The sequence below is a fragment of the Chanodichthys erythropterus genome, chromosome 3 (assembly GCF_024489055.1).
Source record: "Chanodichthys erythropterus isolate Z2021 chromosome 3, ASM2448905v1, whole genome shotgun sequence".
Classification (NCBI taxonomy): domain Eukaryota; kingdom Metazoa; phylum Chordata; class Actinopteri; order Cypriniformes; family Xenocyprididae; genus Chanodichthys; species Chanodichthys erythropterus.
In genome coordinates this window covers 47,583,386-47,831,454 of record NC_090223.1, presented here as the reverse complement: position 1 = coordinate 47,831,454, position 248,069 = coordinate 47,583,386, and the positions used below count along the sequence as shown (strand labels likewise).

At 39.8% G+C, this 248,069-nt stretch overlaps 6 protein-coding genes across 12 annotated transcripts; 2 read left to right on the top strand and 4 right to left on the bottom strand.

Annotated features, from left to right (window-relative positions):
* Positions 1 to 826: 826 nt before the first annotated feature.
* On the bottom strand, positions 827 to 5,479 carry soul5 (heme-binding protein soul5). The gene is made up of 8 exons (XM_067382584.1): positions 5,385 to 5,479; positions 5,210 to 5,269; positions 5,042 to 5,126; positions 4,827 to 4,947; positions 1,816 to 1,955; positions 1,561 to 1,724; positions 1,361 to 1,465; positions 827 to 1,262 (listed from the first exon to the last, which is right to left on the bottom strand). Coding segments are annotated over exons 1-7 (651 nt in total). The 5' UTR covers positions 5,387 to 5,479; the 3' UTR covers positions 827 to 1,262; positions 1,361 to 1,386.
* Positions 5,480 to 8,120: 2,641 nt separating this feature from the next.
* Positions 8,121 to 17,572, bottom strand: shfl (shiftless antiviral inhibitor of ribosomal frameshifting). Its single transcript, XM_067376509.1, has 10 exons — positions 17,447 to 17,572; positions 17,030 to 17,171; positions 16,835 to 16,884; positions 16,575 to 16,613; positions 16,365 to 16,418; positions 16,220 to 16,267; positions 15,359 to 15,514; positions 15,116 to 15,219; positions 14,874 to 15,031; positions 8,121 to 10,074 (listed from the first exon to the last, which is right to left on the bottom strand). Exons 1-10 carry the CDS (start codon positions 17,471 to 17,473, stop codon positions 9,854 to 9,856), a joined length of 999 nt encoding a protein of 332 aa, XP_067232610.1. The 5' UTR covers positions 17,474 to 17,572; the 3' UTR covers positions 8,121 to 9,853.
* A 2,156-nt stretch (positions 17,573 to 19,728) lies between these two features.
* On the top strand, positions 19,729 to 27,071 carry zmp:0000001048 (retinol dehydrogenase 8). 3 transcript variants are annotated; one of them, XM_067376488.1, is made up of 7 exons: positions 19,729 to 19,844; positions 20,726 to 20,849; positions 20,996 to 21,157; positions 25,119 to 25,298; positions 25,396 to 25,489; positions 26,436 to 26,619; positions 26,703 to 27,071. In XM_067376488.1, the coding sequence occupies exons 2-7, from the start codon at positions 20,753 to 20,755 to the stop codon at positions 26,916 to 26,918; spliced, it is 933 nt and encodes a 310-aa protein (XP_067232589.1). In that variant the 5' UTR covers positions 19,729 to 19,844; positions 20,726 to 20,752; the 3' UTR covers positions 26,919 to 27,071. The 3 variants fall into 3 exon arrangements, with proteins under 3 accessions (XP_067232589.1, XP_067232585.1, XP_067232598.1); XM_067376484.1 differs by lacking the exon at positions 19,729 to 19,844 and adding an exon at positions 20,061 to 20,152; XM_067376497.1 differs by lacking the exons at positions 19,729 to 19,844; positions 20,726 to 20,849; positions 20,996 to 21,157 and adding an exon at positions 23,012 to 23,318.
* A 2,180-nt stretch (positions 27,072 to 29,251) lies between these two features.
* Positions 29,252 to 246,851, top strand: col5a3a (collagen, type V, alpha 3a). Of its 4 annotated transcripts, XM_067382579.1 has the most exons (70): positions 29,252 to 29,389; positions 29,512 to 29,594; positions 49,277 to 49,322; positions 189,934 to 190,101; positions 190,203 to 190,416; positions 192,518 to 192,680; positions 201,028 to 201,150; positions 203,475 to 203,918; positions 205,685 to 205,804; positions 205,898 to 206,023; positions 207,053 to 207,103; positions 207,201 to 207,242; positions 207,422 to 207,484; positions 208,387 to 208,461; positions 208,739 to 208,822; positions 212,910 to 212,966; positions 213,114 to 213,167; positions 213,265 to 213,318; positions 213,540 to 213,593; positions 216,190 to 216,243; positions 216,415 to 216,468; positions 216,839 to 216,883; positions 217,546 to 217,599; positions 217,693 to 217,737; positions 218,559 to 218,612; positions 218,734 to 218,778; positions 219,103 to 219,156; positions 219,470 to 219,514; positions 219,982 to 220,035; positions 220,596 to 220,640; positions 220,872 to 220,925; positions 222,205 to 222,312; positions 222,410 to 222,463; positions 222,747 to 222,800; positions 222,911 to 222,955; positions 223,118 to 223,171; positions 223,282 to 223,326; positions 223,452 to 223,505; positions 223,587 to 223,640; positions 224,644 to 224,697; positions 226,618 to 226,725; positions 226,947 to 227,036; positions 227,225 to 227,278; positions 227,363 to 227,470; positions 227,565 to 227,672; positions 227,751 to 227,804; positions 227,900 to 227,953; positions 228,077 to 228,184; positions 228,557 to 228,610; positions 231,246 to 231,299; positions 232,209 to 232,262; positions 232,441 to 232,494; positions 232,582 to 232,689; positions 232,760 to 232,813; positions 232,912 to 232,965; positions 233,046 to 233,099; positions 233,737 to 233,790; positions 233,882 to 233,989; positions 234,125 to 234,178; positions 234,328 to 234,381; positions 235,643 to 235,750; positions 236,090 to 236,143; positions 236,321 to 236,356; positions 236,640 to 236,693; positions 236,778 to 237,087; positions 238,728 to 238,840; positions 238,951 to 239,019; positions 239,691 to 239,924; positions 242,748 to 246,724; positions 246,823 to 246,851. In XM_067382579.1, the coding sequence occupies exons 4-69, from the start codon at positions 189,978 to 189,980 to the stop codon at positions 242,892 to 242,894; spliced, it is 5,538 nt and encodes a 1,845-aa protein (XP_067238680.1). In that variant the 5' UTR covers positions 29,252 to 29,389; positions 29,512 to 29,594; positions 49,277 to 49,322; positions 189,934 to 189,977; the 3' UTR covers positions 242,895 to 246,724; positions 246,823 to 246,851. The 4 variants fall into 4 exon arrangements, with proteins under 4 accessions (XP_067238680.1, XP_067238681.1, XP_067238679.1 ...); XM_067382580.1 differs by lacking the exons at positions 29,252 to 29,389; positions 29,512 to 29,594 and adding an exon at positions 39,361 to 39,409; XM_067382578.1 differs by lacking the exons at positions 29,252 to 29,389; positions 29,512 to 29,594; positions 49,277 to 49,322 and adding an exon at positions 169,240 to 169,500.
* Positions 29,604 to 61,740, bottom strand: notch3 (notch receptor 3). The gene is made up of 33 exons (XM_067382577.1): positions 61,437 to 61,740; positions 59,915 to 59,981; positions 48,240 to 48,382; positions 47,817 to 48,152; positions 47,090 to 47,212; positions 46,767 to 47,000; positions 46,518 to 46,673; positions 46,210 to 46,395; positions 45,136 to 45,249; positions 43,757 to 43,870; positions 42,307 to 42,540; positions 42,106 to 42,216; positions 41,666 to 41,858; positions 41,429 to 41,574; positions 40,976 to 41,209; positions 40,735 to 40,887; positions 40,406 to 40,634; positions 39,499 to 39,700; positions 39,224 to 39,380; positions 38,950 to 39,134; positions 38,684 to 38,816; positions 36,911 to 37,165; positions 36,705 to 36,817; positions 36,049 to 36,581; positions 35,647 to 35,973; positions 35,227 to 35,375; positions 34,895 to 35,120; positions 34,710 to 34,800; positions 34,434 to 34,602; positions 33,998 to 34,302; positions 33,761 to 33,908; positions 33,575 to 33,672; positions 29,604 to 33,481 (listed from the first exon to the last, which is right to left on the bottom strand). The coding sequence occupies exons 1-33, from the start codon at positions 61,495 to 61,497 to the stop codon at positions 31,991 to 31,993; spliced, it is 7,416 nt and encodes a 2,471-aa protein (XP_067238678.1). The 5' UTR covers positions 61,498 to 61,740; the 3' UTR covers positions 29,604 to 31,990.
* rdh8a (retinol dehydrogenase 8a) lies at positions 122,089 to 141,212 on the bottom strand. 2 transcript variants are annotated; one of them, XM_067376461.1, is made up of 6 exons: positions 140,934 to 141,212; positions 136,596 to 136,757; positions 133,899 to 134,078; positions 133,608 to 133,701; positions 123,676 to 123,859; positions 122,089 to 123,487 (listed from the first exon to the last, which is right to left on the bottom strand). In XM_067376461.1, the coding sequence occupies exons 1-6, from the start codon at positions 141,040 to 141,042 to the stop codon at positions 123,260 to 123,262; spliced, it is 957 nt and encodes a 318-aa protein (XP_067232562.1). In that variant the 5' UTR covers positions 141,043 to 141,212; the 3' UTR covers positions 122,089 to 123,259. The 2 variants fall into 2 exon arrangements, with proteins under 2 accessions (XP_067232562.1, XP_067232573.1); XM_067376472.1 differs by lacking the exon at positions 133,899 to 134,078.
* Positions 246,852 to 248,069: the final 1,218 nt, after the last annotated feature.

Sequence of the window (248,069 nt, the reverse complement as noted above, 5' to 3'; positions counted from 1 at the left end):
AGTCGGGACACTAAAAATAGAGCTGAAATACGGGACTGTCCCGGGAAAAACGGGACGTCTGGTCACCCTATTTATAGGGTTAAGAAAATGTTGTGTTATGTCTGTTAGTATGTCCAAAAACTGCTTTAATATATATTTTTAAGTATAGGACTATACTTTACAGTTTTATTACATAACATTTAAAAAAGTGGTGACCAGGATTTGCATTTCATGGTCACTTAAATTTGTGATGCTGCAATAAATCCCAGATAGCAAGCTACCATCGAAATAATGTTAAATCAATGTTAATGTGTCAACGTTAACCGCATTGAATCAATATCACTTTTGCATCCGCAATTAAAGTTGAAAAAAAATGTTGAAATTTCAACAAAAAATCAATGGTAATGCCACTGAATCAATGTTACAATGTGATGTTGATTCACCATCATGCTTACACTCTTAGAAAATGAAACTCAACAACTACAGCCTGAAATCAACTGCAAATGAAAGAAGACAATAAATCTCCAAAAGAGATTTATTGTCTCCAAACTCCAAAAAGAGCAGTTTAACTTATTACTAACCAGTTTGACTATTTCAGTTTGTCTATTTCATCTACAGAAGTTCTTTTTGAGAATTAACAGAGGTTTAGATGTTGATGTTTTATTGAAGATGTTTGGTCGCCATTATGGTGATCAGTGTTTCCTTTAGTTTGCCAGTTTGACTCTTGGCGCATGTGAGGTTGTGGTCTTTGTAACAGTTTACCAAAGCACGTAATTTGTTGCGAAGAAAACCAGAGAGACACATTAACATTGTTTTAACATTATTTTGATGGTTACAGTACATATTACAGGTTCACATTGGTTTTTGTTTTCTATGAAAAAATAAACCTTTTACCACTGGACATTAAATGCATCCTCAGCATTTAGTCTGTCAAATTTAGCAATTGTGGCCATTTTTCCAACTGGCATCTGTTATACATTTATATACAATATACGTTAATTGTAAAATAAAAAAATACACAAGATGTTACAATTATGTTTTTATTTTTTTTTAAACATATAAAATGCTTATAGAAAGAATACCATTCTTTGGAGTTTGACATTGTTCTACAAATGGCATAATTTTTTTAATGTTGTCTATTAAACCCAACCCAACCCACTTACAATATATGTGTTTATGGTATAAAATCCTACAGTACAAAGTACTTATATAAAAGCTTAAAAAGGTAGTTTAGCTTGTTAGGACTGCAGCGCAGATGTATTACAGATCTGTTCTCTGTTGCTCTGAAACAGAAATGACAAATAAATGTCTAGTTAGACATTAAACCTAGTCCTCCAATTGATTATTAATGGTAAGATTTTTATGTAGATGAGTTATTTACCTTGTTAGAAAGGAGCCTTAGAGAAATTATTCACTTTTAGGACACACAGGCTCACCCTTAGCAATATACCACACTTCATTGTGTCTGTTCATAATCTTCATTGGGCTGCAAAACACACATATAATAACAAATTAAATTAAATAAAGACATTACAGAATGTAATTGGCAGAATAGAGGAATCATTTGGAAGCCAAACGCACCTGTTATAGCCGACATCATAGCGATACTCTGACTCATATTTAGCCTGTACTTTGTCCAGCGATGTCTTCAGACTCTGAGCCTGTGATTTGGACACGACTGACATCATCCAGCCCCCGTAGCTTCTGACGTACACTTTCATATCCGGAGTGTCTGTGAAGTATACCTGCAAATAAATTGAATTCAAGATCATTAATAAAAAGTAAAACAATTCTTCCAGTCCAATAGTCAGCACAGAGAATATCACAGAGGCTCACAGAGGAATCAGTAGGTTTGGGTGGGTTGGCCTGGTAGCTGGAGGGCAGGAGGAAGCTGAGCACATAGTTTGATGTCTGCCACATGCTTGCACTCTCATTGACTTTAATGATGACTGGTGCAGTCATGTCGATCTTGGCGCCTGGAAAATGAAGGATTTAATTTGATTAGAAAGATGAATATCAAAAAACTCGCCCTGGCCATAAAACCCGTAAAACCAAAATGAAATGAAATAATAAAAACAAAAACACTGTTAGAATTAGAATGTCTGGATCCATTATAGTCATGTTTTGTATACAAAATATCGCCATGTTGAAATGACCTGACCCGCTGTGTTTTACTAAACGTGGGAGAGAATCTTGCGCTCATGGAAGGTACTATTAGTGTTCGCTAGTAGTGTTGTTTAGTGATTCGAAGAGTGCAAATTACACAATGAAACAAACATTGTGCTTTACCAGTGGAGAAAGAAAGAAAGAAAGAGAAAAAGAAAGAAAGAGAAGCGCAGCTGCACGCTCCAGTAACTTTCCACACTCCACAGGCGCCGCATGCAATGTTTTTGTCAGGAGACAGGAGTAACAACTGCAGATTATGAGTTACCTGCGGTGAGTCCGACATAATGAATCCACTAACACGACACAGCGAATGCCGGTGGTAAACACTCGTGTTCCAATACTCGTGCACGATTTTTGGGAACCGTTCCCTCGAAATGAGGGGGGGTGTTCTTACGCATGTGCTCATTTCAAAAACTCAGTCTTTGGTTTCTCAGTCGACGAAAAGATCCTCTTTAGCACCTTTCCTTAGCACCAACAAGGAAAATTATTGAAATTATTGAAAAAATGTTTTTTTTAATAAATCTTGTTTGAATTTCAGTTTCATTTTGTTCAAAATATCGTGATACGTATCGTATCGTGAACTCAGTATCGAGATACGTACCGTATCGTGACCTGAGCGTATCGTTACACCCCTACCTTTAACTCTTTCCCCACCAGCAATTTTTAAAAAAGTTGCCAGCCACCGCCAGCATTTTTGATAATTTTCACACAAAAAAATCATAGGCGTAGGCTATATCAATTTATTCTAGCTTCATGCATTCTTTTTTTATCAGCACTTGAATTTGGTAAGTTTCGTTAAAAAAATAAAAATTTGATAAAAAAGCTAAGAAAAAAATTGCATTTTTGTCAAAGACTACAATGTGTTGTGTATAAGCAATGCTTTTAAAGGCTAGTTTCTGCTCTTTTTTTGACTGTGTTTTGATCCAGAGATTCTTTACTCTTTCAGATGCTGCATAATAGCGCCCCCTACCATATAACAGTGAAAACACTGAAAGCCGGGAAAATCCAGAGAAGCGTTGTCACATAAAAGACACGTCAATGGCGGGGGGAGGTTTAAAGCTACAATATGTAGTTTTTTCGCCGTTGGAGATCGCCTGTTCAAAACAAAGGTGCAGCTTGATGACGCAGAGTTTGAGCGCGGAATCTTGGGAGATGTCGTCTTCACCTCACAGCCGGTGGTAAAGAATCGGGACGGGACTCAAGCAGAAATCATGTTAATGGATGAGATTATTAATGATACTGTAGTATGAAGCAGAGCAGGAGCGAGTGTTGTGGGAGCTGAACGAGACCACTGGAGCGATTGCTAAAGCGAGATGAACACGACACGCGCTTCACAAGCAGTGAACTTTTATTATGCCGCAGTCGCCTGTGATGCTTCTTCCAGTGTTTATCATATTAGACACATTTGAGTGTGTTGAAAATTCTGTAATAATGTTACTCTGTACGTTCATTCGGCGGCTGCTGTGAAACACTTGTTGCACACAGTAAGCTAGATCGATTTTTTGAGAATATCGTTAATAAATGCTGGATGGCTTGTGTTGATAAATGGCATGCAATTAATTTTAAAACGTATCGTATGATGGAGAAAATGCAGTATTACAACATAGTGTATTTCTCTGAGGCAAACGCATGGTACTCTCGGAAAATCAAGAGAACTAGATTTTAACAATAAGACTAAACGTGTTGAGCTATATAACAACAATTAGTTTTCTGTTTATAAATATATCAAAACAGTTGTTCCCTTGTCTATTAAAACATGTTATATTTTAAAGCTTCTATGGTGTTTCCATGGTTTCTACAAAACACAATTGACAGGCGACTTCTCACACGTCCCGTAAAAATCGCGTTTTTCTCACGATTTACAAATAGTTGTAAACATTTGGGATATTGTAAGCACTCAAGTGAACAAAATACATAACACTGGCCTAGTGGTTTTTGGATATTTTACTGCAAAATTCTTACATATTGCACTTTTAATTATTGAGTGGCATTCTTTAAACTCGTTAGTATCAGTGTAATTTATGTAAAACTCAATGAATAAAACGATCATGTCGGTAGATTGCAGTGCAGCATCTAACAACATTGTGATGTAGGTGCCTAAAGACTGAATGAATATTATTAAATTATTAAAGCGATACTCCGCCCAAAAATGAAAATTTGAAACTCTTCATTTACTTACCTTTACGCAGTCCCAGATGTAACTATATGACTTTATTTCTTCAGATGAACATGAACGAACACGTATAACAATTGGCCTGAAGGTGATGGCTTACATATTTTAAAAGAAAATGTTTAAAATGTAAAGAATTTTTCTTACACACACCTGTCGTTTCACTTCAGAAGACACTGATTCATCAACAGGGGTCATATTGATTCCCGTCTTTTCACTTTGTGTGGTTTTCAAAGTGACAACTCTTGAGGGCCGATATACACCTGCATTATATGCACTCACATATATTGATTACATTTCTAAAGCTCTTTGTTTGTATTCATCTGAAGAAAGAAAGTCATATACACCTGGGACGGTGCCACTGTAAATGATGAAATCTTTTGGTGATCTATCCCTTTAAACCCTATGGTCCCCACATAGTGATGTCAGGTTTTAAAGCCCCCTTGTAAAGCCCTCATTGTAAAGACATTTCCCCAACAATGTAATAAAAATCGGACCTGCACAAACTCACCAGCCACATTTTCTCCGGTGATGTATTTGAAAAGTTTCCTGAACGCTCTTGAAATGGCAATTTCCATGAAATAGGATTCAGCTTCTGCGGTCACCCACTTAGCAGCATCATAGTGACGTACCTATAGGAGAAGAGGTTATGACCCGGTTGATGTGTTTGAGCTTATTTCATTTCATTCATCTCTTTATGCTCTAATTCACATTCTTGTATCTCACCTCATAATCATCTCCCGCACAGACCAAGTCAAACAGCAAGCACTCTTTCGTCTCAGTGCAGAAACTGTTTTCACTAGTGGAATCACTGTGAGGTGCAAACAAAATTAAACATGACATACTATGTGCAGTATAGTGTTTCACTGCAAAGGAATTAAACATGAATCTCACCCGATTCTTCCATCTACTGCCAATGCAAAGAGCAGCACGATCATTCCTGTCAGGCAAATCCTTTAAAACATTAAAAAACATTAACAATTATGTTACTTGTAACTTGTTAGAAGACAATAGAAAGACTTGTTAGAATTGTTCAGCAGTGTACGAGAGTAAAAGCGTCAGTACTTACATGTTGCAGAATGTTGTTGTTTCAGTCAGTGTAGAGAAGAGGCATGTGCACGTGTGTCTGCACTGCAGGCTCTTATTTATGCATGTAATGTTATGAAATCTGTTCCCTCCTACCAGACACGCCCTGACCCTGCAGTCATATAAGCATGTTAAGTAAGAGTTTTGTCTCAGCATCCACTAGGGACAGTATTTCATATTTTTTTTCTTTCTATCCTTGTTGTGGTTGAACGTTCTTTTGAATTGATTATTTGATTGTCACATGTAGTCATGTGCAACATTTTCTAATGTCATCATGTTTTCATTGTATCCACTAAATACCGATAGACGTACTTTCATACTGTCTAATGACAACATAGCATTGCTTGCATAATGGATAATTTGTGATTATGTATTATGTGTAAAAAAAAAAAAAAGTTGCATTTTTTTTAAGGGTAGATGGGAAGATCTTACATAACTGTGTCTTTATGTCTGCCATTTGATCTATTGTCAGGCTGTCAGTGAAATGTTAAAGCATTGATGTAAAATAAGCAAACATAACCTTTGACAGCAGACTGACCACAGCTCTGTTCAGTTTGCTGTAGTGAATTTGAAAGTCATCCAGATGTCTAAGTGGGCTAAATGTTAATATTGCTTAATATTTTTTCAGGTGACACTGCAATTTTATGCCTGGTTGTTAGCCCATACAGACAGTTCTATAAATCAGAATATTTTTGCATTAATGTCTCTCCAAGGACATCAAATTTATCATGGTTTTGATGTTGTAAGGAAGAAATTATTTATGGACGCAAAACAGAGTATCACAGTGTACACAAAACTTTATAAAGTGGCCAGTTGGGGGAAATAGTTCATGTTTTGTTCATGCTGCATACAAAGCTTTAGCTGTTAGAATACTATTCTTTGTTATGTTCAGACTTGATGCTATCTGATATCTTTTGTATAGGGTTTTGTAATGGCTTTACAAGTGTTGGGTGTAACTGGGTGTCATTTCATGAATTCATGGATAGGTCATCATGTACCAAAAGAGTTCACTCCACAAAGGTTAAGATTATTTCTCACTGTATTTATGCAAAGACAACATGATTCAAAGGTATAGGTCCGGTTTCACAGACAGGGCTTAGACTAAGCTAGGATTAGGCCTTAGTTCAATTATGCTTTTTACATAGCTTTTATAAACGTACCCTAGGAAAATACATTACTGGTGTGCATCTTGAGATAAAATCATGGCACTGACATATTTTAAGATATGCTTTCAGTTAAAACAGCTCATGCATTTTACTCTAAGACTAGCTTAAAGGAACACTCCACTTTTTTTGAAAATAAGCTCATTTTCCAACTCCCCTAGAGTTAAACAGTTGAGTTTTACCATTTTCAAATCCATTCAGCCGATCTCCGGTTCTGGCGGTACCACTTTTAGCATAGCTTAGCATAGTTCATTGAATCTGATTAGACCGTTAGCATCGTGCTTAAAAATGACCAAAGAGTTTTGATATTTTTCCTATTTAAAACTTGACTCTTCTGTAGTTAAATCGTGTACTAAGACCGACGGAAAATAAAAAGTTGTGATTTTCTAGGCTGATATGGCTAGGAACTATACTCTCATTCAGGCGTAATAATCAAGGAACTTTGCTGCCGTATCATGGCTGCAGCAGTGCAATGATATTACGCAGCGCCTGTGAGCCCCTGCTTTCACAGGGAACGTGTCTTGCAACCATGGAGACGTTTGTGAGAGACGCTGCGTAATATCATTGCACTGCTGCAGCCATGATACGGCAGCAAAGTTCCTTGATTATTACGCCGGAATGAGAGTATAGTTGTGATTTTCTAGGCTGATATGGCTATGAACTTTTTATTTTCCGTCGGTCTTAGTACACGATTTAACTACAGAAGAGTCAAATTTTAAATAGGAAAAATATCAAAACTCTTTGGTCATTTTAAGGGCGATGCTAACGGTCTAATTAGATTCAATGAACTATGCTAAGCTATGCTAAAAGTGGTACCGCCAGAACCGGAGATCGGCTGAATGGATTCGAAAACGGTAAAACTCAACTGTTTAACTCTAGGGGAGTTGGAAAATGAGCCTATTTTCAAAAAAAGTGGAGTGTTCCTTTAAGCCTTGTCTGTGAAACTGGGGGATGATATAACAAAGACAAAACTCTTCTCAGAAAATCCACATTTATTCCAGATAAAATTAATAGTAGATTTAACACAATGTTTGTCTTTTTCCCTACATATGTCCCTGATATTGAGTTCGCCATGCAACGCTTATATATAACAGCATGTTACAAAAGGCTGACATAGCAGCAAACCTGTTATATTAATAAGGAGGGGACTGCGTTTTTCTTGAGTGCCTGTCTTTTGTTAGTTAAGTAAAGTGGAATCTCAGACAAAACAGGTTTCGAGAGAAATGTAAACCTATAGGTTAAACAAAGATTTAGGCATGTGAAATAAATTGACAAATCAAACTGAACATTTGGAATACGCTGTTGTTCTTTGGTGTCATATCATATCATTTGATGATTATTCTCAAGTGTGGCTTATGAATCCTTTGATATGATCCTAACAATGGCAGAACAAACTGATCATATGTAAATAAAGTTACTAACCAACAGTATGGTGGAATTCAACGATTAAAGGGTTAGTTCACCCAAAATGAAATTTCAGTCATTTATTACTCACCCTCACCCGGGAGACCTTCGTTCATCTTCAGAACACAAATTGAGATGTTTTTGATGAAATCTGAGGGTATCTGATCCACACAACGTCATTGCACCTTTTTGAGGACCAGAAATTCTAAAGACATTGGGTCTCATTCATGAAACATTCGTAAATATACGAGTAAATAAGTGAGTGATTTGCGCGTAAAGAGACCTTCCCGAAAACTCTTCTCCTGATTCACAAATACTTCGTAAACGTCAGAAGTGATAGTGAAATGTGTGTGTGTGTGTTAATGAATTCCAATCAGTCGTAAATGGGACGCGCGTACATGCTCATTCTCAATTACCATAAATCCCGCCCATTAAATCTGACTGACAACTATATATGGGCATGATATTATGACACCAAACGAAGGATTTTGGCCATTTTATAGGAAACAAGTTCCATAGTTTGCCCAGCCCTATTGAAATCAATTAATAATTTGATTAAAGTGCTCCGTTTGCAGATGCTATTACTGGCTCTCACAATAAAAGTAAAAAGAGAAAACGTATGTAATTACTATATATAATATTTTTTCAAAATGCTGTGTAAATATGTTCCTTATTAAGGTGAATTAAAATGCAGCCTTATTAATGAGCAAAACGTTCGGATGTTAAACGCACTATTTACGCGTGTCTGGGAGCAGGTGTAGATTTCTTTCGTACCGACTAACATTTGGAAAATACGAACATTTTAATGAATCCGAAAATTTACACCAGAACCACTTTACACACGATTTACACAAAAATTCGTTCTGCTCGTGTTTCATGAATGAGACCCATTGATAAAATAGTCAACATGACTTCAGTGCCCAAAAACAAAACAAACTTTATTCAACAAATTTGTCTGTCTCCTGTCATACTGCTATGCTATTTTCATTGCGGAGCTTCAATGTTTATGTCCGAACGGCGGCTCAGTATTGTACAGTTTTAACCTGAGCCCGCGTTCAGACGTGAACACGAAAGCTCTGCATTCTGCAAGGAAAATAGCATAGCAGTATGACAGGGGACAGTCGTTATTTTTGTTTTGTTTTTGGGCACAAAAAGTATTTTCGTTGCTTCATAACATTAAGGTTGAGCCACTGTAGTCACGTTGACTATTTTAACGATGTCTTTAATACCTTTTTGGACCTAAAAAAGGTGCGGTATCGTTGTGCGTATGTGTATGTGTGGATCAGATACCCTCGCATTTCATCAAAAATATCTTAATTTGTGTTCTGAAGATGTTACGGGTTTGGAACGACATGAGGGTGAGTGATTAATGACAGAAATTTCATGTTTGGGTGAACTAACCCTTTAAGAAGTGGAAGTTGTTTTAGTGAATGAGAAATCTGTTCAAATCAGCTATGAAGTTAACATTATATCAGTGCTGTTGAAAGCTTAATTCTGATTGGCTGACAGACATTCCATCTGTTTTTCCAGGTATTTCCAGGTTTGTTGACTATATTACAGTTTCATATCATTTCAGCTCATCATCTATATGGCTAAGAACCGAATTCTCACTCTCTCACACACTGCTTCACTGTGCATTAACTGATCCATAATTCAACTGTCCATCATCAAACATTCCTTTTTTTGTTTCTTTTAAATTAATTGTTTGGTGTGTGTTCATACAGCCTCCAGTGAGTGACATATGTCAACATTCGGGCTGCTTACACCTTTACACATTTGTTACTTTGAGTGAATCACACTGAATTGTATTAAGAGACTGCACATGTTTCATTCAAAGCAACAACTGAAGCGACGTCAGTCCTTTACACTGATCTCTGCTGTTGCCTCAGCTGCTGCTGCTGCTGCTGTCAGAGTCTTCTTCAGACTCTTCTTCAATGTCATCTAGAATGAGCTGATTGATGCTTTCTATCAGACTGCCCTGACTCAGACAGGTGTTGACAGTGGATCCGCTGCTGATGTGCGTGGAGCTGGGGAACACCACACGCGGCTTCCTGTTCTTCTGTCTGCTGTGCGGGTGAACGCATTCGGTACCAGGAACATGGGGCTCTAGATAAGACAAACATGCAGCTGGTCATATACATGCAGGTCTGCTTGAAACATTAATGCTTAATATTCAAAATCAACTTGAAATGGCATTCACAACCCATTTCACTTCCGTATTGAGGTCCAAAAGTCTGATAACACTGTGGAAATATGGAATTCAAAATTTAATGTAAATAACTATTGAGTTTTAGGATTCTGAACTAAAAATTTTTATAATGGAATATTAATAAGAAATAGATTAGATTTTATTTCACAAATATATTGTGGCCATCAATTCTAGGTATAGTTCACCCAATCTTTTACTCCCCCTCAAGTTGTTCCAAACCTGTATGAAATTCTTTGTTCTGCTAATCACAAAGGAAGATATTTTGAAGATATTGTGTTACCAAACAGTTAAATGGGGAATAAATACTATGGAAGTCAATGGGGCCCATTAAATGTTTGGTAACACAATATCTTCAAAATATCTTCTTTTGTGTTCAGCAGAACAAAGAAATTCATACAGGTTTGGAACAACTTGAGGGTGAGTAAAAGATGACAATGTTCAGTTTCGGGTGAACTATCCCTATAATAATTTGTTTCCACACATTAAGAGTTCCTTTCCATGTTTTTGTAAACCATGGCCAGATTGTACTAATTGTCTGATTGAACTAAAACATGGGACAAATTATGCAACTTGGCCATGATTTACTACAACGAGAGAACAAATCAATTACAAACCCGATTCCAAAAAAATTGGGACCCTGTACAAATTGTGAATAAAAACAGAATGTAATGATGTGGAAGTTTCAAATTTCAATATTTTATTCAGAATACAACATAGATGACATATCAAATGTTTAAACTGAGAAAATGTATCATTTTAAGGAAAAAATATGTTGATTTTAAATTATGGCATCAACACATCTCAAAAAAGTTGGGACAAGGCCATGTTTACCACTGTGTGGCATCCCCTCTTTTTTTTATAACTGTCTGCAAACGTCTGGAGACTGAGGAGACAAGTTGCTCAAGTTTAGGAATAGGAATGTTGTCCCATTCTTGTCTAATACAGGCTTCTAGTTGCTCAACTGTCTTAGGTCTTCTTTGTCACATCTTCCTCTTCATGACGCACCACATGTTTTCTATGGGTGAAAGATCTGGACTGCAGGCTGGCCATTTCAGTACCCATGATGTTGTAATTGATACAGTATGTGGTCTGGCATTGTCATGTTGGAAAATGCAAGGTCTTCCCTGAAACATATGCTCTGGATGGGAGCATATATTGTTCTAGAACTTGGATATACCTTTCAGCATTGATGGTGCCTTTCCATATGTGTAAGCTGCCCATGCCACACACACTCATGCAACCCCATACCATCAGAGATGCAGGCTTCTGAACTGAGCGCTGATAACAACTTGGGTTGTCCTTGTCCTCTTTAGTGCGGATGACATGGCGTCCCAGTTTTCCAAAAAGAACTTCAAATTTTGATTCGTCTGACCACAGAACAGTTTTCCACTTTGCCACAGTCCATTTTAAATGAGCCTTGGCCCAGAGAAAACGCCTGGATTTTGTTCACCGACAATGTTTTCTGGAAGTATTCCTGAGCCCATGTTGTGATTTCCATTACAGTAGCATTCCTGTATGTGATGCAGTGCCGTCTAAGGGCCCGAAGATCACAGGCATCCAGTATGGTTTTCCGACTTTGACCCTTACGCACAGAGATTGTTCCAGATTCTCTGAATCTTTGGATGATATTATGCACTGTAGATGATGATGATGATGATGATGATGATGATGATGATGATGATGATGAGAGACACTGCCACTCTGAGAGGCTCTTTTTATACCCAATCATGTTGCCAATTGACCTAATAAGTTGCAAATTGGTCCTCCAGGTGTTCCTTGTATGTACATTTAACTTTTCCAGCCTCTTATTGCTACCTGTCCCAACATTTTTGGAATGTGTAGCTCTCATGAAATCCAAAATGAGCCAATATTTGGCATGACATTTCAAAATCATCTCACTTTCAACATTTATTATGTTATCTATATTCTGTTGTGAATAAAATATATGTTTATGAGATTTGTAAATTATTGTATTCCTTTTTTATTCACAATTTGTAAGTCACAACTTTTTTGGAATCGGGTTCTTGCTTTCATTGAAACACAAAATTCCTTCTCAAATCACACTGGAGAACATGATCATCAGGCTTGACATGAACTTGTGAATAGGGACAATCCAAATACATTCATGTTGATTTTTTTGAAAATTCCACACATAATGTTATGCTCTTAATATAATTTGTAATAAAAAGTTGTTTTAAAATTGCAAATAGAAGCATTTACACAAGTGATCTCTTTTAGACCCCATTGTATTTCCTAATGACGCTGGATATTTACTGAGGAAAATATGAACAGAACTTGATTATATCCATCAGAATGGTGATTCAGCAGTCATATCACACTGTAGCCCAAAACTGATTAAGCTAAGCAGGGTTGAGCTTGGCCAGTAGCTGGATGGGAGACCTCCTGCTAGAAGAGGTGTTAGTGAGGCCATCAGGGGGCGCTCATCTTCTGTACACTATACTGTAAAAAGGCACCGTCTTTGGACTCCAATGACACTTCTCATAAAGAGAAGAGGTGTAACCCTGGTATCCTGGCCATTGCTGCTGCTGTTGGTTATCGGTTATAGTATGGGACTTGCTACTGCCAATACATACACAACATGCTGCTGTACAATATAGCATACATGAATTACCCTTGGCAGATTTATATCAGCTGCAAATGCTGACCAAGTATTTGAAGGATGAACAGCAAGCTCATTGGCTACAGCAGGAACCAATCAGAGAATGATGTGATTGCAAGCAGATTGAGTTAAGGAGCCTGTGCCATCTAGAGTTTCATGACAGAACTTTGTATTTATTCGTCATTATTCGTCATTAATTTTGTCATTTTAGGTTTTTATATGACTTATTTTACTTATTTCCCTGCTCTTGCAGTGCCTGCTATTGCTTAATATTATGGTTGTGTGGTTTCAAGGGATGTTTGTCTTCATGTCATGATAAGAGGATATCTGCATTTCAAGGTTTCTAGCGTCAGAGGACGATGCCGTGAAGCGGTAATTTTCCATTGCTTTTCCTTTTTAGTTTTTGTTTTGTACTGGTCAGATGAATTTTGCACATTGAAACATACACAACTAAGATTATTCAATAAACTTATTTTTTTTATCATCATTACTTCATTCTGCTTCTGCTCTTCCCTGGCTTCCTCAGTCAAACTCTCAGGCTAACACCTATAATAACAAGCCAAATGCACACCGATGAATGCCAAACATTATAGATTTCTTTACAATTTAGTTTAGACCATGACATGTTATTAGAGTTTTGCTGGTTTTAGATACCAGAAAAAATGGATATCTTTTGACAGGATCAGGCGTCTGGGGTCGGATCTGAGATTTCTTACATTCCAATCTCACGAAATGGTAAATAGCTAACACAGTGCGTAAATGTCTATTATTAACCAATTACTTTTGCAGCGTATGTGAGATTAGCCGAAAATGAATTTTAGAGGCAGAGCATGTTTAAAGCACAGCAAATTTAGATTTCATGTTGACTTTTAAAGAACATGAATGAGAAAATTGTACAAATAAAGTCACACTACACTTTGTTGGACCGAGGATCTAAACGTCACATCTTGATTTCTTGGCTCAGTACAAAGAATACAAACTTGATTTGCAGTGTTGCAGGAACGTAATATATTTTAGCATAACCCTTAGTGATTGTTATTTAGGGTGTGAAGACTGTAAAATTAAATCCTAGTGTGTCATCTTAAAGGGACAGTTCACCCAAAAATGAAGATTCTGTAATTTAATCACCCTCATGTCGTTCAAAATCTATAAGACTTTCGTTCATCTTCGGGAAACAAATGAAGATAATTTTAATGAAAACTGAGTAATTTCTGTTCCTCCATTTCCTAAATTAAATCTGTTCATTTTATGAAGCAATCATGTCTCTTCAGAAGACTTCGATTAAATCGCTCGATCCATAAGGATTTATGTTACGATGAACGTTTTGAAAAATATTTTTTTCAAATAATACTTTTCATGCAGTGTGTAATAAAGCTGTTTGTGAATGTAAAAGGTCTGCAAAGTGTTAAAGATCAAAGTGCACAACAAATAAAGTTATTGTCTTCTAAAAGAAAGAATCGATTCTGAACTGCCGACATATAATCAAATTTGTAACAAATTTGCATAACGCTGCCAGTGGTCTTCATTGGCTGCTTGTGAACAACATCTGTTTTGACCCTCAAACACTGTAGTTGTAGCTGAGGCCTGGAAGAGTTTGGTTTGTGTAGTCGACATGTTGAAAATAATCTGTTTTCTGCACCACAAATCCACTTCGTATGCCCTTCAAAACAACGCAAATTTGATTGTAGAATTGATGCAGAAAAACCAACACCATCATCATATCATCATATCACTGTGTATCAAGTGCTAAGGAAGCGTCCGGAGCTGAAATTCAGATATGCTAATAGTCGTTTAGTTTCCGACGTGCGCTGTAAGCAGTCGACCGACCACAAAAGACTGGGCTGTCTGACCAATTACAGCAGAGAAAGACTGAATCCTTTATCGAACTGTTTCAGACACTCTGAGAAAAGAAGTGATGTGAAATGTACTTTCTGAGAAAATGAAAGTATTTTCAGACCTTATGCACGCAAACCTATTGTAGGAGACCTCCAAAACAAAATTAGGAATGTTTAAAATCGCATAATAGGGACAATTTAAGAACTCTAGTGATCATTGTGTCAAACAGCATCATATTACCCATTCGATTATAACAGTCCTCAGCAAGACAGCTGTGTTGATTTCTTTGTCTAGGCCCAGGTATCATGCCCCTCCTCCTTGGTGGTAGAATCTTTGATGGGAAAATAGCCGAGCGACAGCCGTAACAAGGGGAACGTCCATCCATCCGACCAAAACCCCTAACAGAAACATAAAATGTTAACTCCTCGTCATGTACTGAAGAAAAAAAGCTATACATACCATACATGAAGTCAAAGTCTTACTTGAAGGTCCGAGAGCAGTTTGGACAGTTGAACTCTGCTATACCCCACATTTTGTCGACTGGCACAGGGTCATACTTCTTTTTGCATCGATGACAGCGCGACACCTATAACAAGCCAAGTGCACACCGATGAATGCTAAACATTATAGATTTCTTTACAATTTAATTTAGACCATGACATGTTTGAGCTGTGCCTGGGAACTGAATGTGATTTGAGCTTTTACAGTGTGGTCAGACGTCATACCCTTTTCCTCTGAGGCACCCGTCGCCACCAGTCCCTGTCACATGACTCGCAGGCAAACTGATGTATGACAGAAGGGATCTGGTTTGCCTGCGCCTGATCAAACATTCGTTTGTTGTCAACTGTTAATGGCAGAACCCGTAGACGCGCCCCAAGCTCCTGCAAGCATGTCTGTGCATGTTAGTTCACAGCTAGAGCTCTTCAGTGTTAAATTTGGTTTAATTCATACAGTTTATAATTTAAAGTGTAAGTTCACCCAAAAATGAAAATTCTGTCATTAATTACTCACCCTCATGTCGTTCCACACCTGTAAGACCTTAGTTCATCTTCAGAACACAAATTAAGATATTTTTGATGAAATCAAATGTGAGGCCTTCATTGACAGCAAGATAATTAACACTTTCAGATGCCCAGAAAGCTACTAAAGACACATTTAAAACAGTTCATGTGACTACAGTGGTTCAACCTTAATGTTATGAAGTGACGAGAATACTTTTTTTTGTGCTAAAAAAACTAAATAACGACTTTATTCAACCATATCTAGTGATTTCAAAACACTGCTTAATGAAGCTTTACGAATCTTTTGTTTCAAATCAGTGGTTCGCAGCGCCAAAATCACGTGATTTCAGTAAACGAGGCTTTGTTACGTAATAAGTGTTTAAAAATTTCAGTGGTTCACCACTGGGAGGTGCAACTTTGCTGGCAATGGAGGCCTCACTGAGCCATCAGATTTCATCAAAAATATCTTAATTTGTGTTCCTAAGATGAACGAAAGTCTTATTGGTGTGAGGGTGAGTAATTAATGACTGAATTTTCATTTTTGGGTGAACCAACCCTTTAAGTAAACAATGCAAAGAAACTAACCGCTATATCCTTATCATCATTTGCTTTTTCCTTTTCTTTTCCCAGAGCCTGAAGTGGAACAGGAGTGATGTAATAAGACTACAGTGTTACATGATGTTTCATTTGTTCTGTAAATCCACATCCAAATAGGGAAACACCTTCTTACTTTTGCTGATGGACTTGCACCAGTGGATCCAGATGACTTGGCAGGTTTTTCTTCCTGTATATAAATTTTTGATGATCACATCTCGACTTATCAGCATTATGCAACTAAACACTGTGAGCAGCAATAATAACCGGTACTTTCATTTTCAGGAATCATTTAACATAACATCAAGATTGTATACAGCTCATTATGAGATAGTTATAATGATACCTGTTGTTTTTCATCAGCTTTGAGTTTCATAATCACATTCTGTATGAGAGCAGAAAATGTGTAACACAGGATTATAAATACAGTGGCCGCAGTAAGTATATGACCACTTAATTCACACTTAAAATAAATGAATTGCATTACATAACAAACAATCACATTCATGTATTTTTTTTAGCATGCTCTATAGGTGTGCAAATAATTCACCTATACAAACTCTTTCCATAAATTTACATACTGTGCCTAATGTCATGTGCACCTACCTTAGCTACAGGGTCATTATTCAAAGCTGACTTGTCTTCCTCGTCCAGCTCTACATATAAAAAATACATCAAATAAAGAAGGTGTGAAGTAGACACAAACTAAAAACACACATAAATAAATTGCATACATAGTTGAGTGAATATAGGGGCGAATATATGAGACATGGTTCTTAAGGGAAAAGGTTTGCACTTTACCCCTGTCACTATCTGCCATTAGGGCGACACACATTGCAACCATGCGATGGTCGTTCCCATAGCGTCGCATGAGTAGAACAGCCTTGTCAATTTCAACAAGTCCATGAAACTTCTCCCTCAATCGCCTGACACTTTTTTCCAACTGCATAAAGAGAAAACGTATTTACAGTTATTTATCTTTATTTGAAAGAACCAGTTCAGGGTGAAAGACTCGTGTCTGTTGCCCTAATAGGCTACAAATGTGCTTTCATGCAGGAAAAACATAAGCACGTTTTAACCTTTATGAATAATATAGTATACAATATGCACTGTGATTAAGGAAGTTGCACTGTACTTCCTTTATTAGCGTTCTGTCATATTGCCTCAAATAAAATATCATACACTATGTCTTTATTGTCGGAATATTGAATACTATACCTCTACTTCTTCGCGCATTCGACTCATCTCGTTCAGTGTTAGGTTTTCGTATCAGTAACAGCGCTAGACTTTTTTTTTTTACCGCTGCACCGTATCCTTTAGCGCTTGCAGTCTGTTAGGGCGATATCACTTTCGATTTGATTAGAAACACCACAACTTGACCACTAGAGGCCGCCACAGCACAGCTGTAAACCAAACAGAGCACAAAATAAGAGCACTCAAAGTCTACAACCGCATACTACTCGTACTACTTTTACCATATCTTTCAGTGAGGGAAGAATGCTAGTATGCGGTTCCGAATTCAGCATAAGATTTTGATTCATCGCAGTGATTCGAATCTTTTGAATCTAGGGCAATTCTGAATCTAGGAGACTATGGTAGCTAGTCAAAACATTACATAACTCATTTAATTTGTTAACTATTCCATAGAACACATAATAAAACGCATTTTTATTGTTTATTGCAGCCTTGAACTAAAATAGTTTTAATTTACAGTTTTTTTTCAACTGCTCACACACATTTTTCAAAACTTTGCCTCTTTTTATTTTTCAAAACTTTACTCACAAATCCAAGAATTGCACACACAAAATGCAAAATGTCTCACATCTCTTGCAAAATGAAGCACTGCATTCAAAATATAACAAACACATTTGGCATAATATTATATTTTTGGATATATCATAGACTCACAGTTATTCAAAACCTAAAGCTCTTCTTTCATGAGCTTCTGTGTGCATTTCTGTACAAGATTGAAACAAAGAATTTTTTTTTTTGTTTTTTTTACCGTAAACATTTGTGGTTGTGAATACAGTATTGCACAGTACGTAAGAAAATAAATACATCAACCATGTTTAGTAGACAAAAAAAAAAAAGGCATAATTTTGAAAAAGGAGAATATTTCAAAGGAATGGTGTGTATGTGTGTCCTTGTAGGGGACCAAATGTCCTCACAAGTATAGTAATACCAGTGCATTTTGACTTATGTGGGGACATTTTTAGTGGTAGGGTTAGTGTAGGGGGATAGAATATACAGTATAAAAACAATTACGCTTAAGAAATGTCCCTATAGAACATGGAAACCCAACATGTGTTTGTTGGTGGGTGAGATAGTTGGGTGTATCTAGGCTCCGTATCTCCTCCTGGTTGGGTCCGGCCACAATACTTCATCCACGTCACATGCTATGTTCTCTCTTGCGTATCGAACCTCAGATGGAGGCAGCGTCAGTGTCTCCACATGCCTCCTCCATTGCCTGGAGAAGTGTTATGTTGACATAGGGACAACGATCATGCACTTTCCAGCACCATGTGGAGAAAAATTCCTCAATAGGGATTAGAAATGATGAATATGGAAGCAAGTAGACAACAGAAAAGTTGTTCAAAACCTATAACTTGACCTTTGGCCTATTTATAGGCCTATTCTAAAGCCATGATTGGTTGGTGTTAAGTAAAGCAATGAGTGTTTGCGCATGTGAGGAGTTAGTGTGAGGCATTGGCATTTTGATTGGTTGTGTTTGAAAAAGGAAATCAAGATACTTCCTGTTGTGTGTTACATAGAGAACTGTGTGTTGTGTTTTGCAAAAAGTGTTTTATGAAACTGAAAGTCGAAGGCTGAGAATTAGTGTATGGTTTTGCAGATTTGGTGTGTGCTTCTGGTGTTTGAGTGTCAGCTTTCAGAAATTGTGTGACAAGTGAGGATTTTGTGTGTAAGCAGTTGAAAAAAATTTAACTAGTAAAGTAATGCATTACTTTTAAATGTACAACAATATATCTGAGTTACGTTTTCAAATAAGTAATTCAAGTTACTTTGTTTTCACATTTTTTGATTGACAGCTCTCCTGACCCCATGAGGTGCTGGGTATTCCTCAAAATGAATAAAAACAGTGAAATTCAAAAAGCCTATTATGAAAAACCGCAATAATTAAATGTTAAATAACACAAATATACTTTGTTTATTAACTAGTGTCTTTGCTGCTGATCTTCAATGATCCAATTAAACTGTACTAAAAAGCAAAAATAAAACATCATCACATTTTGTGTTTCATTTTCTTGTTTTTATTGCTGAAGTAAAAAGAGTTGAATTTTCTTCTGCTGTATCCTATTCTTCTTTAATCCAGAATGGCAGCACAGCTGAAAGGTTTGCTGCGCCCTCTACTGTACAGGCGTGGATTTGCATTTCCTTCAGCCTGAGGCTTATTTGTTTCATTTGTGCTGCGAAAGGGCCTTTACACATGCCAAAAACAGACAAAAAAAAGTGTTTTATGAAATTGAAAAGTCGAACTCCGAGAATTAGTGGTGTGTGCTTCTGGTGTTTGCGTGTCAGGTTTCAGAAATTGTGTGAAAAAGTGAGGATTTTGTGTGTAAGCAGTTGAAAAACAAACAAACATGCAGACCCAGCCCAGGTGAGAAAAATTAACAAAAGTAACATAACGCATTACTTTACATAAAAAAGTAACGAAGGAACGCAATTAGTTACTTTTAAGGAAAATTGTAACGTATTTCTTTCAAAGGTAACTTTCCCGAACACTGATTATTATTGTTATTATAATGTCATTGTTGCTGTACAGTCAATGACTTCATATCCCAGGGTTCTCTGTACACAAACGCGACCTCTGCAACATGACTGACCACAAACTCTCATGCAGAATTCACGCGCTCCGACTTAAAGGAGTTTATGGATGTAAAGAGGAGGGCTGTCAGCAGGACACAGGTCTGTACATGCTGCAAAGAACGGTCGGTTTAGATGCATTCAGTTAAGTACCAGAACACTTCAGACAGGTTTAGTCTGAAGCATTATGCTTTTCTAGCGTGTTTTGTTTTTCTCGTCACTGTCATTTTGAATGCTTAATATTAAAACGTGACGACTTTTATGACACATAACACTTGCCGTGGGGTTTTAGATGTGAAATTGCATCACAGCGTTAGTGCAACTGACCAGTTAAAACGCGCTCACGAGGCGCGCGCTCCAGTGCTGAGAAAATCCGATTAAGATTTAATCTGTAGTCCAGAAACCCTTCAGCGTGCATTTAGCATTCTGTATTATTGTCTGTTCACCTAGTAAATAGATGTGACATTATATAGTGCTCACTTAAACTAAGTTTTGCTTCATTTCGTGGAGCTGCTTGTAAATGTAGGCTACTTATAATTGCTGTTGTTGTTATATAAAAAATATAAAGTAAGTCATAACATGGCTCGGATTCTGAACTGAAAACTAATTCCCCTTATCAATAGTACATATATATCTTAGTGTTGCTAAAGTTGATTGCTTTTATTACGGTTTCAGACTAGAGTTCAACGTTGAGAGGAAGGTATGGGGGCACGAAAGGTTTTGGTGACAGGATGCTCCTCAGGAATTGGTTTGGCGTTGGCTGTCCGTCTTGCAAAAGATGAGTTGAGGCGCTTCAAAGGTAAGAAGACTGTAGTCGCTAGTGCGCCTCTTGAGGCCAGAGGAGAGAGGTTTACTCTCATGTGTACATTAACTAATGATTATTAAAGTGTTATGTTATGTAATAAATGTTATTGTAAGTGTTACTGTTGATTCTGTTTGAATTAGTTGTGGCCACCATGAGGGACCTGGATAAGAGAGAAGCTCTGGAGAGAGCAGCCGGGGCGACACTTAACCGATCCCTGGAGATCCGACAGCTGGATGCCACCTGTGAGGACTCCATCAGAGAGTGTGTCAACAGCTTGTCAGATCGACGAGTGGATGTGTTAGGTGAAATTGACTGTTACTTTTCCAACAAATATTTCCTTAAATCACTTACATTTCCGAGCAATGCAGCTTTTATGTAAGCAGCAGCTAAGTGTCTTTTGACTTGATTATTTTGGTCTTTTCCATTTAGATGATCCATGTAAGATTTACAACAAAAATAGTTATCTGCTTATTTTAAAACTAAACTTTTAACAAATATATACAATTATATCTGTAATATTCCACATATTCCACTTTGATTTGAGTCACGTGTATATCACCTATATGACCATTCTTATAATTCAGCTTATCCTCCTGAGACCCATACAAAAAAAGTTTGGTAAAAACAAATTTTCACATTATTGTTTGGAGTATAAGAAACAAATGGAAAAAAAAAAAAAATCTCATTTTTTTTTAATTCATATTTTATGATATGTTATATGTAGAGTACACCAGGACATAAAATGAAAACAAGAACAAAACAGAGTTTTTTTGTTTTGTTTTTATATTACATTTTTATATTCAGTATACCAGTCAATTTTTAGGTTCCAGGCTTTTGTTTTCTGTAACGTCCTTTTTTTTTTTTTTTTTTTGCATTGTTGCATTTTATATTTTGCAATTTGTATGCATAGTATGCCTGCATTTAATAGGTATTTAAAGGGATAGTTCACCAAAAAATTAAAATTTGATGTTTATCGGCTGACCCCCAGGGAATCCAAGATGTAGGTGACTTATTTTCTTCAGTAGAACACAAATGATGATTTTTAACTCCAACCGTTGCCGTCTGTCAGTCGTATAATGCATGTCAATGGGAACTTCGTCTATAAGAGTCAAAAAAACATGCACAGACAAATCTAAATTAAACCCTGTGGCTTGTGAAGACACATTGATGTCCTAAGACACGAAACGATCGGTTTGTGCGAGAAACCAAACAGTATTTATATCATTTTTACCTCTTATACACCACTGTGTCCAACTGCATTCAGCATCCAGTTACTGAAGTCAAAAAACGCGTTCTGATGAAGGAAGTGATCTCTCGCGCTTTGCTTCAACTAATGCGAGACATCACTTCCGTTGTCAGAGTGCATTCAGACCTCACACACCGGATGCTCAAGGCAGCTGGACATAGGTTGGATTGGCAACGATTGGAGTTAAAAAAAATCATCATTTATGTTCTACTGAAGAAACAAAGTAACCTACATCTTGGATGCCCTGGGGGTAAGTAGATAAACATCAAATTTTCAAAATTTCAAACTATCCCTTTAATGCAAGGCCGTAACCATGTCTTGAACATTGGGTGGACCAAAGTGTTTTTTTTTTTTTTTTTTGGGGTGGCATTTTTTTAAAAGAAAATAAATAATTAAAGAATTAAAACATCCATTTAAACTCTTTGTAAATAATATTTTATACGTTATACATTTACGCTGACTTGCCCTGATTGAATGTAAATCGGGTTTTTCAGGATTCAACAGCTCCAGGAAACTTCCACTTGAACCAAACTATGCACAAAGATTTGTACAAAGATTCTCAACTATGATATGAAAAATGTTAGAGAATGATTTCATATAATATTTTACTTTACACAATATTTGAACATGACAAAAATTGGTTTTCCCATTATATACAGAGTATCTACTCATTGTCTCTAATTTGCATATTTATGTGTGTTCTTTGGGCAACATGAGATGAAAAAAGAAGTAGGTATAATAATGAGATTAATAACTTGGCAACATTTTCATAATAACACTTTACAATAAGGTTCATTAGTTAACATTAGTTAACTGAATTAGTTAACATGAACTAATAATGAACTGCACTTCTACAGCATTTATTAATCTTTGTTAATGTTAAGTTCAACATTAACTAATACATTATTAAAATCATGTTAACATTAGTTAATGCACTGTGAACTAACATGAACAAACAATGAACAACTGTATTTTCATTAACTAATGTTAATGTAGATTAGTAAATACAGTAACAAATGTATTGCTCATGGTTAATTCATGTTAATACATTCATGTTTAACCAATGAACCTTATTGTAAAGTGCTACCATTGTAGCCAAAGTGCTATTTATAATTTCTTCCTTATTCACTTATTACAGTATGTCTCCATAAAATGCCTGATTACATGCTGTAAGTCCTGTGGCCTGTTGCATGAAGCTGGTTTCAGTTGCTACCCAGGTAAGTTTCCAGTTAGTTTGAGCAAACTCTGTTTTTTTTGGGCTCACATTCATTGATAATCTGATATTTTCTTTCAGTTGCCTTCTCAATCTTTCACCGCAGCAATAATGTTTATTCCTGCCTTGTAAATGTGTTTAATTTCATGATATTTTTCATAACGATCTCTTACTCTTCAGAATAGAAGTGAATTGTGTGTCTCTCTCACGAGAAGTGAATCGAACGGACTCTCTCCATGTTCTTTGTGATTGGCTGTTTGCTGCACGTGTCACACTTTCTCTGGATTAAACCTGAGTTCACAAAGAACATTTATACTGAGCACTGTGAGACCGCTGAACCTGATCTAAACCAGGTTGGATTTATCTGGATTTGTCAACTATAAACATACTCTGAAACTCAGAGTTTGTTCAGCTAACTTCATGCAACAGGCCTCTGGTGTCCTCTGCAGTGGACATGTATGAAACTGATGCAAGTCTCATAACAGAAAGTCATATTGTGATTTGAAACCCCACTAAAGATGTCTTGAGATGTTAATTATGACATAATGTTATGAAATATTATCATATTCCCATAAGAGTGCTGAATTTAGTCATTCAGTTAACGTCAGTCATATTTATAGACTAAGGAGAGGGAGTTGTCTTGGTGAAACCTCCGAACATTCGGTATCTCTGAAAAGCCCTAAATGTGGCTTATATGGTCTCAAAGAAATTTGCTAAAATATAATGTCTTCTAAAGAGGAAAAAACTGTGTACCAAAAGAACAAAATAATGACTTTATTCAACAATATCTAGTGTTGGGCAATTTCAAAACACTGCTTTATAAAGCTTCAAAGCTTTACGAATCTTTTGTTTCGAATCAGTGGTTTGGAGAGTGTATCAAACGGCCAGTCACATGATTTCAGTAAACGAGGCTTCGTTACGTGATAAGTGCTTTGAAATTTCAATGGTTCACCACTGGCGGGCGTGACTTTGGCAGTTTGATACACACTCTGAACCACTGATTCAAACCAAAAGATTCATAAAGCTTTGAAGCTTCATGAAGCAGTGTTTTGAAATCACCCAACACTAGATATTGTTGAATAAAGTTGTTATTTTGTTTTGTTTTTTTGCTCACAAAGAGTATTCTCGTCGCTTTATAACATTATAGTTGCTCTAAGCGATCCTGGGTGGAGTAACTTCCTGTTGACGTTCGTAGTGTTGTCAAACAAAACAGAGGCTAGCTAGACCCTCCCTCCTCCTCCTCCTCCTCCCCCTCCCCTCTGCGCATTTAAAATGGAAGTAGCTTGCGTATTGGCTGGAGCATGTTTATTATGTTTCGTGGTCCAGGCTGCACCAGTTTGTTTTTGTTGCCGTTTTTGGAGCTTGTGGCGATTACAGAGAACGTGTTTTTTTACAGTGTGTTCAGGGTACAGGCAGCTAGCTGATAGTGAAGAGATGTTTGCTGTATGTGACAAAAAATGTTTTGGCCTAAAAACGCGTGACATCGCTTAGAGCACCTTTAAGGTTGTACCACTGTAGTGACTTGACCTGCTTTAAATATGTTTTTAGTAGCTTTCTGGGCAATGAAAAAGGGAGTGTTATTGCTGGCGACGCAGGTCTCACTGAGCCATTGGATCCAAACAGTTTTGATTTCTATCGACTTCCATTAAAAATGTCTTCTTTCATGTTCCACACAAAAAAGAAAGTCATACAGGTTTGAGTAAATGATGACAGACTTTTTTTTTTTTACTTTTGGCAAAATGCTAGAGATTTGAACAATCTGCCACATCCTGCTTGATTTAGACTCTACCACACTGTTTTGTAGTGAATAATGCTGGTGTAGGCATGATTGGTCCTCTGGAGTGTCAGAGTGTAAGTGCTATGCAGGAACTCTTCAACACTAACTTCTTTGGCCTGGTGAGACTGGTGAAGGAACTGCTGCCTGACATGAAGCGACGTCAGAGTGGACATATCGTAGTGATGAGCAGCGTCCTGGGCATCCAAGGTAATACCACATATTTCAGTGATTATAAGCAATACACGTGTTAAATTAAAAGATTTTTACCTTTACTGTTATTTTCAGAGTGCTAATTCTTTTTCAGGACTACTTTTCAATGATCTGTATGCTGCCTCCAAATTTGCTGTGGAAGGTTTTTGTGAGAGTCTTGCTGTGCAAGCTATGAAGTTCAATGTCAAGTAAGTACACAGATATAGTGCTGAGTTAACTAGACAAACTCAGAGAGAAATTTGCTTATAAACAGATGGTCAAGGTGATTTTAGTGGATGTATGAAGGGTAGCCATCAATCAAGATGATCCACTAATGTTCACCATCCACAATGTCTCCACATACTTTTGTCTTTTTTAAACAATATATCTTCCTTTAACCCTAGAATGCATGACTCAAAAATCTACATTAATGCATAAAGGGGGTCAAAATGACCCGTATTGGGATCAATGTTTTTTTTTTTTAAAGGTAAAATAATTCAAATAATTGATGATACAAAAATGTTATATTGTATCAAGCATTTTGACCGGTCTACAAAAAATGGCTTATAAATCTCTCGTTATGCTATATTATCACCGAATATTGGTGATAATATCTCTCGTTATGCTATATTATCACCAAATATTGGATTCAATCTTTATGTCAACTAGTTTTCATTTAATTAAGATATGTTTTGTATTTATTTCTTAAACTGATTGATTGTGAAACTGCTTGACATTTTCGGGGGAAAAGGATATCCTCTTCACACAACGTAAAGGATTAGTCCACTTTCAAATTAAAATTTCCTGATAATTTACTCAACCCCATGTCATCCAAGATGTCTGGAGTCCATTGAAGTCCACTATAAGGAGAATAATCCTGGAATGTTTTCATCAAAAACCTTAATTTATTTTTGACTGAAGAAAGAAAGACATGGACATCTTGGATGACATGGGGGTGAGTAAATTATCAGGAAATTATAATTTTAAAGTGGACTAATCCTTTAAGGGTTAAAACAATCATAGCATGATTCACTTTGTCACTTTGACTCCCTTTATGGATTCTAGGGTTAAAACCACTACAGTTGGTTTGTTTTTCTTTTTTAGATGCAAAAACATTCATGCATTATAAGTGTGTATTATATACAATTCCCACAGGATGACTTTAGTGGAGCCAGGCCCAGTTGTAACTGAGTTTGAGAACAAAGTGTATGAGGAGGCAGAGAAGATGGACCTGTCAGAGGCTGATGAGGAGACAGCTCATATCTTCCGTCAGATCTACCTACCATATTCACGCAAAATTTTTCACTCAATCGGGCAGACACCTGAGGAGGTGGCAGAGGTGAGATTGTGGATGGCCTGTTCTTTTGGTTGTTGAGGCTCCCTGTATAAATGAGTGATATGAAAATGTCTCATTGTTTACAGCAAACATTCAAGCTGATTGTATCCAAGAACCCTCCATTTCGTCATCAGACCAATCGTTTGTACATGCCACTGACTGCCATGAAGCATGCTGACCCCACAGGGCGACTACCCATAGACGCATTCTATAAAATGATCTTCCAGCATGACCGTGTGTTCAGTGCTAGTCTGAGTATTATGCGCATCCTACACAGGAGAATGGGTCAAGGTGCTGCCTAAGGAGGGAGATTTCTGATTCACTTTACAGCTGTAGCATTTTAGTGACAGTTTCATAACCCCAAAATGATCTGTTCTGATAGGGTCTCAGGTATTTGCAATGCAAATAATGAAATGCAACAAGCCATAGTTAGCATTGCAATAATTTTGAGACTGTGATTGGTCGCCAGTTGATGTCCAATGTAAAATCTGGATCTTGCAGCATTGTTCTTAACCTTAAGAAATTTGTTAGAACCAAGATCAAATAATGTTTAGTTACAATTTGCAGTGTATATTGCATTTTAACAGTCAAATGTTTTAAGTAGTCTATTAAATAAATTATGAAAAACGTTTATTTTTGGTACTTAATCAATGAATGTTGTTAAAGACACTGGAAGTATTCAAATGTTTTGGAATAGGCTTCTCCTTTGCAGGCCATGAGGGCAGATATTGTGATGTTTGGGTTCAACAAACCCAGTGAACACGGCAGCACTGCTGGAGCTTTATTGGGATTTAATTCATACGGCCCATATATAAATTAGTGCTGTAGTTGCTTAGCAATGAATATGAATTCATATGTGTAACTAAATTGGAAAGAACAAACTGTTTTTTTATTTTTTTATTTAAATGATGCTTTTGTTGTTCTTTTGTTAAAAACATGGGGGTAAAAAGTCACCTCTCCACATTTTGCATTCAGGTTATTTATATGGCTAAATTAATCTCAATTATTAAGTGGATTGGTACCATTATGTGGTTGACTAGCAACAGCAAAATTAGGATTCAGGTTTGAAATTTCACACACACATGCTCCGCTTTTAATGAAGAACAACACTGCAAAAACAAACAACTCTTAATACTCATGAGATAGCACACCTAACATAAATATCACTAAAATTTGATAGAGGGCGTGGTGAAATTTCGAGTTTATTTTCATTATAAGCATTGTGAAGTATGTTTTGGGTTGATATTTGACAATACGTGTTTAGTAGAATTCCTAAGTCACTGTGACTAGGGTTAAAAAAGTTCATTTCCCACATTGGGAGGACAATGTACAATAAAGCAGGTGATTATCACAAACTTTTAGGTATTAAGATGTGTTTTGGTTGATCGGCTCACAAGTAGACAAGCGAGACACATACCAGCTTACACCTGGTGTTTTAATCTGTCTCCTTTGTCCACTTTCAACCACTTCAGTCCTGATTTCTTTGAGGAGAGGGTCTGTAGGTGAGTAAATGTATGTTTTTTTTTCAGATCTTTTGATCTAATATACAAAATAAGCTTGAGTAATTTACATGTGAATGTGCCCAGAGACGATACAGAGAGCATCAGCTTTTGTTTCTGCTCTGACAGCCAAAAGACCAGCCAAACGCAGTGAATGTGTGTTAGAATGGCGAGAGAACATTGTGTTTGGTACGTTTTTCATCAAGTTTAATTCCTGTACTGACTAGCGCGTGTCCCATAATGTATACGCGTTAAGTCAGCAGACGGAGAGTTGGTGGTCTTTTCTGGCTGTTCGAACACATTCGACCAAATGAGCGTTTACACTATGAATCCAGTCTAATGCATTTTCGACTACCTCTGGAAGTGGTCCAAAGTGGACAAGCTCAAAACATTTTAAACCCCATTTACACTTGTATTTAGCGTCGTCCACTTGTGATCCGATCAAGCAAAGCGCATCTTAATAAAGGTGGAAACGGCGTTCCAAGTCTTTTATTCTCCTTTCCGTTGGAGGAGTTTGTTGCGATAATGGCCGATTGACTGTAGCCTATCCAAGCGTGCCACACAAGTCCTGAAAAGTGAAGCCAAAGCATCTCGATCGCCCCCAGGTGGCTGGAAGCAGTATGGGTCATAAACCCCATCCTCTCCATAAAATGAAATGGGACATGACAAACTAAACAATCAAACTAGACTTCAAATATTTTTTTCCAAAGACAATTTCTGGCAGTTTTTATCATGTTGGGGTGTTAGTTCAAGTGTTCGTTCTTTAAAAAAGTTTGGTTTTAGTTAGGCTATTTGATATTATAAAAACGGGGGTCATGATTGACAGCTGAAATTGACAGCTTCTCTGAGTGAAGTAGCGCTGCCTTCACGTGCTCTCGGGATTATCGTAAATACGCTCAGGTAAAAATTGCACATGAACGCCATCCCATTTCGCAACTTGAATGCTATGAGCTCGTAATCATGATTTAAGAAGTGGGAATAATCAAATTTCCGATAGCACGTGAAGGCAGCATAGTTCTTCAGCCACCAACAGACTTTTTTTCTGGATCTTAGGGAGGTTGGAGCTTTAACTTTAATTTCTATATTTCCATAACTGTTTATTTTACACCGACATAATTAGTTGTTCTGAGTGTGGCCGGGAACATGATATCGCGGTTCCACTTCACTGCGCAGACTCGGGCTCCAAGTTCACGATGGGCAGACTCGAGAATCAAGATGTCAGCGTCAAACTGACACACTGGCAGCTTCACTTACTACAATGGAAGAGAGTTAAGGTGCGTCGGCAATCTTTTTAAAGTCTATGAGCCTATCCCTTACATATTCCAAAATTTGTCTCTTAAATACAAATCTTTATCTTTGTTGGAAATTACATACATCTGCATATTTCATGTTTTAGGCCTACCCGCGCTGCTCAATCATTGGTATTTTTTCTGCGGACTACAAACTACTGGACTCAACACGCATGGAAATATGAAAGAGGTGAGAAAAAGAACAAGACATTAGTGGGATGTAGTTTCTACTGCTTTATTAGAAGTAACATATTTTACAACTTTGTAGAAAGAAACTGTGAAAAGCTGTTTATATACAATGATTTTAAACTACTTTAAACAAGTATAGAAAATTAATGATGATAGGAAATATCTATGGCTGTTCTAGTTACGCAAGACCAATATAGTCACATCCTCACCTTAATAATGCTAATAAAAAAAGTACATTTACTTTTTGTTCTTTTTAGTACATAATCATTTTAGAAACATAAGACTTCTCATAAACAAGTAGACCTAAACAAGGCGAAACATATTTACAGGTAGTGAAATTTCAAAAATATCGGGAGAACTGTTTCATCAGAAGTGAAAGGTTATGAACAAAAGGAAGACTTATGCTTGATTAGCTAAGCTTAGTAGTACTTATGTATAAGAACAAAGAGGTCCAGAATGTGCTCCAAAACCACCTCAAGCCTTGAAATGTTTCATAGCTGTACACTTAGTACTTGTGCCTGAATTTGTCAAACTCGTATATTGAATAAAAGCAAGTTTACATGTCATAGTTTAGTGAAATGGGCATGTTTCTCTTGACGATAGCAAGACAAACTGGAAATGTCATCAAATGCAGGTCTTACAGTTGGGAATAGTATTGGGGATGAACATACGAACATGTTGCAGAAAGCCAGGGGCATCACTACATAGTAGCGTTTCCCATCTCACGCCTTCTGACCAGACACGACAGATGTCATCGTCTAGGCTCATGGGGTGGGAACTGCTAAAGATGCAGACAACACTGCATGCTATATAACACCTCCCTGAGGAGTGACAGAGCACTAGCAGACCATTAGCAACCCCGTTAGCCATGTACCCAACACACAACACATATGCTCACTACCCAAACCAAAAGGAGCTAGAATATGATTAGACCACATGGAAATGCTGGACCTGAGGGATCAAATTACATTAAAATAAATCAACTACACTGCCATGGCTTTGTAAAGCCCCAGAGGAAGAATTTCTGGTGGTCAAATGTCAAGCTGCAGCTGTTCAGTACTGAAATGAAGTGTTCGTGAGGGATCAGGAACACGATGAGATCAGTTCCGCAGCGGGCAGCGGCTCCACGAGCGCCCGGCTGGTGGGTTCCGATCAGGAATGTTTGCGGAAAGGAAGTTGAGTGTCACTGAAGAAGTGACGCAGAGCAGCAGCCTAATAACACAGCTTAATACATCAATGTTCCACAATTAACTGTGGTTCCAAAAATGTGGTTATAAAAAGAATAATGCAAAATAAAACAAATTTACACAAGGCAAGACTATAAGGCAGTGACTGGCAGGGATTCTGAGAGGGAGCTGGAAGAGCGCTGGCCAGCTCAGGCCTTTGTAAGTCGGTGAGGTCACGGAAGGAACTATGTTCAGTAAAATCATTTCCACTGATACAACACAACACTGAAAAAGATTCTAAACACTGGCCTGTTTTTGAGAGGCGCTTTTATGCACTGTTGTTATAAATGCTGAACTAGGATTTCAGGGTTTTCTTACCATCTCTCTCTCAAGCTTTTCCCCTTGAAGTGCTTCACAGATGCCCCTCTACATTCATACAAACACTTTTACAAAATGTATAAAATCATTTTAAATCAGAATATTTAACTTGTGTTGGTCTCTATATACCTCTGTTTTCATGTGCCAATCTGTTTCTGAATGCTAGACTAAATAAATATCACTAAAACTTCTAATCTCATTGTGTGTGTGTCACTCAAAAGCCCGGTGTATAAATTCTGACTGTATCAATTGCTGCTGATAAAACCAGGGGCGGAACAGGCGAGCTAAGCAATCATGAGCTGCTCCTTTTGTAACAGTAGCAACATGGAACCTGAGGAGACCTCACGAGTCCCATGTAATACACTGGAAGTAGTAAGGCAATTGTTATGTGGGTCACTAAAAACAACAGAGACAGAAAGAGGGTCGAAACACCCACAAGGCAGTTTGGAAAAACATAAGACAATAAATAAAAAGAAAGGAATTTCCTTCAACATTTCAGTTTTCTCTCAATCTATTTTTTTTTTATAAAGTTTGTTAGTTTCAGGAGTGTCCCCAAGTCTTTGAAATGAAAGACGTGGTATTCTTCATATACTTTTTTTTTTTATAATTAAAAAACAAGTCCATCTGTGACAGAACGTCTTACTTCATTAAATTGTCTTCTTTTTAAGACAACACATTTCCCTTTAACTTTCTTTCTGCAGACACCAGCAGACGGTCTTCTTGATGCAAAACAGTCAATCCTAATCCAATTAAAATCTTGGAAATGGGCTGACAGGTAAGTAAAAATACAAGCCCTAGAGTGACGCTTGTCAACTCTACTCTCTCAAAGTCACAAACATGTAGGTCGAGCTGTTCAAGCAAACACCTGCATCTTCCCACTGGATTCCTGGACATGGGAAATCTGGGTTTGAGCAGGAGCCGTGATGGCCGGGCTGGGGGTGGAGTCAGACCAATCAGATACACAGTGAGGGGAGGGGCTAGACCAGGGCTCTGGAGACTCTGGAGAAGGGGTCAGGTAAGGATGTTCACTAGGCACATGCAAGTAATGCTTGGGCGTCGCATCCATGGCAGAGGTGTAGCTGTGCTGGGAGGGCGGAGTGGGGTAATCCTCCGGGCCTGCGGTGCTGCCACTCGCCTGTGCTGGGGGTGCCTGAGACGGGATAGCCTGTGCTTGCGAGGCCTGAGGGGCTGCCGTGGCCTGTGGAGGCTGAGCCTGCGGCTGCTGTGGCTGGTAGAAAGCTGGAGGAGGCTGTGCCTGCTGTGGTGTCGGGGGAGTGGAGGAGCCCATGCGGGTGAGGTTGGGATTGGTAAGGGCAAGGCTGTGAAGTTGCTGCGGCTGCTGCTCTGCAATAGGCGGCAGTTTGACTGGGCTAATAGAGGGCGTGTTGGAGACAGGTGTTGGCTGCAAGATGGGTTGTTGGGCATTACGGAAAACCTGCTGCTGGTGCATGAGCATGCTGCTTTGCTGCAGTGTTGGTGTCTGAGGGAGCATGCCTGCTTGGCTACTTGCTGGATGCACCATGTTGACCATGGGCTGACTGCACTGAGAAGATGGAGGCATGCGGCTGTGCCAGTCAAATGGCACGCTTACTGGACTTACCATGCCCATGTTGAGGCTCATCTGGCCGGCATTCAGCACGTAGTTGTGGGGGCCTTGGTTGACGCCGCCTCCTTGCATGGCCACACGCCCTTGCATCGAGAGTCCTCCATCACCCAGGTCACTCAGCTGTGCCAGGGAAACTGCAAAAGGGCTGGTGCCATCCAGGATACTGCTGTGCACCATGGGAGTGGAAGGGACAGACATGGAGGAGTGGAAAAGGCCAGGAGAGGGCATGGCAGCTGGTGAGGTTGGATTGGTGACGTAGCCAGCATTGCTGGCACCTCCGCGTGGCGAATCCAACGAGTCGACGGGGGAAAGCGTGACAGAGCTCTCCAGCAAAGCACTCTGCATGTCTAGTGTTAGCCGTTTGTTGCGGCTTTTGGCGGAATCTTTCAGGCTGGTAGCATGCTGCCCACCCATGCCTTTAGCCCCTGGGCGACGGTTCTTTTTACCCTGCGGGGTGCTTTTCAGCCCTTGTAGGAAGTTGCTGGGAGGACACATGAGTGGAGAGAGCGTATGGCTACCAGACAGGTGGTGACCTGCCCCTGCATGGCCCTGCGGACTTCTCACAGTGTTATATTCATCGAGCAGCTGTACGATGTCATGGTGCATGCGCTCCTGGGCAATATCTCGAGGGAGTCTGTCCATGTGATCCGTTATCTCCCTGTTGGCAAAGTGAGCCAACAACACCTTCACTGCTTCACAACTACCTTCCCTGGCAGCCAAGAATAGTGGAGTCTCCTCCTGAAGATTATAAATAGATTAAAAAATTAACAACATGGCTGACATAGATATTATGAAAGCCTTCAAACCCCTCAAAAGTACATAACTGCATACCTTGAGGTCCTGCATATCTTTATTGGCACCGTTCTTCAACAAGGCAACTGTAGCTTCAACATTATTGACTGCTGCTGCCCAGTGCAAAGCTGACTTTCCTGTGGAGAGAAACCGTAATATGCAACCATCAATGAAACTTCACATTTGGAGCAGAAACTCTGTTGTTTCATTTTCTTTTTTGCTTACCGATTTCATCAACAGCATTGACATCAGCGTGGCAGGTGATCAACTCTTCCACCATGCCCTCTACTGCCAGACGGGCCGCAAGGATCAGAGCAGTGGAGCCATCATACATGCGTGAATCTAGGTCTGTGGCGCGGTTCCTGATTAGAATCTGAAGATGCATGAATATGGGATATATCAGCTCTGACTTTGCTTCAATAGACCATGTTCAAACATGTATTTGATTGTAGGTGACTTTACCTGGAAAACCCCCTGTGCATCAGCTGCTACAGCTGCATGCAGAGGTGTGCGGCCTGTGTTATCCTGTGCATTTGCATCAGCCCCAGCATCCAAGAGTCTTTTAGCTGCGTCAGCTCGGGCGTAGCGTGCAGCCAGGTGCAGAGCGGTCTCTCCAGTGCGATCGGTCTGAGCTGCGAGCGATGCTCCTTGGTAAATGAGGTCAGATATGATGTTGGCTGAAGATTCATCGGAGTCATCATCTTCAGTCACTTCTGGCTCTAGCCCACCTCCACAGAAGGATGCCAGCATCAGGGGTGTGAAGCCATCTATATGAAATAATAGTTAATAAATGTTTTGAATAAATTTGTAATCTGAAGTTTATCTATGCAAAGCCACCAATAAGGGGGGCAACTGGATCCAACCAAGGACCAAGAGTAGACAACCAAACATATCATACCAGGGCCTCTAACATTGACATCCATGCAGTCACTGTCAAACTCTCCCTGAGGAGGTGTGAGAGCCATGGAAGGTGGCATACGGATATCTGCGGCTGCCAAGTGATGCTGTGTCCACTGTCTGCTGTCAACTGCATCCTCAACATCTGACAGAATGCTGGGCTCTTCCACCTGTACATAAAAAGCTGATAATATTAAGGCTGTTCATTCACATATATAACTGTTTCACTGATGCATACACCTATACATTGAAAGAGGAATAATAAATGGTTGATCACCTTAAGTCTTTTAGCCTCTGGGCAGTCTGTGTCTATCCACTGGTCACTGTGATCAGCCAATAGAGACTCTTCCACTGTCTTTGGCATGTGTCTGCAAAGAGTCATAAATGCTAATTAGTGCCTATGAAAGGGATATTTTGATGAAGTATACTGACAGTTGCACTAATACTGCATTAGCGACTCACTTCATGCCCAGGGAGTCTTGGCCCACAGGTTCTCTGCGGTTCTTGTTACTGCTTGTTTCCTTCTTAAGGAAGAAGCCCTCAGGGAACCAGAGTGTGCTGTGCTCACGTTTGCGGCGGGCAATCAGCATACCCACCATCAAGATTACCAACAAGAATAGGGAAGCAACCCCTACTAGTAGTAGCTTACCCCATTCGGGAATCTTATCTTTATCTTCAATTTTTTCACCTGAAAGAGAATTGGCAAATGATCATAAAATTGCTAAAAGTAGGCAGCTGGACCAATGGGGCCAATGTAAGTCAGCAGTTAAGTTGGTGTAAGTGTGGATACTTACTGCGCACTTCTTTAAGGGGGTATGGGAAATCCAACATTTCACAAGCAGACAGAGCACCCAGGTATTCGGCAGCACTGTCAGCGTTGCGGAAGCAGTCATCTGAGTTCTGGGAGCATAGCCTGTTGTCTATCTCCAAGTATACGATGGACCTGCAGCGGAGCCAAAGAGTATTTGTAAAGGTGCTCACATTAGCAGACAAAGAAGGTCCATTGCCAATATTTTTATCAAAGCACTTCCAAACTAAGCAGCTTCAAATTGGTCAACACAGCAAATTCATGTATTCAAAGTTCAAAAAACCGATGTGAAATCTGCAGTTAGAAGGGACAACATTCCTAGTGCGACGACTGCATTTTGACTGCAGAATTTTGTTGTACAAAGGTAAATGAAATTTCATTGTTTACTTCAGTAACCACAACTTACCCAATAACCTCCTTCTGAGGATTAAGCTCTCGTTTAATGAGTGTCCTGTGGCTTGTATAGGGTCGGATCATGTATTCTCCGTTCTGATCAAGGCGGAAGCGCAATGTAGTGCGGAGGATTGCACTTAGTCTCTGTAGGAAAGCAGTTTGTGTCCTTAGCAGCTCCTCTGGAGGCAGAAGAACTACAATAACCAGCACATCTTCTGCAAGATCTTCTGGAATCTTCCCTGCACAATCCAGTCCATCCCAGCCACACTCTTCAGTATTGCAGCCTTGATCACAGAGCCCATCTGCATAATGGTCGGTACAGTATGTCGCATAGATGGGGCTGAGGGAAGAGAGTGTATTAGAGAAAGACCATCATAAATGATCCTAAGATATGATAAAATAGTAAAGGACATACTTGCACACTTTCTCTTTGCTCTTGCAGTCAAAGTTATCAAACAGGCACTCTGCATTGTTGCAGAACTCATCACACTGGCTGTTGTTGAAGAGCCGCAAGCAGCGAGGGTCTGTGCAGCGTGCCCAGGGGTTCACAGCCAAAGAGCAGTCACCTCCATCCCAGCGGCAGGCGTACAAATTACATTCTTTGTCACACACACTGTCATTGGCCTTGACGTGACATTCATCAATAGGGCAAAGAGGTGGTAGCGGCTGCATAACCCTGGTTTCCTTGGATTCACATCGTTTGCCTGTCCAGCCGTTGCTGCACTGGCAGTGGAAAAAAGGGAAGCTAATTTCCTCTGTACACAAGCCTCCATTGCGGCAGGGCTTGGAGGAGCAGCCCTCATTGCTGCGGTGCTGACACAGCGGCCCGCCAAAGCCCTGAATACAGGTGCAACGTGCACCTCGTGAGGTGAGAGTACAGCTGCCACCATTGTAGCAAGGCAGCTCTTTGCAGTTCATGCTCCTCTCACAGTTGGCACCTGCGTACCCCTGAGAAAGAGACAATGAGGAGTTAAATAGTTACTTTTGAAGTTTAATACAGTACAGTAAAAATGGAAACGCATGATAATGATATACTTGATACATTATGTCATGTAAGGCTTGAATACTCACAAACTGACAGGTGCAAGTGTATCCCAGCGGTGAGCTGCCGGACACAGAGCATACTCCTCCATTCATACAGGGCTGAGACTCGCACACACTGAATCTATTCTGACACCCTCGTCCTGAAGACAAAATGAAGTTAGTATTTAGACACACATCACAATCTTGCATATGTACCTCACCAACACATTTTTCAGTTTTCAGACATCCCTCACCTGTGAAGCCTGGCTTGCACACACACTGGTAATCATTGGGCAACTGTATGCAATCTAAGCTGTTGGAAGGGTTGCAGGGATTGGAAAGGCACTCGTTGATGTCTCCTTCACAGCGTTCTCCAGTGAAGCCTGGAGGGCAGTTACACCTGTACCCTCCAACCCTGTCCACACATGTGCCGTTATTTTGACACTTGGGTGTCCCCCGCGGCCATGAGGGAATTGAGCAGTCATCCTCATTTATCTCACAAAGGACCCCTAAGAAAAGGTCATAATAAAAACATTACAGTAGGGCTGGGCGATAAAACGATAACGATATGTATCGCGATAGACACGTGTTCGATATCAATAAAAAATGTGTTCGATATAACGTTCAATATTTTTTTATTCTTCGCAAATTCATTATTACAGAAGCATATCTTAAACCGCTCCATCGAGATCGGTAATCAACTGTCAGGTCTGTTACCAAGCAACCAAAGACGCGCAAACTGCTTCTGAGGTAAACCTAAAATCGAAATGGAGAATCAATGACGTGCTTTTAATTCCAATGCGGCAAAGACTCAAAGATTCGCTGAAAAGGGGCAGGCGAGAGCCATGAGAGAATGGCGCAAGACCGATGAAACGCGCAGCTGATGCTCATTATCACTCGCGCCACCGGCCTTGCGCCATTCTCTCACGGCTCTCACGCGCCCTGCTCGTCACAGTTAAAGCCTGTTTTATTCAGCAAGTTTTCACCTTCGCTCACTCACGAAGATAAGGAAATATTTTATCATTAAATAATTTTGTTTATAAGCTACATGTAATATATTTTTCTTCTGGTCCTTATTTTAAATGGGTCATAAAAAATATCAATAATTATCGATATCGACCGATATGAAACAGTTTTCAGCCATATCGCTCAGCCCTACATTACAGTGACATTATTTCAGCCTATGGATACTACCATTAAGAGCTCATGGACAATAAGATTTCTTGAAAAAAATGAATATTGTTTTTAATACTGTTTTCAACATTGATAAGGAATGTTTTTTTTGAGCAAAAAAATCAGTATATTACAATGATTTCTTTAGGATCACATGACACTAGCTGCATTTCCATTCCATTGCTAATTGAAAATGCAGCCAATGGAAACATTTACATTTCGCAAAAACTCATATAATCACAAAAAAAGTTGTTTCGCTCGCATGAGGTGGTTTTTCAGCCAATTCGAAAAAGGGATATTTCACAAAACTGCTGTAACTGTACCTGACTAACGTAAAAGCCGGTCATTCTTTAAAGATGGCGCATTATGTTTGGACAGAAGACAAGACAGAGTTCTTTATTAAACTCATAAAAGACAAAAGAAATGGGAATACTGGATTCTTAACAACAAAGAAATGCCACAATTTATCAAGACTTCGAAGCAGATAGGAGGGAGAAACACCTCATATGTGGCCGCTCCCAAGTATAAGGGGCTCTCCCTGCCATTAATGCTTGGATAACACGCCTATGTCTCCTTCGATTAAAAATAATGGGTAGTGCAGTGACTGCGATATAAACCTACTAACATCTGTTGCCATAATTTTTGGAATGACTTATCGCGGGAGGAAAAATTTTTTTTTAGCCGCATAGATGCCATCATTTCACAATTAGTTTATCGACATTTAGAAAATAATCACAAAAGTTTTGCACAAATCTGTAATGGGAGAAGTGTATATTTTGATTTTTGGACTTGAGGCTAAAGGACTCTTTGATTCAGGTATATTTTACACCATAATTTTAAAATTTTTATCTTACCTAGTGTTCCTGGAGGGCAGGAGCAGATGTAATGTCCCACCAAGTCAATGCAGGTTCCTCCATTCTGACAAGGATGAGACTGACACTCATTGACCTCTCTCTCGCAGTTGTTCCCCTCATAACCAGGCATACACTGCAGGAAAAACAGATCCAGTCCAACATCTGTTCTGAAATATCTTCAGTTCTTCATATTCTATAGTTAATTAGGCCTCGTACTAGTATGAATGATAGTATATGCTATTTGTAGCAGTGGTAAGATGACTTACATCACAGGTGAATCCTCCCATGTAGCTCCTGCAGGTGGCGCCATTGAGGCAAGGTTTGTCCTCACAGTGGTCAAACTGGGACTCACAGTAACTGCCTGTGTAGTCTGCGGGACATTTGCAGTAGTGCGTGTTACCAGTATTGACACAGTGTCCCCCATGGTGGCAAAGCTCATCTGTCTGGAGACCTGTGTGTGAGAGTGTGTGGACCGTTGATAAGGAGAAGATCATAGTGAAATTGTATATGTCAAAAAAATTCACATCCATTTCTATATACCTCTCTGTCTGGCTGCAACTTCACAGGACACTCCTGGGATGTCACAATAACGACCTGACCAGCCACCCAAACAGTCACATGTGAAGGAGGCATCTTTCTGTCTGCAGCGGCCACCATTCTTGCATGGGTTAGAAGGCCTGCACCAATCAACTGGATACTAAAAGAGAGATAAAGACATTTAAATCTGTAATTTATTTTACAATTTATTTTCATTGATTCCATTCTATCTTTTAATTTATTTATTTATTATTTATTCTATTCTAATATTTTATTACCTGGCAACGAGGGCCAGTGTAACCTTTCGGACATGAGCAGCGATATGACTCCAAGGCATCTTGACAAACTCCTCCATTAAGGCACGGTTGAGAGTCACACTCGTTCACCTCATACTGGCAGTAATCTCCAGTGAATCCTGAGCGGCAGGTGCATTTGAAGCCATTGATCCCATCAGTGCAGGTACCTCCATTAAAACAGGAGCTAAAACAAAGGGAAGATGATTTGTTCATAAGCTACTTTGCCTACTATGTAGGGCTCTGTAATTAATTGTAATTGATTTTCAATTTTGGCTTCCAACTATTATGAAAACAAGATAATCAAAGTAAAACGATTATTGTGCTGCTTCCGCATTCTGTCCGATGCACCGTCCTTTCCTTCACAGCGGTGCACTTTTGTTCCTCCCTTAAAGCCCAAACTTAACATCAAATAAGCCAAATAAGTGAGTGTTGTAAAAAAAAAATCAGATCTTGACTGAATAACTTATGTAGCTTTAATAAGGATTAATCTATAATTAATGTGTACAGTTTGATTATTCAAAGGCTATTGCTTATCTGAATACTACTGTTAAGTTTATTTAGTTTTATTCTGTTGTATTTATTTGTTGGTTTTGTTTGTAATTAGTTTCTTTTGTTCTTACTGTATTGCTGACTGTTTATGTAATTATTTTAAAGACATTTTTCTTACATTAGTTAACCTAGCATTAGTTTTTAAGTATCGATAATTTTGAAACTTCACAGATATTTAAAATAACTAATCGTGAAATAAGACTTGAAGTAAGATCATATCGGCCACCAATAATCGTGATTTTAATATTGACCAAAAATAATTGTGATTTTAATTTTATCCATAATCAAGCAGCCCTACTACAGTGTTTTTTTGTAAGCTATGAGCAACTTCATGTCTTACCTTTCAGTGCAGTCTGGTATGTTGGTCTCACAAAAAAGGCCTGTGAAACCTGGTTTGCAGGTACATGTATAGCTGTTGACATAGTCAGTGCAAGTGCCTCCGTTCTTGCAAGGTCCGCTTTGACACTCATTCACCTCGGTAGCACAGCGAGCCCCTGTGAAGCCAGGCAGACAGCTGCAACGGAATGAGTTCACTCCATCTGTACAGGATCCTCCATTCAGACAGGGGTCTGGCAGAATTTGAGAACACCATTAGACCACGCCAATCATGCAGAGGAAAGGTTTCTATGATCTGCAATAAAAACTTGGTTTATGTTTGATTTGACTCACTTGGTGAACAATCGTTGATATCAGTTTCACAGTTGGGACCAGTGTAGCCAGCGCGGCAGGAGCACACGTAGCCACCCAAAGTATTCGTACAGGACCCGCGGTTCTTACATGGGTTAGAGGTGCATTCATTTATGTCATTGTTACACAACTGACCTGTGATGTGAAGGACACTCAGAATTAAGACATGCTTCAGCAAAATCAATTCTTATAGACTTCAATCAGAATGCGCTTAGTGACTTACCCTGCCACCCAGGTTGGCAGTTACACTGGTAGCCCAGGTAGTCGGGTGTGTGCACACAAGAAGCATGGTTGGCACAGGGGTTGGGAGAGCAAGGTGTGAGCAGTTCTGCACAGGTGGGACCACTATAAGGTGGCTCACAGAGACAGGTGAAACTGGCGACTCCATCCACACAGGTGCCTTGATTTAGACATGGGCTGGAGGCACACTCGTTGATGTTCACCTGACATAAGTTACCTGAGGATGGGAGTGAAAGACAGCTGTCAGAATGTAGCTACTGGCAAAAGCAGTGAAATTCCTAAGAACTTGCAGGGAAACATTACACCCTTTTCAGAAGTTGAAAATAAAATACGAGAGGACAGTCTGTTCTTCCTGGTAGAACAATGTGTAATAAAATCTCTTTTTGTTGTTATTATTATTCTAATACACATACTGAGCTAATGTAACATATCTCACCTCTAAAACCCTGCCGACACTTGCAGGTGAAACCATTGAGCTGGTCGATACAGGTGCCTGCATTCTGGCAGGGGCTGGGTAAACAATCGTTTCGGTCTATGTCGCAGTTCTTACCCACCCATCCAGGCTCACAGTCACACCGATAGCTGCAGGAGCAATACAAACAAGAGTCACACTCAAAACAAGTCCCAATTTATTTACTTCCTGCTGGTTTTAAAGGTTGTAATGGAGCCTTACCCATTAGGGTCATCCCTGCAGGTCCCATGCAAACATGGGCTGCTGGCACACTCATCCACTTGTGAATAGCAGTATGGGTCGTGGAAGCCTTCAGGGCACTGGCAGTGGAAGCCATTTTCATCATCTACGCAGGTCCCTCCATTGCGACAGGGGTTTGACTGGCACTCATCAATCTCATCTTTACATTGAGGTCCTGAAAGGGAGGGAAGTTTATAATGAGGTTTCGGTGGCACTTTATTTTACATGTATAGAAACAACAGTAAATTATGCATAATTACAAGCAACTAACCTGTGTAATCAGCATGTCAATTAATATTACTCAGTAATTAACTGCATAATTACACAGCAACAAGGACAGCTTAGGTTTCTCCTCTGTATCTCCATGAATTTGCAAGCTCAAGGGGGTATTTAAAATGTATATAAAAAAATAGGGGTCTCACCGGTAAAGCCAGGTTTGCAGACACATTCATAGCGGTTTATGCCATCTTTGCAGATTCCGTAGTCACACGGGTTGCTAGCACAGTCGTCAAAGTTGATTTCACAGTTGGTACCTGTGTGGGAAGCAAAAACGTTCTTTAATATGAAACGCAAAAAACGGAATATAGCTAATACAGGTGAATTAGTAATACATCATCCCTCACCTGAGGTGCCATGTTGACACTGGCAGATATACTTGTTGACTCGGTCCACACATTTGCCGCCATTCTGGCAGGGGTTGCTGTGGCACTCGTTGAGCTGGTTCTCGCAGCGGTAGCCAGTGTAGCCAGGATCACAGTTACAAGTGTAACTGGCAATGCCATCTATGCAAGTGCCATGGTGGCACGGGTCAGGCTTGCAGTTATCGATGTTACTCTCACACAGCCTTCCCTCAAACCCTGAGGACAAAGAGGAGAAGCGTTAGAGTGAATAAGCAGAGAATGGTGCTTTTCTGTTAGCCCGACATCTCAAGGGCTGAGTGAGTTGGAGAGATTGGAGAGGTATCAGATTTACATCGAGTCTCTGCTGCTCTACAGGTTCTTGCATTTGTGGTTCTTTCCTGTCAAGAACAATTTCCCCTTTGCAGACCATTACTGCACAAGCTAGGTGAGACAAAACTGCATTGTCCTCGTTCATAGTATTTCCATTTTCCTACCGTCCGCTCATGATCACTGTGATTCAATGCCCTGTATTTGTGTTTTTGTCTGGGGTGTAAATACTTCCTCGGTTTCGCTTGTACTCTTTATCCTTCTTATCCAGCACCCCCTAGACTGCCCCCCTGCTTTTTTGGTCTGAAAATATCTCTCCTCTTTCCCCAGTCTCGATTAGTTTTTTCTCTCTTTTCTGTCTGCTACCTCCGTTTCCTTCTTTCTCTCTCTTGTGAAAGGTTCTACAGTTTGGAGTCTCTGTTCCCGTGGTTTCCATGCCGACAGGCTGTCAAGGCAGCAGCCTTGTGAGGAGCAGGGCAGGGCTGGGCTGCAGTAGTGAGAGAGAAAGTGAGAGAGCCCTTCACAGGCCTCACAGACCTGCTTTTGTCCCCTCGAGTAGCAGGACAATACCCTGCGTCCCAGCTAACGGGACAGCTCAGCAGAGGGGAACTGGAGCACGGAGAATACCAAACAGCAGGCCATTTCAGACGATACACAAACTCTACATCTCTGCTTTCTAAAAGCCAAGAGACATATGCGGTACATACTGTACATAAAGCTCATGCTAATCAATCCCAGAAAAAGAGCTGTTCCTACAGGCACAACTTTGTGAAAAGCTTTGGTTGTGCCATACGTCGCTGTGTGGGTATGCATTGCGGGTTACAGATGAACAGATGTCGGGGTGATGACTGAGCATAACCCCCAACATCAGCAGCTGTCGGCCTTGGTGACCCTGTGACATTGGGGTCTGCAGGGCAGAGGAGGGGGATTTGGGGCTTTTCGTCAGTATGCCCAGCAGTATGTTCACAGAAACATGAAGTAAAGCATCTGACCCTGAGATCACTACAGGCAGGTGTATGGATGTAGTCAGCAATGATGATTTTGACTTTGAACCCTGAAGGGATCCACAAAACTCTCACACAGCAGGCACACACAATCATACACACATCTTCATTAAGCAGCTTACCTTCAGCACAGCGGCATTCATACCCATTGGGACGGTCAATGCACTTGGCTCCATTTTGGCAGGGAGTGCTGGCACACTCATCAATGTCGATCTGACACATGGTGCCAGTAAACCCTGGGACAGGCAAACATAGAGGTTAGAGGTCAGTCTGAGGCAGCAGAGGTGAGTTCCACACACTGATGGGTCATTAGGTTCAGCTTTGGGGGCAGTAGTGCTCGGTCTAGTTGTAAATGCCTGCACATTGGATAATTCAAAGTGGAATTAAGTTTTCAATTGAGGTTCACTTAAATTTTTGGAGTTAAAGATTTGAATTTATGATCTCAGTCGTGTATATCATCAATTGAGAACCCAAATTTAAAACATTTGAGTTGAAGCAAAAGCTGGAGTCTTAAAATATGTCCAGGTTCTGCATTCAACCACCACACTCTGGACTGGACTGCGTTGAAAGTTTATATATATATATATATATATATATATATATATATATATATATATATATATATATATATATAAACTTATATATATTTATATATATATAAACTTATATATATTTATATATATATAAACTTATATATATTTATATATATATAATATTCTATAGTTGACCTGTGCATTATAGCATGTGGGCAATTATTAAAAACTATGCTATTAACTATCTCTTTATACATTTTTTTGGCAGATGTTAATCAACATTTTTTGCAATTAAAATTGGTTATCTGGAAAATGTGCATTTGTGAGGGGGCATTGGGCTTTAAACACTGACTGATATCCGTTGTCTGGGAAAACGCTCTAGTAAGTATGAAAAAAATGGCTGGGGCCCCACATAAATGTTCATTTCTGCATCTTTAGAGGGTGTTGTGTTGATTAACAGTGTTATGATGGGATCTATGTTGATGCCTAGGGCAGAAGGTTAGATGGGGGAGATGCTAGAATTGTTTTCTTCAAGGCCAGTGGCCCTCCCCCTTTCCTTGCACAAACGCTACCGGCTCAATAGCTAAATGGGGGGTGCGGGGTTGTCTGCCCCAGATGTAAATTGCGGACATGGAAAAGAATCTCATTAGCAGGGCTGCTGTTCCCCCCACCACCTCTATGCATAAGGAGACGGGTGAGACTGCTGTCCCTTCTTTATGGACACGTCGGGAAGGGGGGGTGCTTGTGTAGAGGGGCCACAATGGTGTCTTTGTTTGTGCACGCAGTTGCATAGTGCTAAAGACCTCACTCTAATGAGTAATTACGCAAAAACTCTATCAAGCTAGGGGGCAAAGCTGGGTTTAGCCTGATATTACATGAATCGAGATTGTATATTAAGTGACCACACAAGCAAATTCTGCATACATACTGTTGAGCTGGTGATGCTGGGAAAATTACATGTTTCATACCTGGCTGACAGGTGCAGGTGAAGCCGTTAACCATGTCTCTGCAGATGCCGTCATTTACACAGGGGTTGCTCTCGCATTCATCAACGTCCACCTCACAGTACTTCCCCTGATAGCCTGATAGAGAGACAACCAGAGTGAAACACAGTTCTAATACTTTGCATTGAAGACCGATCTCGGACTGCAGTTTCTCACAACACAGGGGCCCACAGACACACTGAGTTGTTCTGTTACACTGCACCCTACAGCAAGTTCATGTCTCCAAGGAAATGGAGAATTGCTCCGTCTATGCAAACTGAGGCCCCTGCTTTGACTAGAAGCACCACACCCTACTGTCCACAGGATGCCCTGTGGTCATCTCTCCATTGAGAACACACATGTTCTATAATCAGCAGAGTGCTGCTCTTGTGTGTCACCCCATTCAGGTGAAACAGAGTGTGGGCCGGGGCCAGAGCACTGACGGCGGCATGGAATCAGAAAGAATTGGCCCCTCCACGTGAGCCAGGGCCAAGTTGACGATAAGGAGGGTGGGGAAGAAGAGGTGTCTGTGGAAATGAAAGGGGTACGAGCAGAAGTGGGGGGAGGGGATGAGAGTGCTGGGAAAAAGTTTGCTCTCTCTCTATGTGCGAAGGGCGAGGAACGGAGCACAGAGGGGCCCCATTGTTCCACTCCATTCCCACCACTCAAGATCTCATTATAATTCACTGCACACTCCTCCCCCTCTCTCCCAGATTGCCCAATACACCCCACTCCCAGCACCGATTTGTATAGTTCCCCAAAAAACCTAAAGATGCATGTAGTGCAGGGTACAAGTTTTTACCAAACGTGTGTGCTGAAGACACAAAGCCAGCACTGATCTGTGGTTTCTGTCACTTACCCATGTGGACTGAGTACTTCTATTTCAATTGAATTACCCTCCCCGCCTCCCCAATCGACATTACATAACAAACCCTTCTCTTCTGAACTTTGCATGTTTTCCAAAGTAGTTCTATATAGTAATATACTGTGGAAGTCCACATTGATCGGAAGCAGATTTAGCATCTCTGTGTAAGCTAAGGGTCAAGTACACTGACATACCAGGCATACAGATGCATGTGAACTCGCCGATACGGTCCAGGCAGGTGGCGTCGTTCTGGCAGGGCATGGACAGACACTCATTGATATCAATCTCACAGCGAGGACCGGTGTAGCCCCGTCCACACTGGCACTGGAACGAACCCTCTGTGTTTACACACTTCCCAAAATGCTCACAGGGGTTGGCACCTGGCACAAGAGAGAGACAGAGAAGTCAGTTAAAATTTACTCTCTACTGAGAGAGACAAAGATGAGGGAGAGACAAAAAGAATCATTGAGAGAGGGAGCCATACAAAATGTTATAAATTTACCAATAGAACATTCATCCATGTCTTGGTTGCAAGCTCCACCAACAAAGCCAGCAGGGCAGGTGCAGATGGCGCGGCCGTTCAAAGGGTTAGTGTCACACACGGCCCCCTCATTACAGGGGTTACTGACACAAGCATCATCCAGATGACAGAGCAGACCTGTAGGGACAGCAGAATGTCACTATTTACACTCTGAGGACAACAGACAAGACCTAAAAACAAGGAGGGTAGATAAGATAAAAACAGTCATACCAGTTTTGCCCACCGGGCACTCGCAGAAAAAGGAGGCCACGCGGTCATGACACGTGGCACCGTTGAAGCAGACAGCAGTGGCACAGTCGTCAATGTTCTCACTGCAGTCGTCCCCAGTCCAGCCATTGACACATACACAGGTGTGCCCTCCAATGGTGTTGAAGCATGTACCACCATTGTGACAAGCATTGGGCTGCATGAGACACTCGTTGACATCCTCAGCACAATACTGGCCTAAGGACAGAATGATAAATGTCAAGTTAAATTAAGTTATTTTAACTTGGAAATTAACAATATACATGGGGGAAAAAGTGTATATTTACCTGTCCACTCAGGTGGACACTGACAATTGTATGTATTGACACCATCTACACAGATCCCACCATTCATGCACTTGTGTCCAGGGCAGTCATCCACGTTCTCCTCGCAGTTGTGTCCCCTGAAGCCTGGGCGGAGAAATGAAATATGACACAGGAAGCGGGGGGGTTAAATGTGGGAATAATAATGCCAGATCTATTCCTCACTTCCCCAACACACATAATAACTTTCACCAAAATCTTGCTCCACAACCACTGATAAATTGATGAACAGAGTAAAGTGTGCAGTAAAAAGGTTCAGTAGGTGTTGAGTGTTTACATATTCTCATGGCGGTTCCCACAGCGGCAAAGCCAGGACCTGACGGAGCTTTGCTCTAGAGGGCCATACACCCTGCCGTGTTTGCTTGTTTTATAATCTCTCATGGTTTCAATGACTTCCTCTCTGGCGAGCGACATTTCCTGCTTGCTCCCCAGAGGGGAGCAGAAAGGCAATAAAGTAAATTCCTGCCCAGCAGCCCACTCGCTTTCCCTCTTCCACGCTCTGACATTCTTGTTCACTCTCTTTCTCTTCTGTATCTTTCTCTCACTCAGTCTGAGCTATTTATAGCAAGCATGAGGTATCACTGCCTGGAAAGTCCAGACGCTTCGGGAAACCCCGAATCCAAGGGATGGGCATGAGTATGGGAATGTGATAAAGGGTGTGTGTCTACATGAATGGATGCATGCTTTGTACCTGGTAAGCAAGCACATTCGTAGGTGTGGTCACCGGTCTGATGGCAGGTGCCCCCGTTGAGACACTGTGAAGGGGCGCAGGGCTGGGTGGGCACTTCACATGTGCGCCCGCTGTACCCTGCAAGGCACTCACAACGAAATGAGCCATGCGTGTTCATGCAGATGCCACCATTAAGGCATTTTCCGGGTTTGCGGCACTCATCAATGTCATTGCGACAGTTTTTTCCCTGATATCCAGGTGGGCATGAGCAGTTGTAGTGATTATTCGAATTAGTACAACGGGCACCATTGGCACATGGATTTGTGGCACATGCATCAATCAGGGAACAATCCTGACCTGCAAACACAAGAAGCGTCATTCACAAACAGCCCTATATTCCCCATAAACTGTCCCATGATGACATGAAGACACCCTCAAGCTTACCTCTGAAACCTCGCTGGCACACACAGGTATACTGTGGGACTTCATTAGCAACCTGGCTCTTGCAAGCTGCTCCGTTTAGACAAGGTGAGCGATGACAGGGGTCCAGATGCTGACAGATCAAACCAATATAACCAGGTCGGCATCTGTCGAGGGGCACAAATTTAGAACATGAGCACCTGAGTGTAAAAGCATTTCAGTGGGACATCAGAAACTTTTATCAACAGCCCAGGTCCAGTATCTCACCAAACTCATGCACAGAACATATAAATAGTAAATATACTAATCTTATTATAAAACAAGGTTAGCAAACAGGTGATAATCCACACAAACACATGCACACACATTTCCATTTTTTTAAATGGACTTTCCATAGACAATGATTTTTTTTTTTATACTGTACAAACTGTATATTCTATTCCCCAACCCTAGGACCTGAACACAACCCTCATACATTTCATGCATTTTTAAATTTTCAGAAAACATAATTTAGTATGATTTATAAGTGGTTTTCCTAATGGGGACCAAAAAATGTCCTCACAAGGTCAAAAATTACTAGCATTATTAACCTTGTCCCCACAACGTGGCATTTACCAGGACCACACACACACACACACACACACACACACACACACACAGACACACACACACACACACAGAGACACTCAATTTTATGCTATCCACCAGATGTTGCATATATGTCTGTCTTGATTGTAACAGCAGAGTACACTTTGCACATACTCTGTTATTCCAATATGAAAAGCATGCTCCTCTCCATGCCAGACTGCATTCCAGGATCATTACTGATTTTCCAATTTCTTCGCTGCATTCAATAGTAAAACACGGCTGTGAATCATGGAACTATCTGTGTTCACCCATGAGACCTTGCAAACTGTTTACAGTGTTCCATGTGTTACCTCACAATGGAGACCACTCAAAAGACAGGGCACAACAAACCATAGGTATGGTATGATGGTAAAGCCACTTTGTGGCAGTTGAATACAGTTCTTTCCGCTCTAATTCTATGCTTTTCTTTCCAGGTAGGTTATCTTGATGGACAATTGAGTGGGACCTGAAACTGAACAGGTAAGATAAAATAAACAACTTTTTCTTAAAAAAGGCCGTCTCTCTCATGGGCTCTGAGGCCTTTGGTAAGCTAGGCTTGAGAAGCCAGTGTGTGTTGGGTAACCCTACACCCACACAGGGAGCCCCACCACAGGATGAACTCCCACATCAAAAAGACCGTTTGAAGCTGATGACAAGCAATGGGATGGTCTGTTCTCTCTGTATCCCCCCTCAGGCCCTCTCTCTCTTTTCACTGTAAAACAACCCCTGGGCAGAGACAACAATGGCTTTTCCTCCTCTTTCTGTTACAGGATGACCACTTTTTACACTGAGCTATCTGTCCCTTTGTTGTTTTGCCTCTTTTGTGGCTGGCGTCTTCTACCCCACACAAATTTGAAGCAGTTTCTCTCTGACCTTGGAGAGGGGCTTCAAAGAAGGCCTTGGCATATAGGAGGTGCTGTTTTAGACTTCTGCTGGACCTACAAGTTTTCATGACCTATTCTTTCCATTCCACTATTTCATCAAAACCAGAGATAATTCGAACTCTGGTGACAACTGTTTTTCTACCCAGCAAGACAATAGAGGATGACGTAACAGCGTTCTGCTGTTCGGAGGACACACCTATAGAAATGTTTCATATGGGAGTATTAAAATATTCTGGAACTGGAACCAAAAAACAGACATAAGAGAGCCAAGCTTAAGTTTACTTTAAGTCTTAAGTTGCTGGCGTTGAGAATCCCAAGTCTTTATGATTAACGAGACTTACGTCTGATACTGAACAGGACCTGTTATGTTAAGGTTAAAATCAATGCTTGACTGCGTAGAAGAAGAGGAAAATGTTCATTTGCTTCACTTGCTCTATTCATTGGTGATGTCTGCTCAATAACAGTACTGTTGACTTAACAACACAAGAGTGTATTCGCTGGCCATGGTTGGTTGTTTTTATCATAAAGTCTGAGAATTTGAAGCAAAAGAGGCCAACTGGACCAAACTGAAGGATGATATATCAAAAACACCTGTCTGGTATTACTATATTTCCAATACAGCCAGCTACGTGAAATGCCATAAGTTAAGACTGCATGTCTGTGGGGAGTTTTTTCTTGACTCTAAATGAAAAACAAGGAGGAAACAGATCAGCAATAAGTAAGAAAGAATTCTTCATGAATACCCAGGGCTACTCCTCCATCTCCTGAAGCCCCCAATGTGGCACACTGCTTTTCCCTATGAACCCTTCACATGCTGGGAGGTCAAATGTCAGAGGTCAGCAGTCTGATTGTGATGATAATGTCAGGCAGTGTAGTGGGGGGCGGCTTGAGGGTGTCTGTTAGGGAGAAAATGTCTTTTGGAGGGTGGAATGGGGGAAGAGTCCGGTACTGAGAGTCATGTCCTGTCATATTTCCTGTAATCCCTCGTCTCCTGCTCTGAAAACACTCACACTCTTTCTGAATCCCAGATCCCTGTTGCTGTGGCAACCTCACAGACGACCGAGCAAGCCTGACACCCCACCAATCACCCCCTACCCTTCATCCCCTTGGCTATTTGTCATGGCTTGGCTGGGTTTATTTAGAGGCAAATTAACTATGTCTGGAATCTTGGGGGTCATGAAAAAAATGAAACTGGGAGTTGCGGCACAAAAAGAGTTTTGAGGAGACAGGGGAGGAGACTCGCATCAAGGTTCAACTAGCATGCAGTCTGACACTCAAGCCCTTATAAAAATGTCCATTCTGTGCGATTGGCCTTTAAAGAATGCCGAGACACAGCCTACTTTACAACCTGTTGTTCGCCTGTCTTTGGCTCTAGGAAGCAGTTGATGTAAATGTGCAGAGTGAATGAGTGCATGTGTACATAACCAGTAAGGAATTTGTGATAAAGGCCAAACCATTCAGATTCTGGGGTACATCTCCTAACTGTGCTATTTTTATATGTACTTTTGTTACAAAATCTTAAAAAAAAAAAAAAAAAAGTGTGGTCAGCATGTGGTTAAACAAAAGAGAAACTTTTTGGACGGACCACAATGGGCAGGATCGCTGAGGAACTACTCGTGGGATTTCAAAGAGTTACTGGACTATGAGGAATTGTGGATGTGTTGACAAGAGATATTTCCACACACAAAGACAGGGAGCCTCTGGCTTTACAAAACATGATAACATGCATGTGTGTGTGAGTTTTGGAACGCATTCCCTGTTTGTGCGTGTATAAGTGCTGGAGTTTCATACTTAATGCATTGTGAAAACCTTGGTGAAAGTGTGTGAGAATGTGTAGATATTGGTCAAGTAGCAGCAGGGGGAGGTTAGGATATTTGTCCTCGCACGGTGTTCAGCAGCCAAAACACACATTCTTTTGTCTAGGTCTTGGCTGTGCCTATCATTTGTCGAAAAACATACAGCCAAGAGTCCTATCAGAGCTTTCAGAGTGAAAAATAACTCTGTGTAAAGGGCCTTCAACCTGGAAGGAACTCCACTGTGAGCGAGGATGTTCTACAAAGAATATTTTGTGTGTTATACAGATGGAAATTAGCCGTTTTTGCTTTTAGCCAGGTGTGGGATGTTACTCAGCATGAGCGGTGAGTCAAATTTACCAAGAGTTGACCCCTGGCCCCTAAGGAATATGCAAGTAGACAAGGGTGAGATAGGAAGAGGGCAGAAACAGTAAGCCTCCAATGTCACAACACCACTGATGGCTCACGCCAGCTGCAAATAGCACCAAACAACTGTTCACATCTTTCAGCACTGCTTTGGCTTTCTGCCTTCTCTCTGCTTCTTTAAAGGATTACACCCAAAACAATGGCACTATTCTGTCTGTGAATCTCCAGATGTGCACAAACACACACAAACACATATATGAATGCAGGCAGGCAGTTAAATCCCATGCACAAGTATAGCAGCACACTCACAGCACATCTTCAATGACAATGTAGGAAATAGGTTAATGAAGCAGTTGGACAGGTTGAAAATTAAGCAATGACTCTTAATTGAGAGCAAAAACAAACACCACAACAAATACCTCACATGCAGACTCAAACACAGTCACTTACGAACAATTTCCTCTCCTAGGATGCTGAGAAACCAAAAGACATATCAGACGGAGAAAACAATGGACAGGGCTTCATTCATATATATAGTATAGGTGTATCTATGGACCATATCAAAAGGATTACATGGGACCTGACAGCCTTTGGACTCTCAAAGACTTGTGTAACTTATATGCATGTACACAGGGGCTTTTTGGATGCTGCTGGAGTGATTAATGTGTGTGAAGTTCGGCATCTCTGCTTGCTTTTGAAACCTAATGCTGTTTTTCCTGATCTCAGGGTCATTGTGGCAGTGTCACCTGACACTATTCTCTTTAGCACAATACCATACAATCATCTAGCAGTCTAAGGTCACAGAACCTGAGGAAGAGAAGCACAAACACACCACGTCTTTCTGAAGGTGCTTCATCTGGTCAGTCATGGTCCAGAAGGCACCAAGCATGAGAAAGTTCTCAACAGGATTCAAATCTCCCGGGTACTTGAAGCCATCCTTCCCACACTGATGTGAAAGACAATAACCATGCATTTCGCATGACCAACTCTTTCCTTAGTAGGAAGTCAGTTGAGAGTAGGTCACCTCCTATTAATGTCACTGAAACTAAACCCGGTTTTGTTTGCCTTGAAAACTGATGGTTTGGAGCAACTTTCATGGTATCAAAATTCCAAAAGTCCCCTAAAAAATGTCTATGGCAGGGTCTGGCATATAGCTGCTCCATTCTTTTGTGAAGGGCCCATACTGACACCACACTGCCAACTAGAGCCTATTCCCCCCTCCCCCAACTGCCCCCTCCCAGCTCCCCATCTTCTCAAAGAGGAACCAAAGTGGGGGTAGGGAAGCATTTTGTGGGCCAAATAAAAGAGCTAAAGTAGTCAGAACCCTATTGTTTGGGGACGGGGGAGCAGTGGCCCAAACAGCTAGGCTTTCAGGCCTGTGCTCAAACGAACCAACAGGCCTCTGCTGTAGCCTGGCAACAGTAACCCATGGCTGAGGAGAGAGCTGAAAGGGTGGGGGTTTGTGAGGGCACAACTTTCACAGGAACTGAACCTTTCATATAAACTTTCTATTATCACTAAACCTAGAGGAAATTTCAAAAATTGGAATGAAAAATTGGGCCTGCAGCACATGAAAGGGGTTTTGATAATATGGCTTTAGGTAGGCTTTCATGTGGATTATATGGATTTTAACAAATATAAACTCTCAAACTGAACTTTCCAACAAGAAACACCTGTCAATGTACAGAAATATGTAAATTGGTAGATATGTAGAGAGATATCTATGTTTTTGTCTTCCTTTGATAACCCATTATCTGCAGTGTTGCATTGGCCTCATAATTATTCATCTGTGAGATTATTACAAAAAACAACTGACTGGAAGTGGACTTCTGGCTAAAGCCTTAACACAGATCTTATCAAACTCTAAGTTCACACAAACACTACTCTAGGGCAAAATATGTTCATAAAACTCTTGATGATTTTGAAAAACATTTGTGTATAGAAATTTGTCAATGCTCATAAAAAAAAAAAAAAACCTCCAGAATTTCTGGTATTGCTAACAAGCCAACCACAACCGCATTGCATGCACCCCAGACTCGAGGTCTTCCAAAGCATTCTTCGCTGTACTTTACCACAAAACCCCACCCCAGCACCTAAACCGATCCAGATCTCTTTTGGAACTCAAAGAGAAGCAGACTTTTCTTACTGATTCTGCAGATCTGAAGACTATTAGTAATGCACTTTTTCACTAACATGATTCAAGAATCAGAGAAAACTAGAAATGTAAGACGTTTTGCTTTCCACAACCACAAACTAAAACTCTATATAACTCCAAAATAACTTCTAGCTATAACCTAGTGTGTCCTGCAGTATGCATTAGGCAATTTAACTGGGAATTTTACAATCCCCTATTTTGTAGAATGAAGTACATCCTGTAAAATGCTGCCAACCACTCTAATCTATCTCATAAATCACAAAATATGCAGATAGTTGGAATGAAAACTCCCAGTTCATCTCTACATCATATTTAGAAACACTTTGGAAAGCTTTAATGTGACTGTGGTCAGAAAACAGAGAGCTTCAGAAAGTCTGATAAGGGTGGAAGAGAACACTCAGGTAGAGGCCAAAGAATGCCTCTTATCTCCATCCATAAACATTTCTTAGATCCTTGGTCTTATCTTCCCCATTACCAATAAATACCCAAACAAACTACAACTTTCCTCCTTAGATTATCAGCTATGCCTACTCCTGCAGTACGTGTGAGTGTATGATGATATCAGATTGAATTCAATAAAAGTGATTAGCAAATAATTTGTATCAAGAATTTATCGGTAGTTAAAGTAGATTACTTTTTGCTGGACCCCAGTAGGTGAACTATGCTTACGCAAAACTTATCTGAAGGGTCAAATAAAAAGTTAGAAAAAGAGAGGGCAAAAGAACATCATAAGCTCTCCTCAGCTGTCTTGATAGACAGGATGTGAGTAAAGTAGTGGGGTCAGGAGTCAGCACTTCCTGTGACAGGGCCTGGGAACCAGGACTCCCTGCTTGCGGCATAAAACCATATAGACCTTAGTCCCTCATTTAGTCTACCGTCAAACTCAATTACACTCCAACCCCATCAAATCAGTAGGGTTCTCTTCTCATTCTGCTTACCTTTAAGTGGATGTCTCAATCCATTCAGCAAAAAGACATTAACTTGCACATAATTTTGACAGTTTTTTTGACATTCCTTGAATATTCTGGACCTTGAATAGACTAGAGGTAACGAGAGCAATAAATGCAGTGGTGGCAGAGCAGGAATCTTACAAAGCATTCCACACTAATCCACTATATATTAAGGGAAAGTAACTTTATCTCCTAAGTGCTAAACTCAATATAAACAAGCAGTGTTCCAGCCTTTACGATATAAACAAAACTATCGGTATACACTGTTCTTTAAGTAAATCAACAGAGGCCTTGGATATCAGCTTGTAATTGTTAATTATTTCCTTTTGTAAGGGCACATTTAATAATTTTATGTAAATAAACTACAGTAGTTAGTTCGCAGAAGGCCAGTGATTGCAGAGCCTGCTTCATGTTTAACTATCCTCATACATCATTTCTTAAGAGGCAGAGAGCTTCCATGGGTCAGTAAAATGCAACACTCACAATTTATAGACTCACTCTGCTACTGGGGTCAAGGCAACACCATCAATAACGGACAGAGCCCCACTGTAACCGCTTCCTTTTTGAGCAAATGAGTGGGAAAATGCAAACATTGATGTCTCTTTTCTCTGCTCTGTGGCTCACACACTTTCATCTCCACTGTTTGTTCTCATAGAGTGACAGTGGCCTGGGCTTGTAGAGCCTGCAGAGACAATGGAGAACCTCCACATCACTTCGCTGCGTGTGTGTGAGCATGTGTTAGGAGGCCCGTGGGCCGCCGGCTCCTCTCCTCCATAGGCCCGTCTGTCTCGGCATGGGGCGGCAGGCCGCTCAATGGCAGCACCTGGCCCTCCGCTCCCCCTTTGTAAGGGTCTGACTTCACTGGATTACCATCACAACATCCACCAGCTGTCCCTCCACACCCCAGCACAACCCCCTCTCTCCAACACACATCCCCACCCCCGCCTTATTCTTCCAGCTGGACCCTCTATGAATGACACTCTCACAATCTGCCTAATTATCTCTTTGCTTCAGTCGAGACTATCCCACACCGTGGCTGCACTTGCTTGCATACTCTCCACATTGGGGGGATGAGATTAGAGGCACGATGACACTTTAACAGAGCTTCCTGACTCTTCACCTAGAGTGACATTCCAGGACTCTTCACAACAAGTGCGCTGTCGTTCCATGCTTCGCATTTCCTATAGAAAAGGGATTCAAAGAGCGATGGACCTTAGCAGGACCAGAATTTAAGAACTGGATCCACAGAGCAGTATTCCCTGGTGTTGTCAAAAGTACCGACTTCAGTACCAAGTTGGTACTGGAATTTTAAAAATGTGACCGTTTGAGCACTGTTGAGTGGATTCGTAAACACCTCTGATTGGCCGTTGTGTTCACGCGCTAATCAGTGATTGTGATCTGTGATTGGCCAAAATGATCAATGCTTCAAAAACATGTTATAAATAGACATCATTGATGCTCTTCCCCGAGCGCTTACGATACAGGTGCTTGCTTTCAAACCCTGCCGCTTTCAAATTCAGACACTTCCGTGTGCTTTCAAACGCTCCTGCGTGTTGATCATTGTAGCCAATCAGAGACATATCTGTTGAGTGCGTGAACCCAATGGCCAATCAGAGGTGTTTACGAATCAGCACAACAGTGCTCAAAGTGTCACATTTTTAAAATTTCAGTAACAAATTGGTATCAAAGTCAGTACTTTTGACTGCATCCTTTGGTGTCACCACCATGAGGTCCGTTTGACAACCCCCATAAACAAATTTTTACAGGGATTATTTGATATGCTTTACATACCTATGCCACAATAAAAGCACAAAAAGTTCCCCTGAATATTCCAGATGTTAACCCTGTGCCAGCTCATAAATGTAGCCCAACAAGCATTGGACTGTAGCCCATTGTAAAGAAGCACTCAGTGGAGAGAGTTAGAGAAGGATTACTCCTGTAATCTGTCATGGACTGCACCAGCCACTGAAGCTCTCAGAGCAGGGGACCATGAAATGACATAGGAGCCAAACGAGAACTAAGGCTCAGTATAGGCCTCAACCAGACCCTGGTAGAACAACAGCCAACATAATTGAGCCGGTAACAATTACAGTCCTAAGGGGCATATTCGCATAATATTACGGTCACTAGAGAACAAGGATATTACACTGAATAGGACAATTAACTTCCTCCAGACACACAAGCTCTCATGGTAAGGAAGGAAAACGTCATGGGGAGGAACAGGTGGAAGATTTGTTGCCAAGGTTTTTCTCAGAGGCCAGATTTCAACACAGCTTGAAAATCTCAGTGGTGTTCTTGTGAAATTTTGAAGTCCCAACAAGTACTCTTTACTACGTCTAGTTCAACCTTTGCCTCTGTTTGCTAAAGGTGCCATTATCCACTCTTTTCTCTGTTGTTCCCTCACTCTCATATGCCCTTTCTTCTCTAGTCCTCCTCCTTCTACTCTCTCTGGTCTCTCCAGCGGTACTGGGTTACAGGTTGGTATCTGGAGGAATAAAGGTCCCTTTCTGTTGTTTTGGATCTCTGGTTTCATCAGGATCTCTAGAGAGGGGGTTGGAGTGGGTCTACTGTCCCCATAGCTTAAGGACTGGTTGGACCTCTCTCTTGTGGCTAGCCATTCCAGATGGTTGTATTACTGTGTTGTGTGGCATGACATTTACTGTCCTCTATTTTAAAAATCCTTTTCACTTGAAAAATATCACCTGCTGACACTGACGCAATAGATTGTGAGTGAACTGCCTTTCACACACATACAATAACATTAAACTCTTAAAAAAAATGTGTATAACACAAATGCTGTCGACAAAGTGTCTAATTTAAAAGAAATACTGTAGATGAGTAGAGCAGGAATGACAAAAGAACAAAGCACTATTTAACATAATTACACATTTACTAACACACTGTGCTCACAACTTGACTTGAGGTGTGTTGGGTAATGATTAATACTGTGACACTGACACAAAAGGCATTTTAGTGCCACCTTGCCATATTTATCTACCTCCAGAGTTTTATGAGAATTATAAATACACACCAAGTTTCAAGAAACAAATAAATGGCTTTCATCTATGCCCTACCACTAAAGGCTTTGGTTTGCCTCAACAATCATCAATCAGTTAGGACATAACTCCCAGTTTCCACACCCATAACCAACCACCCCCCTGGTGTGAGTTTGCACTAAAATGTCAGGTTTAAAGTACAATGAGGCTTCATCCAGGATACTTGGCCAGTGAGCAGGTAATAACAACTTGCCTGGGGGTATGAGATTCTTTGGTTAATGGTGGGGTGATTTAAGTAGGTAGATTATTCCTTAAGGGCACAAAACAAGAGCACCTTACAGATATTTAAATAACCAAATTATTCTTATAAAAAAAAAAACCTAACACTTGCAAGCTGTATCAATTATAAAAAGGTTTTCTTAGAGGGAACACTAATAGTGCAGTGGGGGAAGTTTTACTTGGTTGTGATATATTTGTTTTAATGAAAGGTAAAGGAGTGAACACATACCATTAAGTAATAAACATGACTTCAGAAGATAATGCAAGATTTAATTTTCAAAAAAAGAATGAAAACAACCTGCTTCATTCTTACAACCATTGATTTGTAGAGATACACATACAAAACAAAAGTATTGATTTTAGTTTAACACCCTATTGATTTGGCCATCACGCATAACCACTGAGAGTGGTTCCCACGTACCAGTGCCTCCTGGAAAAAAAAACACTAATCACCATGAATGGAAGCTAGAGTGCACAGACACAGTTTTCCAAATCAGGCGGGAAACATAAAACAACAGCCCCAGGCTTTCATGTGATAACAATCACTTTGTATTAGCATAAACAATGAAGACAGCCTGTGTGAAGGAACGCTACGTATTTGGAACACTACTTGGCATTAGCAAAAAAAAAAAAAGCTCATATAGATTCACTATCAGTTCAATCATATATTTTATGTGTCTGATATCAAGTGGACAGGTCTAGTGTGGCTGAGTACATTTATTGTTAGCATAAAACTATATGGTCCAACTTGAGTTAACTATGAGTCATAGAATCTGAATTATTCAGATTCTTTTTCAAACTAAAACTTATAGTGCACTTTTCAAAATAGAGTAGCACATGTACAAGACATTAAAGGATTAGTTCACTTTCAAATAAAAATTAGCCCAAGCTTTACTCGCCCTCAGGAAATCCTAGGTGTGTATGACTTTCTTCTTTCTGATGAACACAATCTGAGATACATTAATAAATATCCTGACGCATCCAAGCTTTATAATGGCAGTGAGAGGGATCAACAAGTATGAAGCTGAAGAAAAAGTGCCTCCATCCATCCATCATAAACCTTCTCCACATGGCTTTGGGGGGTTAATAAAGGCCTTCTAAAGAGAAGCAATGCATTTGTGTAAAAAAAATCCAGTAAAATATCTAGTTTCCGCCAGACCGCTATCCGTATTCAAATTAGGAAAAAAATGGAACTGGAGTGGATGTATGCACTTTCTTCAGCTCATACTCGTTGATCCCACTCACGCCATTATAAAGCTCAGATGCGTCAGGATATTTATTAATATTTCTCAGATTGTGTTTTTTCCGAAAGAAAAAAGTCATATACACCTAGGATGGCTTGAGGGTGAGAAAAGCTTCAATTTTCATTTGAAAGTGAACTAATCCTTTAAAACATTGCTCTGTGTTTTGCTAAACTCCAGTTCCTTTTCCCACACTGTGTGAAAGTGATTGAAACTATGTGAAACTGATAACCAAGGCTGAATGACAACAATAGCCAATCCAGTGCCACCTGTTTAGAACACACCATTGTGAATGTTACGCATTAAAAAACAGGCAATTTTATCAAACAGTTTAGAGCTTGAACTACACATTAAATCGGTGTATCGAATAAAACTGTATTTGCAATAAAATGACAATTGTAGGCTTACAAGCATCTTGAATCGATACACATTCCTCCATTTTCGCACGGCCTGTATGTATCCACGCAGCGCAATCCTGTGGAAAGAGAGGGCACAATGAGGCAGAGACCACTTCAAATTCAATAACCCTGAAATAGGACACATTACATTTCATTTATTTCACTGAACCCCATACAACAGGCATCTCCCGCTTATTTCAGCTACAGACTGTCCCTCGAAGCTTTACTTTTATATACATTGAGTCTTATCTGTGAGAGTGCCGCGAGATAACGTTCAGATTCTTTCACACAGACTCCGCTTTGTTTGAATGACAATAGAAATCAGCACGTGAACTCTTATCAAATGCGAAAAGCGATATTAGGAGTGTGATTTCCTATGATATTCTAATACTTAATTAAATCAGTAGAACTTTTGCCTATCTATTTGTAACTGTTAACTATAAAGACGCATATCCTATTCGTAGGTGTTATCTTCAAAAGGCTGCCGAAAGACGAGCGCATGCGTTTTCTGTTTTTATTTTAGAATATAAGAGTGTATTTCCCATATCTGTGTACTTACTTTAATCGACTAACTCATTGAACTCACAATAAGAACCGAGAGAAAATGACATTCCAACTTAAAGCAAAGGTAGACTATTGTAAAAAGAAGAATCTGGACAAAACAAACCTTTTTGCTCATTACCACCTCCATGGGGAAAAAAAGTATTTTTTTAAATGATTTGTTTGTAAAAATTGATTAAATGCATAAAATGCATTATGCATTGAACAACAACAACAACAAAAAAAAGCTTAATGTATGAGAACTCCCACAAAACACATCATGTTCAATTAAGTCTTTTTGACCATATCAAAAACGTAAAATATACAATTCAGAAATAATCTAGTGCAGTGATTTAACAGTACCCAGATGACAATCTCAATTACTATGCACGTTGATAGGAGGCTTACTACCAGTGCAGCGAAGCGGACATTTACTCTGTTATTTTCTCACGGTTTAGCTATTCAGACAAGGACAAAATGCATACAGATCCAACTAATACAATGCGCTCAAAAATCACCTATGCTATGTAGAAGAACTAAACTCGTAAAAGTTACACCACAACAAACAATTATCAACTGCAACATTCCTCACCAACAAAGAGAAGTCCTCGTGCGGTGTGAACTCTTTAAACCCCATCATCATTGCATATTCGTGCATGTTCTGCAATGATCTTCACAACAGTATTCGTCGCGTAATTATCCTAATAGTGCAACGGTTTATCATTTAGCTACACTGAAATTTATCCCGAACAAGTGATGGACTGAAACAAAAAAGTTTATGAGAACTATATAATGGCATATCTTGCATCAAGCATCAAGAAGCTGTGAGCAAAGCCGCAAATGATTCTGAGCCTCATAAAAGAAAGTTAACAAATCGAAGACAGTTGTTTTAAGTTCTTTCATTGATTCTAATGTAACAGGTTGTACGTTCACACATGTCCTAAAACACAGTTAGACCCAGACAAAGGGGAGAAAATAATCAGTCATCTTACCTTCGCTATTTTGCACCAGATATAAAATTGACAGAAATATCCAAAGACTGTAATTCCCCATTTCTGTGGAAACTCGATCCTACTCCTTTTTTGAAATGTTAGCAATAATACATCCTTTAAAAAATGACGCGGTGATTGAAGTTCCAAGGAATCACATTAAGATGAAGTAGAGTCATAAAGTTAACTTGAGTGAATTTCATAGAAATTGAGTGTTTTCGATATAGTCCAATTCCGTATTTCCCTCTGCAGCTCGGACTCGGCTGCCGTGCGTCTCGAAACACCTCCAGGAACTTTTGAAAAAGTTTCTCCACTTCACTTCGAATCGGAGTCCACCGCCAGGCTTTGTATCACTCCGCCCCCTTCCCAAGCCTTCGCTCTCTCAAGTATGTTATTCGCCCTTCCGCCGGACTGAATAGCGCCGCGGATTCGCTAAAGCCGTCGAAATGAATCCGAATGTATTTCCGTCCGAAAAAGAAGTATGTAGAAGTTTAAAACTTAAACGAAATTAATGTTTATTCTTCCTATATCACACAAAAACTACAAGTCAACTAATTAGATTATCAAAGGTAAGACGCTGAAGACAAATTTGATGCGGGGCAAACTGAATCGAGTTAAATTTAGGAATGTAATTATTTTATTTTAAAAATATATTTATATAAAAATATATTTAACTGAACAGAATATAGTGAAAATAATGTTTTCAAAGTGTATGGGCAGACTGATCAGGTTTGCGTGCTTGGCCTAGAGTCAGTAACGTTAGGCTAACATAAGGATCAACAATCAGTCTAAACTGCCAAGTATAATGTTTAATTTAGCAAATATACTTTGAGAAACAGAAATAACAACGAAATAAAATCTATCATTAAGAGATATGTTAAACCTGGAAACATGCGAATGAGAGCTAGGCTCACTGCTAAGCATAGCAAGTTGTACACTAGGATTATGTCATACAAACAAAAACGATGCAAACATTTTACTTTAAAATGTTAGATTTAGTTCTGGAGATTTGGTATTTGACTTGCTATAGAAGAAGCTTTTGTATACACTTGATGTTGTGCTATGAATTGTGTTTGTTAGATGGAAATGAGAGCAGACGTTTCCCTCCCTCATTTCTCGCAAAGCAGCATGGATGTTCACTGAAGCTTCTTCAGTACACCCTGGCCTGGTGTACTCATTTTCTGCAACATATAGAGACTCAGTTGTTCTGTGGCACATAGCAGAGCTGGTTGCTTACAGAGACAATGGCAGTCATTTGAATGAGAAAAGGGGTACTGCATTATGACACAGTTTCTCTCTGCAGGGGGTGCAGGAGGGGGGAGGTGGCAAAACACTAACATTTAAGGATGTGGTTTGTCCCCCATCTATCATTGAATAAATTAGTGCAAGCAATGTGTATGGAATCTAACAAGCTCACAACAAATAGGTTCGTTCGGAGAATGACATCATTTTGCGATGTGTAGAAAGTTTGTTTGGCCTATCTAGCAGGTATTATTTACTGCAGAATTCAATCCAGAGATTCATAGAATGATTGTTTTCCTGAATCCTCTAGCAAAGTCATTTAGCCTACAAACATGTATTTTATTTCACAGTGACTGTAATTATCATGGTATGTCTGAGAACCAGTAGTTCAGCACCATATTATTGGCCTATGCTAGAGATTTTGTTTTTATTTATCAGTGTTGGTCGATATTGGATATATATATATATACATATATATATATGTATTTCATGCTTATTTCCTCTGATGTTACATTTAGATAACCTTTGCTATTATCTCAGAGTCAATTAAAGTGAATCTTAACCTATTATTTAATATTAAATGTGACCTTTATGAAATCTTTGATAGTGTACATGTCACACAATGTCGTATAAGGTCAATTTTCAGTGTATTTTATTATTTATTTATTTTTTTAATAATTTTTTTTAATCATTTAAAATGTTTTAAATTGATTAAACAGTATCGTAATACCGACCATAACATTAAAAAATAATTATCGGTTTATTACTGTCAGCCAGAATTTAATTATTGGTGGGCCTGTATTGGAAATGGCCAAGCTGTCGTACATCTATATGTGTCATATAATACAGTTTGTTTTCAAACAGAGAAATGGGATACCACAATTCACTATAAACCATAATTTGAGCACTCACTCTTATTTATTGTGGTTTTATACCTGATTAGTTAGGTTTTCATCACTTTTCCCTCTCTACTATTTTTAATCAGAGACTCTCCTAGAGTATTTATATTCCTTTGAGTGTGCACTTCAGATTATCAGGACTCTCTTCTGGTTTTGCTAGATAATTGGAGAATGTTAAGCAACAGTTGTCTGATGTAGCGTCTTTGAGATGTCTTTTTGGATACTTGTGGATTTGGAGTACTAACAGGAGGCTTTCTCACCCGCCGTGTTTTGGGACGCCGTTTTGTTTATTGTTTTGTTGTGTACGAGGTTAATTCATGCACACGCTGCAGTGAAGGGGAGGCAATATTTTTTGTCTGTCTGTCACTCTGTGGTTACGGCTGGCAGATGACTTGGCAAAGATCCATATAGATAGCTCTGTTGTTACAGTGCTCTGATGACAGAGAGAGAGAGTAATTTCAGATCATTTTAGGTCAAATATGAGAAAAAATCTTGGTGATTATTGGTTTTGTAGAGCAGTTAAAAATTGTTTTGAAGGAACCTGTTGAAGCGCAAAATGCCAAAGCGCAAAGCATTGCGTTAGCTTATCAGATGAGACTCATTAAGCTTGACACGAAATGTTTCAATATGTGCACCTCAGGCAATTAAAGGGTTAGTTCACCCAAAAATTAAAATTCTGTCATTTATTACTCACCCTTGTGTCATTCCACACCCGTAAGACTTTCGTTCATCTTCGGAACACAAATTAAGATATTTTTATTGAAATCTGAGAGCTTTCTGTCCCTCCTTAGAGATCCAATGCAACTACCACTTTCAAGGTCCAGAAAGGTAGGAAAGACATACATTAAGATTATGTAAAAAATATATAATAAACATGAGTTTTAAAGAGAATTTTTTTGAAAGAGCCTTTTGTATTTAATGTAAAATGACACAAATTTGTATTTGTTGATTTATGTCAGCAGCGTGTGAAACTGCAGATGTTTTTAGAAACTAAAGTGAAAATGAAGGGAAAGAAAGGTGATGAGATTCTCGCAGAGCTCGGAGGGGTTCCAACATCAGACAAACAACAAGGTGACGGACACTGATTTACAGCCCTGTTTACTGCTGGTAAAGGTAAAATGGTCTCACGCTTGCCTTCAGCACAGGGAAATGTAGAGGTCATATGCCTAGTTTCTGATTAGTTAAACATCCCATTGATGTAGTATTTCTAAACAACAAATTCCATGTTAATGGCAATGATTTGCTCAGCTGTACAGATTCTTGACTAACTACTGTATATTGATGTGCATCAAACATCACCACATATTTGAGTACTATTGTGACGTAATAATGCTTTGTAATCCAGCCTGCTTTTTTTGTTGTTATACTGTTTTCTGTTCTTTGTGCGGATTGAATGGTACTGTGTGTTTGCCTTGTTCTAAATGAAAGTGGGATGGTGAATCTACTTTTTGAAGGTGGACCACCCTGTGGGAAGCCAAACGTCCCTGTTCCTCTCTTTTCACCCACTTAACCCCCCACCCCAGACTACCCAGGGGAGATTGCTGATGATAACTACACACTGATACATACAAATAAGCCTAAAAAATAATTGGGGTAACAAGCTGTGGAGAAAGGGATTGAAAATTGCATAAAACTGCCTTTGAATTTATCAAAGAGAGGAGGGTTACTACTACTGTAGCAGAATGGCTTTCATCATTAATATCAAAACTCACCAATCCTGTTTAACGGTTTGGTAGGTTATAATTAGCTATAGAAAATCTAGTATTAGGAAGGCCAAGATTTTTTTTTTGGTGATATTTCTGGACCACAAAGGGTTTTCGTTTTGTCAAACAGGTATTCTCACCCCAAACTCATGCCATTGAAAAAGTTAGCGTTGCATTGTCAGACTTCTTTAACAAATAGATCAGTGTTTTGAAAGTGACAGTTTTGACACATGGTGGTGGAAATAAAACATAAATTGTTTACTGAAAGCTGTTTTGGACATTAAGTAATGCATAGTAAAATCATATTTTAACATAATTATATACTTACTGCAACTTTAAAACATCTTTTATTGTATGTGACCCTGGAACACAAAATTAGTCATAAGGGTCAAGTTTTTGAATTTTAGCACAATATTTGGCCGAGATACAACTATTTGAAAAACTGGAATCTGAAGGTGTAAAAATAAACAAATAAATAAATAAATCGAAATATCGAGAAAGTCACCTTTAAAGTTGTCCAAATGAAGTCCTTAGCAATGCATATCCATTTACAAAAATACATTTTTGATATATTTATGGTAGGAAATTTACAAAATATCTTCATGGAACATGATCTTTACTTAATATCCTAATGATTTTTGGTGGTAATTTTGACTCATACAGTGTATTGTTGGCTATTGCTACAAATACACCCGTGCAACTTATGACTGGTTTTGTGGTCCAGGGTCACATATAACCTTTGCAAGTAGATTTGGGTATTGGAGATCAATTATATGAAAAGAGTAAGAGTAAGGCTTTTTTACAGTTTATAGTAGTGTCATTATTTTATAATTATTTTTATATAATTTTTTCTAGTATGTAATGTGACTTAGTCATATGTTTGTCTAAATGTTTGAAACAAGTGCTGGAATATTTTCATTGCAAAGCTGTTTGTGGCATCAGGTTTTTAGTGACCACTACAAAGTATACTTAGCCCTGAGTGATAAAAGACTGCGTGAACTGTGACTGTTTAAATGCTGCCTACCCTTTTAAGCGAGAGGAGGATGTGTGTGAACTATTTGTGCTAGCATACTACTTGGCCTTTAAGTGCAACAAGCTATGAGTCCTGAAAAGACAATAATGATTTTACCACCCCAGTGCAGTGTGATTTATGTGGGAAAACTCCACTGAGCGCCTGCAGAGAGTGTGGAGAGGATTAGAGCCCCCACCACAAAACTCGTCATGGCCAATCAGCAACACAGACCCCTACTAAGAAACGTCACGGCCAATCAGAGAGTTACTTTTGTAACCACTGTCATTATTACCTTGGCTTGCTCTCACTACATGATCAAAGTTTGGCAATTGGTTTGATTATTGTTCATAGACATTTCATTTTAGAGATTTCTGTTTGTATTTTCTTGGCCTATGAGGAGAAGCTGTAGTAAAGGTTTGGACATGTCCATTTATGGTCATACCATTGATGTCACCATTTTCTGCTTGTAATCATCTCCTGATCTTTTCTCCATGGTCAGAAATTCTCACACCTACATTCTGCCCTCTCTCTCTGTTCCGTGCGTGATAAGAAATGAATCCTGTAGGTCTGGTGAGGTTTGGAAAATGAGGGTCATCTCTCAGTTAAACCTCTGCATTTCCCAAGCAGATATATATGGAACCTTGTTTCTGCCACTAAATAAAAAATAAAAAAGGTAATTGCGACTTTTTATGTCACAGTTCTGGCTTCTCCCAAAGAAATAAAGGCACAATTTTGAGTTATAAACTCACAATTCAGACTTTTTTCTTGCACTTCTGACTTTTTCTCCCAATTGCAAGATATAAACTTGCAATTCTGAATTCTTTTCTCAGAATTGTGAAATATAAACTTGCAATAGTGAGTTATAAAGTCCAATTCTGAAGAAAGACACAGAACTGCGAGTTTATATTCTGACTTTATAACTCAGAATTCGGAGAAAACAAGTCAGAATTGAGAGTTTCTGAGTTTTCTTCTCAGAATTGTGATTCATATCACGCAATTCTGACTTTATAACTCACAATTGAGTTTATATTTTGCAATTCTGACTTTATAACTCACAATTGTGAGTTATGAAGTTGGAATTCTGAGTTTATATCTCACAATTCTGACTTTTTTCTCACAAGTGGGAGTTTACATCTCGCAATTTTGACTTCTTTTCCCAGAATTGCAAGAAACACTAAATTGCAAGAAATATAGTCACAATATCGACTGTGAAAAGTTCAGATTTTTTTCTCGCAATTCTGACTTTTTTTCTTGCACTTCTGACTTTATTTCTCGCAATTGCAAGATACAAACTCACAATTCTGACTTCTTTTCTCAGAATTGTGAAATATAAACTTGCAATGGCGAGTTATAAAGTCCAATTCTGAGGGAAAAAAAGAATTGCAAGTTTATTTCACGCAATTATGACTTCTTAACTCACAATTGTGAGCTTATATCTTGCAATTCTGACTTTATAAAACACAATTGCAAGTTATTATAAAGTTTATATCACACAATTCTGACTTTATAATGTGCAATTGTGAGTTTATGTCATGCAATTCTGATAAAAAGTTGCGATTATACCTTTTTATTTTTATTCAGTGGTGGAAACAAACTTCCATAGATAAATGAAAGTCAAAATACATTTTTTTTTTTTTAATTTTTATCCATGATTCTGAGAAAGCCAGGCTGACCACAGACCTATTTTCTCATATTGATGCCAATATATGTTCGTTTTGAACGGCCTTTTTGTGTTTTCCCCTCAAAATAATCATCCATTGTCCAGTTAAAAATTCCATAACACATGCATTGTATATATGAAGAGTAGAGCAGTTTGCTGTTCTATTTCAGGCTCAAAGGTTTGGAAAATAAATCAGTTTTTATTATGACCTAAAACAGCTTGGCGAGCAGTCTCCTCAGGTTGACCTCTCCTACCACATTCCCCCACTTTCCTCTCATTTCTCTCTCTCTCTCTCCCTCTCTCATATTCACACACACAAACATGCATTACACAAAGAGGTTGTTATCCTGAGCAAATAAGTGAACGATAGATCACTGCCGGCATTGTGAGACAAGGTGTTTGATTTTCACACCAGCTTGCTAAATTATTATTAAGTTGTGTGAAACTGCGCTCTGTTACAGTGTCTGTAGATGTGTGGGAGCGAAGGAATGTTTATGTTTAGGGATCAAGGGTTCATTTATTTTTTGGCGCATTTCCCACTCAATCTCATGTTCTGCTTTTTCTCCCTCTTGATTGTGCTGCATCAAGGCAGAAGTGATTTGTGTCCAGTTGTTGGGTTTAATTGCTGATCTCAGGGGTCCGAACCCAGAAAGTCTTAGCCATGAGAAAGTAGAACTCTGTCCCATCTCTGCCCGGTCCCTTTTAACAAGTCATCAGCCCATCAGAATCTGTTCACAGTGTCTTTTACTGACGTCTGTGTTTGTGTGCAGGAACTAGTTGAGTGTGCAAAAGCTGGCTGCTCAGCGTCAGGAACTATATTTCAGATGATGGCTGGATGAGAGCCAGCTGGTGGAATTCTGAATGCCATTGCTGTGTTTTTGTGTGAAATAACTGCTTAAGTACGCTGTGGACAGCTGCAGGACAGTGCCCCCTCCGCGTCTTCCTCCTCCCTAGGGCTGTAAATCTGACTTGAGGACAGGAGGTACTGGCGACTTGTTGAAAAGGGTTCCTGAGAGGGTCCTGAGGTTTAGTGCTCGGGGTCAGGGGCTGTGTTAAAGGCCCTGGAGCTGAAGCTCAAATGCCGATACACTGATAACCCATCGTATGCCTGAGGCTACACTGTTGCTCGTCTTTCTGTTTTTTTTTGTTTTTTTTTTCCTCCAGAGGTTGTATTACTAAACCACACCTACAAGTGCTCTGGGCCACTGGGGTTGCACTGCGGCACTTGGACTGATCTCTGCCATGGCGTCTGTGTGCACGGAGTCTGGTGGAATGTCTGGTCATTTAGTCCGTCGTCATGAAGGAGACCGCATTTGACTAATCTGACAAATAATCACTAAACAAATAAGTGATGGAATGTCTCGTTCCCTTGGCACTGGTTAAAAGGTCTTTGAAGGATGTTAAGAGTGGCATATGTTCAACCTAAAATGTCAGAAAGAGACATATTGAGAAAAATGACTGAATTACAACTTCAATTGATACTGCATTTGCCTCTGAAAAAAAGAGAAGAAAAAGAGTTTGAGGCAACCCTAGGCCTCTGTTAGACTCCGTCCCTCCCGAGTCAATTGTTCCTCAAGCCTGGTGTCAACCCTGCGCCATCAATCACCCTCTTTCAGAGGAGGGGAGACAGGCTTGGGACACGCCCCTCAGGACAGGGGGGTGGTAGTTCTCATGCCCTCCCTGCCTCGCACAGCCCCACATCCTCACAGTCGCAACTCCGACAGCTGGTCTGGTCATTAGAGGTAGGCCGGGACCTGTGGGCCCCCGAACAGCAACGACAGCTGCCAGCCCACTGTCCCCCGGCACCCACACGCACTCAGTCGCCCCCGCTTCAGACTATGATATGTATTATATCTCTAATCTATTGTCATTCTTTTTGGCTTCTTTAGGGTGGCCAGGGATTATGTACTTAACTCACTTAAGTCACTTACATATGCCTCTTGAGTATAGCAAAATCTGTTTGTGTGTTTGCATTTTCACATTTGGTAGTAGTCAGCCAGCTTATTAAGTGCAAAGGTTAACTGATGTCATTGTGGTATGATTGCTGTATAATTATAATATATAAAATACTGAATGCTGAAACTAGCTAAATCTCAGACTTAAAGGATTAGTTCACTTCAGAATTAAAATTTCCTGATAATTTACTCATCCAAGATGTTAATGTCTTTCTTCAGTCGAAAAGAAATTAAGGTTTTTGAGAAAAACATTCCAGGGTTTTTCTCCATATAGTGGACTTCAGTGGGGTACAATGAGTTGAAGGTCCAAAATTCAGTTTCAATGCAGTTTTACATGATCCCAGCTGAGTAATAATGGTCTTGTCTAGTGAAACAATCGGTCATTCTTTAAAATTTAAAAAAAAAATGTATGTACTTTTTAACCACAAATACTCGTCTTGCACTGTTCTGCAATATGCCACGCATTACGTAATTATGCGTGATAAAGGTGGAAGTACCGATCCAGTGTCTATGCAAAGACGTAAAACAACGTTGTCGGACGATTTTGAAGTTGGAGGAAATGTTTTTCGCCTTACCACAGTTCTTCCGCCTACGATCTTTCCAATGTGATTACATAATGCGTGGCAGATTGCAGAGCAGTGCAAGACAAGCATTTGTGGTTAAAAAGAATATAATTAATTTTTAATGACCGATCGTTTTGCTAGACAAGATCCTTGTCCTTCGGCTGGGATTGTGTAGAGCCCTTTGAAGCTGCATTTAAACTGCAAATTGAACCTTCAACCCATTGAACCCCAGTGAAGTCCACTGTATGGAGAAAAATCCTGGAATGTTTTCATCAAAAACCTTAATTTCTTTTCAACTGAAGAAGGAAAGACATGAACATCTTGGATGACATGGGGGTGAGTAAATTATCAGGAAATTTTAATTCATTAAAGTGAACTAATCCTTTAAAAAAAATCTCTGACCACAATAAAAAAGTACAATTGAATGGAAGCCCTGTTTTTGCCTCAACTTTATATACCTCACAATTGTAACTTTATTTCACACAATTATGACTTTATATCCATTTTATTTTTTTGTGATCACCTTAATCAGTGTCTGTGCTTCATAAATAATCTGCATATTCCATAAGCAGGTTATTGTAGATAACAGTGATTTAGGTTGATGACACGCCTATCTGTCATTTTTTGTGCGCTTTGTCTGTTTGCAACATGCATCTCTTTTCACAATAATCCACCTGCATTAGCTTAATCATAGCCTTTGTGTGATTGCCCACAAAAGGTAATGGAAAGGAAATAGAAAATAAAATCTCAGCATGAGTGTCAAGTGTAACTCCATTATATGTTAAAAGAGGGAATGCGAGGCAAACATGAAGGACTGTGTCAGAGAGTTCATGCACAGATTGATAATCTTAAAATGATTGAGTGGTTCAGTGTGTTTACGTGTATATCTTTGTGCGTGTAAGTGACGAGGGAAAAGAGAAAAGAAAAGTGGTAGTTGAGATTACGCCACACTCCCTCAGGCTCTTGTTACTCATGCACTACTGGAAGAACTCTGGTTCCCACGCCTCCTCACAGAGGTGAGTGAAACTACACCCACAACTTCACCTGTACGTGCCTGCCTCAGCACAGCCCTTTAGCTTCAGCCAAACCATCATCTGTGTGTTTTTTTCCTAGAAGCGACTGAGAAGGTGACAAATTGGCATGGATACAGCAATAATATCAGCCAGAAGATCACAATGGCAGAGCTCTCTTACAAAAGGTGTATAATTACTACAAACATGGCATTCACTGGAGGACCTCCCCAGCAGAGATCAGTTAAGTCTGATATAAACAGACTTGGTAGAGAGGTATAATTTTCATATGCACATATTGCTTTGATGTGTGTACTTGTTGCATTATTATTCTTCTTATGTGGGTACTGACAGTGACAGTAAAAAACACACTGTGCACCTTGCTGCTAATACCAGCAGTCTGTCGACAGCCCTGATCATAAAATTAATCACCACCTTTGTTTTTTAAAACAGGTTATATTTTTAAAAGTTACCACAATCATCCTCTTCTTCTTCATCACCACTGAGCATAGGCTGCATTAGATATTCACTCCAGGATGTTATCACACACTGTGGTGCAGCTGCTGTTTCACTTCAACAGAGTGGAAGTTCCTGACAGACTGGCCACTTGGCTGGCTTACTGAGCCTAGGACGGGATTAATTCCAGAGAGAGAGAGTGGAAAAAAAAGGAAATGCAGAGGGTGGCAAGCAGTTTATTCACGGATTCCATTGGCCCTTTAGCTTTAAATCATATTCAACTGACCCAGGCCTATTGTTGAGGAAGGAAACTGCCTAAGCAGTTTTGAGAGCTGGAGAATGGAATAGCGTGTAACAGGAGCGGAGCTCTGGCAGTGATGAAATAACTTGCATACCTTATGCTTTAAGGATAACCATCTTTAACAGAAGAATATTGTAGAGAATCTTTCACTCAGCTCCATTGCTCTCTCCACCAATACGCTCTTGCCAAAACAAGCGATTTACTCTTCGAGATGTAGTGAACACAGAGAAGCATAGTTGCCTTAGCCTTGTTTGTCCTCATAACCGGGAATCTCGTGGTCTGGAGTATTCCTTGCAACGTTTAGACTCGTCTCTGGATCTATGTGTCTTTATGCGACCAAAAATGTATAATGGGAAGTACGGGAAATATAGCGAAGGCTTACTGAAATCCATCAAGTGGGTCAAGTGCGTGATCGAAGTTTACAAGTTTTTTTTTCTCCAGCAGTAGGAGGGATGAAAGAGCAGACATTCCACGTTGGCCCAAGGGCAGGGTGGGGGAGGCTCTAAGACCACTTTTATTAAAATATATTGAAGGAAAACAAGAAGTTGCACTGTTGGAGGGACGAAAAATCAGCATGACAGACTTCTCTCTCTCTAGAGGCTTAAGTCTGTAGTCGTGAACCTAACTTCCTCCCTCTCTTTCGTTCTCAGTGTTGCTCTCTTCAACTCCCTATTTGTGCAGCTTCACTGATTTAGTTAATACTTTAAAAGTCCAGTAATTGTAGTTCCAGGATCTCCAATCTGATTTACTCTTTCACTGTTTTAAGTCCTCACTCTTTCAACCCTTCATTTCCTTACTCATTATGTTCCTTTCTCCATGAACACAATAGCCCACTGCCTCAGGTGAGGGTTATTGCACTGGGTGTGGTTCACAGTTCACAACTAAGGAATCACATTCCACTGACCATCTACAATACCTACTCACTGATATCCTGGTCCTCTCTTTGTCAGGGTGATTAAATAACCCTGCCTCTGGCCTGCCTGACCTTTGTGACCTGGTCTGTGTGCGTCCGTAGACACTAATTAGAGACCTGATAATGCAAGAGAAAGCAGCTTTTCACCAGAGCTCTCAGATCTCTGTTCAACCAACTCGCCTCTACTGAAAACAACTGAACATTTCTGACAGGGCAACAGTCCATGCACTTTAGATTTCAGTCAGGCTAAATAATTTGTATTTGTTTTTAAATTTTATGTAAATGCTTCCATCTGACTCAAATCAGCTCATTTATTTTGAACTAACAGTCCTAGAAATACAATAGTAGCTTGCCTTTGTCCAGCTTGTTTACATGTTAGTCAGTCTAGTGTGCTTTTGTCCAAATTAAATATTTTCAGTCTGGTTTTTGTGAAATCAGACTAACGGATATAGATAATTTGATAGTTGCTCGCCTTTGTCCACCACATATTAATCAGACGACATTTGGCCTCTGCACTGTGCATTTGCTCTAGAAAAGGAGAGAGGTAATGTGCAACATGCATTTAAACTTTGTGCACCTTCAATTTGTTCGCAATCTGTATGCCTTTTCTTTTTTGGTAAACAAAAAAAAAAGATGATGTTTTGAAGAATATATCAAGTTTTTGTTCATACAAAATACAAGCCTTCAAAATACTATCTTTTGTATTACATGGGAGAATGAAAGTCATACAGGTTTGGAATGACACAAGAGTGAGTAAATGACAGAATTGTCATTTTTGGGTGAACTCTCTTTAATACTTGTAATTTTTAGATTAGAAAAGTAGTTTTGTTCAATCTGGATGCATCATGAGAAGGAATGTTGCCCACTGAAGGGAATCTCTAACATATACAGTACTGAATTTGATTTGCCAGAGCTCTGAAGTGGGAAAGCAATGGGGCGATCCTGGCATTCCAGGGCTCTGTCGTGTCGTCTCCTGGTCTCTAATTTGGGAGCAGCTGTCGGGCTCTGCAAAACCTAAGCCATCAAAGCCCAGCTAAAAGGGGCTGGGGGGGGGAGAAGGCACAGAGGTCAGCCCCACAGAAAAGCCCTAACTCTCCAGCACACTTTCCAGTCTCTGGCAACTCATGCCAAGTACACAACACCTGCACCAGGTTAAGCACAGTGGAGATTACAGGATGACTGTAAAGTTATTGCGGCCCATAATAAAGAGGCAGTAAAAACAGATGGCCACTCTCAGGAGGATAATGTTCCTTTTGGGAATAGAAGTCTTGCTGTCTTTTCAGATTGAGATTATTTTTTGTCAAGGTGTCATCTCAGAATTTAAAGGACCTATTATGCAAAATTCACTTTTATATGGTGTTTGAACATAAATGTGAGTTGGCATTGTGTGTATACAACCACCCTATAATGGTAAAAATCCACCCACTCCTTTTTTACTCCCTATAAATCATAAACAGTGTCTCATAATAAGCTGTTTGCAGTTTCAATGCAATGTGATGTTACATTGCACAGGCCACGCTCATGATGGCTGACAAACTCTGCCCTATTAGCATATACCCCGCCCTGAGTGAGCTGTACACAGTCCGCCATTTTTATCTCCTCGCCAGAGCATTTAACAGCAGAATTCAAGAAATGTATTCTTATTGAAGATACTAAAGTTATTCAGTCAAGAGCAGTGAGTAATTTTCTGTTTTTCTTTTGTTATTTAGCAGCATATATAGCAGTAGGTACTGTAAATTAACCTGATTTCACTTTATTACACATCTAATATACACATGCTATTTCTTTACATGCTGTTTACGTTCACAGACATAACCGACTGCATTTATATATACTTTGTGTGTTTTTAAGATGTGATAGAGAATTTAGTTTCTCACGGGACGCGCCATCTTTCTGTGCACGTGCTTCAGATGTGTGCGACTATATGAGAAGTTTACACTGTTATGACTTTAAAATGCATATATATAATAAACTTTCATGATGAAGAAGAACTGCAATGTCACATGAGCGTGATCAAGATAGAGGTGATAATCAAAACAAACAGATGTTTTGTTAGTTTTTGGCAGAGTATCTGAGGAACAAGCTGTAGGCTGCGCCTTCTTCTGAAAAGTGGGGTGGGGAGCAGCAACTCATTTGCATTTATAGAGTCATACACAAAAATAGCATGTTTTTCCTTCCACTCAAAAATGGGCATTTACAACATGGTATAATAAATGATCTGTGGGGTATTTTGAGCTGAAACTTCACAGACACATTCTGGGGACACCAGAGACTTCTATTACATCTTGTAAAAAGGGGCATAATAGGTCCCCTTTACTGAACTTTGGAGAAAGTTTATCTGAATTACTCAATTTACTCCCAATATTGGATCATTTTCAGTTCAATGCTTGAAACTAAACAGCAAATAACTGAAGTGCCAAATTTTGTGTTGTTTTAAAAAACAATTAAAGAAGTAACCCTTAAACTGTCAGCATTAAAAGAAATTATTTCAGTATAGCCTCAAAATGCACAACATCAGTGAAACGCTGTGATAGTGATCCCTTTTAAATTATTGTAGGTACCCATGAGATTGTCGTTTCTCACACTGTGGTGGGCTTGTTGAGACACACATACCCTTGAGGATTCCAGATGTGGTCTGGTTTCAGTTCTATGAAAACCATTAATTACACCATTAAGTCTTCTATGGGCCATAATTAGTGGGAATCAAACTGTGTTCCAGGTCAGGTGCATGGTGATTGATTTATCTCTCTCTGTCTGCTCTCTTACTCCTCCACTCACATGCCCTCTACAGGTCATGTTTGCATAACTGTAGTGATAGTTAAACCTTGTTTTCCACTCTTTTTTTTCTGGAAACCACAAAAGTGATTTTGAATGTGATGCTTTTGACAGGGTTTTATAGTTTCAGATTGCATGCATTGTGAAATTTACCAAAATAGGATCAAGACCAGCAGGGCTGTTTTCTTGTGGTGCTATTTCAACAGCTTGTACCAATTCAGCTCCTTCCTTATAACCGTTATACAAACAGAGGAAGAAGTAGTAAATCCCATATCCCAACAATAAGATCAACCCTGGGGCTCAGGCAGGAAAAGAAGCTGTACCAGTGGGATTCAGTGCCCAAGGGGATGTGGTGGTTGGGGACTGCTAATCAAAGATAAGGGGTCATCTGTATCCTTTTACATATGTGGGACTTTCCCCCAATTGTCTATCTTTGTGTATTTGCAGGTTCAATAGTTTTGGGTCATTATAGTTCTTGTTTGGTGAGTTGCCTTCCTAACACACATTCACACTTATTGTAAATAACATCTGTGCTTGTTATTCCAAACCAACCACCTATCATATAGAGGTCACTTTTCACAATCAAATCAAGTCCTGGGTTATGAATAGTATCAGTTTTTATTCCTCATTTTATCATCATTAAATATCTTGTTTTACTTGGAAATACGACTTTTAAAAAAGTAAAATGGGTTACAAACACCATTTCATGTTGCCTTCAAAGCTTTTTTTTCCTGTGGATGGTCCTTCTCTATGGGAGATCATGGCTGGGTTTTCTCCTAACAGTAACACTTCCAGTTTAAACACAGCTGGAGGGTAGGAGAAGATCATTGTGGAAACACTCGGCATCTGTGGTGGTTCACTTTGAACTCCAACCTCACATTGCTTTTGCCACAAGTATGCATTGTGACTTTGGCCTTCTTTGAAATCAAGAATACATAAATGTAGGGATTTTATGTAAAAAAACAACAACAACAACAACAAAAAAATTAAAAGATTTGAGTGTTCCTGAACTTTTTTAGTGACATTCAGAGGTTAAAATGACTGATAGCTTTTTTCTGAGCTGATTAATCAAATGTATTTACTGGATGTTTTTAGTTTAGAGGCTAGAGAAGACAGCTGGAGAACTAAAGGCCAATCACAGGTTAAGACATGTATTTGCCCTGGATTATTAAGTGTTTTTAAAAGTTGATGGTAGGGTTGTTTTGATGTGTTATACACGATAGCTAATGATTGAATGTTTGTATATTTATGAGCCAAGCACCGAAGGTGTGTAGGCACCTATTGTTCACAAGTTCACATTTACATAGAATTAAATAGAGTAAAAGTTTTGCATATCTGGTGTGCTGTCTGGGGGGAAGGCTCCGAGCTCAGAATTTTGGCCCAAACCCAGAGTTTCCTCCAAACCTGCTCCTCCTGAACTTTGTTAATAAAACATCATTTATCGTTAAGCCCAAAGGATGGTTCACTTTTTACGCGTACGCGTACTTGAGTTCATGGCGCGCATAGAACTGTTTGTGGGAAAGTTATGAAATTTGGCACACAGATAGAGGATAGTTTTTACATTAACCATAGCAATTCAGTAGTCTCTAACTTAATCACTCTAGCGCCACCAACTGTCCAAAATTTTATGTAATTTTTCATCGTGAAAAAGTTCCTGCCATTTTGATTTCCGAACTTTTTTCCAAACTCCGCATAAAAAGATATATAATTTCTTTACATACACTGAAAGTCCATAGGGTCCAAAACAACACTGGATACCACTGACTTACATTTCATGGAGAAAACCTGTTTTTCTTTTCATTTTTCATTGAAGTGCTAGTAGTATTTGAGGATGTGAGAGAGTTCAGTCATATTTGGAATATTATAAAACTCTTGAAGCACACAGTTTATACTGTGCTTCAAGTAGTTGTATACTCTACATTGATCTCTTTGTTTTTACTTAATCTTCTATCTCCTTAATCGGGCCTCCTTCTTCCATCTCTGATGGGTTGTCCTATTCATACAGAGGGTTGTTTACAGTGCTAACAGCTTTTTTAAGAGGCACAGCACTTATGTCAAGAGCTTCTGATGACACAAACACATGGGTTGTGTGGACATGTATGAGTTTCGATGCTTGAGTAACAGCCTGGCACATGCTGCAACATCTTCTGTTCCATGACTCAAAATCCCAAACTTAGTTAATCCTCCTCCCAGTCTTGTCATGAGCTAACGGCCAATACCAGATTTCTGTATTTAACATCCAATGTTTTTTTCTGTCATGCAGACTTTGCTTGGATGCTGTTTGCCACTGTACCGTGGTCTTGAAAAATTAGTAGCGGGATGAGGTTGAACGAGGAGCAGCGCATGGAGCAGATGTCAGGCTCTGTGTTTATTTGCGTTTCAGGAGGGGGGTGTTAGTGTGGGAAAGCTCCTCTCCACGGTTGGGATCAATGTGGGAGAGATAAGCTCATGATGTGGCCTTGGTCAAGCATGGATGAAAACTGTTTTGGTGTGTGAACTTCCTCCCATGTTGTAATTTCAACATAACATGAGTCTCAGCAAGGCCACTATATGAGAACTGTTTTTTTCCTCTCCCCTTGTGCCCGGGATGCTCTTTCTGTACATACTACACCGCAAGCCTTTGGGAACTTAACAGGGTCTTGATCTAAATGTTCCCATTAGGTCTGCGGGTTTAGCGTGGGAATTGAGAGCAGAGATGAGAGGATGTGGGAGAGTTTTCTCTGTCGCTGATGAACACAAGGCATATAGCAAGGCTGAGATTTAGAAATGTCTCAAAGGCATCCATAGTAGGTGGGATATTAAATAAAAAAAAAAACAGGACCCCTATGTTTTCTAAATCCTTGATGCACACTGCCTGATAAGAGCTTGTCCTTATGTTGTGAAAAATAAAGCAAACTGACTCTACCTGATCCTGTCAGCATCTTCCCAATATGACTTTTTTCCCACACTGTCTCTTGCTTTGACATACTCCTCCTGCAGCTGTTATAGTACCTGTCCGAAGTTTATAAACAGTACAATATTGTAACGTTTTTTAAATAATTTTCTTCTGCTCACCAAGGCTGCATTTATTTAATTAAAAATACAGTCAAAACAGTAATATTGTTGTTTAATATTATTAAAAATAATTGTTTTCTATTGTAATAAATTTGAAAATGTAATTTATTCCTGTGATGGCAAATCTGAATTTTCAGCATCATTACTCCAGTCTTCAGTGTCCCATGATCCTTCAGAAATCCTTCTAATATGATGATTTGTGGCTCAAAAAACATTTAGTATTATTATCAATGTTGTAAAATTTGTCATTATAGGAAGAGAAATGTCTTCAAAGCAGTTCAAGTTCTTCTCAGTGGACCACAGTGTAAAGCACTTTCTCAGCTCCTCTCATTTAGTGTCTGACAGTGCGGATTGTGCTTATATCACTTCTAAAAATATTAGTCTTGTTCCTGTATCGAGGTGAAAAAGACTGAAGGAAGCATGAGCGTGAAGCTGTGTTTTTTTCTTGATGCTTTATACGGTTTGAAGATTGAAGCCAAGGCAAATTGTGATTCATTTAAATAAGACTGCATGATATACAACTTAGCTAGACTTTGTTCTTGATTGACAGAAGTTTTAAACCACCAGTGATCTAACATCCTCATTTACCTACAAAATTTGAAGTGGCACTGCATAAACCCAAGCAAGGCCTTGTGCTGGAAAAGGTATGTCAGTTTTGGCAGAGTAAAAGAGGTCATGAACTGCATATACTTCATGTGAAGGCTAAATATAGATTTCCAGGCAAATTTCAATCTTCATTTGAACAATCCTGATGTTGATTCTTAAAATCTTAGGATTTAACTTTACTCTATGTACACATGTAAACTGTTTGAGTACCTCTTAAAGGGTTAGTTCACCCAAAAATGAAATATCTGTCATTACTTACTCATCCTCATGTTGTTCCAAACCTGTAAGACCTTCGTTCATCTTCAGAACACAAATTAAGATATTTTTGATTAAATCTGAGTTGTTGTTTTTTTATCCCCATAGAAAACAATGTAATTACCACATTCATAAGCACTGAATTATGCTTCTGCCAGTGGGTGTACACGAAATATACACAGACCTGTGCAAAATATTCATATATTTGTGGTCTATTGGTAGAACATTTGCTATGTGAGTCAGACGTTCCAGGTTCTAATCATCAGTGGTTCTAATCCGCCCTCGTTTAGTTTTTTTCCCCAACATGTTCTCCAACCAATACGCCTATATAGGTTGTTTGTCACCTTCCTTAAATACGACCCATAAGAGCATTTACTAAAGTGGAGTGTTTACCCTATTGACAACAGGACACTTTCATTTTAATTCATGAAATACGACTCATAAGATCGTTTGCTAAAGTTGCGCCCCTCTAGACAACAGGACACTTTCATATTAATGCATTGTTCACTTTTATCTGTGTCATGTTTCGGGTTTCGCGTAGCTCAAATGGTAGAGCATTGCAATATATAAGAATATACAATCATGTGATCATGCAATTGTGGGATTGATCCCAGGGAACTCATGTGCTCATAAAGTGTATGCACTATAAATAACTAAGGGTCGGTTTAGGGGTGGTGTGGGTGTAGTTGTTAATAAAGAAATGAGTTTTGTTAAATGGAAGTAGGAGAAATGGTGTAAAAAGTCTACACATTGCATTTGAATGAACACGCATTTTGATTGGTAACGACAGTCATACATCATTTCATGACAACAGACGTAACGTGACACTGTCATTATTTTTACGCCAGCTAGAGGGCGCATGACTTTAATACGTAAATATAGGTCGTAATAAGTTGCTTGAATCTTATTTGGAGGACAGTCTGTTTTTTTTTTTTTTTTCTCAGTAAGACCAAAGATGTTCATTAATGATTGTATATAAAGAGGCAAGAGCAGGGATACATTTGTGTGCATTTTGTTAATGATTTCGCTGGAAAGAATAGAGAGTTACCGCAACACCATTAGCGATAGATTGACGTGAGCCACAAGAGAACGTTCCGCCACTGGTAATAGCGGCATGATTTGAAAAACAAAACATTCCAGTGCCAGATAGCTTCTTATTTAATACAAATTAATGTCAAATGGATAATTTGCATTATAGGCTATCCGTGCAGCAAAATGTTTCAAAAAAGTGATGGGGACGTGTCCCACCCGCAAATTACACGTATGTTACCAAACAAACAAAAGCACATTCTTTCCATGAGTGTTGTCGCGAGTCGCGCTCTCGCTGATATCTGATGATTAGTAGTGGCTCACTAAATAAAAAAATTCAATGAATAATTATTTACAATAAGCACTTACAATAAGAAAACCATTCTATAGAAAGAACAAGAAGAGAGTTTGAGTTTGAGTATGCTAATTGGTTGAGTGCGAGAGTGAAGGAAATCCGCCTGCGAGCTGAAAGATTTGTGCTCGTGCATTACTTGGATGTGCACTCGACATTTTTCATTAAAATAACATAATAGAAATGGCCTCCAATAAACTATAAAAATGTGAAGATAATCATGTCTGAAAGCTGCAATTGAGTTTTCATTGGTTAAATCAATGGAGAATATCTCGTATTTTTCGTGGGTGCTCGAGCATTTCCGTGGGTGCTCGTGCCCCCGAGCACTCACGGGATCGGTGCATATGACCACATTCAAGGTCCAGAAAAGTAGTAAAGCCATCGTTAAAATAGTCCATGTGACTACAGTGGTTCAACCTTAATATTATGAAGCGACTAGAATGTGACTAGTGTGCAAAAAAAAGGAAGACTTTATTTAACAATTTTGTCTCTTCCCTGTCCTTCTCCTACGCTTTTCACACTGTAAACACAGTGCAGCACTTCCGGGTTCTATGTCAGAAAGCCGACTCGGGTCTTATGGGTTTAGAATGACATGAGGGTGAGTAATTAATGACAGAAATTTCATTTTTGGGTGAACTAACCCTTTCTGCTGTAGTAATCCTGCCATTGTGTTTTTAGACCAGATCACACTGTTAATGAGTGAAGCAATGCAACACCATTAGCTGTGTTTGTTTACTGCAAAAGCCTGATGCAGGGTGCTTACAGTGCAGATAGCTAGTAAATAAAGTGTCTATTTATGGTTTCAATCTGGTTTCCACAGATCTGTTAAAAGCAGTTGAACTTTAGTTAGGGCCCTGTTGTTAATTTTTTCAAATTAATATTTTCATAATGTACCAAGAAACCTTAGCTAAGAGAGAATTTATTTCATATGTAGGGAAAAATGGCGACATAATTAAAATATACCCAAGTAAAACTGAATCCAATCAAATCTAAATCTGATTTGAATCAAGAGCTTAAGAATTGGTGCTCCTGTTGATTTAGACAAGTCTTGGGAGAAGTAACATTGAAGGACTGCAACCCAAAATTCACTAATTGTAAAGGTATTTACAAATCAATCAGTGATTCAGTGCTTTATGATGAAAGAAGTCTTGTACGATCCTTGAAAATTTGGAATCCGAAAATCTGCATCCGGCATGAGAAACTTGGCTTTTCTCATGGTACAAATGTTACTACGAGGTAAACATTGAGCACTCATTCAGAGAGATATATAAAAACCCAAAAAGCCTCATCTGAGAAAGGGACAGAAAAGATTGAAGCAGGGTGGACTAAAAAGAAGAAAATGCTCCAATGTGGCATGTAACTGTAAACAGAACTGTGGGCAGAGTTGTGTGGTGCACCCTGTGTGGTCTTCGTCTTCCTTCTCAGCAGTGCTGTGGATCTACAGCTCTACTGCGAGCTTGTGTGAGGAAAGGGGAGAGGTCCAATAAACAGGCCTTTTTGATGCAGGCACAACCCTCTGCCAAATCCTCCTTTTGTCTCGGCACAGACAGCACAGCCATCTCGCAGTCTCTTCTGAATCCATTCCTCTTAGCTGTTGTATGGCAGCTTTTACAAGCCCTGCTGCGCACAACTTGCAGAACAGAGACAGAGAAGAGAGCTTTCTTTATCTATATATCTTTCAGTCTACTTTATGTGTGTGTGTACCTGCTTAACTATATTTTGGGGAGTTTTATACCCAGAAGTGCGCTAAAACTGACAAAACTGACTTTTAGTGACATCTGGGGATGTCCTTGTGTGTAAAACAGCAAATAAAGAAAATTTAGGTTAAAGTATTTTTAATCTCTATGGAATGTCCCCATGTAGACAGCCAAGTAAATGTGTGTTTTTGTGTGTGTACTGAAACATTGCACAAGACAATGTATGCAGTATGGCACCCATTATGAGTATTGTGTCCAACCAAAGCACATGATACGTATCTATCTCTGGCACAGTTGTTTCACATTTTTTCTTAAACCTGGTTTTAACAGGTCTGTAAAACAAATCAAGGTTGACCAAGCATTCCTTTTCAGTTGGAATGATTGTAAATATAAAGTTATGATAAGAAAATCTCTGTTGAGAAAAGCAGTGTTCCATGAAGACATTTTTACTTGAAAGCTCCTTCTTGCAAAATTTGGTTTATAGCTACAATTACATGTCCTCAAATAAATTTTCTCTTCATATTTTATCTCCTTTTCTTATGGCAAAGGATATTGAAAGGAATTTTACAAGTTAATTTTCACTTGTTGACCATCTCACATGAGCTATGGTTTGGCTCAGGCACTTGGTATATCAGACCAACTGGCTTTGGTGCAAGTGCACTATATTTTTTGCTCCCACTAAAAGCAAAAGTACATTTATTACCAGTTTAAAAACATAATATACTATAGTCTTATCAGAGCAGGCACTGAATATCTCTGGTAACTACACCTGTCCCCATGTGGTCGCAATGAACTTCTTTGCACCAAGCTGGAATGGCTCTCTGAGAATAGGATATAAAAGCAGAGATTTTCTTTTCGTTTTTGTTCTCTCCCACTTGGCAGAAGGGGGTTGGAGTGCTTCCAGTTGTCAAGGGGACTGTGATTATCACCATCAAATGCCATTTTGTTGAGTTGTTATTTCAAGTTAAGCCCAGTTCCCTTGGTTCTCCCTGTTCCTCCTAATTTGTGGTGCTAGCTTGAGGAAACTCTAAACTGAGCTTGGGATCAGATGCACTCCGCATGCCTATTTCCCACAGTTGGGAGCAGGCGGCACAGGCCAGATATTTGACACTAATCATTCATTAATAGCGTAATGCAGCTCCTGGCCAAACCAATGAGACGGAGCCTGTGACAGCTGCTGGTATGTCTAAGCGAGAGATTCCAAGAACACACAAAAACACAAGAGACAAAGAACAGAGTCTATTGTGAAGCCTCTTTTCTTTTTCAGAGCCTGCGTTTCGTTCCATGTGATAGTTTCAAGATGGCGAGAGAAATATTGGAAGCTTACCAGTGTGATAAAACAATCAGATCAAATTCATGGAGATGGACAAGGGAAGAGGAATGAAAGAGAGTGGCTGTTTCCTGCGGAGTAGGAAAGAATAAGATGATGAAGGCACGGCCTTCAGAGATTGATTTAAAGGGTTAGTTCACCCAAAAATGAAATTTCTGTTAGTAATTACTCACCCTCGGTCCACACCCGTAAGACCTTCATTCATCTTCATAACACAAATTTAGATATTTTTGATGAAATCCGAGAGGTTTCTGATCCCCAAGAGAAAGCAACGTTGTTTTTGCGCACCAATATTAAGGTTGAACCACTATAGTCACATTGAATATTTTAACTATGGTTTTACTACTAATCTGAACCTTGAATGTGGTAATTACGTTGCTTTCTCTCGGGGATCAGAAACCGCTCGGATTTCATCAAAAATATCTTAATTGGTGTTCCGAAGATGAACGAAGATCTTACGGGATTGGAAGTAATTAATGACAGCAATTCCATTTTTGGGTGAACTAACCCTTTAAGGCACTGTTGTGTGTTTTGTATTTAGGATGTAGATTGATATCAGGTTTTAATGTTTGTATATTGCTAGTATTGCCTTGTATACTTAATATACGTGATAAAATTGAAAGCTTGGAGGTAAAATTTGTGTCAGAAAGAAACTTTTTATGAACTTTTACTTCCTGTGGTTTATTTTGAGGGACATGTTTCAAATAAACTATAAAAGTAAGTTCTCAAGATGAATGTTCAATTATACAATAATTTCTAACTATAAAATAGTATTTTTTTAATTATATCCCACTCCATATAATCAAATACACTCACTTCAGAAACAGTTAAAACATATTCGCAGATCCCTGCAAAATAAAACGAGTAAGAAAGGAAAGAACTAAAAATATGGTGAAAGAAGATTTTGGTTATGCTCTCTACTTTCTGCTTTTTGCTTCAAGCATGTTATTGTTGGCGATTTAATATCAAGCATACTTGAAAATATCAGAGCGCCTGCGAGAGCTTGAGTTTGTGTCTCTGATTGGCTCATCAAGCAAGATTTGGCAGCAATCTGGGGTTTTCAACCATAACCAAGCAAAACCTTGCAGTTACAAATCCAGGGTTAAGAGCTGTGGTATCTAGCCACCTGTTGGAGATTTGGATCCATCATATGCTGTTACGGAACTATTCTGAAACACAAGCTGCATATGCACAATGCAGCCCATCTGTGATCTCACACTAGAAATAACAATGAACCACCATTTTGAGTTCTGATAGTGCTTTGTGTTATTGGAGAGTTCAGAGCACAGCATTTATTTAATCGTCGACCTAACCCAAGATCTTTTGCAGTTAAATCATGTCTGGCCTGTGACGTACTAATCTCAGAGGTTTATGACACTGTGGAGGATTTTTGCAAGCATAGTTTTCTAAAAAAGTGTCAGGCATTTAAGGGTTCTGTTATGACTGACAACAACTTGGACTACTTAAACAGCCCCAGACAAATATTTGAAAAAACAAGCACAGCCATAAAGATATGACTGATATAACAAAAAAAATTCATACAGCCTCTCTCATTAATAGCTTTCATAAACATCTGGGGTCAAAAGTCGACTCTAAGGCATGCCAGATTTTTTTTCCATGTGTAGTGAATGGAAAAAATGCATGCCCTTTGGCACCTCTTTCCTCTTCACTCCAGCCTCTTGAGATAGGGATGTAATAAGGCCTGATTTGACTTGAGGGTTGCAGGCTTGCATGGACTGTGAAAGTCCATTTATAAAAAGATTGGTTCAAATAAGCATTGGAAAAGAGAGCAGCACTTTCCCACAGTGTTACAGAAAGCCAGCATGACCGGTCCTGAGGCCAGTGCACTGCAGTCCCCCTGCGGTCACACTGTGAAAGCACTCAAGCATGGAGCCATTGCCTGCTCCATTTACCCTGACTGAGAGTAAGTGTGTGTGTTTGAGGAGGGGGTCTTCTACTCCCATCTGAAATCAAGAAGGATCATTACATAAACATGCTTTACATATTCATTTTAGCAACCATTTTTGTGTAATAATCTTCATTTCTCTAAAAATGACCACACGAGTGGTAGAAGATCTTTCAGGGATTCCACTCCCAGGACTGAAAAGAACAAAAAAACATGCGTAAAGTGCAAAGCTGCAGCTACACTCCCGCCACCTGTTACTGACCAGAACATGCGTGAAAATGAACTTGGCCTGAAATGCAGGGATCACTTACAGCTAAAAGCCTCCCTGAAATCTCTCAAACTCTCGGCCGTGCCTCTTAGCGAGATCTTCTGTCGGTGCACGTTTCCCCCCGCTCTTTTAGCCTTTTTTGTATGGCTATCTGATATCAGCTACAGTGCGCCATTTGTCTTTTACGTTAACATAGTTCTTTTAAGTTTTCCTTCTCCGTAGGAGCCCCCTTTGTGTGACTGACATGTGGGAATTGTGTTTTTGAAGAGGACTTATTGTAGATTAACATACACATTTAAAATGACCCACAGCAATTTACCACACTGTGTGCAAAGCATGAACAGCGTCAGGCCTTGTTCAGATGGTAGATCACATTTCAAAAGTGCCCTGAAGGACATGTCTCGCTCTGCATATTACAACACCTGTAGCTTTCATGTTTTCCCTAGTACAAACTCTTATTTAGTGGCTCAAGTTCTCATTTACTCAAATGCACATTTAGTTGAGCAACAGATATTCTCAAGACAAATCACTTCTTTGCTGGAGAGCACAAAGCAATGGGATCTTAGACCATACTTGTCCAATTTCAGTAACAAAATGCAAAACAGTCCTCCTGGGCAGCATGTTGGCACGCATTATTTAATCAGTTCTGGGCAGCTGTTCTGCAGCATGACGTCCATCCAGTTTCTATTCAGCACACAAGAGCTATGGGAACTACAGAGGGCTGCAATCTGTACCCATTCACTAGTACTGATGTCAAATACTGCAAAGAAGAACATGTTACTTGTTCCTTTAACTGTAGACTTTGGTTGTGCTCCAGGACTATCTCTGTAGTCATGTGTTTTTCAATTGCCTCATTACAGATTTGCTGTGTTGTGGTGTGGCCTGCCGGTTTGGTTTCCTGCAGTTTAGTGTGTGAGCTTGTTTCTTTACACTGACATGTTGCTTCAATCTCGTGCCTATAAGGAATCATATCTTTCTACAAACCATGTTCCCTGACTTTCTCCCTCTAAGAAGGAAAACCCTCAGATGGAATTTTTCCTCCTTTCAAATTTTCTCTTCTTCCCACAGACGCCCCCAGCTTGATGACTTTGACTTCCCACATTTAAGGATGGCTAAAAAAAGAATCTTCAAATTGCAACCAGAAGTTACTTTAACCCCCCTTTCTCGTTTATGAGGCTGATGGGGCTCTAAACACTGGGAACTGGTACTCTCATAGGGCTATTTAAGCCTCCTCAGAGTGTGAGAAATCATGTAATTGTAGTTTCACCTCTTATAACAGTAAAATATTAATCATTAAGCCAGAAACAGGACTAGTGTGTGAGATTTTCAAAGCAAAGACAAACATTTGTGACAGCTAAAGAACGGGTTTTCCAGTGGAGGAGAATTGTGGCCCATGTCAATGCAGAGGTCAGAGGCAGCCTCCCACTGGACCTCACAGAAGGATTAAGTGAGCCTGTTTAATGAGATCACTTCCTGTGGAACATTAAGTGGTGGTGGGAACGCCACTAGCAATATGGAGTAGCACAGGAGGCTGTCAAGGGGATGTGAACTTCCCACACTCATTACCTATACCATTTTTAAAATAAATCAATAAATTAATCAGATTTATGTTATTTTAATGAAGAATTTACTTTAGTCAGGTTCATTCTCGTGTTACACAGCACGTTTGAGCTTCATCAAGAACCAATGAGGTTCATTCTCATGTTACGCAGCACATTTCTCGCGTGTTACGCAGCACGTTTGAGATTCATCAAGAACCAATGAGGTTCATTCTCGTGTGTTACGCAGCACGTTTGAGCTTCATCAAGAACCAATGAGGTTCATTCTCATGTTACGTAGCACATTTCTCGCGTGAAACGCAGCACGTTTGAGATTCATCAAGAACCAATGAGGTTCATTCTCGCGTGTTACGCAGCACGTTTGAGCTTCATCAAGAACCAATGAGGTTCATTCTCATGTTACGCAGCACGTTTGAGCTTCATCAAGAACCAATGAGGTTCATTCTCGTGTGTTACGCATAACGTTTGAGCTTCATCAAGAACCAATGAGGTTCATTCTCATGTGTTACGCGGCACGTTTGAGCGCCATCAAGAACCAATGAGGTTCATTCTCATGTTACCCAGCACGTTTGAGCTTCATCAAGAACCAATGAGGTTCATTCTCGTGTTACGCAGCACGTTTCTTGCGTGTTACGCGGCACGTTTGAGCTTCATCAAGAACCAATGAGGTTCATTCTCGTGTGTTACGCGGCACGTTTGAGCGTCATCAAGAACCAATGAGGTTCATTCTCGTGTGTTACGCAGCACGTTTGAGCTTCATCAAGAACCAATGAGGTTCATTCTCACATTTTACGCAGCACGTTTGAGCTTCATCAAGAACCAATGAGGTTCATTCTCGCGTGTTACGCAGCACGTTTGAGCTTCATCAAGAACCAATGAGGTTCATTCTCATGTGTTACACGGCATGTTTGAGCGTCATCAAGAACCAATGAGGTTCATTCTCGTGTTACGCAGCACGTTTCTTGCGTGTTACGCGGCACGTTTGAGCTTCATCAAGAACCAATGAGGTTCATTCTCGTGTGTTACGCGGCACGTTTGAGCGTCATCAAGAACCAATGAGGTTCATTCTCATGTTACGCAGCACGTTTGAGCTTCATCAAGAACCAATGAGGTTCATTCTCGCGTGTTACGCAGCACGTTTGAGCTTCATCAAGAACCAATGAGGTTCATTCTCATGTGTTACACGGCATGTTTGAGCGTCATCAAGAACCAATGAGGTTCATTCTCGTGTTACGCAGCACGTTTGAGCTTCATCAAGAACCAATGAGGTTCATTCTCGTGTTACGCAGCACGTTTCTTGCGTGTTACGCGGCACGTTTGAGCTTCATCAAGAACCAATGAGGTTCATTCTCGTGTGTTACGCGGCACGTTTGAGCGTCATCAAGAACCAATGAGGTTCATTCTCGTGTGTTACGCAGCACGTTTGAGCTTCATCAAGAACCAATGAGGTTCATTCTCACATTTTACGCAGCACGTTTGAGCTTCATCAAGAACCAATGAGGTTCATTCTCGCGTGTTACGCAGCACGTTTGAGCTTCATCAAGAACCAATGAGGTTCATTCTCATGTGTTACACGGCATGTTTGAGCGTCATCAAGAACCAATGAGGTTCATTCTCGTGTTACGCAGCACGTTTCTTGCGTGTTACGCGGCACGTTTGAGCTTCATCAAGAACCAATGAGGTTCATTCTCGTGTGTTACGCGGCACGTTTGAGCGTCATCAAGAACCAATGAGGTTCATTCTCATGTTACGCAGCACGTTTGAGCTTCATCAAGAACCAATGAGGTTCATTCTCGCGTGTTACGCAGCACGTTTGAGCTTCATCAAGAACCAATGAGGTTCATTCTCATGTGTTACACGGCATGTTTGAGCGTCATCAAGAACCAATGAGGTTCATTCTCGTGTTACGCAGCACGTTTCTTGCGTGTTACGCGGCACGTTTGAGCTTCATCAAGAACCAATGAGGTTCATTCTCGTGTGTTACGCAGTACGTTTGAGCTTCATCAAGAACCAATGAGGTTCATTCTCGCGTGTTACGCGGCACGTTTGAGCGTCATCAAGAACCAATGAGGTTCATTCTCGCGTGTTACGCAGCACGTTTGAGCTTCATCAAGAACCAATTAGGTTCATTCTCATGTGTTACGCGGCACGTTTGAGCGTCATCAAGAACCAATGAGGTTCATTCTCATGTGTTACGCGGCACGTTAGAGCTTCATCAAGAACCAATGAGGTTCATTCTCATGTGTTACGCGGCACGTTTGAGCTTCATCAAGAACCAATGAGGTTCATTCTCATGTGTTACGCGGCACGTTTGAGCGTCATCAAGAACCAATGAGGTTCATTCTCTTGTTACGCAGCACGTTTGAGCTTCATCAAGAACCAATGAGGTTCATTCTCGTGTGTTACGCAGTACGTTTGAGCTTCATCAAGAACCAATGAGGTTCATTCTCATGTGTTACGCGGCACGTTTGAGCGTCATCAAGAACCAATGAGGTTCATTCTCATGTTACGCAGCATGTTTGTGCTTCATCAAGAACCAATGAGGTTCATTCTCGCGTGTTACGCGGCACGTTTGAGCGTCATCAAGAACCAATGAGGTTCATTCTCATGTTACGCAGCATGTTTGTGCTTCATCAAGAACCAATGAGGTTCATTCTCGTGTGTTACGCAGCACGTTTGAGCTTCATCAAGAACCAATGAGGTTCATTCTCCTGTTACGCAGCACGTTTCTTGCGTGTTACGCGGCACGTTTGAGCTTCATCAAGAACCAATGAGGTTCATTCTCGTGTGTTACGTGGCACGTTTGAGCTTCATCAAGAACCAATGAGGTTCATTCTCATGTTACGCAGCACATTTCTCACGTGTTACGCAGCACGTTTGAGCTTCATCAAGAACCAATGAGGTTCATTCTCATGTTACGTGGCACGTTTGAGCTTCATCAAGAACCAATGAGGTTCATTCTCGTGTGTTACGCGGCACGTTTGAGCTTAATCAAGAACCAATGAGGTTCATTCTCATGTTACGCAGCACGTTTGAGCTTCATCAAGAACCAATGAGGTTCATTCTCATGTTACGCAGCATGTTTGTGCTTCATCAAGAACCAATGAGGTTCATTCTCGTGTTACGCAGCACGTTTGAGCTTCATCAAGAACCAATGAGGTTCATTCTCATGTTACGCAGCATGTTTGTGCTTCATCAAGAACCAATGAGGTTCATTCTCGTGTTACGCAGCACGTTTGAGCTTCATCAAGAACCAATGAGGTTCATTCTCATGTTACGCAGCATGTTTGTGCTTCATCAAGAACCAATGAGGTTCATTCTCATGTTACGCAGCACGTTTCTTGCGTGTTACGCGGCACGTTTGAGCTTCATCAAGAACCAATGAGGTTCATTCTCGCGTGTTACGCGGCACGTTTGAGCGTCATCAAGAACCAATGAGGTTCATTCTCGCGTGTTACGCAGCACGTTTGAGCGTCATCAAGAACCAATGAGGTTCATTCTCGCGTGTTACGCAGCACGTTTGAGCTTCATCAAGAACCAATGAGGTTCATTCTCGCGTGTTACGCAGCACGTTTGAGCTTCATCAAGAACCAATGAGGTTCATTCTCGCGTGTTACGCGGCACGTTTGAGCGTCATCAAGAACCAATGAGGTTCATTCTCGCGTGTTACGCAGCACGTTTGAGCTTCATCAAGAACCAATTAGGTTCATTCTCACGTGTTACGCGGCACGTTTGAGCGTCATCAAGAACCAATGAGGTTCATTCTCGTGTGTTACGCAGCACGTTTGAGCTTCATCAAGAACCAATGAGGTTCATTCTCATGTGTTACGCGGCACGTTTGAGCTTCATCAAGAACCAATGAGGTTCATTCTCGTGTGTTACGCGGCACGTTTGAGCTTCATCAAGAACCAATGAGGTTCATTCTCATGTGTTACGCGGCACGTTTGAGCTTCATCAAGAACCAATGAGGTTCATTCTCATGTGTTACGCGGCACGTTTGAGCGTCATCAAGAACCAATGAGGTTCATTCTCTTGTTACGCAGCACGTTTGAGCTTCATCAAGAACCAATGAGGTTCATTCTCGTGTGTTACGCAGTACGTTTGAGCTTCATCAAGAACCAATGAGGTTCATTCTCATGTGTTACGCGGCACGTTTGAGCGTCATCAAGAACCAATGAGGTTCATTCTCATGTTACGCAGCATGTTTGTGCTTCATCAAGAACCAATGAGGTTCATTCTCATGTTACGCAGCACATTTCTCACGTGTTACGCAGCACGTTTGAGCTTCATCAAGAACCAATTAGGTTCATTCTCATGTGTTACGCGGCACGTTTGAGCGTCATCAAGAACCAATGAGGTTCATTCTCGTGTGTTACGCAGCACGTTTGAGCTTCATCAAGAACCAATGAGGTTCATTCTCGTGTGTTACGCGGCACGTTTGAGCTTCATCAAGAACCAATGAGGTTCATTCTCATGTGTTACGCGGCACGTTAGAGCTTCATCAAGAACCAATGAGGTTCATTCTCATGTGTTACGCGGCACGTTTGAGCGTCATCAAGAACCAATGAGGTTCATTCTCTTGTTACGCAGCACGTTTGAGCTTCATCAAGAACCAATGAGGTTCATTCTCGTGTGTTACGCAGTACGTTTGAGCTTCATCAAGAACCAATGAGGTTCATTCTCATGTGTTACGCGGCACGTTTGAGCGTCATCAAGAACCAATGAGGTTCATTCTCATGTTACGCAGCATGTTTGTGCTTCATCAAGAACCAATGAGGTTCATTCTCGCGTGTTACGCGGCACGTTTGAGCGTCATCAAGAACCAATGAGGTTCATTCTCATGTTACGCAGCATGTTTGTGCTTCATCAAGAACCAATGAGGTTCATTCTCGTGTGTTACGCAGCACGTTTGAGCTTCATCAAGAACCAATGAGGTTCATTCTCATGTTACGCAGCACGTTTGAGCTTCATCAAGAACCAATGAGGTTCATTCTCATGTGTTACGCGGCACGTTTGAGCTTCATCAAGAACCAATGAGGTTCATTCTCGTGTTACGCAGCACATTTGAGCTTTATCAAGAACCAATGAGGTTCATTCTCATGTGTTACGCGGCACGTTTGAGCTTCATCAAGAACCAATGAGGTTCATTCTCGTGTTACGCAGCACATTTGAGCTTTATCAAGAACCAATGAGGTTCATTCTTGTGTGTTACGTAGCGTGTTTGAGCTTCCGCACGAACCAATGAAGTTTGTTCTTTCACATCAAGTAAGTACAGCTGAGCTTCTTTTTACGTTCACTAATCAATGTTTATACGTGAATAAAAGCTTAAATTAAATCTGTTCATCATATAAAGATTTTCAAGATTTTTATTTGGAAGTAAACTTTGAAAGTTTGTCATTCAAACTTTGCTTTTCTAGTTATCAAGTTATTTATATGATTTGTTTGCACTATTAGCTATATCAATTTTAACACATTTTAATTCTGCTTCCTTACATTCAAATTTGAATTGCAATTCTGCATCCTGCTTGCTATCACAATTCAAATTCAGGAACTGAAATATAGTTTAAAAGGAATCCTCAAATCAACGCTTAATAGATTTGAAAAACCCTAATTTGTTGGTATATAAAATCCGGTGTTGCACAAATCATTTTGATGTGAAAATTGAAGCTTATGTGCAAAGTTTTTGTGATGTTTGACATTTGCTTGCACAACTGATGATTACAGTTCAAAGGTTTGTGTTCAAAATTGTGGCTTGTTCTGATTTGATGGCTAATAGATTACAAATGGTAAATGTGTCCCATCATGTCTGCCTCTCATCTGAGCTCTCCAGGCGGCTCTTGGAACCTGATCTCTGTGAGACACTCATAACAGATTGTCACTCACAGTCTCAGCCCAGCTCTTGGAAAGTGCAACAACCTGCCTCAATTATAATCACACTTTCACACAAGTTATGGAGGCTCTTTCAGAGTAATAGGGGAAAGATGTTTGAAAGCATAAAGTTACAACTGTTATCTGCTCACCTATATTGAGAACCCATATTAGCAACTTTAAGATATGAGGGCATCACCTGTTATTGAATTTTTATTCAAGTAACTAACCCAAGAGACAGGTGAAGCTAAATGACAACAATGCTGTTTTTGAAATCTCTCTCAACGCTCTAGTTATGACCTGCAGTCCATAGCCTTAAAACAGTTTAATTTGGATCAGAATTATAGGATGAGTTTACCCAAAAATGAATTTTCACCCAAGAAATTTCTGTCATTAATTACTCACCTTCATGTCATTCCAAACCCATAAGATCTTCATTCATCTTCAGAACACAAATTAAGATATTTTTGATGCAATCTGAGAGCTCTCTGATCCCCATAGAAAACAACACAATTACCACTTTCAAGGCCCAGAAAGGTGGAAAATGAAATGAAATGAATTTGTACAATTTTTAAAAAATGAATATATAGTTGGGGCCAATTATCAGATTGCATTTTTTTAAAGAATTGTATGTTTAAAATTTGTTACTTGTAATTTACTTGGTTCAAGTGTGCAGGAAAGTATATTTTCTCTTCTCAACTGTAATCTGAGCTTTAGAAAAGACTTATGACATTATTCCACTGTAGTTTGTGATTAACCGATACTTTGACGTATGAGGTTTTTGTTTTAAGGGCTGAGTCATGTTCAATATATGTGTTTTTTTCAGAATACTGGAAATGACAGCTTAGATGTGTGCTGGTGTTTCCTGGACATTTTGTCTCATTACGATTTGTGTAATGATCTCTGTTGAGCAAGCAAATAAAGGCTGTTGTATCTTTAACTTGTCAATTTGAATTAAAATACATTGAAAATACCAAAATTGAGGGAAGTCAGTGGTCAGACCACATTCTGCTTAAGATTCCTCATCTAAAAGTGAAGACAATCCTTAATATTCTGAAATCCTTGTATAGTGTAATCTGTTGGGACAGTTGTACAGACAGGCCTTGCATGTGAGAGTTTTGTCAGTAAAAATGCATAATAGAATCCTATTCTAACCCTTATTGTACACATGATCATATATATATATATATATATATATATATATATATATATATATATATATATATATATATATATATATATATATATATATATTTAAAAGAGTACTTATTGCAGAAATAATAAACTTTAAAAGAATATACTTAATGCAAACTTAATGTAATATTTTCCAACACTTAATTGCATGTTAATGGCAATTAAATTAAAATTAATTATGGTTTAAAGTAAATGCAGTTAGTTGAACTTAAGAGTGCTTTTTTTGACCCACTTAAGTACATCTTTATATAATTTCAGAATTACTTCTATTGTCTTCGAAATATAGTTAAAGTGTACTTACAAGCATTTATGGTAAACTAAAATATATTCTAATCTTAGGTGGGGTCCCTTAATACTTAAGTGGGTTCTGGGACCCTCACAGCCCCACTTAAATTTAAAAACTGGTCCCAAGTGCCCTCTTTTTCTTTGATTCTTTCTGAGTTTTCTCCCACACTGGCCTATTTTGATTTCCATCTCTTCTCTTAAAGTGATTGACGTTGTTTATCACATTTCAACCAACAAGCAGCAACATGTCATTCTCCTTGTATCGGCGCCGAGCATATGTGAGTATTTATCAGATTCAAACACACCTTGAGGGAGTGGGTGCAAGGGTGCGGCAGTGGGCTCTGTCTGGAGTACCTTTTTCTCCTTGTTTGAGCTGATAGACGCCTAGGTCACGTGGGTTTGAATCACGTCCTCCCTTTTCGGCCTTCCAGCCAAGAACAACTCTGCATGTCCTTCTCAAGGGTTTCAATAGACATTACAAAACCGAAGATAAATAAATGAACTAACCCCTAAATTGTTGTGTGTGCGTGGGAGACTTCATAGCCCTTAAAATAGCTTTGTGTAAGGTTTGAGGAATGATTTGGAAATCTGGATTGTTTCACCATACAAGGTCCTGCCACCAGACCCACTCCTCCAGTGTCACTACACCCACAGTTAGAGTCACTTCACTGCATGTTCTCCCTACTCTCCCAACTATAGTGTTTCTCTATCGTTCTCCTGGAGTACATTTTCAGTTTTGGCTATATATGGCACACCTGATTAAACTCATCAGCTCATTAGCAGAGTGCTCGATACCTCGCTGCCCTATAGGCAATGACTTCGCAGGCAGCCTTTGAGAACGAAGGCACTTCACAAAACTGATTTTGGACAGACTTCTGAGCCAGAGGAATGGTTTAATGATTTACAGCAAAACAGATGGCTTTTGTGATAACTAAGCTAATATTTAATCACTACAACAGTAATTTCTCACTAGAAATTATAACAAAGGTAGAACATGCTGGCCAAAAATATAAATGTACACACAAATTGACCAGCAACTGCAACTTTCAAACAGTCTGAAATCGTGTACTGTCTGAGTAGTTACTACATTTGAATTTAAATTTACTATACAACCGTTGAAAAAGTACATTCTATATAGTTTGAATGCGTGTAGTATGAATGAAATCCGGTTGTACTACATCTGCCATATTGTTACTATCACATGACCTCCCAGCGTCAGTTATGTCCCTTCAACTCCATTCACAAATCCTCTCCCATGGCCTCATGGGATAGTTAAGTGTCCATCGTATGCACAACTCAGAATCTCGCTGGAAGTAGTAAGTCATCCGGGTACTTTTCGCCTACTGTTTTTCAAATACCATGAATTCGGACATACTACTCAGTTCGCATACTATTTTCCATGTACTATATAGTAAAGAAGTATTCAATTCCAGATGCAGCGCATCTCCTTTTTTTGCTCAGCTGTCACAAAATGGAAAGCACAGGATTGTGGGATATCAAAGGCAGTGAAGGATACATCTATGCTGCCGTCAAAAAATTGATCTGCGGTGGGTTTCTTGTACAACGACATAACTCGCTGCTTGGTACGATGTATCGTTGAAGAAAACAACTAGTCACAACCGTTTCCTGAAAACGTATTGTCGCAAATTTTCTAGTCCAAATATAAAAAAAAAATATTAAATCAAGAAGCATTTTCTTAAAAAGTAAAAATTATTTTCTCAGTTATTTTGCTTTATTTCCAGATTCAATCATAGACTCTTTCCTATGAACTAGAGCACATGCGCACTCTTCAAAAACGACGCTTTAAATCTCTTGACAAACTAAAAGATGTAAATGACATTTGTATATATTGGAAATGAAAGATTTTGATTGTACTGAATATCAGCTTGCTTATTTTTGTGCAAGATAACGATTTATTAAGTCCACATGTCATAAAAACAAGAAACTATTCTTCTAACCACAGCTCAAGAGCCATCGTTCCACCCACACAAGTTTGCGATTGTTTGTTTGAACTGTGGTTTCGGGAAACATTGACTTGTTGAACTATGCTGATAATGACGGAACTTGCGGCCATAGTTGGCTAACGGTGTTTTTGAGAAATACGCGATGAAGGTATCTCAGGAGACAGGAAGTGAAGCTAATACTGGATTTGGAAGTGACCTACTTTGGAATGCATTTTTAAGCTTTTCCCATTCTGCTGCTTGATATTGCAAACTGGTATTTCTTACCATATTATTTTAAAGTATTGTCGTAATTATAAACACACTGTTTTTGTAGCGCTAATAGTTTTACCTTTTACTGTACTTTGTTATTCTTCTATTTATTTACCTATTGCTGATAATGAATCGGAAGTCTTCAAAGAAAATATACAGTACTTCCGCGTTCCAAAATAAGGTGGATATGTTAGCGTTGTGACACAGAGCATGTCAAACACCCAGACTGACACGCGCCATGTTGAAGGTTTGCACCGTTCAATCGTGTGCTGTTTTGATTGAGAACCCGTTGGTATTGTTGACTTGTGTGTGTGAAGCACGCTCCTCCTAGACTTTGGAAAACTCACTTAACCTGATTAGTGTTTGTCAAACTCCAGATTGTGGAAGTGATTACAAAAACATACTTGCTTATAGGCCACCGCTTCTTCCCGCAGACACAAAGCAAACAAAATAATTATATGCTTCTGTAACAAATCCGCTTCTCACATTCTTTTCACAGCTTCTGGCACTTTCCATGAATATGGTACACTTTGGTGTCCCATTACTTTTTGTTTTTAGAGCGGTATAGGCACAATCCCATGTTTTTCTTGATCTATTCAATAGATTCAACAAACTATTATCTAACACATCTTTAAATGTTGATTTTGGCCTGTATCCACCAATTAAATTCATTGCCATTAATATTCAGTTAATTTCAGTAAAACTATTTTTAATTATTAACTAATTTTAATTACCAACAACATTAATGTTTAGTGTCCCACAACACTCTTACTGCGTGACTTTCCGTCTGAAACATATTCATGAAATTACATGCCCATTTAACCCTTGAGTGATTTACCAATTGGTAAAGTTATACAAGACTGACTTGTCCATGAAAGAGGGATTCAAGCTTGAAGTTCCCCCATCTGACTGCTTAAAGTAAGTTAAAGGGTTAGTTCACCTAAAAATTACAATTCTGTCATCGTTTTCTAACTCTCTTGTAGTTTTAAAATTTAAAAACAAAGATAATATTTTGGAGATTTGTTTTAATAATTTATTACAATTTATAATATTTTTCTTTGTCCATACAATGGAACCCAACATTTTTGAAAACATTTTCTTTCATACAATGTCATATAATGTTGGAATTGCATAGGGGTGAGTAAATGATGAAAGAAAATTTATTTTTGGGTGAACTAACCCTTTAAGCTTGACATTTGATGTAAAAATGAAATTAGATTATTTAATTGTATTCCTGCCATGCTGTATAGAAATGGTCCCAATGAAGTTACTTTTCACCAGTCACAATTTTAAGATTTTATCAAGTTAAAAACTGAATTTAGGGAGGAGCCTGTTCATCTATGCCTGTCAAATACGACAAAAGCATATATAAACCACTGCTTACTTTACTGCTTACAGTGACAATACTTCTGACATGCCTCCACTACCCAATCTCAACCTTGATTATTTTATCTACTATATAGTAAAGGGTTAGCTCACCATAAAAAATGAAAATTCTGTCATCATTTACTCACCCCTATGCAATTCCAACATTATACCCCATCTCGCCCCCCGTTGATTATCATAGTATTTTTTCCCCTACTATGGTGGTAAATGAGTTTAGTTACTAACATTCTTCCAAATATCTTTGTGTTCAGCAGAACAAAGAAATTTATACAGGTTTGAAAATGATGACAAAATTTTGGGGTGAACTATCCTTTTAACCTTAACAATTAGTTTGTTGCCACAGTTGTTGTTTTTTTGTTTGTTTATTTTTTGTCATTATTAATGGGAATTATTAAGTTTTTCAGTAACTACAAACCATCATTTGATCTTAAACTGTCTGGCCCCTGCTGAGTGCAGCTTAAATTAGTCTAAATTTGCAACCCTGTTACTTACAACCCTGTTACCTGTTCTTGTTGGTGTTATTGTTTTATAATAATTGTTGTTTAATATTAATGTTTATTGCTATAAACCGAAACACACATATTAGGGTTTTAAAATTTATTTTGAAATGTACCAAGGTTTGGTAACAGGGTTGCAAAAATCACAAACCACATAAAATATACACTACCATTTGGGGTCGGTAAGAATTAAAAAAAAAAATGTTTTTGAGTGAAACTTCTGCTCACCAAGACTGCATTTATTTGACCAAAAACACAGAAAAAACAGTAATATTGTGAAATATTATTGCAATTTAAAATAACTTTTCTTTTTTTAATATATCTTAAAATATTATTTATTCTGATGATGGCAAAACTGAATTTCCAGTGTCATATATATATATATATATATATATATATATATATATATATATATATATATATATATATATATATATATATATATATAAACAGTTGAGCTGTTTAATATTTTTGTGGAATCCATGAGACACTTTTCTTTGATTCTTTGTTGAATAGAAAATTCCAAAGAAAAATATTTACTTGAAATATAACATGTAACAATGTAAAAGTCTTCACTGTCTTTATTTAATGCATCCTTTTTGATTAAAGTATTAATATCTTAAAAAAAAACACTTTATTTTAATGTCTTTTAACTAGTTGCTTATTAGCATGCATATTACTAGAATCTTGGCCATTTATTAGTAATTATTAAGCACATATTAATTCCTTATTCTACATTAATCGTAAACTTAACAACTACCTTACTAACTATAAATAAGCAGTAATTAGGAGTTTATTGAGGGAAAAGTCAATAGTTTATATGTGTTCCCTATACTAAAGTGTTACCAAAAAATCCCAAACTTTTGAACTGTAGCATAAATGTAAAATAAAAAAGCACATATTTAGCAATTCAGTTTGACCTCCTGACTTTTTGAAGCGTTTGTTCTACACTATTTTTTGAAAGAGCCTCCTATTTCACACTCTCCATGATTAAAAGTAAAACTTGAAGACTCCCCCTTCCCTAGCAGGCCCAGTTCCTCTTTCAGACAGGATTCTAGGCCATTCCCCATGACTCACTGAAGAAGGCTTTACATCATGGGCCCCAGCACTGTTAGCAGGCTGTTTAATTGCTTCTCTTGTGTGCCACTGCCAAGTTGGATCCCTACAGTGTGAAAAAAGATCCCCAAACAGCGTCAGTCCCAAAGGCTTGTTTGACTGTTCTTAGCCAGTTGGGCTAATCCTGTGTTCTTGGCTTACGGTACCTTTGGAGGTTTAGAAGTGTTGGCATGTAGCGAGATCTGTCAGTCTGCAGGACTATAGGAGAGCTGTGGTTAATTTGTTTGAGAGGAACAGACCGCTGCAGAGGGAGGACAGCCTTTTGTGACTGTTTTAAAGTTGAGTACCGTTGGCTGTGTGTGTGCGGGAGGTTGTTTTAAAGCTGTGACCGTGAGTCACTGAGAAGGGGAAGAAGCCGTGTGGTCGATTTGTAATTACAAACTCATATCTAACAGTTTCATGTGAGCATGTAGGTTTTGTTACAATACAGAGTGGTTGTATTGCGGTTGATGTGTGATATATGATTTTATATGCTATGCTTGTACTTGTTTGTTTGTGTGTGTGTGTGTGTGTGTGTGTGTATGTGTGCTGTCCTGCAGTTGTTTTGGCTTCATCCGTAGCCCACAACCCTGGGAGAGTCTACCTCTCTCTCCAAGATTACTCAACTGTGCCAGAGCATGTCAAAGCATAAACTGCTACAGCAATGGCCCATGGATGAGCGTACAGCTCTGAAGTATTATTGAGCAAGCAGATTTGACTGTTTCACAACTAAGGCTGAGCCTTTGTGTGTGTTTATGTGTGTGTGAACATGTGTGCACAGACTTGTACGTGTCATGTGCTTGCGTGTTGTGATTAAAGGTGGCGGTAAAGTGATGGAGGACGGATGACGGATAACGGTGAGGCCCGGCCAGTTTTTCTGGTTCCCTGTTTGGGACTCAGGCAGTCAAGCGATGGCTTGCCCTCTCCGCTCCTCCCAGAGCCTGGGAACGAGCTCACCGCTGTGCCTCTGCCTCTCCACTCACACTTGGGAGTCTTTCCCATCCATTTCATGTTTGTTATTTTCCTGTGTGGACTTGTGTGTTGCAGAGAAAGAAAAAAGGAGAAAAAAGAAAGAAAAAAGGGCACGGGAAGGGGGGTAGTAAAAAAGATGAAGTGCTCTTATATTTCCTAAACAATATTCTGAGAAAAAGCAAAAGTATGCAGCTTTTTAAACACAAGCATATTTGTCTTTTCTGTGGTAAAGGGAACTGACATAAAGTATTTATTTAATGTCACTGAAACAAACTCTGACATTGTGCTTTTGCTTTACAGGCCTTGCCAGGACATGCAATGCTTGAGTTTTTGTTTTGTCACTGTCCTTGAGGCAGTTCATCACGTTTTGATTTACATTTTCAGGGAAAAGTTCAGCCATAAATGAAAATTCTGCTATCATTTATTCGCCCTCATGTTGTTCCAAACCCATATATGACATTCTTTGTTCAGTGAAACAAAAAAGGAGACATTCTGAAGAATCCGGTCGTCCTCGCAGTTACGATTCATAGGAACCAGAGATTAAGCTTAAAAAAACATTACTATTAGATCAGTTCATATGAATCAGTGTGCTTTAATCAGATTGTTTTGAATTTAATAGCTTTATCTTTTCTATGTGTTGAGCGGTATGCTTTTATAAATAGATAAGATAGAGAGATAGACAGCTAATAAGATATAGACATAGATAGACAGACAGACAGACAGACAGACAGGTAGACAGATAGATAGATAGATAGATAGATAGATAGATAGATAGATAGATAGATAGATAGATAGATAGATAGATAGATAGATAGATAGATAGATAGATAGATAGATAGATAGATAGATAGACAGGTAGACAGATAGATAGATAGATAGATAGATAGATAGATAGATAGACAGATAGATAGATAGATAGATAGATAGATAGACAGACAGATAGATAGATAGATAGATAGATAGATAGATAGATAGATAGATAGATAGATAGATAGATAGATAGATAGATAGATAGATAGATAGATAGACATTCTTCTACATGTTCAGAAAGAAGTTCATGCAGGTTTTGAACATGACGCTGAATTAAATAATAATATGAGTTAAGTTTAAAGAACAAGATAATGGATATAGTGATATAGTAGGCATTGAACAAGACACAATTTGTCTTTTACACTGTACTGGTTTTCCTTTATTAAAACAAAACAAAACAAAAAAATGAAAGGCAATGCGCTTTGTTTGTAGACTTAATGAAGATTACTCATCAGGTGACAACACTTGTTCCAGGCATTAAATGGATGGGTGAGTCTCAGGGCTTCTCGGCAAGTTCAGCCATAAATGAAAATTCTGCTATCATTTATTCGCCCTCATGTTGTTCCAAACCCATATATGACTTTCTTTGTTCAGTGAAACACAAAAGGAGACATTCTGAAAAAACCTGTCATTCTTGCAGTTCCAATTCATAGGAACCAGAGATTAAGCTTAAAAAAAACATTGCTATTAGATCAGTTCATATGAATCAGTGTGCTTTAATCAGATTGTTTTGAATTTAATAACTTTATCTTTTCAATGTGTTGAGCTGTATGCTTTTATAAATAGATAAGATAGACAGAAAGACAGCTAATAAGATAGACATAGATAGATAGACAGACAGATAGACACAGACAGACAGACAGACAGACAGATAGATAGATAGATAGATAGATAGATAGATAGATAGATAGATAGATAGATAGATAGATAGATAGATAGATAGACAGACAGACAGACAGACAGACAGACAGACAGACAGACAGACAGACAGACAGACAGACAGACAGACAGATAGATAGATAGATAGATAGATAGATAGATAGATAGATAGATAGATAGATAGATAGTGTAACATGGTTCGTAAATGTGGGAAGAAGGTGGCGGGAACCGGCGAACGTTCAACAAAAGTTTAATTCAAAATAAACAAAGAACAAAACGAAAGTAATGCCGGCAGACCCTCGCGGACGTCTGCCGGCCACACAAACATAATAAAACATAACATAAAGTCCAGGCCTGGTCCTCTCTCGTCCTTCACTGATGTCGCTCCTCCTTTTATGCTCCCGGAGCTCCTCTGTGAGAGACTCGAGGCCGGCACGCCTCGCAGGTGATGCTCATTAACACTCGCGTCACCGGCCTCGAGCCGTTCCCTCACAGCTCTCGCCCGCCCTGCTCGTCACAGATAGATAGATAGACAGACAGACAGACAGACAGACAGACAGATAGATAGATAGATAGATAGATAGATAGATAGATAGATAGATAGATAGATAGATAGATAGATAGATAGATAGATAGATAGATAGATAGATAGATAGATAGATAGACATTCTTCCACATGTTCAGAAAGAAGGTCATGCAGGTTTTGATAATGATGGTGAATGAAATAATAATGAGTTAACATTTCTCAAGAACAAGATAATGGATATAGTGATATAGTAGGCATTGAACCAGACACAATTTGTCTTTTAGATTGTTCTGGTTTTCCTTTATTAAAAAAAAAAAGAAAAAAAAGAAAAAAAAAATTAAAGGCAATGCGCTTTGTTTGTAGACTTAATGAAGATTACTCATCAGGTGAAAACACTTGTTCCAGGCATTAAACGGATGGGTGAGTCTCAGGGCTTCTCGGCAGGCAGATTTGTCATTCGGAGGTGTGATACTGAGCTAGAAAGGATCTGTTGTCCATACTGTGAAATGTCTTGTATGGGGCATTTGTGAGGTGGAACCGAGGGAGAGCTGAGTGCCTCACTGTGTGTCCGTGCTGCCCTGAGGGCTCAGTCTGGAGGTACAGTATGTGTTGTGTCAGCAGTGGGTTTTGTATGTTTGAGAGAGTGGGTATGCGTTGGAGAGAGTGCAGCCTGACCCCTGACCTCCCAGATTATCCCTTAGCCTCAGGAGTTGAGAAATACAGGGCCTTCTTGCCAGCCCTCCCCACGCCCCTCACAAAGTCACATTCCGAGGGACACTTTTCCCACCAAATCGAAAACACACAACTCTATTCTTTCCTGGCAGAAGACCAGGAAAAGTGGGTGTTCACATGAGATGGATTCTGCTTTCCGCTCATGGTACTGGTGACCCCACATATGAGGGCACAACCCAGTTCATCCAGCCAGGCCCACGGCCAGGGAACACACTGGCTTCTGTCAGACACACCGACCAACCTGCTTTCATTGTATGTGTGGGTTACACACATTTCACTAGGCCCTTAACTAACAGTTATTAAGATAATCTGTCACTTATTTCTTTGACGAATTGATCAGTCGAATATTCAAGTTGCCATGAAATGCTTACACAATGAGATCCATAAGTTCCTAGTTCCATCACTAATGCTTGCATTACTGAAATATATCAGCCTGTTTTTCTTTTTAAGCATTTACTAGTGCTTTGTACACATTAATTATTTTTTTTTATTTAGTAATCGATTCGAAAGCTCTCAGTAGAGAGCTCTATGTCTATGTCCTCTAAATATTTGTAAAGGCTCTAAATTATCAACATGATCAAAACTTTGCTGAAAAATATATTGTACACAATCTAATACATTTTCTGTCGTCTGATTGATAGTCTATGCTTTTTTAGCAAGCAAATGGCCTTTTAGTTTGATTCTGTATCAAATATGATCAGACTTTTGAGGATTGTTTATTTGTATCTCTCAATCATCACTTTATTCTATTGCATCACTGCATTATATTTATATATATTTTATTTCAGCAGTCTGCCGTACTTTTATAAAAATCTAATTAATTTACAGTACAAGCTATCAGAATTTAATCTTTTTTGCCATATAAATATCATCAGCTGAACCAAATTGCATACATATTTTTGCCCAGTTTTGGGCCTCTGAATAAAACTGGGGTGTTCTTTCTTAGAGTATATGAGCTCCATATTCCTACATCATATTATATTAGCCATAAAAGCCTGGTGTATTTTATATCGTGAATAAGTCAGGGCTGAAGGGCGTTGTTAGACGTGAAGCACTCTGACATGCGCCATACAGCACTAGCCTCGAGTAACTTATTGCTTTTATAAAACGGTTACCACACAATACAAATATTAAGGCCAAAAATATTTATCAATGCAACTTTCATCACTAAAAGCCTTCCTTTCGCTGAAAAAAATAGTCCCTGACCACGAACAACAACAGAAGTTACATTATTACACCATTAGATGGCAGCAAAGACTGTCTTTATGAACGTGTCAGTCAGTAGCGAAGACTTTTACATTGAAAAGACTGAATTGTTGTGAACACAGAAAAAGACGCAACTGACAAATGCTTTGACTAGCGACTGTCAGTCACGGGAAAACCCCTTAACTGTTAAAAGGACAAGATAATACATCGGACATTTAAACAGATTTTTTTATTATGAACATAGGACTGACCTGAAGGAAAATGCTAAATCTGAATGCAGGTAATAAACTCGCTCACTCGATCTTTTTCTCACAATATAATCTTCTACATAATACAGTAAGCTTCATTGAACAATATCAATTGAGAACAAACAGTTTAAGTGGCTAAGAGTGGCTGCTTATAGAGTGTTGTGTAGTGATACACAGAACTGTTGAGTGAAGCAGTCATAGCCGTGTTTTATCGTGAATAAAACACAGCTATTGACCAATAAAACAAGGCTATGACAGCTTCATCCAACTCTATAAGCAGCCACTCTCTTTTGATGCTCTTTTAACATGCTTTCAAGAGGTCAAGTAAGTTTGATGCTTAATGAAAATCAGTGGTGTATAAAGTACTCGAAAACCATACTTGAGTAAAAGTATAGATATCTTGCCAGAAAATGACTTTGGTAGAAGTTAAAGTTGCTGTTTAGAATGTTACTTGAGTAAAAGTTTTAAAGTATGGGATATTTTTTGTACTTAAGTATGAAAAATATTTTTTTGATATTAAATGTACTTAAGTATTGAAAGTAAAAGTACAAGTAAATGTAAAATACAAAAGGAGCAAAAAAATATTAAAAATTGTTCCATACACAGTTTGAGCAGCAAGATTGTGTTCAGTTTTAACTCTCTTTTTATTTCTTTAAATTGGCTAAAGGTTTATTGTAATTTTTATACATAAAAAATACTAATATATTAATTATACATTGATGATTCGTTCATGTTAATTTATAATGCATTATAACTAATGCAAGAGACAACTTTAAAATGTTAAAATGTAAATGATGAAATTAAAAATGAACAATACTTTTATTAACCTTATTTAATGTTACAAATGTACTCTTATTGTAAAATTTTACTATTTCATATAAATCCAAACAGTCATGCTTAAAAATTGCCATCTTTACACACAAAGGCATAGCATGGGTCTATTATATGTGTACTTTCACACATTATTTGGCTCTATTTTAGAAAAATTGATGATTATCTAATCAAAATATGTGTTACAGTGCCGATAAAAACTGAAATTGAATAGGCTACATTTCTGATTTGTTAAGCTTCTGTCGCTGTATGAGAATACAGTTTAAATATGCAACTTCGCCCGATAATGAATGCATAACAGCGAACAAATAGTTATAAACTAATGCAAATGAATGGTAACAATCTTGACATTAAACAGTTGGTGGTTTTTTTTTTTTTTTTTTTTTGTCACATTGTTTTAACCGCTTGAGGTTACTACTAATGTCAGCCTCGACGACAAACATACTGTTCTCCACTAATGCAGCATCTAGTCAACAAACTAATTACTTTATAGTGATATGAAAACATGTACTGTAGTGTACATTGTATAACATACCGTTTTGTTGTCCGTTTTAAATCGTTTTGAAGTGTCCCGCTCTGTGCAGCGCGCAGCCTCACATCACGTGTCAAAAGAAACCATACGAGGCATCAGTGATAGTTTTTATTTCGCCTCTAGAGGCCGCTCTCGTAATGTCTCATAATCTATGCTCGTAATGACAGCGCACTCTTCTCAGCCGCTCCAGCAATGGACGCAACCCGGAAAATGAAATCAACCGCGGTTGTGCGAGCACTTGTTTGCACATGCTTGCTTGCAGTCTGTGTTCCCTTTCGTGGGAACTGTCGACGCTGCGTGGTAACGCATTGGGAACCTTCTGCGTGATGTCGTCACTGAAGCACTCATGTATCTAGCCAATCGCGAAGCGAGACGTCAGAGACGGGTGACGTCACGGACCAGGAAACTATAAAGCACACTCGGATGCAGAGCACGCCAGCTTCTGTGTCTTCAGCAAGCGCTCTATGTTATCTTGTGTGTCTTATTTGGTGTTGTTTGTCCTGCTTATTTTTGGAAAACATTATCTCTTCGTCTGAGGACAAGAGTGTTATTGTGCACCACACATATATATATATATATATATATATATATATATATATATATATATATATATATATATATAGTGAATAAGACACGAGTGAAATGGCGGAAGGCAGACAATTTAAAAAATGTGTTCACCCATGCACATGGTTTATTCCAGATGGGGACACTCATGAGATGTGTGTTGTCTGCCTGGGGGTTGAGCATGCACAGGCAGCTCTCGAGGGGGCTGTCTGTGTTCATTGTGAGAAGCTCACCCTCAGAGTTTTAAGATCACGCCGGGCACTCTTTCACGATAAAGAGGGTGCTCCGGTCGGCGTTCCCCGCGGATCGGGTCCCGCTGTTGCTGAGGCGCAGCGGCGGCTTCATTCGTGGGGTTCGCAAATGGAGCTGGCAGAGGGGGTTGAGACGGGCCCAGCCTTATCTCGCCCTTTGCCTGCCAGCCCCAGTGCCTCTTCTCAGGCGGCGGAAGCACGCGCTGCGGTTTCTTCCCCCCAGAGAGAGGCACCCGCGCTTCATCTCTCTTCCTCTGAGGAGGTTGATGTGATGAGCGTGGGGGAAGAGGAACCGCCATCCTCTTCCCCAGCACATGAGGAGCTCCTGGAGGTAGTGACCAGGGCTGTGGCCAAATTAAAAATTGACTGGCCAGCAGAGCGGGCAGATACTAGACCAAAGAGTAAGCTGGATGAGCGCTTTCTGCCCGCTCGGTCACTACCCCAGCGTCGGGGTTTGCCCTTCTTTCCGGACCTCCACACCGAGGTCTCGAGGTCTTGGAAGAAGCCGGCATCATATCGCGTCTTCAGCCCCCAGACCTCAATGTATAGTAACATCGTGGGGCTGAAGCAGCAAGGCTATGCGGCGATGCCTTGGGTGGAAGAGACGCTTGCGGGCTATCTCTCCCCCGAGTCTGCATCGTCGCTGAAAACCCAGACGTTGCCCACCAAGCCATTAAAAACTACATCAGGCTTGGTGGGCAAGGCTTATGCGGCAGCAGGTCTACATACCATGTCGCTCCTACAGGCATATCAAGCCGACCTGCTGGGGGAAGTGGAGAATAGCGGGGAGGCCACGTATGAGTGCATCCAGGAAATCAGGATGGCAACTGACCTGGCTCTCCGTGCCACCAAAGAGACGGCAAAAGAAATCGGCCGCTCTATGGCAGCATTGGTGGCTAAGGAGAGGCACTTGTGGCTGAACCTCTCGGACATAAGGGAGCGTGACAAAGCCTCCCTTATGGACGCGCCGCTGTTTCCTGCGGGCCTCTTCGGCGACGCCGTTACAACAGTCGTCGAGAGGTTCCAGGAGGCTAAGAAACAATCTGCGGCGTTCCAGAGGTTCTTCCCCCGCAAACCAAGAATCCCTCCCCCCGAGGCTGATGAGCGGGATCAGCCTCGGCCGTCAACGAGCTCCTCAGCGCACCACAGAGCGCAACAAAAGATTAGCGTGGCCGCCCGTGCTCCCCCACAGAGAGCTTGGGGATTGGGTCGGCCCGCTCAGCCGAAGCCTTCTAGGGGCAGAACGGACCTGCGCGCCGTTATCCTGGCCCGGAAGGCTTCGAAGCGGTCCTGATGTCTGTGGGTCAGGAACCGATGAGGGCGGCCCCCTCCGAAGGGAGCCGGCGAAAAATACATCTAAAAGCCGCTTCCCTTCGGCGCCCTCAGGGGATCGTTATGCCAACCCTGCCACCCAGGGTGCGTCAGGGCGCAGCGGTCTCCACCGACCCTCCGAGGAGGGCCGGCCACATGATTCGATTGTTCTCTGCCGGTGCGCCGCTTCAGAGCGTCGAATCAGGTGCTCAAAAAACACCAGAGGCCAGTCTCGAGAGACTGGTTCCCTTAGTAAATTTTCTGGTAGAATGGAAACTTCTTCCGAATATATCAAAATGGGTGCTGCTCACTATAAAAGAGGGTTATAAGATCCAGTTCGGATCTTGAACAAGAAGTTGCGACACTTTTGCGAAAAGGAGCTATAGAAAGGGTTCCTACTCCCAGCAATCAGTCAGGGTTCTACAGCCGTTACTTCATTGTTCCAAAGAAGGATGGAGGTCTACGACCTATTATAGATTTACGTGTGCTAAATCGCTCAATACAAAAGCTCAAGTTCAAGATGCTGACACTCAAACAGATTATACCACAGATCAGGTCCGAGGACTGGTTTGTGGCAATAGACCTGAAAGATGCTTACTTTCATGTGTCCATCCATCCTTCTCACAGGAAGTTCCTCAGGTTTGCTTTCGGGGGCGAAGCTTACCAGTACAGGGTTCTTCCGTTCGGCCTATCATTATCACCCCGCACATTCACGAAATGCGTGGACGCAGCTCTGGCTCCGCTGAGGATCCAGGGCATTCGCATACTGAATTATATCGACGATTGGTTGATTCTAGCTCAGTCAGAGCAACTAGCAGTTCAGCATCGAGATGCTGTTCTGTCCCATATGAAGAGGCTTGGGCTGAGGCTCAATGCCAAAAAGAGTGTGCTAGTTCCAGCTCAATCCACCAACTATCTGGGTGTAGTGTGGGACTCCACCACGATGCAGGCACATTTGTCTCCCGCTCGGGTGAGTGCCATTCTTATGGCTATGAAAGGGGTGAAGTTAGGCCAGTCACTCACTGTAAAACAGTTCCAGAAACTGCTGGGTCTGATGGCAGCTGCGTCCAACGTGATACCTTTTGGCCTTCTGCACATGAGGCCCCTACAGTGGTGGCTCAGGACCAGGGGGTTCTCCCCGAGGGGAAATCCCTTTCGCATGATCAAAGTCTCAAAACGATGTCTTCGTTCTCTGACCATGTGGAAAGACCCCCGGTTCCTGTCCCAGGGACCCGTGTTGGGGGCCACTACTCGTCGAGTAATGCTTACGATGGACGCCTCCCTCACGGGCTGGGGAGCGATCATGAGTGGTCGCTCAGCTCAGGGTCTTTGGGAAGACCATCAGCTCTCTTGGCACATAAATCGGCTAGAGATGATGGCAGTGTTCCTAGCTCTGAAACACTTTCTCCCAGACCTGAGAGGTTACCATGTGTTGGTTCGTATGGACAACACTGCAGTGGTTGCATATATAAATCATCAGGGGGGTCTGCGGTCTCGCCGACTATATTACTTGGCCCGTCAGATCCTCCTGTGGTCCCAAGGGAAGCTGCTCTCGCTGAGGGCAGCTTACATCCCGGGACATCAAAATGTGGGAGCAGATGCCCTGTCGAGGCAGGGGCCAAGGCCCGGGGAGTGGAGACTCCACCCAGAAGTGGTGAGTCTCCTATGGAAAAATTTCGGTCGAGCGGAAGTCGACCTGTTCGCCTCGGGAGAGTCAACCCAGTGTCCGCTCTGGTACTCCCTAACACATCCAGCACCTCTGGGTCTGGATGCTATGGTACAGACGTGGCCGAGGCTGCGCCTGTACGCATTTCCCCCGATCGCCCTGCTCCCGGGAGTTCTGGAAAAAGTACGCCGAGAAGGGGCCAATCTAATACTGGTAGCCCCATTCTGGCCAACCAGGATATGGTTCTCAGACCTAGTGTCGTTACTCAACGGCTCCCCAATGGAGCTTCCTCTCAGACAGGACCTCCTGTCTCAAGCGGGCGGCATGATTATACATCCCCGCCCAGAACGACTGAAACTATGGGCCTGGCCTCTGAGGGGGCCAGACTCATAAATGCTGGTCTCCCAACCGAGTTTGTGGAGACCATTCTTAACTCCAGAGCTCCCGCCACGAGGAAGTTGTATGCCTACAAATGGAATTTGTTTTCTACCTGGTGAAGACACAATAATACGGACCCTGTCCTTTCTTCTGTTAGCTTTGTGCTAAAATTCCTCCAGAAAAAATTCTCGGAGGGCCTATCTCACTCAACCTTAAAGGTTTATGTTGCAGCAATTTCAGCATATCATGCTCCTCTTGAGGGGAATATCTCGGTAGGTCGAGACCCCCTCGTCACATGCTTCCTCCGTGGCACACTGAGGTTGAGGCCTCCAGTGCGCACAAGGGTGCCAACCTGGGACTTGGCTGTGGTCTTACAAGGGTTAGCTGAGGCTCCCTTTGAACCATTAGAGGAGGTTCCTGAGAGGTTCCTCACTCTGAAAACGATTCTTTTATTAGCTATCACTTCTCTGAAGCGGATAGGAGATTTACAAGCACTTTCTGTTGCTCCCTCTTTCCTTGAATTTGCTCCAGGAATGGTGAAAGCATTCCTGTATCCTAAACCAGGGTATGTCCCAAAGGTCCCTACCAATGTCCCAGGCCCCATTGTGCTTCAGTCTTTCTATCCTCCTCCATTTGAATCTGCGGATCAGGAAAAATTGAATCTGTTATGCCCAGTAAGGGCTTTGGATACTTATGTCCACAGAGCTGCCCTGTGGCGTAAGTCAGATCAGTTGTTTGTCTGTTATGGGTCCCCTAGAAAAGGGGGCCCAGCATCAAAACAGAGAATGAGCAAGTGGGTGGTCGAGGCCATCTCACTTGCATACGAAGCGGCCGGACAGCCCTCTCCCTTGAATGTTCGCGCCCATTCTACCAGGGGTATGGCGGCATCAAAAGCTCTGATGTCAGGAGTCTCCATGAGTGACATATGTGATGCAGCTGGATGGTCATGCCAGCACACATTTATTAAATATTATAACCTTGATGTTGGCTCCACTCCGGGGTCCTCTGTCCTGTCAAGATAACCTTGGCAAGTGCTTGAGCTACGGCTCAGTTGGGATTGCGTTCCCAATGCGTTACCACGCAGCGTCGACAGTTCCCACGAAAGGGAACGTCTCAGGTTTCAGATGTAACCCTGGTTCCCTGAGTAGGGAACGAGACGCTGCGTCTCTTGCCGTACCCCTGCACACTTGCAAGTGCTTGCTTCAGACTTACTTAGAAGCTGGCGTGCTCTGCATCCGAGTGTGCTTTATAGTTTCCTGGTCCGTGACGTCACCCGTCTCTGACGTCTCGCTTCGCGATTGGCTAGATACATGAGTGCTTCAGTGACGACATCACGCAGAAGGTTCCCAATGCGTTACCACGCAGCGTCTCGTTCCCTACTCAGGGAACCAGGGTTACATCTGTAACCTGAGACGTTCTTCCGACTTTATTTTGTAGTAAGTAACGAAAATGCTTTGGGAAAATGTATCGGAGTAAAAGTATATAATTTATTTAGAAAATGTAGTGGAGTAAAAGTAAAAGTTGACAGAAATATAAAAACTCAAGTAAAGTACAGATTCTTCCAAAAAATACTTAAGTACTGTAACGAAGTATTATTACTTCATTACATTACACCACTGATGAAAATAAAACCGAGACTATTGTGTTTGGCCCGAGGAAGCACGAAGTGGTCCAGTACTTAAATGCTACTACCTTATCTGGATCTACTAAAACTAAGGTGAAAACCCTGGGGTTTGTTTTGGACAGTGAGTTAAAGATTAATAGTCAAATAAACTCAGTTGTTAGATCATGTTTGTTCAATCTACGCCTGTTAGCTAAACCATTTCTATCTTTATCAGATTTTGAGAAGGCAATTTCAGCTATGTTTTTTCCCCTCTACTTTAGAGTTGATGGTAAAGCACTAATGCGTCTACAGAAAATCCAGAATGCAGCAGCGAGAAAAAAAACACGACTCTGTTACTCCGCTATTAATGTCACTGAAGTGGTTGCCAGTACGTTATCGAATTATTTTTAAGATTCTCATACTTGTTTTTAAGGCCATTCACAATTTACCCCCTATTTACCTGTCTAGAATGGTGACAATGTACACTCCCCCCAGATTCTTGAGATCCGAAAATAAATATCTTCTTTCCGTTACTAAGACAAAATACAAAGATAAAGGTGATCGAGCCTTCTCTCGAGCCGGTCCTAAATTGTGGATTGATCTCCCTGTCGCTATTAGATCCGTGTTAGATCTGTGTTTAAAGCTATGTTAAAATCACATTTGCTCAACTCTGACTGCAAGTTCTAATGATGGAGAGTGATGTTTATTGTGTGTATGGTTTCTCTAAGGTTATATGTTTGTTTATAAGGTTTTATCTGTTTTTATTTATTTATGTATTTATTTATTTTTGGGGGGTGGGAGGGGACTGTGAAGCACTTTGGACAATTAACGTTGTATTAAATGGTGCTATATAAATAAAATACCAAATACCAAATCAGAATCAAGGACAGGAACTAATCATTTAAAATATACAAAATCAAGATCTTTAAAACAAGATCAATTTGTACTTAAGTTGCAATATTACATTTAGAGTGTTGTTTCTCAAGTAAATTTATCATGTTTATATTTAGGCGGTTATTTAGACATTAGACAAAGCTGCTTGTTATGAAGTTCAGATTAACTTTGTTTTTTTTTGCAATGTTTCAATTTAAGTATCAACTCCACAATGCATGGCATGCAGTGACAGTTTTGAGCTTGAAAATGATTATGGTTAGCATAACATTGCATAGCATATTCACTGTGAAATCTCTGCTTTTTGATTGTCAGACTTTGTTCTTGGAACATGTGAGCAGTTTGTGAGACACATCACAGTACTGTGGTATTTTTCTGAGAAGCAGGAAACCATTTGCTCGATTCTATCTAAATGCAGTCTAGCAGAAACAAGACATTAAAGATATCATATTTGTGATGTTTGCAGTGGGAACAAACTAATTTTGGACATATTCAGTATGGTCTACGAGATCCCTTATTGTCACTCATATATTTTTGAGAGAGATGTTTTTGTTTTTGCAGGTTTTGAAAGATAAGACTTAGTTTTTGCAGTGGCAGATGTTTGGCTTTTCTGTTGTTCTTCAACAAGGGCAGGAAATGACCTCCACAGCCAAACTGTTTTGGTCACTGCAGAGCAGCTGTAAGAGTTCCTGATCCTCCCTGCATGGCAAAATAAAGGACGTAGACAGCATATGGATCTCTGACAGAACCACTCACTTTGCATGTAGTCCACAAAGAAGCAGACAAAATGGAAGGACATCTAAAAAAAAATGAGATGGCAGGGATAGAGAAGAAAAATGGACAGTGAAAAAATGATGGAAATTTGGAAAGAGAGAGGTAATGAAGAAAGATTTAAGTGTGGGTGTGTGTGAATGCATCTGAAAGTGAGGAACAGCCGCCAAATCACATGGTTGCGTTCTGATTGGACCAGGCCAAACTGAGACGCAGAGATCTTGGAAACAATCGACAAAGAGAATGAGAAATGACAGTGGAGCTTTTCTCTGTATTTCTATATGAAGAAAACATTTTAGACAAACTTAAATTAAAAGTTTTTTGTTCTTCTGTCTGTTTTCACAGTTTCTGAGGAATATTTGAATGAGCTTCTGCATCTAGTCACCAAAAAGTGATGCACTCAAGCTAAATAAGCAATGGTGAGAGATAAATGGCCTCTGTACAGTCAGCTGGCATAGAGACGAGTGGTTCCCACCCTAACCAGCCCTGAAAGACAGTCAGTGAGTGAATGTGGAAGCAAGTGAGAGAGATTTTGAGCTCAGAATCTTGGCACGGTTTCACGTAGGCTCTGGACATCTGCCCATGAAGCTAGGAAAATGTCAAAGACACACCTACGAGAATTAATACACTCCAGAAAATAATTCTCTTAATCAGTGGTTGACTTGTTTCCCAGTAATAATATCTAAATATCCTTAAAACAAGATCATTTTAGCGTTGGGGAAAGTTACTTTTAAAAGTATTGTGTTACTCCCTAAAAACTAACTAATTGCATAACTTAGTTACTTTTAATGAACGTTACTTTTGCATTGATTTTTCTCATCTGGGCAAGGCTTTTTTGAATAACACAAAAAAGTTCTATTTTTGGCAAGGCCCTTTCACATCAAAAGTGAAATGAATAAACCTCAGGCGTAGGAAATGCAAATTCATACCTGTACAGTAGAGGGCGCAGCTCAAACAAACCTTTCGGCTGTGCTGCCATTCTGGATCGCAGAAGAATAGGATACAGGAGAAGAAAGTTCAAAACTCATTCTTCAGCAATAAAAACAAAAAAATTAAACACAAATGTAATGTTTATCATTTTTCCTTATTAGTATGTTTGAACTGGGTCATCGAAGGTCTGCAGCAAAGATATTGTTTAATAAAGTGTGATTAAATACATAAAGTATACTTTTTTAACATTTAATTATTGCAGGTTTACATAAACATTTTAATTTCATTTTACTGTTTTTATTCATTTTTAGGAACACCTCTACACTCCTGATTTCTCTCAACATGGACAGGAGAGCTGTCAGTCATTAAACTGCAATCAAACTAACTTGCATTACTTGAAGTAACTCAGATATTTTATTATAAATTTAAAAGTAATGTGTTACTTTTCTTATTACTTGAAAAAAGTAATCCGATTACATAACTCACGTCACTTCCGTTACGTTATTGTAGCAAAATTAGATTTGTTATTGTTATCATGTTAAGTTTAATTTATTGTAATAAAAAACTTGTTTGTAATGCAAATAGTTTTACGCACATGAATTTCAACTTTTCAAAGACTGTGATGACGCCAAACGGTCTTGCACTAGTATATTGTATATGACAATTTAGCTCAAACTTTGACCTGTGGAGGGCAGTAATACACTTATTAACAGCATCTACACTGCTGGAATTCAAATAGAGAAGAAGAAGAGAGCTAGTTCAAGATGAACGTCTATGGTTAAAACGTATATAATTTTGAATTGTTTTTAGAAAATGGCTGATCATTTCACTAGATAAGACCCTTATTCCTCGTCTGGTATCATTTAAAGCCCTTTGAAGCTGCACTGAAACTGTAATTTTGATCTTCAACCGTTTGGATGCCATTGAAGTCCACTATAAGGAGAAAAATCCTGGAATGTTTTCATCAAAAACCTTAATTTCTTTTCGACTGAAGAAAGAAGGACATGAACATCTTGGATGACATGGGGGTGGGGGGGGTTTGAACAAAATCTGAGATTCCCAAAGTGGAGGGTGGAGTTGAGGAGTGAGAAACTGTTTTTCAATAAAGAGCAGTTGCAGCTGAAGGAATGTGTCCTGGCTGGGGAGGAAGTGATACAAGTAAATAAAAGACAAGATGGAGTGGGGATAAAAAGAGAAAGGGGTGTAGAACAAGGAGGATGATTGGCAGAGCCTGTGGTTTGGCTGTCCACCAGGAGCAATCCGCCAGGCATCGTGGGAGCAGGAGGAGTGCCAATAATTACCTGGAGTAGGAAAGACGGGAGTGAGAGATAAAAGCGAGTGAAAACACTCTTTCCGCCTGTTACCTGCATATACAGCTGAGCCCAGTGGATTAGTGCAGTTTCGTTTTTTTGACACCAGTCTCCTCCTTTTTCTTTCATCCTGTGATTGGCTATAAAAGCACCAGCCAAAGGGGCTTATGGGGTTTGTGTTGTGTGTGGGTAGGGGGCTCAGTTTTTGGGTCTGCAATAAAATCAGGGATATCGTATGTCGTCCCAGCTGGGTGGCAGCGGTTTACTTGTATTCGTCACCCAAGCCTGGCACAATCACGGCAATCAAAGTGAGGTCTGACGAGGTTAATTGTGGAACAGGAGATTAAGTCCTTTAATCAGACTTTCGGAGTCATCTGAACCTCTGAAAGTTTTCATTCCTGTTTTAAGATCACGGAAGTCCCTGGAGAGGGAGTCAGGAAAGTGAACAACTGCAGCGTAGTAATGACATTAACATTTTTGTTTTTATAACACACTTGCTCGATGTGACCTTTCGTAGCAGTTGATGAGATCGGTAGAGCGATCACACAGAAGGATCCAACAGCGAGCTCTGAAAACATGTTTGTTTATTTCATGTTGATTTCTGTGTTCTTTAGCAGGCATGCAGAGAGACAGACAAGAGATAGCCCTGGGTGCTTTACTGCCCTGTTGTTTACACTGGCAGCTTTGACAGGCTGTGCTCCAGCCAGCGAATACTCAGTAATGTATGCCAGGTGTTCTGCATTTTCTTAATCAAAAAATCATTTTCTTAATCAGTATTTAAGCAAAATATTTAAACATCCTAAAACAAAATAAATAAAATGACATATTAAGTCTTGTTTTCATTTTAATCAGGTCCATGCTTAAAACAAGTATTGGCCAATATAGTAAGAAAAATAAATTTGCTTCCCCTTTGAATTTAGTTTATTTTTCTTACCCCATTGGCAAATAGTTTTTCTTGTTTTAAGCATAAGCCTCTTTTCTCTCTCTCTCTCTCTGAAAATAAAACTTGAAAGGATAAATCACTCAAAAATGAATATTTTGTCATCATTTACTCATCCTTATGTAATTCCAAACCTGTTAGATTTTCTTTCATCTGTGAAACAAAAGATAATTTTGGAAAATATAATTTACAGTTGAAACATTCTTCAAAATATCTTCTTTCATGTTCTGTAGAGGAAAGAAAGTCATACAGGTTTGGAACAACATGAGAGTGAGTAAATGATGACAGAAAATTCATTTTTGAGTGAACTATCCTTTTAATATTGTATGTAATGTTGCATCTGAAATAAATATTTCTTGTTTTAGGGGTGTTTAGATATGTTAACGGGTAAACAAGACAATATTGAGTAAGAAAATTATTTTTAGTTTTACTTTTGTGTGTATATCCACTTTAAAAACTTAAGTTCAGTTGCGGCTTCATTTTTTTTAAAGTAGACTCAACATGGTTGTACAAGTCATTTAAACTTAAATTATATTAAACTCCAAAAACCTCCTTTTATATTTGTAAAAATGACATAAAAATCAAGTAAATAATACTTTTTTTTTTTAATTTTGAAAAGCATAAAGTTTTCTGTGAAGAGTTGGTTTAAGGGAAATAATATACAATTTGTACAGTATAAAAATCATTGTCTATGGAATGTCCCCATAGACATGGGGGGGTACAAAGAAAGAAATATTTAAGATTTTGCTAATTCTAGGTCACTAATCAAATTTATGACATTTATGAATATTTTTGATGTTCATCAAAAATGTTTCTTTTAAACTCAAAATGTTTTTTTGATCACACTGGAGAACATGATCATCAGGTTTTATGTAAACTTTCTGAACTCATGCTGCTTGAGTGTTTGTCATTAAAGCAAAAGGAAGACAAACCAAATACTAAGACATTCTGACATTTATGCTAATTTACCTTTACCAAACAGTTATTCTGACAACATAAATTGTGATGGAAAAATGTTTAAATCAGAAAATAATGCTAGTTGTGTCAGACTTTAGGCCCTAACAATAGATCTATATGTAACACTTCATTACCTGTGTATCACTGAATCGAAGGCAGAATAGAGTCAGGTACATTACAAAAGCAACTAAGCCACAGTTAGTGAATCACCATGTGTCAGGAAACCACCTGTGAGAAAGCTTGAATGAAAACATCAGCAACTGATTGTTTATCTGTAGGCATTTGGGCACAGGCCACACCACCACTGATTGGCTTGAATATCTCCAGCAGCACTCTTGTCTGTTTGCTCCTGAGATGAGAATTATGAGAGCATCTAGACCCTGAGGCCCGGGTCTTGCAGACGACCAACTGACGATCTGTAATGCCCTGCCTCTGCACTGCAGGCTGAGGTTGTTTGAGACTGCGAAGGGCTGAACCAGAGATGACCCAAGCTGTGGACAGACCAGATGTTGCAGGAATGTGTCAGACAACCAGCATGCCAAAGATAACGCTGGAAGCCTACACACTCTCACTGTTCCAACTCTTGAACATGTACGCCAATCTACGTCTGCTCTGCAACAAGTTGCTTTTATTTTGCGCATGTGAAATGTTCCCATAACTCAGTCAAAAAACCTATGAAAGACAATACCGCAGCTGATTATTTCATAACTGTTTTGCGACACCACAATGGCCTGATAAGAATAATGGTCTTTTTTAATGAGATTTGTAACTCCTGCAATCTCTCAATTAGTAAAGAGGTCCCCTGTTGAATGCAGGGAACCTCAGCCCTCGTTTCCCAAATCAGACACATCTCAACTCCACACCACTCCCCAACCCCCTGTGCTCTGTGGCCCACATCCCGTCCAAAGATTCGGGACACACAGCGGCCCCTTCCTCCCCCTCTGGACTGCCTTCCATTTCCCTTTTGATTGTGATTGACAGATTCTTTGTCCCATTGTACTGAGCTGTCGCCTCTGATGAAGACACACACACACATGCATGCATTGGAAAGCATGCTCTTGCTCGCGCACCTTGGCCTTGTTGCGGCAGACTTAAAGATCTGTCATCGCCGATACAAGAAAGTGCTATCTGCGCTAGGTAAGTTTCCAGTCGTTTAGAAACCAACGCCATGGTTGCGTGTTGCCGGACACAGGCCAGACGAACCTCGCGCAGTCCGTCTGCAAGCTGCGCCGTGCTGAGGTGGTGCGGCTGAGAGGGACAGCTGGTGGGGGAGGCAAAAGGGATGCTCAATGTTGTCTGAAGTGGTTGTCATTAACACAGCTCCTCAGGGATGGGAACCAGGTCACATTCTCTCACTCCGCACAAAGCAGTGTGTGTGTGAGAGGGCTGGGGGTGCCGAGGGAGGGTGGCGGATGGGGACTAGGCCATGACCTCTTTATATCCATCAACATATCATTGGCCGGGTGTGCGCTGTCCAATCTGCAATGTGTCGGAATGTACTTATGTGTGCGTTTTGCCTCTCTTGCTTTTGCGGTCTCTCTGCTTGCTGTCACAGTCTTTAGATCTCCTGCATCTTTTGCTCTCACTTTGTCTCTTTCTATTTCCAGCCTTTGCTTTTTCAATTTTTTATGTTTGTCTTCCTTGCATAGTGACTAAGACAAATAGCTTAGCTATGTAACTAAAACAGCACAAGGGCTGGGGGGTGGTGCTCTGTATAATCATAAATAAAACTTTTTTTTTTTCAGGGATTTTAACACTTGTACTCCGATTTCATTATGGCCTAAATTGATCCTCAATAAACACATTGCATGTGAAATCGCATACTCTGTGTATATGCTCCTTTTGGATAAGTACTTACTTTTATTTTTTTTGCCTTTTTTTTTTTAAGATAGGACAGTATGTAGACAGGAAGCGAAGTGGGAGAGATAGAGGGGGACGGGGTCGGGAAAGGTCTGCAAGCTGGGGTTGTGGCGAATTTCGGCTCCCTGCCAAATTATTACCCCCTTCGTTGAAGTCGCTACCTGATTGCCTAATCCTGACCGCACCCCTAATCCTAAACCCTCCCCCACACCTAATCCTGAACCTACCAATACTAGGGGTGTAATAATTTGGTGGGGGTCAGAATTCAGCACAACACCGGGACTCGAACTCGGGTCGCCTGAAGCGCAATGACGTTATATGACGCCATGCTGCCCACGAGGCTATCGGCATCGGCAATAAGTACTGACTTGATGACTTTTAAAAAAGTAGGCTATATTTAGTATGAATGTGTGTAGTATGAATGTATTCCGCACATACTACATTTGTCATGCTGTCATTGTTTTGTGACCTACCAGCAGTTGTGTCTCTTCACTGCCATTCACAAATGGGATAGTAAATTGTCCACTGGATGCGAACTTCAGAATCCTGACAGAAGTTGATGGTCATCCAAGTACTTTTTGCCTACTGTTTTATGAATAATGTTTTTCACATACTGTTGAATGAATAATGTTTTTCACATACTGACTGGAAGTACGCATATTCAGAGACAGCAATAGTGTGTTTCTCATTTGGAAGGCTGCATATCTGGACTGCCACGTCACCAAGGCGCTCTCAATTTGAAGGATCCTTGGAAGGCAGCCTTTGTTTCTTTGCTTCATTTGGTATCTTTTGTAGGATGCATCAAGTATACACTAATCAGTCACCTACAAAGCTTTGCACACTTTCAGTTAATATAAAGATATTTAATATAAAGTGTACTGTGACCGCAGTGGCAGAATACTTCATGACGAAAACATGATTACTGGATCATTTTACTAGACCATCTGAGAGAAAATCTAGCATAGAAGCCTTAGGATTGGACAAGAAAGCTTTCCAACTGAGAAGCACCCATAGTAATGACACCACAGATCTCAGACTTTTCCTCTGTCCTCATCCTTTACTCTGCTAGTGTACTCTGTCGCCCTCTGCTGGTTAAAACGAGAACGTCTGGCAGTCTGTCCTCAGCTAATGCCGAGTATCTTGAGGCCACAACAGTAATGTGATTAAGGCAGTTCCACTCTGTTGAGTGGTGTATTCACTGTTTAGATTTTTCTAAATTAAAGGAGCAGAATTAAGGAAAGTGAATGTGGAACAAGAAAAAAGTAACAGCAATTTGAACAAGAAAGACATGCAACAATCTAATTTCAATCGATTTGACACATTTCTCCAAATGAATGTAGTTATGTTGGCACTCTTATGTTGGCAAAACAGTTTGGTATTCACTGCATAATGAAGCACTGCAGTTTATCAAAAATAAGCACTAACATCAAAACTACAAGTATGTTCTCCAACTCTGTTGATTTGATAACAAATTCAGCTGTAGCAACACAAATACATGAATAAAAAATACATGTTTTTTTTTGTGTTCTTTAATTGTGTTCTTCAACATTTCTTTAATGACAAGTTTAGTTGTATAACAATGAGTCCCAAATAAATAAATAAAATAAAAAAGTAAATAAATGTACTGTAATCAGTGAACTTTATAGATCTTGCCTCTCATTTACATCTGGTCAAAGAACACAGCAGATACTTATTTGGGGCTAAGAACATTCCAAGTACAACTGAGAAGTTAACAAATAACAAAGTTTTGTTTGTTGTGGTTGTAAAAATGGTGCACAGATGATTGTGATTTTTTGAGAATTGTGTTCACAATGTTTTGAGAAAACAATGTATGCGATTTGTAATTTGCATGAAATTAAGGAAAATTTACAACCTTTTTAGGACAATTTCAGATCACTGTGTTTACTGTTTTGAGAACAGTGTTTGGAGAAATGTGTCAAATAAATTCAGAAAAACTAATACGCTTCCAGGCTTGAGCAAAATGATCAATTGCATTATTATTTAGGTTCAAAATCAGCACATCTTTAAATAAAGCTTTAAGACCTCCTAAATATTCAAGTTAATTCAAATAAAAAACATAGACTTGGATAATAAAAGGAGCGAAATAGATTTTAAACAGATAAAAACATCTCCATGTATGTCATTAGTACAAATGAAGGCAGCTATGTGATTATTTTTCACTTGAATATGAACATCATAAGCTTCACGATTAGCTTTGTGTACTAATGTACTGTTTGATTCCATGTAGCAATTTCTTGTTTTCTTCATAGACAAAAAAATTCTGGGTAATTCACAATCACAGTAATAACTTAACCAACCTACTCTTTTAAAACAAAAAAATCTGCTTTGACAGTAACTGAGCTGTTCTGATGAATAGAGGTGTTAGCATTAATACAACGATACATGTATGTGTTTTTTTTTTTTGTTTGAAAATCCAAATCTGCCTCTTTTTATAATGTGTTTTAATGTGGAATACTCCTTTGAGGTATTGTATTGTGTTTGTTGCATTGAGTTGTGTCCTATTCTGCTGTAAACTGAGGGAAGTGTGAGTGTGTGCGTCTCACTGCTGCCCTCTTCAGTCAGGAGAAATGGTGCGTCTGCGCAGACAGTTGCATGTCAGGCATTTGAGGATGCTCATGGTAATGTGCATGAGCGAGCCAAAGTTAAAGAGAAGGTTGTAGAAGGTGTGCACTGAAAGTCCTCCGGTCTCATCCGCGTATTTCATGGCCACAATGGGCGTGTAGAGGCTGTTGGTCAGATTCCGGAATCGAGGTTGGCTGGATTCAATCACTTTCTTGGTGCACTGGAATTTGGGTAATTAGGAAGTGAATAATAACGACAAATTTAGTGTATAAACAGACAGAAATGCATGGAGAATTAAACATTTTTTAAAGATTTGAAGGGCAGCGTAAGCAACTTAGAGCTTGCAATTGTTTTCAATGGAATGAATTCATAGGGTTCATATGTTTGCAGTCAAATGGAGGCACATACTTTAGCGATGTCCTCAGGGGTTTGTCCCAATGCCTCAAAGATATCAATGGACGATGGAATGTATACATCCTTGAAGTATCTGACTGTGTCTGCATCTGCTCCAGGATATTCCATCTTAGCCACTTCTTGCATCATCTTTGTTTCAAACTCTGTATGCACTGGGCCTGGTTCGATCATAGACAGTCTGGGAGTACAGAGGGAATGTTACATTAGAAATGAAGCACTCTTTAATGTCAATAAAATGGACTATAAGAAGCCTGTGGACACCAAGTCTGATAAGAGGACACTCAGTCTTATAAACCAATCAATGAATCTTGAGAATAAATCTCGTAATTGGCCCTTTTCAAGAATAAAGTTATAATTTTGACAATATTCAAATGCCTTCCCATATAGGCGGAGATATTTCCAGTATTTCCATGCTGTAATTATAACAAAGCTGCTTATTTAAAGCCTTTGGTAACACTTTATAATAAGTATTCAATAATATAGTACTTATAAATCATTTGCAAACTACTAGTTTATGGTTAATTCATAGTTAGTATATTGTAGTCTCTACATTGTTAATATATTAATAGGCTATATACAAATAGTGAGTTCTTCATTGTCACTGTAATTAAATTGGCTCATATGTAAAGAGTTAGATAATGTTTGTATGCTTTGTTAACAACTTATTAACTGTAAATATTTCTCTCATGAATTAAGTGCTTTAAACTATACTTTATTAGCCATTAATTGCATTAGTATTAAGTGTATAATATACATATACAGTATATATGTGTGTGTGTGCTTATGTGTATGTAAATTTTACGTTTTACGTCAAAGCGTTATGACTTCATTCCCACAGTTTTTTTATTATTATTTTTTATTACCTTCTGATGCAGAATTTTTGTAATTTGCTGGAAAACAAAATCAGTTTTAATCGTGGATCATCTCAATTTGATATTTTAACAATATTTTCATTGTTATGGCTTTAAACCAAAGTCATGTCACTAGGTGGCCATCTTGAAAATGTCTTTCGGGCAGCTATTCCAGTCGGTCACCGTGATTTTGCCAAGTAAGACATGTTCCTGGATCAAAATATTTTGTTGATACTGGAACAACATTCCCATCCGAAAATTTAGTCCTAACCTTTTCCCAACCCCTAAACCTAACATAACTTATCCCTAAAATCAGAGGGAAATGATAGTTGAATAACACTGTTGTGGAAGCACCTAACCCAGGTTGTAAGCCTAAACTTGACATAAATGGTAAACTTGTCCCTCAAATCTGACTGGTTGATTGGAATGTTGTTCCAGGATCAACAAATATGTTGATCCAGGAACATGTTGTACTTGGTGAAATCACATTCACCATTTCGGTCATGCAAGTACGCACGTCCTGATATTGCGGAGTTAGATGAATTCCTGGGTCAACATATTTTGTTGATCCTGGAACAACATTATAGTCTGAAAATTTAGTCTTAACCCTATTCCTACCCCTAAACCTAACCCTGCCCATAAGTTATCCCCAAAATCAGAGGGAAATAATAGATGAATAACACTTATGTAGAAGTACCAATTCATGATTTTAAGCCTAAACTTGACATAATCTGTAAACTTGTCCCTCAAATCTGATTGGTTGATTTGAATGTTGTTCCAGGATCAACAAAAATGTTGACCCAGGAACATGTTGAACTCAGCAATATCAGGTTATGTTGCAAGTACAGCCCCTAACTCTCTCATAAATTTTGTTTCTAAACACTCAAATCATGACAAAAAAACTTAATTTTTCAGGCTGAACCAGCCAATGTGCCTGACGCAGTCATGAGGCCAATTCACACTGCACCAACAGACGGCAACAGACACTTTATCAGGTTTTGTCAGATCAGTGTGTTACTCAAGTCTCTTGGCGTCTGTTGGAGTTTGTTTTTGCCAACTGAACATGCTGAATCAGATTTAGAATGTCTGAGAAGTGATGTGCTGTGATCTGGTGACTGTCAGGATTGGCCTGCATCTGTCAGTGCAGTGTGAATTGGCCTATAAGCATGCCTCTCAGAACAGACTTAAAAGACTGTTTCTACAGCAACTAGAGCTTCTAAAGGCAGCTGAAACAATGACTTTACTAACTGGCGATTGCCACTTTTATTTAGAAGTCGGGAGTTATTCTGCCTTATTGCATGTTGCACTTTCTCCCATTGATAGTATTATGAGTGTATCGTCTTGGTTTATCTAAAGTCTTTTTTCTTGCAGAACATTTCGACTTTAGATGTGAATAGGCCCCTTAAAAGGTTAGTTCACCCAAAAATTACATTTATGTCATTAATTACTCACCCTCATGTCGTTCCACTCCGGTAAAACCTTCGTTCATCTTCGGAACACAAATTAAGATCTTTTTGATGAAGTCTGAGAGCTTTCTGTCTCTTCAAAAAGACATCTTAAAGATCCAATCCAACTACCACCCCAAGGTGCGGAAAGGTTGGAAAAAGACATCATTAAAGTACTCCATGTGACCCAAGTGGCTTAAACTCAATTTTATGGAGCAATGTGAGTGCTTTGTTTTTGCAAAAAAACATAATTTACCACTTTATTTACGCATGCGTCGTGAAGCTCTCGTGAACACTCGCGCATGCGGGTTGACGTGCGAGTCTGAAAACAACACGCATGCGTCGTGAAGCTCTCGTGAACACTCGCGTATGCGGTTGATGTGCGAGTCTGAAAACAACACGCATGCATCATGAAGCTCTCGTGAACACTCGCGGACACTCGCGTATGCGGTTGACGTGCGAGTCTGAAAACAACACGGATGCATCGTGAAGCTCTCGTGAACACTCGCGGACACTCGCGTATGCGGTTGACGTGCGAGTCTGAAAACAACACGCATGCATCGTGAAGCTCTCGTGAACACTCGCGCATGCGCGTTAACGTGCGAGTCTGAAAACAACACGCATGCGTCGTGAAGCTCTCGTGAACACTCGCGCATGCGGGTTGACGTGTGAGTCTGAAAACAACACGCATGCGTCGTGAAGCTCTCGTGAACACTCGCGGACACTCGCATATGCGGTTGACGTGCGAGTCTGAAAACAACACGCATGCATCGTGAAGCTCTCGTGAACATTCGCGGACACTCGCGTATGCGGTTGACGTGCGAGTCTGAAAAAAACACGCATGCATCGTGAAGCTCTCGTGAACACTCGCGCATGCGCGTTAACGTGCGAGTCTGAAAACAACACGCATGCGTCGTGAAGCTCTCGTGAACACTCGCGCATTCGGGTTGACGTGCGAGTCTGAAAACAACACGCATGCATCGTGAAGCTCTCGTGAACACTCGCGCATGCGCGTTAACGTGCGAGTCTGAAAACAACACGCATGCATCGTGAAGCTCTCGTGAACACTCGCGCATGCACGTTAACGTGCGAGTCTGAAAACAACACGCATGCGTCGTGAAGCTCTCGTGAACACTCGCGTATGCGGTTGACGTGCGAGTCTGAAAACAACACGCATGCATCGTGAAGCTCTCGTGAACACTCGCGCATGCGCGTTAACGTGCGAGTCTGAAAACAACACGCATGCGTCGTGAAGCTCTCGTGAACACTCGCGCATGCGGGTTGACGTGTGAGTCTGAAAACAACACGTATGCATCGTGAAGCTCTCGTGAACACTCGCGCATGCGGGTTGACGTGTGAGTCTGAAAACAACACGCATGCGTCGTGAAGCTCTCGTGAACACTCGCGCATGCGGGTTGACGTGTGAGTCTGAAAACAACACGCATGCGTCGTGAAGCTCTCGTGAACACTCGCGCATGCGGGTTGACGTGTGAGTCTGAAAACAACACGCATGCGTCGTGAAGCTCTCGTGAACACTCGCGTATGCGCGTTAACGTGCGAGTCTGAAAACAACACGCATGCGTCGTGAAGCTCTCGTGAACACTCGCGGACACTCGCGTATGCGGTTGACGTGCGAGTCTGAAAACAACACGCATGCATCGTGAAGCTCTCGCGAACACTCGCGCATGCGCGTTAACGTGCGAGTCTGAAAACAACACGCATGCGTCGTGAAGCTCTCGTGAACACTCGCGGACACTCGCGTATGCGGTTGACGTGCGAGTCTGAAAACAACACGCATGCATCGTGAAGCTCACGTGAACACTCGCGCATGCGCGTTAACGTGCGACTCTCAAAACAACACGCATGCATCGTGAACACTCGCGCATGCGCGTTAACGTGCGAGTCTGAAAACAACACGCATGCGTCGTGAAGCTCTCGTGAACACTCGCGGACACTCGCGTATGCGGTTGACGTGCGAGTCTGAAAACAACATGCATGCGTCGTGAAGCTCTCGTGAACACTCGCGCATGCGGGTTGACGTGTGAGTCTGAAAACAACACGCATGCGTCGTGAAGCTCTCGTGAACACTCGCGCATGCGCGTTAACGTGCGAGTCTGAAAACAACACGCATGCGTCGTGAAGCTCTCGTGAACACTCGCGCATGCGCGTTAACGTGCAAGTCTGAAAACAACAGGCATGCGTCGTGAAGCTCTCGTGAACACTCGCGGACACTCGCGCATGCGGGTTGACGTGTGAGTCTGAAAACAACACGCATGCGTCGTGAAGCTTGTGAACACTCGCGGACACTCGCGTATGCGGTTGACGTGCGAGTCTGAAAACAACACGCATGCATTGTGAAGCTCTCGTGAACACTCGCGCATGCGCGTTAACGTGCGAGTCTGAAAACAACACGCATGCGTCGTGAAGCTCTCGTGAACACTCGCGGACACTCGCGTATGCGGTTGACGTGCGAGTCTGAAAACAACACGCATGCATCGTGAAGCTCTCGTGAACACTCGCGCATGCGCGTTAACGTGCGAGTCTGAAAACAACACGCATGCGTCGTGAAGCTCTCGTGAACACTCGCGCATGCGGGTTGACGTGTGAGTCTGAAAACAACACGCATGCGTCGTGAAGCTCTCGTGAACACTCGCGTATGCGGTTGACGTGCGAGTCTGAAAACAACACGCATGCATCGTGAAGCTCTCGTGAACACTCGCGGACACTCGCGTTAACGTGCAAGTCTGAAAACAACAGGCATGCGTCGTGAAGCTCTCGTGAACACTCGCGGACACTCGCGCATGCGGGTTGACGTGTGAGTCTGAAAACAACACACATGCGTCGTGAAGCTTGTGAACACTCGCGGACACTCGCGTATGCGGTTGACGTGCGAGTCTGAAAACAACACGCATGCATTGTGAAGCTCTCGTGAACACTCGCGTATGCGCGTTAACGTGCGAGTCTGAAAACAACACGCATGCGTCGTGAAGCTCTCGTGAACACTCACGGACACTCGCGTATGCGGTTGACGTGCGAGTCTGAAAACAACACGCATGCATCGTGAAGCTCACGTGAACACTCGCGCATGCGCGTTAACGTGCGAGTCTGAAAACAACACGCATGCGTCGTGAAGCTCTCGTGAACACTCGCGGACACTCGCGTATGCGGTTGACGTGCGACTCTCAAAACAACACGCATGCATCGTGAACACTCGCGCATGCGCGTTAACGTGCGAGTCTGAAAACAACACGCATGCGTCGTGAAGCTCTCGTGAACACTCGCGGACACTCGCGTATGCGGTTGACGTGCGAGTCTGAAAACAACATGCATGCGTCGTGAAGCTCTCGTGAACACTCGCGCATGCGGGTTGACGTGTGAGTCTGAAAACAACACGCATGCGTCGTGAAGCTTGTGAACGCTCGCGGACACTCGCGTATGCGGTTGACGTGCGAGTCTGAAAACAACACGCATGCATCGTGAAGCTCTCGTGAACACTCGCGCATGCGCGTTAACGTGCGAGTCTGAAAACAACACGCATGCGTCGTGAAGCTCTCGTGAACACTCGCGGACACTCGCGTATGCGGTTGACGTGCGAGTCTGAAAACAACACGCATGCATCGTGAAGCTCTCGTGAACACTCGCGCATGCGCGTTAACGTGCGAGTCTGAAAACAACCCGCATGCGTCGTGAAGCTCTCGTGAACACTCGCGCATGCGGGTTGACGTGTGAGTCTGAAAACAACACGCATGCGGCGTGAAGCTCTCGTGAACACTCGCGTATGCGGTTGACGTGCGAGTCTGAAAACAACACGCATGCATCGTGAAGCTCTCGTGAACACTCGCGGACACTCGCGTATGCGGTTGACGTGCGAGTCTGAAAACAACACGCATGCATCGTGAAGCTCTCGCGAACACTCGCGCATGCGCGTTAACGTGCGAGTCTGAAAACAACACGCATGCGTCGTGAAGCTCTCGTGAACACTCGCGGACACTCGCGTATGCGGTTGACGTGCGAGTCTGAAAACAACATGCATGCGTCGTGAAGCTCACGTGAACACTCGCGCATGGGCGTTAACGTGCGACTCTCAAAACAACACGCATGCATCGTGAACACTCGCGCATGCGCGTTAACGTGCGAGTCTGAAAACAACACGCATGCGTCGTGAAGCTCTCTTGAACACTCGCGGACACTCGCGTATGCGGTTGACGTGCGAGTCTGAAAACAACATGCATGCGTCGTGAAGCTCTCGTGAACACTCGCGCATGCGCGTTAACGTGCGACTCTCAAAACAACACGCATGCATCGTGAACACTCGCGCATGCGCGTTAACGTGCGAGTCTGAAAACAACATGCATGCGTCGTGAAGCTCTCGTGAACACTCGCGCATGCGCGTTAACGTGCGACTCTCAAAACAACACGCATGCATCGTGAACACTCGCGCATGCGCGTTAACGTGCGAGTCTGAAAACAACACGCATGCGTCGTGAAGCTCTCGTGAACACTCGCGGACACTCGCGTATGCGGTTGACGTGCGAGTCTGAAAACAACATGCATGCGTCGTGAAGCTCTCGTGAACACTCGCGCATGCGGGTTGACATGTGAGTCTGAAAACAACACGCATGCGTCGTGAAGCTTGTGAACACTCGCGGACACTCGCGTATGCGGTTGACGTGCGAGTCTGAAAACAACACGCATGCATCGTGAAGCTCTCGTGAACACTCGCGCATGCGCGTTAACGTGCGAGTCTGAATACAACACGCATGCGTCGTGAAGCTCTCGTGAACACTCGCGGACACTCGCGTATGCGGTTGACGTGTGAGTCTGAAAACAACACGCATGCGTCGTGAAGCTCTCATGAACACTCGCGTATGCGGTTGACGTGCGAGTCTGAAAACAACACGCATGCATCGTGAAGCTCTCGTGAACACTCGCGGACACTCGCGTATGCGGTTGACGTGCGAGTCTGAAAACAACACGCATGCATCGTGAAGCTCTCGTGTACACTCGCGCATGCGCGTTAACGTGCAAGTCTGAAAACAACAGGCATGCGTCGTGAAGCTCTCGTGAACACTCGCGGACACTCGCGCATGCGGGTTGACGTGTGAGTCTGAAAACAACATGCATGCGTCGTGAAGCTTGTGAACACTCGCGGACACTCGCGTATGCGGTTGACGTGCGAGTCTGAAAACAACACGCATGCATTGTGAAGCTCTCGTGAACACTCGCGCATGCGCGTTAACGTGCAAGTCTGAAAACAACACGCATGCGTCGTGAAGCTCTCGTGAACACTCGCGGACACTCGCGTATGCGGTTGACGTGCGAGTCTGAAAACAACACGCATGCATCGTGAAGCTCTCGTGAACACTCGCGCATGCGCGTTAACGTGCGAGTCTGAAAACAACACGCATGCGTCGTGAAGCTCTCGTGAACACTCGCGTATGCGGTTGACGTGCGAGTCTGAAAACAACACGCATGCATCGTGAAGCTCTCGTGAACACTCGCGGACACTCGCGTTAACGTGCAAGTCTGAAAACAACAGGCATGCGTCGTGAAGCTCTCGTGAACACTCGCGGACACTCGCGCATGCGGGTTGACGTGTGAGTCTGAAATCAACACACATGCGTCGTGAAGCTTGTGAACACTCGCGCATGCGGGTTGACGTGTGAGTCTGAAAACAACACGCATGCGTCTTGAAGCTTGTGAACGCTCGCGGACACTCGCGTATGCGGTTGACGTGCGAGTCTGAAAACAACACGCATGCATTGTGAAGCTCTCGTGAACACTCGCGCATGCGCGTTAACGTGCGAGTCTGAAAACAACACGCATGCGTCGTGAAGCTCTCGTGAACACTCGCGGACACTCGCGTATGCGGTTGACGTGCGAGTCTGAAAACAACACGCATGCATCGTGAAGCTCTCGTGAACACTCGCGCATGCGCGTTAACGTGCGAGTCTGAAAACAACACGCATGCGTCGTGAAGCTCTCGTGAACACTCGCGCATGCGGGTTGACGTGTGAGTCTGAAAACAACACGCATGCGTCGTGAAGCTCTCGTGAACACTCGCGTATGCGGTTGACGTGCGAGTCTGAAAACAACACGCATGCATCGTGAAGCTCTCGTGAACACTCGCGGACACTCGCGTTAACGTGCAAGTCTGAAAACAACAGGCATGCGTCGTGAAGCTCTCGTGAACACTCGCGGACACTCGCGCATGCGGGTTGACGTGTGAGTCTGAAATCAACACACATGCGTCGTGAAGCTTGTGAACACTCGCGGACACTCGCGTATGCGGTTGACGTGCGAGTCTGAAAACAACACGCATGCATTGTGAAGCTCTCGTGAACACTCGCGCATGCGCGTTAACGTGCGAGTCTGAAAACAACACGCATGCGTCGTGAAGCTCTCGTGAACACTCACGGACACTCGCGTATGCGGTTGACGTGCGAGTCTGAAAACAACACGCATGCATCGTGAAGCTCACGTGAACACTCGCGCATGCGCGTTAACGTGCGAGTCTGAAAAAAACACGCATGCGTCGTGAAGCTCTCGTGAACACTCGCGGACACTCGCGTATGCGGTTGACGTGCGAGTCTGAAAACAACATGCATGCGTCGTGAAGCTCTCGTGAACACTCGCGCATGCGCGTTAACGTGCGACTCTCAAAACAACACGCATGCGTCGTGAAGCTCTCGTGAACACTCGCGCATGCGGGTTGACGTGTGAGTCTGAAAACAACACGCATGCGTCGTGAAGCTCTCGTGAACACTCGCGTATGCGGTTGACGTGCGAGTCTGAAAACAACACGCATGCATCGTGAAGCTCTCGTGAACACTCGCGGACACTCGCGTTAACGTGCAAGTCTGAAAACAACAGGCATGCGTCGTGAAGCTCTCGTGAACACTCGCGGACACTCGCGCATGCGGGTTGACGTGTGAGTCTGAAATCAACACACATGCGTCGTGAAGCTTGTGAACACTCGCGGACACTCGCGTATGCGGTTGACGTGCGAGTCTGAAAACAACACGCATGCATTGTGAAGCTCTCGTGAACACTCGCGCATGCGCGTTAACGTGCGAGTCTGAAAACAACACGCATGCGTCGTGAAGCTCTCGTGAACACTCACGGACACTCGCGTATGCGTTTGACGTGCGAGTCTGAAAACAACACGCATGCATCGTGAAGCTCACGTGAACACTCGCGCATGCGCGTTAACGTGCGAGTCTGAAAAAAACACGCATGCGTCGTGAAGCTCTCGTGAACACTCGCGGACACTCGCGTATGCGGTTGACGTGCGAGTCTGAAAACAACATGCATGCGCCGTGAAGCTCTCGTGAACACTCGCGCATGCGCGTTAACGTGCGACTCTCAAAACAACACGCATGCATCGTGAAGCTCTCGTGAACACTCGCGCATGCGCGTTAACGCGCGAGTCTGAAAACAACAGGCATGCGTCGTGAAGCTCTCGTGAACACAGAAAGCTCGCAGACTTCATCAAAAATATCTTAATTTGTGTTCCGAAGATGAAGGAAGATCTTAAGTTTGTGGAATGACATGAGGGTGAGTAATTAATGACAGAAATTTCTTTTTTTGGTGAACTAACCCTTTAATCATATGACTTCAAACCACTTACTTCACATTAAACTTCAGCAGCTGCACAGCCATACTCTCACAGAAGCCCTCGATGGCGAACTTAGAGGCCGTGTAGACATCATTGAATACCACACCTGCAGATGAGTTCAATAGAGATATATTCAGTGATAATGTCATTGTTCTGCTGCCCAAACCATGTGTTGCATTTCTGTCTATCATAATGCTCTACAGCTAAATGAATAGCTCTATTGTTCATCTGACTGTCAAGCATTCAGCTGTGTGACACAGAAGGTTTCAGTCAGGCCTCTAAAGCCTGGTGTGTCCTTCCTACCCTGCAGGCCCATTACGCTGCTCATGATGATAATGTGGCCAGCTCGCCTCTTCTTCATGTCTGGCATGACCTCTTTTATCATGCGCACAGTTCCGAAGAAGTTGGTCTCAAACACTTTCTTCATCTCATCCATACTGATGCTCTCCACAGGGCCCAGCAAACCCACGCCTGCATTATTAACTGGAAAATCAGACAGGAAACACGGGTGGTTATGGAGTTGACTGTTCCCTGAAGCACTAGGGTAATATTGATCTATTGTGAGCAGCACTTTTCATTCGACACATGCTTATTCTAGTTTCTAGCAATCTCATGTAGTATCTGTTGTATCTATTTGTATCGCTGCTAAAACAGGCAAGAAAAAATCTGTTCAGTTTCTATAATGCCAATTCAAGCCTAAACCAAATCCTATTAAAGTTAATGCGTCTCAAAGTAGGATTTGATGCATGTGTGTGGGTTTTTTTTTAGTAATCATGTGACACGTTTATACAACAAGTGTTTTGTTAAGAACAACAACAGGTAGTGAACCCTTGTGAAAAAGAAGTGCACTTAATTGTATTGAATGTGAATTTGTAGTGTACTTCAAATCTTAAATATATATATATATATATATATATATATATATATATATATATATATATATATATATATATATATATATATCTTTAATATATATAAAAACTGAAATCAAAGGCCATTTAAGTGCACTTAAGGAACACAATTTCATGATTGTTTCTTAACACAATGCACACTTTATAAAAAATATCAAGTATTACTTTAAATTACATGTTTTAATGATCTTTTGTTGTGTTTTTGTTTTTTGTGTAAGATGCACACCAGTAATGTTTTTTTTTCTAGGGTACATTTATAAAAGCTACTTAAAAGCCTTAATTGAATTAATCCTGGCTTAGTCTAAGCCCTGCCTGTGTAACCGGGCCTTAAGGTCCAATAGAATATAGTATATTTTAGTTTACTGCTTGGTTGTACATTCAGCAGTACATTTGAATCGCATTTCAATGACAACAGAAGTATAAATTACCAGACGTCCTACTGAAGTGGTTCCAAAAAGCACTCTAAAGTTCCGCTAAATGCTTATAATATAAATTTAAGCTATAATACATTTTCATGTAATTGCAGTTAACATGTGCCCAAAATATTACTTAAAGGGATAGTTCACCCAAAAATGAAAATTATCCTATAATTTACTCATCCTCAAGCCATTCTAGGTGTATATGACTTTCTTCTTTCAGACAAACATAATCAGAGTTATATTAAAAAATGTTCGGGCTCTTCCGAGCTTTATAATGGGAGTGAATGTGATTTTGAAGTCGTGACCTCTGACCCGACGCATGACATATCGACGAACATGACAGCGCAGAGGATAGAGCAAAACAAAACACCGGTCACGAATTAGTCTAAAATGAGAATTTTTACAGAGAAATGTCGGAGGATTTTGAAATAAGAGAAAAGGAGCTTGAGTTTGTTGCCCAGCCATATTGGTTTGAACAGTGAGAGGCGTCTACTCTTACCTAAGTTTACGCTACTCCTGCATGCGTCATGTCAGAAGTCACTCTTTTGCTGGAAGTTGACTAGCCTACAGCCATTGCCGGAAGCCAGTGATTATAGTTTATAAACAGGGCGGCACATAAGTGGTGCGCATACATGTCCAAAAGAAAAAAGGAGCTGGGTAAATAAATTTAGACCGCTCATTTGCGTACTGACATGGTTGACAGCTGTTAATACACAATCACTGTTTTAGATCGACTAACTTCCATTTTTCCATAATTTAAAATAACTAAATGCATAAATCTGCCAGTTGCAGAGCAAAACACAAAGCTGTGAGTGACATTCACTGACACGCTTCACTTGGCAGAGCTAAAAGGGGCAGTGCATTCTTCCTGGCAACCCGCCAAAATAAAAGCTTGCTGATTTTAGGTTTGAAAATGATGAAAAATGCATATATAAAAAAAAAAAAAAAAGAAAATGTAAATATTAGCATTATATTTTAAGTGTACTATAAAATAATTGTATTTTTATTTAATTTTTTTTATTTTAAAATATAATATTTTTTTTTTTACTATTTTGTTTATTATTTTATTTAAAAAACAAACTAACTAAATAAAGTGCAATAATGCTATTATTAATTATTTTATTTTTTATAGTTATATTTAATGGGTCACACTTTGTGCAGTGTGAGCACCAACACGGATCTCCAGGTGCTCTCGTGAGAACCAGAGTGAACAACTTATGTGCACCCCTGTTTATAAAGTTATAAATATGGATATTTTTCTCACAAGAACACATGCAGCCTTTATTAACCGCCTGGAGCCGTATGGAGTTTTGTTGATGGATGGATGCACTTTTTTGGGCTTCAGAATCTAAGGTACTGTACCATTCACTCCCATTATAACGCTGGAAAGCGCCAGGATGTTATTTTTAAATAACACAGATTGTGTTCGGCTAATAGAAGAAAATCATATACACCTAGGATGGCTCGAGGGTGAGTAAATTATGGGATCATTTTCATTTTTGGTTGATCTAACCTTTTAAGTATATTCTTTTACACTATATTATTTCCAAGTATATTCAAGTCCAAATCTGATCCTGCTGCATATATATTTGAAAAGCCCATCTAAAAAAACTGGATTTCCCCTGCAGTTTGAACAAAGCAAAATGAGGTCAAAGGAATCCTGCACTCACTGAGAACGTCAATGTGGCGGTCCTTTACACTGTCAATGCATTGCCTGACTGAGTCATCACTGCACACATCCAACGGCAGCAGTGTCAAGGTCTTGCCGTATGCATCACCCGCTGCTTCCACCAGCCGGTCCTTCTTTTTCAGGTCTCTCATAGTGGCAATAACTTTAAGACAAGTGAAAGAGAATAAGCATATCATCAACAAAGTGTCAGTAATTACTCAAAAATGCAAGCTTAATATCTACAAGGGGTCCCACTAGATGCTTTGTCCTGAAATCAGTGCAGAAGATTGCAGTTTGATTGAATTTTGCCCCTTTTATGTTTTTTAACACTGATATATGCTGACCCAAACAAATCACTCAATGTAACCAGTGTTAAGTGTTGCTTAATTAAACTGTGGCTGAAAGATAAGCTGAAGAGATTAACATTTAAATGCACTTTGCACTTTGAACACATGTGGGACACTGACCTAAATCAAGCGCCCATCCCAGATTTAATAATAAGCTGAACATTTTTTATCTGTAATTCGTGTTGTTGCATTTGGAGTAATCAGCTTTATCCTTATGAAAACATTAGAAATCCAGTTCACTCTGTGATGTCAGTGATCAGCTGTGCTGGCATGTTCTACATGAGAAGCAAAGCTATCTTTTTTTTTTTTTACCATCATTCCATTTTTAAGGTTGATATTTAAATTTGCGCAGCATGATTCACTGTTCCTCGTGGGTGTAAGTTGGATAAAAGTGTCTGCTAAATGGATACAATATTCAATGTGAACTTCAATGTTTCAATGAAGGTTTACTCTTCATTTTTGACGATGAAAGACATTATTTTTCTCTCTTGCTGATCAAGTCAAAATTTAAAGATGAGGAGCCTCGGCAGCTTGTTTATGCGTCATTCATTTGTCAAATTATTGTAGTCTATCAACAGACAGCATCTATGATCAGTCACAGCTCAGCTGTTGTTGAAAAGTGCCAGTGAACATGCAGAAACCGTAGTGCATCTGTAAGGTGATGATGGAGAGACACAGCTGCTGGGAAATCTGCATTCCTGTCTTCTCAGACTAGATTTCACTTGTATACATTAAGCATAAGCTGTACTTGATGAGAGAAGAACTTAATTCTTACGACACACAAGGGCTGTATGGCCAAACTAGGCCACAACATAAATGTGTTTGCGAGAACAACCGACTCATTGTTAAAGCTGTTGTTTTAAGACTTGAGGCAGATTAAACATTCTTGAATGAGCCACTCTCACTTGTAATTGGATTTTTTTTTGGCTTCTTTGAAGTTGGCATATATCACTGCTTCTCATTATAACCAGAACCAATGAAAAGGATTTTGTTGTTGTTTTTTTCATTCTTTCCGAAAAATCCACTGTTGCAATGCTCTCAGAATGGGAACAAAGTTCAAATGGAATTCATTTAAAAGATGAAAAAGAATGAAAGATATTTTGTGAATGGAGAAGTTCCTATTATGACGGTTTCATTTTAACATCCCCATTTCAACTTTCTTAAAAGCATCCGTTTCATGTAGGAAAATAATGGGTCTGACTGTAGCGTTACTGCAGGAGGTCCACCAATCTCAAGATAGTTAAAAAGTCACAATATAAATTGAACCAAATCTAAAGAAGTGAAAAGTTTCATTGTCTTGCCCACATTAAATGTATTAAAGGGTTAGTTCACCCAAAAAATGAAATGTCACACCTGTAAGACATTTGTTCATCTTCAGAACACAAATTAGGATATTTTTGATGAAATCCGATGGTTCAGTGAGGCCTCTATTGCCAGCAAGATAATTAAGACTTTCGGATGCCCAGAAAGCTACTAAAGACATATTTAAAATATTGTTATGAAGCGACAAGAATACTTTTTGTGCTCCAAAAAAACAAAATAACGACTTTATTCAACAATATCTAGTGATGGGCGATTTCAAAACACTGCTTCATGAAGCTTCGAAGCTTTACAAATCTTTTGTTTCGAATCAGTGGTTCGCAGCACCAAAATCACATGATTTCAGTAAACGAGGCTTCGTTACCTCATAAGTGTTTTGAAATTTCAATAGTTCACGTGACTTTGGCAGTTTTTTATATACGCTCTGAACCACTGATTCGAAACAAAAGATTTGTAAAGCTTCGAAGCTTCATGAAGCAGTGTTTTGAAATCGCCCATCACTAGATATTGTTGAAAAGTCGTTATTTTGGTTTTTTTAGTGCACAAAAAGTATTCTCATTGCTTCATAACATTAAGGTTGAACCACTGTAGTCACATGAACTGTTTTTAGTAGCTTTCTGGGCATAGAAAGTGTTAATTGCAGTGATGGGAAGTTTTGGCTCAAAAATAAGTGAAATAAGTTTTTTCTAGTCGACTAGTAGTTGTTCAGACATTTCAAGCTTTCTATAGATGTATTTCTCATGTCTGTGAGGCAAGCAGCCACTGCGTTTCGGTTTATTTAGACGTGCTCCAGTTCACGTGCAAGTGATCGCGCAGGCGCCTCCATTATATTGTCTGCTATATTTGCTTATTATTTATTAAATCTAGGCAATCGGTTGATGGAACATTGATTAAAATTAAGATACAATTTTTATAAAACGAAAATCACTTTAAAGAAAGGCTTTCTACAAAACAAAACTTAATGAAGTGGTCAAAATCATGTCTGACCCATATATTGCGCATCTTATGATATATTCTATCTTACTCATGCTGTTCATAATCAAATAGATGAATTTAAAACATAACACAGGCCCTTTTAAACAAAAATATGAAACTACGCTTTCTTTAATGTCTACCAACACGTATAGTAGGCCTACAGTACAGAGAAATTTCATGTCATGAGCAAGACCGGATCATGAGTCACGAGTCAGATCAAGCATAATTTATTTTTATATTTAATATTGGTGGCATCCAAGTTATTTTTTTTATTTTTTTTAAAAAGTAATGCAATAGTTACTTTCCCTGGTAATTAGTTACTTTTATAATGATATAACTCAGTTACTATTTGTGAGAACTACTATAACTAATTACTTTTTTAAAGTAACGTGCCCAACACTGGTTAATTATCTTGCTGTCAACAGTGGCCTCACTCAGCCTTTGGATTTTATCAAAAATATCTCAATTTGTGTTCCTAAGATGAACAAAGGTCATACGGGTGTGGAACGACATGAGGGTGAGTAATTAATATCAGAAATTTCATTTTTGGGTGAAGTTACCCTTTAAAATATAATGTAGAAGTACTACATAACTCTACATCAGTACATTTACAGTAAGCATCATAAAAAAGTATGTTACATTGTTAGCACTTTATAATACAGTCCTTTTTTGTAATAACTGGGTAATAACTAGTCCTGAACCTATCTTAACCCATGTAGTATTATTCAGTACTTTCTTGGTAAGTACACTGTAAGTACAATGAAAGCGCAACCAATACATTAAAGGGTTAGTTCCCCCAAAAATAAAAATTCTGTCATCATTTACTCACGCTCAAGTTGTTCCAAACCTGTATGAATTTATTTGTTCTGCTGAAGAACCAAACAGTTGATGGACCACACTGACTTGGAAGTCAATGTGGTCCATCAACTGTTTGGTTACCCAATATTCTTCAAAATATCTTCTTTTGTGTTCAGCAGACGAAAGACACTCATACATACGGGTCATGATGAGAGAATTTTCATTCAGGCCAGGCTTCATCTCTTAATCCACCAAGGGTCTGAAAAAGGTTGAAGACCCCTGGTGTAAACCATTTGATTGACATTAATGAGTCTCTGGATGTAGCTGAGTAGGAGATAACAAATGTCCAATGGTTTTGCCCTGCTCAGAGTGCAGATGAAGTCTTCAGACGACCCTCGCTTTAGAGCCCTCACTTGTACAGGTCTCAAACTTTGTCCCTCTCCCAACACTCATTCCAGTGTGTGAACTATGGGCGCATTAGACACGGCACTAAACCAGGGCAGCGGTCTACAATTCACAGCCATAAAGGGAGCTTTGTACTGGAGAAGTCACTTGAAAGAGAACTGGCAGTCTCTTTATGATCTCCGCCTGGCAAGCGGTATTCTCGCGAAGCCGTACCCTGGAAACTGCGCTTTCACATGATAATAAAGAGCCTTTGGGTTCAACTAGAGAAAAGTGAATGTATAATCTTGAAGAGACAAACTAATGCGTAAATGTACAGCGTGTTATGTAATGAAAATATCCACCAGCTGCGTTACAAAATAAGACATGTAGGCTACCGACTAACTCCAAACTGACTTGTAATATCTACAACTTTTAAAATATGCTTAAGCACAAAGCAAAACGTTATACAGACGTTTGAACGCCGAAGGAATTATAACGCAAATGAGCGCGTTTACCATGGTAACGCTTCTGTTCGTCTCTGGCCAGCAGCACGGCGATCCGCAGTCCGATCCCGGAGGAGCAGCCGGTGATCAGCACCACTTTCTGCGCGCAGCCACTCGCCATGGCAACTCCTGTCAGTCTCAGCTGCGAGCTGGATCAGAGCACTTTAAAAAACTTAAAGCGGATAATGCAACTCGGCGCTCATGTGAGCGGGTTATGCAGTCACATGGCAGGCAGAATCGATTAGTTAAAGAAGGACGCAAACACGCGTGCTTACTTACGTTAGCATCAGCGTTTACTGTACTGCTTTGAAAAACAAACAGATTAACGCAGTTGTGGGTGCAAAGGGGAGAGGTGTGTGTGTGTGTGTGTGTGTGTGTGTGTGTGTGTGTGTGTTTAGGGAGGGGACGGGGGTCTAAGGCGAGGAATAATAAATACAGTTAATCAACAAACTATTACAAGTTAACAATTTTAATTAAATTAATTACATCAAAGCGTCAGCCATGAGCCATCAGAGTGAGCATGATTTTAAAAGGATTCAGTGATTGTAGGCTACCTACAACATGTAGGCCTGTAGCCATATTATATTATATTATATTATATTATATTATATTATATTATATTATATTATATTATATTATATTATATTATATTATATTATATTCGGCGAACCTACATAAGGTTTGGAAAGTGGGTAGAGGGATATATTATAGTATTCATATTATTTTAGTTTGTTATTTATGGTATGTGAGTTTGGATTTGCTTTGCCATCCTCGACTAGTAAATGGTAGGCTATCTTTGTACTAGTGATTATTCAGTTTTTGAAGCCTTTTTGTTTTTGGATTTGCACTCTAGTTCTCCATTTTGTTTCCAAGTTTTATTTTATTTTTAATATTATCTAATAGGCTCGCTAGTTAATAGCCTACATACAGTATGACCATAAGCATTTTCCACACTCAGTAAGCTGCTTAGGAATTACATTAGTCTGTACTGCCACCTGCTGGTAAAACTCGATACAAGACTCTAAATTTAGTTTTTACAGTTTTTTTCAATTGCTAACATACTTTTGTCCATTCTGTAGTCACATTTTCAAAAGCTGACCTCATACCAAAATCATGGATCTTTCTCATCTTATTTGCAAATGCTTAAACACAGCAAGTCATAAATGAAGACCCAATGTTCCAATCTTTAAATATAGGATAAAATCTCTTCTGCAACAACAGCAGCTCAAAAGTATTGAAAAAAAATATATAAAACAAATACTGAAACAATTGATAAGCATTTTTAATTAGCAGATCACTGAAATATTGAGAAATAGCAGATTCCAGTCTCAGTTGGAAGCATAGTCAGGGGTTGAACTTCTTTCCATTACATGGGTATACACAGTAAAATAGGACTCTTTGAATCGGATTTGTTCAGTGTGGATGAAGAACAACACAGAGGAGCAGAGAGAAAATAATATCTGGGTAAGGGAGAAGAATAGATGAAGGAGGAAAGGAGAAGTTGGATCAGGACAAGGGAGAAGAAGAGGTATGGGAGAGGAGGAAGAATGCTGGACTGTGCATCTCTGTTTTTTTCCCTTACACGTGGAACCTATGAAAGCTTATTTCTGCCATGAATAGAAAATAAAAAAGGCAATTATGTCTTTTTATCTCACAATTCTGACTTTTTAAACTCAATTAGTTTACATCTCACAATTCTGAGGGGAAAAACTCAGAATTGTGAGATGTTTATTCACCATCGCAAAAAAAAAAAAAAAAAAAAAAAAAAATAGAATTGTGAGATAAAAAGTCACAATTACCTTTTATACTTTTTTATTCTGTGGTGGAAAAAAAGCTTCACCAGTTACCAAAGGCCATGTATGTTGGATTTGTTGTTGATCAATGGCAGCAATTTCATGTTTTCATTTCAGTAAAAGCTTCATGTAAAGCTTTTACTACAACAATTCCACTACCATTGTTCCATATATGCAGAATGTGTGGTCTGCGTAGGGCACTAACTACCAAGGGGACACCATCCCACCCTCTATGAGGGCAACAACAACACCACACACCCACCCCCAGAAAGAGATTTCAACCAAGGGGCCAACTGAAGTTCTGCATATGGGGACACATCTGACCACTGCCTGCACTGCCCACTAGCTGCCCTGAGCAATTCTGTTACTTTCTTCTTTTTTCTACTGCACATTCTATAAAACAATGACTCGCTTCTGTTGCCAAGAATGAACACATTCAACACTCAACCAAAAATATAGAATGACTTACATGCATTATACTATTACTGTAGTAAAACTGAGTTATAAAAACAATGGATTTCATATTTTCTCAAGTTAGAACCGAAACATGACAAGTAATGCATTTTTCATAATGCCATCAACTGTTAGTATTTTGACAGTCATTGCACTTTGATTGACTATATGTTCATGTTGAATAGAAAACTAGTGCTATGTTTTGACAGAACAACTCGATTTTGAATCAGGTTTGCTGTGTTTTGATAGAGTTAGTATATGTTGAAAAAGGTTTTTAGCATTTTGAAATGTAGAGTTTGTGTTTATATAACAAAATATGGTTTTGGGCAGAAAATTAACTATTTGGCTAACTGTGTGATGTTTGTGTGTTGCTGTGTTAAGAGTTTAGAAAAGGTACTTTAAGTATTGCTAAACGCTTGTTAGCAATTGAAAAAAACTAATATATTTTAGACTTTTAAAAATGACTAGAAAATTGTTGGCCTTGATGGAAATGATGCCACGACTTAGGGACATAGTTAAAAAATAGATAGATAGATAGATAGATAGATAGATAGATAGATAGATAGATAGATAGATAGATAGATATACAGACAGACAGACATACAGATAGATAGATTGACAGATAGACAGACAGATAGATAGATATACAGACAGACATACAGATAGATAGATTGACAGATAGACAGATAGATAGATAGATATAGATAGATAGATAGACATACAGATAGATTGACAGACAGACAGACAGATAGATAGATAGACAGATAGACATACAGATAGATAGATTGACAGATAGACAGACAGATATATAGATAGATGGATACAAACCCGATTCCAAAAAAGTTGGGAAAGTGTACAAATTGTGAATAAAAATGGAATGCAATTATTAACAAATCACATAAACGTATATTTTATTCACAATAGAATATAGATAACATTTTAAATGTTTAAAGTGAGACATTTTGAAATGTCATGCCAAATATTGGCTCATTTTGGATTTCATGAGAGCTACACATTCCAAAAAAGTTGGGACAGGTAGCAATAAGAGGCCTGAAAAGTTAAATGTACATATAAGGAACACCTGGAGGACCAATTTGCAACTTATTAGGTCAATTGGCAACATGATTGGGTATAAAAAATGGGCCTCTCAGAGTGGCAGTGTCTCTCAGAAATCAAAATGGGCAGAGGATCACCAATTCCCCCAATGCTGCGGTGAAAAATAGTGGAGCAATATCAGAAAGGAGTTTCTCAGAGAAAAATTGCAAAGAGTTTGAAGTTATCATCATCTACAGTGCATAATATCATCCAAAGATTCAGAGAATCTGGAACAATCTCTGTGCGTAAGGGTCAAGGCTGGAAAACCATACTGGATGCCCGTGATCTTCGGGCCCTTAGACGGCACTGCATCACATACAGGAATGCTACTGTAATGGAAATCACAACATGGGCTCAGGAATACTTCCAGGAAACATTGTCGGTGAACACAATCCACTGTGCCATTCGCCGTTGCCGGCTAAAACTCTATAGGTCAAAAAAGAAGCCATATCTAAACATGATCCAGAAGCGCAGGCGTTTTCTCTGGGCCAAGGCTCATTTAAAATGGACTTAAAGTGGAAAACTGTTCTGTGGTCAGACAAATCAAAATTTGAAGTTCTTTTTGGAAAACTGGGACGCCATGTCATCCGGACTAAAGAGGACAAGGACAACCCAAGTTGTTATCAGCGCTTAGGTCAGAAGCCTGCATCTCTGATGGTATGGGGTTGCATGAGTGCGTGTGGCATGGGCAGCTTACACATCTGGAAAGGCACCATCAATGCTGAAAGGTATATCCAAGTTCTAGAACAACATATGCTCCCATCCAGACATCGTCTCTTTCAGGGAAGACCTTGCATTTTCCAACATGACAATGCCAGACCACATACTGCATCAATTACAACATCATGGCTGCGTAGAAGAAGGATCCGGGTACTGAAATGGCCAGCCTGCAGTCTGTTACGTGTGGTTGTAGGGACAAGCACAACAACGATGAAGATGACGAATATAACAATACTTTAATTCCAAACAGAGAGAGACAGCATACACACGTGTTGATACAAACGAGAACGGACGATGAGTGAGGGCAAACACAGGGTATAAATACAAGAGACTAACAAAGGAACTAAACAAGGTGATGGGATAATGAACGAGACACAGGTGGATCAAATGAACTAATCAGACAGACTGGGGAAAAACTAGGTCACAGGACACAGTACATGTAACATATCGCCCCCCTCCGGGTAGGCGCGGCCTCGCGCCGTATGGAGTCCAACAAAGGAGGGGGGGGCGGGGGCTCTGGAGGAGGGCGAAGGGCAAAGGAAAAAATAAACAAAAGTCCATAGAAAACCAAAATAGTCCAAGGGGGAGTGGAGGGTGGGAGGAGCCAAGGGGAAGCCTGGAGCAGGAGGAGCCAGATGTTGGTCCAGAGACCAACCATGAAGAGGCCCCAGGGTGGAGTCGAGGACAGGAAAAACCATCGTGGGGAGATGAGAGGCGCCACCCTGGGGATGGCCGATGGAGAAGCCGCCGATGATGGTGATCCAGGTGGAGTTGGAATGCCGGAGAGCCCAAACGACACTGCTGGATCTGGAGACCGAGCTGGAGCCGGGACGACGAGCATCCGAGGTGGAATCCGGGAACCTGAAGACTGAGATGGAGGCGGTGCGACCGAGGACGAAGGAGGAGACGGGGGGGAAGGAGGAGCCAGGCGAAACCGTAGGTGCAGGCTGGACGACGTCTGACCAAGTCGGAGCCTGTGGGACGAGGGAGCCCGGTGGAGTCTTGAGGCTAAGGGTATCCGGTGGAGCCGAGGGAGGGAGGAGCCACGGCGAAGGCGAAGCGTCGACAGGCCGCGGTGGAGTGTTGGACTCGAAGGCTGGAGGCGGAGCCAGGAGAACCTCAGTCCACGGTGACACTGGTGGCCTGAAGCGTCGAGTCGGATCCATGCGTTTACGTGATGGAGTTGATGAGAGGCTGAAGGGTACCAGGGGAGGCAGAGATGAGATGGTTTGAGGAGGCGGGAGAGGGAGGTTGGGAGGGAACACAGGGCTGGACAGAACCAGCAGGGGCGCGGACAGTTCTGAGCTGGACGGGACCAGCGGGGACACACACAGTTCTGAGCTGGACGGGACCAGCGGGGACACACACAGTTCTGAGCTGGACGGGACCAGCGGGGACACACACAGTTCTGAGCTGGACGGGACCAGCGGGGACACACACAGTTCTGAGCTGGACGGGACCAGCGGGGACACAAGACAAGGGAAATTTACCTCCTCAAACACATCCAATAAATCCAGAAAGATTTCTGTAGACATGATGATGCCATCCACCGTGGTGATGTTGTGGTTGGGGCTCTCTTCCCAGCCCTCGAACTCCACTAACACTCCCTCGACAGCACACGATGTAACGGGCTCACACACCTGGTCAGACACACCTAGCGGTTCACACCCCGGGGTGACGACTCCTTCCGTCCTCTCTTCAGGTTCGGTCTCGTTCGTCCCAGCAGGTTGATCTCCGCGGTCTGTGGTGGGCTCTCGTTTCTCCATCGTGCACGTCGATGGCGGATGGTTGGTCTCTGGATGTGGAGTGGTGCTAGTGTCGTCCTCAGCAGGGCCGATGGTGAACGGAGAGTTGTTGTTTACCAGCACCCACTCCACGTATGCGGCGAAATCCTCAGTTGGACCGCCCGCTGGAATGCGTGCCTTGGACTGCTCGCTCAGGCCGGTATGATAGTAAATACAGAGCGAGCGGTCCGGGATGTGAGTCAGGCACGCAAGCTGGAGAAAGTCACTGGTGTGCTGTTCCAGCGAGCGGTCTCCCTGCTCCAGGCAGAGGAGCTGGACTGCGGGTAGAGCCATGAAGGAAAAACAAAAAATAAAAACTGAAGTAAAACGCCGCCAAAGAAAAAACTGTTTTGGTCCGTTCTTCTGTTACGTGTGGTTGTAGGGACAAGCACAACAACGATGAAGATGACGAATATAACAATACTTTAATTCCAAACAGAGAGAGACAGCATACACACGTGTTGATACAAACGAGAACGGACGATGAGTGAGGGCAAACACAGGGTATAAATACAAGAGACTAACAAAGGAACTAAACAAGGTGATGGGATAATGAACGAGACACAGGTGGATCAAATGAACTAATCAGACAGACTGGGGAAAAACTAGGTCACAGGACACAGTACATGTAACACAGTCCAGATCTTCACCCATAGAAAACATTTGGCACATCATAAAGAGGAAGATGCGACAAAGAAGACCTAAGACAGTTGAGCAACTAGAAGCCTGTATTAGACAAGAATGGGACAACATTCCTATTCCTAAACTTGTCTCCTCAGTCCCCAGACGTTTGCAGACTGTTATAAAAAGAAGAGGGGATGCCACACAGAGGTAAACATGGCCTTGTCCCAACTTTTTTGAGATGTGTTGATGCCATGAAATTTAAAATCAACGTTTTTGCCTTAAAATGATACATTTTCTCAGTTTAAACATTTGATATGTCATCTATGTTGTATTCTGAATAAAATATTGAAACGTGAAACTTCCACAACATTGCATTCTGTTTTTATTCACAATTTGCTTGTACAGTGTCCCAACTTTTTTGGAATTGGGTTTGTAGATAGATAGATAGATAGACAGACAAATATTAAGAATTGTGCTAGGAAACTCATTTTTTAGAGAAGCTAGAAAATGTGAACAATGCTTGCCTGTGTAAAACTTGCCACCATGATGCAAAGATGCTCTGGATGGTTGTCAAGGGGTTGCTATGCTGTTGTGAATGTGTTCTGTATGGTTACGGGTACTGTGAGGTGATTGCTATGGGTTTCTGTGTTGTTGTTGTTGTTGTTACTGTAGATGTTTGCTTGCTGGCTAAAGTCAAACAAGCTCAGTCACCCAATGTCTCAAATTCTAGACTGTCCTTTAGGGTACGTCTATGCGTGGTTTTGTGTTTTTGCCGTTCACACTTGCTACATCAGATATGCACAAAAATCAGATTTAGACTGACAGTGTGAACGTAGCCTTTGAGTTAAAGGGATAGTTCACCCAAAAATGAAAATTCTGCAACCCGATCTCACGGCAGTTCCTACATATTTTACGAAGTGGATAATTCGTATGAATTCGTAACACCTCACTCATACGAATTAGTACGAATGACCTTTCCCTAACCCCGCCCCTAAACCTACCCGTCACTGGGGTTTAGACAAATCGTAAAATAGAATTAGCCACCTTGTAAAATACGAATTGGTCTTGAGATAGCGTTGAAATTCTGTCAACATTTCCTCACCCTCAAGATGTTTCAAACCTGTATAAATTTCTTTCTTCTGTTGAACATAAAAAAGATATTTTGAAGAATGTGGGTAACCAAACAGTTGATGGACCCCAATGAATTCTATAGTATTTTTTTCCTATTACGGAAGTCAAGAAATTCATACAGGGTTGGAACCACATGGGGGTGAGGATATGATGACAGAATTTTTATTTTTGGGTGATTTACATATATTTAATAACATAACATCCAAGTTTCAATAGAAATGCCATTTTAGTTTACCATAATGCTTGTCAGCATATTAACCACATTTCAAAGACAATAGAAGTAATTATGAAATTACATATAAAGGTGTACTCAAGGCCTTCTTAAGTGGGTCAAAAAGCACTCAAAATTATGCTCAAAAGCATTTTCATTGAATTGCAATAGACATGCAGTTAAATGCCTGGAAACATTATGCTCATTTTGCACTTAATTATATTCTTTTGAAGTTTATTTTTTTTAATTTTATTTCTAAAAGTATGATAAAGTGTACTACTTTTCACAGGGTCATAACCCCTTCAGAAGTTCACCCATCAATGCTGAATACAACAATCCATAGTAATAACAAATGTGAAAAGGACACCTTCTCATCCAATCATAAAAAAAGGAAGTGCTAAACTTTAAGCTTCAAGGTTAAAGTCTTTAACACAATGATTACATGTCACAAGTATATTGAAAATGCCCTTTTCTGAAAACTGCTTTAGGTATTTCTTTGGCAAGGGTATTAGGTGTGGGTTGAGTCGAATTCTGGACATCACTGAGAGGTGTCAAAGTGCAGAAGATAATAAGAACAAAGAGGGCTAATGCAGAGGTCACACATGTTTGGGCATGTTGGCTATGTTGTGAACACAGCTGCAAGGCTGTTAAGCAGGTTTGTAACTGAAGAATTAAGACTACCAAACAAAGTTTTACATTTCAAAAAGTAAAATTCTTAGCTTGAACAAGACACACAGGCAGGACTAGAAAAGATGAAAGCAGAGAGAGCTCCACTCTGCAGTTTACAGATATGAGCTTTGCATATCTGCTCTGTGGAAGCTTGGTTTGTTTATAGAATGATCTGATACGCCACAGGCCTCACTGTTTGTAGTTATTGATTTCTGTCAAGCCACTTCCTGAGGGCAGGCATAGTTTTCCCAGCATGGATTCCTGGCCTGCTCTGTCCCTCTTAGGATCATCCCTCATCCTACATACTGACAAAGTTACACACTGGACACAAGTTTAGCCTTGAGGTCAGAACCCAGCCACAAAACCCACATGGTCATGACAAAAGAGGATGGAGAGGTTCAGCGAAAGGAGAAATATATCAGAATTCATATTTTAGACCACACCACATCCACTGGAGCAAAGTTTGTTGTGAATTGTCCTACTTTCACAAGAAAACGTAGACATATTATAATAGCAAATTATTCTAACCTTAGTTTTGTCAGTTAATAGGGAAGACCAGGGGCAATTGTAACATTTCAAATTACACCAATCAGAAACAAGACAGAACCATGAAACTCATTCAGCTCCATGTGCTCTGTGGAGATCCCTCTCTGCATGCCAAAGGACAAGCTTCTAAATCATACTTGGTAAAGTTTTTCTACAAAGACTTTTTTGCCAATTTTTTTTTTAAATTCATTTATTTAAGCAAATGTATTTGTTATTGATTTGCTCTGTAACAGGCCAAACTGAGCTTGAGCAAAAAAAAATATGTAGCCAGTCATTTGAAACTAGAGGCAACCACTACATTTTAATTATGATGCAAACAAAGATGCTACGTACATGTTGTCATGTTGTGTTCAGACAGGAAGACGAAGACAGATGGATCAGGTTCAAAACACTCCAAGTTTAGTTATAAATACTCTAGGCAGTCAGAGAGGTAAAGAATAACACAACTTAAAGGATTTGTTCACTTTAAAAAAAAAAAAAAATTCCTGATAATTTACTCACCCCCATGTCAAAATGTTCATGTCTTTCTTTCTTCAGTCAAAAAGAAATGAAGGTTTTTGATGAAAACATTCCAGGATTATTCTCCTTATAGTGGACTTCAATGGGCAACAAACGGTTGAAGGTTAAAATTACAGTTTCAGTGCAGCTTCAAAGGGCCTTAAATGATACCAAATGAGGAATAAGGGTCTTAACGAAACGATAGGTGATTTTTGAAAAAACAAAAAACAAACAAGTAAATGTATATGCTTTATATAAACAAATGGCCGCCTTGCATGTGCTTCCGCCAAAACTGCACTTACATATTCTTCAAAAAGCTTACGCTGTATGTCCACCTTCCCTGTTCTACTTACAGAAGGAACACAGCGCCAGTTCTGTTTTTTCAGAATAATCCTGGAATGTTTTCATCAAAAACCTTAATTTCTTTTTGACTGAAGAAAGAAAGACAAGGACATCTTGGATGACATGGGGGTGAGTAAATTATCAGGAATTTTTTTTTTGAAAGTGGACTAATCCTTTAACATAACGGTGATCAGACAGAGAATGAATGTGAGGGACCAACTTATATAGGAAGTACAAATGAGGATGATTAATCAAACACAGCTGACACATATGAATACAACTGAGGAGCAGGAAAACAGAACAAAGGAGCACATGATGAGAAGGAAAAAAAACCTAAAAGTTCATGATAATGAAACTAACAGAACATTATGGTGACATATCACCCCTTTCTGGCAAGGCACAACCTCACGCCGTGGTAGAACAACAGAGGGAAAGGGCTTAAGTGGAGGGCGAGGTGATGGCGAAGCGATAGTGAGAGGCAGGTGAGGAGAGATGATGGTAGGCGGACACCAAATGATGCTGACGGCAGGACAAAGATTCCCTGGCGGCGAAGATGGTGGTTGGCCGATGGCACAGACACAGAGCTTATCAGAGCCGTTGGAGTTGAAGGAGGGAGGAGACAAGGTGGTGTAATGGCTGACGACAGCAGGCGGATGACTGCAGGTGCAAACGGAAGACCGATGGTATTTAGTCGCTGACACTGGAGACTAAGGCACAGTCGTGGAGATGAGCGATGGAAGTGGAGGTGGAGATCTTAAGGGCTGAGGTGAAGCCGGTGTGACGGAGGACAGAGGCGACACCAAGGGGAAGGAGGAACCCGCTGCAGCTGTAGGGGTGGAGGGATGGAGTGCAGCGGACAGCCCACAAGTCTGCGCCGGAAGAGGTGGGACGACTGACCAAGGAGGAGCCGGCAGGACGAGGGAACCTGGTTGAGCCACAAGTCCGAGGGTCTCTGGTGGAGCGGAAAGCCAAGACAGAGCTGAGAGGTCGACGAGCCGAGGTGTAGCGAAGGGATCAGGGGCCAGAGGCAGAGCCGTAGAATCCAGGTTTACAGCCACTGCTGGTGTTTGCATGACCTGCAGCTCGACGTCAAGGCAGTGGTTCCACAGAGATGATGCAGGGCTGCAAACCACCGGTAGCGATGGGGCTGGAGGACTGGCTGAGTACTGAGGTGGTGTAGATAGGAGACTTGAGAGGGCCTCCGTGAGGTACACATAGTCAATACAGGTCAGTGAAAGGGTTAATTCCCAGTCCATAGTATTTTTCATACGGTCATTAAATAGCGGTAAATCCAAACAAACAGACAGATTTGAGTCTAAACAGTTTTCATAATCCAACAAAAAGTCTGATATCGGTTGGGATAAGGAGGGAATCAACAAGTCCCCATCAAAGTCCATCAGCCAGTCCTCCATCTACGTTCCCCTGGCCTGCGGTGGGCTCAAGTGACTCCTTAGTGGTCATCAGTGGTGGAACTTGCTCTGGGTCTGGCTGGGCTCCGGATCGAGACGTGACACTCTCCAGACACCAGATAATAGTCTCCCTCCAGTCCAGTCTGATGGTTTCTTTGAGGTCAATGGACTGGTTGAGTGTAGCCCCGATCCCGAACAAGGTCCTCAGGATCTTGTCGTTGAACTCAGGCGATGAACTTAGCCCGTTCATCCATCTTAGGTGGTCTGATCACCTGTCACTTTGTGTTCAGGCAGGACAGACAGACAGATTCAGTTCAAAGTACTCCAAGTTTAATTATAATACTCTAGGCAGGCAGACAAGTGAAGAATAATTCAACTTAACATAACAGTGATCGGACAGAGAATGAATGTGAGGGACCAACTTATATAGGACGTACAAATGAGGATGATTAATCAAACACAGCTGACACATGAATACAAATGAGGAGCAGGAAAACAGAACAAAGGAGCACATTATGAGAATGAAAACAAACTAAAATTTCATGATAATGAAACCAACAGAACATTACAGTGACACATGTAGCATAAGCAGTTATTTTTATTTAAATTAGATTGTATAATTTCTAGATTTAAACCAAAAACAGAATGGTCTGACATTTGTTTTGTGAAATTATGCTATAATTATGCTATTTTTGGGTGAACTAACCCTTTAACGTCCTGTTTACAGACCTTGTAATATTCCCACAAAAATGACATTTTGGGAAATGATTGCAACACAGTTTGTGTCCAAGTCCAGAATAGAGATCACCAAAATAAAACTTAAAACCTTTACTATTCATGGCCGGTCGACCGGTGCATCTCTATTTTGTAATATTGTTCAAATCATCCCCCGGGCTGGATTGGACACCGTCGTGGGCTGTATATTTGACACACCTGTTTTAGAGGTTAATACAGCCCATCAGCATGGGTTTTATTGGTGTGCGTGGGGGGAAAAAAATGAAAAGATGTTAATTGTTTGGTGAATTTAGCGTTTAATTTTTCCTTTCTCAGATTTAAATGGTTGCATCTAAGTTTGCATAAGGGAAATGGATAGATGAGAGGGTGGCTGTGTATGAGGTTACTTTCCCCGGCTTTGGGAGAAAGTAGACAGGTGTGTTTGTGTGCATGCATGTGTGTTAGGTAGAAGGACTAAATGGATGAGCCTGGAGTGCTGGAGAGGGAATTTTAGCCTCTAAGCAATCACTCTGGCATCTTACACAGGTTTAGATAGGGATAGAGAGAAAAGGAGAGTGTGTGTTGAATAAATAAGTAGCAGTACAGGCCTCTGCTTGCTGTCTTCACAGCCACTTTTTCTATCTACTTTCATGTGCATATTTCTTTCTCACTGTAGGTCCACGTCAGCTTTTCTACATGCATAATTTACAATTAGAATGTATAATTTTTGACTTCGTTTCACAGTTACCGCATTTGGATATGACCTTTGAACTTTTATCTATTACCCATGACTTCTGGTTGCTCTCTCTGAGGATGGGACCTTTAAAGGAGTATAATTCCCCCCGTTTTTTGAGGAGGAACTAGTGGTTGCCTCGGCTCACTTAAAAAAAGTTGTGTTAGTCTAGTGACAAAGTTTTAATTTAGCAAACCTAGAGACCCATGTTAAAATCTTGACCTAATGTATAATTATCTTATCTTAAACCAAGATGGCAACTGAACTTGACAGCTAGTGCATCTTTATTGTGTAGAAAAGAGCATGATTAACATAATTACAACCCAAATTCCGGAATTGTGCCTTCCAAAACATGCAAGCTGCCCATACCGTATGCACTTATGCACCCCCATACCATCAGAGAAGCTGGCTTTTGAACTGAACGTTGATAACACGCTGGAAGGTCCTCTTTAGCCCGGAGGAAACAGTGTCCGTGATTTCCAACAAGAATGTCAAATTCTCGTCTGACCATAGAACACTTTTCTACTTTGAAACATTTGAAATGAGCCTTGGCCCACAAGACATGACGGCACTTTTTGCATGATAGAGCTTTAGTTGGCATCTGCAGATGGCACGGCGGATTGTGTTTACCGGCAGTGGTTTCTGGAAGTATTCCTGGGACCATTTAGTAATGTCATTGACACAATCATGCCGATGAGTAATGCACTGTCATCTGAGGGCCCGAAGATCACAGGCATCCAATAAAGGTCTTTGGACTTGTCCCTTATGCACAGAGATTTCTCCAGTTTCTCTGAATCTTTTGACGATGTTATGCACTGTAGATGATGAGATTTGCAAAGCCTTTGCAATTTGATGTTGAGGAACATTATTTTTAAAGTATTCCACAATGTTTTTATGCACTCTTTTACAAATTGGAGAGCATCTGCACATCTTTACTTCTGAGAGACTCTGCTTCTCAAAGACATTCCTTTTATAGCTAATCGTGTTAAAAACCTGATATCAGTTAACTTAATTAGTTACTGGATGTTCTCCCAGCTGAATCTTTTCAAAATGTCGTGCTTTTTCAGCCATTTGTTTCCCCTGTGCCAACTTTTTTGAGACCTGTAGCAGGCATCAAATTTGAAATGAGCTCATTTTGTGCATAAAATTGTACAATTTCTCTGTTTAAACATTTGTTATGTTATCTATGTTCTATCGTGAATAAAATATTGGCTCATGTGATTTGAAAGTCTTTTAGTTTTCATTTTATTCAAATTTAAATAAAAACATTTCATATCATTGATTTTGTGTTCCAGGGGGAAAAGTTTTAAGTAACATAATGGTGGGACAGAATTTTCACTTTATAGCAAATGATCTGTGGAACTTGATTGAACTGACCATTGGATGACATTTTGGTGACAGATCACACAGATCACAAATAAATAAAATGAAAGAAAAATTAAATAAAAGTAAAAGTAAAGTAAAATAAAAGTAAAGTAAATTGAAATAAAATATTATGAATTAAAATATACCATATAAACTATTTCCAAAGGATTAAAGTTTTTTTTTAATTGTAATATTGTCATTTTACATACTATAACAGTATGTAAAATGATTTTGATATTTCCATATGCGTATCATGATGAATTTGTTACTATCAGTGTTGGGGGTAATGTATTACAAGTAATGCGAGTTACGTAATCAGATTACTTTTTCCAAGTAACTAGTAAAGTAAAGCATTACTTTTAAATTTACAACAAAATATCTGAGTTACTTTTTCAAATAAGTAATGCAAGTTACTTTGTTTTCACATTTATTGACTGACAGCTTGCCTGACCCCATGTTAAGAGAAATTAAGTGCAGAGATGTTGTGTGTAAACATGATGGTTATTGAAGTTCTAAATGTGAACATGCATTTACTCATCTCACTTGCAAGAAAACATTCAGCATTCCTCAAAATGAAAAAAAAAAAGAGTGAAATGCAATCTCAAAATATTACGCAAACATATGTTAAATAACACAAATATACTTGTATTTAATTTCAGTTTATTAACCAATGTCAAGTAATAGGCTGCGTCCGAAAACCTAGGTAGCTGTCTTGCTGCCTTGCTATCTTATAAGAGAATGACTTGTACGGGAGCGTTTGTGCATGAAGGTACCTCACGAAATTGATTTCGGACAGACTTCTGAGGCAGCGTAACAGTTTAATGATCTATAGCAATATAGCGCGAGCTTTGGTGAGAAATAAACAAATATTTAATTACTACAGTAGTAATTTCTCGATAGAAATGATATCAAAGTTGAAATATGTCGATCAAAATCGTACATTTATACACAAACTGAGCAGCAAACGCAATTTCGGACGCCATCTTTATTTTTCTAGCTCAATTGTCACAGAATGGAAAGCACAGGATTGTGGGATATCAAAAGCAGCTAAGGATACATCTATGCTTCCTTCAAAAAGGCAGCATTTTCCAGTTTTCGGAAGCAGCCACATGCTGCGTTCCAATTCGCCTACTTATACTACGCCCTAAAAGTATGTACTCTTTCTGTGAACAAAAAGTACTTACTTTTGAGTGTGTAGCAAAAGAGTAGACAAGCTTTGGGACATACTAACACGTCATACAATCGCGTCTTTTCTCTCTGTCGCATCCTGTCACCGTAAACTGGCCTGTCAATCATCTTACATCCTCCACATTTCATTTAGTTAATTTCCTACCGTATCGGAGAGAAATGCAGCACGTTGATCTGCAGTCGCGGGTCTTTCATGTGGAGAACTGTCCTCATATTTATGCATAATGATGCATTTAAAAGTTAATGGCCATTCCGATCTTTATAAAAGTCCACATTGGTATTTGCAGATGAAAAATAACACGGGTAACATTAAATATATATTTTCTATCAGGTTAAAATGATTATTAGTCACTCAAAGCTCTCAGCGTCGATCGCGCGTATCCGCCATGTTTTGTAGTTTTTTAACACTTTTTACTCGTGTTTGTAGTTCTGAACTGAATCCTCGTCCAATGCGCAATGGGTTGTGGGCAATATTAGCCTTTATAGTGTGCACGGATCCACACTTCGAAAATCTACCGGAAATAGTAGACCATCCGGGGACTTTTGGCATACTCTTTTCAACATACTATGCTTTGGGACACACTTATTTTAATCTCACATACTATTTAGGATGGATAGTACGGACATTGGAACGCAGGGACAGTGTTGAACTTTCTTCTCCTGCGTCCTATTCTTCTGTAATCCAGAATGGCAGCACAGCTGAAAGGTTTGTTTGAGCTGCGCCCTCTTCTGTACAGGAGTGAATTTGCTTGTCCTTTACATTTGTCAAAAAAAAAAAAAAATATATATATATATATATATATATATATATATATATATATATATATATATTTTTTTTTTTTTTTGTTATTAAAAACCTAAACCTGCAAGCCCAGCCAATGTGAGAAGAAGTAATGTAAAAGTAAAGTATCACATTACTTTCCATAAAATGTAACTAAGTAACATAATTTTATAGGGAGTTAAAAGTAACTTTCCCCAACGCTGGTTACTATTATGTTAAAAGTACTAAATATGATTATGTTAAAATACTTTGCTATTCACAGCTGGTATTATAACCAATGAACTGGGAGTGAGAAATATTTCTTATACATCCACTGTATATAAAAGCACACAAGACTCTAGGCTCATTCTGTCTGGGCAGCTGGAGGCGTGTTAGAGAGACATTCACAAGAATGTTTGCTGCAGGTCAAGAGTGGTGCTTTCTGCTCTTTTGTTTGCTGTCTGCTGAGGAGGTGTGGAATGCAAACTTCACAAAAGCAGGGGGAAGAAAAGGGAAGGACGACGAGAAAGAAAAAGAATATGTGCCTTTTAAATAAAGGGAGACAAGCTCACCGAGAGGGACAGAAGAAAGAAAGAGAATGGAAAGTTGTAGGAAGTGAGCAGACAGACGAGGAAAACGAAGACAACACTGCCTAGAAGTTTTCATTGATTTAGCGGTTCATTAAAAAAATTGATCCTGCATGCTAATTATTTCGGGCACCACCACACTGGTAATTATCAAAATAAACACCACACTGAGAACTCCACCCTCAAACGCAGCGATCCGGACCGAAATGGAGGTGGAAAAATCTGTTTTGTTGTTGTTACAGCAGGCATTTTCCACATTAAGAATGAGTTGTGCTTCATTACAGGAAGTCTGGTCCTCCACTTCCTTAAGAATTTCATGTTTTATTCTTCTTTAAGAGGTATTAAGTGTTTTTATGAGGTCAATGCAATTACAGTGAGGAGCTGAGACTGTTTTTCCCCCTGCATTGACTAGTTTATAATTGTACATCTTTGAGGCTTGGGTGCTTGAAGTGTCGGAAAATAAAACTATTGAAATCAAAGATGTTTAATAGAGCAATTTCAGGTGTTTTCTGGGCTTGTAAGTCACACAGTATTCTCGTCAAATCTACACCTATGTATAGTTTCCTCCGCACAGTCCAGACCTCCTCCTTGCACACACACACACACACACACACACACACACACACACACACACACACACACACACACACACACACACACACACACACACACACACACACACACACACACACACACACACACACACACACAAGCAAACTTCATCCTAAAAATGACCCCCTCAATAGCTGTGAAATTTTTTCTTCTCAGACACTTGACGAATGATCGTGAGAAAGTCTGTGTGGGAATTTACCCAGGATTTAAGGAGGACATTGATTGGCTCTTTTAAAAAAATGGTTACGTCATGATAAGCCATTATTCAAATAATTAAGGGATAAAGTACAGTAAGCTGGTCACTATTGTTGAATTATTAGCCCCCCAATGTGAAACATAGGCTGCTTAACAAATAAATGTCAATTTCATTATTTTATTAAATGAGAAGAGTTTATAATATTTGCATAATTCCTTTTACTGACCAATCAGAATCAAGTATTTCAGGTAGCCGTGAAATATAAGATGATAACATTTCACTAATGAGATGTTTTATTTGTGATTTAACCCTCAGGTTGTGTTCGTTATGCTATATTATCAGCAAATACTTGTTTCTTTCAATTAGGACAGGTTTTGAATTTATTTTTGAAACTGACTGATTGTATGCCTCATTGATCTGAGCTTTTATTGGTCAATAATGACCATTGAAAATGAACGGGGGACATCGAAAATAAGAGAAACATTTAGTGTTCACATCATGCTCACATATTTACATCTGTGCTTGCAAAAATAAAGGCCTCAGACCTTTGCATGTGTGGATATATTCACGCTGCCACACACACACTAGTTCATGTACACAAACAAACTAGTTTGAGTATTACAGGCTTTCTTTTTCACAAAGAAATTTATCCTCAGATCAATGAGGCCTCCTGTCCAAACTGAAATAAAAAAAGTTGACCAAAACATTGAATCCAATATTTGGTGATAAAATAGCATAATGAGAGATTTACAAGTAACTTTTAAAAGGCCGGTCATTTTTAACCTGGAACACAAAAGGTGGGTAACACTTTAGAATAACTCACGCTATGAAGCATTAGTTAAGCATTAGTAAATAGTTAATTTATCATTTATAAAACATTAATAGACATTAGTAAGCCATTTATAAATACAGCTATAAATGCTTTGTTCTTGATTTATAAGCATATCTATAATGAGTTTAATAATTGTATTTTCATACTTTATTAATGATCAATTTATCATTTCTAAATTATGTATTACATTATTCACAAAGCAGTAATTTAGGAGTTGTCAGTGGTTCATAAGATCATTTAGGAAGTGTAAGTAAATGATTAATACAATATTTAAATGTACATTTATGCATCTTATTATTTAGACATATAGTATTAGTTACTCAGTGTGTTAATAAATGCTTTATTAACATATTCCTAGTGTCAAAACTACCTCAATACTAACTTTAAAACATTAGAGAACAGCAGTGCAGAAGATCACTGAACCTTTAAATCTCATTTATAAAAGCTTTACAAAGCATAAATAGTCCTCACTTTAGATGAGCTCACAAAAATAGTTAACTGACCACTTCTAAATGTTTTATAATTACCTGAATTAATCATGAATTGCAGTAGGAATATGTGTTAATAAAACATTTATTAGCACACTAAGTAACTATTACTATGTGTCTAAATAATAAGATGTATAAATGAATGTTTAGATAGTTTATTAATCATTTACTTACACTTCCTAAATGAACCACTGACAACTCCCAAATAACTGGTTTGTAAATAATGTAATACTTAATTTAGAAATGATACATTGATTATTAATAAAGTATGAAAATACAATTATTAAACACATTATATATATATATATGCTTATAAATCAAGAATAAAGCAATTATAGCTGTATTTATAAACTACTTACTAATGTCTATTAATGCTTTATAAGTGATGAAATAACTATTAACTAATGCTTAACTAATGCTTCATAGTGTGCAGTTATTATAAAGTGTTACCAAAAGGTGTTACAGATTTTTCAACACAGCACAAGGGTGAATCTATTATGCTGGAGGGAATCTGCTGTTAATCATATATTACCATGTGTGGCAATATACTACTACAGTCAGTCAGTAAATCACTGGTCATGTGTGACTTGTGGAGCTAATTGTAGGTATACCAGGAGCCTTTCTCTTAGCTGGCTCCCTCTTATTGATCTTTCCTTCCATCATGCATATAAAGCAGTTATGCAACAGTGTGAGATTACAGAAAATCTGTCATACATCTACAGCTCACTGCAGACACTTTGACAGTTCTGCCCTCACGGACACTGAGCATGCTTGTCAAATCAGCACTTTTGTTATTGGATGAAAAATCAATACGACATGCATCGTGTTGTTTTTTTCTGCTTGTAATATGGATTGTAAAGCATACATTTTACATTTTACAAGAGGAATTTACCCAATTTTATGGAAATAAAACGGAATGTTTCAAACACTTAACTGCATTTCATTTACAATTAAAGGGGACCTATAATGCCCCTTTTACAAGATGTAATATAAGTCTCTGGTGTCTGTGAAGTTTCAGCTCAAAATACCCCACAGATCATTTATTATAGCTTGTCAAATATGCCCCTATTTGTGTGAGCAAAAACATGCTGTTTTTGTGTGTCTCTTTAAATGCAAATGAGCTGCTGCTCCCATCCCCTTTTCCAGAAGAGGGCGGAGCTTTAACAGCTCACGCTTCGGTTGCTCAACAACAACAAAGCTGGAGAATCTCACGCAGACAAAATGAGGATTATCAGTAACGGTGTTCAGCCTTACATTATTCAAACCGGAGTCGGTCACTGATGGAGAGACTTGGGAAGAAGTTACAACTTTTAGAATTCATCTGGACGTTTTTGAATGGTTAGCTGAAAATGTATGTACAGGTGCTGGTAATTAGAATATCGTGAAAAAGTTAAAAAATTTTTGTTTTAAAATTTTTTTTTTTTAAAATTTAAAATTATTTTTAAAAATGAAACTTTCATATATTCTAGATTCCCTACATGTAAAGTAAAACATTTCAAAAGTTTTGTTTTTAAATTTTGATGATTAGAGCGTACAGCTCATGAAAGTCCAAAATCCAGTATCTCAAAATATTAGAATATTTCCTAAGATCAATCAAAAAATTTATTTTTAAAACAGAAAAGTTCAAGTTCTTTAAAGTATGTTCATTTGTACACTCAATACTTGGTCGGCAGCACATATTACAGCAAATGACTTGCTCCTAGCACAAATTACAGCATCAGTGAAGTGTGGCATGGAAGTGATCAGCCTGAGGCACTGCTGAGGCACTATTGAGCCTTCAGATCATCTGTATATTGTTGGATCGACTGTTTCTCATCTTTCTCTTGAAAATATCCCATAGATTCAGGGGTCAGGCATGTTGGCTGGCCGATAAAGCACAGTAATATCATGGTCAGCAAACCACTTGGAAGTGGTTTTCGCACTGTGGACAGGTGCTAAAGTCCTGCTGGAAAAGGAAATCAGCATCTCCATAAAGCTTGTCAGCAGATGGAAGAATAAAGTGCTCCAAAATCTCCTGGAAGATGGCTGCATTGACTTTGCACTTGATAAAACACAATGGACCAACACCAGCAGACGTCACGGCCCCCCAAATCATTACTAACTTCAGAAACTTCCCCCTAGACTTCAAGCAGCTTGGATTCTGTGCCTCTCCAGTCTTCCTTCAGACTCTGGGACCATGATTTCAACATGAAATGCAAAATTTACTTTTATCTGAAAAGAGGACTTTCGACCACTGTTCACTGTCCAGTTCTTTTTCTCCTTAGCCCAGGTAAGATGCTTCTGACGTTGTTTCTGTTTCAGAAGTGGCTTGGTAGTCCTTTTCCTGAAGATGTCTGAGTGTGGTGACTCTTGATGCGCTGACTCCGGATTCATTCTACTTATTGTGAAGCTCTCCCAAGTGTTTGAATCGGCTTTACTTGACAGTATTCTCAAGCTTGTGGTCATCCCTGTTGATTGTGCACCTTTACCTACCCAATTTCTTCCTTCTAGTCAACTTTGCATTTAATATGCTTTGATATTTCACTCTGTAAACAGCCACCCCATTCAGTAATGACCATCTGTGACTTACTGTCTTTGTGGAGGGTGTCAATGATTGTCTCCTGGACCATTGCCATGTCAGCAGTCTTGCCCATTAGTGTAGTTTCAAAGAACAAGAGATACCAGTAATTTATACTGTAGGGATGGTCATTTAATGAAACTCAAATGTAAATATTCTAATATTTTAAGATACTGGATTTTGGACTTTCATGAGCTGTACGCTCTAATCAACAAATAATAATAAAAAAAAAAAAAAACAACTTTTGAAATGTTTTACTTTACATGTAGGGAATCTAGTATAAATGAAAGTTTCATTTTTTTTAAAATAATTTAAAATAAAAAAATGAACTTTTTCACGATATTCTAATTATATGACCAGCACCTGTAGTTGCTGTGGAGTTGATTCAACTCATTGACTAGCATGTGCCGTCATGTTAATCTGTACAAATCCAGCATTGAATTGTTCCTCGTTTATGAAGCAGTCCGGCGTAAAATGACAGCATGTTAACAACACTCTACTACAACAACTCTTCCTCTTCTCTAAAGCAGCCCAACGTGGCCTCACCCCCTTTGTCGCATGTTCCCAGGGGCAGGGTTTAGGTAAATTTTAGGGTTTGTGATGTTACTAACCCGGGAAGAAGCTTGTTGTAGTCCCTACCAGCCGTTTGTTGTAGTCCTTAAACAGCGAATTCTTTAAAAGAAAATATCTCCCTTTGCATTGAACTTTGAGCGTCGTAACTTTGCAGATGTTGTTTGTTTAGGCTCAAACAGCAACATTACACACTAACTATCATAATCAAACACCCCTTTAAATGAAGATGTGTTGTTTAAATTAATACTAAATGTAATTAACTGAAATGTAGAGTGCTTTTTTGACCCACTTAAGTAGGGCTTAAGTTGCAATTTAGTATTTTAATTTTAATTTAGTAATTTAAATGTAATATGGAATAATACTCTACAGTTAAAATTATAATCAACCATTTTACATGTGCTTTATTATGTTAATCAACACAACATGTACTTTGAAGCATGACAAAAGATTATTAAAAGTGTGCTTTAAAGTAAAATGTTTACCTCCGGTTTCACAGATGAGGCTTAAGCTAGTCCCAGACTAAAATGCATGTTTAAGATGTTTTATCTGAAAACAACTTGTACCGACATATTGTAAAATATGTGAGTGCCATTATTTTGTCTCAAGATGCACACCAGTTTTTTTCTAGGGTATGTTTATAAAAGCTACATAAATACCCTAATTGAACTAAGGCCTAATCCTGGCTTAGGCTAAGCCCTGTCTGTGAAACTGGGCCTAAATTTGACATTATTGCAAAGTGCACTTTTAAATGTGTACTTATTCAGTATATGGTTCAGGATATAAATATTTTTCGGTAATATGTATACTCACTATATTTGTTTGGACTTCTAACTGAGGTAATGAAATTTGCCAAAACATTCTCTGACATTGTAAACATTGTATCACAGTGAATTATGTAAAAGGATTATATTCTCTGTGGGTGAAAGGACTCCCATTGAGAAAAGATTAATATCAAAGAACTTTTTTCTCCTCAAAATCCCTCAAATTATGTTTTGGCAGCAGTGGAGACTCAGTGGCTTTATTACACTGAAACATCAGATGCATATTTTGCTTTTTTGAACAGATTGCTGTCCTGTCCCGGCATGCTCCACCTTTGTGAAGCATTAAAGAAAGCAGTTGTTATTTCCAGATGTTCAGATCAACCCTCACTTTCTCTTGCTGTGGTTAATTCTGTGGGAATATTATCCTCTATATTGTCAGCAGTATATCACCTGTATGCGTCATTCCACAAGTTGTTCTCTTATCTGAGGTTCCCTGCAATGACTGTCTCCAATCTGTACCATTACTTACTCATGGAGACTCCGCTGGAAGAGACGTGTGTAGATGAATGCTGCAGATACGCAAAAGCACTTTACTCAAGTGCCTGTCAGACATATGTCACTGATATGACCTCAAGACGGAGAAGTGCAGTCAAGATGGAGATTCTTTATCACACTCTTTGGGTGGCTGTTCTGTGGTTCCTCGTCAAGGAAATCTAATGGTTTCATTCCCTGCCAGCTCTTCTTTCTGCTGTACATTTCTGAACTGTTACACGAGACTAATGTGTCGAGTTACAGATGTGCTTAAATGTAACTGCGTGATGTGCCATATGTTCCATGAACGTCCCGGGTAGTCAAAAGCGGCTGTCACTTTTCAATGATTCATGCAAACAGAGAAATTGCCAAATGCAACATGAAGCCTTTAAACACAATATAAATGCACCGCTCTCTATTTATGAAATTAAAGTACCACAGGCCTTTAGTGCATGAGTTATGTGTTGATCAACACTCTTTACTCTCAGCAAGGTCCTTTCACAACTTAATCATTAACATATGGCTTGAATGACTTTCTAGCTTCTAGACAATTACTCAAATTTGAGTATAAACAGCGATTTCAAAGTGTTGTTGCAAATTTTAGAAGTGTTATTTAGAAATTATAAACTTGCTTAAGATGTTTGGGTATTTAATGTTGATTATGTGAAGTGATTCTCATTGGAGCTGAGGTCTTTCTCAAATTCAAAGACTGCTGTTGGCCAATGTAGTGGTTCTCATATAAAAAAGAATGAAGTAAAGCTCATTTCATTGAGTTTTTTTTAAAACCAAAAAGAATGAAAAATGGCAAAAGAATGTATGAATTTTAAATGTGTCCCTTTTTGAAAAAGAAGTACACTTTAGCATGAAGTGTACACATTATAGAAATAATATGTGAACTGAATGTAGTTTCTGGACACTTATAAAATGGTTAGTTCCTGTCCTTGATTCTGATTGGTCAATAGCTGTGCTTTATTCACGATAAACCACGGCTATGACCGCTTCACTCAACGTTCTGTGTATCACTACACAACACCCTTAGCAACCACTTTTAGCAACAAACTGTATGCTATTAATTGATATTGTTCAATGAAGCTTACTGAATTATGTAGAAGAGTATTGTAAGAAAGAGATCGAGTGAGGGAATTTATTACCTGCATTATACCTGTATTATCTTGTCCTTTTAACAGTTCAGGGTTTTTCCCGTGACTGACAGTCGCTAGTCAAAGCATTTGTCAGTTGTGTCCTTTTCCGTTCACAACAATTCAGTCTTTTCAATGTAAAAGTCTTCACTACTGACTGACACACTCATAAAGACAGTCTTTTCCGCCATCTAATGGCGTAACAATGTAACTTCTGTTGCTGTTCACGGTCAGGGACTATTTTTTTCGGCGGAAGGAAGGCTTTCATGAAAGTTTACTTCATGAAAGTTGCATTGTTACACATTTTTGGCTTTAATATTTGTATTGTGTGATAACCGTTTTATAAAAGCAATAAGGTACTCGAGGCTAGTGCTGTATTGTGAATAATTCACGGCTGAAAGGGTTGCTTCACGTCGTGCCTAACAATGGCCTTCAGCCATGACTTATTCACGAAACAGCAAAGCCTCAAGTACCTTATTGCTTACTTAATGGCATGATAATTGCTATCTATCTATCTATCTATCTATCTATCTATCTATCTATCTATCTATCTATCTATCTATCTATCTATCTATCTATCTATCTATCCATCTATCCATCCATCCATCCATCCATCCATCCATCCATCCATCCATCCATCCATCCATCCATCCATCCATCCATCCATCCATCCATCCATCATAATTGACAGCCAGTGAATTTGCTTGCATTGGATGGTTCCATTTTTAAAATATACTTTTGTGTTTCCTGGGAAAAGAGTCATGTGAGCTTTGAGCAACATGAGAGTAGATGATAATAGACTTAAAGCAAATTATCTGTGACTTGATTGGACAGACCACATTTAGTCCAATCCATCTTGAACTGTTTTGAGAGTTTCGGAATCCTTCTGACTGCGAGAATTTGGAATTTCTCACTTTCTGCTTAAATGTCCAACTTCATTCTTAGTAACTATCTGTTAAAACCACATGGAATGCAGTTCTAACTTATGAGAGCCTGACTAAAATGAGGTGAAAGTGTGTGTGAGGGTATAGTTTACACAAAGGATCAGTTGGGATCTGTAAAGATATCTGACTATCTCAGTGGCTCTTATTTCTTTTGTTCCCTGTGTGCACTTCCCAAAAAACGTCCCATGTTTATCTTCACACCCATGGGGCGGATTATTACTCTGACTAGATTGTTTTAATGAATCTGAGAAAGGCCTCTTTTTATAGAACATTAGTTTTTTTGTATTGCATGGAGCTTTTAATGTTGTTACGCTCCCTGAGCCAATCAGAAGCCACACATTTGAGTTGTATGTCAGTGTTGGGTAACACTAAAAAAGTAAATATACTACCTATTAATTATGTCTTCAACAGCGTAGACTACTGTACTGATAACTCTCTCTAAAAAGTATTGCATTACTTATACTAATTACTGTCTAAATCCCATATCAACCTCAACCAGTTAAACAATACAAGGATAGACATGACACTAAACTTTAATTATTTCTAAAAAAAAAAGGTCAATCATACATTTTAAGACATTTTAGACTTACTTACAGAAGTAACTAAATTACAGCAAATTAAGAGTAATCCCTTACTTTACTTTTTCAAGGGAAAAGAAATTAAATGAAAGAAATTAATAACCTAGTAATGCATTACACCCAACACTGATGTATTTTTATGGTATTTAGCATTAATAATTTGTAATAATCAGAGAAAGACATGAAAAGTGACCTGAGAGCAGTAAGCATTTACTGTGAAAAGACAAATATGTACAAGGCCATGCTGTGAGGGGGCTGCAGGATACAACTGAGAAAGAATGAAGAAAAGAGAGCTTGTTATGTTTCATAGTGTGTCCCACGCTTGTTTTCTGTGTTTTTCTCCCAAGTAGGAAGGCTGTCAGAGGAAGAGCATCACTTTTCCTATCATGTCTTTCTCTTTAAACTTTGAGTGCTGGCTCATCCACAAAGGTCTGTCATAGCCTGGGTTATGGCGATGTCAGTTCCATGAATTTTTGTCAATTAGAGGAATCTATCTCGCAAAGGCTTGTCAGTCTGCGAGTCCAAACTAAAGCCGCAGCAGAATTTTTGGCCAAAGTGCCTCAGCGGCCCTGCATACTCTGCAAGGCAATATAAAAAGGATATATTGTGTCAAAGGAAGAAGGGCCCGGTGGGCTTTCCCTTTTTTTCTATCCAAAACATCTCAGCCTTGACATGCAAAAAAAGCACATGAATTCTTTTTTTCACACTCTGCTTAGACATGATCTGCTGTATGGAATTTTGATATGTTGAGCAGAATGAGTAATGGATAAATAATCACTATGCAATTTAATGATATGTTAGTATAAATACTAGTGTCATTTAGAGGGGCCTGGGGCCACCTTGTGAGGTATCATGGAGTCATGATCTTGTTGCAGTAGTTGCTGGGGGTGCATTGTTAGTCTGAGATGAGAGAGATCAGCAGATAACCTTTCCACTGTTCCCACTATGCTTCATTAACTGACCAAAGGTGTTCAAGTTCTCATTCTTATATTACTATGAAGTTCAAGGCTTGGACACCGATGGCATTTCTCATGCGACTTTCATGGTAACACTTTAGTATGGGGTACAAAAAATTATCACAACATTTTTTCTTTTGTCAAATCAATTTCAATAATTAAAGGGTTAGTTCACCTAAAAATGAAAATTCTGTCATTTATTACTCACCCTCATGTTGTTCCACACCCGTAAGACCTTCGTTCATCTTCAGAACACAAATTAAGATATTTTTGATGAAATCTGACGGCTTCTGATCCACACATAGGCAGCAACGACATTGGAAGCCTGCACTGAGTTCACTACGTATAACCATGGTTCAATTTGTTTAATAAAGTCGTTATTTTTGTTTTGTTTTTGCGCACAAAAAGTAATATAAAGGTTGAACCACTGTAGTCATGTCAACTATTTTATCAATGTCTTTAATACCTTTCTGGACGTCAAAAGGTGCAATGACGTTGCTACTGATGTGTGGATCAGAAACCCTCGAATTTCATCAAAAATAACTTAATATGTGTTCTGAAGATGAACGAAGGTCTTACGGGTGTGGAATGACATGAAGGTGAGTAATTAATGACAGAAATTTCATTTTTGGGTGAACTAACCTTTTAATGTGGTTCAGATGACATAATATTTTGAGTTTCTGTTGATTAAACCAATCACCTTCATTGTATTAACTAAAAAAATTTATTTCAATGAACTCAAAACTTCTTCTTTTTTTAAGTTAAACCAACAATTCCTTTTTACAGTGTATTAACTACAACTTTTGCCTCAAAAAGCTCCTAATTTACTGCTTATTAATAGTTAGTAGCCTAAGGTAGGCTAGTTGTAGTGGTTAAGTTCAGGTATTGTGTAGGATTTAGGTATGTAGAATATGGCCATGAAGAATAAAGCATTAATAACAGCCCATATGAAAGCTAATAAGCAACTATTTGAAAGTGAGTGAAAGTTTGTTCCCAATACAAAAGTGTTTTCACTTTCATTAACGGAATCAAAGTAAAACCACTTTAGCAAAGCAATGTGTCGAAAACCTGCTGACAATGTATTACAATTTCTCTTTCTTTTCTGTTGTGTACTAATCTTATTTATTCTTTTGAATTTTGAGTAAATACCTAGTAGCTGCGGGAAAAGCATTAAATTAGCCTAAGTGAGTTTTGTGGACTTAGCTGGTTTTTAGCTTGTTTAAGATGGTCTCCCACTCCCAAACCCCTCTAAAACCAGTAAGACCGGACTTATACCAGTAAATAATGCTATTTAAGATGTTTTTTCCCCCCTGTTTACTTTAACGCGTTACTGTATTACTACATTAGCTTCAATTAAACACAAGCATACATTTTAAAGCAACGTCATATCAAATTCAATCTCTGACACGTGTCCACCGTTAAGCATCAGAGTTTAGTTAAACGCATCATTGGAGGGAGAGGAGGGGACGTGGGAGAAAGTTTGGAAAGGGGTGATTGGAGGCAGAAACTGAATGAGAGGGACAGAGCTTAGAGGTCTTGGAGGAGAGGAGGATACTCAGAGAAAAAAGCCTCTCCATCTTGTGCAGCTACAGACCGGGACCGGAGCACTTGTCTCTTTTTCTCTCTCTACGCATATGGCTTCTGGGCTTTCTGAGTCGTAATCTCCTGGTTGTGTGGTAAAGCGCCTGAGTGGAGGTAACGGGTCCTGAACATGAGGCGGCTGAAGGAGACTGTGGTCTGCGCGATAGTGCCGCTGCTTCTCTCTCTGTGCACCACAACGACGCAAACAGGTAAAGTAGCCTAAATGAAAACTTAAAACAATATATTTTTTTTCACCAGTGCTTTAAAAAGCCTTTTAATAATACTTTTAAACCTTGGGACGTAGTTATTTCCTGTGCACTTGTTACAGATGCGGATTCGAGTCAGTAACATTTGTTTTAGAAATGTTGTGCAAAATGTGGCGTTGTCGTGTTAATTCGCGCGCATTACTTAGAGTTTTTCCTTAATAATTTTATAACGAGCTCTTATTAATGTGTGGGAAGTTTGAGATAAATGTTGAATATTCAGTGTTCCGCCAGTTTGAACTTGTTCATTGAGTTTCAGGATGACAGCCGCTAATGCGCTTTAAGTTTCCTAAAAAGGCCGATTTCCAACACACTCTACTATTCTACTTACTCATAATGACCGCATTTGTATTTTTGGGCGTGATTTATTCTGTGTTTTGCAGCTGTCTCAAGTATTTATATATAGATTTTAGCTTCTTCTTTTTTTTTTTTTTCTTCAAATAAAACTTGCTCTGGATGGGACGAATTTTGGGATTTTTGTGGTAATCAAATAACAATAATAATAAAAACATAACCCCAATCACCCTCATTATTATTATTATTATTTTACAATTTTAGTTAGCATTTGTTACAGTCTCACAACCGTGTCAAATGTAGGTCTAGACTGTCTGCGCAATCTTTGTGTGTCAAGTAGAAGTACAAAAATGTTACAATCCTCCTCTGACATGACATTTTGATTTGACATTTCTATTTTTAAACTGATTTTATCAAATTAAACTCACAAGCTTGCTGATTCAGATACTAGCAGTTCTGTCATTTAACATCCAATACTTTGAAAAAAGGTTTAATTCTACTGTCACCTTGCATGTGACAGCAATTTCACCCATCTAATAGCTTAAAGTGATGATGTTACAATTCACAACACTGTTCTGTTTTTCTATTATACCAATTAATTGCTTTTTCAACCCTTTAGTAGCCCATGCTCTTAGGGTAACATCATTGATCAGGTGTAGTTGCATAGTTGGAATAGTCAAGGAAGGGAATTCTCCAGCAGACTGTCACGTCATGTTCGAGTTTGCTCGTGACCCATGTCAGTTTGCTGTGAAACAGTTTGACGTTGGCTTGAGACATAGGTGAATGAGTGCTTACTGACCTACTCCAGTAGATTAAAATTCCTTTTGGGCACTTGGCCAACTGTACTGTTAAACAATGTGGTGTACACTGCGTTCCAAATTATTATGCAAGTGACATATCAGTAAGATTTCAGTACAATAAACATTCAGATTTTAGTTTTTCTAAGAAAATGTTTGTTTGTTTATTTATCCATGTCTTTTTAGATAACTGGTATCAATCTCAGACAAAATAATTTGCCAGATCTATGGAAACCCTACTTATTAAGCAAGTCACAGTTCTCATGCAATATGGGGACAAAGAAAGATCTTTCTGAAGATGAAAAGCATGAAATGGTGCAATGTTGTGCAAAAGGCATGAAAACAATTAATGTGAAACTGAATGAAGATTATCGAATTATCTTAAGATTTGTGAGTGATTTAGAGCACAGCAGAACTCAGTCAGATAAAGGCTTATTGATGAAATTTCCTGTCAAAAAAATTAATTTTATTAAAAGGGCAGCTATAAAAAAGCCAGTGTTGAGCAGCAAACAGATATTTGAAGCTGCTGGTGTCTCTGGAGTCTCAAGAAGCTCTCCATGCAGGCTGGCAGTTGTGCGTAAAGATGCATTTTAGACACCACTAACCAAACTTCACAAAGAGAAACATTTACAGTGGGTGTAGAAATACATTTTCAAACAGTTTTATTGCTGTGGTGTTTTTTTGCAGCATGGGATAGTGCATAGTGCATTGTACAATAGTTCATTGTACTATGCACTATCCTCCTTTCATACCAAAGCGGAAAATGGCCAGTTATGAACTCCACATATCTTGCAAAAGTCATTTTAATACCCTCCATCTCACTTCCCAATATTCCAGCCCAAATCATCACCACCAGCTCCCTGCTGACGTCGCAGTCTTGTTGGAACGTGGTGGTCATTCACCAACCATCCAGAAATCCATCCGTTTAGACCATCTATTGTAGTACAGCATTATTCAGTGAATAAAACTATTTAAAAATGAGTCTTTGTGTATTTCTAAACCCACTGTAAACTTGTAACTTATATAATTAAATTGATTTATTACTTATGCTGGAAAAAAAATCACAATTGCAATATTATGGTGGTCTTTTATGTGTATGACAAGCATAAAAAATATTAAATGATGCATGCTTCTATTATGTTTAGTGTGAAAAGGCAAAGTCCCTTTAAGTCAAGTCATTGAAACACCTCTCGGGCATTCAAGTGCAGCTCCTATCTCTTTGAGTTTGGAAACATCAAATTCTCCAAAGCTGTTTGCCAAGCTTTCGATTAAATTTCATATTTGAAATCACCAATGAAATCTGACAAAAACTCATAATTTTTGTTTCTAAACACTCGAATCATGACAAAAAATTTTTCTGGCTGGATCAACCTAATGCGCATGCGCAGACCTAAATGCGCGTCTCTTGTGTCCCGCGCATCTGACTGTTTCTATAGGAACCGTAGCTTCTAACGGCTGCTGCAGTGACGCGATGACTTTACCAATCAGCGATTGGCTCTTATTTAGAAGGCGGGACCTATTCCGCCATATTGCGCGTTTCACTTTCTCCCATTCAAAACAATACAAGTGACACATCTTGTTCTATAGCAAAAGCCTCTAAGTGCCATCTGAAATTCTTCTAAAATTAGCATTTTTATGAAGCTTGTATGTTTATTTTCAGTTATTTCACTTTAATAGCAATGAAAAGGACCTAAAAGTGAAATAACTGAACCTAAACATACAAGCTTGATAAAAATGCTCATTTTATAAGAAAATTTCAGATGGCACTTAGAGGCTTTTGCATCTGAAGTCTTCATATATATATATATATATATATACAGCATATAATCACTGCTTTTTCTAAACATGGTGCAGTGCATCTAAGTTACTGACTCTCACATGTCCATGTCCACATGTTTCATTTTCAAAAATGAAATTTCTGTCAGTAATTACTCACCCTCATGTCATTCCAAACCCATATGACCTTCATTCATCTTCAGAACACAAATTAAGATATTTTTGATAAAATCAGAGTTTTTTTTAATCTCCCATAGAAAGCAACAAAATTACCAAATTCAAAGTCCAGAGAAGTAGTAAAAACATTGTTAAAATAGTCAGCGTGACTACAGTGGTTCAAATTTAATATTATGAATCGATGAGAATACTTTTTGTGCCCAAAAACAAAACAAATATAAAGCCTTTATTCAACAATTTCTCTACCCTATCATTCTCATACACAGTTTACGATGAAAACACATTGCAGAGCTTACAGGTTTTACGTCAGAAAGTTTGTAGAGACTGTGTAAGAAGACTGACGGGATAGAATTTGTTGAATAAACTCATTATTTTTGTTTTGTTTTTGCAAAAATATTCTTGTCGTGTAACCCCTCACCCAGGTCCTACTTGCCCCGCTCTGCGCAGGCCTTGAACCTTGGTCTCCGGCGTGAGAGTTGGACACTCTAACAAGGAAGCTAAAGGCTGCAGCGTCTAATGTCAGTCGCTAGAGCATCTCTTGAGATCAGAGAAGTGCTACTAGCTGGTCTCCGTTACAGTCGCTTCATAACATTAAGGTTGAACCACTGTAGTCACATGGACTATTTTAATGATGTCTTTACTACTTCTCCGGACCTTGAATTTGGTATTTTCTTTATATGGGATGTAAAAAACCTCTCGGATTTAATCAAAATTATCATAATTTGTGTTCTGAAGATGAATGAAGGTCTTACGGGTTTGGAATGACATGAGTAATAAATGACAGAATTTTAATTTTTGGGTGAACTAACATTTTAAGTAAGGGGTGCAACCTGCATTAAGCATAAACATGAAGCCTGCAAATAAAGTTAAAAAATTGAAACACACAGCAACAAAAAAACATTATGATGTAAAATAAATTTAGTGAAATTTGATCATGTGACTCTTTATACAGACAGTCTGATGTTCGGTGATGTTCTGATGGATTTTTTAAAAATTGTAATCTATATCCCTTAATATTAATAATTGTAAATATTGATCGGGTCAGATAAGTCTGACTTCATCTCAGTATGAAGGCCATTTGCAGAGATGTAAGGAGATGTGCAGCCACAGTGGTATCACTCCTGTCTGGTAAACAGTGGATCCTGATATGATGGAGCAGGATGTGGTTAGTTGAGTCAGCTGTCGGGTATTTGCCTGATCGCCCCGAGAAAGTCTGGTGTGAGTTTCATGTGTTTAAATATAGGACTTTGGAGCCACAGTTTGTTGTCATGTCTGACATGAAGAACAAAGGCATTTTTTTCTGTTTGTGATTCTTCTTTCTCTCTTCCTCCACATATTTATATCCAATCTATCTGTCCCATCTTCTTCAAAGGCCTTGAGTTCTTAAGGCTGTGGGAGGACTATTTCTGAGGTTGCATCTTCTCTTTATGGTTATCATGTGTTACCATGCCTGCTCGTGCCTCCCGCTCTGCCGCCCCTGATCCTCACCTTTCACACGGCCTGTTTGGGAACTCCTGCAGTACAACAGTCATGCATGTTCCTTTTGATCCCACTGAACAAATAAATACATGAAACAGTATGGATGAGAATATTTGAAGACAAGAGGCCGATGAGTATGGGTTTTTCCATTCAAAAGAGCCCTTTCTTTCTCTAAACAGACATGCCTTCCTGCTGCTGATGAATTTGGGCCAATCTTGCTGCTGTGCAAAATGTGTCATCCATCCAATAACAATACAAACATCTGGCTCACAGAAGCAGAGCACCGTGCTCTTTTCTATAGTGGCCATATACTGTATTTTGCATCAATGTCCTTATGATCCTTTAAGAGGAGTGATGTCCTCATGTACATCATGATTCCCATGTAAACATCTCCTCTCCTGCTGCTTTCCACCAAAGTGTCCAATTCAGTTCACTTTGTAGCCTTATTTATAACTACCCTAGGCAACTATTTCTAGTCATGCAAGTGCAGCGCCTGTCTTCTTGAATGGGGAAAGATTAAATCAAAACTTTTGGCAAAAACATTTCAAGTCACAACAATCGTAAAATCACACACAAGATCACAGCAATAGCAAACATCAACTATCCAATCAATTCCAATGGACAAAATCAAGTACATTTTTCTTGTTTGAGAAGCCGTTTTGTTTATACATCACAATAGGGAAGAAAAGTTTATTGCAACTTTCGTTTCACGCTGACTTTAACTGTGAATTGTGACCTCTTTACCCACAATTGAGGTGCCCTTGAGCAAGGCACCTATCCCCCAATCAGTCCCCAGGTGCCGCAGCAAAAATTGGCTCCGCACTGCTCCGGGTGTGTGTTGTTCACGGTGTGTATTCAATACTTACTGCTGTGTGTGTGCACTTGGATAGGTGAGATGCAGAGCACAAATTCACGTCATGTCACTTTCACTTCAGATGTCATATTTAGGGTTTGAGCACCAATGGTACGAGGACTCTCTTGGGACTTTTCCGTTTATTAGCTTTGTGATTGATTAGCTTTATGATTATGTATGAGTGGCCTGTTTCTGCTTTAATGCCATTTGATGATCAAGGATAAGTTAGATAAGCAAAGATTTCGGCACATCTAGAGACACCAAAGGGAGTTTTAAACACTCCAGTCTTGTTGAACACTGTTCGGTCAAACCTGTAAACACACCATTGGTTGAGTCAAGCCCAAAATATAATTTACATGCACAATTGTACACATAGCCTTTCAAAGTATACTCCATTTGACGTGCAAGCACACATAGGCAGTCGACGCATGTGCGTTACAACTTCCACTCTGTTGACAGAACTTTCACTAGGAGTTTTAACCCATATTCACAACTTTATAATCTCTTAGGCTACACTCTAAAAAATTCTTGGCTGTTTCAACCCATTTTAATAACCCTATTTTAATAATCCTATTTTAATAACCCCTATTTTATTAGGGCATGATTAAATCCATTTTTGCTAGTTTAATGATGGGGAAAAAGGTCGGTGCACCCGCCGCATGGTGTAAAAGGGTTGTCCCAATTGTCTTAGGGTGCGTTCACACTTGTCATGTTTGGTTCGATTAAAACGAACCCTGGTGCGATCGCTCGGTTAGTGCGGTTCATTTGAACATAATGTGAACGCTGCCATCCGAATCCTAGTGCGCACTAAACAAACAAACTCTGGTGCGGTTCGAATGATATATGAACGCAACTTGGACCAAAGACATGTAAACGAACCAAAAACAGAAAGACAAGACCCTAAAAACAACAGAATCCTCACGCATGTCGGTTTTTCTCATCATAGTCGCGAGTTTGCTCATCACAGGCATCAGACGCGCGTCTGCATGCAGCAGATCATTTGTGTGTGTGACGGATAAATTCCCGCCGCTGTTTTGACTACTTTACACATCTTATAAGCTCTTTACGAGTTCCCAGCAGGCCAAAATACCATCACATGTAGGCTACACACCGCTACACACACACACACAACGAGCGCATTTACCTCAGCAAACAGCATTGTTTTGGATGTTCGGTAAGTTCCGTCTCAAAATAGGCAATACCTCATAAAATCCGACCAATCACGTGTGAATGTATCCCTGTGCCTTAAGGTTCAGCATCTTTTGGTTCGGTGATAAAATTGCCAATCTGAACGCTAATCGGACCAGGACTAAATGTCTTGTTCTTCTTTGGTCCGGACTGAACCAAACGAATCGAACTACAAGTGTGAACGCACCCTTAATGAGTAATGGGTGTGTTTTGGATGTAATGTACAATAAACCAATCAGAGTCTCATCTCCCATTCCCTTTAAAGCCAGTTGCGCTCGCGCCATGGCAGATTCGCTATTTACAGGGTGGAATTTTAAAAACTGAGCGCTTCTCTAGCGAGGAAGCGGATCTGCTTGTGTGCGAGGTTAAAGCGCGAGCAGACCATCTATGGGAAAAGCCGGATTCCACCAAAGCATTTTTATCTTTATGCACACAATAATAATCTTTTACATTGTAATCCTTTAATTTTTAATATTTGGCATGTTTTTGTGCTGCTGCACGTCCCTGTGTGAGTAATAATCAGAATGTACTAATGCGCTCTTTAAATAAAAACGTGGCGCAGGATGTTAAAATGATAACTGCGTCGGGCTTTAACTAGCAAAAAACACTTGCGGTGGCCTGATAAGGCCCAAGAGGTAAAGTACACTTTGGGCTTCAATATTACTTTGTTGAGCCACTCAAACAAACAGCAATATTGAAAACACCACAGAGCCACAGCGTTTCTTTGAAAACCAATCTAATGGATTAAAGGTGCAATATGTAATATTTTGCAGTAAAATATCCAAAAACCACTAGGCCAGTGTTATATATTTTGTTCACTTGAGTACTTACAATATCCCAAATGTTTCCAACTATTTGTAAATCATGAGAAAATTGCAATTTTAACCAAGGCTCCGGGACGTGTGAGGAGTCGCCTGTCATTTTTGTCATACCCGCGTTATCCTTGATTTCACGAGTTCACACTTACAAATAAGTCAGGTAAATTAATTGGTAAACGTATTTGGCGTGCTGTCCGGGGAGAGGGCTCCGAGCTCGGTAATCGGCCCGAACACAGAGTACCCCCCCCCCCCCCTCCTTTTAGATTATATGAAGTAATCCAGAGAGTGTGAGGAGACGGGGTGGTGGAGGGATTCTGGAAACTGTCGAGGATCCTTGGGTGAGTTTGACTGTGATTATATACAGGCCTGAACTCATGCCGATTGGGTAGATACGTTGATTGCATATTGTTGACAGCTGGTTGAGATGACGTAATGATCAAGATGATGTAATGATTGGGTATCTTATTTGACTTGTTCCTCCTGAACTACGTTTATAAAACATCATTTCACGAGTACACATTCAAATAAGTCAGGTAAATTAATTGGTAAACGTATTTGGCGTGCTGTCCGGGGAGAGGGCTCCGAGCTCAGTAATCGGCCCAAACACAGAGTACCCCCCCAAAAATGCAAAATGTTAGCTACGGACAGCAGCCGGGAACTGTAACCCCCCAAAAATATAGAAATAAGGCTGATTTTTGCAAGGAGAAAGCTGTCTGCCGGATCGGGAGGGTTCTATCTGATGGGAGTTCAATACTCACAGCGAACCAATGAATATAAACCTCTTCGACCAGCAAACTAAGATAAGGTTTAGATGTTTTGGCTGGGGCGTCTGCAGCATCCGACGGGAGTTCAATACTCGCAGCGATCAGATGGGTAAAACCCCACCAGCCAGAACATTGAGAAGGAATGGCATCCGACGGGAGTTCGTTACTTGCGGCGACTAGAAGGGTAGCTTCAGCTGAGGGGGCCCCTTTAGGTGTCCGACGGGAGTTCAATACTCACTGCGATCGGACGGGTAAGCCCCAGCTGACGGTGGGGAGGACGTTTAGTAATTGGGGGGCTCTTGCGGCATCCGACGGGAGTTCAATACTCACTGCGATCGGACGGGTAAGCCCCTGTTGGCATGGGGTGAATGTTTAGTTATTTTAGATTGGGAGGGTTCTAGCAGCGTCCAACGGGAGTTCAATACTCGCTGTGATTGGACGGGTAAGCCCCCCCGCTGATGGTGGGGTGGACATTTAGTAATTTTAGATTGGAGGCTCGTGTGGTGTCCGACGGGAGTTCAATACTCACTGCGATCGGACAGGTAAGCCACGGTTGGCATGGGGTGAATGTTTAGTTATTTTAGATTGGAGGCTCGTGTGGTGTCCGACGGGAGTTCAATACTCGCTGCGATCGGACGGGTAAGCCCCCCCGCTGGCAGAGGGGTTCATGTTTGGTAAGGGCTCTTGTGGCATCCGACAGGAGTTCAATACTCGCAGCAATCGGACGGGTAAGCCCCCGCTGGCAGTGAGGTTAGCGTTAGTTATTTTGGATTGGGAGGCTCTCATGGCGTCCGACGGGAGTTCAATACTCACTGCAATCGGACGGGTAAGCCCCTGCTGGCAGTGAGGTAAACGTTTAATTATTTTAGATTGGCAAGCGCTCTAGCGACGTCCGACGGGAGTTCAATACTCACTGCAATCGGACGGGTAAGCCCCTGCTGGCAGTGAGGTAAACGTTTAATTATTTTAGATTGGCAAGCGCTCTAGCGACGTCCGACGGGAGTTCAATACTCGCTGCGAATGGACGGGTAAGCCCCTGATGGCATAAACGCAAAACATTTAGCTATTTTCGACTGGGAGGGCTTTCGCGCAGTCCGACGGGAGTTCAATACTCGCAGCGATCGGACGGATAAGCCCAGCCATAGTTGAACGAAAATAGAAAATGTATACCGTTTCTGAGGTTCTTATGGGAGCTCAATACTCATGGTGTCAGATTGAAGTTTGACTGATTTGACTGAGTGGTTTGAATCATCTGTTTAGAGGGTTAGTTACCCCGTGTGTCATTTCTGAGCGTTTATATCCTGTCTGCCTATCTGTTGTTGATCCTGCCTGTTACCCGTTTACGATTCCGTTGCTGCCTGTCCTGACCCTTGCCTTGTATACTGTTCTGTGAGTGATATCTGCCTAGCCTGACCATTGCCTGTTTCCTGACTACGATTCTGCCTGTCCCTTGCTGTTCCTGGTTGCTCCTGATTGAACCTGCCTGTACGACTACTCTTGCTTAATAAAATGCTGCATTTGGATCTCTGCCTCAGTCCCGCTTCGTTACAGCTTCATACTACAGTGACATTAATAATCGCATGATAACATGATTTCTTCCCGAGTCCTATCCCTATTCTTTTGCACCGTCTGTTGAGGTGAAGACCACATGTCCCAAGATTCCGCTCTCAAACTTGGCATCATCAAGCTACGCCTTTACGCCTACGCCTAGCTTGACCTCTAGCAGACAGAAATCTTACATACTGCACCTTTAAGGTGCTGTCACATTACTGAAATTTAATGGGCTAAAAAGATGATGTGTGAAGCAGTGGTGTGCATAGACCTCCACTGGGGCAGGGGTAAAATAGCGTTCCAGGGTCACCGCAATATGAGTGAATGGGCACTTTACTATTAGCAAATAAAGGGGCAGGGGCTCAAGACCCTAGGTTTTGGGCCAAATTCCGAGCTCGGAGCCCTCTCCTCGGACAGCATGCCAAATACAGATATTCAATACAATATCTGATTATATGTAAGTGTGAACCCGTGAACGTCACTTTCAAACCAAGCATTTTTCTGTTGGTCAGAGTGGTGAGTCTGCATGACTAAGTTGAACTTGTTGCTAAATCTGCGTGGGGAAATCTTTCCACTCACACAAAATTCCCAATCGTGTGGATTCTTATTTAAATGACTGGATTTTGGCCTCGAAAATCAGCTGAACAACTGTACATTGTGGAAACCACAGCAACTGCTTAATGGAAAGCTTTGTCTGGTGTGCGCATCTTAGACTGGGAAGGTTTGTGTGTTTAATGTGTACACTGGGGTGGGGGACAGCAGTGTTCAGAGAGGGACATAGAGTTGCAGGTGTTTCCTTTGTGGTCCCACATACAGGGATGTCTTGCAGTGAGCAAATATCACAGAACCTACTTTACAGTCAGAGGAATGTAAGACTGATGTGTAATGATGCTCAGCTCCCTGGCACAATAGTGTCGTCCACTCAGCAGTTCCCAGACTCTAAGTACGTTGGATACAGTATCCCACAGTGCTCCACAGCGCCGTCTCTGAGCCCACATACTGCTCCCACTGCCTTCAAGACACACTAGAGAAATAGAAAATTGCAAGCTCCCTGTTCCCTTATTTTCAGCTGGGGATCTGGTTGCATGTTGCGCAAAATGAGATGGTATTAAACAATCTTGTTCCGTCCAAACTGTGGGTTTAGTGGAGCGTGACTCCAAAAGGGGAAGAGTTCGCTGATGTGGTGGGGGAAGTTCCAGGTTTTTCTAACAGCATCCAGCCACCAGTCTGAACGACTTCCAAACATTAGCGATAACATGAAACAGACCCGGACTTAAATCTCACTCACGTTTATGCTTAAAGCTCACAAACATTTTTGTTGAGCTGATTGTCCATCTGTTTCATTTAGCATTAGTCCATTGGGGAGATCTCAGTTGATTATTTCCACGCATATAACCAACATCCTACACTTTCCTGGAGAAGTATGAACAAATTAAAGACTGTGTTGAAAGACAAACAATGTGAAATAGGATCCAAGATTTGAACTGCTTGTCTAATGTGGAAAGAGAGTTAAAGTGTGTGACCGTGGCTGAGGGGTGGTGAGCTGGGACAGCGTTTCTGGAGTGCCTTTGGGCGTGTCTGAGCTGTATTGTTCCAGCTCTCCTCGCTTCATTGCCTCTGCTGTCTACAGGGTTTGGCTCCAGGCCTCTTGAGGTCAGGGGTCAGGACCAGTAATTCAATTATATCCAGCCTCAGAAGGGTGATGAATGTTGTTTGTCACAGATTTAGACTTCGGTCCGCCTCCAGTTGTATGTTAAATTACAATATGGTTTCATATTAGGTTGATTTTTCAGAATATTTATGGTTTTATGTATATATTAGGTTGTGGTATTGTGTTTTTTAAAAAGCTGTGGGCAGAAACTGTGTGGACCGCTGGAGTCATTCTCACAGTGTGGTAAATATTCCTGTGGTCTTGAATCAATGTTGGAGGATAAACATGGACTGATGAACACTAAAGGGAGTTCCCTTAAATTATAGTGTATTTTGCAGCTAATAATTTAGCCAAGACTGAACTGCTTTCAGTAAATAATGATGCAGGACAATGTGAGAACTGCGTAGACGGCAGGAAAATAAGGCTCTAAGGATGGTCGTGGCGAGTGCAGCCAGTGTAAACCACCCTGTGTTATGTGATGGATATTAGTACAAACATTTGATCAGTAACATAATGTTTTAATAGAATTTGACCAAAGTACTTCACTGGTTCATTCAGAGTTTACTGGGATAGATTGGAATAGTAATTGTATAATTTTCTAAAAATATTTTCAATGTTTGAGTTGGTCTGTTTTTGATGTTGTTCTGACCCCTTTGGAAACCCCCTACGGAAACCCCTTGCATAGGGGAAGAGGGATGCAATGTGACAAACCCAATGAAGGATATCCATTAAAGGGATACCCTTGTGAAAGCAAAGTGCACTTTATCATACTAAATAATATACATTAGAGTACTTATAATGTAAAGAACTTAATGTAATGTTTTCAGTAACATGGCAATGAAATGAAAATGTATTATAGTTTAAATTTATATTAAATGCAGCTGGCTGAACTTTTTTGACCCACTTGAGTAGGACTTAAGTATATCTTTATATGTAATTTCACAATTACATCTGTTTCTTTGAGATGTGGTTAAAGTGCATTGCAGAATGTACTGACAAGAATTTATGATAACCTAAAATATATTTTAATATCATTTCTTTTGAAGCTTGTATACCATGTATTGAAATGTATTTGTAATCTCACATTTGTACAGATGACGTTGCAATTTAGTACATTTGAAATAAATGGACTTTAAATGTAATATTGACACACTAATGCTGCCTTCACATGCTAGCTGAAATTTGATAATTCACACTTCTGAAGTCATGATTACAAGCTGGGAGGGCGTTTGTGACGAGCAGGGCGGGCGAGAGCCGTGAGGGAACGGCGCGAGGCCGGTGACGCGAGTGATAATGAGCGTCACCTGCGAGGCGTGACGGCCTCGAGTCTCTCACGGAGGAGCTCCGGAGGCATAAAAGGAGGAGCGACTACAATGAAGGACGAGAGAGGACCAGGCCTGGACTTTATTTTATGTTTTGTTATGTTTGTGTGGCCGGCAGACGTCCGCGAGGGTCTGCCGGCATTACTTTCGTTTTGTTTGTTTATTTTATATTAAAGTTTGGTTGAATGTTCGCCGGTTCCCGCCTCCTTCTTCCCATATCTACTAACCTTGTTACAGCGTTCATGTGCAATTTTTACCTATAGGAAACTCGTATTTACGATAATTCCGAGAGCATGTGAAGGCAGCATTACAGGGTAAGTTCACCCAAAAATGAAAATTATCCCATGATTTACTTATCCTCAAGCCATCCTAGGTGTATATGACTATGACTACTTCTTTCAGAAGAATACAATCAGAGTTACAGTATATTAATAAATATACTGGCTCTTCCAAGCTTTATAATGGCAGTGAATGGGGCTTAACATTTTGAAGCCCAAAAAAGCACATCCATCCACCATCAAAGTAATCCGGCACCAGGCGGTTAATAAAGGCTTTCTGAAGCAGAGTGATGGGTTTTTGTAAGAAAAATACAGTGGCATGAAAAAGTATGTGAACCCCTTGCAGAATCTGTGAAAATGACAATTATTTTAATAAATAATTAATAAGAGGGATAATAAAAAATGCATGTTATTTTTTGTTTAGTACTGTCCTGAGTAAGATATTTTACATAAAAGATGTTCACAAGACAAAACAATAGCTGAATTTATTAAAATAACCCCATTCATAAGTATGTGAACCATTGATTCTCAATACTGTGTGTGGTTACCTGATGATCCACGACTGTTATTATGTTTTGTGATGGTTGTTCATGAGTCTCTTGTCTGTCCTGAGCAGTTAAAAACTGAGCTCTGTTCTTCAGAAAAATCCTCCAGCTCCTGCAGATTCTTCAATTTTCAAGCATTTTTGCATATTTGAACCCTTTCCAGCAGTGACTGTAGGATTTCGAGATCTGTGTTTTCATACTGAGGACAACTAAGGGACTCAAACTCAACTATTAAAAAAGTTTCAAACATTCACTGATGCTCCACAATGAAACACGGCACATTAAGAGTCGAGGTGTGAAAACCTTTGAACAGGATGAAGATGTCACAATTTTTCTTATTTGTTTAAATATCATTGTTTTTCATTTAGTACTGCCCTTCGGAACCAACAGAAGATATTTGCATGTTTCCCGGCAGAAAAATTAAGTACAATTTACCTTGATATTTGAATTCAAAAGTTTTCACCCCTCGGCTCTTGATGCATCGTGTTTCCTTCTGGAGCATTAGTGAATGTTTGAACCTTTTTTAATAGTTATGTTTGAGTCCCTCAGTTGTCCTCAGTGTGATATCTCAAAATCATTCAGTCACTGCTGTAAAGGGTTCAAATATGCAAAAATGCTTGAAAACTGATGAATCTGCAGGAACTGGGGGATTTTTCTGAAGAACAGAGCTCAGTTTAACTGCTCAGGACAAACAAGAGACTCATGAACAACCATCACAAAACATAAAAACAGTCTTTAATTATTAAAATAATTCTCATTTTCACAGATTCTGCAAGAGGTTCACATACTTTTTCATGCCACTGTATATTTATTTAAAACTTTATAAACTATAATCACTGGCTCCTGGCAACGGCCGAACACAAGTCGAGTTCTGGTGGAAGAGTGACCTCTGACCTGGCGTATAACATATGATGTAGGATGTAAGTACCTCAAGCTCCTCTTCTCTTATACCGAAATCCTCTGTTTTGAACTTCTAATTCGTGACCGGTGTTTTGTTTTGCTCTATCCTCTGCACTTCTGCATTCGTCCGTACGTTGATTTAATGTGTTCACTTTTAGGATTTGAAATACACTATATGTGAACATCCAATGCAATTAAGCACACTATTTTTACACTGGGTTAGTTCACCCAAAAAATTCTGTCATCCTTTACCTATCCTGATGTCTATCCAAAGACTTTTTTCTTCAGTGGAAAGACATGAGGGTGAGTAAACAATGACATAATTTTCATGTTTGGCTGAACTATGCCTTTTATTGCTAGACACACTGATAAATATGTTTATGGGGTGAGCAGGTTCGTTCATCAAGCATTCAAAGTAATTTGCAGTTGCTACAGTTTTGAGTTCAACTCACATAAATCTTGAAATCATTCAGCAGTTATTTGAGGTGATGCTGGAAAGCATTCTCTACTTTATAAGCCCCGCAGACGGCCGCACCCAGACAGGTGTAGTTGACATAGCTACAGGTAGATCTGTGAGAGCAGCACTTGGCTGAAGCGTACAGGTGAATAAAACAGACAGGTAGCACCGCCTTGGGTTTCACAACCTCTGATGAATGTAATTTGTAGGCTTGGCTCAGGTTTGGCTGTTGGCAGACATATAGAGCATCAGCATGTTACTTCTGGACCGGCTCCGGATATCCAACATGGCGTCTAGCCACCTGCCCCAGGCCCCTTCATGATGATGATGGGGGAGGAACATTCCCCAGACCTCAGGAGATCTCAGTCTATTTTGTAAAAAAAATTGTTAACCAGGGTTTATTTGGGGCATGTGAGTTCTTTTCCTGTCTTACTACTGATGCCCTTGTAAACACATTGACTTTGTACCCATTTAAGGTTATTTGTAGGCATAATAGTCTGGTTTCCCATGCAATATCTCAAACATTGGTATTCTTACTTCACAGAATATTGCAGTTAGTTTGAGATGTTATTGGTTTAATGTCATAAATGTTGATGCACCATTTATTTGTATTTCCTTGAGAAGTAACATGACGGTCTGTGTCCGGGATGCTTTGTTTTGAGAGCATTCATGAACACGCTCATTATGAGTATCTTGGGAATGTGTTGAAGAATTCTTACTCAGAGAAGCCATTTCTACTCCTGTTCTCAAACCAATGGGCTACTGTTATTACTGTCATGTGAATTTCTGTAAGGTCAGAGGGTAGATATTTAACAGTGCTGTGTTAACCATTCCCTCTGGAATTTCAGTCTCAGAGTTTGGTAAACAAATGATATTGACACTTTGAGCACATGGTAACTTAACTATAAGTGGGTAAAAATTACATTTCAAATAGTGAAACTGCATTGGGACTCTATACATTATCTAAAACTATTTTTTAGCAACATTTGTATAATTGTATAATTTTATTGTGTACACTGCTGGGTTAAAAACAACCCAAGTTTGGTTAAATATGGAGAAAATGAAATATGGACACCAGAGGGTGTAGTTTTATTAAACTCAACTACTGTTTAAAAATTACTATATTGCACGCCTAAAATAATATTAATTAATAATAGTTAAATAATAAACATTTATTAAACTGGTTATTAATAAATGTTCACATTTTGATTATTAGTGTTGCCTCTAGTAATTGTATGTCTGATTTTTAATTTCCAACCTATTTTGGGTTCATTTTAAGCCAGCCATATAGTCATTTTTAATCAATAGTTGAGTTACATAAAACTACAGCAGGTTGGTCAAACATTTAACCCAACTGCTGGGTCAAAACAACCCAATCGCTGGGTTTAAACCAACTTGGTTGTTTTTAATCCAGCATTTTTTAGAGTGTAGCTTTTAATGATGTGACCATTTTTTAACCTATACATTGCAGGATTATTTAAGCAAACTACAAAAAAGAAGAAGTGTTTTTGTACATTAACAGGATGCAATAATATCATAGCGTGTAAATGATTATATTTATTAAAATAATTAAATGGATGCTGCCTTATTGGGAGACTAAAAACCCTCCTTACAGCTTCCCCTAACCCTACCCAATAAACACTTTTAGTATTATTAAACACTCGTTTGAAGTTTATTTCCACTTTTAGAACATTATTTTCATTTTTATTGAAAATAAATGCAAGCTCAGCAAAAGGCGGATTCGAATCCGCGTCGATTGCGTTAAAAGCCAGGTCTGCGAGCCTTACTAGCTACTGCTGTGCAACTGAAGATTTTGAACTTTAAAACGTCTTTTTAAAGACCAGACATTGGTGGGCGGAGCTAGTGTAAATAGCGTTTGCCAACAAGGGACGCTATTTACACTTAGTGTGAATAGACACTCTGAAAAAGGCAATCATTCTGACCCCAAACTTTTGAATGATATATATACATATATATATATGTATATATATATATATATATATATGTGCAAAGTCTAACAAAACCCCTGTGAAGTACACACACACACACACACACACACACACACACACACACACATATATATATATATATGTATATGTGTGTGTGTGTGTGTGTGTGTGTGTGTGTGTGTGTGTGTGTGTGTGTGTGTTTGTGTGTGTGTGTGTGTTTGTACTTCACAGGGGTTTTGTTAGACTTTGCACTTGACTGATTGTGGATTAAACAGCAGTCAGAATTATGGTTTTGGGTCACATGTGACTGAGATGTCGAGTCAAGATGTCTGATGTTTGCTAGGCTCGGTCCTGTGATAATTGGGCCTATTTTGACGCAGATTACATGGCTGCTCAGACATATAAACACCACTGACTTACTGACCTGTTTCTGCATGCGCTTGTGAGTATGTGTCTACAAATGTATGTGTACATGTGTATTTAAAAGATAGTATAAGAATACTTTATAGAAAGGAAAAAAACAAACATCAGCCCTATCAATTGGTTGTATTTTCCCAATCATCCATATCCCACTCCCAGTTACTGAACTGTCAAATAAATTTCACCTCAGACTGATGAATTTAAACCAGTGAACAATAACAGATGTGGCTTGGGTGGCGCATTTATGCGTGTTTGTGAGACAATGGGCATTGAGCCCATTGAGAACTGTTTATTTACAAGGTCTTTGTAATGTAATAAATGGGAGATGAAATGACACAGCCCTGTCTGAAAATGAGTACCTGATGTTTTCCATTGTGTTTTAGTCTTGCCTGGATTTCAGCACTGCCTTTTTACAAGTCTGTTGCCATGCTTTGAGCAAACCCAGTATAAAGGCATCTGCAAAACAAATAAATAATGCCATAAAATGCAGTACTCTTTTTTTCAGGCAAGCAGTTGGTTGGCATGGACAAACTCTTCCCACATGTTTAATTTACAGAGGAGAGAAAGGAGGGCCATGGAAACAGGGGGGCAATTTAAATTTAGGATCCTTGTTGCATCTGACACACATGCCAGGGGTTGTGGTTAGGCAAACCTCAGTCAAAAGAACCCCCCCCCCCACCCCCCCACCCCCCCCCGTTTGTCTTATTAGATTAGCCTATTCAATTATAGACTATAATATCAGTAAAACATCAACTGCAGTTATTAATCAATGCCAAAAAGTATTTTCTTATAACTTTCCTGTGCATTAAGTTTCAAGTGATCGTAAACATTAGACAGTGGAAGTCGGGGAGATTTTTTTTTGAAAGAGGTGTTGGCAGGTGTCAGCTGTCAGGTGTGTGTTTAACTATCTCAGGCTAGACTGTGTCATAACTATATCCTATAATGACACCCCATCGATATCCATCTGTGACCTTGATTTGAACGTGACTGTATCTTGAAGCTTCCAAGTAGATCAGCACACTTGCACACTGGCTGCAAATCAGCAAACTAACGGCAGCCAAACTCTCAGCTTGTTGTTCGTTCTTGCTGTGACCCAAAGGGGATTGGCTTAGTGAATAATACAGCTGCAGGGCAATCGGACTCTAGTCCTTTGCTTCAAGTTCCTTGTAGTGTTCCTAACTAGTTCTCTTTCGATAGAGACACATGTAACATTGAGTAGACTTTCCAGAACTTTTCTGCCAAATAGCATAGTTTGTTAGCCTAGCCATACTCTTTCGAAAAAGTAGTGCTCTTAATTTTATGGAATGTGCACTTTAGTGTACTTAAAATCATAAAAAGTATATTTAAAAAAACTGTACTTACAGATAATATATTATTGAAATAAAACTCCACTTAAGTGTACTTAAAGGTGCCCTAGAATCAAAAATTGAATTTATATTGGCATAGTTAAATAACAAGAGTTCAGTATATGGAAATGATACATTGAGTTTCAAACCCCATTGCTTCCTCCTTCTTATATAAATCTCATTTGTTTAAAAGACCTCCGGAAAACATGCGGATCTCAACATAACACCGACTGTTACGTAACAGTCGAGATCATTAATATGTACGCCCCCAATATTTGCATATATGCCAGCTCATGTTCAAGGCATTAGACAAGGAAAGGCAGTATTAACGTCTGGATCTGTGCACAGACAAGGTAAGCCAGCAAGAACAACAGCGAAAAATGGCAGATGAAGCAATAATAACTGACATGATCCATGATATCATGATATTTTTAGTGATATTTGTAAATTGTCTTTCTAAATGTTTCATTAGCATGTTGCTAATGTACTGTTAAATGTGGTTAAAGTTACCATCGTTTCTTACTGTATTCACGGAGACAAGAGCCGTCGCTATTTTCATTATTAAACACTTGCAGTCTGTATAATTCATAAACACAACTTCATTCTTTATAAATCTCTCCAACAGTGTAGCATTAGCTGTTAGCCACAGAGCATAGCCTCAAACTCATACAGAATCAAACGTAAACATCTAAATAAATACTTTACTCACATAATTCGAAGCATGCATACAGCATGCATGACGAACATCTTGTAAAGATCCATTTGAGGGTTATATTAGCTGTGTGAACTTTGTAAATGCACTGTAATATAGTCGAGAGCTCGTGTGGCAGGGAGCACGCGATTTAAAGGGGTGGCGCTGTCAAAATCAGTGTATAGTTAATGATGCCCCAAAATAGGCAGTTAAAAAAATGTATTAAAAAAAATCTATGGGGTATTTTGAAACTTCACAGACACATTCAGGAGACACCTTAGACTTATATTACATCTTGTGAAAAAGCATTCTTGGGCACCTTTAAATAGAGTACATTTTCTTGACTGTTTCTTAACACCCTTAAGTACACTTGAGAAGTGTAGTTTGTAATGATGTTAAATCAGAAGTTTTACTTTTTAAAGGGACTGTATGTAGAATTCAGAAACCCTTGTTATTAGCGACACCAGTGGCCGTTAAGTGAACTGCAGCCAGCAAATTATTTGACTCGTTTGAGTCGCTTATAATGCACATTTGAAAAAGCAGACATCTTTCCAGACATGAGAAGCGTTTATGAACCTCTTGTAAAAGACAACATTTAATAACCTGTTTTTACTCCAAACTCACTTCAAAAAGACAGTTTATCATCCTTCTGTGAGATGATGTGGCTTCTTACACAGAATAAATGTGTTTATTAGTCATGTTTAATCAATCAAAGCGTTTAAATCTTGTTTATTCAGCTACAGCGATATGATGCGTGTTATCTTCTTCTGTGGCAGGGTATATTTGGAGTTTCTGCGCAAGAGCGCCCTCTGGCTGTCAGATGGAGGAGCATTTACTACTGATCACAGAGCCGTACAGTTCTAACAAGCTGCGCATAAAATAATCGCAGCCTTTGAAATTACATATAAAGATGTACTTAAGGGTCAGAAAAGCATGCAGCATGAAAAGCATGTTAACATGCAGTTAATGCCCAAAAACATTACATTCAGTTCTCACTTAAGCATTATTATTTCCATAATAAGTTTTAAAGTATACTAAAGCATACTTCTTTTTCACAAGGTTAGTCTATGGTGGCCTAGAAAGGAAACTTAGTATGTTTAAATTTTCTCTCCTTTGTTTACAGCTAATCTGATCGATGTATTACGGGTACTGGAGCTGTCTGAACACATGGAGGGAGTGTCAGTCGAGGCTGGTCTGTGCACTGAGAGAAAGGACACATCAGAAACAGACATAGCTTACAGGATAGACAAAAAGATTCAACTCAGCGCCCCAACTAAACAGTTCTTTCCAGGTATGGAAATGCACTTTCACAACCTTAAGCTTTTGAGCCCATTGGGTTTTGAAGTGTAAATTGTGTTATATGTGGACAATGCTTTGCTGTTTTCTTCATAGATTCTGCCTTCCCTGAGAACTTCTCTCTGATGACTACGGTGAAGGCTAAGAAGAACTCCCAGTTCTTCCTGGTGTCTTTGTATGATGATCAGGGAGTCCAACAGCTGGGGCTGGAAATGGGCCGATCACCCGTATTCCTCTATGAAGACCACCGAGGCCAGCCGGCTCCAGAGCTCTATCCTATTTTTAAGAAAATCAATTTGGCTGATGGGAAGTGAGTGCTCTCATGCATTCTCAGTTAGCCTTGGAGTGCCCTCTTTCTTTGAAAAACAATGAAATTTGCCATTCATAACCCATCTGATGTATTTCATAGTGAAACAGGATAAATGTTGGACTTGATTTTTTTTTAGACTGAATGTGATAGTGCCAAAATAATGCCTGAATAGCCAACAATAAACATTATCCATTTGCCCATGTGGCCTTAGTGATGTCAGCAAAAAAGGAAGATCACTCAAGAGGAAGAGCAGGTTATCAAATTTGGCATAACAATTACAAGGTCACATTTCTGTGGAACAACATGTACGGTTGAATTGTTCACCGTAAGACCAAGAACATTCATTCATGAATTAAATCAGAGTTATTCAGCTGCACTCAAATGTGGAAAACTTGCTTACTTAGATTCAATTTCACGCATGCAAATATGTAAATTAAATGGGGACTGAGTGAGTACCAACATTCAAAGACCTTATTTAACATCTCATAATAATATTCATCTCAGGCTGTCAGATTATATATCATCTGCCAAGGTAAACTGCAGATTATACCTGATATTAAAGTGTTTTTAATTGCGTGTTCGGTGAGTTAGCTGTCATTCTTTGTTGTCTGTGATGCATCACAACATATTAGTGTTTATATACAGTACAAATACAATATGCTCATCATTTTCTGATTACCTTTGATTATGGTTTGAGTGATTTGATCACAAATTGTTTTGGACTGCACGTAGACCTGTATTTAGTGCTGTGCACTTTAATCAGATGAGCTAAAATGTTAAAGGGATAGTTCACCCAAAAATGAAAATTTGATGTTTATCTGCTTACCCACAGCGCATCCAAGATGTAGTTGACTTTGTTTCTTCAGCAGAACACAAATGATGATTTTTAACTCCAAACGTTGCCGTCTGTCAGTCAAATAATGTGAGTGGATGGGAACTTCTACTATAAGAGTAAATAAAACTTGCATAGACAAGTCCAAATTAAACCCTGCGGATCGTGACGACACACTGATGTCCTAAGACACGAAACAATCGGTTTGTGCGAGAAACCGAACTGTATATATATCTTTTTTTAACTCTAATGGTAAGGTCTGATCGCGCTCTGACAGCGGCAGTGATGTCTGGCACTCATTGAAGTATATGCGCGAGACATCACTGCTGCTGTCAGAGCGCGATCATACCTCACTAAGCGAATGCTGAACGCAGTTGGACATAGTGGTGTCTTAGGACATCAGTGTGTCGTTACGAGCCGCAGGGTTTAATTTGGATTTGTCTATGCAAGTTTTATTTACTCTTATAGTAGAAGTTCCCATCCACTCCCATTATTTGACTGACAGACGGCAAGGGTTGGAGTTAAAAATCATAATTTGTGTTCTACTGAACAAACAAAGTCATCTACATCTTGGATGCCCCGGGGGTAAGCAGATAAACATCAAATTTTCATAAATAAAAATTTTGTCATTACTTACTCACCCTCAAGTTGTTCCAAACCTTTATGAGCTTCTTTCTTCGGCTGAACACAAAAGAAGATATTTTGAAGAATGTTGGTAACCAGACAGTTGATGGCTCCCATTGACTTCCATAGTAGGAAAAAAATACTATGGAAGAGAATGGGTGCCATCAATTGTTTAGTTACCAACATTCTTCAAAATATCTTCTTTGTGTTCAACAGAATAAAAAAAAACACATATAGGTTTGGAACAACATGAGGGGGAGTAAATGATGACAGAATTTTCATTTTTGGGTGAACTATCCCTTTAATACTAGGTGTAAATGGAGAAAAGTGTTTTTTTTTTATTTATTTTTTTTATAGTGTTGGTATTAAGTCTTCTTCACACTTCTTCTCATTACTAGTCGACATATTCCAACATGTATAACTGTTGGAGGAAGAGGTCTCTATAAAAATGTCTGGCAAACTATGGTACCACAGCATCAGTGTGCCCATTTATAAAATGTTCTTTCACATTTAGGTGACCCATAATCCACCTCTAATAGCTATGTCCTGGAAGATCAGTAAATATCATGTTTACCCTTGGGTTTGCACTTTGGTAAAGCTCTGCTGTTGTTGACACGGATTAACCCAGCTGTCATCTCTTCTCAGATGGCATCGGATAGCCTACAGTGTGGAGGGCAAGTCTGTTACACTCTACCTGGACTGTAAAAAGGTGCAAACGCTGGAATTAATGCGCGGAGACAATCCTGTGGTCAGCACTGACGGAGTCGTTGTTTTCGGGACACGGTTACTAGATGAGGAAGTATTTGAGGTATGAATCATCAAACATCCTGGTTTTTGGAATTCAATGACATGTAAATGTTTTCACATGCACACAAAAAGCCAGGTAAGGGCAGGTTACAGGGTTATTGATTTGTCATTAATTAGTCACCCTCATGTAGTTTTAAACCCATAAGTCTTTCTTCGAAACAAATTAAGATATTTTAAATGAAATCCGAGAGATTTTCTTTCTCCATTGACAGTCCATGCAACTACCACTTTGTCACTTCAAAAAGTTCATAAAGAGATCATAAACTAATCCATGTAAATCGAGTGGTTTAATCCAAATTTTCTAAAGAGACTCAATTGCTTTATATGACGAACAGATTCAATTTATTCTTTTTTCACATATAAACATTGACAATATTTCAGAAATCGAGCATGCGAGAGAGAAGCCCTGGTATTAAGATATAATTTTTTTTAATGTTTTTTAAACGTTTTATATGCATCTCCTGTGACCACTCGCTTTCGGATTTGCTATTAATTTGTCACACTACACCACATCACTTACAGTTTCGGCGCATGAATACTACTGAATGAACGAACTTGTGTTACGGGCTCACACAAATTACAATATGATATAATATAATATAGAAATGTAATTTTGAAAAAATGGACTTTAAAGATATGCACTGATTTTGAAATCAACCTATAAGTAACAGTTCTTTTGCACAATTCAGCACATTTAAAATAAAGCCTAAATTTGGGGATAGTAATATATTTTATTTGTGACATTACTTTCATTTAAAGCACCCCCAGTCATAACTATAATGCATCTGTATTTTTTACTTTTGTAATGTTTGCAAATCTTAATGTAAGAAGATAAATGTATTATTTAATTTAATAAAATTAAAGGCATTACAACAAATACTATAATGATGTAAAATACGTTTCAATTTAAATACGATGTATTTGTGTACTTATTTATTTTTTACAGTTTCAAATATTGTTTGTATTGGGGCTGGTGTGAAATATGAAAAGATATGTTTTAGACAGGCTTTGTGAGACTGAACAGCTAAACACAGTAACAGGCTTGTGCTTATTCACGCTCTTTCTTTCTCACCCTTTTTTCATATATTCCTTCAACCCTCCTCCCATCAACATCTTTATAAATGCAGCAGTATATGCCTATCATACTCCCCTGTGACTCTCAAACAAACAGCAAACAGGATATTTCTCTTGAGAGGTGACAGGAGCTCTCAGATCCGTATAATTTAAGTTCATCCAAAATTCATATGTGTTTATATCTCTGCTTTGCTTTGATGGACTAAGCAGTGGCAGTCTGTTTGTTTTATGTTAAATTTAATATTTTGAAAGTGGATCAGAGGCTGTGAACATTAGGGTCTTGTCTCCTCAGAGAGGAACAAACAGATGCTGTTCAGGCTTGTTTCCACTGCTAGAGAATACCTGAAAGTAATACCCTGCTCACCTGTGAATTAGTGCTGTCTGAATGAGCACACATTCATTGTTTTTTTTAGATGACCCTTCCTTTTTTTGTACTTTGCCCATTTTTGGGGCTATTTCAGAAATAACATGTAATGTGTTAAAAATTGTTGTTGAAGAGTGTGTATTTCTGGAGCCTTATAAAGGTTTTTTTAGTTTATCGCAGCATCAGCACCCCTTAAAGGGGGAGTTCACTGCTGTCAAAATGGGCTTTCAATAAAACTTGGCTGCCTATACAGTACACATCTTTGCTACCTGACTAGAGAAAAAAGGCCAAATAAGTAATAAAACGCTTGACCAGAGCCAAATACCATCTTGCTTTAGTAGAAAATACTTCATTGCAAACTTTTACTCAAAATGTTGAATTGTTCCCAGGTGCATAAATTCAAAGAGTAAACGTTTAGCGGGAGTTACTTTCGGTTTCCAGTTAAGGACCCAGTGTGTTGTGAGCAGTGGCTAAAGGTGGCAAAGAATCATAAATATGGACAGAACAACGCAATGGACAATGTGAAAAACCTTTATTGTTTGTAGTCACCGTTTCAAACTAGATGACCACGATCACAATGTTTTAGGCCAAACAGAGGGGAAAAACTAAAAGAGACTGCCGTTTTCATGAAATCCCTGGAGCTGTCAAAAATCTATTTGCTGACAAATAAACCAGATCCAGGTAACAAGGAGAATGAGTCAACATTGTTCATTTGAATACACTTCCAACATTGTAACAATACAAAGCATGTTGAAAATCGGCGAAGTTAGACTTTAAAAGGATAGTTAAGATTCTGTCATGATGTACTCACCCCCGTGTCAGTCCAAACTAGACTTTCTTTAATCTGTGGAACACAAAAGATGAATGTTTGAATATCCACTCTTTTCAGTATAATAAAAGTGGATGAAGACTGGGGTTGTCAAGCTCCAAAATGATTAAACAAAAATCACCATGTAAGTAAAATTAAATCCTTGAAGTCATGCTACAACAGAAATGCAAGTTATTATCTTAACATGTGCACTAGTTCTCTTTCATGAGAGAATAAACAATGTCAAATTCAGATCTTTTGGTCGATCTAGTTCTTAGTACCTAACTTATTCAACCATGAATCTGTTCTGGCTCACAAGTTCAGTTCACTGATCCGGGGTGCGTTTCCCGAAAGCATCGTTGGTGAACCATGGTCGTAAGTCCCATTGAACTCTATTGGATAACGATGGAACTTGCGACCGTAGTTTGCTTCGTGAAACACGCCCCTGGTTGAAGCTACTGGTTAACAGTGAAAGATAAACAGCATATGGATTCAATTTTGGTCTGTTTTTCACCCAAAGCTATCAGTTCAGAATATAGCATCACAAATCATAGAGAATACTTTCATTAAAAAAAAAAAATATATATATATATATATATTAAATAGAAAAAAAACGTGACAAAATGAATTCAAATTGTACTTCTACTCTGCTTATTTTATAAGATCTCCATTATCTTGACTAACAGTTCTGGAGTCTTCATGAGTTTCAACATTTGATAAATGTTGGATATTGCTTGGGTTCCTATCAGCCTATAAGACTCTGATGGTGTTTATATAACATTCAGATGAATAAGCTGATAAGTTTGAACATGTTAATGAGTTTGAACATGCACTGAGACTCCATGACTAATCTTTTCTGGCTTGTGCTGGATGGTTCTAGTTAGATATAGATCAGAATTGAAGAGCCATCACTGCTTTTGGCTGTTTATGTCTGCTGGACCTCAGCAGAGAGCATAGGGAGGGGTTGCACCCTCAGGACATTAGCTAACATTCTGGCCAGTGAGGCTTTATGTAGAAAGCCACAGTCAAAGGGAATGCTATTGTCAGTCTAATGGACATTTAAGGGTCCTCTATCTGCTTCCACCACACACAAAAAAAACAGATGTTTCTTCAAGTACAATGTAGCACGCGCCACATTTCCTCCAGCCGCCCACTGCAATAACTTTACCTCCTCAACTCCTCCCATGCAATACCTTTGCCTGTTGTAGCTTTAGCTGTTTTTGACGAAACCCACCCAAAGAAACACAATTCCCATTCCATACTTAGCCAAAATCCAGCCCAAAACAATAGCTTTGTCTCATTTTATTTAATTTTGAAGGCTGCATCCTCAAGAGGACGAATCCTATGAAGGATGCGGTATATGGAATGATACAGAAATGAAATGATACAGCCTCAATGACGTATGCAACCTTCGAATGCGACCTCTGGAGGATGCAACCTTCAAAATGAGACACAGCTACTGTCTTATTAAATCTTGTTAAGAGCAAGAAACCACATTAAGAGCTTCCTTCACTATAGTTGTCCAAAACCTGAAAAAAATCATGGTACATACCAATCCAATATTTTCCTAATATCCTGTCTAATAAAATCTTTAATATATATATTTTTTAAGCTAGTTGAAATTAAAAACAATATCTGGTTGAAACCAAATGAATAAATTAATAATAATAATAATAATAATTTCTTACATTTATATAGTGCTTTTCTGGTTACTCAAAGCACTTTATATATGGAAGGGGGAACCTCCTCAACCACCACCAATGTGCAGCACCACCTGGATGATGCGACGGCAGCCATATTGTGCCAGAACGCCCACCACACACCAGCTGATTGGTGGAGAGGAGACATGCCCTGCATCTCAATCAGCTCCCTAGTTCCCTAGGTCGTGAATCAGTATATCATGTAAATGTATGTGGCTGATTCCCTGATCAGTGCCCTGACTACTGAACTAAGGAGCTGATTGAGACGCACCAAGATTGATGGAGCCAATCAGAGTATGGGGATTATTAGGAGGCCATGATTGACAGAGGCCAAATTTGGCCAGGATGTCAAGGTAACAACCCTACTCTTTTTCGAAAGACATCCTGGGATTTTTAACGACCACAGAGAATCAGGACCTCAGTTTAAAGGGATAGTTCACCCAAAAATGAAAATTTGATGTTTATCTGCTTACCCCCAGTGCATCCAAGATGTAGGTGACTTTTTTTCTTCAGTCGAACGCAAATTATGATTTTTAACTGCAACCGCTGCCGTCTGTGAGTCAAATAATAGCAGTAGATGGGAACTTCAACTATAACAGTAAATAAAACTTGCTTAGACAAATCCAAATTAAACCCTGCGGCTCGTGACGACACATTAATGTCCTAAGACACGAAACGATCGGTTTGTGCGAGAAACCGAACATTATTTATACAATTTTTACCTCTATAACATCACTATGTCCTTCGTTCAGCTTCTTGTTAGTGAGGTCAAAAAACGCGTTGTGATGACGGAAGTGATGTCTCGCCCATATACTTCAATGAGCGCGAGACATCACTGCCGCTGTCAGAGCGCGATCAGACCACACTAGCCGGAAGTTGAACAAAGTTGGACATAGTGGTGTATTAGAGGTAGAAAATGATATAAATACTGTTCGGTTTCTCACACAAACCGATCGTTTCGTGTCTTAGGACATCAATGTGCCGTCACGAGCCGCAGGGTTTAATTTGGATTTGTCTATGCAAGTTTTTTCGACTCTTATTGTTCAAGTTCCCAATCACTGCTATTATTTGACTGACAGACGGCAGCGGTTGCAGTTAAAAATCATAATTTGCGTTCGACTGAAGAAATAAAGTCATCTACATCTTGGATGCCCTGGGGGTAAGCAGATAAACATCAAATTTTCATTTTTGGGTGAACTATCCCTTTAATGTCTCATCAGAAGGACGGTGCTTTTTGACATGTAGTGTCCCCATCACTATACTGGGGCGTTAGGACCCACACAGACCACAGGGTGAGCACCCCCTGCTGGCCTCACTAACACCTCCTCCAGCAGCAACCTACTTTCCCAGGAGGTCTCCCATCCAGGTACTAACCAGGCTCAGCCCTGCTTAGCTTCAGTGGGCAACAGTCTCGGGTGATATGGCTGCTGGCCATAAATGAGTACTTTGGTAAATTTTTATCTGTTTAGTTTTTCATTAAAGACAACCCATTATGCTTTTTTTTTTTACATTTTTAACTTTCTTTATGTGTATGTATGAATAATGAATAAATAATTGCCATGTGACAGACACTGAACATACAACTTCAAACATACAACATACAAGTTTTTTTCGGAACATACAACGCCAACTATTAAAGTTTCTGCACAGCCCTGACTACAACCTAGTGTATTTTTTGTCACGTATATAGCTACTTTTAGACCAACTATGATTTAGCTGATCAGTGATGTTCTCTCTCACCCATGGTGTCGTTGCCTCTCTCATTACATTGTCACAATAGTTGTCATTTAAATAATTTCATCCCAAGGTATACGAAAAAAAAAAAAAAAAAAAAGTGTTGAGGCCTGTTTGGGTTAGTAATGTAATGATAAGGGGTATGACATTTCCAAAACACATTCAAATAAAACTGAGCGTTACGAAAATTCCAGCATGAAAATCTATTCTATTAGAACAACTTAAACTTAAGACTTAAATGTGCATAGTATAGCTTCATTTAATCATTCTTTCCAATGCATTGATTCATTTTCTACCAGGAAAAACCCTTTAGTCATTAGAAAGTTACTTGGTTAACCCTAAGGCTAACCAGATGTGATGATGACTTAGAAGTTGCTCTGAAGCCAGTTTCCTTGTATAAATGTGCAAGTCATTGACTGACTAACTGGGCAGCAAAGCCTTTTGTTTCAGACAGTCACTATTTCAGCATAACATGATTTGTGCCATGATTAAGAGTCTCTACCACCTCTTGTGCTCATAAAGAATGGAAAAACTCATGTATCGTTGTGCAGAACCACTGTGATAAATGATGAATAATTCTCCTTGTTTATCTTTCTCGGGGTCCAATAGATCTGCATTTGGGTCATGGGGTCAGAGTGATCTGGGCGAGGCTGGTACTGGGGGATGTGTCATTTTGACCTGATCTGAGGCCAGTTCCCAGGCCCTGGATTCAAGGGGAATCCAGAGGGCTTATGTTCCGGTCCAAATCTCTCAGCGTGGGAGAGCTGCTCGGGAGCCTGGGGACTATGGTCAGGGATATTGCTTCCAGATTCTTACAAATTACTCAAGAGCTGGGGAAGTCTTGGAGAACTGAACTAGAACAAGAACGAACACTCTGGTTCACTGATCATAAATGGTTGTTTTAAAAACACAGAACTGTGTTAACTGGCTTGTTGAGTCCTTGAGTTGTCATGCATGTCTTATAAGGAGACCATAATTTCAGGCAAAAGATAAACTGGTGGGATAAGTGTAGTGCAATTAGTTGGCTAGGTATACTGATTTATTTTTCTTTTAAGATTCAGAACATGTCAGATTAATGTGAGAAATGCTGTGGTTTGGCTGTGCTCGACTGCTGAATGAGTTTGTGTGGTATCTTGGGTATTGCCAGTTTTTAACCTCCTCTTCTTCTTCCACCCACTGATGTACTGGCAGGACCTCAGCGATGATTCACAGATTCTCCGTTGGCCTTGTGATGAAAGATCTCTTTATTGTGGATATATGTTCTGTACTGTTGACTGAATTTTAGGCTGTTCAAAAAGTCTAAACAGTTTAGTGGAATTATGGGTGTCTTTCAGTAGGGGGCGTTCTCTCCTATGGTATTGCTTCTTGATTTCAAAAAAGAAGTAGGTCTTAAAGATATTTTCAGTTAAGAATTTGGTATGGAATTGAATTATTCCCAAAAATTGAAATGTTTATCACTTAGCAACTTAGCACTTGGGTAAATGTGTGTACAGTTATTTCACATACTTACATCTTCAATCAGGTTCCATTTTATACAAACTACAACACACAAACTTGAAAAATATTTTGTTCTATCAGAATACACGGCTGCTTTTGAATGTCATTGGAGAAAGAATTTTCATTTAAAGGAATTAAAAGTTTAAAAGGGATTCAAGAGACAATATATATATTACTTGAAGAACTAGAATCAATTGTAAAATAATGCATTTGAACAATTTGAAAATATTAATTATTATTATGGCTGGGTATTTAGTTCATTGTGCTGTGTGTTTGGGTTCATACTGTACATACGGTTTCCCTATATGACTCTGATGGTGTTTATATAACATTCAGACTAATCATTTGATAAGTTTGAACATGCAATGAAACACCCTGACTAATTTCTTTCTATTGCACATGATCACATGTCTAATATGGCAAAAAAAAAAAAAAAATCTTGTCTAGACACAAAAATCTTGTTTATTGTCTAGACACTTATGTCCATTAGTCTATTACGAATTACGTGAATCATGTAAATGATAAAGGCTTTTCAATTCAAAATCGAAAATCGTTTTACTTCACTGGATATTACTGTTGCTCGTTTAACAATCTATTGTAAAACAAATATTAAATATTTAGCTACTTACATCTTACTTTGCACCATTTCACCATTAAAACTGGTGAAAAGCTTGTAGCTAGTGTATTATCATCTCTATCATTCTACCTTTCCCCGCCTCTAACAACTTATCGTAGTTCACAGGCGTCAGGGAAACATGGCAGTGAGTTTAGATGCAATGCCAGCAATGCCGGTTAGAAATGAATAAAAGAACAAAATAAATGTAAAGAACTGAGAAATGTCAACTGATAGAGGAGCAGTGGGTGAGAGGGAAATCAAGAAACTGTCAAAATATATTTTTTGAAATGAAGAAAGATTATTCTTCCTGTTGCATAAACTCCAAAATGTAGTGCTTCTGTATATGCAAATAAAATGCATTCAACCAGTTTTACCCTGATTTCATCAGTGTTACACAACACTGTTTTTCATCTTAAATTACTTTTCTGCATTACATTGGCATGTTCTCCAGTTATAAAGTGTTAAATGGGGTTTTATTTTTCTTTGATCACCAGAATTACACCAGTACATGTGAATATTACCCAGTCAATGTGAGTGGTATATGTGTGTGTTTAGGGCGAGATCCAGCAGCTCCTGCTCGTGGATGATCCTCAGGCTGCGGCTGACTACTGCCAAGATTACATTCCCGATTGCGACAGCCCTTTGCCCTACAGTACCCATAGCCTGGATCCTGACAAGGTTAGTGATTCCTCTGTGAGTCTGACTCCTCATGTAGTCAAAAACCCCTCACTGCCTTCTTATTTCCAACTGATTTATTTTACATCTATATGAGATCTTGTTTTTCTGCCCAGATTAATTGTTCCATTCAGTTCATCCTGTACTATCCTCCTCATGTGCAAACAGAGAAAGAGACACTTGTTTTTCCAGCGAACCTTGAGCAACCAGTCTCACAGTTTTCCACAGAATTGCTAAATTTTATGAAGACGTAATTTGTTCCAGCTTGACCAAAAATGTCTTCCTCTCTTTGGAAGAGCACTGTCAAAACTTCCTTTGAGTGGCTGAGCTGCCTTGGCTTCTCAATTCCACATTTACATTTATCTGTTTGCACTTTTTACTGTTCTGGCTTCTGGGCTCGGCTCCCGGTGCACTCATCTCAGCGAGCCAACAAACAGCACAGGCATGCATATGAATAAATTGCTTGTCCCCTAGTTCAGATGCACTAGCGCACCGTTAACTCTAGGAATCAACCAATTTTAACCAATATAATAGAGATATTTTTTATGTTTAAATGCACAACTGCAGAACAGATTTATATATTTTTTTATTTCTGTTTTTAGCACAATAATAACCAAACAATCATTAGACTATAACAATAAAATATGAGTTTTGGTCGATTGGATCTCAAGTAAACCTACACCTAGTCTCCTTTGTCCACTTTCAATCACTTCTGTCCTGATTTCTTCGAGGGGAGGGTCTTTAGGTGGAAAAATGCATGAGTTTTTTTCATGGACAAAATAAGCTTGCACAATTTACATACGAACACGCCCAGAGACGACAGAAAAATATATCAAGAACATCAGCTTTCGTTTCTGCTCTTATAGCTGCAAGACCAGCCGAATGCAGTGTGTGTGTTAGAAATCAGGAATGGTGAGAGAACATTGTGCTTGGTACATTTTTTCATCTTCAAACCAAACTTGGGTCTTTAGCCGACAAAGTTTAAATTCCACCTGGCTAGAGCGCTTCCCATTAAGTTTACACATTAGGTCAGTAGTTGGAGAGTAGATGGTCTTTTGTGGCTGTTCGAATACGTTCGACCACATGAGCGTTTACACCACAAAAGCAATCTGGTCGAATGCATTTTCGACTACCTCTGGAAGTGGTGGAAAGTGGACAAGCTCAAAAGGTTTTAGACCCCTGTATTTATCATTGTTCACTTGTTATCCAATTGACCCAAACACATCTTAATACCATGAGTAAACAGGTGTTGTCATGACATTTTCCTACGGCTCCAGTCACATGGATTTGACAGCTCAGGTGATTGGCTCAGAAAATTTCTGTATTCTCTTAATCAAAGATGGCAGATTTCAAATCACATAATTATGGGGGTTTTGCTCCAGCCTAGCAACTATCATTGAGTTGAATATGAATACTAACAAATAGCAATCTACAGGATGCAAGAACACTTCCAATGTGAACAGCACCACAGTTTGTCTTTTAAATCAGTATAGTGACCCCTTAGACTGCCCCATACTTGTAATCATAATATGATTTTTTGTGAGTGTGGACATTGGGAACATGTTTTTTCCCGATTTGGATGATTTGTGTTTGTTGTGAATGTGCACGTGTGGGTGAGTCAGCCCAGTGAGTAATCATGTCAGTGGGTTAGCATTTCTCTGCGGCCTTCTGGGAGGAATGCTTAAGGTCATCGTACATTCATTTCTCCTCACAAATCCCACACCCAGTTTTGTGCAAGTGTGCTGAATGTAAATGTCTGTGTATGTCTCTCTCTAAGTCAGCCCAAGGGAAAGTGTCTATCAGCAGCCGTTCAAAGGCAGAGCCAGTTGGCTTTCAGTTCCCACAACAGCTGAGAGAACAGGGACTAATGGCGGGATTCATCAGCATTGCTCACATTACTGACCTATTACCAGAGCTCACACTGATCCGATTCTATCCTGCCCGACTTGGCATCTCAACACCTCGCTTTGGTTCTCACATTATTCATATAATCTCCCCCCGACAGGCCTCATCAAGCCCATTCAGTCAGGGCCTCTCATAATAGCCTGTAAGCAGCTCGACTCTGACCTCCTGAATTGTGGGCTGATAATGTAGCGCATATCTGAATTGAGAACAAGTTGAACTTTGACCTAATATGCAAAGAGAATAATTCAGTCTAGTGGAATCAGTGAACCACTTTCATTTAATGTGAAATTATGCAGAGATTGCCAGTGATATATGTGTCAGTGTGTTGTGTTGTCCAACTGTCTGAATGTCTTGAACTTCTTAACAATTTTAATTCTGTTCATCTATACCCAACCCCTGACCTCTTGCCCCATCTATAAAAGGCCAATCCAATCCATAACCTTGACGACATCATGCAGGGAGACGAGCCTGCAGAACCAAAGAAACGCTCCAAAAAAGAACGCAAAGGCAAAAAGAACAAAAAAAAGAGAGACAAGAAAGGCAAAAAAGAATCTCGTAAGAAGAGAAAGGAGGCCGAAGCTCTTGAAGAAGGTTTCCTTGAGGTTTCTTCTAAGCTGCCGGAGTATTTGGCTCATCGAGGAGCGTTAACATCTGCAATAGAGCAGCCGAATCCACCTGCGACGGAGCAGCCCAAGTCACCAGTACAATCTCCAACAATAACAGTGGATCTGATTGACTCCATACCCGACATGCCCACTCATGAACCCGACACCTATCAGGATGAACACACCACACCCACTACTGTGACAGATCTTGAGGACCAGTCTGTATTGGCATTTTCTGAATCCCCAAAAATGGAGGTGGAGGTAGAACATTAAGTGCCAGTGTGGTTGCCCATACTTCCTCCTCCCTCACTATCGTTCTCCTGACCAATCACTGACCCTCCCTTGCACATTTTAACCACCAGTCATCCATTGCACTAACCATCCTCTGCCATTATAACAACCCAAATAACTGCACCGATACTCTTCTTTCTAGATGTTGTGGTCATAAAATAACTGCATTGTAGTCTCAGTGTTGGGGAAAGTTACTTTTAAAAGTAATGCATTACAATAATGCGTTACTCCCTTAAAAAAGTAACTAATTGCATTACTTAGGTACTTTTTATGGAAAGTAATGCGTTCCGTTACTTTTTCTCATCTGGGCTGGGCTGTTTGTTTATTTTTATTTTTGACAACAAAAAAGTTCTGTTTTTGGCAAATGTAAAGGCCCTTTCACTAAAAAAGAAATGAATAAGCCTCAGGATTGATGCTGCCATTTTGAAATGCAGAAGAATACGATGCTGGAGAAGAATAAATGAGTAAATGTATGCTTACATGTAGTCTAGAACTAGTCTAGAATAACTATCATGTTTACGTAGAGCACACAACGCCTCTACACTCTCGATTTTTCTCAACATGAGGATAGGACAGGTGTCAGTCAATAAAAATGAAAACAAAATAACTTGCGTTACTTATTTGAAAAAGTAACTCAGTTATTTTGTTGTAAGATTAAAAGTAATGCATTACTTTACTAGTTACTTGAAAAAAGTAATCTGATTATGTAACTCTTGTTACCCCCAACACTGGTAGTCATAGTTTGCAGCTTTAGTGAGATGTGTTGACTCAAAATGCATATGAATTATGGCTCATTTCAACAGTGATGTGCATCACAAGTTGAATGTGAGACATGATGCATATATTATTCAGGTTTTGTCGTAGAGTGTACTTTTATTTCTTGACTTGGCACACTTTATAGATTAAAACTGAAAGATGTGCTCCAAGGCAGAATGAAAAATAGGACTGTGTCTGACATAAATCCATTTTCATGCATCTTTTTGATACGTTTCCCTCTGACAGCTCTGATAGATGTAGTTTTTATTGTATGAATCAAGCTTCTGCTGAGGTAAAACTCAGATGCCAGTATCATTGTGCCAAGTTTGCTCACCCTTCTTTTCATGCTGTTATGGCTGCCACCAGAACATATGGCTTTCGTGCTGACATCTCCCGTTGTTATTAAAACCTCATACCCCACACTCACCAGCTTTTATGCCTTGAAGCTGGCTTTGTAACCAGAACGTTTCTATAACCCGCACCTGCGAAATGCGCTAACATTTTAATTAGTCAACATTGACCTGGAGATGTGGAGCACAGTTAGGCCAGAAACATATGCAAAGTACACAAACACGGTTGCAAATTCAAGTGCAAGTGCATTACAAACAAATCTCAGTACTCAAGGGGGCGATAGAGTTTTATTCAGACATCTGTTACTCTTTAATGCTGTAACTTCAAGCAAGATTTTCATCATACTGTTGCTCAGCCATGACACTAGCTGACTTGAAAGGAAAAAAAGTGCAGATTGAGACCAATTTATTGTAAGACTCACAATATAGCACCCCCTTGTGGCAACGCTGAGAATGCAACTCATTCACATTGCATTTATGTACTTGTGTAGGCTATATAGTGTCTCTAAGGCTCAGATGCCCAGTGAAGCCAAACTAGTTTAGATTGGAAATGACTGACTGTGCTTGGTATCTCCATGGTTGCGGTTGCCATGGTTGTGCCACTTCTGACTCTGCTGTGTCGGTGTGCAGGATGAGAGGCCGATTAAAACACCAGAGGTCGAGGAGTTTAGTGATGACCTTTATGGCGATGAGCACAATGAGCTTTTGGTTTCCACAGTGACAGTTGGCCCCAATATCACGGACTATGAGGTATGTGCTCTGGTTTCTGTTTCTGAGTTTTACGAGCATTTTCGAGGTGATAACCCTGACTGTATGCTGTTGACATGTTTTGTTCTTTCATAGATCATGGAGATTGATGAATTAAAAAATGGCTCGGACAGCTTTGAGCAAGAATATGAGGATTATGAGATTTATGAGAACCGATTTGACCACGCGGCGAGGGAGAAGCCGGGCACATGGGATGGAGAGGTACAGTTTTGTACCTCTGTAATAAAAATTACTGACAACACAGAGGCAAATATGGATTTTCTCTTCATGCCAACCAGGGATGACTTTGGTACAAAGTTGATACTAAAATAAAATAAAAATGCAGTAATATACAGTATCAGTTTTATTTCAAAATATGCAAACCACAAAAACAATAATTGAGAAGTACCGAAATGCATGTTCTTAAAGGGATAGTTCACCCAAAAATGAAAATTATACCATAATTTACTCACCGTCAAGCCATCCTAGGTGTATATAACTTATATCTTCTTACAGCCGAACACAATCAGAGTTATATTCAATAATATCCTGGCTCTTCCCAGCTTTGTAATAACATCCCTGACCGCAACATAGTGTCGGCCCAGATGCGGCCCAAATCTAGTCCACGTGTAATCCACATATACCAGATGTGGGCCGGATCTGGGCCACATTATGTTGCTGTCTGGGATTGAATAGTGAGTTTTTGAAGCTCCAAAAAGTGCATCCATTCATCATAAAAAGTACTGTAATCTATAAGGCTCCAGTGGTTTAATAAATACCTTCTGTAGTGAAACAATTTGTTTTTTGTAAGAAAAATATCCATATTTAAAACTTTATAAAGTATAATCACTGGCTTCCGGCAACAGCTGTGTGCTCTTTCACGAAAAAGGTGACCTGTGACCCGACGTATGATGTAGGTGTAGCGCAGGGTTCCTCAACAACAAAGGAAGACAGCGAACAGAAGTGAGTTATTTTGGCCATACTGTAGATTTGCATTAGTATCCATTTTAGACTTCTAATTCATGACCAGCGTTTTGTTTAGCTCCATACTCTGCACTTCCGTGTTCGTCAGTTCTCACCTGAGCTTACGCTACACCTATGTCATACGTCCTACGTCATATGTAGGGCCAGAGGTCACCCTTCTGCCTTCTTCAGAGGTCATCAACTACTGAAATGTACAGTATTGCAACAACTCTAATGTCAACCACTTGTAACAAAGATCATATCTTTTACCTGTTCTTCCTCTCTTAGGGCATGAAATTTGAGAAAGGACAGAAGGGAGAGCCAGCTGTCGTTGAACCAGTGAGTGCTGGAGTGTGAAGTTACACACATCTATACATACTCACAAACATACACAGGCAATCTGATGCTAATCTCCTTGTTTTTTTGTACTAACCAGGGCACATATTTTGAAGGACCTCCTGGGCCACCAGGACTTCCAGTAAGTCTCAATACAATTTTATTTTTAAAAAATGAGTTTTTGAGAATGATTTGCAAAAAAATAAGAAAAAAACTTACAGTTTTCATGTGATTGCATGTGGTCTTGAAGTGGTGTCTGGCATTTTTTTTTTTTAACTTTAAAAAAAAAATTGTTTTAATTTGTGTCTGTTTATTCCCCAGGGTCTTCCGGGAATTCCTGGCATCACAGGCCCTCCAGGACCCAGCGGAGACCCAGGAGATATGGTGAGTATCCTCATAATCACCTGACCCACAACACCCGGCATGAGCCTCGAGCTGAGGACACACAGGACACATCCAGGGGGACGGGGGGAGATGATTGGCCTTGTGTGTAGATGGAACAAACCTCACCAATGATTCAGAGCCGCTTGAAGGGACCACCAACCTCTGCAGAGACCTTAGGCATCAGGAAGCCATGACTCATCTGAAAGTTTGACCTAATTTGTTCTGGACATTGTGTCTGTTCTTGTAGCATGACTCACTTTTTACACACGATCCCTTAGCAGGGTGAGAGAAACTGCAGACTTCCAACTGCAGTAAAGAGCCTAAATTCATCATTTACCTCTGACAGTGGGGATGAAGATAGATTATTCTTTTGTCTCCGCTCAGTTTAGCGCCTCTGGTCGGTTGTGAATCAACTTCTCTGGGGTGTCAGCTTCACAAAAGAGTTGAGTTTTAGTAAAAACATCAGACCAGGCTGTGAAAGCGCATTTACTTGAGATGTAAGCTCTTTTTGGCCTTGTACCTCTACAGAGGTCTTACATTTCCGAAGCTGAAAGGAAAAGGAAAATATTCCAGCCGGAGGTTTTATCTTTTCTTTTGAAGGTTGAAGAGTTGTGTTGTTTGGAGAGGACTGGTGACTGGCAGCTTTGATTAGCTGAGCTGCTAAAAGATTTACACCAAGCAAATGAGCACAGCAAGCTTTGATACAGGCAACACTTTAAAACAAAAAGAGAAAAAATTCTGCATTCAGGAAACAAGCCAATGGATATTAGGGAATAACCAAAGAATGCTGTTACTCATGCTATTGTTTTGTCAAATAGATATATGCTAACACAATTGTGCACACACGCACATACAGAAATGCTCTATCAAGAAACTGAACTAATTGTCTCTCCTCACACAAGGGTCCGGAGGGACGTCCAGGGCTGCACGGTGCAGATGGGATACCGGGTCCTCCAGGCACTTTGCTCATGTTACCCGTAAGATGAGATCATTCCTTCAGTAATGCACTTAAACCACTTGCATCATATTAGCAAGAGTTGTTTGCCAGAGGAATATAATTAAAATTTTACATCACAAAACATGGGGCCTGAGCCTTAATAGCATTTTTTGGCCACATGGTGGAGCTGTGATATAGTCAGACTTAATGGCATCCAGTATATTTCCTTTTTTGTGTGCTAAACATGTATATCTTTAATAGTGACTTGCTTGATGTTTATGAAATATTTAGTGAGTAATCTCTTTTTTTCCCCTTAGTTCCAGTATGGAGGAGACTCTCAGAAGGGACCTGTCATATCTGCTCAAGAGGCGCAGGCTCAAGCCATCTTACAACAGACCAAAGTAAGACACCCATACTGTCTTTGGCACTTATATACTCATTTATCAGCACTGTTTAGCTGATGAAGTGTGCTAACACAATCATCACTTTTGCTAATGCTCATATTTAGGTTTAGGGATTTGAATAAACCACTAATCATCAAAAATATCAAACTTAGGAGCATAACTCATATTGAACTGCTTGTGACACAGCTATGAATGCTACCTCAAATTATGTTGCTTGTTGAGAATAGGTGTCTATTTTTCTTAACAATCAGACTTATAACAGTTCGCCTTGCAGAAGATAAAATGGGTGGAAGAATCACGTAAACTTGCACTGAAGGATTCAGGCATATAGTTTTTTTATACCATGGTCTGTCTGAATACTCAATTCTGATTGGCTGGAAAGTGTGCAACTAAACTGTTTAATGCACAGGTAGTTACAATTCAGGTTAACTTCCACGTGCAATGTTCAAACAAAGATCAAGCAAAAAGAGGAGGAAAGTAAACATAATAAGGGAAAACAATTCCGCACAAATTTCCTTCCAAAGAGACCAAGTAAAAGCCTATACCTATTTTTTGAGTGAGGTGACGGCGACCTAGAGTAAATGCTGCTGTTTATGTTGTATAAATAGATACTTTCTGCATGAGAGTCTGCATTTTCCTGCATAATGAGAAACAACTTGTTTCTAAGCTGGTGATAAATGCTGTTATTGTACTCTAAACACCGAAGTAACACAAAAAGTGTGTGACAAATCATTAGAGATAAACTGTAAATATGGAAAACCATATGTAAGTGATGTTTGTGTGGATCTTGCATTAAAATATTAATATGAGCAAACTTGGTCATATAATTTTAAGATTGTGTGACGATAATAAACTGTAAAAAAAAATGTATACAGATCAAAAACTATTAAAAACATTAATGTTGCTGAGAATGAGTGAAGAGAAGCCCTGTAGTTAGGCAACTATTGTTTACAAATCCAACAACTAAAATATATATATATATATAAATTGGCCATCTCAGTAACAGTCATGAAAAATTAAAGTGCCCTTATTATGCTATTTGAATAATAAAATATTATATAATAATAATATTTAGGTCTCCTACAACCGGTTTACATGCATCAAAGGTCAAAAAAACATCACCACATTTTTCAATGATACCCCTCCTTTCCGTGAGCCTACTCTGCTCTGATTGGCCAGATGCCCAGTCTGTTGTGATTGGTCTACTGCTTACAGCGCAAGTCGGAAACAAACGCAAATTACCATAACTGATTCAGCTTCCGTATGCTTCCTAAAGCTTAGCGATTGTACACACTGTAAAGACAGTAACAATGGCGTATTTAACCATATCAATCCGAGCGCGAGACCGGCGATGAAACATTGGAAGAACTAGTTATTCAATCCGAACTTCAATCGCTAGGATGACTTGAGCAGGACGTTTCTCAGTGTTACGTTACTCAGTTTGACATATATTATGATTGCAGTTATGGTTATGGTTATAGATATTGGTTGCAACTGTAATTCCTCACCATCAGCATTAACAAGTGTGTGTGAAAGGTAATTTTTAAAAATAATAATTCCAATAATAGGGGCACTTTAAAGTAATATCACAAGTGTCATTATTACTACCACTTATACTGTTTAGCAGCTGTTATTCTTAAACTATACACATGTCACTGATAGTAGCATAAATATCAGACATGTCATTTATGGCTCACAGTGATATCAATCCTGTGTCCATCATGCTTGTAGAGGTGCCTACACTATTAAATAGTTTGGAAATATTATAATGTTTTGGAATACAAGGCACAATGTCTGTTAATAAGACACAATTCCAACCAAATATTGTTAAACTGTAGTTTTTGTCTAAGGAGATACTGGGCTGCTTTAAATATTGCACAATTCATACACAAATATGAGTGTTACACTGTATACATGGTATACAGTACAACCATTTTTCTATCAGTGAGTGCTATGTGTATAGTTGTACACTATTATTTAATAAAAAAAAGTCTTTGCATAGGGCCCAAGATTCCATGCTACTCCCCTGTCAACACTGCTCTGCGACTTTTATTAATAAATTAACATTGCTACTGAATCACTACATTATATTAGTCAGCAAGGAGGTTGTAATGTCGTTGTTTTTGAAGTAATTAAACTCACAGCTTCATTGCTAGTAGAGAGATGCTGTACAGACACACGCACACACCTCTCTCTCTCTCTCTCTCTCTCTCTCTCTCTCGATAAGCTAATTAATTCAAATAAAAGTTATAATTCAATCAAATAAATGCAAATACTGCACTACTTTATCTCTGTGTCCCATTCAAAGTGGACAGAATGCTAGATCTAACTAGTGGTAGCTAATGAAAATAACCATCATTTTTAGCGCTTCATACATCAATGACAGCTTTAACGTGTCAATGCTGGCAAATGACCATGGTATAAGCTGCAAGATAATAATAATAATAATAAAAAAATGGTACCAATTTAAAAGACTTTACTGTCACTAGCTTTGTTTCCATCACTGTTTTTATGCGCATTTTGAAGTAGCGAATTTAAAACGAGTGCCAAATTTCGAATAAAAATACCTTAATTCGCAAATATGCTCACTTGCTAATATGACTTAATGTGAATAATGGGAGATGGAAAAGCATTTGGCGAATAAATTCTGAGGTAGCGAACATTAAACCCACGTGTCTAATCGGCTGTTTCCGCTGATGGTGTTTTATTTACTGTTGGTTACTAGGTTACCAATACCACCGTCATCTGCTCAAACAACTTGATCGAAACGCACCTAATTAGCATTTGTTTGTTTGTTTTGGTTTTGGTTTTTTGCGAACTTTGAAAAGATCTGCTTCATGTTTGGATGGAAACCCAGCTACTGAATTTGCATCAATGCATCCTTGCTGAATAAAATAATTAATTTCTTTAAAAGAATCCATAGTGACCCTTAACATTTAAATGTTATGCTGCATCCCAATTCGCCTACTTATACTACGTCCTAAAAGTATGTACTGTTTTTGTAAAGAAAAAGTATATACTTTTGAGTGTGTAGTAGAAGAGTATGCAAGTTTTGGGACATACTACCTCGTCATAACTGCGTCTTTAACGGACGTTCTGTTGCTTAGTTACTCAACCTGTAACTGTTTAAACTACCCTGTCAATCATCTTGTCACAGTTAAAATCCTCCACATTGAATTAAATTTATTTTCCTACCGTTTCGGAGAGAAATGTAGTCGCACGTTGATCTGCCAGTCATGGGTCTTTCATGCAGAGAACTCTCCTCATCTTTGCATAATGATGCATTTAAAAGTTAATGACCAAACACATCGTTATAAAAGTTCACAATGCTGTTGCAGATGAAATATAATGTGGATAACATTTAATAAATATCTTTTTGTCAGGTTAGACACTGCTTATTAATCATTCAAGCCCCTTTATCTTAACCGTCGTACCTCGCACGTCCGTCATGTTTGTAGTTTTTAAACACTTTTTATTCGTATTTGTAGTTCTAATCGAATCCTCGTCCACAGCGCAATGTGTTATGGGCAATATTAGCCGTTAGAAGCGTGCACGGATCTGCACTTCGAATTCTAACCGGAAAAAGTACACCATCCGGGTATCTTTGGAATACTCATTTCAACATACTACGATTTGGGACATACTAATTCTTTTTTCGAGTACTATTTAGGACGAATAGTATGCGAATTGGGACGCAGCATTAGTGTAGTTTTTATTTTTCCCAAATCTAATTTCAAATTTTCAAATATAAATTAATGACTGAATAGAACTGACTTCATTAGGTTACAATATATTTTTTAAAGAGTCAGATAAAGTAGAAATAGCTTCCTAAAAGGTACCAACTCTACAGTTTACAGTGCAGCAACGCATAAAAACTGCTCAGATGGTAGATGGTATGTAGTGCTGAACAGTGTTACAATGTATTATTACAAATAAGTAGCTGTTCATAATTTATGCTCACCTTAAAGCCAGGTTTTTGATAATATGTAATTTTTGAATTTTGGACAATATAGATAAACAAGTACAAATGCAGGTTGAGATATGAGACTTTCTCCTGTATGTTTTTATTTTTCTTTGCCTCTAGCTATCATTGAAGGGTCCTCCAGGTCCATTGGGTCTCACAGGGAGGCCAGGTCCAGTGGTAAGAAATCTTTCACTGTTCTTTTCTAGTTTATTTCAGACTTTTTTTTTAAAGCACAGCCTATCCAATCTTCTTCAAATTTTGATTGTATTGGGGTTTTGGGGGGGTTCAGTGGATACTTTCTTTGAAAATCTATGTTTGTTCCAGGGTCTTCCAGGTCCCAGTGGACTGAAAGGGGACAGTGGAGAGAATGGGCCTCCAGTGAGGACATTTCCTTTTATATTTCCTTTTTTACATTCAGTAGCCTTGCACTCACCATCTCCATCTTTCTGTCTGTTTCTTATTCCTCTCATTTAAGGGGCCACGTGGGTTGCCAGGTCCTGCTGGTCTTAATGGGAAACCTGGGAAGAGGGTAAGACTGAACATCTCACACACAGTGTAAAAAATCAATGGTAGAGTGATCAGAGTTCAAGTGTGATCCATATAATTAAACTCAACATGAATATGAATTGGGCGATAACAGTTTCTATATTGATGTGCTGTGTTTTTTGGTTCATGAATATTGCATAAGCACTCCACACAGTGGTGCATAGAATATGATGACGAAGTGGTATTCTGTGTTTCACCTTGCAGGGCCGGTCAGGAGCGGATGGAGGTCGAGGGGCTCCTGGAGAGACAGGAGCAAAGGTGATTTGTCATATAGTCCCATTAGGACATACCATGCACGTTAATAGGGACTGTGGTTTTATTCCACCATAAACATCATTTTTATCTGCAATTCTAGTTACTTTTCTGACTTTAACCTGTGATAAGTAGAACACAAGAGTGCTGCAGTGATGACTTATCTTTGTAGGCCAATCTGGAAGTTAGCCTCACCCTGTTTTCCTTGACAAAACCATTTTCCAATAGCTTTTGGATTTCTGTAGAAAAAAGCTCTCTGACCAACAAAAGTTAATGACTCTTATACATTTGTTCATCAAGACAATCTTCACAAATAAACACAACTTTATGAATTTTGAAGCCCAGAAGAAATGTTAGGATATAAACAAACTACACCAACTCTTTAAATCTTTATTTAACCCTCTGATCCTCTTTTTTTAGGGGTCACATTAAAAATGACCAAAGCCTTGAAATGTAACTTTTTTGTTTTTGAGGAAAACCAATGTAATATATTTTTGTTCATTAATATTTTGTGATTAATATTTAAAATTCTGAGGGTATGTTATGATACTATGTAATATTTATAGTTTTTATTAGCTATTTTCCCCCCATTGAAAATCACACACAATTTGTTTCTAATATATTTTTTAATTATTTTTCAATTAAAACAGTATTCCATGTTAAAATAGAGATAAGGCATTTAAAATCCAATTTTTTTAAAGATTAGTTTCATCTAGTGGGAATAAGAACTTATGTAATGTCATGGTGTAACCACTAGATTCCTATATAGTTCTATTTAAAGTAGCTTATAAATTCTGTAGTGGTTTTTAGACATAAATACTTATTTTTATTAGGTTTTGGGTTTGGATTTATACTTACACATTCTCAAAGACTACTTTTCATGAAGGTTTAGATTTTTTTTCTTATGTTGATTTGAAGTGTCGGTTTTTGCATTAATTTTACTACAGTCAGTTGTGTCTATTTTGCGCTCTTTTAGGGTGTCACCCCTTTCTTGCTGTGCACTTTTTTTCTGCACAGTGGCTGAATTGTAGTTTGTTCCACTAAAAGATTCTCTGAGTTTTCGCATTTTTTCGTATTTCCCATTCATTTCCTATGTCAGTGATTTTTGACTGCGAAGGAGCCAAGTGTGACTATTTTTTAACATATCCGAATCATGTCTGTGATTTTTTTGTGTGTGTGTGTGTTCACATAGCTAATGCACCAAGTGTCAACCCATTCCGATGAAGCAAAAAAAAATTAAATTTCAAAACGTAAAATTTTTCAGTCATTTTTGACCAAAGAGGACCAGAGGGTTAAAATCTAACAGTTTGAAAGTTTGGGTTAGAATAGTTTGCAAAAACGCAAGTATAAATACAATTAGGCTGTAAAAGTGCACTATTGAGTTGATGAGTTTACCATTACTTATCTGTTACAACCTCTGTAGTCCCATTTCACCACCTTTTTCAAGACATAGATGCTTAAAAATGAATTAATGCAATTTTTTCTTTTACTTCACTTCATTCCAAAGCCTAATATTGTACTTTTTACTCCACTACATTTGATAAAAACATGTTATTCCTCATTATTTTGAACTGAAGAAATCACCACCTGCTCCAAGTTGATTTTTTTCAATGAACCTGCTAAATTGGTTTGCAAATCACACTCAACAATTCTTTCATGAATTGGAATCGGAGCTTGAGTTTATGAGACTGACAGCACAAAATGTAAGTTACTAACTTGGAACATTTTTACCCCAAAACATGTATTTTAAGCAGGAGGATAGAGTATATAAAATAGCAAAATAAACAAACATTCATTAATCAGTACTTTTTACTTTTAATACTGATACAATCAAGTGCTTTTATAGTAGTAAAATGAGTACTTAATACTTTTAATGGAGTAATATTTGAATAGGTTATCTGTACTTTTACTTAAGTTTTTGATTTCTGTACTTCATCTACCACTGGTATTTTAAGCTTGTGTTAACCAGAAGTGAAAAAATGTGAATTTACGGGTATTAGGACACATTCCCACAGCGCTCTATATGTTGGCAAGTTTGCATGGGCAAATATCACAAATATCCAGTTTTTGTGTTTGGTTAGTTTATGTGTGTATGCATGTGCTCAAATTGTAGATTCAGCTGCCACAGCTAAATGGGAACACCGGAAACTTTAATTTGACCCTAATAGTTTGGGCCATTGATGGAACCGTTTGCTATTGAGAGCTGTGTTTTATTGTGCGCGCTGACAATAGCAAGCATTCAGCCCTGTCCAGCTGCAAGACCCGTCAGTAAATAAATCACACAGAGCTATTTAGCACAACAGCAGTTTGTTTGATGAGGAAGTGTGAGGTACTCCCGCAGCTCTCCGAGTCTCAGCACCGGATGCGGGCTGAGAATCACAGCAGATGGGAAGGTTCCTCTGAGGCAGCCTGTCAAACGCTGCCACATGCCACACACACCTCTGGCCCATAGTCACTGCTTGCGTCTGTGCATTCGAAGCGAAGCACATGACATTGTGAAAGAACATGAGTTCTGATTAGTTAATGAAGTGTGCTGGTGGACGTGTGTGTTTGAAATGGCTGATTTGTCAATCTTTCTAATGGATCTCTGTCTTTTTTGCAGGGTGACAGGGGCTTTGATGGACTACCTGGTCTTCCAGGGAACAAAGGACATAGAGTAAGTAGGGAACACCAAATTGCTTAATCAAATCACACAGTCTGTTTACTGCTCAGTCAAGAGTGGCTCTTAGATGTGACTAAACGCTCCGCTTCACTTTTAATAGATCCTCAGATCTATTTTAGACTTCATATTGTGACTAAATGTGACTCTCATGTGAACATTCCTCAGGGAGACAGGGGAAAACCTGGACCCCAAGGTCCACCTGGAGAGCCCGGTCATAAGGTAATACAGATTCTTCTTTTCTTCTATCGTGTTTTTCAGAGCTTTGTGCAACCCCCTAAATGAGGCTTTTATCAAATTGCTAATAATCCGTTTAAAGATCGCCTGCACTGCCTCAGGTGTGTACTCACAAATCGCATGAAAGAGACAAGCTGTGCACTGTGTGGGATGTTCTCATTATGCAAAGTTGAAAAATGTATGCAGCAGCGATTCATATTGATCACAGCTTTCAAGAATGGGAATATTTTTGCATACATAACCCTTCTGACATCCTTCCTCAAAGACTTGAGACTGAATCTCACATAATTTTGTCTACCACAATGAAAATGATTATATTTCCTAACTTGATGTTGATTGATATTTCCTAATACAGGGTTCGGATGGGCCTGTAGGACCAAGAGGGCAACCGGGAGAACCTGTGAGTGACGCAACCCAACCCACAGATAGATACACATGCACACGGGCACATAAACACATACACGTCTCTGACATCCCATGGGCAGCCCCGTGTCCCTGCTTGGCACAGCCTGATTAACGGTGGCTCAAGCACCATTTAAGTCTCGGCAGGTGAGCTGTGATCCACTGGGCGCCGGCTGTTTAAATGGATCACCCAGAGCAGAAAGGGACTTGAGCGCTATTACAGCTCCGTGCCTGCCGAGAGAAAGAGAGATGCTGTAGAGATAAATGCGGGGATGGAGATAGATGAGCTGGGAGATTGGTGGAGGGAAGAGATGAAATCCTGGCCTGCATGATTATATTTCCATATCAATCACCTCCCTGGAGATCACAGATGTGGCTCTGGAACAGGTGGCTTGGCCGGTGTACAAAGACCAAGACTAACAAAAACAAAACACACACGCCAGCCATGCATATACACACACACAGACATGCACATACTAGAGGCAAGGGGATCTATACACGTATATATAAACATACACATTAGCACAAACTTAAACAGATGTACATAAGCACCCTCATGCATATAACAACACTGTAGAGATACACTGTTCGATCGTACCGCACTTGCAATTTGTGTTAATGGGAGTTTATGATGAGTTTCTCATTGTTTTTTCTTTACAGGGGCTAAGAGGACTTGTGGGGCCAAGAGGGCCACCTGGTCCTCCTGGGCAGCAGGTAAAAAATTACCATCCATCAGGGTTACATTATGGCTAGTTTGCATGATACTATTATAAGACTGTGAAACAAAACATTGTGCTTTACTTTTAGGGAATTCAAGGCGTTGACGGTGTTCAAGGGGCAAAGGGCAACATGGTGAGTCTGCTATGAAGTTTTCTACGCATGTATTACACAATACCTGCAGACAAAATAGCTTCCAGAAAAGAGCAGCTGGAGGTTTAGTGTGGTTGTTTGAAACAACATGTCAGATGTTGTCACCATTGAGAAATAACCTGTAGAGGGTCTTTTGCTCTGGCAGACAGGGTAACAGAGCCCTTGAGAACTGTAGAGGAAAGTTACCTCAATCCTTCATTCAGCTGACATCTACTGCCTTCAAGTCATGTCGGAATGATAGTATTTACTAGATGATTTCACTTGAATGGCAACCACAGTGCTTTAATTACCAGTGCCAAGATGAGATTTTCTTTGCGCCCTGACTTTCAGAGTTGGGGGCGTTCCAATTAAAGAATCATAAGAGAAGCTAATTGATATTGGTTACAAATTGGGGTAATCAAAAGCATGCCACAGATAGAGCTCAAGTTATTCCTTCACATTTTTATTGACTGTACATTTTAGTTTGTATGCACTTTGTGTACTGTTGATTAAGATCAGTTATAAAGCCTGGTAGAAAATACTACTCATTTAGCCAGTTTATGAGGCGGCAGCTTTGCACAACAAAACTATATTTTCCATCGTTCTCTGTGGCAGCCAGAGAGTGATAAAACGCAAAGATAAATCACCAATAATGCACATACTTTACCCATGAATTTGTGGTATTAGTGCTATAAATCTTCTTCAGAAAGTGAAAAAAGAGAGAATATACATGAAATTATCAATTTTAATCATTCCCAGAAGGATTTCACTAAACTAAAGGCTTTACAAAATAATGATTATCATCATTCTTCCCCATTTCGCAGGGACCCTCTGGCGAACCTGGACCTTCAGGTCAACAGGGAAACCCGGGCATACAGGTATACATCCATCTTCACTTCATTGCTGCCTAATGAATCCATAACAGCAATGCAAATATGCACTGTTAGAACAAAACACACTATTTGTCATTGAAGAAAGAGTTATGTTCTTCTTTTTCAGGGCTTCCCTGGTCAGCAGGGGCCTATAGGTCTTCCAGGAGAGAAGGTAAACTCCACAAGTCTTGCTTTATTTCAATATTAAAGCACTGACCTTTGACCCTTTAGTAGATAGTATTTGAAAAGAAACTTTGAGTGTGGGTGAGTGAGCATCGTTGTTTGTGTGCGTTTATTCAGATTTCCATATGAAGCTAGACAGATAATCAATAGCGAAACTTCGCATACACATGCACACACACATCTTCTCTCAAATGTGCCTAAGCACATTATGGATATTGATTGCAGTTAACAAGCTGGGTATAAAGGGGGTTTTGGTTTGTGGTTTGGATCAGAGGATTCAATATTAAGTATGTGTGTGTGTTTTTTAAAACAGGGCCCCGAGGGCAAACCTGGAATGCAGGGCCTTCCTGGGATTGATGGTCCTCCAGTAAGTACTGTTCTCCAAAACCATCATAGGACTAAATTTCTGAAATTATTATTATTTTTTTTAATATTCCTACCAGCCAGCAGGGGGCACTATGGTGCGTACAGACATGTACATATTGGCATCTACCACAAACATTCCCAATAAATCTTCACAGCATCATTTTCATGCACAGAATGCTGAAAAAGCGATGATGCAGAGTCCTTAGTCCAGGCCTGGCCTTTTGTGTTGGCTCATTAGCTCTCTCACAGAAACAGGATGTCCCCTAATCAGCCCGCTGTCATGCTAACACCTGGTTATCCTGTTCAAATCACAGGGTCATCCTGGAAGAGAGGGACCCCCTGGGGAGAAGGGACACCAGGTGGGTTGCAATCACACACGCACACACACTTGTGCTCCACTGACCTGAATAAGCAATGACAATTTAAAGAGGAAACGGAGAGAGCCAAGAGTCTAAATGCGGCACCACACAGAAAAGCGCTGCCCTGTTCACGGTCCCCTCTGTCTGAAGCCTTTTGTTACAGGCGCTCCAGCTGCAGTCGCTAAATTATCACCGTCCACAAAGCATAACGCCGTGCTTTTATGTGTGCGCTATCGCAGTAATTGCACACTTGAATCAAGCCATCGGCATTGTGCGGCCATTGTTTCATTTTCACCTCGAACCCTCGCGCTACGTCTTCAGCACTGAGTGTTCATTCTAACGTGTTGTCGTTGGCACGCATGGGCCGCAATAGTTCAATCGTAGATTAATGACAGGGTATTGTTAGTGCAGTGTTTTCCCCTTCACTGCCTGAACATTAAACTGACAGTGTCTCTTCTTCTATTCAGGGTTTATCAGGAGCACAAGGGCCGGTTGGATATCCCGGGCCCCGTGGAGTGAAGGTGAGCAGTTTTGAGATTGCAGCTTGTTCGGTTAGCTCCAAAGACACTCAAAGACATTTGGTCTAAGATGGCGGACTTTTGATTGACAGTCTAACTTTGGGTGCATGGCAGACGGCTGGCTCAGGTAGATCTGTTTAATTCTCCACGGAGAAACCTTGACAGTGTGAAGCACTCGTGATGGACAGTCGAAAACACAACAAGGAGGAAAACGAAACCTGTCTGGGCTTGTTTGTGTGGAAGTGTGTGATGCTTTCAGCATGTGGTCAAAGAATAAAAAACGGATTTATCCTGCTTGCACATAAATCTACTCTGATGGTGTCATCCAGATTATTATCGTCTATGTCTATGTTCTGTCACAATGGTGTTTATATTTGTAGCTGTATGACTTTCCTCCAGCATTTTGCAAGCTGTGACTTCTATTACTTGAAACAGTCAATGCTGGTATACTCATGTCAAGAAATCATTCTGTCTTTCAGGTGAACGTTCCCTAACTGAGGTTTGGAGATTGTGCAGAGATCCCTGTGGCACACACTGATACATTTTGTTCTTTTTCAAAACAGGGTGCAGATGGGGTGAGGGGACTGAAGGGTAGCAAGGGGGAAAAGGTGAGAGGAAAAAAATAATCCACTTGTTTTCTCATAACAAAGCCAAGGGAATAGAAGACAACAAGTTCAGTTATCAGTGCGGAGATAAGGCACAGTGTTTACTGATAGTGGCTTCACTTGATGCATGATTTTCTCTGCCGCTTCCTGAGTGTGTCTGTTTTCCATGTTTTCATCTGTGTGGAGCAATCTGATGGCAGTTCTGTATAATTGAATTATTTTTGTCTGTTACAGGGTGAAGATGGTTTCCCAGGGGCCAAGGGTGAAATGGGCATTAAAGGAGACAGAGTGAGTCTTTCCATTCAGCCTGAATAGGCCGTAATTAGTGGTGCTTTCTAAGGCAAATATTATTATTATTATTATTATTATTATTATTATTTTTCAACCAATTCCCACCCACTTAGTTTGAGCTACAGACACAAATTAAACCTCATACCATGCAGCTTGCTGAGTAGAGGTATTTTGTAATGCTAGCAAACCAATTAATCGCTATGATTCACGATTAATCGTGATTAATTGCGTCTAGCCTAGCTTCTAGTTTGTAATATATGCAGTATTGTGCTAAAGTCTTAGGCCACCACCAGCTTTACTTTTTTAGCAATGTTTTAATGACCATCCATATTTATTTTTTGGTCTTAATTATTATACTAACAGAAATTACAAGAAATATGTAAAAAAAAAAAAAAAATTCAGAACAAAATGTCTGAGAAACTTCAGATTTTGAAAGTTTTCTTGGCCTTCCAGTCCTTTCCCATCCCATTTAGGTTTAGGAGAGCCAGGTTCTTACTATTGCTCAAGTGTAAGGGGAGGGATTTTTTCTGGTTTGTCTCTGTATTTTAATTCTGCATACAAATTTCCCATATTTTCTGGTTATATTCTAATAAAGAGACTGAGAAATAATTATATATGGTCATTATACCATTTCTAAAACAACATCTAATGGTAGCCTAAGACTTTTGCACATATATATATATATATATATATATATATATATATATGTTAGATGCGATTATTTGCGATCAATCAATTTGACTGCACTAGTATTTTGTTAATTTTTAAAGGCATCAGATTTACAGTTTTACAGGCAAAAACCCAAGTGAGTGTCCCAAGCCATATCCAGGGTTGGAATGTCATAGACACAAGTGGACAATATTAACTTGGGCCAAAAAAGCAATCACCTTTTAACCACTTAGAACACGTACACTGTCAGTCCCATAATAGCCACACTGCAACCTTACCAACACTCATTCGTAGAAACCACCCAAAACAACTTAACAACTGCATAGCAAACAACCAGAACACCTTAGCAATACCCTAGCATTTACATAGTTATTTGTATAGTTACTTTATTAAAGCACTCACCCTAGCAACCAGTCAGAACACCCTAGTAACCCCATAGCAACCACCCAGAACACCCTAGCAATACTTGTTTAAAAAACACTTAGCAACAGCAAAGCAACCATCCAGAACACCCTAGAACAGTGAATCTCAACCTTTTGACTTCATACTTTTGTTTTGACCATTTATTTGTAGATTTAAAAGTAACTTTGTGTGTGTGCATGCTTAGGGTGATAATGGGGCTCCTGGAAATCGTGGTGAAGATGGAACAGAGGGACCGAAGGGTCAGTCAGGACCCCTGGGAGAGCCTGGACCTGCGGGCATTGCTGGAGAAAAGGTAATTGCTGCTTCTATACCAACAGTCTATTGGACATTGTTCATATTCCAATTATTTTTGCTTTCTTTAATTTTCTGTCTCCTCATTTCATGTGCAGGGCAAACTTGGAGTTCCAGGATTGCCTGGATATCCCGGCAGGCAGGGGTCCAAGGTAAAGCACCATTATTGAAATTACAATAACCTGATTTTTACACTGAAATCTGAAAGCCGCAGGTCTCAGTCATGGTATATTTATATTTCCATATTACATTTTTACTGAGGATGATTAATGGCCATTTAGAGGCTGTTTTATTAATAGCTTATCTGAAGCTGCAATTATTATTTGGCTTATTTATGGTAATTGGACTTCAGAGGTTAATTTGTGGTTAATTAAATGCAGAGGTTGATTAATGAATGGAATGTGGTAATTGATTAACCTTCGCATTGGTCCACAGGGATCATTGGGCTTTCCTGGAACAGCTGGGTTGGAAGGAGAGAAAGGAAAAAGGGTGAGAGGCCATTGCCATTGAACACTGTCCGAGGGGTTACACACACCCTGCTGCATTAATGTGTGTGTGCTCATTTTTTTTATATACTTTTTTTTTTTTTTTTTATACAGGGACCTGCTGGACAGGCCGGTGCTGATGGAGAAAGAGGTCCAAATGTAAGTCTTTAGCATGCTAATGAAATGTGACACCTCAGCTGTTTTACACTATACAAATGCAGGGATTAATGAGGAAACAGCCAATAGTAATTGATTGAACAATCATTTTAATCATGCATTGCTTCTAAGCATATTTGCACATTTGGTTCCTACTGTTCGCAGGGTTCACGTGGGGGAAGAGGAGCACGAGGACCGACAGGGAAGCCAGGAGCCAAGGTAAGAAATCCATCCTCGTACAGATAAGGATCCTATAGAAACCCTTTTAAATAGATGGTACTGTATATGTTTAAATTCATGTGATGTCTCTTTCTTTGTCTTATGCTCAGGGCTCTGCTGGTCATGACGGCCCACAAGGTGCCACAGGAGAGAGAGTATGTTATCTATTACAATTCTCCTCATATTACACGGTCAATCTACCAGACTAATGTGAGATTTCACATTTCTTTTCATTGCCGAAGATAAATGAATACCAAATGTTTCTTCCGCTCTGCTTTAGGGCCCTCAAGGACCACAAGGACGCAATGGAGAGGCTGGGCCAAAGGGACCAAATGTAAGTGACCAGTAAAGAAAGAAAACTCTTTGAGAGAATGAAAGAGAGAATATCTCTTACATTTCTGTTCTTTCTTTTCAGGGCCCTGCGGGAAAGGACGGGTTGCCAGGTCACCCAGGCCAACGGGGAGAACCAGTAAGTCAGTTCATATTTTAAAAAGAATAATTTTAAAGAAAGGTAACCAAGGTCATGTCTCAAATGGCACATTTGATGCGATTTGTGAGCACTCTTCTGAATCTCTAAATGACAAATAAGACACTTTATGGGACACTTGTGAACTTGAGCAAAGACACTGAGACCACAGTTGGCGCTTTTCCACTGCATGGTACGGTTCGATATGGCTCACTTTTTGGCGCTTCTCCACTGCATGGGATGGCTCGGTATGGCTCGCTTAAATAGTACCACCTCGGTGGAGTTTCCGAGCCGAGCCGATACTAATGTGATGTGTAAACACTGCAGATCACTGTTTGGTCAGAGAGAATCATCACTACCAGCGTCATTGGATTTGAAACACGAGACACCAAACCCACTAGATTTAAATAGTCAGCAACAGCTACCGCAGTATCATTTGTTCACAAAACGACCACGCAACTTGAAAAAAGAAATGGCTGTATCGTGGTCAGTAGATGAGGTGCAGACTTATTGGTAGACGAGGAGCAGATCCACGGCAGTAGAGGCGGCGCAACTGTAACAATTAGTCTATAATCACATCCACTTTGAAGCGGTACTTACTGGATTGGAAAAGCAAACCGAAAGTAAAGCAAGCGTGCTGTGCCGTGCCCAGCCGAGTAGTATTACATGATGGAAAAGCGCCAAGTGTGTCCCATTTGTTATTTAATGACTTACAAGTGCTCATGAGAGCCATTATGTGCCCTTAATGCTGAGCTAGTGCAGACTTCACAGCAAGCTACTACCCAACAGGCTATGCGGCATCGCATCTCAAGTGTATGCTTAGGACAGCATTTAGGACAGAATTTGGGAAAGGGGTTGATTAACCTTACAGGTCTAAATGAATTCCCATAACTAGATACATTGATTAGTAATTAGTTATTTTATAAACAGTAGTAAAAGCAAATTTTGCAGGCTAAGATCAGCTGGTTTTGCTTCTGAAAAAGTTTTTTTGATTGTTTTCATATAGGGATTTCAAGGAAAGACAGGTCCCCCCGGGCCTGCAGGAGTGGTTGGACCACAGGTGAGCTTGGTCTTTGTTCAGTTCCTTGAAACTATTCTCACCAATCATGAATGTTTGATCTGATCCAATAAAGCTACCTCACTTAGGGCTGTGCGATTAATCTTAATTGATTTTTCGATTTCGACTTTGGCTTCCAAATGAGAGATAATTGGGGTAAAATGATTATTGTTCCGCTGCCACATTCTGCCCAGGGCAACATCCTTTCCTTCACAGCGGTGCACTTTAGTTCCTTCCTTAGCCAAACTTAACATCTAAATCAGCTGAATAAGTGAGTGTTGTAAAATGCAGTCTACTGTTGCTAAACTGCGGGACATTCCTAATATTAAACAGTGTCATTAAAAGCGCATTAAGCCATGAAAGAGACACTGTTCCCCAGGCAGCTTTCTGTGTGTGCGCTCCGAGACGGAGTGGAACGTACATAAGCAAAGTATACTGTGGGCTTTGGATTCGGTCAAATAACCTACGCTCAAAAATGTCAAAATATCTTAAGTGAATGCTCACAGAAAATATGTGTGTAACAGTATATTGGATCTGTGCAGCTCTTAAAGTGACTGCAGCCCAATATTACTGCTTCAGTCTGTGTCATTAATGCTAATCAAACAACAAAAGACAAAGATACAATCACTGTGTTAAATGAGTAACTTTTGTAACTTTAATAAGGATGAATCTACATTTAATGTATAGAGTGAAGATTATATAGTGTTATTTTACATTTGTTTACTTCTGTGGTAGGCTATTACTTACCAGAATACCACTGTTAGTACTTTTTCAGGAAGATGTGCTCTTTATTTAATTTGTATTTTTGTTCTGTTGTATTTATTTGTCTATTTTGTTTGTAATTAGTTTCTTTGTTCTTATTGTATTGCTGACTGTTTACTTGTCTTCTGTAACTGTTTTGAGGACATTTTACTTACTGTAGCTACATTAGTTGACCTGGTATTCTTTTTTTTTTTTTTTTTGCTGAAGTAGCTTATTGATAATTGTGAAATTTTACTGATATCTAAAATTACTCATATGTAAGCAATAAGGTACTCGAGGCTGTGTTGTATCATGAATAAATCTTGGCTGAAGGGCGTTGTTAGGCTTGACGCGAAGCCCTTCGGCCGTGACTTTTTCACGATACAGCACTAGCCTCGAGTACCTTATTGCTTTCATAAAATGGTTACCACACAATACATATATTAAAGCCAAAAATATTTATCAATGCAACTTTCATGAAGTAAAGTTTCACTGAAAGCCTTCCTTTCGCCTTGAAAAAATAGTCTCTGACTGTGAACAGCAACAGAAGTTACATTATTACACCATTAGATGGCAGCAAAGACTGTCTTTATGAGTGCGTCAGTCAATAGCGAAAACTTTTACATTGAAAAGACTGAATTGTTGTGAACACAGAACAAGACGCAACTGACAAAAGTTTTGTCAGTTGTCAGTCACGGGAAAACCCCTTAACTGTTAAAAGGACAAGATAATACATCGGACATTTAAACAGATTTTTTTATTATGAACATAGGACTGACCTGAAGGAAAATGCTAAATCTGAATGCAGGTAATAAACTCGCTCACTTGATCTCTTTCTCACAACACTCTTCTACATAATACTGTAAGATTCAATGAACAATATCAATTGAAAACATACAGTTTACGTTGCTAAGAATGGTTGCTAAGGGTGTTGTGTAGTGATACACAGAATCGTTGGGTGAAGCGGTCATAGCCGTGGTTTATCATGAATAAAACACAGCTATTGATCAATCAGAATCAAGGACAGGAACTAACTGTTTTATAATATGCAATAAGACTTTGATTATATCGCCCAGCAATAATCGTGTTAAATAATAGTGATTTCAATATTGACCAAAATAATCGTGATTATGATTTTTGCCATAATCGAGCAGCCCTAGTCTCACTTATCTCCTATTCCAGGGCAAAACTGGGGAGACTGGCCCCACTGGTGACAGGGGACACCCAGGTGCCCCAGGACCCCCTGGAGAGCAAGGTCTGCCAGGAGCTGCAGGCAAAGAGGGAACCAAGGTTAGATATCAGCATTAGAATCATCATCATCACAAAACACACCAAACACATTCATCTAGTTATAAGTTACATTGCTCATTACACTCCATATGTTTCTGCTCATTCAATATGAATAGAGCTCCCAGCATGACTCAGTGCCTATAAAGAGTGATGGATGACTCCTAATGAGTTAGAGAGTTGTGGAAACAGAGATCCATCTTTCTGTGTTCTCTGGCCTCCAGGGAGATCCAGGCCCCGCAGGGCTTCCCGGGAAAAGTGGTCCTGCTGGTCGCCGTGGATTCAGAGGAGAAAGAGGCTTACCTGGCACTCCGGTAACGTACCTCAGCGTATCTGAGAGAATATCTTCTCATAATCCCCACTGTGATGGCTGCTGCCTTTGCGTAACTCACAACTGTTCCAGTATGAAAGCAGGCTTTGTACAAATAGGCAGATAGCAGTTGCTGTTGGATTTTGTGACATGGATTCTCAGCTCCCCTTTCTTACATTTATGGTTTATTAGGGTACTGCTGGTCTGAAGGGAGGAGAGGGCCCCCCTGGTGTTGCAGGACTAATTGTAAGTGATTTTTCCATGATCATTTCTGTATTTCCCACAATATAGTTCACCTAACTAAAATGTTGCATTTCTCTGTCTGCACAGGGTGCCACAGGAGAGAGAGGACCCTCTGGACCTGCAGGGGCCATTGGTCAGCCTGGTCGTACAGGAGGTGTCGGCCCCCCTGGACCAATGGGAGAGAAGGGCGAGCCAGTGAGAGTCATCAGGATATTGTAGTCTGTGAAATGATAAGATTTACTGCTGTGCTAGAGTAGCCTCAAGAGTAATTACCTCCATTCCTCTTCAGGGTGAGAAAGGTCCGATTGGCCCGGCTGGGCGAGATGGAGAACAAGGGCCTGTGGGATTACCTGGTGCAGCAGGGTCACCTGGTCCACCTGGAGAAGATGGAGATAAGGTACAGCTTTGAATAGTTTTTCAACAGTTGTGCATGTTCATGCTGGTTGTTATTTATGGGCATGAGTATGTTTTTCAGGGGGAAACAGGAGGACCAGGGCAGAAAGGCAGCAAAGGAGACAAAGGAGAGGGGGTGAGCGTCTATCTCTATCTTGTCATAAGCACTGATTATTACATGAAATTTCATTAGAGGTATGTAACACTGCATCTCTGTATCTTATCTCACAGGGTCCCCCAGGGCCGCCCGGGATCCAAGGACCTGCTGGACAGCCAGGTTCACCAGTATGTATAAGATGTATAGGTGTAGTGTGTGTGTGTGTGTGTGTGTGTGTGTGTGACCCAATGTGTGGGGGATTGCTTTGAATTCTGTGTGTTTTCACAGTCCAGCACTGATGTCTCTTTCAGGGTCTGGATGGAGAGCCAGGGCCCCGGGGACAGCAAGGGATGTACGGCCCAAAAGGTGATGAAGGTCCACGTGGTTTTAAAGGGGCGACTGGACCAACAGGGTTGCAGGTACAGGATATGCCACATATATTTGTCTTTTTAGACCATCTTTCGCATTGTGACTCTTTTAAACAAAACAAAACCGACAAAATCAAATTGGGGTCTATGAGAAAACAATAATACAGGGTTGTTTGATTTGCTGGACATTTTTATAATATTCTGCCATTTTAAACCTGCATCCCTGAGTTGTTGCATGTCATATTGAGCATTCTGTCAGTTCCAGATGTCCTTATCTATTGACTGCATGCATGAATGCACTGTGTTTGCAAAATCTTAGTTCATCTTCATCCAGATGGGACATAGTTTTCACAGCTCATTGAGGGGGTTAATCCACCTTAATTCTGAAACGGTATGGCTCTAAATTTAAATCTGTTTTTTTAGGGAATGCCAGGACCCCCTGGAGAGAAGGGAGAGAGTGGCCATGTTGGACCTTTGGTAAGATTTGCATATTGTAAAGTCCTTATATGAATACTTTGGCACTCGAATTACTTTTTAAAATCTTCTTAATACCAATAAATGCTACACGATGCATGCAGGAGGTTTGGGCAAAACTAAAGAATTGCTTACCTAGTGAATTTGAATAGAATTTGCCATACCACACAAGAATCTGAATTGGAATTTGAACTGATTGAAGTCTGTGTTGAAGTGTTCTTCCACCCTAGTACATTAAATGGGTAAATATAAAGAAGTTAAGTACAAATTTCTATATATATATAAACATTTTTTTTTCTGTCTGTAAGGTCTATTAAAACCAAACTGTAAGACTTTTTGTAAATTTTGCAGTTAATTTTAATGTATTATTTTCAATTTTAAATCTACTTCTAGCTCAAATTGCAGTTCTGCGTCCCATGTGTAAATCCTTTCACTCTAAGTAATAAACTTCTGCACTAATAAACTTCAGTGGTCCCAAACCTGAATTATACCTCAAATCATAACACTTGTCAAAGAAACTGTGCTGTTACTATCCTAAGCCAGTGGTTCCCAAACCTGAGTCCCCTGACAATGCACTATATAATAATATCTGCTTTGTCTGACACATCCTGCTGATGACCTGAATCAGGTGTTTGATACAAAATGTGCACTGTCGGGCTCGAGAATCAGGTTTGGAAACCACTGTTCTAAGCAATCACGTTTTCACCTGGCAAATGAGAAAATAGATGATCACTTAAAAAATCTCTTAAGGTGATGATACACAGGGCAACTTTTTGAGCAATGTTGCTTGGGCACTTTCCCATTGAGAATGAACAACAAACTTGTATCTGGATGCTTTAGATAGGTCATGGGCAATTTTTTGAGATCGTCCAATCAGAATGATTGCAGCTGATCACTTGACAGGCTTGGAGATTTCAGAAAAAATTCAAACAAGATGGCGGCCTCTCAGCAGCAGTAGAGCGAAGAAAACGAGGGTTAACTTGTATCTTTTTACGCTGGTAAGTTGTAATGTGTCAACCTAAAACAGAATTTAGCTCATTTAATGCTTAAAATACCAATAGGTGTCCAATTTAATGTGCGCTGGCTGTAATTTAGCCATTGAATGTTTTCAGTTAAATACTAAAAAGACACGTTTTGTTTAACATCTGTAGTGGTGTAGGCTGTAAGGAGTATGGCATGTGAAAGTAGCTTTTGACGTGATCGACCCGGGTTCGAATCCCCCTTTTGCCAAACACGCTCTTCTCCCTTTTCCCATCAAAAATCTGTTTTTTTTTTTTTTTGGATAAACAACTGACAGTTGAAATCAATTGCCTAACAAGTTTTTAATAATAAAGTATTTATTGGGTTGGCAATAGATTTGCTCCTCTCTGATTGGTTTCTGCCAAATGTCAGTTGCCCTAATTGGTTGCCCGTTGATGGCAACATTGCCCAGCAGCATTGTTCAAAAAGTTGCCCCGTGTATCATCACCTTTAGATCTACGGAGCAATATATCATAAAGATATATACCAATTGAAAACCATACATAACACCCTAGCATCAAGGCAGGCAAACACAACTCACATTTACTTACATAAACATGACTGTAAAAACATAATTTGTGGTACAAACTTAATCATAAAGGAAATAATCATTCACTCAAGTATCACACTAAGTCAGTCCATCGTACCAAACCTGCACAGCATTTCTCTGAATGGGACTGTGTGTGTAGAATAGGAGTCAGTAGAGATCTATAATACAGTGAGAGATGAGGAAACCGTTAGAGAAGCCGTGTGAGACTGGGGCATCATTCATGTGTGTGAGCGTCAGGCCCGTGTGAGTCGAAAGTGACAGAATAGAGAGAGTGATGCTGGTTCTGAAGTGGAAGGCAGCATGACAGCTGCTAATCAGATTACCGTGAGCCTGGGCTGTCTAATGAGAGCGCTCCTTTGTGACAGTCTTCTCGCGGCTCCGTCAACCATGAAGGAATGCAAAACAAGATTCTCAACGGTTCCACACACTTGCGCGATTAGATGAAGTGCATCAAAACTGAGCAAAAACAAAGCCACAAGACCACACTGGGAATGTCTCATCCATGAACGAATGCCGTGGATCATGGGATTTCCAGGCCCTAAGGCATAGCCACTTAATTTCCCGTTTTCTCTATACCGGTTTTTGTTAAGCCTTTGCGATGGATTCTCAAATGTGGGGTGTTGTATATTTTTGAGACTACACACTCAGCCTTGGTGTTGATCCTCGCTGTAGTCTATCCAGCTGGATGCCTTGCAAAGCACTAATATCTCACGGTGGAGACCGCGTGCGGTGCACTAGCAATGGGTTTCGGCCAGTTTGATTAATGGCTCGTGTTCCGCCCTCTGCAGCAGTAAGAGGTATGCTTCAGGAGTTGAAAATTCATGCAGTGTAACCAGAGAATGGAGAAGTAAGATGGTCCTCATTAAAACTCAGACACAGCACACAGAGAGGAAATCAGCCCGCCCGTAATAGCCTGTCACCACCATGTCAGAGATGTTAAAAAAAACACCTCTATGACATCAAGAAAGGTGCTGATTGTAGAAAGAGGAGGAGAGAGAGTGAAAGAGAGAGAGAGAGTACATGTCTAACGATATGTAGGAAATGCTTAATCTTTCTGCTTCTCATCAGGGCCCTCCAGGACAACATGGTCCGCGTGGCCCCCAGGGACCCATTGGAGGAGAGGTAAGTGTCTTTGTGTTTTCCTTCCTGCCCATCAGCCTGGGTTCAAGTGCAGGACAGTATATTAGCACTGATTAGGGGTTGTTTTGTAGTTAAACATCTCAGTACTGCTGAGACATAATGAGGAGTCTTTGTCTCACAACTCCAAAGACTCGTCCTGTGTATCAACACTCTGCCGTGCCGTAGATGAAACCCCCCAAGGCTGTTATGGGGTCACATACGACACCTCATTTCTCTTTCCTCAGTCTTTCATCCTCCCTGTATCTCTTTCTGCCCACCCTCTGCTGATTTTGAGTGTTAAATTATTAACAAGAAGTGGGATATGATCCTTCTGCAAGAGTTATATTTACTTCTCTATGAATGATTAAGGAATATTAGACTATCATCCCTGGGAGAGAGTTATATTTACCTCTATTAATGGCCGCCTTTGAACATCTCCCATGTGTTAATAATTGAAAAGTGAGAGAACAGAGACAGACGCGGCAGTGACCCGTACGCCAGCACTCTCCCAGAGCTGGAGAAGACAGGAGATGTGATTGTGCCCATCATATGAACACGGCACTGGTAGTCAGGATAAGAGATGAAGAAAGCGGCCTGTATACACGTGCTGGTCATCCATTTGGCTTCATGTGTTCACCCCACTTAAAGGCACTCAGCAGGGAGACTCCAGAGACCAGGGCAGCCACTTTAGTTTAGACATTCATACTCAGCCACAGCAGCCATAAACGCCTCAGCCAGGAGGAAGCTGAACAATATGGCGTTTTAGCTTAATAAAATGTGATTACATATATACAGAAACTGTGCTCAGTAGTCTGTAATCTCATCACTGTAATGTCAACACACTGCAAGTAGAGGAGACAGCCTTGCATGCATTATGTATGAAACTGACTCAGTTTTGTTCTGTGTGGCAAGGGTCCTCAGGGCATGCCGGGCGGAGTGGGCCAGCCAGGAGTGGTGGGAGAAAAGGTAGACCTCTCTTACTGTGTCTATGTACAAGTGTTTGCCTGATTAATGGGGGAGGTTGTTTTTATTTGTTGGAGGGTGCTGCCTCTGTAACTATGTAAACATGTAAGCCTAAGTATGATGGATGATCGCTTTCTTTTTGCTTTCTTCTCTTTGTTTGTCTCTTTTGCTCTCTGTCTAGGGTGAGGACGGAGAAGCAGGGAATCCAGGAAATGTGGGTGAAACTGGCCCCCCTGTAAGTAATTTCTTTCTTTTACCTCTTTTTCTCATTAGTATTTCATCCCCTATGTATCACTAACTTCCTTGTTGCTTCTTTGTCAAGGGGGAAAAAGGTGACTTGGGTGAGAAGGGTGATACTGGCCCCTCTGGGGCTGCAGGTCCCCCCGGAATCAGAGGCACACCTGGATCAGATGGACCCAAAGGGAACCCAGTGAGTATTATTCCCATAGTTAAAACTGTCAGGAGGATTTTACTCTGAAATCATCCATTTCTCTCAATAGGGTCCCCTTGGATTTCCTGGAGACTCGGGACCTCCTGGAGAGCCAGGTCCTAATGTAAGTGTGCCAGAAAACTCCTGAATCAATTCAGGCTTCAAGACTTTCACATTTTGATTGTGAATTCACATGGTGATTTGAATAATTGTTGGTTATAGGGTATCGATGGTGGACCAGGAGCTAAAGGGGATAATGGCGATCCTGGTAACGCTGTAAGTAGAATATTTGAGCACTTTGTGATGTCGATGATCATTTGTGACAGTAATTAAAACAAATATTCTGTTTTTAACAGGGACCCCAAGGTGCCTCAGGGGAGCCTGGCCCTCCAGGGCCACCTGGACGGAGGGTAGGTTTGGCCACTGTTGATTGTGTACAGAATACGGGTGTAACGATTCACTCGTTTTCTCGATGCATCGATTACAAATCCTGACGATGCATATGCATTGATCTTGAAACATGTTTTCTGAATCGTTAATTTCAGTCAGTAATCGATGTAAAATGCTAAGAATCGGATTAATCGCGATTCTATAGCGATTCAGTATTCAGGCTTATGTAAATTTCCACAAATGCCATTTTTATAGGCTATTAAAATAAAGTTATGTAGCATTGTTGAGAACTAACATGAACTAACATTAACAATGGACAAAAGTTTTTTGTTTGTTTGCTTGTTTGTTTTAGCCCTTTACTCTCTGACCTCCTGAAGGCCACTGTGTAATTCTCACCCTGACTAAGATTCATTGAGGGAAGCATTTCAATAACCCTATGAATGCATATTAAAATGCAGAATCAAATAAAATTAATCAAATTTTAATGTGAATCGTCTCAAATTGAATCGTTCTGAATTTGCAAAAATCGTTCTTGAATCCAATCGAACACCTATGAATCCGGAAATGAATTGAATCGCTGTCTACCCAAAGATTCACAGCCCTAGTACAGAATGATTTCCATACTGTGTTATCTAATCACTAGTCTACTTCTAACAGGGACATGTAGGTCCTGAGGGAAATGAAGGGAAACAGGGAAAAAAAGGGGCAAAGGTAAGTCTTTTATAATAAATCTTCATCTAAAATCTCATACTGTATGTAGCATGTACATGTTTTTACATTAGAATATTGTTATCTTCGTCAGGGTTCTGCTGGTGCAGAGGGTCCGATGGGGAAGACAGGGCCTGTTGGACCACAGGGACACCCAGGAAACCCTGGTCCAGAGGGTTTACGTGGGATTCCAGGCTCTGCTGTGAGTCTAAGTACATCTACATTAGTCTGCTGTAGATAACAGATATCTAAGCATGTGACTCACCCGTGCTTATTACTGACCTCTCTGACTGCTTAATCGATCTTGAACTTATCACTCTGCCTGGTTCTTCTCCAGGGGGAGCAAGGGTTAAACGGTCCCCCAGGGCAAACTGGACCCCCAGGACCTATGGTAGGGATTCCACCACTTCTTTCTCTCCCATATCGATCTACAACTGTATCAAATACTGGTCTAAGAAAAGAAGACAAATGATCTTGGGATTGCAGCAAATTCTGCCTCGCAATGAAATTGCACTCTGTGACTGGCTTTGCTTTATATAGGGGCCAGCTGGATTACCAGGACTGAAAGGAGATCCTGGCATTAAAGGAGATAAGGTATGACAGCATCATAAATGCTTGACAGTTTGAGGTATGATGATACCTGACTGCAGCATAGATGTGCTCGTTTTTTACATAAGACACAAACAATATAGCCTGTGAGAGCTGAGAATGTAGTCTTGAAAACGACAAATACATCTCTCACTAAAGCTAACCATAAAACTCTTAAAGGTGCCCTAGAATTGAAAATTGAATTTACCTCGGCATAGATAAATAATTAGAGTTCTGTACATGGAAATGACATACAGTGAGTCTCAAACACCATTGTTTCATCCTTATGTAAATTAGATTTTTGCAAAAGACCTCTGAAGAACAGGCGAATATCAACATAACACTGACTGTGATGCAACAGTCGGGATCATTAATATGTACGCCCCCAACTTTTGCATATGCCAGCCCATGTTCAAGGCATTAGACAAGCCATTATTAACGTCTGGAGCTGCACAGCCGAATCAACAGACTTTATGCAGGTAAGCAAGCAAGGACAACAGCGAAAAATGGCAGATGGAGCGATAATAACTGACATGATTCATGATATCATGATATTTTTAGTGATATTTGTAAATTGTCTCTAAAAAGTTTCTAAATGTTTCGTTAGCATTTTGCTAATGTACTGTTAAATGTGGTTAAAGTTACGATCGTTTCTTACTGTATTCACGGAGACAAGACATTATTATTTTCATTATTAAACACTTGCAGTCTGTAATTCATCAACACAACTTCATTCTTTATAAATCTCTCCAACAGTGTGTAATGTTAGCTTTAGCCACGGAGCACCATCAAACTCATTCAGAATCAGAAGTAAACATCCAAATAAATAACATACTTACGTGATTTGCTACAGGCTACATGACGAACACTGTGTAAAGATTCATTTTGAGGGTTATATTAGCTGTGTGAACTTTGTTTATGCAATGTATTATAGAGTCGCGAGCTTGGGGGCGGGGAGTGCGAGGATTTAAAGGGGACACACACAGAATTGTTGCATTTCTAATAATGCCCCAAAATAGGCAGTTAAAAAATTGAATAATAAAAAATGTATGGGGTATTTTGAGCTGAAACTTCACAGACACATTCAGGGAACACCTTAGACTTATATTACATCTTGTGAAAAAGGGTTCTAGGGCACCTTTAAAGAATACCTTCTCGCCAATGTGCTCATGCTGAAATATTTTTTGTGTCTGCAAAATAATGGCATGTGGAAATAGTAATGGCTCGGTGCACAAGTTGTAGCTCTGCTGTTCTTTGTGCTGTCTAGGGTCATGTTGGGCTTATTGGCCTGATTGGTCCTCCAGGAGAGATGGGAGAGAAAGGAGATCGAGGCCTGCCGGGAAATCAGGGAGTACAAGGCCCCAAAGGAGACGGTGTATGTATACGTCATCTCTGCTATTTTAAACAATATAACCGATGCAGTATGTGTATATACAGTTTTCTGAGTTGTCTATGTATAAATAAAGTAAGCAATTGTAACGTATGTAAATTCTCCGCCACAAACAAGTCAATCAGAAACTAGAAAGTAGTGTTTCAACATTTGAAATAAAAACATTGAATTATATCTTGCATGGCTAGTATCTTATAAGTTGAGGTGCGTTTGAATTTAAACTGATATGTATTTTGTCTTCAGATTGTTTGTCAAGTGTTAGCATGAATGACATCAATCAATGATGGTCTAAGTGGAAATATTATTTTGATCTCTTGATAATAGGGCGTTGGTGGCCCCCCTGGCCCTACTGGCCCACCTGGACCTCCTGGGTTGTCTGTGAGTTGCCTTTTCAGATGCATTCCTTTGCTCACTACATTTATTCATTAGCCCTTCTTTTTTATTTATTTATTTGTGTGTGGAACAGCAACTGCTTTTGAAGGTACCTGTGATGTTTAAATTGATTTGTGAAATCATATTGTTTTTCATTACTGTGACTTTCTTTCTCACTGGTAGGGTGTAATAGGTGAGAAAGGATCTAAAGGAGACCAGGTGGGTGTGTGTATATATATATATTTATTTATTCACTGCAATCTTGATTTTCAGCCTCTCTCTGTTTATATGGTATTTGTTTGTTCTGATCTGAGCTTTTGCTTCTGTTATGAAACCTGAGTGAAAGGCATTGGCAGTGCCAAAGTTTTATCCTGCTGCTCCAACTTGGATAATCCCTCTGAACGGATCTCCATATGAAGCGCTGAGTTGGCAGTGGCCTTTGAAGAAGGTGCCAAATTTTGGGATGCCTGACTAAACTGTTTCTGCTTTTTCCCCCACAAAGGGAGCCATTGGTGCAAGAGGAGATCCAGGACCTGCTGGCCCACCTGGACCACCTGTGAGCCACCATGATTTCTCCTTACTTTTCTGTCTGTTTCTTTTATCCTGTCTCCTCATGTCTTCCATCACTCTATTTCCCTAGGGCCCACCAGCCACCATGATCGAGCCACTGCCCATCAGAGAGGGACGTAAAAAGCGAAGGAGACACTCAAACCGACAAGGAGTCGGAGCCAGGGCAGAGACTGAGGAGGAGGAAGTAGTCCAGCTTAACATGGAGGATTTTCTACAGGCAGACGAGGCTCTGGATGACCCAGAAGGCATGGAGGAGGTGTTCGCTTCTCTCAACTCAATGAAAACAGAGGTGGAGCTCATGAGAAAACCACTCGGGACCTTCGAGAGTCCTGCCCGCACATGCAAGGAGCTGATGTTGTGTCACCCAGAATACAAAGATGGTGAGGAAAGCTTCATACATTTCCCTATAGTTAATTAATTACTTCCACAGGGAGGAATTCACTAAGAATGCCTGCTGGTTGTGCCTGTCTTGTTTTGTTTGCACATGCTGTCTGTTCACTAAAGGAAATAGCAAAGCAAATCAGGTAACATTTCGAAATATGAGCTGAATGGAATTTTCACAGTGCAGTTCGCCATCTTGCAGGCCAATTCTGAGTGCTTGGTTGTGGTTGGGCAGACTACCACAGTAATAATGCGATTATTTCTAATAATAAGAGTAAGGTATAAATCACAGTAAGATGTTTACATGACACGAGCAGAACTCTACACTCCAGTTTACATGCAGTTTTCATTACTCTGATTATTCGCTATAAGTATAGTTCTTTTTCACGGCCTAAACCTGACGCAGAACAAAACGAGCTGTGTTTGGTTGCGTTACATGTCAGTCAAACGTCTTCTTGGGCATTCCTTGGCCAATGAAAGCTGCGATTCTGCCGTCAGCGAAGGTCTGGTTATGCGAGACTATACGACACTCAGATAGGCATACAGTGTGCATGTTACCAGCCATTGTTTTTATCTACTCACATCAAATTCGAAATACGTTTTATGGACGTATGGATATTAGCCTATTCGGCGCCATGATGAACATCACAATGCCGGGTTTGCCTACACTGCTTCGTGTTCTTCGCACCGTCTGGATGAAGATAAAAAGCAGAGAGTTGTGTTGACAGTTTAGCAATTTGGAGAAGAGACAACTTCAGAATAATGTCACAGAGTTCATTGATAAAGTTGTGTGAACAACAAACGGCATCCGTGTACGTCCGAGCACATGCACACTTTGGTCAGAGTGGTAATAATGCCTATTTCATTTAAAATTGGCGTACACCACCTAGTTTAATGCAATTATGGTTACTACGATTATGAGCTTAATCGCATTCGTTTGATCGAAGTATTGTGTTTACATGAGGTAATGTTTAATTGCAATATTGCCAAAATCCAATTATAATCGCATTAGGTCTGACATACTTCACTGGCACTGTATAGCATCACTCCACTCCACTGAGATCCTTGAATCAGCTTTTGAAAATGCTGAATGTGCATTTGTCTACACCATCTGAATATATCAAAACAAATTTTTTCTTGATAAAATTTTCCCTTTTTTGTATTAAAATGACAATATTAGAACCCAAAATTGGTTATATAAATTTCTTTGAACTTCAACTAATTTACATATATGCATTTGGCAGATGCTTTTATCCAAAGCAACTTGGATTATATTAGTGGAATACAGTTTATAAGTTCCTGCATTTTTCAGGAATCGAACCAATGACCTTGGTGTTGCTTGCATCATGCTCTAGTGTTTGAGCTACAGGAATGTCTTTATTTTCATTCTGATTCAACTTGTAATTTACCACATAACCTTGGCAAATAGCACTGATTAATTTGAAATCTATAATGGTTAAAATTTAAATAGAAAAAAGCTGTTTGTGCTCTTTGTGTGTTCATTTAATTGATACTAGAAATTAAATACTCAGTAACAAACGAGTAAACAGTAACATACAGTTTACTGAATTGGCTCCTATATTAGTCTTCCCAGCTAAATGAATGTTTAAAAGAAATCTTGCAATCCACCCTCTCTTAGGTGAATATTGGATTGACCCAAACCAAGGCTGCCATCGAGACTCCATCAAGGTTTTCTGCAACTTCACCGCAGAGGGGGAGACCTGTCTGCACCCTGATAAAAGATTTGAAATGGTAACCATACTCACGCACACTACACACGTCTTCCTGCAGTCTCAGTTCAACAGGCCTTCTAGAGTCTGAAGAAAAACACGTCTGATCTGTCTCCTCATCTCTCAATACAGGTGAAGTTGGCCGCCTGGAACAAAGAAAAACCAGGCAGTTGGTATAGCCAGTACAGAAAGGGCAAACAGGTGCTTTTCTCGTCAAATATTTTCCTCTCATCTTTTAACTGTCTGACTGTCAACATGCATGCAGCACCAAGTTTAGATCTATTCACCTTTTTATACAGCATTTTGCCTCCAAATTCTTTATTGCCGATAAACAAAAAGTGCACAATGTGTTAGAAACGTATTGTCTAATGCAATAAATAGACCAGTTGTTATGGAGGCTTTTTACTCTCAAATTAAATGGCGAAAAATAGAAAAAAGAGACGAACAATCTGTCAAACAATCAACTGAGATGCATCACTCAATGGGTGTGTGTCTTTGATGAAAATAAAAAAATAAATGCTATGTCTGGTCTAGAAAAAGGATATGATGGAATTTATATGCGTCTCTATCTGAAACGCCTCAAGCCAAACTCTCTTGAGTGCACGCCAGCGACCTCCATCCGTCTCGACTCATTAAATGATGCTTGAGACTAACAGCTAAGGCCTGTTTCACTTGCAGCTCATTCGTAAGGTGTGACATCTGACCTTGTTATAAAGATTTAGGCAGACAGATGTCACTCTCTCTTGCCTTCATTAGAAATAAAATCTTGCAGGGGTGTGCAAGTTTGTATGGATGTCACGCAATAAATGTGTCTACAGAATTGTCTTTGATTAAGCTGAGTGCTGCTTACCCATTATTCCCCACTTCTTTAGTTCACTTACATTGACACTGATGGAAACCCAGTGCCCGTGGTCCAACTGACCTTCCTCAAGCTCCTCAGTGCCACAGCTACGCAGACCTTCACCTACAGCTGCCAGAACTCCATCGGCTGGTACGACGTGACGAGCCACAGTCATCAACATGCCGTGCGGTTTCGCGGCAGCAACGACGAAGAGATGACGCAAGCCGAATCGCCCTTTATAACGTCACTGTATGATGGTTGTCAGGTGAGGTGATTTCTATTGATGAGATTACTGTGATCTCACACCAGAAGCTTTTATTTATGACATTGAGCAGCACTGCAGTGTTTCCGTTGGACATATAAAATACCATACAAAAGTTTGGGGTCAGTAAGATATTATCTTTACTTTAATAAAGATAAATAAATGCTGTTCTTTTGGACTTTCTATTCATCCGTCCCCGAGAACATGCGACAAAGGGGGTGAGGCCATGTTGGGCCGCTTTAGAGAAGAAGAAGAGTTGTTGTAGTAGAGTGTTGTTAACATGCCGTCATTTTACGCCGGACTGCTTCACAAATGACGGCACATGCTAGTCGATGAGTTGAGTCATCTCCACAGTAACTACATAAATTTATCCACTAATCCTTCAGAAACGTCCAGATCATTCTAATGGTGCGTTCACACCAGATGCGAATGAAGCGGTAAGCGCGAGTGATTTACATGTTAAGTCAATGCAAAGACGCAAATTGACATCCTGCGCAAGTTGAAAAACCTGAACTTTGGCGAATTTCCGCGCCGCGTTAACCAATCAGGAGCTTGCTCTAGCAGTGACGTGACGTAGCGAGCTGAGGCAGAATTTTGAAACAACAATGGAGGACAAAATCATCGTCGCTGTACATCTTCATACATTTATAGAAACAGAAATAAAAAGGATCGTGTTTGAAAGAAAGTGAGTGAGGAGGTCGGACAATCTGATAAGTTGTAAAAAACGGTCTTTCAATTAGAGCTATATATACATATACATATTAAGACTACAAACCAACTAAAGACGACCAATTGAGCTTATTCGTTGTAATTTACAATTATTTCCCCACTGACAAGTTGTGTTTATTCAGAGGAAGTGTGCAGAAAGCAGTGGGATTGTCTGGGACACATAAAGGAGCGGGAGAGCCCCTCTCATGACGCGAATTCGCGTCTGTTGTGAAGGGATTTTCACTCGCGAATGAAGCGAGTAAACTCAAAATGTTCAAGCGCCCAACTACGCGCGAATAGCGCGATTTATTTGCGCAAGTCGCGTCTGGTGTGAACACACAGTAAAAACTTCTTCCTGAGTCTCTCCATCAGTGTCTGTCTTCGGTTTGAACAATGTAAGGCTGAATACCGTTACTGACAATCCTCATTTTGTCTGCGTGAGATTTTCTAGCTTTGTTGTTGTTGAGCAACCGAAGCATGAGCTGTTAAGGCTCCGCCTTCTTTTGGAAAGCGGCTGTGAGCAACAGTCCATTTGCATTTAAAGGGACACGGACAAAAATGGCGTGTTTTTGCTCACACCCAAATAGGGGCAAATTTGACAAGCTACAATAAATGATCTGTGGGGTATTTTGAGAAGACTAATTCGCCCCTGGTTCCTTCAAGATTTTCCTATGAGGTTTCAAGGCAGGAACACACCAAGCCGGGCAGTTTTTCTTAGTTGGCCAACTAAGTTTTCTCAGTGTGTTCCGCACCGTCGGCTGAAGTTGGTCCTCATCGGCTTTTTTTCAACATGTCGAATCGGTGTCGGAGCTCGTTGGTCCATCGGGTCATCTGATCATTCTGATTGGCTGTTCAGATACTGCCACCTGCTGGTTCGGAAAGGCATTTCATCTCACGCAGACGCAGAACTGACGTGCTACTTGGCCGTCGGCTGTTTAGCGTCGGTTTGGTGTGTCAGGGCAACTTTGGACACAGACGCTGCCGACGTGAGCCAACCCCGCAGTCTGCTTTCGTCGCCACTAGTTTGTCGGCGTCGGCTTGGTGTGTTCTGGCCATTATAATGGGGTTTTTCGATTCATGTGTAAAATAAAACCTGTGGTAAACTTAACTTGATATACTTTGACATTTTGTTCTACAACGTAAATTACACATCCATATCGAAAACATGAATTTTGAAGCAGTCATGTTCATTTTTGAAAACATACGTTTTTAATAAGTAACTAGATAAGACAGCTTGGGGTGTGAATGGGTGCAGTGTACGTTGTAGAACAAAATGTCAAAGTATTGTCAAGTTATGTTTACTACAGGCTTTATTTTACTCATAAATTGAAAAAACCCATAGGAAAATCTTGAAGGAACAATTCATACCTGCACTACTCTATATGGTGAGCATTTGAACTGTAGTGTATAATGTAATTATAATGTTTGTTAATGTTGTGGTTTGGTTTGGAGTTAAGAAATATATGTAGGCTCTAGATAAACTATCAACAAGACATAACTGTATTTAGAATTTTAGTTTCTCAGGCAACCAGTTAGTCCACAGGTTGGTGAATAAACACCCTCAAACGTGTAGTATAGTGCAATTTCTAAAAAGAAATGAGGCATGTAAAAGTAAACACTAAAAATATTTCCCAGCTGATGAGCTAGAGTATATGAAAAGCATCTGTGCTCAAATCCACAGTCCTAATCCATTGATCAAGATAGAAATTGAAAAGGGGCCATTTTTTTAAGCTACTGATCTAAAACAGCTCTTTGCTAAAGAACCTGGTTATGCCATCACCATGTGTTTGTTTGCAAACAGTAATTTCGTCTGTATGGGAAGTATTAGTTTAACAATTCCTTAAGAAAAAAACACACCCACACTTAGTTTCTTTGAGTTTTAATGAATCACAAAATTAGTCTTCCGTCTGCGGAGCACGAGGAGCTAAAAACAATCAGAACACGCTAATTCTAAAATAGCACCAAATAAGCCTATTTCAGCAGGAGTTTAATGCATTATCCAGCCGCAGAACCTCACAGGGATACACTCAGCAATTCATTTCAGAGCAAAAATACACTTGAGAAGCTACTTAAAACCAGGAAGCTTCTTTCAGCTCATGTTTCATTTTCTTCCCACAGACTCGTAAGGGTCAAGAGAGGACCGTGCTGCAGATTGACTCGCCACGATCAGAGCTTCTTCCGCTCATAGATGTAGCAGTATCGGACTTTGGGAATAACAACCAGAAGTTTGGATTCCATGTCGGAGCAGTGTGTTTTAAAGGCTAACACAGAGCACCTCATCGCAGGACTTACCACAAGTGATATTTATTGCGTAGTATGTAAACCTTGGGTTTGTGGCATGTTTCTAAATGACTTTTGAACATCCGATGGGTTTCAAAAGCCCTCAGTTCCATGGTTGCAACGCAAGGATGCCAACCAGGATGAACTAAGCACATTTATCAAAGGGAAGTCTTTTTTATCTCGTTTCCTGCCTGTCTCTATACTCTACTCACCTGTGGATTAAATTATGAGGCGTGACCCACTAGAGTTCCCAGAACTGCTCCGGCTGAAAACCCAATACATCATTTGTCTGTCATCGGCGCCACAGAGCGTTCTTGCCCAAAGCATATATGTTGAATTTACAGCCCGTGACACGGATCTCATTTTTGTTTGTCTCATTTGATAGCGATGATTTGAAATTAATTTGCCACTTGAGGGATCGCCTTCGACATTGAAGAGTAAATATATCTGAGACCCATTTTCCTGCCTTGACTGCAATGTGATGCCAACTGAGGCGAAGTTATACCTCTTTACTAGTTTTGACAAGAAAATACCACCCCGATCTGTTTGTAATTCCTCGCTCGAATATTCCCTGTCACATCAAACTTGCAGTGTTACTCATCTTTAATCAGTGTACGCTCATACATAAACAATGTTAAATAAGGCCCAAGCTTTTCAAAACGCAAAGCAGTTTATGTGCATGACTCAAATGGAGCCCAGCTGCTTATTAATATGTAAAGTAGTCTGCTCACTTAAGCTGCTTGTCTTGTTAGCGGGCAGCCTAGTATGTTTTCCTGTCAGTGATCCATGTTTCCATGGTGCTAGCGTATCAACCTTTGCTCCACATGGCTCAATTGCTTCATATATGAATGAGAATTACTGTGTTAGATTGGGAAAGGGGTGTCATATGAGCATTACACTGAAGACTGACTGAATTATGCTTCTTTTTGATGTAAACTCATTCATATCTGAATTTATGATGGTCAACCTCAGAGTATTGTGTGCTGTGTATATTTGTTGGTATGTCTTGTTTGTTGTATGTTCCCACTGTGGTGCTAAAGAGATTTGTTTTTTTGTTTTTTTTTGCTATGTGTAATGATAATTTGTTGTCTCAGGGGCAGAGGTAGGAAAAGGGAAAACGTCTGTGGTGCTTAACACTAATGGAGGGATAAACACTCTGCATGGTGCAAGATACATTATCATCTGGAACGTCAGTAGCTTCTTTACTGTCTTTGAACGTCTTTACTGATAGGTTGACCGTTGTGGCAATGTGCATACAGTATGCTAGCAAAGTAAAAAAGTAGACAAAATGGCTGAGATTAGATGCATTTTACACAAATTTTACTCAAAATCCACATCAAATTGGAAGAAAAAAAGAAAGTCTACTGTCTGTTGAAAAGGTTGTTAGTAGATTTGGACAAAGAAGAAACATTTGTCGACCAATGGAGATCAATTAAACACATTTTACACAATATTTGATTTGAAGGAAAGCTGAAAACAGAAAATCACTGAGAAAAACATTTCTTACTCAGCATTTTGTCTAGTTTTCCTGTACACATATCTAAAAATTCTAAAATCAAGATAAATTTACTTGAGAAGGAAAATTACATAAGATATTAAGTTTTGTTTTCTGAAAAAGTATCAAAATTAAAGGTTTCACTTTCTTACAAGAAAAACAATCAGTGCCAATGGGGTAAAATACTTTGTTTTTACTTCAATGCAAAAAAAAAAAAAAAAAAGTTCTTACTTAGTATTTTTGTCTTGATTTCCAGTACAGATAACTAAACATTCTTAAATCAAGATACATTTACTTGAGAAGCAAAATCTTGTTTTCTGAAAAATGTATTAAAAGTGAGTTTTTGCTGAAAACAAGAAAATAAAATCTGCCAATGCAGTCAGAGAAAACAACTTAAAAATATAAAATAAATTAAAATGATTTTTTTTTTTTCTGACACCTTTGGCAGATTTCTTCTTTCAAGCAAAAACTCGCTTATTTTTGATAAAAAAAAAAACAAGACTTTCTATGTGACCCTGGACCACAAAACCAGTCATAAGGGTCTTTTTTTATTTTTTATTTTTTTATTGAGATTTATACATCATCTGAAAGCTGAATAAATAAGCCATTGATGCATGGTTTGTTAAGATAAGAGAATATTTGGCTGAGATAAAACTATTTGAAAATCAGGAATCTGAGGGTACAAAAAAATCAAAATATTGAGAAAATCGCCTTTAAAGTTGTCCAAATAAAGTCCTTAGCTATTCATATCCACTCACAAAAATACATTTTTTATTTTGACAAAATATCTTCATGGAACATGATCTTTACTTAATATCCAAATGATTTTTGGCATAAAAGAAAAATCGATAATTTTGACCCATACAATGTATTGTTGGATATTGCTAAAAATATACCCGTGCGACTTATGACTGCTTTTGTGGTCCAGGGTCACAAATCTTAAACCATTTTGCTTCTCAAGTAAATGCATCTTGATATAAGAATCTTTAGCTATTTTACTGGAAAACAAGACAAAAACATTGAGTTAAGAAAATAATGCCCTAGCAACCACTTACTGCACCCTAGCAACCGTATAATAACATTAACAATCCATATTTCAGCACCAGAATATTGTAGAAACATGGAGATGGGCTTTTTTGACTCAGACTGGCAAAAGGTCTTTAAGTATCACTCCATAAACTGTATAATCACACCCTAGCAACCATTTAGAGTGCCCTAGCAACCATACAAACACATGAATAATCCATATTTCAGCACCAGAGCATTGTACAGACATGGGGGTGGTTTCCCTTTTGTTTCAGGTGAGAAACAAATATCACCATGGTACCTGTGTAGCAACACCCTAGCAACCGTTTATAGCATCCTAACAACCACATTGCAACATAAAGAAGCCATATTTCCGCACCAGAACATTATACAGAATTATGGTTTGGCTCTCTTGCAGTTACATGCATCACTGTAGCATCTGCCCAGTGCCGAGTTTTGCCACTGCAAGCACCACTCACATTTTCTTCAGGAGATCTACATTCTAGTTTTTCTTACCCCATTGGCTGATAATTGTTCTTGTTTTAAGCATAAACTCACTTAATTTTGTTAAATTGTTTTCATTTGTCTTCTAAAGTAATGCTGCCTTCACACTCTATCAGAAATTTGATAATTCCCACTTCTGAAATCGTGATTACGAGCTCATCGCATTCAAGGTTTTGAAATGGTAGGGCGTTCATGTGCAATTTCTACCTAGGAAACTCATATTTACGATCATTCCATGAGCATGTTAAGGCAGCATAAATGTATATTGATTTAAGAATGTTTAGATATTTGTATATGGAATATTAAGCAAATTACAAAATCTACCAAATCTGCCAATGCCAAAGAGTAAATAAATAAATAAATCCAAAAATGTTTGTTATCTATTGACACGGTTGTTAGATTTGAAATGACTTTAAATGGTACAACCAAACTCGTTAAATCGGACAATCCCAAAGTGGCTAAATATTGACCGATTCCTGACCTCTGAACCCTCCTGTGTATAGTGTCTGTGCTATTAATTTTACATAGTGTACAGTTATTATAAAGTACGAATGATAATACTAACCCGTTGCCTGACAGCTGTATTTGTGAAAAAGTGATGAGCGAATTAAAAAATTCTTTTCTTTTAAGGAGACCTTTTCATTGTCTTCGGAGCGCAAGCAGTTTTTCGGTTCTGAGGCGAGTGCCTTTTTGGAGAGGATCAGAGACACTGTGATGTCTTCTCTAAAGGCAACAGACAAGCATGTCTCTTCATTAGCCACAGCTTCATTCTCTCGCTCTCTCTGCGCTTGTAATCAACATCACTTCCTACCTCGCAGATGTAATCAACTCTGATTCACTCCCCAGTTCATTTATTTCAATTAACTTTTGTTTCCTTCCCCAGGAGAGGAACCACAAGGAGAAGGGGAAGCAAACAGCCCTTTGTGTGTACGTGTGTGCGTAAATAATGAAATGGCTTTGGATTAAAAAGTGAGCCAAGGAGAATTAACCATATCTGCGGAGGGACACAATGAAATAGGGGAGGGAATTGGCAGCCCACCCCGCTCACCTCCCCTTCGTCTGTCCCTGTCTGCTGCGTGTTTTGCTAATGCGCCGTTCTTTTCCCCTCTCAACCTCTGCAATTATTTATAAGCACACAAACGAAGCATTCTGCAATCAGAAAGAGATACCCGCTCACCTCTTGAAAGTGAATAAATTGCCTTCATGTTGTTGGCACAACAAGCGCATCTCCTAGAGCACCTTATTATCGCATTTGAACTACAACAGTTATTCAGAAGTGAAATGCAATCTCTCACCTCTGATTGAAAATAACAGATGTGAGATGCTTTTTCTCTCCTAGAAATACCGGATATAATGTCTCTTATTTTGTATAAAAAATCTATTAACTGTCTTTCTGTCAATACAATACAGTGAATGACAAACGTCTGTGGTCTCCCAGTGGTGTAAATTATTGGCAGTTTAGTGTTAAGTGATTAACTTACACGGTAACACTTTAGAATAATGGGCCATCATTATTAAGTAACTATGCAGGAAGCAATGCAGGACTAGAAAGTAGTACTACATTAATACTTCAGCTACTACTATTAACTAATATAGAAAAAAGCTAAACTAATCAGTAAGTAATATAGTTTCTTATTAGGTAACCAATAATTACTAAATGAGATTGGCATCATTAAGGCAAGACGCTGCAGGTGAATAGGGCAAATGGATTGATTACAATAAGAATTTCAAACTTTTTTTGTGTGTGTTACAAGTTTTCTAACATGTTATGCTTAAATGCGGCATTATTTACATAAGAATGCACTAATTTGCACACATTTCTAGTATAAAAAGTCAGGTTCAGAATTCTTTTCATTTGTTTTCACTTATTAGAGTCAAAGGTTCTTACAGAGGGGATCTCTTTTTATCTCTCCATAATTAAGAAAATAATGTGATTTTCACAATTTTTCTTTGAAATAAAATGTTGTATATAATCTGGCAAATTATATATGAACAAATCCCTCAGTAAAAACCTTCAGAATATAGAATAGGACTACAATGTTTAATGTATGTAAGAGATTCTGAATTGGAGATACATGGCTCAGTGTAGGAGAAAAAATGTATTTTGAGAAAACGGCATTTAAAAATATGTATCG

Bases quoted from the DNA above. Each gene is read 5' to 3' on its own strand.
- notch3 (XM_067382577.1), bottom strand. From the start codon at position 61,497: ATGGGGAATTACAGTCTTTGGATATTTCTGTCAATTTTATATCTGGTG. The intron at 46,674-46,766 runs GTATGACTGTTT...CTGTCCCTACAG, and splicing joins GTGCCCGGTGGGCAAAACTG to GTCTGCTCTGTCATCTGGAT. The intron at 35,121-35,226 runs GTAAGTATCCAC...ATTCTCTTTCAG, and splicing joins CCCCCTTAAAGAAGTGCGCA to GTGAAAAAATTGAAGATAAA.
- rdh8a (XM_067376461.1), bottom strand. From the start codon at position 141,042: ATGGCGAGTGGCTGCGCGCAGAAAGTGGTGCTGATCACCGGCTGCTCC. The intron at 123,860-133,607 runs GTAAGTGGTTTG...CTGTACTCCCAG, and splicing joins CTGCTGAAGTTTAATGTGAA to ACTGTCTATGATCGAACCAG. The intron at 123,488-123,675 runs GTATGTGCCTCC...CCCAAATTCCAG, and splicing joins CCCCTGAGGACATCGCTAAA to TGCACCAAGAAAGTGATTGA.
- col5a3a (XM_067382578.1), top strand. From the start codon at position 169,422: ATGAGGCGGCTGAAGGAGACTGTGGTCTGCGCGATAGTGCCGCTGCTT. The intron at 218,779-219,102 runs GTAAACTCCACA...TTTTTAAAACAG, and splicing joins TAGGTCTTCCAGGAGAGAAG to GGCCCCGAGGGCAAACCTGG. The intron at 233,990-234,124 runs GTGAGTCTAAGT...GTTCTTCTCCAG, and splicing joins GTGGGATTCCAGGCTCTGCT to GGGGAGCAAGGGTTAAACGG.
- shfl (XM_067376509.1), bottom strand. From the start codon at position 17,473: ATGAGTCGAATGCGCGAAGAAGTAGAG. The intron at 17,172-17,446 runs GTATAGTATTCA...CTCTTTATGCAG, and splicing joins GAATGCGCGAAGAAGTAGAG to TTGGAAAAAAGTGTCAGGCG. The intron at 15,032-15,115 runs GTAAGACTTTGA...TGTTTCTGTTAG, and splicing joins AACTGCTCTCGGACCTTCAA to GGGTTTTGGTCGGATGGATG.
- soul5 (XM_067382584.1), bottom strand. The intron at 4,948-5,041 runs GTGAGATACAAG...CTTCTCCTATAG, and splicing joins GTGCGGGAGATGATTATGAG to GTACGTCACTATGATGCTGC. The intron at 1,466-1,560 runs GTGCGTTTGGCT...TGTGTTTTGCAG, and splicing joins TATGATGTCGGCTATAACAG to CCCAATGAAGATTATGAACA.
- zmp:0000001048 (XM_067376488.1), top strand. From the start codon at position 20,753: ATGGGGGCACGAAAGGTTTTGGTGACAGGATGCTCCTCAGGAATTGGT. The intron at 20,850-20,995 runs GTAAGAAGACTG...TGTTTGAATTAG, and splicing joins TGAGTTGAGGCGCTTCAAAG to TTGTGGCCACCATGAGGGAC. The intron at 25,299-25,395 runs GTAATACCACAT...ATTCTTTTTCAG, and splicing joins CAGCGTCCTGGGCATCCAAG to GACTACTTTTCAATGATCTG.